The 282,449-nt window shown below is 41.3% G+C and overlaps 65 protein-coding genes across 65 annotated transcripts; 21 read left to right on the top strand and 44 right to left on the bottom strand.

Moving 5' to 3' along the window:
* Window positions 1-15,060: 15,060 nt before the first annotated feature.
* On the bottom strand, window positions 15,061-16,020 carry J4E79_011010 (uncharacterized protein; the record flags this gene model as incomplete). Its single annotated transcript, XM_049359841.1, has 1 exon — window positions 15,061-16,020. The coding sequence occupies one exon, from the start codon at window positions 16,018-16,020 to the stop codon at window positions 15,061-15,063; it is 960 nt and encodes a 319-aa protein (XP_049205766.1).
* Window positions 16,021-83,640: 67,620 nt separating this feature from the next.
* J4E79_011009 (uncharacterized protein) lies at window positions 83,641-84,560 on the top strand (the record flags this gene model as incomplete). The annotated part of the gene is made up of 2 exons (XM_049359840.1): window positions 83,641-83,762; window positions 83,813-84,560. The coding sequence occupies 2 exons, from the start codon at window positions 83,641-83,643 to the stop codon at window positions 84,558-84,560; spliced, it is 870 nt and encodes a 289-aa protein (XP_049205765.1).
* Window positions 84,561-84,615: 55 nt separating this feature from the next.
* J4E79_011008 (uncharacterized protein) lies at window positions 84,616-86,181 on the bottom strand (the record flags this gene model as incomplete). The annotated part of the gene is made up of 1 exon (XM_049359839.1): window positions 84,616-86,181. One exon carries the CDS (start codon window positions 86,179-86,181, stop codon window positions 84,616-84,618), a length of 1,566 nt encoding a protein of 521 aa, XP_049205764.1.
* Window positions 86,182-86,841: 660 nt separating this feature from the next.
* Window positions 86,842-88,889, bottom strand: J4E79_011007 (uncharacterized protein; the record flags this gene model as incomplete). The annotated part of the gene is made up of 3 exons (XM_049359838.1): window positions 86,842-88,350; window positions 88,400-88,685; window positions 88,738-88,889. 3 exons carry the CDS (start codon window positions 88,887-88,889, stop codon window positions 86,842-86,844), a joined length of 1,947 nt encoding a protein of 648 aa, XP_049205763.1.
* A 663-nt stretch (window positions 88,890-89,552) lies between these two features.
* On the bottom strand, window positions 89,553-90,854 carry J4E79_011006 (uncharacterized protein; the record flags this gene model as incomplete). The annotated part of the gene is made up of 1 exon (XM_049359837.1): window positions 89,553-90,854. One exon carries the CDS (start codon window positions 90,852-90,854, stop codon window positions 89,553-89,555), a length of 1,302 nt encoding a protein of 433 aa, XP_049205762.1.
* A 327-nt stretch (window positions 90,855-91,181) lies between these two features.
* J4E79_011005 (uncharacterized protein) lies at window positions 91,182-92,343 on the bottom strand (the record flags this gene model as incomplete). Its single annotated transcript, XM_049359836.1, has 5 exons — window positions 91,182-91,261; window positions 91,311-91,460; window positions 91,508-91,930; window positions 91,979-92,220; window positions 92,282-92,343. 5 exons carry the CDS (start codon window positions 92,341-92,343, stop codon window positions 91,182-91,184), a joined length of 957 nt encoding a protein of 318 aa, XP_049205761.1.
* Window positions 92,344-92,641: 298 nt separating this feature from the next.
* Window positions 92,642-95,584, top strand: J4E79_011004 (uncharacterized protein; the record flags this gene model as incomplete). The annotated part of the gene is made up of 2 exons (XM_049359835.1): window positions 92,642-92,658; window positions 92,713-95,584. The coding sequence occupies 2 exons, from the start codon at window positions 92,642-92,644 to the stop codon at window positions 95,582-95,584; spliced, it is 2,889 nt and encodes a 962-aa protein (XP_049205760.1).
* Window positions 95,585-95,892: 308 nt separating this feature from the next.
* J4E79_011003 (uncharacterized protein) lies at window positions 95,893-96,609 on the bottom strand (the record flags this gene model as incomplete). The annotated part of the gene is made up of 2 exons (XM_049359834.1): window positions 95,893-96,134; window positions 96,219-96,609. 2 exons carry the CDS (start codon window positions 96,607-96,609, stop codon window positions 95,893-95,895), a joined length of 633 nt encoding a protein of 210 aa, XP_049205759.1.
* An 839-nt stretch (window positions 96,610-97,448) lies between these two features.
* J4E79_011002 (uncharacterized protein) lies at window positions 97,449-98,303 on the bottom strand (the record flags this gene model as incomplete). The annotated part of the gene is made up of 1 exon (XM_049359833.1): window positions 97,449-98,303. One exon carries the CDS (start codon window positions 98,301-98,303, stop codon window positions 97,449-97,451), a length of 855 nt encoding a protein of 284 aa, XP_049205758.1.
* A 2,004-nt stretch (window positions 98,304-100,307) lies between these two features.
* On the bottom strand, window positions 100,308-101,996 carry J4E79_011001 (uncharacterized protein; the record flags this gene model as incomplete). Its single annotated transcript, XM_049359832.1, has 3 exons — window positions 100,308-100,823; window positions 100,871-101,738; window positions 101,788-101,996. The coding sequence occupies 3 exons, from the start codon at window positions 101,994-101,996 to the stop codon at window positions 100,308-100,310; spliced, it is 1,593 nt and encodes a 530-aa protein (XP_049205757.1).
* Window positions 101,997-102,258: 262 nt separating this feature from the next.
* PRP16 (DEAH-box RNA helicase prp16) lies at window positions 102,259-105,195 on the top strand (the record flags this gene model as incomplete). Its single annotated transcript, XM_049359831.1, has 1 exon — window positions 102,259-105,195. The coding sequence occupies one exon, from the start codon at window positions 102,259-102,261 to the stop codon at window positions 105,193-105,195; it is 2,937 nt and encodes a 978-aa protein (XP_049205756.1).
* Window positions 105,196-108,323: 3,128 nt separating this feature from the next.
* Window positions 108,324-109,772, top strand: J4E79_010999 (uncharacterized protein; the record flags this gene model as incomplete). Its single annotated transcript, XM_049359830.1, has 2 exons — window positions 108,324-108,891; window positions 108,955-109,772. The coding sequence occupies 2 exons, from the start codon at window positions 108,324-108,326 to the stop codon at window positions 109,770-109,772; spliced, it is 1,386 nt and encodes a 461-aa protein (XP_049205755.1).
* Window positions 109,773-110,548: 776 nt separating this feature from the next.
* J4E79_010998 (uncharacterized protein) lies at window positions 110,549-112,059 on the top strand (the record flags this gene model as incomplete). The annotated part of the gene is made up of 3 exons (XM_049359829.1): window positions 110,549-110,722; window positions 110,903-111,164; window positions 111,212-112,059. The coding sequence occupies 3 exons, from the start codon at window positions 110,549-110,551 to the stop codon at window positions 112,057-112,059; spliced, it is 1,284 nt and encodes a 427-aa protein (XP_049205754.1).
* Window positions 112,060-112,343: 284 nt separating this feature from the next.
* On the bottom strand, window positions 112,344-112,921 carry J4E79_010997 (uncharacterized protein; the record flags this gene model as incomplete). Its single annotated transcript, XM_049359828.1, has 2 exons — window positions 112,344-112,421; window positions 112,523-112,921. The coding sequence occupies 2 exons, from the start codon at window positions 112,919-112,921 to the stop codon at window positions 112,344-112,346; spliced, it is 477 nt and encodes a 158-aa protein (XP_049205753.1).
* A 730-nt stretch (window positions 112,922-113,651) lies between these two features.
* Window positions 113,652-115,525, bottom strand: J4E79_010996 (uncharacterized protein; the record flags this gene model as incomplete). Its single annotated transcript, XM_049359827.1, has 2 exons — window positions 113,652-115,297; window positions 115,381-115,525. The coding sequence occupies 2 exons, from the start codon at window positions 115,523-115,525 to the stop codon at window positions 113,652-113,654; spliced, it is 1,791 nt and encodes a 596-aa protein (XP_049205752.1).
* A 1,520-nt stretch (window positions 115,526-117,045) lies between these two features.
* J4E79_010995 (uncharacterized protein) lies at window positions 117,046-118,269 on the bottom strand (the record flags this gene model as incomplete). The annotated part of the gene is made up of 1 exon (XM_049359826.1): window positions 117,046-118,269. One exon carries the CDS (start codon window positions 118,267-118,269, stop codon window positions 117,046-117,048), a length of 1,224 nt encoding a protein of 407 aa, XP_049205751.1.
* A 1,005-nt stretch (window positions 118,270-119,274) lies between these two features.
* J4E79_010994 (uncharacterized protein) lies at window positions 119,275-120,336 on the bottom strand (the record flags this gene model as incomplete). Its single annotated transcript, XM_049359825.1, has 2 exons — window positions 119,275-120,005; window positions 120,063-120,336. The coding sequence occupies 2 exons, from the start codon at window positions 120,334-120,336 to the stop codon at window positions 119,275-119,277; spliced, it is 1,005 nt and encodes a 334-aa protein (XP_049205750.1).
* A 368-nt stretch (window positions 120,337-120,704) lies between these two features.
* Window positions 120,705-122,050, top strand: J4E79_010993 (uncharacterized protein; the record flags this gene model as incomplete). The annotated part of the gene is made up of 3 exons (XM_049359824.1): window positions 120,705-120,719; window positions 120,842-121,714; window positions 121,763-122,050. The coding sequence occupies 3 exons, from the start codon at window positions 120,705-120,707 to the stop codon at window positions 122,048-122,050; spliced, it is 1,176 nt and encodes a 391-aa protein (XP_049205749.1).
* A 614-nt stretch (window positions 122,051-122,664) lies between these two features.
* J4E79_010992 (uncharacterized protein) lies at window positions 122,665-126,368 on the bottom strand (the record flags this gene model as incomplete). The annotated part of the gene is made up of 3 exons (XM_049359823.1): window positions 122,665-123,791; window positions 123,845-124,247; window positions 124,299-126,368. The coding sequence occupies 3 exons, from the start codon at window positions 126,366-126,368 to the stop codon at window positions 122,665-122,667; spliced, it is 3,600 nt and encodes a 1,199-aa protein (XP_049205748.1).
* A 329-nt stretch (window positions 126,369-126,697) lies between these two features.
* J4E79_010991 (uncharacterized protein) lies at window positions 126,698-127,634 on the top strand (the record flags this gene model as incomplete). Its single annotated transcript, XM_049359822.1, has 2 exons — window positions 126,698-126,718; window positions 126,774-127,634. The coding sequence occupies 2 exons, from the start codon at window positions 126,698-126,700 to the stop codon at window positions 127,632-127,634; spliced, it is 882 nt and encodes a 293-aa protein (XP_049205747.1).
* Window positions 127,635-127,808: 174 nt separating this feature from the next.
* J4E79_010990 (uncharacterized protein) lies at window positions 127,809-128,989 on the bottom strand (the record flags this gene model as incomplete). Its single annotated transcript, XM_049359821.1, has 2 exons — window positions 127,809-127,975; window positions 128,026-128,989. 2 exons carry the CDS (start codon window positions 128,987-128,989, stop codon window positions 127,809-127,811), a joined length of 1,131 nt encoding a protein of 376 aa, XP_049205746.1.
* A 608-nt stretch (window positions 128,990-129,597) lies between these two features.
* J4E79_010989 (uncharacterized protein) lies at window positions 129,598-131,313 on the top strand (the record flags this gene model as incomplete). Its single annotated transcript, XM_049359820.1, has 2 exons — window positions 129,598-129,822; window positions 129,868-131,313. The coding sequence occupies 2 exons, from the start codon at window positions 129,598-129,600 to the stop codon at window positions 131,311-131,313; spliced, it is 1,671 nt and encodes a 556-aa protein (XP_049205745.1).
* A 1,469-nt stretch (window positions 131,314-132,782) lies between these two features.
* Window positions 132,783-134,159, bottom strand: J4E79_010988 (uncharacterized protein; the record flags this gene model as incomplete). The annotated part of the gene is made up of 2 exons (XM_049359819.1): window positions 132,783-134,074; window positions 134,126-134,159. 2 exons carry the CDS (start codon window positions 134,157-134,159, stop codon window positions 132,783-132,785), a joined length of 1,326 nt encoding a protein of 441 aa, XP_049205744.1.
* Window positions 134,160-134,771: 612 nt separating this feature from the next.
* On the bottom strand, window positions 134,772-137,087 carry J4E79_010987 (uncharacterized protein; the record flags this gene model as incomplete). The annotated part of the gene is made up of 1 exon (XM_049359818.1): window positions 134,772-137,087. One exon carries the CDS (start codon window positions 137,085-137,087, stop codon window positions 134,772-134,774), a length of 2,316 nt encoding a protein of 771 aa, XP_049205743.1.
* A 1,603-nt stretch (window positions 137,088-138,690) lies between these two features.
* J4E79_010986 (uncharacterized protein) lies at window positions 138,691-139,394 on the bottom strand (the record flags this gene model as incomplete). Its single annotated transcript, XM_049359817.1, has 2 exons — window positions 138,691-138,922; window positions 138,970-139,394. The coding sequence occupies 2 exons, from the start codon at window positions 139,392-139,394 to the stop codon at window positions 138,691-138,693; spliced, it is 657 nt and encodes a 218-aa protein (XP_049205742.1).
* Window positions 139,395-139,997: 603 nt separating this feature from the next.
* J4E79_010985 (uncharacterized protein) lies at window positions 139,998-143,825 on the top strand (the record flags this gene model as incomplete). The annotated part of the gene is made up of 3 exons (XM_049359816.1): window positions 139,998-140,791; window positions 140,839-141,209; window positions 141,259-143,825. 3 exons carry the CDS (start codon window positions 139,998-140,000, stop codon window positions 143,823-143,825), a joined length of 3,732 nt encoding a protein of 1,243 aa, XP_049205741.1.
* Window positions 143,826-144,147: 322 nt separating this feature from the next.
* Window positions 144,148-145,230, bottom strand: J4E79_010984 (uncharacterized protein; the record flags this gene model as incomplete). The annotated part of the gene is made up of 1 exon (XM_049359815.1): window positions 144,148-145,230. The coding sequence occupies one exon, from the start codon at window positions 145,228-145,230 to the stop codon at window positions 144,148-144,150; it is 1,083 nt and encodes a 360-aa protein (XP_049205740.1).
* Window positions 145,231-147,050: 1,820 nt separating this feature from the next.
* On the bottom strand, window positions 147,051-148,655 carry J4E79_010983 (uncharacterized protein; the record flags this gene model as incomplete). Its single annotated transcript, XM_049359814.1, has 2 exons — window positions 147,051-148,006; window positions 148,058-148,655. 2 exons carry the CDS (start codon window positions 148,653-148,655, stop codon window positions 147,051-147,053), a joined length of 1,554 nt encoding a protein of 517 aa, XP_049205739.1.
* Window positions 148,656-150,811: 2,156 nt separating this feature from the next.
* Window positions 150,812-151,565, top strand: J4E79_010982 (uncharacterized protein; the record flags this gene model as incomplete). The annotated part of the gene is made up of 3 exons (XM_049359813.1): window positions 150,812-150,932; window positions 150,984-151,233; window positions 151,283-151,565. The coding sequence occupies 3 exons, from the start codon at window positions 150,812-150,814 to the stop codon at window positions 151,563-151,565; spliced, it is 654 nt and encodes a 217-aa protein (XP_049205738.1).
* A 3,456-nt stretch (window positions 151,566-155,021) lies between these two features.
* On the top strand, window positions 155,022-156,561 carry J4E79_010981 (uncharacterized protein; the record flags this gene model as incomplete). Its single annotated transcript, XM_049359812.1, has 2 exons — window positions 155,022-155,343; window positions 155,399-156,561. The coding sequence occupies 2 exons, from the start codon at window positions 155,022-155,024 to the stop codon at window positions 156,559-156,561; spliced, it is 1,485 nt and encodes a 494-aa protein (XP_049205737.1).
* Window positions 156,562-156,826: 265 nt separating this feature from the next.
* Window positions 156,827-158,125, top strand: J4E79_010980 (uncharacterized protein; the record flags this gene model as incomplete). The annotated part of the gene is made up of 4 exons (XM_049359811.1): window positions 156,827-156,894; window positions 157,305-157,389; window positions 157,483-157,825; window positions 157,905-158,125. 4 exons carry the CDS (start codon window positions 156,827-156,829, stop codon window positions 158,123-158,125), a joined length of 717 nt encoding a protein of 238 aa, XP_049205736.1.
* A 197-nt stretch (window positions 158,126-158,322) lies between these two features.
* Window positions 158,323-159,798, bottom strand: J4E79_010979 (uncharacterized protein; the record flags this gene model as incomplete). The annotated part of the gene is made up of 3 exons (XM_049359810.1): window positions 158,323-159,494; window positions 159,546-159,707; window positions 159,774-159,798. 3 exons carry the CDS (start codon window positions 159,796-159,798, stop codon window positions 158,323-158,325), a joined length of 1,359 nt encoding a protein of 452 aa, XP_049205735.1.
* A 3,854-nt stretch (window positions 159,799-163,652) lies between these two features.
* On the bottom strand, window positions 163,653-165,221 carry J4E79_010978 (uncharacterized protein; the record flags this gene model as incomplete). Its single annotated transcript, XM_049359809.1, has 1 exon — window positions 163,653-165,221. The coding sequence occupies one exon, from the start codon at window positions 165,219-165,221 to the stop codon at window positions 163,653-163,655; it is 1,569 nt and encodes a 522-aa protein (XP_049205734.1).
* A 362-nt stretch (window positions 165,222-165,583) lies between these two features.
* On the bottom strand, window positions 165,584-166,834 carry J4E79_010977 (uncharacterized protein; the record flags this gene model as incomplete). The annotated part of the gene is made up of 1 exon (XM_049359808.1): window positions 165,584-166,834. The coding sequence occupies one exon, from the start codon at window positions 166,832-166,834 to the stop codon at window positions 165,584-165,586; it is 1,251 nt and encodes a 416-aa protein (XP_049205733.1).
* Window positions 166,835-167,566: 732 nt separating this feature from the next.
* Window positions 167,567-168,914, bottom strand: J4E79_010976 (uncharacterized protein; the record flags this gene model as incomplete). Its single annotated transcript, XM_049359807.1, has 2 exons — window positions 167,567-168,707; window positions 168,760-168,914. 2 exons carry the CDS (start codon window positions 168,912-168,914, stop codon window positions 167,567-167,569), a joined length of 1,296 nt encoding a protein of 431 aa, XP_049205732.1.
* Window positions 168,915-170,087: 1,173 nt separating this feature from the next.
* Window positions 170,088-170,861, top strand: CYP3_2 (Peptidyl-prolyl cis-trans isomerase H; the record flags this gene model as incomplete). Its single annotated transcript, XM_049359806.1, has 4 exons — window positions 170,088-170,142; window positions 170,276-170,421; window positions 170,470-170,607; window positions 170,655-170,861. 4 exons carry the CDS (start codon window positions 170,088-170,090, stop codon window positions 170,859-170,861), a joined length of 546 nt encoding a protein of 181 aa, XP_049205731.1.
* A 480-nt stretch (window positions 170,862-171,341) lies between these two features.
* On the top strand, window positions 171,342-173,390 carry J4E79_010974 (uncharacterized protein; the record flags this gene model as incomplete). Its single annotated transcript, XM_049359805.1, has 1 exon — window positions 171,342-173,390. The coding sequence occupies one exon, from the start codon at window positions 171,342-171,344 to the stop codon at window positions 173,388-173,390; it is 2,049 nt and encodes a 682-aa protein (XP_049205730.1).
* Window positions 173,391-173,991: 601 nt separating this feature from the next.
* On the bottom strand, window positions 173,992-177,286 carry J4E79_010973 (uncharacterized protein; the record flags this gene model as incomplete). The annotated part of the gene is made up of 4 exons (XM_049359804.1): window positions 173,992-174,893; window positions 174,949-175,103; window positions 175,758-177,118; window positions 177,173-177,286. The coding sequence occupies 4 exons, from the start codon at window positions 177,284-177,286 to the stop codon at window positions 173,992-173,994; spliced, it is 2,532 nt and encodes an 843-aa protein (XP_049205729.1).
* Window positions 177,287-178,830: 1,544 nt separating this feature from the next.
* Window positions 178,831-179,852, bottom strand: J4E79_010972 (uncharacterized protein; the record flags this gene model as incomplete). The annotated part of the gene is given in 2 exon segments (XM_049359803.1): window positions 178,831-178,842; window positions 178,857-179,852. 2 exon segments carry the CDS (start codon window positions 179,850-179,852, stop codon window positions 178,831-178,833), a joined length of 1,008 nt encoding a protein of 335 aa, XP_049205728.1.
* A 1,040-nt stretch (window positions 179,853-180,892) lies between these two features.
* On the bottom strand, window positions 180,893-181,925 carry J4E79_010971 (uncharacterized protein; the record flags this gene model as incomplete). Its single annotated transcript, XM_049359802.1, has 3 exons — window positions 180,893-181,041; window positions 181,374-181,756; window positions 181,807-181,925. 3 exons carry the CDS (start codon window positions 181,923-181,925, stop codon window positions 180,893-180,895), a joined length of 651 nt encoding a protein of 216 aa, XP_049205727.1.
* An 8,697-nt stretch (window positions 181,926-190,622) lies between these two features.
* J4E79_010970 (uncharacterized protein) lies at window positions 190,623-192,363 on the top strand (the record flags this gene model as incomplete). The annotated part of the gene is given in 2 exon segments (XM_049359801.1): window positions 190,623-192,287; window positions 192,301-192,363. 2 exon segments carry the CDS (start codon window positions 190,623-190,625, stop codon window positions 192,361-192,363), a joined length of 1,728 nt encoding a protein of 575 aa, XP_049205726.1.
* Window positions 192,364-193,946: 1,583 nt separating this feature from the next.
* On the bottom strand, window positions 193,947-196,483 carry J4E79_010969 (uncharacterized protein; the record flags this gene model as incomplete). The annotated part of the gene is made up of 5 exons (XM_049359800.1): window positions 193,947-194,054; window positions 194,128-194,363; window positions 194,423-195,066; window positions 195,932-196,285; window positions 196,317-196,483. 5 exons carry the CDS (start codon window positions 196,481-196,483, stop codon window positions 193,947-193,949), a joined length of 1,509 nt encoding a protein of 502 aa, XP_049205725.1.
* Window positions 196,484-196,889: 406 nt separating this feature from the next.
* On the bottom strand, window positions 196,890-197,701 carry J4E79_010968 (uncharacterized protein; the record flags this gene model as incomplete). Its single annotated transcript, XM_049359799.1, has 2 exons — window positions 196,890-196,916; window positions 197,129-197,701. 2 exons carry the CDS (start codon window positions 197,699-197,701, stop codon window positions 196,890-196,892), a joined length of 600 nt encoding a protein of 199 aa, XP_049205724.1.
* A 583-nt stretch (window positions 197,702-198,284) lies between these two features.
* J4E79_010967 (uncharacterized protein) lies at window positions 198,285-198,936 on the bottom strand (the record flags this gene model as incomplete). The annotated part of the gene is made up of 2 exons (XM_049359798.1): window positions 198,285-198,741; window positions 198,797-198,936. 2 exons carry the CDS (start codon window positions 198,934-198,936, stop codon window positions 198,285-198,287), a joined length of 597 nt encoding a protein of 198 aa, XP_049205723.1.
* A 2,411-nt stretch (window positions 198,937-201,347) lies between these two features.
* J4E79_010966 (uncharacterized protein) lies at window positions 201,348-202,450 on the bottom strand (the record flags this gene model as incomplete). The annotated part of the gene is made up of 3 exons (XM_049359797.1): window positions 201,348-201,816; window positions 201,867-201,956; window positions 202,302-202,450. The coding sequence occupies 3 exons, from the start codon at window positions 202,448-202,450 to the stop codon at window positions 201,348-201,350; spliced, it is 708 nt and encodes a 235-aa protein (XP_049205722.1).
* Window positions 202,451-205,903: 3,453 nt separating this feature from the next.
* On the bottom strand, window positions 205,904-206,478 carry J4E79_010965 (uncharacterized protein; the record flags this gene model as incomplete). The annotated part of the gene is made up of 2 exons (XM_049359796.1): window positions 205,904-206,228; window positions 206,279-206,478. The coding sequence occupies 2 exons, from the start codon at window positions 206,476-206,478 to the stop codon at window positions 205,904-205,906; spliced, it is 525 nt and encodes a 174-aa protein (XP_049205721.1).
* A 1,630-nt stretch (window positions 206,479-208,108) lies between these two features.
* J4E79_010964 (uncharacterized protein) lies at window positions 208,109-209,931 on the bottom strand (the record flags this gene model as incomplete). The annotated part of the gene is made up of 2 exons (XM_049359795.1): window positions 208,109-209,325; window positions 209,373-209,931. 2 exons carry the CDS (start codon window positions 209,929-209,931, stop codon window positions 208,109-208,111), a joined length of 1,776 nt encoding a protein of 591 aa, XP_049205720.1.
* A 298-nt stretch (window positions 209,932-210,229) lies between these two features.
* Window positions 210,230-214,687, top strand: CFT1 (mRNA cleavage and polyadenylation factor subunit; the record flags this gene model as incomplete). The annotated part of the gene is made up of 5 exons (XM_049359794.1): window positions 210,230-212,219; window positions 212,273-212,715; window positions 212,766-213,848; window positions 213,904-214,051; window positions 214,119-214,687. 5 exons carry the CDS (start codon window positions 210,230-210,232, stop codon window positions 214,685-214,687), a joined length of 4,233 nt encoding a protein of 1,410 aa, XP_049205719.1.
* A 622-nt stretch (window positions 214,688-215,309) lies between these two features.
* Window positions 215,310-216,648, bottom strand: J4E79_010962 (uncharacterized protein; the record flags this gene model as incomplete). The annotated part of the gene is made up of 2 exons (XM_049359793.1): window positions 215,310-216,557; window positions 216,613-216,648. 2 exons carry the CDS (start codon window positions 216,646-216,648, stop codon window positions 215,310-215,312), a joined length of 1,284 nt encoding a protein of 427 aa, XP_049205718.1.
* A 1,155-nt stretch (window positions 216,649-217,803) lies between these two features.
* J4E79_010961 (uncharacterized protein) lies at window positions 217,804-218,410 on the bottom strand (the record flags this gene model as incomplete). Its single annotated transcript, XM_049359792.1, has 2 exons — window positions 217,804-218,290; window positions 218,340-218,410. 2 exons carry the CDS (start codon window positions 218,408-218,410, stop codon window positions 217,804-217,806), a joined length of 558 nt encoding a protein of 185 aa, XP_049205717.1.
* A 476-nt stretch (window positions 218,411-218,886) lies between these two features.
* On the bottom strand, window positions 218,887-219,450 carry J4E79_010960 (uncharacterized protein; the record flags this gene model as incomplete). Its single annotated transcript, XM_049359791.1, has 2 exons — window positions 218,887-219,292; window positions 219,350-219,450. The coding sequence occupies 2 exons, from the start codon at window positions 219,448-219,450 to the stop codon at window positions 218,887-218,889; spliced, it is 507 nt and encodes a 168-aa protein (XP_049205716.1).
* A 310-nt stretch (window positions 219,451-219,760) lies between these two features.
* J4E79_010959 (uncharacterized protein) lies at window positions 219,761-220,317 on the bottom strand (the record flags this gene model as incomplete). The annotated part of the gene is made up of 2 exons (XM_049359790.1): window positions 219,761-220,157; window positions 220,214-220,317. The coding sequence occupies 2 exons, from the start codon at window positions 220,315-220,317 to the stop codon at window positions 219,761-219,763; spliced, it is 501 nt and encodes a 166-aa protein (XP_049205715.1).
* A 264-nt stretch (window positions 220,318-220,581) lies between these two features.
* J4E79_010958 (uncharacterized protein) lies at window positions 220,582-224,561 on the bottom strand (the record flags this gene model as incomplete). Its single annotated transcript, XM_049359789.1, has 8 exons — window positions 220,582-220,987; window positions 221,044-221,109; window positions 222,309-222,723; window positions 223,373-223,521; window positions 223,574-223,645; window positions 223,695-223,772; window positions 224,108-224,428; window positions 224,479-224,561. The coding sequence occupies 8 exons, from the start codon at window positions 224,559-224,561 to the stop codon at window positions 220,582-220,584; spliced, it is 1,590 nt and encodes a 529-aa protein (XP_049205714.1).
* A 399-nt stretch (window positions 224,562-224,960) lies between these two features.
* J4E79_010957 (uncharacterized protein) lies at window positions 224,961-225,524 on the bottom strand (the record flags this gene model as incomplete). Its single annotated transcript, XM_049359788.1, has 2 exons — window positions 224,961-225,053; window positions 225,123-225,524. 2 exons carry the CDS (start codon window positions 225,522-225,524, stop codon window positions 224,961-224,963), a joined length of 495 nt encoding a protein of 164 aa, XP_049205713.1.
* Window positions 225,525-225,684: 160 nt separating this feature from the next.
* On the bottom strand, window positions 225,685-226,978 carry HEM12 (Uroporphyrinogen decarboxylase in heme biosynthesis; the record flags this gene model as incomplete). The annotated part of the gene is made up of 5 exons (XM_049359787.1): window positions 225,685-225,758; window positions 225,812-226,202; window positions 226,250-226,785; window positions 226,832-226,873; window positions 226,924-226,978. The coding sequence occupies 5 exons, from the start codon at window positions 226,976-226,978 to the stop codon at window positions 225,685-225,687; spliced, it is 1,098 nt and encodes a 365-aa protein (XP_049205712.1).
* A 489-nt stretch (window positions 226,979-227,467) lies between these two features.
* On the top strand, window positions 227,468-230,415 carry J4E79_010955 (uncharacterized protein; the record flags this gene model as incomplete). Its single annotated transcript, XM_049359786.1, has 5 exons — window positions 227,468-227,536; window positions 227,572-227,670; window positions 227,717-228,554; window positions 228,604-230,253; window positions 230,309-230,415. 5 exons carry the CDS (start codon window positions 227,468-227,470, stop codon window positions 230,413-230,415), a joined length of 2,763 nt encoding a protein of 920 aa, XP_049205711.1.
* Window positions 230,416-231,969: 1,554 nt separating this feature from the next.
* On the top strand, window positions 231,970-233,511 carry J4E79_010954 (uncharacterized protein; the record flags this gene model as incomplete). Its single annotated transcript, XM_049359785.1, has 4 exons — window positions 231,970-232,200; window positions 232,312-232,417; window positions 232,482-232,968; window positions 233,034-233,511. The coding sequence occupies 4 exons, from the start codon at window positions 231,970-231,972 to the stop codon at window positions 233,509-233,511; spliced, it is 1,302 nt and encodes a 433-aa protein (XP_049205710.1).
* A 2,801-nt stretch (window positions 233,512-236,312) lies between these two features.
* On the top strand, window positions 236,313-237,199 carry J4E79_010953 (uncharacterized protein; the record flags this gene model as incomplete). Its single annotated transcript, XM_049359784.1, has 2 exons — window positions 236,313-236,819; window positions 236,876-237,199. 2 exons carry the CDS (start codon window positions 236,313-236,315, stop codon window positions 237,197-237,199), a joined length of 831 nt encoding a protein of 276 aa, XP_049205709.1.
* A 2,917-nt stretch (window positions 237,200-240,116) lies between these two features.
* Window positions 240,117-241,820, top strand: J4E79_010952 (uncharacterized protein; the record flags this gene model as incomplete). Its single annotated transcript, XM_049359783.1, has 4 exons — window positions 240,117-240,389; window positions 240,470-240,686; window positions 240,737-241,131; window positions 241,182-241,820. The coding sequence occupies 4 exons, from the start codon at window positions 240,117-240,119 to the stop codon at window positions 241,818-241,820; spliced, it is 1,524 nt and encodes a 507-aa protein (XP_049205708.1).
* A 289-nt stretch (window positions 241,821-242,109) lies between these two features.
* On the bottom strand, window positions 242,110-242,781 carry J4E79_010951 (uncharacterized protein; the record flags this gene model as incomplete). The annotated part of the gene is made up of 1 exon (XM_049359782.1): window positions 242,110-242,781. The coding sequence occupies one exon, from the start codon at window positions 242,779-242,781 to the stop codon at window positions 242,110-242,112; it is 672 nt and encodes a 223-aa protein (XP_049205707.1).
* A 2,064-nt stretch (window positions 242,782-244,845) lies between these two features.
* Window positions 244,846-245,922, bottom strand: J4E79_010950 (uncharacterized protein; the record flags this gene model as incomplete). The annotated part of the gene is made up of 1 exon (XM_049359781.1): window positions 244,846-245,922. One exon carries the CDS (start codon window positions 245,920-245,922, stop codon window positions 244,846-244,848), a length of 1,077 nt encoding a protein of 358 aa, XP_049205706.1.
* A 215-nt stretch (window positions 245,923-246,137) lies between these two features.
* Window positions 246,138-247,169, bottom strand: J4E79_010949 (uncharacterized protein; the record flags this gene model as incomplete). Its single annotated transcript, XM_049359780.1, has 1 exon — window positions 246,138-247,169. One exon carries the CDS (start codon window positions 247,167-247,169, stop codon window positions 246,138-246,140), a length of 1,032 nt encoding a protein of 343 aa, XP_049205705.1.
* Window positions 247,170-247,367: 198 nt separating this feature from the next.
* Window positions 247,368-248,914, bottom strand: J4E79_010948 (uncharacterized protein; the record flags this gene model as incomplete). The annotated part of the gene is made up of 2 exons (XM_049359779.1): window positions 247,368-248,753; window positions 248,804-248,914. 2 exons carry the CDS (start codon window positions 248,912-248,914, stop codon window positions 247,368-247,370), a joined length of 1,497 nt encoding a protein of 498 aa, XP_049205704.1.
* A 430-nt stretch (window positions 248,915-249,344) lies between these two features.
* Window positions 249,345-250,274, bottom strand: J4E79_010947 (uncharacterized protein; the record flags this gene model as incomplete). Its single annotated transcript, XM_049359778.1, has 1 exon — window positions 249,345-250,274. One exon carries the CDS (start codon window positions 250,272-250,274, stop codon window positions 249,345-249,347), a length of 930 nt encoding a protein of 309 aa, XP_049205703.1.
* A 421-nt stretch (window positions 250,275-250,695) lies between these two features.
* J4E79_010946 (uncharacterized protein) lies at window positions 250,696-255,541 on the top strand (the record flags this gene model as incomplete). Its single annotated transcript, XM_049359777.1, has 2 exons — window positions 250,696-251,028; window positions 251,075-255,541. 2 exons carry the CDS (start codon window positions 250,696-250,698, stop codon window positions 255,539-255,541), a joined length of 4,800 nt encoding a protein of 1,599 aa, XP_049205702.1.
* Between the last annotated feature and the right edge of the window lie 26,908 nt (window positions 255,542-282,449).

Raw genomic sequence — 282,449 nt, 5'->3', positions numbered from 1 at the left:
TTAGTAGAGAACCTAGAGGCAGAGCCTATCTAATAAGTATCTCTAGATAGAAGACTTTCTTAAGTACCTTAACGTAGGTAGTATACTTCTTCTTGTACACTTTCTTATATACGTTCTTCTACTTATATATATAGCTAATCTATTACTCTATAGTAACGCAGCGTTCTTTAAACTAGACTATAGTAACGTAAGCGTTACTCTTTATAAGACGTAGTTACTTTTTTAGATTAATAACTTTACTATTAGACGTAAGCAGCTATTATTAGATAACGCCTAAAAACTCTTTATTCTTAGTATTCTAGAGCTGTAGAAGGTAAGTAGCGTTACGCTTATTAGTAAGTTCTTTCTAGGTCTCTTTAAGATAACTAATATACACTACTATATTATTATTAAGATAGAAGATAGTATTAAAGAGAAGCTTATAGAGCTTAACGCTGTTTTATAATATATAGATAGGTCTATCTTTAAAGAGCGTCTTATCTAGGTTACTAACGTATTTAGTCTAGCCTTATACGTTTACCTTATAGGCTACTAGAATAAGTTAGCTATCTAGTAGAAGGTTAGGCTTTAGAATAACGTAACTAGTAATATTATAGTTAATAAATATATAGAATATAGTGTAATAAGAGATAGCTCTAGACTCTAGAGAAAGAGAAGGCTATTATTATTTACTACCTAGAGTTATAATAGGCTTATCTAGTAACTAAATATTTATAGACAACTTAGGTATAAAGTAATTAGAGTTTTTACTATAGCCTAGAACTCTAGCAGCGTTATAGTTAGTGTTACTATTCTTATTATAATAGGTAACGCGTAACTTATTAGAGAGGTTAAATAAGTTAGAGTAGTAAGCGCTGCTATAGTTAACGTAGCTAAGTAGGTTACTAAGAGAGAAGTAGTAGAGCTGCTTACTACTCTAGGTCTTAGTAACGTTAAGTAGTTTATTAGTAAAGCTAATAGCTTTAATATTACCTATTAGTAGCTTAAAGAAGTTACTATAATTATAGTTATCTTTGTAGTTATTAGTAGAGTAATAGATCTAGATAAGGTTACTATTATTATTATTATTATTCTTAGAGTTAGTAAGGTAACTACTACCTAGAGGCAACACGTACTAGAAGCTATTCTAGAAGAAACTAGAGATATTAGAGAGGCTACTATTACGTAGGTTAGAGAAGCTTTAGAAGTAGAGAAAAGCTTAATAAGAGTTCTAAGAACTAAAAGCTATAGTAGTAAGAGAATTCTAAGTAGTGTAGTATAAGAACTAAGACTACTACTACTAGTTACTACGCTAACTACAGGTAGTAGAGGTAGTAGTTAGTTTAGTAAATAAAAAAGTAGCGCTACTAGAGGTAATAGTTACTAGAGCTTTAAAGCTTACTATAATCTAACTAGAGCTAGTATTACGTAAGAGAATATAGAAGGTATCTCTAATTAGAGAGTTCTTAGAGAAGTAGATTAGCAATATAGTTATAATTAGCGTAGGTCTCTTCTAGAGGTAACTAGCTAAGACGCTAGGTTGCTATTAGAGTTTAGAGAACTATAATAACGTATAAGAGTTATATAAAGATTAGATAATAATATTATATTAAATTATAATATTATTATAGTAAGGCTTATAAAAAGTACTTAGAGGTAATAATATATAGTATAGAGTTATTAGGCTAACGTAGGCCTAACGCCTAAGAAACTAAACTATTACACTTAGACTTCTTAGCTTTTACTATAGGCCTAGGTAAGAGTTTTTATTACTTAGAATTATTAGATAGGTATTCTAAACTAGACTTCTCTTCTATAGATAGCGTTTAGAATAAAGTCTATTAAAAGTTATCTTTAGTAATACGTAGTATAAATAGTTTTAGCTTAGCTATAGTTTTTATATAACTAGTCTATAAAGCGCGTATCTTTAAATCTAATACTACTTTACCTTTAGTAGACTTCTTAGTAGAAGTAGATAAGAGTTTAGTTAATCTAGATAGAGTATTAAAACAGCTCTTCTTCTTAGAGGTAGTAGTTAAGCGCTTAGCATTAGAGCTATTTTTATATACTTTTTTTAATAGTATAGTAGATTATATACTTCTCTAAGAAGCTTAAATAGTAACTTTTATAAGTTTATTAGAGTTATTATAGCGTAGGTAGCGCTTATTAAGTTTATTAGTACTTAGGCTACTCTTAGAGATATTACTAGTAGAGAAATGCGTTTAGCTAGATATAGTTATAGTATATAGAAAAGATATAAAAAAAGTAATTAGTAAAATAAAAAAAAAGTGTTATAGAGTTAATAGTAGAGATAAGAATAAAATAAAAAGTTAAAGATTAAAAGATAGAAGAAGTTTATAGGTAGTAAAGATAAATATAAACTTAGCGTAACGCAACTAGGCGCTAGTAGCTCTATACTCTATCTAGCGCGTTAACTCTAAATTCTTAAACTATTAGTATTTCTATATTATTACTATACTACGTACTCTACTTATAATTTATATCTACGTAAGATTCTATATTATAATATTTAGCTTTTCTATACATTATAATACAGCGCTACTTTTTTTTATATCTTAGCTTTATTATCTATAGCTAAATCTCTTAGCTATTATCTTCTAGTTATAGATATAACCTTATAGAATTTTTTAGGTACTATATAGCTTAATAAAAAAGTCTCTAACTATATTATTTACTATACACTATAAGTTACTATATATTTCTATTATCTATCTAGGTATCTAGGCTACTTATTACTATTAAGATTACTAGAATTAGGCTTTTACTCTACTATTTACACTAATATTATATTATTCTATACTCTTAATACCTACCTAGCTATTTAGATATAATATACTCTAGAAGTTCTTAGTTATCTATCTTATTTATAATTAGCTATTAAGATTTAGCCTAGAGTATATATATTAAGAGAGAGAATTTAACTCTTTTACTCTACTAGTAACTTCTTTATTAACACTACCTCTATACGCGTATATTTTTACTTCTAATATAACTAGATAGCTAAATAAAGATATTTAGCTAGCCTAAAATACTAGAAATTATAGTAGAAGATATACTAATATATTTCTATATCTAGTGTCTTCTCTACTAGCGCTACTTATCTCTATTACTAGCTACCTTACCTCTACTTTAGAATATTATATCTTTCTAGATAGCTTACTCTCTACTTAGACTACTTCTATTATCTTTCTACTTTTTTCTTTTTAGATCTAGAGAATATTACTAAACATTCTCTTATACACTCTTATATAACTTAGCTTTTTTAGACTTATTTCTAGTTTATAAAATCTATTTTAGACTACCTCTCTAACTACTAGACTTTCTTCTTTACTCTATCTATATTTATATTTCTAGACTCTAATCTAGTGTCTATACTCTAGCTCTAAGTATTTAAGTTTAAGATTATATTATAGTTTATAGGTCTACTTCTAAGCTTATATTCTATAATTTATTTACTTTATTTCTAAGTATTTAGCTAACCTTTAAAATTACATATTTAGACTCTTATAATACCTAGCACTAGTTTTTATAATCTACTTCTTTTATTATATTATAGAGTTTTGTTCTATTAGTCTAACCTTAAATCTAATTAATCTAAATATAATAATATTTAAGAATAATTAGAAGCTTTATCTAGTTATAAAAGTAAAGATTTTAGTTAGAAAAACGTTAATATAAGCTTAGATAATTCTATTCTATTAACTAAGAGCTATGTTACTATAGACGCTATACCTCTCTAGGCCTAAGAGATAGAGCCTATAGCGTACTTATTTAAATTAAGTAATTATATAATTACGTAATTACGTAATAACGCGTTACTATATTAGACTCTAAAAGTAAACTTAAAAAATCTCTAACGTAAGCCTAGATTTATAACTTATAATACTTATACCTATACTACTACTAATATAATATTTACTATACGCGTAATTGCAACACGCTCTATATTTATTATATATTACTAATAGCTATCTAGACTATTAACTAGTACTAGTATAAGCTTTATATAATTACGTAATACTAAAAAGAAACTAAGTAAGTCTAGCTGCGCTAGCACAAAGCCTCTAAGACAATCTAAGATATCTATATAATACCTATATAATACCTATATAAATACTAGCAACTTATATTTTATGCGTAATTATCTATAAGCCTAGCTATATTAGCTATATTACGCTATTCTTTAGTATATTAACTATCTATTCTACCTATTATTACGCGTCTATTAGTATAGCCTAATACTACACTATATATACACTACCTTCTATAGCTAGTAAAGCGCTATCTCTCTCTAGCTAAGAAAAATATTACCTGCTGTAAGCTTAATAAAGTTAAGCTTATCTTAGGTTACTAACTCTAAACTACTAAGCTTCTTGTCTAATATACTAAGTTAATTAAACTATTCTTTTATAATTACTAGAATATTAGAAGAAAGGTCTATTTAGAAAAGATAGTATATACCTATAATATATAAAGCTATAAGGCGTCTTTTATTAGTAGTAACTACTTCTATTTACTTCTTACTATTCTAATAGAAGTTCTTTTTTAGCTTTATTCTTATAGCTATATCTTATAAGTCTTTTATTAAAGTCTCTCTAGAATAGACTAGAAAGTTAAATATGCTGCGCGTGTAACTAGCAAGAACTACTAGAGTAGTACTTTCTATTATACTAGGTGTTGTTATTATTATAAGAACTAGAGCCTCTATTATAAGTATAGAAGTAAAGTTTAGTGTAGAAAGTTCTTTATATTTAGTAGATATATTAGTAGGTTTTTTAGATGTATGTAGAGGTATTAAGAAAGATATAGAATAAAGAGAAGTATCTTTTATATACGTAAAGGTTTTGTATAATTCTTTCTAGGCTACTATCTTCTAAACTATAGTATTAACCTCTGTAATAGTATTATAACTATAGTTATCTACCTAGCTCTATAGCTAATAGAGAGGCTTCTATTTAATACTATACTACCTTCTAACTTCTAGCTCTTCTACTAATAAAAGCTACCTACTATTACTATTAGTATCTACCTAGCTTTAAAAGCTTATCTAGACGTACATTTCTAGAATTTTAATATTTCTATAGCCTATAGCTCTATAGCTTGCCTATTACTACTCTTAAGTTTACTCTTAAGTTCTTTAAAGAAGCCTCTATTACTATTACTCTCTATAAGTATATTATTATTATTGTTAAAGTACTATATCTATAGTAAACGTTATAGAAAGAGTTTTTTTAATTTCTATAGTTATATATAGTAAGTATAAGGTATTTAGAAAATATACTTATAATAAGATTACTATATAGAGTTACTAACTACGTTTTGTTACTCTACTCTATATTAATACTTTACTATAATAGACGCTATATAGATTATTTAAGATATTCTTAGTCTAGTAAATTATATTAAAAGTAACATTATATTAGATTCTAATATAATAGATATAGTAGAGAAGACTAAGAAGAAACTTAAAGCTATACCTAAAGATAATTCTAAGCTAGATACTAATAAGATAGAGATAGTAGCTATAGAAGAAGATAAGAACTATATAACTAGTATATTTAATAATAAAGATTCTAGTAAAGAAACACTACTTAAAGAGTTAGCTATACTAAGGTAAACCTTCTTTTCTATTAACTCTAATCTAATTAAAAGCTATATACACTCTAATAATCTAATAAACAAAGTTCTATATTATACTAAGAACTTTAAGATATCTAAATTTAAAGTAGTAGTTACTCTCTACGTTAATAAATAGAATATTAGTAGAAAGTAATAAGTTAATCTTATAAACATACTTAGTCTTCTTAAGAATATTCTATCTAAAGTAGCTTATCTCTCTAAGTAGGTTAACACTATAAAGTAGATACTAGATAATTAACTACCTCTTCTATCTATAAGAAGCTAAGAACTAGAGCTTAACTAGACTCTTCTACTAACCTACGCTAATAATAAAAAGAAGATAATACTATTTAATATAAAGTATTTCTTTAGATATCTTCTATAATCTTAGACCTTAATAAGCTGCGCGTATTTTAGTATAGCGCATTTTATTAATAAGCTATTAGAGTTCTAGTATTCTTAATTCTAGAGTAGGTCTAACTAGACTATAAGTAGTTAATTTACCTATGTATAGAGCAGTAAACACGTTAGATAGATTATTCTAGTCTTAGATTTTGTCTAGTATTATAGCACTATATTAAATAGTAGAAAGTTTAGCTACGTTACCTTTATTAGTCTTAATATAACTAATAGCGCTAAATAAGATAGAATATATAGAGAGGTAAAACTCTCTATATAGCTAATCTATATTAAGAGTTAACTTAAAGAGACGCTATAAGCTATTATAGATAAAGCTTCTATAACTAACTTTATTAGCTTTACTAATAATAAGATCTTTCTTATAGAGAATAAGCTTAATATATAAATACTATAATTAGCTCTTATCTATACTAAGCTACTTGTGCATCTTAACTACTACTATATAACTCTAATATCTAGTAATTCTTCTCTCTACTTAACGCGCTATATTATTTAATATATTATTTTATATAACTCTATATCTATTTAACCTCTAGTACTTACTTACCTACTCTATAGAGAGTTAGAACTAAAGATATATAGCTAATATATAATTACTAGAAACCTTAACACTATAGCTAAAATAGTATAGTTTCTTTTATATACCTTATTTATTAACGTATTTAGTTTATACTAGAATATATATTATCTAATACTTAGAATCTACGCGTAATTTACCTTTATAAATAAGCTTAACTATAAATATTAAATTAATATATTTTTTATCTTATTAGCTTTTTTTACTATAAAGTAGAAAGACGTAGTTAATTTAATAATATATCTAAGAGAACTAAAGACTAGCGTTAAGGTAAAACTTAATAATAGATTAATAGTTATAATATACGCTCTCTACGTTACTTATATTAGTAATATACTATAATAGTAGGTAAATATAGGCTATAAGAACTAGAAGGTAGAGTACTACTACTAGTTATGTCTTATCTTCTCTAAGACTAACTAAGATATTAATATTAACTATAACATTATTACGTATAGTTATTACTACTATAAGATATAGCGCGTTTATAATAAGATAGAGAAGATATTATAGAAGAACTATAACAATACCTTCTAATTACTTAGTCTTAATAATAAGCTCTTTCTATTATTTTATATTTATAAAGCGCTATATATACCTATTATATTCTCTAGTAATATAGTCTATAGTAAATTTAAAAAGATAGCTTACTAGGTTCTTAATATTCTCTTTATAGACTTATTAAAATCTATTTTCTATAAAACGTTTACTACGCAGTTTACTACTACAACTCTACCTCTAATATAGGCTTACATCTAGAATATCTATTAGTATATTAGCTCTTTTTTAATGTAAGAGTTTAGTAGAGCTAGTATAATTACTCTAGTTATACTATAGTAATAGCTTAAGAATATTTATCTCTACTCTAAGATTCTAGCTACTATTAAGTAGGTTCTTAAGTATACTAAGAATACTTCTTCTTACACTAGTATTAATTTTATTATTTACTACTATATAACTATTATATAAATAAATATAGTTATTATAAGACTATATATAAGAAAGAAAGACTAAGTAGAACTACTATCTCTAGTTATTAAAAGCTAGTAGAGAATATAGAACCTTATTAATATTACGTTTCTTACTTCTAGTAAGACTATTTACTCTATATCTAGTATAACTTCTACTACTAGACTAACTATTATGCCTCTTAGTTTTTTAAACCTAACTTACTATAGCTTACATAAGTAAACTCTAACCTAGAGAGCTTAATACGTAGATAAATATAATAACTCTAATATAGTAACTAGTAATAGAAATATTAATTTAGATAACGCTTTATTTAGAGATAAGAAAGAGATATACGCTACTATAGTAGGTAACACTTTCTAAAGAAAGAAGAGTATAAAGTCTAGCTAGAAGAAAAAGTAACTTAATACTTTTAAAAGAAAGAAGTTTACACTAAACGTTTATATAATTCTATACGTTATATCTATAGTTAAAGAGTTTAGCTTAGTAAGAAATATAATAATATAAAGTAGAGAGAATAAGTATAAGTAAGTATTTTCTTAGTTACTATCTTATCTCTCTTACCTATTCTTAGTAGCTATTAGCTATATTATTTACGCTATAGTTATAACTATAACTTTTATAAGAATAATAGCTAATATTCTATAATAGAATCTTTAAAGATAAAATTACTAAGATAAATTATTATAACACTATAGTTACGCTTCTTAAATAGAAGTAGCGTAGATAAACTATCTATCTAGTGTTAAGTAGCGTATATAATATAAGCTACTCTAAACTAGCTAGTTATTTAAGTAATATTAACGCGCATTACCTATTACCTCTCTACTATCTAACTACTTCTAGTACTTAGCTTAATTGCGCGTAAAAGAATAGTAACGTAGATAGTTAATATATATAAGAAGATAAAGCTTATAATACTTCTACTATTTAGTTATAAATTATACTAAAGTCTCTTTATATACTAGCTAACTCTATTCTCTTAGTCTACACTCTCTATAAGCTACTACTAAAATATCTATTTATCTAACTATTACAAAACGCCTATTAAATTAACTATAACAAACTAAACGTATACACTTTTAATTATAGTCTACTTTACTAGGCTTAGCGCTTAAAGTTTAATAACCTATAAGTTAGAGTTACTATAGTATAGATATAAACTAACGTTACTTTAGAAAGCGCCTTTATATAGTTACTACTATAATATCTAGATTTATCTAGGTTTAAAGAGATATAATTAGTTAAGTTACTAGAATATTTATACATCTTAGAGAAGGTATATACTAGATATTTATAGTTCTTAACGTTATAAAGAGTAACTTTACGTAATAAGGTATTATTAATAACTTCTAGAGTCTAAGCATTAATAGTAATAAGATCTTATTTACTCTAATCTTTACTCTCTTTAGAAACTATCTAATTATTAGTCTTCTAAGCATTAACGCTCTTCTAATCTAGATAATACCTATAATTAAGCTAGATAGCTTTTAGTTAATTAATTAAGATATCTACTATATATAGTATCTCTTAAATATTACCTAAGTATAGATACTACTTAATAGTCTAGTATACAAGAGCTTAAGTCTTAATATAATATATATCTTTCTTTCTTAACTTTGTTCTCTTCTTTTAGAACTTTCTACACTAAGCTAATTACTTCTACAGCGCCTACTAATATAAGCTATATTATCTATTATAATATCTTACTCTTCTATATATAAGCTATAGACCTAGGTAGTAAGACTTTCTTTAGTTAAGAATAAAGGCTTAATAATAGGTACTTATTTTCTACTCTAGATAATAGCTTTAAGAAACTACTATTAGTAATAGTTATACCTTAGGCGCTAAAGTAGTTTTAATACAACTAGTATAGTGTGTCTTTGCAATAGAGACGTAAAGTTATAGCCTTTAATTTTTAAAAATCTACTATAGATAATAGAGGTTTAGTAGTAATACTAAAGACTAACTAGACTATTACTAAGGCTAATATTATAAAATAGCTTTTAGCTTATAGTAGTAAACACGCAACACCTTATAATATATTACATTATTACTTATTAAACTATAGCGTAATTAGCATAATATCTCTAAGATTATAATAGTATTATTAAAATATTTAGAGCTTTATAGGCGTAAACTCTATAATATATAGCTAAAGAAAGAGCTACACTACTAGCGCTATAGTAGAAGATATAAGAATATAAGCTAATAATTATTACGTCTCTAGAATTATACGCAAAAGTAAGAATTAATAATTAAGATATATTAGTTAACTTCTAGGTATATTATCTTAACTTAGAGTAAAAGAAGTAGGCGTAGTAGTTAGAACGCGCGCTCTACTTATAGCTACGTAATCTTTTATATACATAACGTAATATAGAGCGTTATACTTTATATAAGTAAGACTAAAACTTTATTTCTCTAGTATATTTATATTCTTATAATACTAGAAGATATATCTAAATATATTAGATCTCTAGTATATAATTTAGTACTATTACACTATTCTATCTATTACTACTCTTTTCTTTATACTAATTCTATTATCTATTCTACCTTACGCTTTGTACTTTATAGCTAAAAAAGGTACACTCTAATAAAGATATTCTAGATACTTAGATTTATTCTATTCTCTTCTTATAGATGTATTTACTATCTTTTAATATAGTAACGCTAATACCTAATTATTAATCTAATACGCACTTTATAGCTAGTAAAGCTAAGATATTAATTAACTTAGTCTTTTCTAATTTACTACTTTTAGAGTAGAAGACCTAGCGTAGCTACTACTAAATTCTAATTATTACGCTAAGTAGTAAAATATTCTATATCTAGTAAGAAAATATAAGCGCGTAGTAAGCTAACGTATAATAAAATCTAGATCTTTATCTAGTAAAATAGCTATTAATACGCTAAACTAAGACCTAAATTACCTAAAGTAAGCGCTTTTACTACTACCTATAAGTATATTAACTAGTATAATAGGTATTAAAACAACTAAGTCTAACTTAATACCTATTATTAGTTGTATTTTCTATAGCTTAAATTAACTAAAATATATACCTTTACTATTACTATTAAGCTAAAACTTATAAAAATAAAGCTTAAAATAGCTAAGTCTAACTTAGTAGCGTCTATTTAAATAGCTAGAATATTAAAAATATAGAAATAGCTAAGTCTCTAGAAGCTAGAATATATAGGTAGATATTCTAATATCTAAGTAGAAGGCTAACTAGGCTACTTTTCTCTAAGTCTAGCTAAACCTTCTTTAGCTTAGAATATCTTCTCTTTTTTAGCCTTCTTAAATCTACTTATTACTAACTCTTATACTTCTTTTATAGATTTTCTTAATATACCTTATTATTTACTAGTATTCTTACTAATATAGACTTATAATCTTATAGTAAATTCTAACCTTTTCTAACTTTTTCTAAGCTAGTCTAAACTCTACTAGCTAATCTTAAGTACTCTATATCTCTTTATCTCTAGCTAGAGTCTAACTCTTACCTTAAGTAAGGTTATTAATAATAATATTCTCTTTCTATAGGTATTTTTCTACTATAATATTATTAATATATATAACTTCTAACTATAATATCTTATACCTAAGACTTTAACCTTATATTATATATCTCTAACCTAGTTTATATATCTAGTAATAGCTTCTATACTAAAGATAACTTATATATAGATAGATTAATAAAAGATAGAATAATAGTGTAATAGGTATAGCTTAGACTTATATAAAGAGTAATAATAATATAGTAGAGTATTAGATAATAGCGTAATAGGTACAGCTTAGATTTGTATAGAAGGTAATAAGAATATTAATAAAGTAAATAGTAATTTAGCGTAGTAATTATAGCTTAGATTAATTAAGTAGATATTAATTTAACTAAAGAATATTAGTATAATTTGTTAATTAGATATTATACTAATAAAAAAGAGAAGAATAATTATACTTAATAAGTAAGATTAAAGTATTAATAGATCTATATATTTTAGATCTTTACTTTCTTAGCTAGTAGACTAATAAGCTTTATAGCTACGCTAGTAGTAGACTACGCTTATTAAGGTTAAGGTAGTTTACTAGGTATATTAATTAAGAATAGAGCTAGAGAAAAGAGACTCTTCTTAGAAGTAATCTTAGCGTTATTACTATTCTTATTAGTTTTAGCCTTACACTTGTAAGAAGTAGCTACCTTCTTAGTAGTAGTAGACTATAGAAGGTTAGTAAAGTTTATTAAGTTATTACTATTACTTATCTATATATAGTAGAATATTATACTACTTTTTATTGCGCTAGCTAGGTACTACTTCTTATTAGTAGTAGCTCTAGCTAAAGTAATTATAACCTATATAGATATATAATAATTAAGTAATTAAGCTTATATAAGCTACGTCTTTTACTTATAAAGTATTATAGTCTTCTTAGAAGTAATCTTAGTGTTATTACTATTCTTATTAGTTTTAGCCTTTTACTTATAAAGTATTATAGCTCTATAGAAGGTTAGAGAGGTTTACTAAATTATTACTATTACTTACCTACGCATAGTAGGTAGAATATTATACTACTTCTTATTAGTAGTAGCCTTAGCTACTAAAGTAACTATAATATATTAGATAGATAATAATTAAGCGCTATAGTTACTATAACGTAAGAATATTATTTCTAAGTATCTACTACTCTATAGTTATAACTTATATCTAGTAGTTAATAATAGACTATTAGCGTGTACTTAGCTAGGCTACTAAAGCTAAATATTATTAGTATATATATATAGTATTATTAAAAGTAAGAACTTATAGGTTTTAATAGTCTTATTCTCTAGGTTCTCTTTAACCTTAGAAGTAGGTAACTTCTTCTTCTTTAGACAGCTATAACCTTTCTAGATATCTAATAATTAAGCGTATTATTATTATTATTATTATTATTAGTAGTAGAAGTAGATATAGAAGTAAAAGAGATAGAGGTAAGTAGGTAGTAAGTAGAGATTTATAGCACTTTAGAGTCTATACTTATATTATTAGCTATTATCTAGGCATAATAAAAGTAAGAGTAAGTATAGTTTATAGACACTATAGTAATATATATAGAGTTACCTAATAATTAGATAGTAAGTAATATTTCTAGCTAATAAAGTATAACTATAGTGTAGACGTTTTAATAGCTACAAGAATAGTAAGAAAAGAGATAGAAAAGTGTTATAATAATAGTAAGCTACACTAATAAGTAATCTAGAAGCTCTACTATAGTAGATATTTACTATAGTAACTACACACGTTTTAGTAAAGTATAGTATTATTATAATTAACTACTATAGTAGCTATTAGTAACTATTTAGATGTAAGTAAAGTAAGTAGAGGTAAGATAGTAGAATAATAGATATAGCTAACTAAACTAGAGCTTTAATAGTTCTATACTAGATTTATACGCGTTAATATTAGTACTATAGAATACTACTCTAACCTCTCTTTATCTAGAAGGCTTATTTTAAATTAACTAATCTACTATATAACGCTAATATATTCTAAGTACGCTAGCTTAATTACACTAAGAATACGTTTAAATAGACTAGTTTTATATTTACTATAGTACACTAAGCTCTCTATCTCTAGTTAGTATAATAATATCTTCTAGCTCTAATAATAGAGATAAAGTAAAGCGCGCACTTAATATTAACGCTAAGTTACTATTCTTATATAGTTTACTACTTATAATTCTTTACTATAACCTCTACTTATACGTATATAATAAGCTTTATAGAGACTAAAGATATAACTATAATCTTACTATAGAATTAGTAATTCTAATAACGCGTTTAGTACTAAGTATACTATAATATTACCTTGCGTATAATAGAAGAGTAAATATAAGCTTATATATTTTTAAGTAGAGATTATCTAGACTTAGAATTATATAGTATAACATAGTAGTGCTAGTGTATTATTATATAATATTATAAAAGTAACGTAATATAGAAGGTTAGGTAGTATTATAATAAGAACGCGCTAGTTTATAGTAGTAGGTATAGTCTAGAGCTAGAGTAGCGTAGGTAAAGTCTCTTATAACTTTTAAGATATAGAGAAAGTAGTGTAATAGAAGTATTACTATTCTTATTATAGTTATAAGAGTAGAAGAGAGCTAGTAGGTATGCGCGTTTATAGATAGGCTAGATCTCTAAGTAAAATAAGCCTAGAAGTAGCTATCTAGAATACGTATATAATATAATAAATTAAATTAGACTTTAAAATTTATTAGCTCTTATTATAATAATAATATAGTATTATAACCTTAATTACTATTAGTGTATTTTATAGATAATAGCTATATATTATAGAATAATATATACTATATACTTATTAATCTATAAGACCTACTTATTACATTTTTATATTAGTAGTTAATATTGCGTAGTAAGTTAGGCGTTAGACATATTTTATTATTTAACATGTATCTAATAGCTATCTAATATTAATATTTGCCTAATATACTATTATACCTTAATATCTAATAGCACTCTAATACATGTGCTAAATAATATATATCTTTAACGTTATAGTAATAGATAAGCTTTATAATTCTTAAGATATATTATGCTTTATAATTTAATATTAAACAACGTTGCTATTCTGTCCGCCTTACAGATCGCTATCGCGCAACCTGGGTTTGGCGGTATGGTATTTGATAATGTGCGATTCCATGTCGACAAGACCACCACGCAACTCCCGTCTCCTCAACACTACTCCCGCTGCATCACGAGCTCTGAAGTGCACGTTCGATTTCGCATACCGTCTAAGTGTCGCCAGATCTACGCGGAGACAGCCGTCATGCCCTATCGTTCCGCAGTCCTCGAGTTTACCACTCCAGCCAGGCTCATGGCCTGGTTGAGAAACTTGCCGCCGGGAGCTAGAGGCTATGTGAGAGATGTTTCTTTCTACGCAAGCGGTGTTGCTTGTCTGCTATCGCGAGGTACATCCAATGACAATAGCATTGACCCCCCGGAACACAACTGGCTCATTGAGGCCTGTGGGTCGCTTCAAGGCATAGAACGCGTTCACTTCGGTACTTATGCGAGGCTCCTCGATACACAATTGGCTGCGGGTGTCGAATTCCTCCAAGAACAACTCGTCAAGCCGGACGGAAGGAAGGTGGAAGTAGTCCTGCGGTGAGCTGCTCCTTGAGCCGTATTTGGCTGTCTTTGCAGAATATCTAACATCCCCCAGAACCCGCGTACTATCCAGTATGTAGCCGCAGGTGGACTACATATAGTCCGATTCGGTAGCTTGCCTTCACAATGAGACCACGTTGAGGCATATGAAGTGACGTGGCTCTCTCGTCTTGTACATCGCCGCGATGATGTCTGCTGCTAAACGGGGTTTGCGATTTAGAAATACCACTAGAAACGTATTTGTATTCATTAGAAGCAGTAATAGCATCTCGAACTAATTACGAAAGCGTCTTGTTGCCTTCAAACCACCATCTCCCAAATCTGACCACCACCCATCAAGCGCCAAAGGCCGCCCTTGCGATCGCCAGCCACCTCACCTCTGGAAGCCCTCTGATCGATCGTCTCCCAAAGCATGGGTGTTCCTGAGTACCGCGAGTAACTTCCGTCCAGAAGCTCAACATATAGATAGTCTCCGACCGCATAAATGTTGTTGACTACTCTGCCGCTGTCGATCAGAGTCCACCCTCCTGTCGCATTCATCTTGAGAACTTGGTTCGCGCTGCTATCCCATCTGTAGACGTTGTTACCTCCTACGGCTAATTTGGCAGTGTAAGTGCTGTCGACAATCTTCCATTGACCGGCGTTGTAGGGCGCTGGCGTGCGTACGATGGTACCGTTGTAGAGACGATTCCACATTGTGAGTTCATCGTCGAACAGGATCTGGGTCGAGCTGGAACTATCCGTGATGGGAGGCTGGTCGATGGTAACCCAAGCGCCGTCAGATAAGCGTGCGACGGAGCCGTCTTTTCGTTGTGCAAAGAGCTGATCACCCGCGGCAACGATGTTGTAGACACTCGTGTCTGTACCACTCGTCGACTCCCACTCTCCAGGCTGACCCAGCCAGCGGAACGTACCACCATCGAGGTGCCTCTGCCAAAGGTTGCCGTTAGCGCCGGCGATCTGGTAGGTCTGTTCGTAGTTGTCGACGGTTGTCCAAGCGCTGTTGATGTATCGCTGGATCTGACCGGTTGGGCGCACGATGTAGAGACCATCGTTGGCAGCTGAAACACCTGAAGATGATGTTACAGTAATGACGTTATTGATCCTCGCGGTATCGTCAATCTTGATCCATTTTGGCGCAGCCCTCGACGCTACGGCGCTTGAGGGCAGAGAATTGGTCTCGTATCCGATCTTCGGATGGGGCGATGCAAGGCAAGTAGAGAAGGCTCCGAGAAGCAGTTGGATATAAGATGACTTCATGCTCGGACGATACGTGCGGTTGATGAGTTTTGGAGAAGGGTGCTGAAAGCTGCAGCGGGAAGACTGTCTGAGGCTTTATACGTATTCCAGCGGTGTAATCTAGAGCCTTCGTGATTAGTTTGTAAATCTCGGCTGGTTTGTCACATACATGGTATGCAGGTATCTGGCGAAGCATCGTGGACTGTTTCTTCGCTTCATCCCGCTGGCCTGTACTCGACCCTGGACTAGATCGGGGCGTATATCTTGGCATTATTGTGAGGCCTCATAGCGCTTTTTGTAATTGGCAGGATCGTAAGCGAAGTATACAACTCCTGGCAGGTGGGAGAAATTGGGATGTGGTTGGTGGATGTGATGAATGCACGAATGGGTCGCGGACCGACCCGGCAATGTCAGCCTCGGTGTCGAACGTCAAGTAAAGGATCTACAGGTGGGTGGATTTGTTCTGCACACTTCCTGAGCACGCGTTCGTTCCTCCGTCTCTTCGGCGCTTTGAGAAGCGTTCGAACTACTCGTTGACACCCTGGAACCCCACCAAGATACATCGTATCGCGTTGCGTAGTTATCCGGCTATATTGAGAGTCCAACTCACCAAGCGAGCTTCCCTGGGTGATGAGGATGGGAGGCCTTTCAACAAATTTCTTCGCAGCGGATCAGAATGCTGGTTAAATCATGCATACTGCATGAAATGTTATAGTGTCGACGCGCTCTCGTGCTAACGCGAAGATTGGAAATAGATGCGGCTCTATAGTTCGTGGCGGCATCAGGGTCCAGTCAAAGCGCCCTGCTGAAGAGTCGAGACGTCTACGCAGGATTCCGTAAGCCACCTAGGCACCAAGTTTCGCCTAGCTCGGGGCGTATTGAAATGTAAGCTTCACGGAACAGGAAGGTACTAAACGCGTAGACGGATGCGCGGAGGGTCGTCCAAAGAATGTTAGTAAGAGACGAAAAGATAGACAAGTGGCACATCGCTTTAAGAAACTACCTAATCTTAGGTAAATGTTATCTTATAAATTAGACGCTTTATAAAAAACCTTACTTATAAGTTCTTATAGCTTCTAAAAACTTTTTAGCTAATTATAGAGCTAGTATATAAACTAAACTTCTTAGCTAATAAAAGCTAATTATATAATACTTATAGTAAAGCTTTTATAAAGTATTTAAGAAAAAATAGTAGAACTTTTAGTAAATAAGTATTTTAAATTATAACTTTAGTAAAGTTTACTTATTAGTACTATAATACTACTATCTTACTTTATTATAGTATTAAATATAATAAAAGGTATAAGTTTTTTTTAATACTATTATATTTATTAAGTCTAATTTATATATAGTATTAATAAAGAAGTATAATATTATAAAAAATAATATTTTAGCTTTTTAGCGTAATTATATCTTACTAACTTACTTACTATATTTTATTTACTTTATACTTATACTAAAACTTTTATAAAGCTTTATAAAGTTTTATAAAGCTTTATAACTTTTTATAAACTTTTATACTAGTTATAGTTATATTTACTATACGCGTTTTATTATAGTATTATAGTATTATATTACTATAGTACTATAGTACTCTAATAGTAATATTATAGTATTATAAAATACTATAAACTTTTATAAACTACTAGACTAATAGCTAGCTACTAAAGCTTATAGTAGATAAATTAGCTACTAGCTATATAGTAGTAACTTTCTTAAACTTCTATAAACCTTTATAAAGTTTTTTAGACTACTAGTAACTTCTTATAGCTAGTTATTTTTATAAAGTAGCTATAGTAAAGTATAAAATAAAGTAAAAAGTAGATAAATATAGTAGATAGTACTAGAGTTATACTATTACTATATTTAAGTATATAGTAATTAAGTAAGCTATACTTCTAATTAATTAATATATTACTATAATTCTAGATATAAAATTAGAAAAACTTTCTTTACTAGTAGAGAATATAAAATAAAAATAATATATAGTATTATAAAAGTAGATTATTTAGTATTATCTAAAATATATACTATTTTATAGTTATAGTAGTAAGATACTTAGACTACGTAATAAGTAAGTATATACTCTTTAGTGTCTTATCTATATAAAAAGTAATATATTATTAGTTACTATAACTAGCTTTAGTAAAAGCTTTATCTTCTATATATATTTAGTATTAACTAGAAAAATTATACTATAGTTAATACTACTTTCTAAGCTAGAGAATAAGTAGCTTAGTAATATATATTATTTTAATAGTATAAGACTTTACTTAGTTAATATAAAAACTTATACTTAGTTTTATAAGCTTATTAATAAGATTATTTATAGTAAGTATACTTATATATTAATAGAGTCTAAGTAGATATTTAGTTATATCTTCTAGACTATATTAAAAAATATAATCTTTTAGTTATAGATTAGAATTATTATAATTAATAAGTACTATCTTATTATATAGTAGAAAGTATTCTATTCTACTTTTATATAACTAGGTAAACTCTATAGTATTCTTATATAAAATATTAATTAGTTTAGTTATTTAGCTACGTTAGACTTTAACTCTACTAAGTAAGTATTAGATACTACTAGTTTCTACTATTTAAAGTATAATACTTATAAGACTAAGTTAATTTAAATAACTATTAATAAGTCTAATATATTTATAACTATTATAGAGATACTATCTAGTAAGTCTATATTATAGAATTTTTTTTTCTTCTTACTACTACTATCTATAACTAGAAAGACTACTATATTTATAATATAGTCTAAGATAATTATCTTTATTAATAAAAGAACTTAACTCTAGAACGCTATAAAATAGGCTATAATAATACTTATATATATAATAAAAAACTTTCTAGATAATTAATACTATAGTACTAATTTATTAGCTAGAGATTAGTATATATTTAATATAGTTAAGATATATACTACTTATATTATATAGTATAATAAAAACGTAATATATAATAAGTTTAACTATTCTACTTCTTATATTTATATTATCTTTATAATAATATTTCTTAGAATAGATATAAATTTACTAGATATTATAAAAGTTATAATATAAAATATACTAATTACTAAGAGTATTATAAACTTATAGTAGTAAATTAGTTATAGAGAGAAAGGCGCTAAGTATACTAGCTAAGTATTTATCTTTCTTTTATACTAGCATTTTAACTATAATAAAGTTAATTAATTAAATATTATAGTAGTTCTAAAGCTAAAGCTTCTAGCTTAAGTATAATAGTTTTATTATTAGCTTTTATCTTTATAAGTAGCTAGTAGACTTTTATAAATAGTAATACCTAGTAATATTAATATATTTATTAGTTTATCTACGTTCTAGTTTATAGATAATAAGATAGTATTTTAGATAAGATTATTTAGAGATAGTTATAAGTTTTAGTCTAAAACTAATAAATAAAGATAGGTAAATATACTACTATCTTAGCTAAAGGTTATAAGTAATAACTATTACTATTATAGGTTTCTTAAGTAGTTAAGTAAATATACTATATCTATAAACTAGTAACTTTATATAGTACTAAAGACCTATTATTCTAAGTATATCTAGTAACTAAAGTAGTAGATTAAAAAAGCTTTTAATATTTTTATTAGCTCTATAGAGCCTTATAGAGGTACACTTACTAATCTAATATATACTTAGATTAGAGTATTTATAGTATAGTAAGTAATAGTACTCTTATATAAAGAGAATTAATATCTATAGTAAATATTATAGAGAAAGTTTTATTAATATCTACTACTATATTATAGTAAATATAAGGTGTTTAGAAAATATATCTATATTAAGATTACTATATAGAGTTACTAGACTATATTTTGTTACTCTACTCTATATTAATATTCTACTATAATAGAGAGAATTAATAATTTTCTATACTACTAGATATATATATAGACTAAGTTACGCGTATCTAAATTAGTAATATATTAGTAGATATAGATACTAGAGCTAATAAAGACCTAGCTCTTCTAGATAGTATTAACTAGATACTATCTTTATATATATAGTAGTATTATAATATAAATAGTAAAGTAGTACTATTACTATATTAACTATATAATATACTAAATACTTCTTAAGTAGAGTATAGTATACTTCTAGATAATAAAAGATAGTTAAGAATAATAAAAACTTAGAGTATACTATTAGAGTCTTAGTTATTTACGTATTTATCTCTACTAGACTAGTATATAGATAATAATATAGCTACTAGTATTATAAAAATAAATATATAAGTCTAAGTTAAAGTATTTATTAATAGTTTAAATAGTAGTATTATAGCTCTAGTTTTATAAAACGCTAGTTTCTAAATTATAGTAAACTATTTAGCGCGTATTTATTATAAATCTAATTTAATACTTTTACTAATAGTATTTTAAATTTATAAAAATATAAGTTAGACTATATCTACTACTAGTTTAGTATCTTTCTTATCTCTTACTAGTATAGCTAGTACTCTAAGTTCTTATATAGTAGTAAAGCGTTATATATCTAGATTAAAAAGTTAAGATAGCTATAATATAGTATATATACTATAACTAGTGTTATATAAAAGATAGGCTACTAGTCTAAATAGAGTAGTAGAGATAGTAATAGTAACTTTTAGTTACGCTATTAAGATATTAGTAATATTATAGAGTAGATATAAGTAAAAACTAATAAATAAAAGTAAAAGTATATAAAAGATATTAGAGTAGTAAAGTAAGCTAGTATTATAGTTAAGTAGATAGACTTTATATATTAATTAGCTACTATTATATTTATTTACTTAGAGATTTCTAAAAGTTTATATAAGATTATAAAAGATCTAAATATATAGTTAGTTATTATTATTATATAATATATATCTTCTTTTTTATTTTTCTATTATAGTATAGATAGCTATATTATTTTACTTTTTAGTAAAGAGTCTAAAGTCTATTATTTTATTAGCTTATAAGTTTTTATAAGTTTATATAAAACTATAGAACTATTAAATATACTTCTACTTACTAATAGAATATCTATTACTCTTTTACTCTTACTCTACTAACGTAGCCTAAATAGCTAGATAATATATTCTTTCTAGTTTAGAGTTTAAAGGCTACTATTTTATTAGTCTAGTAGTTTATAGTAGTTAGTAGAAAGTAGTAGATATTTATATATAAATAGTATTTAGTAATTTACTATAAAATTAGCCTTAGTAGTAAATAAACGTAGACGCTAGAATATAGTAAATCTTTTTAGCTTTTTTAAATCTTTAATAAATACTTATAATACTTATTATAATATAAGTACTTACGCGCTTTATACGCTACTATATAGTTATAACTAATAAAGCTTAATATCTTACTACTATAGCTAGTTTACTATAGAGTACTTTTTATAGATACTAGTAGATTTTCTAATAGTATTAATATAATATTTATACTAACTAGTATATAGTATAGTATTTAATATATAAGGTTAGTTAGTATAAATTCTCTACTAATATTATAACTATAACTTTTATCTATAGCCTTTCTAGTATTATTCTACTATTATACCTTTATCTCTACTTATAGTTATTACCTTTATAGTATTAGCTAAGAATAAGAATAAGAATACTAAGATAAATAATACTCTACCTATTATTAATAATAATAATAATAAAAGTAGTTTACCTATTCTTAGTAATAATAATAATAATAATAGTATAAATAGAAAGAAAAAGAATAAAGTAGTATAAAAGTCTATTAGTAATAAGAATAAAAAAATTAAGTAGAAGAATAAGGTAGACTAGAAGTTTATAGTAGAGAAAGAGCCCTCTAGGCCTTAGAGATAAAGCCTACTATATTATATCTTATAATATTATACTATATTATAAATAATAAATAAATAAACTTTTAAGCTATTAAAACTAAGCCTAAACTTAAACGCTTCTTACTACCTATCTATACTTTTCTTTCTTACACTTTTATAATAAAGACTTATAATCTATATTAACTTATTTATTACTACTAATATTATGTAGATAATACCTAGTAGTAGTAGTACTACTATATTATACGTAATCTCTCTTAAAAGTAAGCGCTACTACTACTTCTATTATAGTTATAATTACCTAAAAGCTTAAGAAAATTCTAGAATTAGTATTAGTAGTAATATATCTATAGTACTATAAAAGAGCTATATATTCTTTGTAGCCTAATACGCTAGCTAAATACTCTAGAAAAATTTTAAATATACTTATAGTCTATTAGACTAGTTATATATTCTACTATAAGCTTATTAATAAGCTATTAGTATTACTCTATTATCTAAATTATCTATCTTACTAGTATTATTAGCCTAATTATAGGTTTATAGTTATTATTATTATTATTATTATTAATTACTAGCTTATATATAAGCTACTTAGAATATAGAGGTAAGTAGTATAATAGTAGAAGAAGCTAGAGATATCTCTACTTCTATCTTAAAAAGCTTCTCTACTATAGTTAAGATATATAGTATCTAATTCTAGTACTAATAGATAAGTACTTTATAGTATATAAAGTTCTTCTAATAATTAGTCTATCTAGAACTTCTACTAGTAGTAATAAAGTCTTACTAGTGTATATACTATACTCTAGTATAGACTTTAAGTACTATAAAATTACTTATTAGTATAATAAAGATAGAGTCTAAGTAGTAGATATTAATACTTATAAACTTATTAGATATATAACGTACTAACGTATAATCTATATTAAATCTAGAAGCTAGCCTAGTATAGTAGTATACTTAATTTATTATCTCTTTAAACTACTAGTTCTTAATAATATAGCTTATAAGCTTAAATTTACTAAGTTTATACTTAGTAATAACTATAGTAGTCTTAGTTATAGTAGTTATAGAATAGCTTATATATATTTTAAGAATAATAAAAGTCTTTATAAATAGTATAGTTACTATATTAATAGATAGAGAGAAAAAAAATATAAAAGATATAGAAGATATAGAAGATATAGAAAATATAAAAGATAAGAAAAATAAGAAAAAAGAAAAAAAGGTAAGTAGAGAATTTTACTTTTTATAACTATAGCTAAAGAGTTTAGTATAATTATATATATAAAACTCTTCTACTATCTTAGAATAGCTATTACGTAATAGATTTAGAGTTATTACTAACTAAGAGTTATAAACTACTATATTTTACTATCTTTCTACTTTATAGCTTTATTTTAGAAATAGCTTTAAATACTTATATTCTTAGACATTTATTACTATTTCTCTATAGTTATAGCTTTCTCTACCTTCTACTTCTATATAAAGCTTCTAGAAAGTAATAAGATATATATATAACTTCTAAATATTCTCTTAGAGATATATAGAATGCGTAGATACTCTATTATATCTCTTTCTCTATAGTTTCTAGATTAAATTCTAGCTTCTTATCTTTATACTTTTATATAAAAGTTAAGAGTATTAAACTTTATAGCTTAGTTTTAATTTCTAGAATCTTTAAAAGAATATATTCTTAGATATACTACTATCTACTATAAAATAAAGTATTTAGAAAATATATCTACATTATAATTATATACTATATTACTTAACTACGTTATATCTATATTTCTATACTAGTATACTTAATAAAGTAATAGTAGAAAAAGAGAAGAATATAGTAGTAGTAGAAGTAGAGAAAGTAGAGAAGAAAAAGAAAAAAAAAAAAGTTAGTTAGCGCTCTTACGTTAAACACTAAAATACTACTTTCTAGTTTTCTTATCTAATCTTCTAGTAGCGTATTAGTAATAATATATATATAAACTAAGCTAGTATTAATAGAGAGTTAATATTATACTTACTTTTTTTCTTTCTATAAAAAAGAAGCTACTAGCTAGAAGCTTTAGCGCCTAGACTTATAGTATAAAAGTAGTTATAATAGTTATATATTATAGACCTAGTCTAAGAAAATAATAATAAACTATATTAGTACTATTATAGAGATAGATATAGAAGTATAGCGCCTTAGTAAGAACTACTATAAGTAATACTATAGAAATAACTATAAGTATTAGATTTACTCTAAGAAAGCTAAAATATATATTAAGTACGCTTTATCTATATATACTTATTACTAGTTTATATTTAGTCTAAATAGCTACTTTCTTTCTTTTTAAAAGAAAAGTAGTAGTATATTATTTAAAAGAGATAATCTACTTTATAGTTACTAGCTTAGGTCTTTTCTACTAAAAAGTTTACTTAAGTTTAGTTTTAGTAGAGCTAGTACTAGTAGCTTTACTACCTAAAATACTATAAAGTAGTACTTACTTTAGATAGTTCTAATTAACTCTAGTTATCTATATACTTAGCTTAGATTAGTAGAAAAGCTTAGTATAAGTATATATAGTTATTAAAACTAGTAAAAAGAGCTTCTCTTTTATTATAATAATAGTAGTAATAGCTTTAGTATTTAAAGTAGCTTAATAAGTTAGTTTTTAAACTTTATATATATAGTTTGCTATTAGCTTTAGCTAGTTTAATATATCTATATAGATAAAGAGAGCTAGTATCTAATAAAAGCTATCTATATAGGTTACTTAGTATTAATAATAGTATAGTACGCAAGAGTTAGATAGTTTAATAGATTTAGTAATCTCTTACTTATCTATTTATATATTATTCTTATAGTATTATATTATATAATAGAATCTAAATATAACTAACTATTACCTTTTATTACAAAACGCACCTCTAGATACTTCTTAAGAGTATAGTACGTAATTATACTAGTATAGATTAAAATAAGCTTTTAGAAGCTTTACTACTTAAAAAAGCTTTCTAAGTAAGCTTATAATATAATAATTTATCTTTTATTTATTTTTATACTTCTAGACGTAATAGTTATAAGCCTAGCGCTTTAAGAAGATAATATAGTTTTATATTTATATACTTAAGACGTAAGGCGTTTAATAGAGTATAGTAATACTAATTCTATTACTAATCTTTGCGCTTCTATAAAAGTACTACTTTATTACTTATAATAAGTAACTTTATAATAATCTTTATAAAAGCTTTTATACTTACTAACTTAGTATATTAGTCTAAGTAGTTTACTTAGTTTAAATTCTATACTTTAAGTAAAGAAATTTAAACTAATATTAACTCTAACACTAAAATAGCTACTTTTATTTAGATAAGTATTCTAACTACTTTAGAGCTAGTAGTAATTATATAGAACGCTTTAGTTAATAAGCTCTATACTAATAAGTATAACCTATCTATTATAAAGTATAAGATATAAGTAATAAAATAGTAGTTAAAAAGCGCTTATATTAGATATTTTTAGAACTAGATTAATTAGACTATTAGTCTAAAGCTTTTAGCTTCTACTATACTTTTTATCTCTATAAAGAAAGAGGCTACGTTATAAGTACTTATTAAATATCTTAAGTTTACACTTTCTTTAAAAAAGAACTATACTAAAAATTTTATATACTTATAGTATAAAGTATACCTCTAGAAAGTGTAATAAGAATATATTAACGCTAAGCGCTAGTAATAGAAATACTTTTATATTCTAGTCTAAGCTAAAGCGTATAAACTTACTAAAGTTAATAATATACTTACTATCTAGAACTATTTAGAAGTAATTAGCGTTAGACTTACTCTAGAATAGAAGCGCTTAATATAGTAGAACTTTATTAAAGCTTTTACTATTAGTAGAACTTAGATTACTTTTAAATAAGTATTAAAGATTTTTACTACACTAATCTAAAAGTATACTACTTACTCTACTAGTAGAGGTAGTATATTTACTATTATAGAAGTACTATAATAAGCTTCTAATAATAATAACTTATTCTAGAAGTTTAAAAAGAATTACTTATATAAATAGTACTATAAGTAGTCTACTACTATATATAAGCGTTTAAAAATAGCGCTTATAAGTAAACTTCTAAAGCTTTCTAATAAAGCTAAAGCTAAGATTACTACTAAGCTTAAAGACTTAAAGTATAAAAGTTTATAAAGAGCTCTTAATAAGAAAAAATAAACTACTCTATAGTAAGTATAGATTAAAAGCTTAAACTCTATCTACTTAGAGTTAATTTAGGTAATACTTATTAACTCTACTTTTATTATAAGTTAGCTAAGTATTAGTAGTATATACTCTACTATAGATTTTAACATCTATCTACTCTTTATAAGCACTATCTTAGATAATAAAGTAGTAGTATATTTTATTAATAATAGATCTCTACTTAAGCTAAAGACCTTTATAAGAGTATATAAATTCTATACTATAAAAGTAGAAAGCTTCTTCTTTTAAGTACTTAGATATAGTATATAAAGAATTAGAAATACTTTAACTAAAAAAAGAAAACTATATATAAAAAACCTTATTCTAATAAGTATAGCGCTTATAAAAAGTTTCTATATTAATATTATCTTAGAAGTAGCTTTTAATAAAGCTAGACTATAGTATCTAAAGTTAGACTTAATGCTTTGTATAGAAACGCTTACTAATAACTTTATACTAGTAAAGCTTAAGAAAAAGTATAAGCTTACGTTTATTAAATATAATTCTTTAAAGTTTTACTTAACTATAATAAGTATAACTAATAACTAGCGCTTATAATAATCTTAGAAAAGCCTTTTTTAGTCTAATTTAGAAAAGCTTTAGTACGTAAGAGTAGGCTATCTAGATCTAGAAGTACTCTAAGCTCTTATTAAGAATATATATAATATATATATTAAGAGAATAAGCTAAAGTAAGTATAAGTATTATACTATTACTTATATAAGATAGTGTATCTCTAAGTAACTATATAAGAAAGCTCTAAGACTTTATTAGAAAATTTTATAAAATCTTTTTAACTTTTCTACTAGTTATAATAGAGAGCTCTAGATTATAGTACTTAAAAATAATTATAGTAGTAAAATCTATTAATATACTCTCTAAGCTAAAACGCTTATAAAGATTATAAGAGTCTTTTATAACTTTATAAGCTTTCTTATAGCTTAGTATAAGCTTAATATCTATATTATTATCTAAAATAATAATATTATAATACTATTTTAAAGAGGTAAGTTATGCTTTAAGATATAAGCTAAAGAGTAAAGTATTATTATAGAGCGTACTCTTATCTATATCTATAAACTAAATAAAGAAGTAAAAAGAGTAAGTTAGAAGATAATTACTAAGTCTATTAAGATAAGAGTTAGTATAAATCTTTTTAAAAAGCTCTAGCTAAATATTATAAAAGTAGTAACCTAGCTATATAATATAAGTCTATTATATACTTATAATCTCTTAGTACCTAATACTATGCTTAACGCATAGTATATAGAGTATAGTAAAAAGGTCTATACTATTATAGCTAACCTTTACTTAGATTAGAGTACTATTTACACTTATAGCTATAGAGCTTACTTACTTAATAAGAAGTAAGTAGCTAAATAAAATAAGTATAACTTTAAAGTTATACTAAGAGGCTATATTAGATACCTAGTAGAATATAAAGTATTTAATATTTATAGAATATAAGTTCTAAAGCTTAATTAAATAATTATAATAAGAAATATAAGCTTTAATAAAGAGCTTTTCTATAAGAGCAGCGCTAAAAGTAGCTAGAAGTACTTAGTAGAAGAGCTTATATATATTATTAATCTTCTAAATAAAGATAAGCTATATAATATAAGAGAAGTATATAAAAATATCTTTAACTAGCTCTACACTATAGTAAATAAAATATAAAACTAGTATACTTCTAAAAACTCTATCTAGAAGCTAGAGAGTAGTATATTATAGCTTACTATTAAATAGGCTAGCTAGCCTAATTAATAAGTAGTATATAATATATCTTTTATATAGGTAGAAAGCTTAGCTAGCTAACTACTAGAAATCTATACAAACTCTTAAGAGTATACTAGCCTATTTACTCTAGAGTAAATACTAAAGTCTAGAGCGTACTAGACTATAAAATCTAGTTAGAAGTATAATAGTAGCGCCTAGAAAGTATACTAAACTAGAGAAAAGCGCCTACTAGTACTAAGTAATAAATAGCTTTCTAATATAAAGAGCTTTTATTAAGATAAGATATATAGTACTTATTAGAATAGAGTACCTCTAAGTATACTATATTTCTACGTATACTCTACGTTTAGAACTTCTCTAAAATAAAGTAAAATAGAACTACTATCTACTTCTAGACTAATACGCTAGAAGCGTAATTATAAAAAACTAATATAATTAAGCTCTAGAATTAGAGAGTAATATAAAGACTTAGAAGTAGAAAAACTAAAAGTTTATACGCTATATAATTTATAAAATAGTATATAAGATAATAATCTTCTAAATAGTTTTCTCTAATACTTATATAGAGTAGAAGAAGACTAGAAAAAGCTTATAATAGTCTACTTAATTATAGTAACTATAATCTTAGGTAATATACTTCTATAAAAGTATAAGCTATCTAAACGCGTATACTATAATTAACTACTATAGCTTCTAAAGAAGTATAAGAATCTTAGTAATTATCTATATAGTAAGCTCTTTTATAAAGTTTATAAAAAAGAGATTAATATACTTTATAAAGTAAGTACTTAAAAGAAGATTAAGCGCTATTTAGTATAAAAGTATCTACTTCTACTAAAGTAGGTATTTATATATAAAGTTAATTAGAATAGCTACTTTATTAAGTATAAAGCTTACGTAGTAGTAAGAGAAAATCTATAAGTAATTAATTCTATATACTCTATATATATAGTAATACTTACTTTATACTTTTTTAGAATAGTAATAGTAATAGTAGCTAAGTTTAACCTAAAGATTCTCTAGTTTAATATTATAGAAGTATTTCTTTATATATACTAAAAGCACTAGCTAGTTATAGTATATAATATACTAGATAGCTTTAAGAAGCCTAGTAAGTATATAAAGCTTAAGCGTGCTCTCTATAAACTAAAAAACTCTCTACTACTCTAGTATAAAGAGCTCTTACGTATAGTAAAGAAAGTAAGTTTTATTACTTCTAAAGAAGAGTTTTATCTCTTTTTTAATAGATAAAGAAAAATTCTTTTACTTTTCTATATTAATAATATACTACTTATATATTACTACACTACTTATTAAGAAGCTTTATAAGTTACTAATATAATAAAAGTAGTATATAATCTAGAAGAGAAAAGCTTAGTTAAATAGTTTCTAGAAGTAAAAGTATTACGTAATTACGCTACTTATACTATAACGCTTATATATAATAAGTATTTAGATAAGCTTACTAAGAAGTTTAACTTAGAAAGTACTTTTTTAAGTCTTACTATACTACTTCTAAGCTAAGAGCTTATAAAGTTAATAAGTAAAGTAGATAAGAAAGTAGTTAAAAACTACTAAGAGTATATTAAATTACTACTCTATATAGCTATTATACTATAGTCTAATATAGTATACGCTATCTTAAAGCTTTTACACTTTCTTATAAACCTAAGTAAAGAGTATATTAAAGTAGTTAACTAAGTAATTATATACTTATATAAAACTTACTATTAGACTATCTACTATAGAGTATACTCTAGAGTAAAGCTTATAATTTATAGTAACGCTTCTTTTATAGATAATCTAGAAACTAAACACTTTTTATAAAGCTACTTTATTATACTCTTTAGAGGTACTATTATTTAAAAAGTAGTATAATAAGTAACTATAATAACTTTAACTATAAAAGTAGAGCTTCTTACTTTTAAGTATATTAGTAAAAAAGTAATAGCTCTTAAGAAGCTATTTTAGAAGCTTACGCTTACCTTAGAAGTAGTGTAAATAATTTTTTATAATAACTAGTAGACTATATACTTAGTAGTTAGCGCTAATAAGTATATAATAATACGCCTTAGATATATTAATATCTAAAATATATAGCTAAGGTAAAAGTATGCTAAAGAGTCTTTTAGAGTTAAGTACTTAGAGACTAAGAGTATACTAGCTAATAAGCTTACTAAAAATCTATTAGTTTAGTAATTTACCTACTTTAAGAAGTAGTTAAATATAAAAGATATTAAATTATTAGTAGTATTATAAAGCTTATAAAATATAAAAGAGTTTTTAGCTACTTTTTTTAGAAAGTAGTAAAAAGTATATTTTAAGTATAGCCTCTCTTATAAATCTATAAAAAACTACTTATTAAAAAAGACTTTTATTAAAGTATACGCTCTAAAGAGTATAGTAAGATAAGAAAGTATATATCTAGAACTATAATTAAAGTAACACTTTTTTAGTTATCTAAGTATAAAGTTAGAAAAGCACTACTAGTTATTAGTAGTATTCTTATAAGCTTAGAGATACTTAAACTTTAAAGTAAAGAACTAAGAAAGTATAACTTTCTCTATAGACGTAAATATATAACTAAGTTTAGTAGTAATACTCTTATAAGTAACTATAATAGTATTATTAGTAATAGTTTTAGAAGATACGCTTTTATTATTATTATTAAAGAGCGCTACACTATTATTTATAGTTTTATTATAGTTAATTTACTTAACTACTAGATAAAGTTTTATAAAGCTTATTAGTACTAAGAAGTTAAAGTACTAGAATAAAACTTACTAGAAGAGCGCTACTTAGAAGTAAAAGCGTTATTAGCTTTATTATTAAGATTAGATTAAGACTACTTAATACTAGAAGTATTCTTAAACTTATTAGTATTATACTCTACTTTTAAAGTATTAAAGCTCTACTTCTTACTACGTCTCTAGATTATATAGCTATACTTAAGGTACTACTTAAAAGTAGTATTATAGTTATAAATAAGCTTATAAAAGTAAAAGTTCTTAATATTAAGTAGATAACTAGTCTTTAAGTTCTACTCTATATTATAAAACTAATTAACTATACACTTAGTAACTTTCTTTATATACTTAAGTTTAAAAAAAAGTTAGTAAAGCTCTTTAAGCTTAAAAAAGAGTATACATATATATTATTATATCTATAATTACTAATAGTACTAGTAAGATAGTGCTTAGACTTTTTACTTTTATTAATACTTACGTAGTTTTTATAAAGAGAGTTAGTAGCCTTTCTAGTACTTATAAACTAGAAGTATTAGAAGTATACTATCTTATAGAGCTTACTAGTAGTAATAAAAGTAAGCTTTTTAGAGCTATACTTATATATAGACTTAGTTACTAAAGCTCTATTATTTTTATTATTAAAATCTTTATTAAGCGTATACTCTTTACTATTATACTTTTTATTATTATACTTATTAGAAGAATTAGTAATATCTAAACTATTAGACTAGATAAAAAGCTTTAGATTAAAGAGAAAGCTCTCTATACTACTTATAATAATAAAAGAATATCTTTTTTTAAAAGTAGAGCTAGAGAAAGATAAAGTATTATAAACTATACTACTTTCTTAAGAAATAGAAAGCTTATCTAAGGCTTTAGTAGAAAGCTTAGAAGCGTTAAAAAAGATAGTAGTAGAATTCTTAGAAGTAGAGCTCTTAGAACTAGAAAAATCTAGAAATAAAATATTAGAATAAGTATTACTAGTAGCTAAAGAACTAAAAACTATAATAGTAACTTTAGTAAAATACTTATAAAAATTACTAAAAAGCTTCTAAGAGAGCGTAGTAATATTAGAATTATAGTTAGTATACTCTTTCTAGATAGTTTTACTAGCCTACTTATTATTATACTTTTCTATTATACTAATAGAATTAGTAGACTACTACGCTTAGTAAATTACTTTCTCTAGAACTATCTCTTAATAGAGCTTAATAGCCTTTAGAAGTAGAATTTTAAAGTATTCTTACTTAGTACGCTACTTATTAATAAAGCGCTTATTTTTAAACTTAATATACTTAGTTTTAGTAACTACTTTAGCTTTAGAATTTTTATTACTACGCTCTAAGTTATACTTAACTTACTTATTACGCTTATAACATAGACACTACTTCTTTTCTATAGCTTAACTAGTAATATAATACTTATAAGTAATCTTATTATAATACTTTTACTTTACTTTATTCTTAGCTTTAAGGTTATAAGTATACTACTTATTAGCGTACTTTTAGACAGCGCGCTTATTATAATATAAAATATTATTAACTTACTCTTAAGTAACTATATTACTATACTTAGTAAATAGATTAAACTTTTTAGAAGTATAAGTTAGAGTAGTAAATAAGTTATAGGTAGAAGTAGAAGTACTTATAGAACTAAAGCTCTACTTCTTACTAGAAAAACTACGCTTAGAAGAGCTTCTAAAAATACTATAAAGCTTATTTAAGCGCTTATAGTTCTTTATCTTAAAGAAAGTAGCTAAGTACTTAGAAGAGTTAAAGGTATTAGAGCTTAATAGCTTAGCCTTTAATATACTTATATAACTAAAGCTTAAAGAAGTTACCTTAAAGGCGCTTATAAAGCTAGAACTAGACTACTTATCTTTAGAAGAGTAGCTATTCTTATACTTATACTTATTTCTCTTTAATATAGTACTAGAGAGCTTAGAAATAGATATAAAAAGATATACTTAGTTTAATTAGTATAATAAAGTATACTACTAGAGTTAGTAAGTATACTAATAAAAATTAAAGATACTTACTTTTATTTTAAATAAGAGATAAAGAGTGTTTAGCTAATTAAATAATTTTAGTAATATTATAATTAGTACGCGTACACTAAGTAAGCTCTTAGTGCTACGTACGCTCTAATAAGTATATAATTAGTGTTCTTAGCTATAATAAAAGAGCTTATTATAACTATATAGCCTACTTTTATAAGCTACTTAGAGAGTATATTATAGAATGTACCTCTAGATACTTCTTAAGAGCATAGTACATAATTATACTAGTATAAATTAAAATAAGCTCTTAGAAGCTTTACTACTTAAGAAAGCTTTCTAAGTAAGCTTATAATATAATAATTTATCTTCTATTTATTTCTATACTTCTAGATATAACACCTTTACTATAAAAAGCTATATTATAATACTATACTTAAGCACTTTTTCTTAAATAGTAGTAATATATAATTAGCTAATAATCTAATATAAGTATATAGAAGTTTATAGAAGTTTATATTACTATACTTAGTAGTATAGTCTATATATAGTAGAAAGAGAAAGAGAGAAAGTAGTCTATATATCTCTAAGTATTTATAGAATATTACTAGTTAGTTTATAAGTTTTTAGAAGTTTATAGAATATTACTAGTTAGCTTATAAGTTTCTAGAAGTTTATAGAAAACTTATAAGCTAAAAAAAGCTAATAGTAATAGATATAATTTAAATCTAAAAGTAAAAAAAATAGTAACTTTATATATAAGAAATTATCTACCTAGTAGTTAAGCTAAGTATTTTAGTTAAGAGCTAAAGGTTACTAGACTAGTAAAGAACTAATATACTAAATAGTAGTACTATATTAGGCTATTATTAATAGAGAATACCTAAATTTAAAACTTTATATAGTATATAAGTATAAAAAGCTAGTAAAAATATAAAGTTATAATAAGTAGAGATACTATATTAATAGCTATAACGCTAGCTTTACTAGTATAGTAATATAGTATATAGATATAAGAGATAAGTAATTAATAAAAAGTAAGAAGTAAAGAGTAATAAGTAATAAGTAATAAATATACTATTTTTTAAGACTATAATCTTACTTATAGCTATTAAGACTTTAGTCTATAGTAATTTTATACTATATAATACTTTTTATACTAATAATAATAGTAGTAACTACTTTAAAATATCTACTTCTAACTCTCTTTTATTTAGCTTTTTATTTAGTACTTTATATACTATACTTTTAGTACTACTACTATAGTTTATTTTATAGTAGTAATAGTAGTACTAGTAGTAGAATAAGCTTTACTAAAGTAAATTAAAGTCTAGTATAGTTAGAGAGTATAGGTAAGTATAGTACTACTATAAAGTTAGTAACTATATACTAATAGTAATATAGTCTACTTTAAGACTATACTTAGCGCACTTAGCGTCTAGTAGCTATACTACTATTAATAATTATACTTATATCTATACCTACACTTATTATTTCTACTTCTATTTCTTTTATATTTTTAGTATATAATAATAATAATAAGAAGATAGATATTACGCTAAGCTAGATAGAGATCTTAGTTACTTTTATATATAATATTATATAGTAGTAGTAAGAGTATAGTAGATAAATAGTTATTTAAGTAATAATAGATATAAAATAGCTTACTCTTTTCTCTTCTTTATAAAATATAAGTAAGTAGTACTTTTATAGTACTACTACTATAATATATAAATATTTACTAGTTTTAGAATATTAGCTTCTATATTCTATTCTAGCTATTTAGAGTACTACTAAAAGAAATAATCTAGATATTAGGTTAAAGTAGATATTATAAGTTAGAGTTTAAATACTAGCTATAGTAAGAGAGTAGAGTTTAGTTAGTTAGAATTAAAGTTATTACTATATACTTCTTTTTATATATATTACTATATACTTATATAAGTAGTAATACTAGTTCTAGTAGTTTATATCTTCTTACTAGTAGACTTATACTATAAGTAGTATATCTATACTAAAATTTATCTTTTATAGTATTAACACTTTATATAGTATAGTTATATTACTTATAATATAAGTATAAAAGGTAAGTTTATAAGTAAAAGAAGCTAGTAAGAGTATATTATAGATAAGAAGTTATCTAGACTAGTTATAGCTTATTTAGATTATATAAAAAAAAATTATATTAAGAGTTAATATAGAATATAGCTATAAGATTATTTATATCTATTTATAAGGCTACTTTATAAGAGTCTAGCTTAGCTAATAGCTTACTAGGTTAAAGAGTAAAAGTAGAGAAAAGAAGAAGAAACTTATAGCTAGTTAAGAAAGAGTATAAAATAATTAACTTCTATAGTAATAATAAAAAGAAAGAAAAGCTTATAGCTAGCTAAGAAAGAGTATAAGATTATTAATCTAATTAGTAATAATAAAAAGTAGAAGCTTATTACTAATTACTAGTATATAGTTAGAGATAAATAGATACTAGTAAAATTACTTAGAAAGTAAAAGCTATAAGTAGATTAGAGGCTAAATAAAGAAACTAATAAATACTAGTAAAATTACTTAGAAAGTAGAAGCTATAAGTAGATTAGAGGCTAAATAATATTTTTATAGCTAGAAGGTTTATAGTAGTATATTATAGATTAAACTAGTAACTTCTTCTTAATTAGGCCTAGCTCTAATTAAGTAAGAAATATTAAAACCTCTATGTACACTTACCTAGATAGACCTATATATAGAATCTTACTTATTATCTAACTTAACTCTTATACTATTCTATATTACTTATATACCTAAAGTATAGATATCTACTCTTTTTATCTAGTCTTACAAAAGTGTAATATCTAGAAATATTACGTAATATTATAAACTATTATTAAATAAGCGTCTAGAGTCTTACTAACGCTATCTAAATTAAGTAGTAAGCTTATAGCTTAAGAGATAATTATAGTAATTATAATACTACTTACGCACTATAGAATATATAAGTAAAGTAACTAATATATACTATTAGAAGCTCTTTATTAAAGTACTTAGCTACTAAGAAAATAAGTATTATAAAACTTTACGCTTCTTTACTAAAAGTATTATAATATAATAAAAAGAGAATTAGCTTATCTTAACTAGAGTAAGTAGTTAAAGTAAATCTATATATTATATATTAAGTACTAAGATATATAATAAACTACTTACTATTATAGTAAATAAGCATTATAAAGAAAATACTCTATAATTAACTTTTATTCTTTATCTTTAATAATAAACTAATATCTTTCTAAAATATACTTATGTCTAGACACTTAGTTCTCTATTTAGATCTATCTCTAGATACTACTTAGAATACCTAAAATACCTAGAATACTATAGTCTAGAATACGCTAGCGCTATATAAAATTTAGTAATCTAACTACTACTAAAGTAGCTTTCTAGACTTATACTTTTTACCTTCTATAGTAAAAGAAGTAACTAGCTCTAAGCTAGAAAAGCTTATAACTTATAATAAACCTACTTTTTATATTAAGCTTAATATCTAAAAGAACTACGTTAAAGTTATTAATACTAAGAATATAGAGATTATTTATATATTACTATAATCTAGCTAATAGCTAGAGCTCTAAACTATTAAGAATAACACTAATACTAATAGCTTTTAATACACTATTATAATAGGCTAAGATCTTAAGAAAAATAAAGTCTATCTTAAAGAAAGTAACTATATTAATAATATATCTCTACGTATTACTATTTATAATAACTCTTACCTTATAGAAGCTATTACTATATATCTATAATAGTTTTACGCTACTTTTATTTATATAATAATTATAATTAAAATACTTACTAAAAGTTATAACGTACTTTAGAAGTAGATAGTAATTCTATCTATAACTATACTTTATAACCTCTATAAAGAGAAGCTTAACTATATCTAAAAGCTTAAGTAATAAGTCTACTTTACCTAGAATAAAATACTAGTTATATCTAATAATCTTACTATAGAACTTAAAGCTATTACTAAAGATTATAATAAATTACACTTTCTTACTAAAAAGCTAAACTAAACTATTAATAATTAGTTAAAGTTAATTAACTACCTTAAGAAGCGTAATCTAGATAATAGTAATAAGCTTAATAAGGTCTATAATAAACTTATTACTAAAACTACTAAGGTAGATAAACTCTATAAGAAACTTTAGATATAGAAGACTTTTACTAATACTAAACGTAACGCTCTTACTATAGAAAAGAAGAAAGTAACTTAGTACTATATTAACTATACTAATAAAAATACTAACTACGCGTTTTTATAAAAGAAATATAATAAAGTAAAGAAAAGTATAAGCTATCTCTAGCGTAAGTATAATACTACTATTACTAGGCTATAATCTTATAAGTCTAACTATTATCTTTTTATAATTCTCTAATAAAACTACACTAACTACACTACCTATAAAGAGTACTACTATAATAATACTAAGTATAACTATTATAATAACGTTAACTATACTTATTATAAAAATACTATTAATTATTCTAAGTGCGCTAATACTCTACGCTATAGTAATATTAATAAGCGTTCTTACTATAATAATTCTCTAGAGCGTTTATAACCTAGCGTACCTAAATACTAGTAATATAATAATCTTTCTAAGCGCTTATAGTATAATAATACTTCTAAGTATTTCTAACGTAATAATCTACTTAAGTAATAAAATAGTAAAGAGAATACACTAGTAGCTAGCCTATATAGTTAGACTATATTATTAGTTAGAGGCTTAAATAAAGAAGTTAGATTCTATCTTTCTAATATTACTATCTTTTATAGTAAAGATAATAATAAAAAGAACTATAAAAAGTAGAGATACTCTATAGTAAATAAATACAAAACGTACTATAATAATTATACTACTATAATCTACTTAGAATTCTATATTTAAGATAATATATAGAACTTTATTTAATATAAGATTAAAAGTACTAAAGACTTTTTAAATCTTTTTAAAGCTTTTAACTACTACTTTAGCGCTAAAACTTATAAAAAGAAAATAGAAGCTAAGTTTACTTTTTATAATAACTCTCTTATATAAAAGAATAGAAAAGTATTTACTATCTAGAAATAATACTTTATAAAAGTTTATATAATTCTTAAGAAGTTAGACTAAAAGATAATCTTCTATACCTACTAGTTTTTCTAACTAGATCTTACTACTACTACTATAGTAGGTTCTACCTATAATAAGACTTTTATTACCTTTCTAAACTAAGTATATAATTATAATCTTAATAATAAGAAAATTAACTACTACTTAGCACTAGTTACTTTAGTTACTATAAAGTAGTTTATAGATTATAACTTATAAAAGGCTTAATACTACTTTTTAGATAACTAATTACTAGAGCGTAAGCGTAGATTTACTTAAATAGCTAAGTGCTCTACTAGATTTAGATAAATAGATACTTAGCGTAATATCTTATTTAAAAATAAAGCCTACTTTAAGTATAGTAATAAGATATATTAGAGTAATAAGTATACTAAAGCTACTACTATTCTCTTTAACTAGATTAAGAGCTTAATACTTAATATAATAGATACTAATTTTACTAATAATAAAAGCGCTTCTACTATAGCTAGTAAAGATAATAACTATTAGTTACTATATATTAAGAAGGTTAATAATAAAGGCTACGTCTTAGGCTTAGATAATAAGTAATATAAGTAGCGTTTTTAGATACTTCTAATTAAAATTATAATTAGAAGCTACTATAAAGTAAATTACTAAACAAAACGTATTACTAAGCTAACTACTATTTCTAATTAGAAGTAGCTATAATAAAAGTACTTAAAACTAAGTCTTCTATCTATTAATAAATAGTGTACGTTTCTACTACTATAGTATCTAAAGAGCCTAGTTCTAAAGGCCTCTATTTTTTAAAGTAGCTTAACTTTAAGTATTAACTTAAGACTATAAGTAAATAGAAGTCTATAGTTAGTTTAGTTAATATAGATACTAGTGCTTACTTTATTAGTAGATAATAGATAAAGAACTACTATATAGTAACTATACAGACGTTTTTTATATAGTTATCTCTAGCTAATAGCTCTATTATTAAATTACTTATATAAGCTATTAAACTTCTAGTTAAGTATAGAATCTATATTAGCTCTATTCTATATTACGTAGCTAATATTAGGTAATATAATCTTATTCTAGAGATAAATTAGATAGACTAATATAATATATTACTAGATTTTAGCAAAGTAGGTTCTATAATATTTAACGCTACCTATTACTATCTTAATTATTTTAAATATAGTATTACTAAAACTATATATAATAATAAGTAGCTACTAGATAGTAAGATATAAAAGATAAATCTAACTACTTCTATTATAATTATTAGTGCTTGCGTAGCTTACCTTAACGTAAAGTAATATTCTAATAAAATTATCTAGGTAGAACCTTAACACTAGAAAAGACTAAAGAAGCTATCTAATAAAAACGCTTTTAAGTTATTTTATAATAATATTATATAGTATACTACTATATTTTAAGAAAACTTTAATAAGTATATAAAGAAATATAATAAGCTAAATATATCTAATAAAAACCTCTATAAGCTAGTTTCTAAATAGTTATATATAAAGATAAAGAATATTTTTAGTATTTATTTTACTAATAAGCTACTACTACGCTAGCCTAGTATTAACTACGCTATTAACGTTAAGAGAAATAAGCTACTCTAACTTTATATTTATAAACTTACTTAATAAGAAACTAAAGTAGTAAAGGTATATATTAATAAAATAATAGGTAAGAGCTTTATCTACCTAAGCGTATTACTATATATATTAGTGCCTTAAGCCTAATTTAGTGTTATCTTTATTGTAAAATAATATTAAAAGATATTAAAAGATATTAAAAGACTTTAAGCTAGTCTCTTTTAGAACTACTAAATAATTTTAATATTAATTTAGTATATATTACTATAGTAATATAGTTATTTTAGCCTATAGACTTATTCTACACTTACCTATATAACTTTCTTTATACTATAACTAGAAATAACTAGAAATAACTAGAAATAACTAAGATAATATATAGTAATAGCTATACTACTAATAGAACTAGCTATATTTATTCTCTATTAACTATTAACTATTAACTATAATATAACGCTACATTAACTCTCTAGATAGATAGTACCTAATAATAATAACTATTTATTCTTAACTACAAAGCTTTATAGCTATTATAGTAGCTATCTACTTAAGTATAGTAATACTTAAAAGACTATCTATTTTTTTTTTTTTTTTTATTTAGAGTCTATTAGTTTTTGCTAATAAGAGTATATTTCTATTCTGTGTTACTTTAGTTATAATAGCTATAATTAAGACTTTACTCTATCTCTTTAATTAATAACAAAGTAGTATTTATATATTTTATATTTTTTATATTATAAAGCTTATAGCTAAATTCTCTATACTTATAGCGTTAAAATAGTGTATAGAACGCTTCTATAGCCTTTAAAATAGCTAAGTTAGCTCTATATAAGTAATAATAGTAATAAGAAAGTGTAGCTTATAACTATAGCTAGTAACTATAGCTTATAACTATAGCTTATAACTATAGCTATAGTTTAAGCTATATTTATAAGGCTACTATATAAAGTATAGTAGTAAAATAGTATACAAAATCTTCTCTTATATATAGAATTTCTTCTTATCTTCTATATAATATTATTCTACTAACTATTATCTTATAAATCTTATTAAGATAACCCTCTATTAAAAAGAACTATTCTAACTAATAATCTAATATACTATATTCTACTACTAGTTATATTCTAGCACTAGCTAACCTTACGCGTCTTTCTAAGATATTTATTATATTTCTCTTACTTAGTAAGAAAAAGACTTTAAGGTTAATTACTCTATTTACTATTACTATATATATCTATAAAAGGTAGGCTTAGAACTACCTTAAGATATATAATCTCTAGAATCTATACCTAGGTTATAGTAGTCTATATAAGAAGAAAGGCTTTACTACTCTTTAGTTTAGCGTTCTTACTACTAAGTAGTAAGAAGAAGATAAAGTTAAGGCTCTTTGTAATTACGCCTATAAGAATAGGCTCTAAGAGTAATATAAGTATATTAGGTATATAAAAAGATAGAAATTTAGTAAATAGAAGTACTAAAAATATAACTAGATATATTCTTAGAATCTAGTTAAGAAGGCTAAGCTTATAGCGTAAGTATAGAGAATCTATAATATAATTAGCTTATTATATAGTAATATTATAGGCTAGGCTAGGTCTTACTACTACCTACTTAGAGCCTATATTATAAGCTTAGTAGGTACTACTAGGTTACTGCTAGGTCGCTAGCGATGTTCTGTAATAACTTATAATATATATTAATAGGTAATGTAATAGATAATATAATAGATAATATAATAGATAATATAATAGATAATATAAGAATAATATAGAGATAAAAAGTAATCTAGATAAAAAGCGTAAGCGCGTGTATAATACTAGAGACTAGTAGAATAAGCTAGGTAATAGTAGATATACTAGGCTATAGCGCCTGCGTAAGTACTACGTAAGATATAGCTAGGTTATTATAATGTTACTACTACTACTACAGGCTGCGTAAGTACTACGTAAGGTATAGTAGAGCTATTATAATATTGCTACTACCTAGGCTACTTTTATTACTATTATTATTAGTAAATAGAGAAAGTAATTAGCTAAGACTTTAAATAATATTATTACTTTCTAAGTTAACTATATACCTGCCTATACGCGTATTTATAGCTATAAGTGTAGTAAAGCGCTATAAGCGCGTAATATATATATATCTATAGTAATAAAGCTATAGTAAAAAGACTATCTATAAACTTCTTTTTATTATTATTTAATACACTATTAAGATAGCTAATAATTCTATTTAAAGCTCTAATCTATAACCTTATAGTATTAGAAATAAGTCTAGAAGAGCCTAGTTTTATAGTTAGTACTAGTCTATATATAAAGGTATAAATATAAATAGTATAGGCCTCTAGCGTATTTATAGTAATAGAATAGCTCTAATTAATATTAATAATAAGCTTAGAGTAGTAAAAGAACTTATATATATTAGTAGTAAGTTTTTTAATAGTAAAACTAGTAGAAAAAAGAATTAATAGCCTTACTCTAGGTAAATACGTCTATAAGATAATAGTAGTAATAAGAGCTTTAGAGCCTTTAATAGAAGTATTAGTAAAGTAGCTCTTTATATATTTTAGAACGCTTTTTATAGTACTTAAAATATTAGGTATTATATTATAGATAATATCTTATTCTATAGCTACTAGAATAGCTTTAAGAATAGCCTCTCTAATAGTTTCTCTTCTAGTAAATATAGAATAGCTTATAGTAGATATATAATAGTAACGCAATTTAGAGAAAAGTAATTAAAGTAAATAGATAAGAAAATAATTTAGTTAAGTATTAGTAAGTAAAGTAATATAGCTAGTAAGAGATTAGTTTTATTTTTATAAATACTAAAAAGACTTATAAATTATTTAATATAGTAGTGTAGTATTTAGTATTAGATTTAAGCTACTTACGTTTTTAACGTATTTTTAAATTTCTAAGAGTAACTTATAGAATAGAAGAAGCGCGCTTTTACTAAGATTTTAGTATATATATTCTAACTATAGAGCTTTAGAATATATTACTCTATTAGTAATAAGCGTATATAATTAGATTATAATTCTCTTATAGAGTCTTTTTATAAAGTATTTAGTATTATAATTCTCTTATAAGATATTAGAATAGCTATCTTATAGGCCTAAAAGATTTAAAAGCTTTAACTATCTTAGAGATAGTAGCGCTAAGACTCTAAGTCTTAGCTTACTTAACGCTATACTTCTAAGAGTAGGTAAAAGATTTAGTTATACGTTCTTTAGAGTACTAGTAATAGTTCTTACCTCTTTAGAATTAGTAGCTCTTTAAGCTATAAGTATTACTACTTAAGATTTAGATTTCTACTTAATAATTACTATATATATTACTAGTTCTTATTATTAAAAAGCTAGAAAGTAGACTCTATATTTATATTAACTATTATAGCTTAAATAGCGTTATAAAGAAGAACTATAATACTCTTTTATTAATTAAGAAGATACTAGTAAGAATATTAAAAGTTAAGATTATAAGTATTATAGATATTATTACTATCTTTAACTCTATATATATAAAAAATAGTAATAAAAAGAAAATAGTATTCTAAACTTAATATAGCCTATATAAATATATAGTTATACTTTTTAGTTTATATAATACTCTAGATATATTTTAGATATTTATTAATAAAACTTTAAAAGAGTATCTAGATAACTTTTATAGTGTATATCTTAATAATATACTTATTTATAGTAAGAATAAAGAGAAATATAAGAGCTACGTCTTAAAAGTTCTATAAAAAATTAAGAACACTAGTATATATCTAGACACTAAGAAGTATTAGTTTAAAGTTAAGTAAGTTAAATATCTTAAACTTATTCTTACTACTAATAGTATTAAGATAAACTCTAAAAAAGTAGATATAGTATTAAACTAGTTACTTTCTTAGATAGTAAAGAATATCTAGTTATTTCTTAGCTTTACTAACTTTTACTAATACTTTATTAAAAGCTTCTTATATCTTACTAAGCTACTTATAGCTTTTATAATAAAGAATCTAAATCTAAAGAAAGTATTTCTCTTAGTATCTAACTCTACTACCTATTAGGTATTCTATAATATTAAATAAGTCTTTATAAAAATAAGTATACTTACTTATTTTAATTCTAAACTAGAATTCTAGCTAGAGATAGATACTTCTAACTTTATTACTACTACTATTCTCTTCTAGATAAGCTCTAAAGGCGTACTCTATCTAATTACTTTTCTATTCTATAAGATAACGCTAGCTAAGTATAACTATAAAATCTATAATAAGAAACTTTTTATAATTATATAAGTGTTTAAAAAGTAGAGATTTAAACTTACTAGTACTAAAAACTCTATTAGAGTTCTATTAGATTATTAAGCTCTATAGATATTTATAGAAAGTAAATACTTTAATTACTACTAAGCTTAATAGGTAGAATTTCTTATAGAATTTAACTTCTAGATTAAATACTAACTAAGTAGATAAGAAACTAAGCTTAATACTCTTATCTATTACTCTAGAGACCTATTAGAAAGCTATAATAATATATAATAAAAGTACTAGGTATAAGTTATTATTAAGCCTAATTAGGTTAACTCTAAACTTAGAATAGTACTTCTATTATTTAAAAAGAATAGAAGTAGTTATTACGCTATATATCTTACTAACTACTTCTCTAGCTAAAGCTCTAATAACTCTATTTACATAGCTTAAATAATATACTAACTAAGTAAAGAAGATAACGTTAGTAAGTCTTATACTAAAACCTTCTTAATAATAGCTTTTTTTACTATTAATAATATTAATTCTAATAACAAAGCTAATAAACAACCTATTATTAACTAAGATAACCTATAGTCTACTATTAAGATAGACTATAATAAAAAAAAAGATAGTATTCTTAAAGAGCTTATTAAAGTAAAGAAGAATAGACTAAAACGTATTTTATATAATTTAATCTATAGTAGCTATAAAGTCTATTTAGAGCTAGAAAACTATAAGCTTATTAATAATCTTCTTTATATTAATAAGAGAGTATATATCTCTAATATTAATAACTTCTATACTTACGTTATTAAATAAGTATATTAAACGTTTTATAAAGGTTATAGTAGAAAATATAAATTATACTTATATTTATTATAATAGTATTATTAGCTAAAGATAATAACTAATATAGCCTAATATATACAAAACTATATAGTCTATAAATAAATAAAAAGCTATTATAATAGTAGATATAAATTACTTTATTTATTATCTATTCTAAATAGATATTAGTTCTATATCTATATAGACTTTATAACGTATCTACCTCTATACTATTATAATAGCTAGATCTTTACTAATATTCTTATTATTATTAATAAGCTTACTAAGAAGAAGAAGTTTATTCTAATAAGCTTTCTTACTATTAACGCTCTTATTTAGGCCTTTATTAAATATATATAGCGTAAGAAAGAATACCTAGAAAAAATAGTTTTAAACTATAGTAGTTAATTTACTTTATACTTTTAGAAGTATTTATATTAGCGTTTAGATATATAGCCTAAATATTTATTAGCGTTTTACCTATAGATAGATAGTTAGACTAAAAATACTAATACTTATTTAAAGTAGTATCTTTATACCTATATTAACTATAAATAGAATAACTAGACTTTATATCTACTTATTACTAAATTTAAAGCTAACTCTACTATTAGCGCTACTACTAGCGTTTCTCTATTCTATATAATAAAGAGCTATAAGCTATAATTAGAACTTAAGCTACTAATTACTTATAGAGAAGAGACCTAGAAAGTAGTCTTTATATAGATAGATAAGGCTAAGACTAACTAACTTACGTAATACTTAGAGTAGCTATAAATAAAGCTCTATTACTTTATATAGTAAACGTAAGCTAAGTAAGTAGAATATATAAATCTTAATTAACTATCTACTCTACTATTTAAATCTAGTAATATAGTAATACTAGATACCTATAATATCTATACTACACGTCTAAATTAGTTACTTAACTATAAGAACTATAGACTATTTAAGATTATCTACTCTATTAATAATATAGTATATAAACTAGAGCTCTCTCTATAAATAGAAAGAGTATATAATATTTTCTATTTATAGCTTCTTTACTCTATATCTACTAACTTTTTACTAGATTAAACTATTAATTAGAAAGAACTAGTAACTATTTACTCTAACGTTAAAAATAACAAAAACTATATTATTAAAATAATTAAAAATTATTATATTAATTCTAAGCTTAAGAATAGTAGAAAGAAAAGTTTCTTATAATATAGAGTTTATTAAGCTAGATACTTTAAAGGTCTAAATAATCTATTCTAAAAGCTATATATAAACTTAGTTAGTAGTTTAGATATAGTATATAAGTACTACTAGCTATATAAGAATAAGCCTAAAATATATATATAATTTAAGATATTAGTAAGTAAATAAGTACTTATAATAAGAACACTTAGTGTATTTATACTATTAGTTACCTTATAGCTAATAGCTTAGCGTAAGTACTTATATAATATCTTAATATAATATATTACTTTATAATTAAGTAAGATATTTCTATATTTATATTCTACTACGCTATAAGAATACCTTTTACGTAATTAACTAACTAATATATATAAATCTTAGGCTATACTCTATCTTAATATAATCTAGAGTTAGAGGTTAATAGAAGCTCTAAATAGACACGCGTAATAACTACGTAATTTAGCCTTTAGAAAGTTACTAGTTATCTACTATAATATTAATTTAGCTAACACTAAAGTATAAAAAGATAGTTAAGTATAGTCTACTTACTAATAAATTAAATAGAGCGTATTTAATAGCTTATTCTCTACTTTTATAACTCTTACGTTCTATATTACTACTTAGATTATTACTAGCTTACCTCTAATAACGTACTCTAACTAACTAACTATATTAAGTAACTTATAAGAGCGCGCACTATAGTAATAATACTATATAATAGAGAATAGAAGCTAAAATATAAAGAATAGTAGATAAGTAATACTATACTTAGCCTGCGTAGCTTTTATAATATAGATATCTTTTTTATTATTTATATTTATAATTATATAGTATATAAGGTATTACTTTATTAAGTGTACTAGTGTAGAAATATAAGTATAATGTAGTTAAGTAATATAGTATATAATTATAATATAAGTATATTTTCTAAATATTTTATTTTATAGTAGGTAGTAGTATATATTTTTTTAAAGGTTCTAGAAATTAAAACTAAGCTATAAAGTTTAATACTTTTAAACTTTATATAAAAGTATAAAGATAAGAAGCTAAAATTTAACCTAGAAACTATAGAGAAAAAGGTATAATAGAGTATACGTTCTATATATTTCTAGAAGAATATTTAAAAGTTATAAATATATCTTATTACTCTTTAGAAACTTTATATAAAAGTAGAAAGTAAAGAGAGCTATAACTATAAAGAAATAGTGTAGAGAAAATTAAGCTAGAAATAATAGATTTAGGTAATTAGAATTATAATTACTACTCTTATAAGATTAGATAAAAGTAGTGTAATATATATAGGTAAGCGCGTAAAATACTAGTATAAAAGAGAGAAAGTACGTAATTAATCTAATAGGTACTTAAATACTTATTATAATATACTCTCTAGGTAAGCTACGTTACGTATAGGTTACTTATTTTTAGCTATATACTACTTACGTAAGCGTTACGTAATTAAGTAGAGCTATATACGCCTAGACGCGCGTAATAATAATAAGGCTAGTACCTACTAATATTTTTAGCTTTAATAATTACTATAATACTAACTATAAGTACTCTCTAGAAGCTTCTATCTTACTCTAAAGCGTCTACTAGTTACTATATAAAGCTCTAGTAGCTTATAAGATTATCTCTAAGGTACTCTAAATACTTATAGTGCTAGTTACTACTTCTAGTAAGTAGTCTAACTATAAGCTAATAGCCTATTAGTCTGCAAGCTACCTAACTTATTAGTAGACGCTTACTATAGCTATTTATATAAATTCTTTAGCTAATAAGTAGTAAAAATAAGTTTAATAGTACCTAGTAGCTATAGCTACTAGCTAAGCTACCTATATCTACTATAACGCTACTACTACTACTACTACTAGAAAGGCCTCTACTTTTTAAAATAAGAAGAAGTAAGCTTTAGGCGTAGTAGTACGTAAAGAATAAAAGAAGAAAAAGAAGTAGCCTAAGCTCTTTATTAGTACTCTCTTTCTATTATATTTACTAAAAGTAATACTCTACGTTAGATATATCTAAAGCGCGCTTACTAGTTATAGTAAAGAACTTTACTTTAACTAAGTAAGTAAAGAGAATATCTAGTATAAGTAGTATAGTTATAAGTACTTATATAACTCTATATAAGTCTTTAAGCTTTTAAACTACTATTTACTTATACTAACTATTTATAGGCCTAAAATTATAGAGCTAATAGCTCTTAAGTTTATCTACTTTTTTTAGTTTAGAAGTAAGTAGAAATAGAATAGGCTATATATAGCTATTAAGTTTCTTCTAAATAAAAAGAAAGTTTATAAAATTAGTACTCTACTAATATAGACTAAGTAGTATAAGGTAGCTTATAGTTATATAAAGGCTAAGGCTAAGGTAGATAACGTAGCTTTAATAGCCTCTAGTAAAGTTAAAAGCTCTAAGTAAGTATCTTCTCTACCTATATCTCTAGTTTTAACTAGTAAGACTAGATAGTTAGAGTATATAGTAGCTTAATAGAAGCTTCTTTACACTAGCTATATAGAAAGGTAGTAAGTATCTAGAGAGAAGGTAAGATCTCTTTGTCTAGTTATAAAGCGCCTAAAGTAGAGTCTAGTACTACTTTATAAATATATAATTAGACTTACTAATCTTTTTTATACTTATTACTTACTTATAAGCTTTAATTAGTATCTTTATAAGCTACTTATTTTAGATTTAGCTACTCTTTAAAGGCCTTAAACTTTTACTTAGGTAAGTACTTAGTAAAGCTATCTACTAATATATTAATAGTAGACTTATAGAGTACTTTAAAAGAGCTTTTACTATACTTCTAGTAAAGCTATATATTCTAGATATTAATATAGTAGAGCTTAGTAGAAATTCTTTTATTACTCTTTACTATAAGCTTAATAGTCTACTAATTATTATAGAAGATCTACTAGGCGCCTATAATAAGTAGCTAAAGCTTAGTAAATAAGCGCTTTAAGGCTATAGTCTCTTTAGTAATAGCTTTAAGAGTAAGAAGCTCTACCTTAGTAGTTAAGATTATAATAGTTAACTAGTAAGTAGTCTACTATATAATTAGACCTTTAAAAAGTATTATAATAAACTTATAAGAGAAGTAGCGCGTCTTAGTGTTATTTATAAAGCTTACGTCTCTATAGATCTAGAGCTTCTTATTTAATCTTACCTTTCTACTATATATAATACTTTTATATTATAAGTAGTATAAGTATATAATAAGATACTCTACTACTTTAAGGTAAGCTAAAGAAGAATTAGTTAGAAACTAAAAAAGCTAGAAAACTATATACGTAACGTTAGAGCGTATTATAATAGTAGAGTATAATACTAAGCTAATATACTTTTAATAGGCCTTAATCTTCTACTTTAAAGTATTCTCTTAGTACTTTAGAAGCTTACTAGCTAGTAGAGGTATTTCTAGAAAGTAGCTACTATTTTTAAGACTAAACTTCTTTATAATCTTATTAAGGTAGGTATTATAGAGTAGTAAAATAGTGTCTATAGAGTAATTACGTATAACGCGTACTTCTAAGAACTAGTTTACTACTTCTTTATTATTAATTTTATAAGTTTTCTTAATTCTACTAAGTAGCTTAGTTATCTCTAAGTAGTATAACTTAGTAAATATAAGTAGAATATTATCTATATAGAAGAGTACAAAAACGCGTTAAGTAGCGTTATAGTATAAATAGAGCTTCTTCTTACTAGCTTATAGGCTAAGCTTTAAAAGAGTATTTAAAAAGTTATTATACTAGAGAAGAGAGCTCTTACGTATGCTATAAAGAGCTTTCTTAAGCTTAGTGTAGTAGCTCTTTCTCTAAAAGCTATCTAGAAGCTTATAGTATACTAGCTTATTACTACTAATCTTAGTGTTTAAGAAAGCTACTATAATGTTAAGCTACTAGATCTTTATATTAAATTTAGTAGTAATAGCTATTACTAGATAGAAGAATTACGTAGTAAGTATAGTAGTATAGGTTAAGTAGAGTATATTCTTAGCCTATATATCTCTGCGTACTATAAGACGTGCCTTATACTTTATAAAGTAGCTATTCTTATTTACTTTATACGTAAAGACTTACTTAAGTAGTAGAAAGTGTTCTTTACTACTTATATACTCTACTTTCTTCTAGATATTAGCTATAAGTAGCGTATTAATCTTTTAACACGCTACTACTTTAAACTTATTTCTATAAAGATAGTTATAGAGGTACTTCTAAAGTATTAAAAGTACTAGAAAGTTATTTTAATAAACTTAGCCTTTATTAGACTTATCTATAATTATAGTAGTAATAATATAATATAGTATTACGTACGCGTAGCTTAATAACTAATTAAAAGCGCTATAGTAGGTTTCTAAGTTATTAAGCTACTTAGAGTTAAATAGTAAGACGTAGATATCTATACTTTTAAGATTATTATAATTATTATAACTATCTAAGTAACACTTACTTCTACGTATAGAAGGTCTATAGACCTTCTTTATATATTTACGCTTACTAAGTAGATTTTATAGATTAGCTAGAGAGCTATTAGATACTTCTCTATTCTAAGAGATATTTATTACTATAGGTAATAGAAGTTTATTATCTTAGAAGTTATCTCTCTGCGCACCTAATAAGCTTGCTAATCTAGTTACTATAAACTAGTACTTACTAGAATTAATACGTTTATTACTAAGCTACTTAGTAATACTTATTATATTAGAAGGCTCTAGTATAGTCTCTAGTAATAGTAGTTCTATAGCACGTTTAGTAAGCCTTATATATATTCTCTACGTCTTTTTAGCTTAGAGATCTACTTATATAAGATCTAACTTTTCTAGATAAGCTTCTAATAGACTATCTAGTAGCTTATTTATTTAGTTAGGTAGTAGCTTACTATTATTTATATTACCTTACTAAGAAAGTAATAGAAGCTTATTATAAGCCTTTACTATATTCTTCTACTTATTCTTATAAAGAATATTAACTATAATATAAGCTTTTTTCTTAGAAGACTTCTACTTTCTACTACTATAGAAGAGCTACTTATTAAACATTACGTTACGCGTAGTAAATACTTCTCTTAGTAATAGAACCTATATATAGTATATATTAGAAGCTTAATAGCCTACTAAATAACTAATATATTCTCTAGATAGTGTTTTAAAGCTTTTTAGCTTATATCTAGCTACTCTATTCTTATTTAAGAGATAGACGTAATACCTATAGGTATATATACTACTCTAATTAGGTTATAGATTAGTAGAAGCTCTTTTTATAAGCTTAAACTAATACTATCTAAAGTATTTTATAAACTACTACTCTAACTTCTTATTAGAAAAGCGTAAAGTATAGGTATATAAAAGGCTTATATTATAGAGCTAAGTAGTAGTAAGCGCTACCTCTGTCTAGAGGTACTTAGATAGATTAGCTTTCTCTCTTATCTTAATTTATTTAGTAATAATCTTTTATTTAGCTCTTTTAGCTACTTTATTAGGCTTATAGATATAAGAAAAAGTAGGCTCTAGCGTAATACTATACTCTTTTACTTATACTTTATAGTATAAGTTACTACACTATAAATTAGTTAAAGAGTTATTATTAGAGCTAATTTTTATAATAAGTAGATAATAATAAGTCTAGATAAGCGCTTAAAACTTCTTAAAAGCTTTTATTATCTTTTCTATCTTCTTAGAGAAGAGTAGGTAAAAGTAGACTTTACTACTATACTTATTCTTAATAAGTAGAATTTACTTCTTTTCTAAGCGCTTTTTAAGTATATTAAAAAGGTTCTATAAGATTCTCTAGAAGAGTTAGAAAGCTTACTTCTTTAGCTAATAAAAGATAACTTACTTTATATAAGATAGAGCGTAAGACTTATACTATACGTGTATAAACTCTTTAATTCTTACCTCTTAAGCGTTATATATAAGTACTTTAAGCGCCTTAGAGCCTAAGTAACTAGTGTAAGTATACTAAAGGTCTTTTAAATTACTATATAGCTAAAAGATAAAGCTAAGTCTTATTCTAGATATTATATTTATAATAGAAGTGTTATAAATAGTAATTAGCTTATATTCTATAAATGTAAAGTTTAGCCTACGCTATAAAGTAGCTACTATAGTGCTTTTTACTAGTAACTTAGTATAAAAAGTGTTATTAAGACCTAGATACTAGATTCTAGATTAGTTAAGATAAGCTTCTAAGACTATATTAATATAGAAGCGCTCTATAACTATAATACTAGTAAGTATAAGATTAACGCGTTTATTACTTATAAGCTTAATAAAGCTCTTTAGAACGCGTGTACTATAACTAAAGATAGAAAAAGCTTATATACCTACTTTAACTATCTTAAAAGTTCTAGCTAGTTTAAAGTCTAATAATAGAGAGAAGTAGTTAACTAAGTAGATAGCTACTTTATTATTAAGAATAGTGCTAGCTAAAAGAGAGTAAGCGTTATAGTTTATAGTAGAGTAGACACCTAGTATTAGCTAAAGTATACCTAAGTTAAGAAGTATAGTAACTACGCCTTTAGAGTACCTATTATTATTATATAAGCTTTTTAAGAGGCTTAAAATAGAATATTTTTTACTAATAAGCTTTGTACGCGCTTTCTTAAAGTACTTTATACTTAAGTATTTAATAATTATATCTTTATTCTCTTATAAGAGCTATTAAAAGTACTTTTACTTAGCTCTAATAGTAGTAAGTATATTATAGTACTTTTTAATAGGCTAGTAGTAGGTCTAAGATTCTAGAGCAGCGTAAGAGTAGGTAGTAAACTTAGCCTAGTTTAGTAACTTAGACTTAGCGCTAGCCTTATTAGTAGATAGAGCTTCTCTAATAAAAGTAAAAATTCTATATAACTTAGAGTAAGCTACTTAATACTATATAAGCGCTAAAAAGAAGATTCTAAGCTAAGAAAGTATAAAGATCTTTACACTAAGCGCCTAAGTAGTAATTATATTATACTTTATTTAAATTACTTAGTTTATAGCTATTCTAGGTATTAGCGTATTAAGAAAGTTATAAGTAGTAAGTATACTATCTACTTTAGAAAGCTTATAAGCCTTTACATATATATAAAGTATATTCTATTTATAGTACTACTACTCTAAGTTAGTCTTTACTAGCTTAGCCTTACTTAAGTAAGTATAATAGTCTTCTCTAATCTACTTCTTAGTTATATTATTATAAAACTATAGTTACGTTTTAAAAGACTTTATAATTACGTAAAGAGACTAGTCTTAGCTCTTAGCTAGCTTAATTTATACTAAAAGTAGTAGAAGTAGGTTAATAGTTACGTTAACTTATCTCTTAAGCTTTCTAAGCCTGCTTTAGATACTTACTAGAAAGGTAGACTTAAGCTTCTATACTACTAGTTTCTTATTCTAAAGCGCCTTTTTATTACGCTTACTAGTTTCTCTTTCTAGATAGATAGAATAATTAAGAGCTTTAAAAAGGCTATTTCTAGAAAAGAGTATTACTAAGTTAATTTTCTTCTATACTTCTATAGAGCGCGCGTTAAATTTAAGCTATATAAACTACTTAGGCTAAGTAAAGTATCTCTTAAGAATTACGCTACTTATTAGAATAAGTGTTAAGCTTACTAAGAAGCTATAGTTACTTATAGCTACTTATAGAGAAGGTAGTAAGTAGTACGTATATTACTAATGTACTTAGAGTTATTAGAAGAAGCGCTACTATAGGCGTAGGTAGTTAATATAGAGACACTATAGTAGGTATATATAGTTAATACGTAGAGAGCTAGTAATAGCTAGTTACTTTACTTATTATAAGAAGAGAGTTTAAATAAAGATTAGAGAAGTATCTAAATATATTATTCGCAGCGTTATTATTACGTAGAAAGAATAATACCTATACTTTAAAGCGCTAGGCTTATAACTATAAAGAAAATTAAGCTAGAAATAATAGATTTAGGTAATTAGAATTATAATTACTACTCTTATAAGATTAGACAAGAGTAGCGTAATATATATAGGCAAGTGCGTAAAACACTAGTATAAAAGAGAGAAAGTATATAATTAATCTAATAGGTGCTTAAACACCTATTATAATAAATAGTAATAAATATCTAAAAACTTAAGTATTTAAAGCTATTTCTAAAATAAGACTATAGAGTAAGAAAGTAGTAAAGTATAGTAGTTTATAGCCTTTAATTCTACGTAGAATAACTCTAAATCTATTACGTAATAGCTATTCTAAGATAGTAGTAGAAGAGTCTTATACGTATAATTATACTTAACTCTTTAGCTATAGTTATAAAAAGTAAAATTCTCTACTTATCTTTTCTTCTTTTTTCTTATCTTTCTTATCTTTTTTATCTTTCTTATTTTTCTTATCTTTTATATCTTTTATATCTTCTTTCTTTCTACTTATTAATATAGTAACTATATTATCTATAAAAGCTTTTATTATTTCTAAGACGCGTATAAGCTATTTTATAACTACTATAACTAAGACTACTATAGTTATTACTAAGTATAAGCTAAGTAAATTTAAGCTTATAAGCTATATTATTAAGAACTAGTAGTTTAAAAAAATAATAAATTAAGTATACTACTATACTAAGCTAGCTTCTAGATTTAATATAGATTATATATTAGTATACTATATATTTAATAAGTTCTTAAGCGTTAACGTCTACTACTTAAACTTTATTTTTATTATACTAATAAGTAATTCTATAGCGCTTAAAGCTTATACTAGAGTATAGTATATATACTAGTAAGACTTTATTACTACTAGTAGAAGTTCTAAGTAAACTAATTATTAGAAGAACTTTATACACTATAAGGTACTTATTTATTAGCGCTAAAATTAGATACTATATATTCTAACTATAGTAGAGAAGCTTTTTAAAATAGAAGTAGAGATATCTTTTACTTTCTCTACTATTATACTATCTACTTTTATATTCTAGGTAGCTTATATATAGGCTAGTAATTAATAATAATAATAATAATAACTATAAACTTATAATTAGGCTAATAATATAAGTAGAATAAATAATCTAGATAATAAAGTAATACTAATAGCTTATTAATAAGCTTATAGTAGAATACGTAACTAGTTTAATAAACTATAGATATATTTAAGATCTTTCTAGAGTATTTAGCTAGCGTATTAAGCTATAAAAGATATATAGCTCTTTTATAGTACTATAAATATATTACTACTAATTCTAGAATTTTCTTAAGCTTTTAGATAATTACAACTATAATAGAAGTAGTAGTAGTAGTAGTAGTAGTGCTTACTTTTAAGAAGAACTACGTATAATATAGTAGTAACTACTACTTCTAGATATTATCTATATATTATTAGTAGTAATAAATAAGTTAATATAGATTATAAGTCTTTATTATAAAGTTATATAAGAAAGAAAAGTAGTATAGATAGATAGTAAGAAGTATTTAAGTTTAGTCTTAGTTTTAATAACTTAAAAGTTTGTTTATTTATTATTTATAATATAGTATAATATTATAAGATATAACGTAGTAGGCTTTGTCTCTAAGGCCTAGAGAAGGTATATAAGATATTAAAAGTAGTTAAGTATTAGAACTTACTCTTATTTTAGAGAAAGAGTAGTATTATAGATTAAACTAGTAACTTCTTTCTAATTAGGCCTAGCTCTAATTAAGTAAGAAATATTAAAACCTTTGTATATACTTACCTAGATAGACCTATATATAGAATCTTACTTATTATCTAACTTAACTCTTATATAGTATTAAAAAAAGTATAAATAAAGTTAAGTTTATAAGTAGTACCTATATTACCTTAATAGACTCTAGAGTAGTAAGTAAAGTTAAAACTAAAAGAGTCTTAATAGCTTTAGAAAAAGTAGAGAATACTAACTTAGTACTTTATAGATACTTAGTATAACTTAGAAAGTTACTACTAAAAAATCTAAATAATATATTACTAGTAAACTCTCTAGTATTAAAGCTATAGTTAAAGTTAAAAGTAATATTATTAGTAACGTCTCTAGCGTTAGAGCTATAGTTAAAGTTAAAGATAATATTATTAGTAATATCTCTAGCGTTAGAGCTATAGTTAAAGTTAAGAGTAATATTATTAGTAATATTTCTAGTATTAGAGCTATAGTTAAAGTTAAGAGTAATATTATTACTAGAGTTCTTAATAGATAGTAGAGAAAAGTTATAGTTCTAGAAGAGAACTCTAGTAATAATAAGCTTCTTCTTTAGTGTTAAAGCTATAGTTAAAGTTAAAAGTAATATTATTACTAGAGTTTTTAATAAATAGTAGAGAAAGGTTATAGCTCTAAAGAAGAACTTTAGTAATAATAAGTTTTTTCTCTAGAATATAGTTCTTAATAGATAGTAGAAGAAGGTTATATATATACTTAATAATAAAGTATCTAATCTAGTAGATATTTTAGTACTAGAAAGTTAGTTAGAGTTAAAGTATAGTTATTAAAAAGGTAGTTAGAGATAAACTTAAGGCTAGAGCTACTCTCTATATCTAAGACTACTACTACTCTTTACTTTTCTTACTATAAGTATTATAGTATTTTATTTCTAACTAAATAGTTAGTTTATATAACTTTATTATTATACTTACTAGAAGTATTTTCTTAAATAGCTATAGGCTTAAAAGACGTCTAAAAGCTTATAACTAGTGTACTTAATAATAGCCTTATATAGTCTATAGTTATTTTTAGAATACTACTTATAGTAGATATATATAGTAAAGTTAATAATTATAAAAGAGTTAGTAATAAAGAAAAAATAGTTAATACTAGCTTTAGTAGCGTAGCGTATAGGCTTAAAAAATCTAAAAGCTTATAGCTAGTATTATTAATAATAATAACTATAAGAGAGTTAGTAATAAAAAGAAAATAGTTAATAATAGCTTTAGTAGTGCTAGCGTTAAGAAGATAGTAAGAAGTATTATAACTAGTAACTTAATTATAGTCTATAAAGAAAAGCCTAGATATTAAAAAAAGTAAAAATCTTAATACTATTACTAGTATACTCTAGCTTATTAAACTTATTTCTAACTATAGTAGTTAAGTTATCTATAAAAAGCGTATTCTTACTATACTCTTCTAAAGAGCTAGAGTACTCTAGCTTATTAAACTTATCTCTAACTATAGTAGTTAAGTTATTTATAAAAAGTATATTCTTACTATACTCTTTTAAAAAGCTAAAGTACTCTAGCTTATTAAGCTTATCTCTAACTATAGTAGTTAGGTTACTTATAAAAGGCGTATTCTTACTATACTTTTCTAAAGAACTAAGATTAGAGATAATATCTATAGTAAAAAGCTAGATACTAGTATTATTACGCTAGTGCTATAAGTTAGTAAAGTTATTAGATATTATAACTTACTTACGCTAAGTTTTATAATATAGATAAGCTCTTTTATATAGCTTAAAAATATACTATATATATTATATAGCTACACTATATTTATAGAGATTATTTTTTTTCTTAAAGTTAATATACTCTTTAAGTATTTTTTTCTACTTAGTATAAGAGAGTTAGTAAGAAGCTTAAACTAGCTAGAAATATACTAAGTAAACTTAGAATTAGCTTTAAAGTTATTATTAGTAGTAGTAATAGATACTATATAATTAGCTATATTTAGACCTAGTTAAAGATATTACTAGTACTACTATTATATTTTACGTAGAGTAATATTATTAAGTAAGCGCCTAGTAAATAGAGAAGTAACTAGTATAGCTATATAGTCTCTATTTATATATTAAGTTATATAGTTATACTTTATTAAATATACTTAAAGTAAGTAGCTTAATAGTTAAAGCTTCTTATATAGAAGTATCTAGCTATAGAAAAGAAAAAGCCTACTAGCTAGCTAGTATAGCGTCTACTAAGCCTACTAGTAGAAAATAAAAAGTATTTCTATAGAGAAAGATTTAGGTTTAAGTTATAGTTTATTTATTTATTTCTATTTTTTTTTATTCTATAGCTAGAATATAAAACTTCTTAAAACTTATAAACTAACTAGTAATATTTTATAAACTTCTTAAAACTTATAAACTAACTAGTAATATTCTATAAACTTCTTAAAACTTATAAACTAACTAGTAATATTCTATAAACTTCTTAAGACTTATAAACTAATTATCTAGTAGTTTTTATAAAAGTTATAAATAAAAGATTTATACTTTTAGTAGTAACTACTATATTAATTTAGTAATTAGTATATTAGTAAAGCGTTTATAAAGCTAGAGCTAACTAATAATATTTTATAAACTTTTTAAAACTTATAAACTAATTATTTAGTAGATTCTTATAAAGGTTATAGATAAGAGATTTACACTTTTAGTAGTAACTACTATACTAATTTAGTAATTAGTGTATTAGTAAGGTATTTATAAAGCTAGAGCTAAAAAAGATAGTACTATATATACTTAATAATAAGGTATCTAGTTAGTTAGATATAGTCTTATCTTAGTACTCTAGTTACTTAGATATAGCTTTATCTTAGTACTCTAGCTACTTAAGTAGTTAGTTAGCTATAATAGTAATATATAGTTCTTTAGTCTCTTTAGCTCTATAGATAATATTTTTACTCTAATAGTATAAAGTAGAAAAAGATAGTATACTAGTCTAAAGTAGTAAGCTACTAGAAGAAAGAAGTAGAAAAAAAATAGTAGATAATAGTAAGAATAAAAACGTATATACTATACTTCTAGTAATATTATCTACTCTTCTAGTAATATTATAAAATAGTTCTAGTTTAACTAGAAGAGAGATATATTTAGTAGCTAATATAGTAGGCTTCTACTTAATAGAGTTTTTTTAGTAGCTAATATAATAAGCTTTTATATAATAGAGGTTTCTTTAGTAGCTAATATAATAAGCTTTTACTAATAGATAGTTATTTAGTAGCTAATAATATTTATATAAACTAAATAAGTTAAGATAAAGTAGATATAACTCTCTATTCTCTTATATATCTAGAATAATTAGTAATACTAGTAATTTTATAGAAACTTCTAAGCTAATTCTTTCTAATAAGTATAATACTAGTAATTTTATAGAAAGTTCTAAGCTAATTATACTAGTAAAACTTATATATAGCCTCTACTAGTATTAATATTAATTCTATCTTAATATAGTCTTAACTACGTAGTAAGTAGATAGTAACTTTATTAATACTATAAACTTATATATACTACTATATACTTTTATAAACTTCTATAAACTTATAAAGTATATTATATATAGCTATACTAACTAGAGACCTATATAAGATTAAGCTAATTAATACTAGTTAATAAATATTTATTAGTAGTAGTATTTACTTAGCTATTATAGCTACTATAAGTAAAGTTAGTATACTTACTAATATTAATAAATCTATTATAACTATTACTAGGTATTGCTACTAATATACTATAAGGTAGAGACGTTAGAGTATAAATATACTAAGTATTAAAGGTATTAATATTAGCTTTAAAACTATTAATACTATTCTATTAGATATCTATAAAATTATATATTCTACTACTAGCGTTAATAAAAGCGTAATAGCTAGTATACCTATTTAAGAATAGGTTTTAACTAAGAAAAAATATATTATAAATAGCTTTATTACTTATATACTTATCTAATATAGATTCTTTATACTAATACTTAAGTTTAGTATAAAGTTTACCTAAATACACGTTATAAAAAGCTTACTACTAAAATATAATATTAAAGTTATATATAAAGTTCTTTTAGTTATAAAAGTTAAGCTTATTATAGTAAAGTGTTAATATAGAGTAGAGTAACAAAACGTAGTTAGTAACTCTATATAGTAATCTTAATGTAGATGTATTTTCTAAATACCTTATATTTGCTGTATATAACTATAGAAATTAATAAAACTCTCTCTCTAATGTTTACTATAGATATAGATAGTAATAACGTACTTGTAGAGAGTAATAGTAATAGAGGCGTCTCTAGTAGACTTAAAGGTAGACTTAGAAGTAGTAATAGGCAAGCTATAGGCTATAAAGCTAGAGAAATATTAAAATATTCTTAAAAGTTAACCTAGAAGCTTTCTAAGAGAAAGCTCTTAGTAGAAAGAGTAGAAGTTAGAGCGTAGCGCCTTTCTCTTAGCTATAGAAGTAGATAGGTAGAATTATAGGTAGCGTAGATAAACTTTAGATCTAGAGTAATATTAAATTATAGTACTATACTACTATAAAATGCAAAAAGATATTCGCGTATGTAAACTATAGTATAGAGAATAGTAGCTTAGAGAGAATTATAAAAAGCTTTGTATATAGAGAATACTTTTCTTCTTCTTCTTTTTTTTCTATTCTATATCTTTCTATTTTAAAGAACTTCTTATATCTCTATAAACTCTAAATACCTAGGTACTACTCTCTAACTTAATACTAACTAATATCTTTAAAGATATCTAACTCTAACTTTATTGCTAATGTAAAGGCTGCTATTATAGCTACTACTAAGGTAGCTACTTCTAGCGCGCTCTCTAAGAATTACCTAATAATCTAGAACGTAGAATATACTGCGTTAAATAAGCTAATAAATAACTATTGCTATAACTAGAACGTAATACTATCTACTATAACTATAGTTCTTCTTAACAAAGAGTAAATATTATATACTACTAAGTATATACGCGTAAAGCTAGGTATAACTTTTAAGCCTAAGAATAGAGTAATATTAGATAGGCTTTATTATAAGAAGTAGTTAGTAGTTACTATCTTTATAGTAGGTAGGCTATTTATAATAATAAGGCTAGACATATTAACTACTAAAGAGACCTTTATAGTATAATAGTATAGATAGCTAAAGGCTCTAAAAGTTAAGATTACTAGAAGTGTAGTACTAATGTAGAAGAAAGTAGACTTTATAGCGCTTACTCTAGAGTAGTAATATAATAGGTAGAAGTAGAAGGTTCTTTATATTCTCTATAAGATATATAATAATAAGAGATAAATAGTAGTGTATATAGAAGGCAGTAGTAAGAGCTAGAGACTTATTAGTATAGATAGAGAATAGGTAAGCAGGCAGATAAAAGTAAATTTAAATAGTAAGTAGTAGTTACGTAATATAGCTACTAATATAGCTAGACTTATAGGTAATTATATATAGAATATAAGTTACTAGTAATTATATAGGTATTGTATAGGTATCTTAGATTGTCTTAGAGGCTTTATACTAGTAATAGGCTTACTTAGTTTCTTTTTAGTGTTACGTAATTGTATAAGGCTAGTGCTAGTGCTAGTTAATAGTCTAGATAGCTATTAGTAATGTATAATAAATATAAAGTAGTTAGCCTATTATAATTACGTACGCAGTAACTATTATATTAGTAGTAATAGTAATAGTAGTAGTAGTGCAGGTGTAAGCGTTGTAAGTTATAAATCTAGGCTTACGTTAGAGATTTTTTAAGTTTACTTTTAGAGTCTAATATAGTAACACGTTATTACGTAATTACGTAATTACGTAATTACTTAATTTTAAAAAAAGTACGCTGTAGGCCTTGTCTCTTAGACCTAGAGAGGAAAAGTTAAGCTTATAACTATAGTTAAAGTACTTAAAATATAGATTAATTGTCTTAAAGATAGACTACTACTTATACTAGTTTATAAAATCTAATAATAATATTAACTACTAGAGAATAGATATATTTATAGAGAATAGATACTATTAATAATATAGTATCTCTTTACTATAGTTATACTACTTTACCTCTAAGAATATAATAATAAAAAAATTTACTAAGCGCTATAGTATACTAATATTACTATACTTAACTATATAGTATAGTATTAAGAATAGCTTAATCTTTTATAAAAGCTAATATATAGTATAGAAGTTAATATTTAAACTAAAAGACGTTTAAGCTAATAAAGTAAAGATAGTAGATTAAATATCTTTAATAAGCTTTATAAATTATAGTACTAATAGATAAAATATAGTATTTCTAACTATCTTACGCTAGAAATTCTACTTAGTATTAACTAGTAGTAGTTTATAGTCTTTTATAGCTACGTAAAAGAGTACTTTAATTTATAAAGTAAACTTTTAAGTAATAACTAGCTTTATTAAGTAGTACTTTATATTATTTCTAGTACTATATAAATAGTTCTAATATATTATATTAGTAATAAAAGAGTATATAGTATAAAACTTAGAATTAGCTACTTAATAAGTATAGATAATAGTAGCTAATAAGTTTATTTAAATATAGAACTAAATAGAAAGTAGTTAAATCTACTACTATCTATTATATAGTAGCTTTACGTAACACTACTTCTATAAAGTAAACTATATATAGTTAGTAGTAAGCTAGTCTTTATAATATAATATAAGGTAATAAGTAAAGTTATTAACTTTACTTAGTTTATTAGTAGTCTTTAAGTCTAACTAATATAAGAATATATTTTTATATATAGTATACGTACTCTTAATAGTACTTTTATTTTATAAAATACTAGTAAATTACTAGTACTAAGTAATATAAAGTAGTAACTATTTAATAATAGAAAAAGCTAAATAGAAAAAGTTACTATTATAATTAAATACTATCTTTACGCTCTTTAGATATAAGTATTAAACTATATTAGTAATAAGTAAGCTAGATATATAATGTCTAATATTATTATTTTTAGTTAATACTAGACTAGTTATAATATTATAAAGAGAAAGAAGTATAGATAGATTATATATATCTTAAGTAAGTCTATTAGTAGGTAACTTATTATATATAATAAAGGCTATATTAGTAAAAGCTTAATAGCTTACTATATAACTAGTATTTTTATATTATTTATAATCTATAAAGTTAATATTATTATATATAATAACTATATAGAGATTATATATCTACGCTTATAATTAACTCTACTACTAAAGTTAATAAATAATATATAAATAGAAGATTTTAGAAGATTATAGAAGTTTTAATAATATTATAAAAGTTTATATACTAGAAGTAGTTATATAAAAAAAGTACTTTATCTATATAAGTTAACTAATCTTACTTATTCTACTATTAATATAATAGTATATATAGTATATACTAAAGCTAGTAAGAATCTTAATAATATATTAGTATACGCTAGATCTTTATAAATAAAAACTAATATAAATAAATAGTATATTTAACTTCTTTTTTATATAAAAAAAGTATACTATACTAGTAATAAAGTAGAGTTACTACTATAGCGCCTTATAGTTTTTTAAAGCTTTTTTTTACTTTTTATTTTCTAAATAGTAAAGAATAAATATATACTAAATAAGTATACGTTTCTTAATAGCTTATATAGTAGTATAGTAATTAACTATATTAATACTTATACTAGCTTTAAATATACTAAACGTCTTTTCTTTTATAAGTTATAATAACTTATATTTATAAGCTAATAGTATATTCTTACTATAGATACTATAATTTAACTATAAAGTATATACTACCTTAAGTAGTATTTATTATTATCTTTTATAACTACTAGCTCTTATACTATTTATTATATACTACTTTATTACTTATATATAAATAAAGTTTTAGAATAACTATTTATATTATTAAAGAATTTTAACTACTTAAGTTAACTTATACTATATAAATACTTACTATATATATAAACGCTAAGTATAATAAGTCTATTTACTAGTATTATTTTTTATTATAGTTTCTTTAGTAGTATTTATTAACTTATTATTACTATACTTATTATAAGTTTTATTTTATTTATATCTTAAATATAGTATAAATATATATATTTAACTAAAGTATTATAAGCTTAAAAACTAAAGAAAAAATAGTAGTAATAATAAAAGTATTAATAAAAAAAGTAATATATAAGTAAATAAACTAAATATAGTAATAATAAATATTTTAAATATAGTTAAAAGAGTATAGTAAGTACTATTAAATAGTATATTTAATATAATAAAGTAATATTATAGTATAAGTAAAGTATAAAGTTAAAGTAATAATAGTATATTATTATAATACTAAAATCTATATTACTAATATTAGTACTATTTTCTTTTAAATACTTTATAAAGATTTATATTTAAGTCTACTTATTAGTTTAAAAGTTTTATAGTATTTAATACTTTTATTTTTTAGGCTATAATTAGCTTAGTAGCTTTAAGAAGTTTTTAGTGCTATACTAGTATATTAGTATAGCGCTAGCGTAAGAGTTAAATATATAAAATCTTAGAGAAGCGTATAATTTATAAGATAAGGTAAATGCGTATTAGAAGTAGTAAAGTTACGTAACCTAATTATAAATTAAGCGATAACGTTTAGATAGAGATAGGCTAGAGTACTAATAGAATTATAACTTCTATAGAATTGCAGAAAGTAGAAGTAGGTATAGTAAAGTTATTTATTAGGTGTAATAATATAGAGTAGTGCGCAAATAGTTTAAAGACTCTACTACACTGCTTATAACTTAGCGTTACTACTAGCCTACCTTATTACTAGTTCTATTAATAACTTTAAAGCTATAATACTATGTCTAAGTCTACTAGTCTCTATTAGATAGCGATAAACTACTAGAGCAGAGTAAAGTTAGACCCTCTCTCTTTACTACTACCTATAAGCTTAAGACTACTTAAGAACTATAGAGATGTAATATATAAAAACAATAATTATATTAATATCTAAAGTCTACTATAAGCTTCTACTCTTGTATTTACTATAAACTTAGAGCCTGTTTAGTAATTATTATATAAATATTAATATAGAAAAAATATAATTAGACTCTAAAACGTAATTTATTAGTATTCTACTGCCTTTATATCTCTTTATATAATAATTAAGAAATAGGTTTATAGAATAAATATTCTACTACTACAGCTTAATAGAATATTTAGCGCATTTTACTACTATAGTATAATAGAATATTTATAGTATATTCTACTACTATAGTATTTATAGTATACTTAAAGTATTCTACTACTATAGTATAATAGAATATCTAGTACATTCTACTACTATAGTATTTATAGTATACTTAAAGTATTCTACTACTATAGTATAATAGAATATCTAGTGCATTCTACTACTATAGTATTTATAGTATACGCAAAGCATTCTACTACTATAGTATAATAAGAGCATTCTACTACTACTTACTTATTCTAAGTTTATAAGCATTCTACTACTATAGTATAATAAAAGTATTCTACTACTACTTATAAGCCTAGGCCTTCTTATATTCTACTACTACAGTATAATAAAAGTATTCTACTACTACTTATAAGCCTAGGCCTCTTTATATTCTACTACTACTTACCTATTCTAAGTTTATAAGTATTTTACTACTACTTACCTACTCTAAGTTTATAAGTATCTTACTACTACTTATAAGCTCTTAAGGCCTTTATATATTATACTACTATAGACTTATTATAAGTAAAAAAAAGATAGTAATAAGTAAGACTTAAACTTAAATATAAAAAAAATAGTAACTTTGTATATAAGAAATTACCTACCTAGTAGTTAAGTAGGTATCTTAGTTAAGAGCTAAAAGTTACTAGACTAGTAAAGAACTAATATACTAAATAGTAGTACTATATTAGGCTATTATTAATAGAGAATAATTAGATTTAAGGCTCTATATAGTACGTAAGTATAAGAGAGCTAGTAGAAATATAAAGTTATAATAAGCAAAGACTCTATATTAGTAGCTATAACGCTAGCTTTACTAGTATAGTAATATAGTACGTAGGTGTAAAAGGTAGGTAATTAATAGAAAGTAAGAAGTAATAAGTAATAAGTAATAAGTAATAAGTAATAAATATACCTTTTTTAAGACTGTAATCTTACTTATAGCTATTAAAACTTTAGTCTATAGTAATTTTATATTATATAATACTTTCTATATTAATAATAATAATAGTAGCAACTACTTTAAAATGTCTACTTCTAACTCTCTTCTATTTAGCCTCTTATTTAGCGCTTTACGCGCTATAATCTTAGTACTACTACTATAATTTATTACGTAGTAGTAATAGTAGTAATAGTAATAGAATAAGCTCTACTAGAGTAAGTTAAGGTCTAGTATAGTTTAGAAGCGCAGGTAAGTATAGCACTACTATTATTAGAGTTAGTAACTATATACTAATAGTAATATAGTCTACCTTAGAACTTTACTTAGTGTACTTAGCGTATAGTAGCTATACTACTATTAATAATTACGCCTACGCCTATACCTACGCCTACACCTATTATTTCTACTCTTACCTTTTTTACGCTTTTAGTATATAATAATAATAATAATAATAATAAAGAGATAGAGGTTACGCTAAGCTAGGTAGTAATTCTACTTACTCTTATAGGCAACCTTACGTAGTAGTAGTAAGAGTGTAGTAGTAAGAGTTAGATAGATAAGTAGATAATAATAGACATAGAATAGCTTGCTTTCTTCTCTTCTCTATAAGGTATAAGTAAGTAGTACCTATATAGTACTACTACTATAACGTATAGACGTTTACTAGCCTTAGAGCGTTTAGCTTCTATATTTTATTCTAGCTATTTAAAGTACTACTTAGAGAAATAACCTAGGTATTAGGTTAGAGTAGCGTTGTAGGTTAGAGTTTAAATACTAACTATAGTAAGAGAGTAGAGTTTAGTTAGTTAGAATTAAAGTTCTTACTATATACTTCTTTCTATGTACACTATTCTGTACTCTTACTACTTTCTAAACTTCTACTAGTAATTATTAATAGATAAGCTACTAGCTATATTCTAGAAAGAGAAATATAAAGCTAGTAGTCTTCTACTTCTTACTAATAGTAAAGAATTAGAGAAGCTAGATAACTAACTTAGAGTCTTTAGTAGAAGAGTTAAGTAAGAGAGGTATAGCGTTAGGCTTCTCTACTTCTTACTAATAGAGAAGAATTAGATAAGCTAGGCTCTTTAGGCTAGCTTTTAATAGAGTATTAAATATAGCTTTAACTTTAATAGAGACTATAGGCTAACTAGAGTATAATAGTATAGAAACTGCTAGCCTAGACGTCTAGCTACTTTAGTGCGTAGTAGATATTACTAGTAGTAACCTTTAAGTGCTAAAAGCTATTATAGCTAATAAGAAAGCTAGTAATATATTTAAAGTAGTACGTCTTTATAGATATATAGTGCTTAAAGACTACTATCTAGAAGTTATGTTCTTAGTGTAGAGTTATAGAAGTATAAAGCACTTCTATAGTAGCTAGAGTAGTAGTAGTTCTAGAGGTAAGCCTAAGTTAAAACTATTAGCGTTAGTATAGAGTTATAGAAGTATAAGGCACTCTATAGTAGCTAGAGTAGTAGTAGTTCTAGAGGCGAGCCTAAGTTAACTTATTACTAGCTTCTTAAAGACTTTAATACTATTATTAGTAATTATCTTATAGAAGTGTAAGATATCTTTATAGTAGTTCTAGAGGCAAGCCTAAGTTAACTTATTACTAGCTTCTTAAAGGCTTTAATGCTATTATTAGTAATTATCTTATAGATTAATAATAGTACTAATAACACTCTTACTAGAGAAGGTAGTAATAATAGAGTACTTACTTAATTTAGTAGTAGTGTCTTAGTATACTACGTTTCTTGCAGCTCTCTTACTAAGAATATAGTATTTAGTGTTAGTAATCTTAACTAGAGAGTAGTTAATTATAGAATATATAGTCTCTATAAAGGTATATATATTAAAGTTAGATAGTATAAGCTTAAAAGAGGCCTAGAGGCTTATAGCTAGCGTACTTAATAATAGCTTTACGTAGTCTATAGTTATTTATAGAACACTAGTTATAGTAGATATATATAGTAAGGTTAATAATTATAAGAGAGTTAGTAATAAAGAAAAGGTAGTTAATAATAGCTTTAGCAGCGCAGCGTATAGGCTTAAGAGGCCTAGAGGCTTATAGCTAGTATTATTAATAATAATAATTATAAGAGAGTTAGTAATAAAGAGAAGGTAGTTAATAATAGCTTTAGCGGCGCAGTGTATAGGCTTAAGAGGCCTAGAGGCTTATAGCTAGCGTTATTAATAATAATAATTATAAAAGGGTTAGTAATAAAGAGAAGATAGTTAATAATAGCTTTAGTAGCGCAGCGTATAGACTTAAGAGACCTAGAGACTTATAGCTAGTGTTATTAATAATAATAATTATCTAGAAGTTACGTTCTTAGTGTAGAGATGTAAGAGTAGAAGGTACCTTAGTAGTAGTAGTTCTAAAGGCAAGCTAGAGTTAAGGCTATCTAAGAGCCTATAAAGTAGAAAGTGTAGTAAACTTAATAACGTAACTTTTAATAACTCTACTAACGCTAGTTATAGGTAGAAGCTAAATAATTAAGAATATAAGTATAGCTAGTTAGACCTTCTTCTTCTATATAAGACTATTAACCTAGATATAGAATCTAAGCTTTAGATACTATATATTATTATTATAGTCTAAATACTATTAGTATATAATAATAAAGATATAGACGTATAGAACTTATATCTAGCTAGCTAGAGAGAAGTAGAGTAATAGTAGAGATCTTAAGACTAGAGATCTTAACTTAAAGATTCTTATAGGCATAAGTCTTTATAGCCTTCTTCTTCTAGTTACTACTAATAATCTTAGTTTTAAAGGTCTTCTAGTTCTATAGACTAGTGTTAAGAAATTTAAAAATCTTCTAGTACTACTAATAATCTTAGTTTTAAAGGTCTTCTAGTTCTATAGACTAGTATTAAGAAATTTAAAAGTCTTCTAGTGCTACTAATAATCTTAGTTTTAAAGGTTTTCTAGTTCTATAAACTAGTGTTAAGAAATTTAAAAGTCTTCTAGTGCTGCTAATAATCTTAGTTTTAAAGGTCTTCTAGTTCTATAGACTAGTGTTAAGAAATTTAAAGATTTTAGCTAGCGTAGAAGTAGACTTTATTAGAGTACTAGAAGCTAATAATACTACTAAACTAGTTTTATAGACTAGTGTTAAGAAATTTAAAAGTCTTAACTAGCGTAGGTATAGACTTTATTAGAGTGCTAGAAGCTAATAATACTACTAGACTAAGCTAGATAATAGTCTCTTATCTAAGATCTCTAATCTTATACTTCTTTTCTTATAAGATCTTTCTTCTTTAAATGCTTTATAAATAATCTATACTCTACTAGAGTACTAAGTAGCTTCTCTATCTAGAGAGAAGCAGCACTAGAAGCTTAAAACTAATATTAAAATAACTTTAGAGAGTAGAGAGGTAGTATAGTAAAGATACTAGTATAGTAGAAAAGGCGTAGATAGTTATAAAGTTAGACGTATAGAGTTACTATAAGGTCTTAAGTAGCTACGTAGAGAAACCTTTATTATAAAATAATTAGGCTCTATACTACACTAGCTTATAGCTAGAGGCGTACTAGTCTTACTAACTTATCTTACTACTACGTAGATAACTGCGTCTTTCTATACTATATAGGTTATTTTTTTTTATATTATTATAGGTATTATTATAAAGAAAGACTATAGTAGATAATAGAAATAGTAATTAAAATAATAATTATAGCATTTAACTTAGTACTTCTATTATTATAATTATTAGAAATTACTTCTTTAATAAGAGTAGAATTTGCTTATATATTAAAGAGAGATATTAGCCTACTAGCTAGGCTTCTCTAGAAGCTTTTCTAAGAGGCTCTGTAAGGCTGTTAGAGTAATAGACAAAAGTGTAATAGACTACTATCTTAGAGCTTAAGAGCGCTATTCTTCTCTCTATCTTTAGTTTCTAGTACTTGTCTACTACTATATAGATAGTTAGACTAATAAATAACTTAAGCGTTGCTAGTAAGATATTAAGAAAGATAGGCTAGCGCTTATCTTATAGTTTAAGTAAGCTAATAAAGTAAGTTTATCTTTGCTAGTTTCTAAGTTAGCGCTAGCTTATCTTATAGAGGCGTAAGAGTACTTATTAGTAATAGTTTTAGGCTTATAGTTAGGCGTAAATAGTAAGGCTTTGTTTATAGATAAGTTAGAGGTGTTACTAGTAGAATATTACTAGCGCTGTTCTCTATCTTTAGTTTCTAGTACCTATCTACTACTATATTAATAGTTAAACTAATAAATAACTTAGGTAGTCTAGTAGAAAATATTTTTATATTACTATAGACGCTAGAAAGCTAAGAATTATAATGTAGAAGGCTATATAGACCTAAGTTCTTATAGATGTTACTTTATTACTATAGTCTCTAGAGCTGTTAAGCTCTAAAGTACTTTAATTAAGCTAGAAAGTAGTGTTATTACGCTAGCGCTATAGGTTAGTGTAGACCTAGAGGCTGTTAAGCTCTAAGTACTCTAATTAAGCTAGAAAGTAGTGTTATTACGCTAGCGCTATACGTTAGCGTAGACCTAGAGGCTATTAAGCTCTAAGTACTCTAATTAAGCTAGAAAGTAGTATTATTGCGCTAGCGCTGCACGTTAGTAAGGTTATTAGATTTATAAGCTATTTCTTAAGTTACTTATACTAGTTCTTAAGATTACTATATTAGTTATATTTGTAGTTAGATTATAACTAGTAAGGTTATTATTAGACTTTGTAAGTAATTTCTTAAGTTACTTATACTATGTCTTAAGATTACTATATTAGTTATATTTATAGTTAGGTTATAACTAGTAAGGTTATTATTAGACTTTGTAAGTAATTTCTTAAGTTACTTATACTATATCTTAAGATTACTATATTAGTTATATTTATAGTTAAGTAATAACTATTAAGATCTACGTTATTTGCGTCTAGTTCTATTACGTTCTAAATACGTAATTATAGATAGTAGTTCTAGCTTTTAAGAATAGTAATATAAGTCTTCTTAGCTAGAAGACGCGTAATTATAGATAGTAGTTCTAGCTTTTAAGAATAGTAATGTAGGTCTTCTTAGCTAGAAGACGTGTAATTATAGGTAGTAGTTCTAGCTTTTAAGAGTAGTAATACAAGTTATCTTCTCTATTAGAGTATAATTAGTATTAGACTAAGAGAGGTATATTAGTAATAGATAGAGTTAAACAGGCTGTAGTAGGTAATTATCTAATAGAGTTTCTAACGCTAGTATTACTAGGCTAGATTAGGCTGTAGTAGGTAGTAGTAGAATGTATACGCTATAGTAAGTAATAGAAAGTCTCTATATTACGTAGCGCTAGACTAATATAAGGTCTAGCTTATAGTAGTAGAATAAATCTATAATAGTTTATAGGTAAAAGTAGTTAGCGTTATAGTAGTAGAATATAAGAAAGCTATAGTAGTAGAATATAAGAAAGCTATAGTAGTAGAATATAAGAAAGCTATAGTAGTAGAATGTAAGAAAGCTATAGTAGTAGAATGCAAGAAAGCTATAGTAGTAGAATACTTACTACTCTTTATAATATAATAACCTTAATAACCTAGAGAAGTTACTATAAATAAGAAGAAAGTCTTTCTTTATTTTCTTATTACGTATTCTACTACTATTAGTCTCTTATAAGTTATTACTTATATTCTACTACTAGCCTCTTATAAACTATTACTTATATTCTACTACTAGCGTATTTAAACTATTTCTTATATTCTACTACTATTAGCCTCTTATAAACTATTGCTTACATTCTACTACTAGCGTGTTTAAACTATTTCTTATATTCTACTACTATTAGCCTTTTATAAACTATTACTTATATTCTACTACTAGTGTTTTAAAATTACTTCTTGTATTCTACTACTATTAGCCTCTTATAAACTATTACTTATATTCTACTACTAGCGTTTTAAAATTACTTCTTATATTCTACTACTATCTACCTCTTATAAGTTACTTATTATATTTTACTACTATCTACCTTTTATAAGTTATTACTTACATTCTACTACTAACCTAAAGTTCTATCTATTATATTCTATTACTAACTTAAACTTCTACCTATTACATTCTACTACTAACCTAAACTTCTATCTATTATATTCTACTACTAACTTAAAGTTCTACCTCTTACGCAGTGTATTAGTTATTTAAGTGTCTTTACTTAACTAGTAAGATAGAATAAAACTATATAGTTATAACTTAAAGAATAAAGTAGTTAGTAAGGTAATAGTGTTCTTTATTAGCCTAGCAAAGTGTAGAGTCTAATAATAAATACCTCTAGGTTGTAAACTTTCTAGAATATAAGAATAAATTCTAGCGCTTTTCTCTACTAATACTATAAGCTATATAAAGAATACTTCTAGTTCTAAATAGTAGCTAAAGAGTAGCACTAAGTAGAGATCTAGAGAATAATTATTAGTTAGACGTATTTTCTTTTATAGCGCTTATCTATATTTAGTATAAAGTAAGATACTAGGTAACTAATAGAAGTAGATAGAGTTAAACTACTATACTTATAGAAGAAGAGCTAGGTAACTACTCTTACTTATTAAAGATAACTGTTACTTAAACCTAAAGTTAATATAAGTAGGCTAGTATAACTAAAGTAAGTAGGCTAGTAAAAAATACTTAAAAGAGTATATATAAAAGATAAGATAGGTAATTAAAAGTATTAGGTATAAGTTAACTAAGTATAAGTCTTATAGAGCCTATTAGCTAGTTATAAGTACTAACTTATAACTCTCTTAGAAGATAATTAGTAGACTTAGTGTTATAGTTATATATTATAAGATAATATATAGATAACGTAGAGTGTCTGTATTTCTCTCTTTCTACTAAGTATATAGCTTATTAAGTAGAGGCTTATAGACTTATTAAGTAGAGGCTTAAAGTTAGCTCTAAGAAGGCTTAAGATTAGGTAAAGTATAATAGAAAGTAGCCTATTTAAGACGTATAAGGTAAAGACACTTAAACGCTAATAAGATTATAGTAGATAGCTAGTCTTCTATAACCTTATAAGTATCTAAGAGTTTAGCTTATAAGACTCTACTACTAGTAGTATAAAAGCTAGTACCTTCTATAGATCTAATAGTTAAGGTAGACTATACTTACTAAAGTAAGTACTAATAGGTAGAGCTCTAAAGAAGAGTAGTAAAGAGTAGGTTTACTTTACGTTAGATTAGAAACTCTATAAGAAATAGTAGTAGTTACTATTACTATTACTAGTATAGAGGTATAGAGGTAAAAGAGAGAGAGTAGTAGAGAAATAGAGTAAAGAAAGAGGAGGCCTTACTTATATATTACTACTGTAGCTAGCGTTAATAGTAGCCTTAGTAGTAAGTAGTAAAGATAAAAGTAGTAAAGATAAGAGATATATAATAAACGTAGCAAAGGCGTTACTATATTAGAAGGTATGCTATATAATAAAATAGTAGTAAGATATAAGAAGATAGTAGAAAGTAAAGGTAGTAAGATATAGAAAGTAACTATAAGACGCTAGTAGTAGAATACAAGAAGAAAGTAAATACTTTAAGTATAATATATATAAACTCTAGCGCTATAGTTTAGTTAGATATAGAAAACTATTATTACTATACTCTATAAATATACCTATATAAGAGTTACTACTACTAGATACTACTATAAGTAAGAGAAAAGAGTATTAATATATATTAATTAATGTAGACGCTTATAAATAAGACTATAATATCTATTTTAGTATTATTTAGAGGTAAAAGTAGCGTTTATAGAAGACTATGCGTAAGCCTTAGCACTATTATTATTATACTTATTATTACTATCTTAGCCTTTTACTCTTTAAGAACTTTATACTACTATAGACTTACTATATATTATATACTTTTAAATACTTATAACACTTATAAAATATACTCTATACCTCTATACTTACGTAATTTGTTTTTTAGTGTATTTAAAACTAGGCTTAGGTTCTTCTTTACTTTAGTAAAATAAGCTAGTAATAACGTAGTCTAGGTATAGAATCTAAGAAATAGGTTATTTCTATATAAGAAGCACTAGAGACTTCTACTAGCGTATATTATAAGATAGTATGTATTAATGTTATACTTACCTAAAGATAGTTATACTAATATCTTATAGAGTTCTGCTAGCGTTAGTCTACTTAGCTAGGTTTTCTATAATAACTAGTCTAGAGATAATAACTTACGCAGCACTAGCACTATCTATAGTATCTATCTTAGGCGTAGTATATCTACTAGTGTAGTTATAATATAATAATAATAATAAAGAGAAAGAGAAACTTATCTAGTTTAAGAACTTAGATAGAGACTTTAAAATAGAGAAGATAATAGATATCTCTAATAATAATAATAATAATAGGCCTGCGTCTACTTTAATAATAATAACACTAGTTAAAGGTAATTTCTAAGTACTAGTAGGTAAGAATAATTTCTTAGTAGGTAATTCTATAGTGTTATTTAAAGTCTAAGGTCTACTACTTCTAGAAGACCTTAGGTTTTATTCTAGTAGCTAGTAAGTAAGTTTAATCTATATTATAGTAACTACTAATACGTTTAGTATAGTCTTTAACCTTACTACTATTATTACTAGTAGTTTTATAAGCTACTAATGCCTACTTACCTAAGACTCTATAGAGTTTAAAAAGTAGTTAGTAGTATCTATTTCTAACGCGTTACGCTTTATCTAGAATACTTCTATAACTCTAGCGTAGAAGTCTACTAGTATCTATATTCTATATTAGTAGGTTAGAAAGTAGTAGTATAAAGATAGCTAAGCCTTCGCTAACTATAATAGAAAGTAAAACTAGGCTTAGTTTAACTATATTATAAGAATTATAGAAACTAGCCTTAGTAAGATCTTAATAGATAAGATAGCGTGTTTCTACTACCTAGGTAAAGACGTTAACTACTATTACTATAAGCTAGATATTAGAGGTGTTACTATTAGTAATCTTATTATAATCTCTAGTAGTACGTGCGCGCGCTATTAGTATTATAGAAAAGTCTACGTTTATATAGCTTCTTCTACAAAGAATTAAGTAAAGAAAAAGATAACTACTTTTATATTATAAAAGCTATAGATAATATATAAAACTAAGCTCTCTTATTAACTAGTACGTTAAAGAGCCTATCTTACTAATCTATCTATTAGTACCTAGCACATGCTATACTCTTTATTATTATACTATTAACTCTCTATAGATACTATATCTCTAATACTATTATAGAGGCTTAGAGAGATAACTATCTTTTAAGTTAGTATTCTATTTAATATAAAGTAGATTATGCGCCTTTCTTAGAGCTTTTTAGTTATTTATTCTACTACTATAATCTTCTAGGTCTAGTGTCTTATTAGTTGCGTAGACGTAGAATATTCTAGCTAGAGGTACTTAAGAAGCGCTAATAAAAGCTCTGTTGCTAGTTACTACGCTTACTAGTCTAGAGAAAAGGTATAAAGTACGTAGAGTAATAGATAAAATAATAATAATAATAACTTCTAGTAGCTTTGCTAGCTTAATATAAAGAGAATACAAACTACTATAAGTACTAAGACTTTAGTGTGTATTAACTAGATAGTATTAGACTAAGTATAATAGGCTAGGTAAACTTAATATATATATACTACTTTATGTAGAGTTCTATCTACGCGTAATTATGTAGAGTTACACTAAAAGAAAAGGTACTTATCTTAGTAATAATATACTTATTATCTAGCTATATCTCTATAACTATATAGATATAGTACTTTAACTTATTACACTTATCTCTCTATATTTACCTAGATATACACTTATAAGCTATAGCGTCTTTAGACTATAATATACTATTTTTAGCCTCTACTTACGCGCCTTTACACTAGTACGTAAGTATACTTAAGTAGTATATAGATAAAATTATTAACTTTAGCTCTTCTATCTTATAAGAAATAAAAAGATAACCTACTAGGTTTTTCTCTAACAAGAAGATTAATGCTAAAGATAAGAGAAAGAATAAGTAATTTAGTAAGACTAATAGTTAGAGCAAAAGTAAAGCTAGAGATAATAACACTACACTATCTTAAGCACTAAAAGAGAAGCCTTTATTAATAGAAAAGCTTAGAGTAAGTATAGTAATTAGTATAAACTTATAACTACTAACTATAATACTACTAATAAGTGTACAGCTATAAATAATAATATATTAAATAATAGGCTCTTACCTAAGCTATCTAATAAAGAGAACGTGCTAGATAACTATATTAATAACTCTAACGTAACTAAGAATAAGCTATTAGTTAAGCTAGAGAATAAGTAGAAAGATAAGCTAGATATTAAGCTAGAGAATAAGTAGAAAGATAAGCTAGATATTAAGCTAAAGAACAAGCTACCTAAACACCTCTATTACAGTAACTTTCTTATACTAATCTATTTTAGAATACGCTCTATATAAACCTCTATATCTATAGTATCTACCTCTACTACTATAACTTAAGGTAACTTATTAATACTATATAGTTACTTATTATCTATAGCTTCTACGTCTACTACGTCTATACGTAGTTTCTAGTTTATACCTATATATAAAAATATAGCGTCTATAATCTTCTACTAGCTATAGTATATACCTACGTTAATCTAATCTACTATCTTCTTCTAGCGTAATAAGCTATTACTTTATAAAACTACTACGCTATTATATAACTTTAGTAGTAGTAGAGAATTATAGGTAACATAGAATACGTAAGATACTATAATATAGGTAATATAGGTAATATAGGCCTTTAAAAGTTAAGCTTTAGTAAAATAAGTATAGATAAAGAACATAATTAATATTATAATTAAGATATACTATAACGCTAGACTTAATAATAATAATACTAAGATTGCTATATAAGTAGTAAAAAGGTTAGCCTCTATATATATATTTAAGCTAACTTAGATTTACGCAAAGATATAAAAGATTAAGCAACGTATATATATATAAGTAGAGCTCTTAAATAGTAATAGCAGCGTTTTCTTAGTACTAGATAGTATACGCCTTAACTTTATAGAAAGATAGTAAGACTAGGCACCTTCTTATTATAGAACTATTAGTACCTAGTAGAAAAGAAACTCTTACTCTTAAGAGTAGATTAACCTAATTAGAGATATCTATAACTACGTTACTACTATAGAAGACTACGTTAAGGCCTACTATAGTAAAGGCTAGAAAAGAAAAGTAGATTCTTTAGCTACTTAAGAAGCAGATAATATAAATAATAATAATATAGGTACTAATAAGTAAGTAAAGAATAACACTAGTAATAATAGTAATAAGGTATTCTAAGACTAAGACTTCTAGTTATACCTAATCTACATAGATATAGGTTCTTCTAAGAAGACTATAAGCTACTAGAATAAGATATAATTAGTAGCGCTAGGCCTAGAATATATACTAGAGTTGCTTAGAGTTATTAGTAATGCTGTCTATACCTATAATTCTGCGTAGCGCTATTAGTAGGTAACTAAGCGCTTAGTAGCGTGCTATAATAATAAGAGCTTATAGAAACTATATAAACTAGAGTAATTCTTCTTCTACTATAAGAGGGCTCTTAAATACGCTATCTATAACAAAGCTAACGCTTTAGTTATTATAGTAATTTCTATACTAGAGCTTACTAGGTAGATTAATTATATAGATAACATTAAATAATATATACTAGTATAATACCTTATCTATATACTATATTATTGCGCTAATAGTAGTGTAAAAGTCTAGGTAGAGGCTATACTCTAAAGCGTTAAGCGCCTACTAGACTACTTATAGATAGTTAATTAGAAAGTTACCTTTATCTAAGAGCTAGTTTTTACTTTATAGGTACTTTAGATAAGTAACTCTCTTTTATACCTATAGAAAGAGCTAGATAATAAAGCTAAAGCTACTATTATAAATAATATAGTAATGTCTCTTTACGTACTTACTTATAATCTAAAGTACACTATCTACTCTTATAAAGTTAAGCTTCTCTAAGAAGATAGAATACTTTAACTTTACTACTTTAAAGAATAATAAGCGTAAATAGATAAGAGAGAAGACGTTAACGTCTCTTTATGTATATAGAGATAATAAGAACTTCTATACGCTAAGTAATACGTCTTTTACTTTAGCTATAATAATAACTAGATTAAATTTAACCTAAATAATAACTAAATTCTATACTAGATCTCTCTCTTAATCTTAGATAAAGAAAAAACCTTTACTAAAGAGAAGAAGTTAACTAAAAGAATATAAAATTTCTATAATACTCTAATGTTAATTTAGTTTATAGAGAATTACTCTCTATTATACTCTAATAAAGAAAGAACCTTAAATAAAGAGAATAAGTTAGCTCTAAAGAAAAATTAAATTTATAAAACTAAGGCGTTAGAGTAGCTTATAGAGAATTAGTAGTATACTTATTTCTATAGTAGCGTTATATTAATTTTCTATATTTTCTCTCTCTCTCTTTATTCTCTATTTATACTTACTCTACTATATCTCTTCTATTTATAAATCTAAAAATAACTTTATATACTTACTTATATTATATACCTTTACTAGACATAGAGTAGAAATAAATAAGCCTACTATAACTTTATTACTACTACTACTTCTATCTATAATAATATAATACATATATTTATAGTAGTATCTACTATATATAAAGCTACTTACGTTCTACTCTTAAGCGTATATAAAGCTACTTACGTTCTACTCTTAAGTATTAGGTAGCTAACTTATACTCTTATATCTAACTAGTAATTATATTCTACTACTAAGATATCTCTTTACTATTCTTAGTAGAACTAGTTATTACAGCTTTCTCTACTAGTTACGCTACTTACTTAGCTTTAACTAGTTTAGAATTATTAGAGAGCTTATTATTAGAGTTCTTCTCTATTTCTTACTTAATCTCTTACTTTAGTATATTATATAGCTACTATCTATTAATAAAGTTATTAATACCTATTAACACCTCTATAAAGAAGATCTACTTCTTAATACTATACTTTAGCCTAGAAAGGCTTTGCTAAATACTCTAACGCTATTTAAATATACTCTAGACTTATTTAATAGTTATATAAAGAGAGAAGTGTTAGTAGTTAAATAATTCTTTTTTATTTTAAGCTTCTCTTCTAGTAACTCTACTATTAAACTCTCTTAAGTAATATTAAGTATAAGAATATAGTATTATTATAATAGAGGTAAGAGAGTACCTAGAGTCTATAAGTAGATATTTACTATAAGGTAGCGTAAGACTATATAGATATACTACGTAGTTAAAGATCTTTACGTTATATACTTAGTCTTTCTACCTAGTAAGATAGTATATAAATATAGAGTTAAAGTTATATACACTAAGAACGTTTTACGTATAGTAGTTCTTCTAATACTACTAGGTCTTTTTATTACTAAGGCTCTACTATATAAAAGCGCGTATAAAGGTACTATCTATAGCACTAATATAGTCTAAGAACTATAGATAGTAGCGCGTACTAGGTCTAACCTTATCTAGAAACGTATAGTTATTACTAGATAGTTATATAGTCTCTTTAAATAAATAATAAAGCTTTACTAAATACTTATTAATTACGTAGTAGATAGTGCTCTTAGAGTAACTCTAGAACTAAGAGCTTAATACTATAGTTTTCTTATACTTATAATACTTAAGAAATATTATTAACTACTTATTTAAGCGTACTATAGTATTATACTCTTACTTTAGCTAGCCTATAGTTGTTTTAGCTATACACTACGTATAGAGTCTCTAGAATACTACTTTATCTATCTATATAGCTACGTAAAACTCTTTATTACTTTTATATATAAGATATATAACGCGTATTTAATAGAATATTAGAAAGAGCTAAAAACTCTAGGTATTGCGATTTAGAAAGAGTATTGCCTATTCTATAATATCTATAATAGCTATAGCTATTACCTAAAAGGCCTTAACTAATAGGCTATAGACTTTAGTATTATGTAGCTTCTACGCATTATTTTTATTAACGTCTATCTCTTCTAGTTATTCTTCTATATTATCTTGCTCTAGTAGACTATTAAAGTCTTATAGAATAGAGTTAGACTTAGAGTTAGTGTTAAAGTCTATATTAAAGTTAGAATATAGCTAAGCTATAACGTAAATATAGTAGTAGTATAATATTATTTCTTAGAATCTCTATATATATTACAAGAATATAGATATAGATAGGTAGTAAGTGCTAATAATAATAGCGCTAAGTATACGCGTTACTACTACGCTTCTATTTACGCCTCTACTTTACTTCTTCTCTACTATTAAAGTTAGTAGTAGAATATACAAAACTAGCTAAATAAATATAGAACTATAGTAGTAGTATAATATATAAAACTAAATAAATATAAATAGACGCTACTATGTCTAGAGCGCGTTCTTATTATATAGATACTATAGAAACGCCTTTACGCCTAGAGAATAGTACTCTTATTTAGTAGACGTAGCCTCTATATACGTTAGTAGTAGTAGTAGTGTAATATAGAACTATAATAATAAAAAAACTAAGTAGTAATAGTAATATAATACAAGAGCTATATAATAATAAAAGTAGTGCTTCTTTATCTACAGCACGTAAACTAGCTATTAAGATTATTACTAATATTCTTCTCTACTTACCTCTACTAAGTCTAGTATAAGAGAGAAAGTTCTAAGTAAGATAGTATATCTAGAAGAAGGTACTAGCCTTTCTTAGCTCTACTACTAGAAGGCTTTACTTTCTAGTTTCTTAGATAAAAAGACTAAGTAGTTAGCTATAGCTTTTCTTAGCTCTACTAGTAGTAATAGTACACTACTATACTCTTACTACTATACTCTTACTACTATACTCTTACTATTCTATATATACTAACTAAGGTAACTACTATTTATTAAGTAATATAAATAGGTAGCTTAGTAGTAGAGCGCTATAAACATGTATTAGTAGATAGAACTTAACTTAAGTTATTTTACTTCTCTTATATACTTACTATCTAACTATAATACCTATTTATAAAAGTTCTAGGTTTAATCTCTAGTCTATTTATTCTTTCTTTTTACCTTTTTTTTCTTACCTTTTTTTACTTATATAGAGTAGTAGAATACTTTAATTCTAGTAGTAGTAGAATATCTATATTTCTAGGTTAGATAAGTAGTAGTAGAATATAACAAAAGCTTAGAGGCTTATTAGATAGTTACTATAGTAGTAGAATACCTATAGACCTAGAATAGGTAAGAGGTAGTAGAATATAACGCCTTATTTCTATCTATAGTATTATTATGCGCCTAGACTATCTTTATAGACGTAGAATAGGTATAGAGTAGTAGAATATAATACCTTATTTCTATCTATAGTATTATTATACGTCTAGACTATTTCTATAAATATAGAATAGGTATAGAGTAGTAGAATATAACGCCTTATTTCTATTTATAGTATTATTATGCGCTTAGGCTATCTTAATAGAAGGCTTCTTAGAAAGAGTGTAGCCTAAGTTCTACTAGAGTAGTAGACTTAGTAAGTAGAGAGATATAGAAAAGAGTGTATATAAGGTAGTAGAATATAAGATAGTAGAATATAAGGTAGTAGAATATAAGGCCTTAAGAGCTAGTAAGCTAGTTATTATAGTAGTAGAATGTAAGGCCTTAGAGGCTAGTAAGCTAGTTATTATAGTAGTAAGATATAAGACTACTAGTATATTACAGCTATTAATAAGAGCAAAGAGAAGTATAGCGTTAATAGTACTACTAGTTACTATTAAGGCAGCTTACTATGTAAGTATAGTGCTAGCTACTATAGCTATTATTATTTACGCACACTAAAACTATATAAGTAGAGTATTAAGCGTTAGTAGCACTAATAGTGCCTACTAAAGTAGCTTACTATAAGTAGAGCCTCTAGCGTTAATAGTGTCTACTAAGGTAGCTTACTGTAAGTAGAGCCTTTAGCGTTAATAGTGCCTACTAAGGTAGCTTACTAAGAGTAGAGTAGAGCCTTTAGCGTTAATAGTGTCTACTAAGATAGCTTACTAAGAGTAGAGTAGAGTATCTAGCGTTAATAGTGCTTACTAAGGCAGCTTACTATAAGTAGAGCTTTTAGCGTTATTATCTTGTAGTAGAGCTACTTTAGTTCTTATTTACTTAGTAAGTTCTAGAGTTACTATAGAATTACTCTACTTTAAGAGAATATTTTACTTTTAAAATAGTAGCTAGTAAGCTAGCGCGTAGTAGTAAAATGTATAGAGAGCTTAAGAGCGTATAAGTAGTAGTAGAATGCGTAGAGGTTAGAGCGTATAAGTAGTAGTAGAATGTATAAAAGTTAGAGTGTATAAGTAGTAGTAGAATATATAGAAGTTAAAGGCCTATAAGTAGTAGTAGAATATATAGAGGTTAGAGCGTATAAGTAGTAGTAGAATACTCTTATTATAAGTAGTAGTAAAATATAATAAAATTAAAGCGTATAAGTAGTAGTAGAATATATAGAAGACTTAAAAGTATATTAGTAGTAGTAAGATATAAAAAGACTATAAGAGCTAGTAAGCTAGTTTATAGTAGTAGAATACCTATAGACCTAATATAAGTAAGTAGTAGTAGAATATAATAAGGTCTTAGAGCTAGTAGGCTAATTATTATAGTAGTAGAATACTCTTATTATAAGTAGTAGTAGAATATTCTTATTATACTATAGTAGTAGAATACTTTTATTATACTATAGTAGTAGAATACTCTTATTATACTATAGTAGTAGAATACTCTTATTATAAGTAGTAGTAGAATACTTTTATTATAAGTAGTAGTAGAATACTTTATTATAAGTAGTAGTAGAATGCTTTATTATAAGTAGTAGTAGAATATAGTAAAGCTTTAATTTACTATATATTATATAATAACAACTACTTTTTTAACTAATTTAAGCTATTTTACTACTATTATATACTTATATAGCGCCTAAAAAGCGTAGAATAATTTCTAAAATTATATAATAAAATTCTCTACTCTAATTAAACTATAATATAATATATTCTATAGCTTTTAAATACGTTGTATTTTATAGAACGTATTCTACTACTATTATACAAATTGCTTATTACTAAACGCAGGTATATAATAGGTTATATAATATTATATTCTTAGCGTTATATTAAATATAATAATTGCTAAACAGGCTCTTAGTTAGACACGTATTAATATCTCTTCGAAAGCCTTTTATCTTCTCTAATAGCTCACTAAAATCGCCTCGCAAACGCCTACGTCCTTGTCTTTAGCGGCACTTTAGGGATCGGCTATGCTATCGCTAACATAGCCCTTGCATCTAGCGCGCTTGTAACAATCTCTAGATCTAGCTAAACTAAAGTTAACAAAAAAGTTAAGATGCTGCGATCTCTGTACCTAAGCATGCCAGCCTCTAATGTAGCAGGCATCGCCGTTGACCTTATAGATAAAGAGAACTTAGAGTTTAACTTGAAGGCTATGCTAGACAAAGTGACTGAGGACGGCGAGAAGAAGATCGATTATATCGCGTTTACAGCCGGTAATCCGCTCTTGCTGCCCAAAGTTGCGGAGATTGACGTGAATACCCTGATGGAAGGCTTCACAGTTCGCTTTCTCGCCCCGTGTGCCTTGGCCAAACTCATTACGACGGGCGATTACATGCCCAAAAGCTCCAACAGTTCCATCACACTCACAGGCGGCACAAACACGCATCGCCCAATGCCGAACTAGACCCTAGGCGCAGCGGTCGGCGCCTCAGTTAAGGGCTTGACGCGCGGTCTAGCGGTGGACATGGTTCCCATTCGCACGAATATCGTCCATCCCGGCGCGATCCAAACAGAGTTGTTCCATGATTTCTTCAAAAGCGCTTCCCCTGAGATGATGGAGAAGATGAAGAAGGGGAGCAGCCTGACGGGGGAGTTAGGGCGCCCGGAAGATATAGCGGAGGCATATGGCTGGGTCATGAAGGATCGGTTCGCGAACGGGACGCAGGTGAATAGCGACGGCGGGCGATTGTTGGTAGGTACCGAGTAGGTAGATAGGTAGCCCAATGTGTTTGCGCAGTAGCGGTGAGTTGACGCTCACGTCTCACTTTCACCTTCACTTTGAAATCTCATCTCGCCCGTTTGCGGTGACATCATGTTATTTCCCCAGTCACCTAATATTTTGTCGCACCCAAGAAGATACTTTGTCTCGTCTGTCGCAGCTTCTTACTTTTCTGTCGCACCCAGATACCGACATCGTATCCTACACTCACTTCTCTCAACACCACACCACCACCTGCCACCTACAATGGCACCACCGACGCTACAAGATAGCGGAATCGTGAGCGTGCCGACTACGAGGGCGCCACCAAAGCTGCAGGAGAACGGGGTCCTGAGCCTGGAGGATACGCCCGGCGAGATCAAGAAGATGTAAGTACATGACTACAATCAATTTAACTACAATACTAACATTGATATAGCATTGACCAGAATGACACGCAGTCCCCGCTGCTGAAGCTCCCAGCAGAGATCCGTAACCGCATCGCAAGACTCGCTTGCGAGACAGAAACTGGTTTTGTGTGGTTTCTCGATGACAATGACCATATTGTCACCTCTTCAAAGTTCCGCGAAGCGGTTTCCGCAAACCCTTTGAATGCGGTTTGCAAGATCCTGCGCGCGGAGACAAAGTGGTTGGAGATCAAGATGCACAAGATCAAGGTGGAAAGCGAAATCTTTCTGCGAATGCACAGCAACAAAGACCTCCGATTGAGGCAAATCAAATGCGGCATCGAGATAGCGATTATTCACCAAGGTGAATTCATGATAGAGAATCGCCGGCGTCAAGCCATCTTCGAATACGCCAAAGCAAACCCCGACATCAAGATCGTGGTGCGCATCACCAATTGGAAAGTTGCTTCGGCAATGATACCACTCCAGTACTTTGTCTGCCTGGGATGGGCAATGGAAAAGACCCTACGGGGCAAAAAGAGGGGTTTTACCGGCTGCACAAAGGCCTTTGCAAGCTGGGAGGATGGAAAGGCAAAAGAAGACCTCGATCTGCCAAATCTGAGGTTCTTCCCCAGCATGGTGTTCTTTGGCGAAGACACGTTCCGCCGCAACATGAACAATGGCGAGGAGCGAACGTTTGTCAAGAAGCTTCTCAAGCAGTATGGGAGTGAAGATGCGGTGGTGGAGGCGATGAACGTCTGGTTTGAGGAGGGTATATAGATTTTTGGGGGCTCGCTGGAGCCTACATTCACGTCAAGTCACCTACTTTGTGTGCTTATGATAAATCGAGGTTCATTCCCCTTCTCTCGACTTCTTCTTTGACGTGAGTCCACTTGGTGCAGTCCACCAACACCCCCTCTAACCCCCGCTTCCGCAGACTCTGTAGCTCTTCCGGACTTTTCTGCACGTCATGCTCAAGCGCGATCTTGAACTTCAACCCCAGAAAGCTGAACACTTCATCCATGCGTCCGAATAGAAGTGCGATCAAGTCCACGTCCTCTTTGAAGCTACTGTCGCCGGTGACGCGCCACTGAATAACGAGCACGCATGCTGCAACATACAGCGACGATCCGATGTGTGCAGAGAGCAGAAGGTCGATGGATATACGCGACGCATCTTTGACGATCTGCGCGATGTTCTGAGCCGCTATCACAGCAAGTGCGAACTGCGAAGCCGACTCCTCGATTGAAACATGCGTCTCACGTCGGTAATGTAGGAGGATTGTCATGGTGTTTAGGATGATGTGTAGCCATGCGACATGACCACGATCAGCTGGTAACGCTTCCAGTATCGAACTCGCTGTGCGCGGGAGGCTGAGATTAAATTTGACAATCATGTCGTCTAATTCGGTGCAAGCTTCAGCATATTCAGGGCTGTCTGGAGAGGTGTGGAGAGAACACAACAGTTCACCGACCCGGCCAAGCAGGACGTGTGCTATAATCACGTAGTGAAAGACGTTCGAGGAGTCCTTGAAAACCGATACGGCGTTTATGAGACGCGAGAGGTTTCTCGTGAACGGTATGTTAGTGATGTAGTTATCTCTCAGTTCGGGATCCATGCCCTGAAATATTGCCTCAGCAACCGGGATATCGACCTTGAATTGTATCTCTGGTATAGCATGGGCCCATCCCGTCGGCCATGCATGCATTCGATCCATGATGAACAGTAGCCAAAGTGCTCGTCGGGATTCTTCTCGCTCGAGTGCCGACTCGCGGTTGATATTATCAGAAGCACATGAGTATTCGTTAATGGGTATTGTATCAGAGAGGTGGTGGCTGGCATCCATACGGTTCAAGCCGAGCACAACAGCCTGCCTCCAGGCCTTCCCCAAGAAGAGCCAGCTAGCAGAGTAGTCGCCAATAGTCCAAGCGTGGAACACAAGGAGTAGTACGGCCTGTATTGTGCGGACAGCCGGGTCAGGTCTTCGCCGTGTCAGATCGTAGGAGAAACGTGCTTGTTCGTACCAGTCTTTCGAGCGCTTTCGTATTGAGGCGTCTGGATGATACCTAGCTGTTACGCAGCACATGGCATATAGGAGAAGCGGTGCATCTTTCTCCATATCACCACATTCAACCTTTGCCAGAAAGCTCTTCCTGTGGAAGCAAGGAAACATGTGGTAGAGATGTTCGAAGAAGAGTTCACCGAGTTGGAGGATCACGTGTCGTGGGGGCAACTGTAAACTCTCCAATATATCCAAGTCTAGCGTACTGGCGGAATGTTCTGCGGTAGATCCCGGGGTGGGGTAGTGTGAACTAGGTGCTACGGGTTCTGAGAGAGTGGATCTGGGAAGATCGAAGTTCATGCCCGAGAATTGCATGAAGTCTGGTGACTCAAAAGGCATCGTATCGAAGCCTTGCGTTCGCGCCGGTGATGCCGAAACATGATGCTCTGTTCGGCTCGTTGACGACGTACCATCATCTCGGGTTGAGGCCGTGACAGCGTAGTCGCATCTGAGATTCAACTTTCTGCACAATGAGCAGCTCGGGTGTTCTGCCTGGAGTAAGCAACCTATCATCAGCCCCTAGCCGGCATGCGTGGACGGTGGTGCACATACATCGCATCTCTTCTTGCGCTGTCGACAGCTCTTGCAGGCCTGCTTACGTTTACTGACAGAGGCAGGAATGGTTAGTGTCTGCATCGCGATACGATAGCGGGCGAGTAGGGTACCTTACGGAATGAGAGGAGCCCTGGAGTGAGGATGCCCAGGTGGTGCTGTTGTCGCACTAGTCTGGGGGTCGGTTGCGAGCGGATGCCGACGGATATAGCTCGGACTTAAGCTCATTTAAGCCAAAGAGTAAAGAGGTCTGTAGGGCAGAATGGAAGCCAGGAGCCTATATTGTCGCTGGGTCATTTACTTTGCGTGTTTTTATCTTTGTATAAGGCCTACATTGCCGTTAGGTCATCCACTCTGCATCTTTTCACCTAGACATAAGGCCTACATTGTCGTTGAATCATCTACTTTGCATACATCCATCTTAATGTAAACTACAAACCTACCCACTCACTCATCATCTTCATCATCTTCGTCCTCCCCAAACTCAACCCCATACTCAGCACAGACATCCCACCGGTCCCCCTTCGCGCTCTTACTAACATACTTGGTGAACCGCAACACACCCCGATCCCTCAGCACAATGGCGAGGTTGTTCCACGCAGCCGGCTGACTGAACAGAATACCATCGTCCTCGTCGTCAGCAGCAGACTTGTAGATAGCAGGATCGGCCTTTGCTTTGCGGCGCTGACCTGCACCAGTAGACGTTGAGGCTTCACCAGTAGGCACGCTGGGGTGATCGGCATCGTCTTCGCCAGCCATGTACATTTCGTAGCCGCCGACCTCCTCTTCGGGCTTGGGTTCCGGTTCCTTTGCTTTGCCCTTCTTTTTGCTCTTTTTGCTGCTGCTGCCGTTTTGCTTGTTTTCTTCCTCGGCGCCTTCTTCGGGCTCTTCGTCTTCGTCGCCCCAGCCGCGGGAGGGCGTGATGCCGAGGCAGACTTCTAGCTGGGGGTCTTCTTCCTCGTAGGCGGTCGCGAGTGTGTAGTCGAGACCTCGCCGGAAACGGCGCGCGAAGATGTTGCTCTTGGTCAGGGTGATACCGGTGACAAGAGAGATCCACTTCATGAACGCTGGGTGCGGGAAGAGGATGTCGACGAGGTCGTCGTATGGTGTCATGCCGTCGTTCTCGGGGTACGGTGTGGTGGGTATTGGCTGAATAGCTTTTCGGTAGAGATAGCGCTGCTTGTGTGGCGGTCGTGCGACACCAACCATCGATTCCTTGGAGTGCGGGTTGTTGGGTAGGCTTGGGTTCGCCTCGTGGTCTTTCGACTCAAGGTACTCTCGTAACCGCGCGGAGAACTTGTTAGACAGGAACTGTGCAAGTCGTAACGACGACTCGTCGCCAAACATGTTGGACAGCTCCTCCACTGTGTCCGGAACGAGGTAGTTTGGGTTCATGAACTTGATCAGGAAATCAATGTCGTTCTCAGTCAGCTCGTCGTCCTCTTGTTTCGCCTGCTCTTCCCAGTCTGGGTTGTCGACCCAGTGTGATTGCGGCTCGTCGAAAACGTCCGCTTTGCCTCCCTGCAGTTGAGCAAGCGAACTCTTCTCTGCCAGCTTCTCTTCGAGACCCTCTTCGTAGCCTTCCTCGCCCTCTTGCGGGATGTGGAACCAACCGCTGATGGCCATGCGAACGCGACCACCGTCTTCTTCTGCCTTCTCTTCCAAACCTCTCCTGTAGACCTCCTCGACGTCGTGGAAACTCTCACCAGGCTGGACGGTGAAGAAAGAGAGCTGGTTCCATGCCGGTGGTATCGATAGCGAAAAGTCCGGTTGTGGCACCCTAACCTTGTCGCCGTCTGGTGTCTCGAGGTGTTCGGTTGGGTACAGTCGTAATGCGCCTCCCCACTCTGGCTTCCAAGGAACGTCAGGGTCCAGTAGATACAGAATCCAACTTACACGCCGGCTTCCGATGACGTCGTCGTGGCAAAGCAAGTGACATCCTGGTGTGTATACATTCTGCGCCGCAGTCAGTGCAATTCCTCAGACAATGCGTCGCGCAACCTACCACTGCCATGTCCGTCTTGACTCCACTCAGTGGCCCAGATCCTGTTATCGAAGATAGGTACTTGCGAAAGGCAGACGAGTACAGCGAGTCGCGCAGGGTAAGCAGGGAAGGCAGGCGCTTGAGCGCAGAGTCGTGGAGGCCATCGAGATTTGCGAGATCGCCAGATTGGTGAATCTTGTAGATGTCTGTCTCCTTGGGCGTAAAGTGGATGTGCTCGCGGATTTCGTTGCGGACATTGCGTAGGAGAGTATCGTCGACGAGGTTATGGATTACGGCGTGCTTGTAGCTATGGTTCAATTAGAACGTCATGGGCCGAAGGTGCGGAGATTAATGCATACGGCTGCGAATCCGCGTATTCGCTCGTATATCCCTCGAGTACTTTGCTGTCGAAGAGACCGCTGCGGAAATTGTTATGCGCCTCGTCGTCGGAGATGGCTCTCTTCTTTTTCGCCTTGCCATGCGCAGGCGCCTCATTTTTGCGCTTAGCCATTGCGGAGGTTTAGCGATAATTCCGGTAGGTTGGGAGAAAGTTCAGCTGTTGCGGAAGAGCAATTGAGGGAAGCTCGAACATAAATTTGGTCGGCCTTGGACGTGGAAATCGCCGATGCTATCGCCTGCCTCACACCACAATAGCTCCACCTAGCCGTCTGCAGCATCATGACGAAGATTACTTCCCAGCGTGGCCATGTTCTCCTCATGTTGACCGATCATGCTTCGGCGCAATAGCAGCTAGTGCTTGCGAAACTATGCTCAGATGCGTCCACGACCTCGTACACAGCTTGCGGGATAGGCACTCGCTAACGTGCGGAGAGCCAACCACTCCGGTTGGCTGATCCCCCGGGGAACATGTGTCCGGTGGCGTCCGGCGTTTAAGTTTAGTATCACGATGATCCATTCCCAACCTTCATGTGAAGGATGACGACAACTACAGATAAACACGATGTTGGTTTGATTGATTATGAGTAGCAACTGTCTATTGGGTATCTCGAAAGTGATCGGCATGCTATAACCGGGTACGCCTACCGAATGCGCTGGGCGTCTCGATACAGGATTGTTGCAAGCATCTCGGGTGTATTGATATCCGCGTGACTTCAGCACAGCTGAGCTGGACCAAGGCAGTGGTGACCGGGAAGTCGTAGTCCGCACAGCACACCTACTCCTCCTGGCCTCCTGCAAGCAGCTTGGCCATCTTTTCCTCTAGCATCTTCACATCATTCCCAACGGTCTTGACATTGTTGACCGTGGTGGCCTCGGCCTTCTTGTAGTCCCTCTCCAGAACCTCAAGTTGGCGCTCCCACCGCTTGATCTCCTGCTCCTGCTTTGATTGTCGGCTTTCTAACTGAGTCAATACTTGATCGGCTTGCCAAGCACTTGTATGCACGAGTCGCAGTGTGCGCAGACGCTCGAGGACCAGAGGGAGAACGGGCGACAGCTTATCGATGGAAGGCAATGTGCCATACAGCGCGTTGATCTTAGCCTCTTGGTCTGGATAGGTCACCGCCTTGTTGTCGCCAGAATTTGAGCTAGCCTGTGCAGCTTCATGCCGAACTTCCTTCAGATGCTCCGCTTCTGCTGTGAGCTTCTTGACGTTCTGTGTGACGGCGTCCAAGTTGTTGCTCGAAGCATCCCCAATCAAGCTGAGCGTCTGCTCCAACCTCGTCAGAGTAGAAGCAACAGGAAAAGGCGTTTGGTCACTGAGCTCCGGCATTGTGTTCCCGTTGAGGCCCAGATTGTTCTCAATCTGCGTTATGCGCTTATCAAACTCTGCCGCGTGGTTCAGCACTACTTCGAGCTGACCCCTCTGAATTTGGGTGCCTGGTAGCGGCGGCTTGTTTGCGATGGCTTCGCTGAGCGTCGTGCTAGGATCAAAGGGCTTGTAGCTCTCAAACTTTTGTACCGTCCGGTCGAGTATAGCTTGTGCGCCCCGTGCCCCGCCCTTGTGTGCTGTGTATATGGTGTCGACTTTGCTTGCTATGGTCTCCATCAAGTCCCTCGGGTCTTGCTCCTCAATCTTGGACTTGTCCCCGCTCTCCACTCTTCGTTCGTACTCCTCCTCCAACCCGGCTAGCTCTCGCTTGATCCGCAATAGCTTCTTCGCAAAGCCTTCCTCTTCTTCATCGCTGTCATCTCCTATTATCTCGCCTCGCCTTCGCTGGCGCCGTGTTGATGTGCGGTAGGACTGCCGTTGTGCGGTGATGTTGTCCGAGAAATCGACCCCGCGGGCGTCTATCCGTGAAGGCTGGAAGCGGTTGCGTGCTTGATCTGGTTGGAGTCGCTGGTGCCGAACTGCTGAGTCCCTCGGGTCGTCATCGTCGCCTTCGCCGTCGGACTCGGAAACGGCGGTGGAGGCTTGGATTGTAGACACATCTTCGGCGAGCTCGGGGGTCTCGTAGATGTCCGGGGCGGTGTCAATGCCCGGGAGGTTGTCGTATTTTGGCCTGGTTCCTTCGGACATGGCGGTTGGCTGCAGGGAGGGGTAACGCTGATTCGGCGCAAGGTGGGTGTGTGCCAGGGGACGCGTTCAGAGTGGCAGTCGCGACTTGCGCTAGTCCCCGCACGGCATAGTGACTTGGGTATGGACTCATGTTATACACCGAAAGGCAGGCAGGAGTGTGATGATAGGCTTGCTCTTGCCTGTTATCAGGCGGGTTCAATCATCGCTAACTACATGGTACGCTCTCTCTGATACTTCATCTTGCATTGGCCATCAATGACCCTCCTCAATTCACTTGACATGTGCAGGGCATGCCGCCTTGTAGTCGAAATGATCTCTCATTTTCGTCTATGCCTGAACCTTGAAAGTACGACCACTGGCGGTCTTCTTCTCCTTCTCCTCGGTCTCGGGTCGGGCTCTGCGAAGGACTGTAGTTTGTCAGTATAAGCCTGGCGCACACAGGATAGCACAACATACCTTGGAGGAAGTCTGCAGTCCGCTTGCGCATTCTTGTGTGGATGAAAGCCTTGGAAGCCTTGATATGGTAGTGGAAGTAATCGCGGAAGGTTTGAATGTGCGAGATAACCTCATCGCGCCGTTGCTTGGCGAGATGGCGAGGGAAGAGCACTGCAGAGGTTAGCAGGATGTACAGTCAATCGTGTTAGGCGACCCACCAAATGTGATGTAGCCAATCTCAGCTGAGCCAGAGTTGTCAACTCCGGGGATGCCTTGCAGCTCAAGCGGCGGGTCATTCCTGAACAGCACTTGTGGTGCGTTCTGAATAGCTCTCCGCCTGGCGTCAACGAACTCCTGAAGGAAGACCTTTCCGAATATCCTGTCTGTCTCTTCCCGGAAGACGGTGGAGAAGATGACGGTGACACGGTCGTGGCTGGCCTTGATGTAGATGGCTTCCTCCTCTCGGTAGTGGATCGCGCGCACGGCACCGCCCTCTGCTACACCCTGTGGCGCCGACTCGGATGTGTATTTGGAAGCTTCCTCCTGCAACTCATGGAACTCGTCGAAGGCTTGCTCGAAGGGTGCAGCCATGGCGTTCCGCTTGAGCAGGGAAACGCGCCTGACCAGGTCTTCTTTGGCATCTGCACACCGTCAGCACCTCGTTCCAGCAGTCTGACAACAGACCGTACCTTGCTCTTCTGGCAGGTTTTCCAAATCTACCAGCACGGAGAAGTCGTAGCCAGACTCTGGCTCTACGATGTAAGGCCCATACTCTCGCTCCAGCACTGCCTGCGCGCCGTATTGGACCAGCTCCTTGAAGCACTTGATGTGCAATGACACTAGTATCTTGGTCTTGCTCTCGGGTGTTGAGATGTGGAAGGTGACGCCATCGAAGTCGGAGACGACCTGGTCAATGTTGGCGGTAGCTCCTCTATGTGCTGTTAGCTACCTGGCTGGTGCTGCGGAGCGGAAGGCAGCGGGGTATGGCGCACCCATTGATTCGTTCCCGTAGGAGAGATTCGATAAGGACGTTCTGATAGTCGAGAAGAAGCATGTTGGCGGTTCAGCTCCTCGTAGGCGGGTGGGCGTCGTCGGGCGGGGAGCTATTCGAGGGCAGTGATGCGGAGGACGGAGGTGTGCTGTGATGCTGGAAGGTGGGTCTAGCGCAATCCGTGGGGTTGGCCCTTGTCTAAAAAGTTTCGAGAAAGTAACCAACTCCCAACCCGACCGTTACCAGTGGCGCATACCCGCCAACATTGTCTGAGGAGCGCAATGACCTGAAGAGACTGACGCTGAGATCTTTTGAACCCTTCCCACACGTAGTATCCGGAATTTTATAGAGGCGGCGCAAAATGGTCAAATCATACAGGTAATGCGCACATGCAGCGCAAGTCGAACAGAGCTCGTACTAACTGTTACATAGCAAGTATGAGCAGTCCGATGCTTTCGGCGTGGTCGCGACTGCCACTTCCAACATTATATGGACCCCCGAAGGCCTCACGCAGCCCGGTTCGAGTCGAGTCGCAGGCGCCGGACGCGCATACGCCGCCGCCAACGAAGAAGTGCTGTGCTGGGATGTAAAGAAGGGCGAACTTATGAGCAGGTGGCGCGACAACACCTGCACCGAAGAAGTCACCGTAATATGCCGGAGCGATATCGACCCGGACGTCTTCGCTGTGGGCTACGCCGACGGAAGCATACGCATATGGGATGCGCGAACGTCGACCGTCATCATCAGCTTCAATGGCCACAAATCCGCAGTCACAGTCTTGACTTTTGACCAGAGTGGAGTACGGCTGGCGAGTGGTGCCAAGGATACAGACATTGTCGTGTGGGATCTGGTCTCGGAAACCGGCTTGTTCAAGCTGAGAGGGCACAAGGGCCAAATTACTGGCCTGCAGTTCCTCCATCCTGGCAGTGCTCCACAGGAAGATGGTGCGGAGGACGAGGAGATGGACGTGGATGCAGATCAAGCTTTTCTACTGTCGACTAGCAAAGACGCGTTGATCAAGATCTGGGATGTCACGACTCAGCACTGCATCGAGACGCACATTGCACAAACAAACGGCGAATGCTGGGCTCTTGGTGTTTCGCCGGATGGTAGCGGTTGCATAACTGCCGGCAATGACGGAGAACTCAAAGTCTGGGCTATCGACCAGGCAGGGCTTCGAAGAGCAGGGTCATCAATCGGCGAAGGGTTCGAACAGGAATACCTTACATCCAGAGGCATACTATATCGGACGGGCAAGGATAGGACACAAGGAATCTCTTTTTACGCCAAGGCAGATTACATTGCCGTACATGGCGCAGAGAAGGCCGTTGAGATATGGCGGATAAAAACGCCAGAAGAAGTCCGCAAAGCTTTGATCAGGAAGAGAAAGAGGAGGCGAGAAAAGGCCAAGACCGAGAAAAACGGAGACATGGAAGACGATGCTGATGCTGACGACAAAGTCGACGCTGCGGATGCTGAGATTGGCGAAGTCTTTGTACCCTATGTGACCGTACGAACAGCCGGGAAAGTGAGATCAGTCGCATGGATGCACATCAAAGGAACGAAGAAGCTACAGCTACTGGTCGGCACGAACAACAATCTCATCGATGTTTACGAGATACCCCAAAGAAGCAAGACGAAGAGCGAGGAAGCACCCGACTACAGCCGTACACTATCCGTCGAGCTCTCCGGCCACCGAAACGATGTACGAGCACTTGCACTCAGCTCCGATGATCGCATGCTGGCATCCGCATCAAGTGGAGGACTGAAGATCTGGAATATCAAGACACAAAACTGCCTGCGCACTCTGGAATGCGGCTATGCACTTTGCTGTGCGTTCTTACCAGGAGACAAGATCGTCGTTGTAGGAACCAAGGATGGCGATATCGAATTGTACGACATAGCGGCATCCACATTGCTGGACAAGATCGACGCACACGAGGGGGCTGTTTGGACTATGCAAGTTCATCCCGACGGAAAGTCACTCGCCACGGGCAGCGCCGACAAGTCCATCAAGTTCTGGAATTTCGACATTGTTCAGGAAGAAATACCGGGAACAAAACGCACAACACCTCGTTTGAAGCTGACTCAGTCGCGCATACTCAAGGTCAACGACGACGTTCTAAGCGTGCAGTTTTCACCCGACTCAAAGTTACTCGCCGTAGCGACGCTCGACAACACCGTGAAAGTCTTCTTCGTAGACTCATTAAAGCTCTTCCTCAATCTCTACGGCCACAAGCTGCCTGTACTCAACATGTCGATTTCCAGCGACAGCAAGCTCATCGCGACGTGTTCTGCCGACAAGAACGTCCGCATTTGGGGTCTCGACTTTGGAGATTGCCACAAGGCGCTTTTCGGCCACGAAGACAGCATCATGCAAATATCCTTCATCCCGCACCCCGTCGACAACGACGAACGCCACATCTTTTTCAGCGCCTCCAAAGACCGCACAATCAAGAGCTGGGACGGCGACAAGTTCCAACAAGTACAAAAATTCAGAGGCCACCACGGCGAAATCTGGGCCATGACCGTCGCGCGCACAGGCGACTTCATCGTCACAGCCAGCCACGACAAGAGCATACGCATCTGGACGCGGTCCGACGAGCCCATCTTCCTCGAAGAAGAGCGCGAACGCGAGCTAGAAGAAATGTACGAAAAGACTCTCGCCACGAACCTCGAAGACGACGAAGACCCCACGGGCACCCGCGCCGAAGCCGTCGACGCCAGCAAACAAACCATCACGACCCTCACCGCCGGAGAGCGCATCCAAGAAGCACTGGACCTAGGCATCGCGGACCTAGAAGTCGTCCGAGACTGGGAGGCCCAACGCAGAACCAACCCTAAAATCGCGCCGCCACAGCGTAACCCCCTTTTCCTCGCTCTGGGCAACATCTCCGCCGAGCGCCACGTCCTCAACACGCTCTCCAAAATCCCCGCTGCACAACTGCACGACGCGCTCCTCGTCCTCCCCTTCTCCTCTCTCCCCGCCCTCTTCACTTTCCTCGCTATCTGGGTACGCAAACAGTGGAACGTAACATTGACGTGCCGCGTCCTCTTCTTCATGCTCAAAACGCACCAGAAGCAGATTGTCTCCAGTCGCGAACTCAAGACTGTGCTAGAGGGTATGCGCAATGATTTGCGGAGTACACTCATGGGCAACAAGGATTTGATTGGGTTTAATGTTGCGGCGCTGAGGTTTGTGGGGGAGAGGGTGGATGAGGCGAGGTTGGTTAGGTGGGAGGATGTGGATAGGATGGATGGGGAGGAGAATAGGAAGAAGAGGGGGTTTGTGGATGTTGCTTAGGTTGGTGGGCTTGCATTTGTGGCGTTTTGTATTAGATGTTCGGGCTTGTTAAAAGTAGTTATGTGATGTACTGTGAGAGTCCATGTTTCAAACACTTATTCTCGGTATCCTTGTCTGTTTTACAGTGTATGCTGAGAGTGATCAAGTCAAGCGTATGCTTCATCTCTGTTAATATGTCCACTCTCCAAGGTACATACATATTTCTAAACCCACAGATGTTTATACATATCGTGATAGTCGTGCGTCTCCCATAATTTTACACCGCCACCATAACATCCTGCCTACCAGCGGAAGAATTCTCCCACAGTCTATCCCATAGCCTTCAAGAAATTAGCCTCCTTAATCCCCGCCCGTCTCTTATTCCTCATCGCCTTTGTCAACTCCTCTCTCGCATCCTGCGCCTTGACCGCTCCCTGCAAACTACCGTCTCCAGCCGGTAAATCAATCGTCTGTTCGTATAGCGGGACTTTGGGGACCAGCATCTCGGGGTTCATGGCTTGTTCCTTGCGGAGGCGTTTTGCGGCTAGACGGCGTTGTTTCTTTGATTTCGCTGGGGGGTGTAGTTAGTAAACATGTTCTTTTCTTCATACTATGATGGATCTTGCGGGGAAGTATGCAATGGCAAGGAACGTACAGAACAAATCTCCCGCCCCAGCATCCGCCTTCTTCTCCTGCCGATCCAATATCGTCCACAGCCAACTCGGATACTCGTCGTCAGCCAACGCAACAGGATCCTGTCTATCTTTCAAAAAGTTCAACCCTTTGAGTGGTTGGCCAGCTGGTATACTGCTTTTCACCAGCGGGGCAGCCTTCTTCTTCGCGGCTTCCGCAGCCGTGGCTTTCAGATCCGGACTCGCGGCCGGTGTTAACGGCTCGCTGAACGGCTGAGCCGCAGATGTGGAAGTCGCGGTTGGCGGGTTGTGCGAGGACGTCGAGTCGCCTTGACGGCCGGCAGATTGCGTTGCGGTGCTTGCGGAGATGGGTGTTGCGTTGCGGAGGGGGGTTGTGGTGGTGAGGAAGCGCATGGGTTGCGGGCGTGTGGAAGAGGTTATTTGGGCGCGCGAGGCGCTGCGCAGACAGGTTCGACATATCATCTTGGGCGTGTGTGCGGGGGCGCTTTCAATTCGGCCTTTGGGGTTGTTGCTGGCCAAAAGTTTGAGATGGAATCGGAGGGCTGCCGAGGTGTTTCGCCGGTTCCGGGTCGCGCTAGATGGGCATCCTTGTCTGCCGCTGCCCGCTGTGTGCTTGAGCTCGGGAGGATAATGCTTGGTGCATGAACACCTTCGTGCTTCTTCCTGAACGGCCTCACATGTGGTGGTTGTCATGGTTGTGGTCATTGTTTTGGCAGGTGCTACGTCCCAGATGGCACCTTCCAGTTTCGGCTGGTTCCATGGACACTGCTGAGCGACAAGGTAGGCGGAAGACATCACAATCAGGCAGGAAGATAGATAAGATGTATGTATACATTTCAATTTCGAAGCACATTCATCTGAGTAAGACATGAGCGCAGTGTGACCACTCCGCCCAGCCAACCCAAACCCATGCATCGTATTCCTCCAACAGCGCCTGCGGCTGACCGCTTCTTCAATGACATCGTACAAGACAAACATGAGAGATCGTTAGAGATAGTGTGGGATTAGTGCCCAAGCCTGACGCTGGCAGTCCGAAACGCCGTGTTGCGTTCCTTCCAACCAGGCCAGCAAGTAGATAGTAAAACAATGGAAAAACTAGAATTAGACAAATGAGTGGTGGGGATCAGAGTCCCTGTAAGTATGTACACGGAAAACGAGAGCGTAAGACATCGTCTAAGGTATAGGGCTGAGAGCAAAGGAGACCGTCCGGGGAGCACAGTAAGGAGACTTGATCAAATCCAGGCCATGGGGGCGGGTTGGTGTTTGATGGCGAATCGATGGGTGAAAAGTGGGCGGATCTCTGAGAGGTAGTCGGCAGCGCAGAAAGCGGCGAGGTTTTTCGAGCGCATGATGGAAATGTCCGCTTCGGTCTCTGCGTCTCGTACTACGCCGCCAAACTCCTCGACGACTTCGTTCAGTTGCTCTAGTTCACGGCCAAAGGGGTGGTTCTCCTCTTCAATCGTGCCCTTGAACATGTCGAGCGACGAGCGCTGTTCGCGCGAGTGGCGTGCAGAACCGACGCTTCCACGCGAGTTCGTGCTGCCACGAGTGCTGACATTTTGGAGCGATCGCTTGTGCGCCAAACGCTCATGTGCCTTTTTACTGTGCGAGAGAGCCCTCTGGGGAATGGCAGGCACTGCTTCTACAGTCTCCTCCTTTACTTGCTTGAGACTGGTAGTTGAGGCGGACTTCTTCAGTTGCTTGCCAGAGGATGAAAAGTAGCCGGAAAGGTGGTTGGGCGCGGGCGAGATTGGTGAAGACGCCACAGAAGAGGCATCGGTCAGGGTAGTGTCTCTTGAACCATGCGAAGAGGCCCGGGAGCGTGTTGACACACTGTGGTCCGAGTCGTCCGCCGAGGAGTGGCTGAGGGAAGTTGAAGAGGAGACATTCCTGAGGGTCGAGATGTCGGGCGCATTGTACGAAAGCATGTTGGTAGTCGACACCAGGGCGATAGGAAGAGAGATCTTGGAACGGTCAAAGTTGTTGTTGGCCATTTTGACACTCTGGCTGCGAGTCGGCGACACCGTGGAGTCCTTCGGCTCTTCTGTCCGCTTAATGCGCCTTGTCATGGCACGAGCGAGAGACATATTGATGGATTAATTCAAAGTAGATGTGCGATATTGCAGATAAGGGTCTAGCTGTCGGTTCTGGGGCCGGTAATTCTGGCGGTGACTGTAGTTGGTCGCTACTTTGGTGCGATGCAGATATGCGGGGTACTGCCTGGGATAGATTGCGCTTGAGGCTGGCACGAGATCCAAACAGTCGCGAGCTAGAGTTGCACTAATGCGTTTGTCGCCGTCTTCTAGAAAGGATCTGGAAAAGATCACGCTGTGCTATCGGTGGTGTATTTGGACGCGTGCCCTTTGCAGTGTAACAGTGCACTGGATGTCGGTGGATGTCGGAGTCGTAATTGTGGTACAAATGCGGCTAGAATGTTGGCTTGAGAGTCCGGCACGGTTGGTTCCAGTGATGCAGTCGAGTCCTTGGGTCCTGGGTTCTTTGTTTGATTTTCGGTTTTCTGATGCTGAGATCGCGGCGTTTAGCGATGGGGTGAAGAATGAATGGTGGATGTGAAGTAAGTTCGTCTGTCAAAGAGCGTAGAGACCAGCTGTGTCGTAAGGAGCGAACACCGGGCCGCGAAATGAGGGAATGATGGCTGCTGTGGAAGGCAACGAGAGCGCGTAAGGCAAAGGAAGGGAGGAAGCCTGAAGAAGAGGGCGGCGCGCGATAGAGCGACTGAATGGGTTGAAAAACCAGCATCCCCGGGGCGGCAGGCTAACCAAGCCGCGTCGACATGTCTCTCGAAGATTGGTAGGAATGACCGGGGGAACGCCAGAACCAAGCAAAAAGCAGCGAATCAGCATGTATTGGTTCCTGGGATACTGAGTTAGTGGCGTCGACACAGCCCGGCTAAGTTTAGTGAGTGATACGTTTTCTACAGCTGGCGAATGGGATCGCTTCGCACAGAGTGCATCTACCGCCCATTCGTCTCAGATTGAGCCGGGACTCGTTGGCCTGTTTCCCAGATCCGCACGCCTTTGGCTGGGGCTGCAAAGGCCCGCTGTTTCAACACTTCCCACAACAGAGGTCTGCTGCCGAGCTGGATTAAGGGCCTTCCCTTTCCTGTCGCGCGGCATTGACATGTGAGATGACGGACAAATATGCGACGAATAAGTGCAGTGGGACGTCGGAGGCACAGCTGTCATTCAGCCCCGACAGCGCATGCGCTGCACGCATAGCATGGCATTATGGATAAGCACCGATGCCTGCGCAAACGGTACCGTGGTTGCGTTGGGGACGGCGTTTCTGTCAACCCCCCCCCAATCCGGTCACATGGCACTCTAGAACCTTATGCAGAAGCGCCCAAAGCAGGCCGCTCACTCGACGCCACGCGTGCCTGCAGACGCACGAATAGACAGCTGTCTCGCATCCTCCGAGCATGTCAGTGTGCTGGCCATGGGCATCATCAAAGGGGAGATGGTTTTGGCGTTTCCGCCTTGCGCGTCCTTGGTGGTTTCGAAACTGTAAAGCGCCGAGACCGGGTAACCTTGAGGTGACGATCTGGCCGTCATCTCGCGAGATCGCAACCTGAGGCAGCGAGGTCCACTTGGTGTCGATGAGGGTGCCTAGACCCAGGGCTCTAAGCTGCGAACGCAGATCAGCCGGCCGCTTGCTGACTGCCCAGTGCTGTGAGTTCGCCCGCTCGTTCCTACTTTGCTTTGTCACGCTCATGCGATGGCAGAGAAAACGAATCTGGGTTTATCGTTTATCGTTTATTGATTTTGGTTGCTCGTGGTGATAGTGATGTCATTACAATAGTCCACTATGAATCATGCTGCGCCATGGTGAGGCTACTCGATTCAGATGAGATGAAAGGAGCTAAAAAGTAAGGGCGAGCTGGTTCGGACAATTTTCGAAACGTGTGCGGGACCTGACTCGCAATTGCGACCCGCGAAACATGGCCTCGAGTGTTGCGGGGACAAGCTTCACGGATGGCTTGATTATGCAGGATATAGCACACCGTACACATAGCATAGAGCTCGGTACATTCACGACGCCTTTTGGATCTTATATGCTCAGGGTATCATCGTCTAGTCTTCCTCCATCGACTCCCAACCCTTCTCGTCACCGTTTTCGGCACCCTCCTCATCGCTCTCGCCCTCCTCGGTATCGGAGTCTGTGTCCTGTTCCTCCAGACCCACGAGCCTCTCCTTGCCATCTCCTCTGATAGCGGGCACCTTGGTCGCGAAAGCCGCGCGCACGGCCGCATTGGTGCTTGTGTCCCAGATCTGGACTGCACCTTTGCTACCTGCGACGGCAAGGCGGAAACCCACTTCTTTATCGGGTGCAAAAGATGTTGAGAATACTCGCCCAACACCGAGATCCCGCGATACAACCATGCTGGGACCGTTGTCTTGAATGTTCCACAGTTTTACTTGCTTGTCTGTGGAGCCTGTGACCAGGTAACCGGGTATCACTGGGTTGATATCAAATGAAGAGATGGATTCGTCATGAGCTTGTAGTACCCACACTGGTTTTGAGGCAGAGGGGTCTTTTGGCGCGTTGCGGACGTCGTGGTAGTGTATCATACCATTCTCAGTAGAGACCTGAGGTTGTTAGTACGACGTGATCAAGCTGGTGCTGCCACACTTACGTAGAAGTAGTTCGGGTCGTGAGGATTCCACCGCACAGTCTCGACATCACTCTCAACACCCCATCGTGGTGCCTTTGCATCGGGTGCGCGCACATCGGCTGCCACCACAGTCCTGTCGTAACTACCACTGAGAAGAGCAGTGGCCTCGACGGGATGCCAGGCTACGGAGCAGACCTTGTCTGTGTGGTACGTGTATGACTTGGCACACTTTGTCGTGTTCAAGTCCCACAGCTTGATGGTCTTGTCTGCTGATGACGAAGCGAGGAAGTTTCGGTGTTGTCGGTTGGCTGCGAGTGAGAGGACTGAATCGACGTGGAACTCGTCGTTGGCCTTCTTCGACTTCTTCTTCTTCTTTTTGGGCTTGTCTGCCTTTGCGTCCTCGGCGCCTTGTCCAAGAACTGCATCTGGGTACATGCTGTCTACCACATCCAGGTTCCAGATTTCGATATCAGGATCCATGGTTCCAACCGCGACGTAGTTTCCCCTACCCTCACTTGTGCCTACCGACTTGCCTACGGGCAGATCTAACCATTCGACGGCAAGTGGGATTGCGGGCAGCATGATGTCGTGGTGTACGTAGAGATTGTCGTCCTCGTCTTCGTATACGTAGACTTCAAGATGCGCGACTTCGTCTTCTATGCGACCAGCCAGAACCAAGTTGTCTGTAGCCAGAATTTGAAGCTCCTCACGCTCTTCGTCGTCTGATTCCTCTCCAGCCTTCATCGTGATGTATGGATCGTCCTCGTCGTTCTCGTGGAAAACCAGGTTCTTCGCATTGCCGAACATGGCCATGGTATCGCCGCGGTCTTCAGCAACATCGTCGTCATAGTGCTCGAGGTCGTATTCCTTGAGGTCGTCATCGTCGTCCCTTTCCAGTCGTTAGTCTTTGAGGTAATCTGTTTATTGAGTGCACGCACTCATCGTCCTTCTTGGAAGCCTTGGTCGAAGTTCCGTTCTTGCTCCTTTCCTCGGCTTGCGCTTCCTCGAGATCTTCCTTGGCGTCCTCGAGTTGGAGGTTCGCCAGCTTGGATATGCGCTCGTACTCGTCCTCGTCGAACTGGTACCGTGAAGGAAAGGGCGCCGCATAGCCGCGCGGCACCCACGTCGTCGCTGTAATCATAGACATTGCGCTGGTAGTGTAGAGTAAATTGCGCAGTGAGAGCGCAAGTCGCGTGGGGAACTTTTTCAAAAGGTTGGAAATAATTTTGGGCGCCCCGCAACGATTGGCTGAAGCTCGTCCTTATCGATAGCGACAATTGCGGACTCCCGAGAGAGAGCATCAACTTTCTCGGCCTCTCAACCCTCAAGCTCTACATCCGCCATCGCCCTCCCTCCATAAGCTCACTCACCCTGCCTCGTCTATAAGCGTCCCCGGCACCTCGGTCACCATGGAACGCGTTCACAGCCCAAAACGGCGCAAGCTCGACCCTGAGGAATATTCCATCGCGCCCCGTCCCAAGTTTCGCAAGCCCAACCAGCCTGCCTCTGCCCGGCATGCGCCAAACTCGCGCGATAATGGCGCAACCCCATCGCAGCGGCCTTTGGAAGGGTCAGAACCTCTGGTGGAGGACTTCGATTCCATGGCGCTGGATCGCGACTGGTACGGCGGTGAGGAGAACGGACACACCTTCGGAGACGATACCCACAACCCCTTTGGTGGTGCCGAGAGCACATGGCTGGATGCACAACGGGAGGCTGCTATGACGGAGAAGAAACAGAACAACCGAGCAAGTATGCGCGCGCAGCAGAAACAGAAGGATGTAGATGCTTGGGAAACCAACCGCATGTTGCAGTCTGGAGTGGCCCAAAGGAGACATCTTGACGACGACTTCGATGACGAGGAGGACGCGATGCGGGTGCATATTCTTGTGCACGATTTGAAGCCCCCGTTTCTGGACGGAAAGACTGTCTTCACCAAGCAAATCGACCCCGTTCCGGCCGTCCGCGATCCGCAGAGCGATATGGCCGTCTTCAGTCGGCGTGGTAGTCGCGTTGTAAAGGAGAAACGTCAACAGAAAGAGCGCGCGAAACAGACGCAGGAAGCTACCAGTGCGAAGGGAACAACGCTAGGAAACATCATGGGAGTCAAAGAAGAAGACACGGATAGTGCTGCCCCAGGCCCAGAAGACGAGGAGAAGCAGGGCGGCAGCAAGTTTGCGCAGCATCTCAGCAAACAAGAGGGTGCGAGTGCTTTCAGTAAGAGCAAGACACTCCGAGAGCAGAGACAGTATCTTCCGGCCTTCGCTGTCCGAGAAGACCTCCTACGCGTGATACGAGACAACCAAGTCGTTATTGTGGTCGGTCAGACGGGTTCTGGAAAGACGACCCAACTGACCCAGTTCCTTTTTGAGGACGGGTACGCAAAGCAAGGGCTGATCGGATGTACGCAGCCTCGTCGTGTCGCAGCCATGAGTGTTGCGAAACGTGTGAGTGAAGAGATGGAGGTGAAACTTGGTGGACAGGTCGGATATGCCATTCGTTTCGAAGACTGCACCAGCAAGGAGACCAAGATCAAGTACATGACGGATGGTGTGTTACTCCGAGAGTCATTGGTAGAACCGGACCTCGACAAATACTCCTGCATCATCATGGACGAGGCCCACGAGAGAGCTTTGAACACCGACGTACTGATGGGACTTCTCAAAAAAGTGCTGGCACGTAGAAGAGACCTCAAGTTGATCGTCACATCAGCTACCATGAACTCGGAACGATTCTCGCGCTTCTACGGAGGAGCTCCCGAGTTCATAATTCCAGGGCGAACATTTCCCGTTGACATCCAATACTCGCGGTCCCCATGCGAGGACTATGTCGATAGCGCAGTCAAGCAGGTGCTCGCCATACATGTCTCCCAGGGGCCTGGCGACATTCTGGTCTTCATGACGGGTCAGGAAGACATTGAAATCACATGTGAACTGGTGGCTGAAAGGCTGAAACTTCTCAACGACCCGCCAAAACTCAGCATTCTTCCAATCTACAGTCAGATGCCTGCTGATCTGCAAGCAAAGATCTTCGACAGAGCAGCCCCCGGCGTACGCAAGGTCATCGTGGCCACCAACATTGCAGAAACGAGTTTGACGGTGGACGGCATCATGTATGTGGTGGATGCTGGATTTTCTAAGCTCAAGGTTTACAACCCGAAGATGGGCATGGACACGCTCCAGATCACACCCATCTCACAGGCCAATGCCTCTCAACGTGCTGGTCGCGCTGGACGTACTGGACCTGGAAAGTGTTTCCATTTGTACACCGAGAGAGCTTTCAGGGATGAATTCTACATTCAGACCATCCCAGAGATCCAACGAACAAATCTCGCCAACACGGTCCTTCTCCTCAAGTCCCTCGGCGTGCGAGATCTGCTAGACTTCGACTTCATGGATCCGCCACCCCAAGACACAATAACAACCTCTCTCTTCGACCTCTGGGCCCTCGGCGCCCTCGACAACATCGGCAACCTCACCGAACTCGGCCGTACCATGACTGCCTTCCCCATGGATCCCTCGCTCGCCAAACTTATCATCACGGCCACAGAAATGGAATGCAGCGAAGAGATGCTTACGATCGTCGCCATGCTCTCGGTCCCCTCAGTCTTCTACCGACCCAAAGAGCGCCAAGAAGAATCCGACGCCGCGCGCGAGAAGTTTTTCGTCCCAGAATCTGACCACCTCACCCTCCTACACGTATACACGCAATGGAAAGTCAACGGCTACTCCGACGGCTGGTGCATCCGCCACTTCCTGCACCCCAAAGCGCTGCGCCGCGCAAAGGAAATCCGCGACCAGATCTACGACATCATGTCCAAGCAGAAGATGAAGCTCGTCTCCTGCGGCACCGATTGGGACGTAATACGCAAATGCATCTGCTCAGGCTACTACCACCAAGCCGCCAAAGTGAAAGGTATAGGCGAGTACATCAACCTGCGCACTAGCGTCACCATCCAACTCCACCCCACATCTGCACTGTACGGTCTGGGCTACTTGCCCGATTATGTCGTATACCACGAACTCATCCTCACAAGTAAAGAATACATGTCCTGTGTCACATCCGTGGATCCACACTGGCTCGCAGACATGGGCGCGGTCTTCTACAGCATCAAAGAGAAAGGGTATTCCGCGCGGGACAAGCGTATCATGGAAACGGAGTTCAACAGGAAAGCTGAGCTGGAGGCGCAGATGGCGGTGGACAAGGCGAACGAGGATAGGAGGATTGCGGAGGAGGAGAATGGGCCTGTGGTTCAGAAGAAGGGGGTGGTGAAGAAGAAAGAGAAGGATGGGGAGGGCGTGGTTAAGAGACCGGTTGTTGGGAAGAAGAAGTTTGGGAGGAGGTAGATGGGTGGGATGGCATGTGTGTGGGGTTTTACATGGAGGTATTAAGAAGATAGTAAGAGTGTACAGAGTGGATCGATCGGTGTGCATTGCAGAATACGTTTATGTGATTCTGTCTGATTGATAATACCTAAACCACGCCAGGAGATCCTCGGCTACCTTTCACGGCTCAGTCGTCTAGCTCATCACCTATTGTGGCGACTACATCAATGGAATTGCGAGTACACAGATTCCATAAATTGGGTTGCAGAAACGGCAAGCCTGGAAGGGCATACATATAGCCTGTTGGTTGTATCTAGCAACTAAAAGTACATCTGCAACGCCCGTAGCCGCTCGACGGGTAACAATCGTTGCAGAAGACCATATATGGCTTCCAACCCCGCTTTTCAGAGCCACTGATCTGTCTAGAGAGTGACATCCTGTGTTCCCACACCGTAAGATTTACGAAGTGAGATACCACCCTGAGAGTAACACACCGCTTGGCATCTATCTCATGATCAGATGGACGCCTTGGTATAGTTGTCTGTTGCCGAGATGAGACGTCTATATAAATCCCCAAGGCAGCATCTGCATGCTTCAGATCGTTGTTACTGTTTTACTGTTCTACTGTTCCTCCCAACATCAACTTGAACACTTCCCGAAGATGCATATCCTCCCATTTCTCACTACCTTTCTCACGGTCTCCGCCGCGACTATCGCGATCCCCGCCGAAACTCCTGACTCTACCGCTGCTCAAGCTTGTCCTGGCCGACGCATCAGCTGGGAGGGCGGAGGCTGTGAGCGCAACTGGGGAAGGGACTGTCTGAATCGCTGCTTGAATGCTGCAGGTGGTAAGCGATGCTGCCCTCGTTCGGTCGGTTGGTATCAAGATCGCGGAGGGTGTTGGTTGGGCTGGGAGACTTGCCGGTGTACCTGTAATGCCTAGGCAGTGTAGTTACGCCACCGCAATGGTATGGAATACCAGCGACTGTTATCCAAGCTTCGAGAAATATTTGCTGACGCCTCAGTTGTAGTTGAGACTATCTAGGGGTTAGTGCGCTGTCCCGGGTTTTGGTACTTGGATAGCGGTTGCGTCGATTGGAGGGCGGTGTATTCGTGGCTTTCGTCGTCTACATTACGAGTGGTACAAGTCTGGCACGAAAGTCCAATCATTTGGAGGTATTTCCGGTACGACGACTGTCTCGATACGATCAATGCGAAAAGTCGGTTCTGTTCGTGTAGGCTTCTTGACACTGGACCCAATGTCTCTTCTCCTGAACGCATGTCGTGACGCTCGGATTCAGTCGTGAGAAAGTCACACCTTGGCTGTCACACGATCAGAATCATGAGGTTAGGTGTCTACTGCCGTTGAAAACGAAAGGAAAGTGCACGAGATTGATAATGTTGCGACGGCTTCCCGATTCCGCAGCCGCAACGGGCATGACGTCACCAGACTCAGGAAGATAGTCCGATCTAACCTTGATAAGTTGTAGCTGCTAAGAGGTAAAGTTATAAATACGCACTCATATGTCTCTATTTCCTGTTCAAAAAGCATCGTGCGCATGCCACGGCATACTGCTGCAACCTGTTAAGGGCGGCCATTGGGCTTGCCGTTCGATCTCGACCCCCAACCCTAGTGCTGACTGTCGCGATATTGCTCTGGAAGAAGCGGCCCCGAAAACCCCTGGACGTGCGTTCTCACTGATAGCAGACCTTTCAACATATCTTGTCCCAAACGCGATACTCTCGTTCCACAGCATCGCAGAGTTGTGGGGGCCTTGAAGGCATAGCCCAGTTCTAATTTGCGCCTCAACAACTTCAAAGATTCCTACTGGATACCGCCTTCGTCTCCTCCGTTTTGAAGCTAACAGTGTATTGGCCAACGTTCCAGAAAGAAGATTCCCGGGGCAGCCTCAATATGGCTAAAATGTACCTACATGGAAAATGGGCTGCGCCACTCGCACATCCCCGAGGCCCAGCTTGTTGCTCGATAACGAAGCGCGCAGCCCCCGCGTGCTAACATTTGCACGACGTCGAATCTGAATTCCTTAACGGTCTCGCGCTCCATTGGTCAAACACCTTACATGGCCTCACATGAATTGTGCCCAGATGTCGATCAAGTCATCCTTGGCAAGGCGAAGTCGAAGCGTATCACACCTCGGCTTATTCCTTTCCCAGCCCAGTAAAGCGGTACAGAACTCTTCTCTCAAGATACATCACTCCATGTCTTTCGCTACATAAAATCAGTAGAACTCTCTTATCTTTTGGAGAGACCAAAGCCACTCGGAGTCATCTTGCCTGAACAGTTACCCTCATCAACATGCCTTCATTCACTTTACAACCCCATACGAAACACATACTCTTGGCTTCGTCCATCGTTGTCGTTCCGATGATCACGTTCACTGTCGTGATCCTTGTGCTAGTCTTTCACAATCTAGCAAGTGATCTGGACTGTCCCTATAGCGAGATATGCCCACAGTCTCCGCTTATCAATGTCACCAAGGCGTCTCACTACTACGTCGACTATCCGGCTACTCGCCTCGTGTTCGTATCTTCTTGGTCGTCCACCGTTAGCTTCGCTCTCGTGAGCGCCCTTATGTCGATCTACGCCTATTGCGTCGCGCGCCGGCTTACGGAAGCTTCCGTGTCGCAGGACCAGAGCAGATGTCTTCCTACATCTTATGAGACTAGCCTTTTAGTCCGACTTCTGAATGCGGATTACCTGTCTCTGTGGGAACTATCCCGGCCATGGCGACGGTGGTCCTTTCGGCGCGGCACGAAAAGCGGATCACCCGGGCGAGCTACGAAACCAACGGTACTACGAGCATCGATATTCGTTCTATGTCTAGCTGTGCTCGCGAGGTACGCATGCAATTCATTAGACTTAAGTCCGTACTAAGATTCCCAGTGTTCTTGTGCATGCAGCAGACGGCTATCTCCACATAGCGACCGAAGCAACAGAGTTAGTTCAGGTTTTCCCTCAAGATCCTGCTCAGCATCATTACGGCAGGAGAATTGATCCATGGTGCCTTGATGATAGCGAAACCGTCGGTACCGTGCAGAACAAAAACTTCTGGGGTTGCGGTTTGACGACACACATAGACGACGAAGAGTCTAGGTTCAGACTTACAAACAAGACCGAATTTCTCGCAATGGTAGACGAAGGCTATGGGAAAGGCATCATGAACTTTACTGAGGAGACTGGAAGCCAATACGCGGTTGTTGGTCCAACGATATCGCCCTCCGAAGCAGACTGGCAGGCCACATCGTACGCCATTTCGTCCCAGTGTGCGCCTATACCTGCTACCGCCTGCGATATCCAGGTGAACTCGAATGTAACTACTGACCTTGGAACAACAATAGTGCCCTTCGACTGCTCCATCGCTCGCGGCTCGCCGATCGATTTCTCAGGGAGCTTCATAGGCAACGCATTCTCATACATCTTTTTTGATTTCCACAAGCACTTAAGCGAAAGCGGGACATTCACTAGGAGTGAAGGACTCAAATTTACCCCTAAAAACGAGGAGGAATTCATTATACCAAACATAACAAAACTGGAGAGTGCTCAGATGTTCCCAAGCACGTGGAGATGGACCGCAGCCGCTGCTCTGGATTTAGACATCAATTTGGACGAATTACCAAGAGACATGAATGGCAAGGCCTGGCTGATGGAGCCCGCGTACAGGAATTACATAATGGTTGTTGCATGTAACTCAACAGGTAAGTACCCGCTACTAAAGAATACTACTCTGTCGTTGTTCTTCACCTAATAGATCTTTCCAGTCTACGATGTCACATATAGTGCTACTGGTGGGGTAATCAAAAGGTTGGATGCCCATGAGAGTAACTCTACCGTGGCGGGTATCTCAATTCTTCCCTCTGTCGACTACATGGGTTTCCTGGGGGACTTAAAATACAGCGTTTCGCGGTATATCAATCCTCCAGTATCCTTGGGACAGTGGATCTCAGGCTTGGAACTTGGAATGAGCACCCTTTTCGCCCTTCCTTTACTCGTGCATACGGTGCCGGCAGACAGTATTCTAGTGCAGACAAGAGCCAGGAAGATTATGACTAGAGCGCCTGTCGCTGCTGTCTGGCTGCTGGTTCTGGCAAATCTGTTCTTCGCCGCTCTTGGAATTGGCCTCGCCGTCATGGCTTGGATGGCAGCAGATCAGGACGTTCATCAAGTCAGGACGCGGCTTGGTGTTCCCGGATTAGCGGCTGCTCTCTTCGAGAGGAACTCCGAGAACCGCATCGTCAAGTCTGACAAGGAGTTGTACCAAGAGAACGACAAGGATGGACTGCCGCTTGTCCTTGTTGGAGTTCAGCATACTGCTACTGGAGGCATGGCGTGGTCACTTCGCGACAACCAAACTGGCCGTCCATGTTTGGCGGACGGAGCGAAGATGTCGACTGCTCAAATCAGTGATACCACGCACTCGATATCAGAAGAGACGACCAGCACTGAGGAAGTCGCCCGCAGATCCGACAGCTCCGGTAATGAGGCTGCTGAACATCAGCCAATCTCCGTCGTACCTTCAGAGCCTGGAACTCAATTCGACGCTGTCAGCCCGATTGAACAGCCTAATCACTGGGTGTAAAGAGAGATACCTACAGCTATGGTCTCCCTGACCCATGCGACAACCATAAGTGTGTATGGCAGAGAGGGAAGGCGAGTCTTTGGCTGCAGTTTGACGCGGAGGCTGCCCAGGTGTGCGAATTTCTGACGATCTCAACGCGAAAAGTAAGGCGACTGGAACCTTGATATCATTACGAATAGATTCATATAATTGTGTACTACTGTTGAGATTGAAAGAAGAGTGCACTGAATCGATGGTGTTGCGTCGGCTTTCCCATTCCGCGACTGGCATGACGTCACCGAACCCTGGAAAATAGCCCGAACCGACCCCGGGGCCATGCCTAGGTACCACCCATCAACATTATTACATCAACATCAACCTCCAAAGAGACTAGAGGATCTTTCAGCTACCTTCACTGATCTTCTAAAGGCCTCATTTGCAGAGACATACTACAACTTCGCGTGCGCTGTCGATCGACAGTCTGGCGACCTGGCAAATGCAACACCGGACTTTGGGGTAACGTCCGTAACAACAGACCAATTTCTCTCGTTGAATGCACTGCATATCTGGTTCCATATTTTCCCTGCGTCGGAACATGCTATCAACGACGCTTGCCGTGATACCGTAACCGCCATGATTTGCTTTCATCACCCACCAGCTTCCTCTCCGCTTCTTTCATTACATCTATCTATCCGTTCTAAGAAAGGCGAGGCAAGATGATAATATCAGGGCCAAATATGCGAGACCAATGCGAGACGACCGAACACGGACACCGCGATCAAAATGACAGTTGTGACATGGCACATGCTGGAGTACCCCAGGCCGCCACTTTACCACCACATGATAGCGAGAAGGCCGACGAGGGCAGCAACAAGGATGAACGAAGTGACATTCTCGACATTGCAGGACGGGCTATTTCAGGCAATAAGCTGAACAAATGGCAGGCATCGCTGATCTACATCACGAATCAGGTAGGCATAGGTATATTGGGTTTGCCTGCGGCGTTGCAAACTCTCGGGTTAATCCCAGGAATTATCTGCATTATCGGGCTAGGTAGGTTAGAGACCAGAAGAATGGACACTATAAGCTATTTGCTAACATGAGTTCTGGTAGGCATCACGGTCATGTATACGGCATACGTCCTGCTCCAGTTCTTCAGGAGATACCCTTCGGTCTTGAGTTGCGTCGACTGTTTCAGAATCATCGGCGGTACCCCTCTATCTACTATCGTCGGCATTGGCTTCGTACTGAATCAGCTCTTTGCTTGCTCATCCGCCGTCATCACTATGAGCATCGCGCTTAACAGCATCTCGGAGCATGCCATGTGCACCATCTTGTTCATTCTGGTTCCTACTATCGTTTCTTGCGTTCTGTGTATGCCCAGACGCATGAAGTTTCTGGCGGATTTTGGCAGTAAGTCTAGCTCCTGGTTTGTCACGAGAAACGCTAATGTGTCGCAGTCCCTTGCACTATCTCAATCCTTGCTGCGACTATCATCGTCATGGTTGCACTTGGTATCGCTGGACCTAACGGTGCGCCACCAGGATGGGAAAAGGAAGTTGTGCTAGTTGGTCATCCTACCTTTGCGCAAGGTTTTACCTCCGTTCTTAATATCGCTTTCGCATATGCCGGCAATCAGGCGTTCGTTACAGTGATGGCAGAGATGCAAGACCCGTCAAAAGACTTCATGCCTTCCGTGTTCATTCTACAGGGCTTCGCAATTCCCATGTACACGATCGTTGGAACAGTCGTCTATGTATTGGCTGGAGAATACACAACCAGTCCGGCGCTCGGCGCAGCACCTATGATGATAGCTAAGATCGCATATGGTCTTCTCCTACCTACGCTACTTGGAACATCGCTGGTGTTTGGCCATACATCGATCAGATACATGTTCATCGAGTGGTTACGCTTCATGGGCAGAGAGAGCGAGTACAGCCAAAACACCAGGCAGACCTGGGTAATGTGGCTCGGTATTGGCGCCACCTTCTGGACTCTTGTATTCCTCCTCGCAAACGCGATACCACTCTTCCATTCCATCCTGTCGGTATCGGCCGCGCTCTTCGTCTCTTGGTTTACCTTTGGGATTTCCGGAGTTATGTGGCTCTACCTCAACTGGGACGTTCAGTTCCGCGATTGGAAGAAGACGTGTCTGGCTGTTCTAAACTGGACCATCATCGGCTTGACTTTGTTTGCGAACGGTGTCGGTCTATGGGCTTCCATTGAGCAGCTTGTAGCTGCGTACCATGATCCTCTCGTTCCTGTCGAAGGCTCCTTCACATGCGCTGACAATAGCGTTTGGGGGTAGCTAGGTATCCAGTCTTAGTTCTTGAGCTTTCGTATATAATGAAGTTCTCATGCGAGGAATACCAGAAGTAGACGAGACTGACCGCTAATGTTGAATGCTACAGCTCTGTCTTATGTTAAATTTCATTGTTTAAATCACGAGGACCAGACTAAAGACCTCCAGAGTCGCTGGTTATTTACATGACGCCTTTACATATTACTCGGACAGGCATAATGTCTTCTCGTGCTCGATGCAGAAAGTCTTCCTGGTCTTGCCGAATTTCCTCATCCGTTCTTAGTTCAGTTCTATCCTGACCTATCGTCGTCCACCAGATACCGATAGTCACCCTTGCCGGTAGAAACCTTGCTTCTTGCAGAGCGTCCCTGATATCAGTCGCGTACATCAATCCACGCTCTCTTCTCAAATCAGCTCTCGACGTAGATGGCGGTGGTATCTTGCAATGCATGCGATCAGTCAGACGCACTGCCTCCAGACTGTCAATACCCAGATCGAGTTCTTCCAATGCTGGGAAGCGTGCCAGAAGGGCAAAAACACGCTGCATATCATCCAGAAGCTCCAGGCAGAAAGCTTTGTGAACGGCGAAGACCGTAACCATATTGTCTGGATTCATCATTACAAGATCGATACTGAAGCTGGGAATAGTGATGTATTTGACCAGCTTCCTGTTCTCGACTCCGATTTGGCGATAGAATTCTCGTGCCACCCAGCGTATGGACTCTGATCCGTTGTGGAGGAAGAAGTTGAAACGGCTGAAGCAGTAGTTGAGAAGCTCGTCATGGAAGATGCGGCTGACGAATACAAGGCCTTGGATGCTTTCAAGACCCTGAAGTTTGTAGCCACTGTGTCGCTGTCGGACGCTCATATTGATTATTCGACTCTGGAAACTTTGCGCGAGAAGATAGTGGTATATATGCTGGCGGATTTCGAGTGGTAGCCTGAGGAAGCCCGGGATGGTGGTTGCCATTGTTGATCACGTTGTCGATGTTCGGTTGTCCAGCGCAAGCAGCGATAGCGATTACTGCTGAAAGAACTTCCTGTTGATGGAATGTTCACGGAAGAGAGAAACAACTGGTAACACAGATGTCTATTCGCGGAAGTCTGGTTCGGATGCAGAGATCTTGGTGCCTGCACCTGCAGGGCATGGTCTGTGCTCATGCGGCACAGCAACCCCGCAAACGGCCTACCCACTTCTGTAGACAATGCTGTCGGTGACATCTCTCGTCAGGCTTGCTTCTCTATGTTCAACTACGGGAGTGGGATTCGCACCGCCTGATCTCCGGCATTGTCGCAGGATCCATGCCTGGCATGCCACGTCTAAATTGCGTCCCACCTAGAAGATTAGCAACCTCCACGGACCCACAACATGAGTGATTTCACGACCGGGAACATTGTGCACATACCAAAGCTTGTTTGAACAGGATATTGCTATTTGTTGGCAAATAGATTAAACACTAAAAACTACCTCCAAGCCACCTTCGCTATCGACTTGCAGTAAACATAGTATGGTCAGAATGAAGACAGATGCAAGACGTGAACGCATAACGTAGCTAAACGTGATTGACAAAAGAGCTACGGGCTACATCATAGGGACTCTACAAAGAGACATCGATGGAGATGTTAAGTCCGTCGAGGAGGGCGTCGACGCAGCCAAAGTTCTGCTCAACATTGAGGTCACCGGGCGCCTTCCAGCCGTCGTTTGCGAAGGAGAAAACGCAGGACTCGGGACCGACGCTCTCGAGAATCTTCTTCATGGCAGTCTTCTGCTCCTGGACACCGGCAACAGCCTTGCCGTTGGAGGTACCAGCGCTGGGCCAGCCGATCTCAGTGATGAACTTGCCCTTGGCAGCGGCCTCGGGGCAGACCTTGGCGGCTTGCTCGAGTTGCTGAGCAGCGAAGTCACCAGCCATGTCAGCGGTGACGGACTGGGTGAAGTAGGGGTGAATCTGGACGGTGAAGATGTCGATGTGGTCGCAGAGAGCATCACCAATCGTCTCCCACGAGCCAACAGTCTCGGTGGTGGTGATGGCGATGTCAGAGGGGAAGCCGGCGCCACGGAGCTCATCACGGACGTAGTCGAGGTAGGAACCAAGCTCGCTGACCTCGCAGTTACCGTTGAAGACGCACTCGTTTCCAACAATGACCATGGCGACAGAGTCCTTGGGGGCGTTCTCCTTGATGTCGTTCAACTGGTCGTTGGCGTAGCTGGAGAAGGGACCCTTTCCGGCCTTGCCACCGGCCTCGAGGAAGATGCCGTAGATGACCTTGAGTCCGTACTTGGTGCACTCAGGGACAACGTGCTCGAAGACACCGCAGTCAGTGCTGTATGAGCGAATGGTGGTGAAACCGAGCTCAGAGATCTTCTTGATGTCGGCAGCAATCTCGTCGGCGGTCCTGCAGTTACCGTCGTTGGCGTAGGGAGTGTAGGTAATGGCCCACTTGTCGCCGTTGGTCTTGATGTGCTCACCGTTGTTGTAGCTGCCGGTGGGCTTGGGCTTGTCAGAGCCGTGGGTGGCGCTGGGAGTGGGCTTGGGCTTCTCAGCCTCCTTGGAGGAAGCAGGGACCTCAGGGGTGTAGGCAGGCTTGGACGCCTCGGGAACCTCAGGAACAGCAGGCTTGGAGACCTCAGGAACGGTGGGGTAAGCCGGCTTGGAGGGAGCAGGGACCTCAGGGACCGCGGGCTTGGTGGTCTCGGGAACCTCAGGAACAGCGGGCTTAGTAACCTCAGGGACAGAGGGGTAAGCGGGCTTGGAGTTCTCTGGGACCGGGGCAGGGCCAGTGGGCTTTCCCTCCTCCTCAGTGCAGGTGGTGGAGGTCTCCGGGACAGCGGGGACAGCTGGGGTGGAGTGCTCTGGGACGGGAGCCGGACTAGTGGGCTTGGGGGCCTCCATGGAGGAAGTCATGCCCTCCTCCTCAGTGCAGGTGGTGGAAGACTCCGGGACAGCGGGAACAGCTGGCTTGGAGGACTCTGGAACTGCGGGGTACGCAGGTGTAGAGGACATGGGCACCTCAGGCATCGCGGGCTTGGAAGACTCAGGCATCGCGGGCATGCTGGACTCGGGAACCGCAGGGTAGCCGGGCATGGAAGATCCGGGTACTACAGGAGCCGGGCTGGAGGGAGCCGGAACGACGGGAGTGTACATGGAAGTCTTTCCCTCCTCAGTGCAGGAGGTGGAGGCGGTCTCCGCATGGACGGAAGTTGGGACGGCGGGCATGGTGGAGTTGGGAGCCATGGAGGGCACTGGATCATGTTAGTCACTGTAAGATTCTGGCCATGACTGTGCTTCTTCGTTCACGGCCCCTTCTGACATGGGTTTCACATACTTGCGGTTTCGTAGACGGTGGTGTAGACAGTGCAAACCTCCTCGGGAGCATAAGCTCCACGGCGCATGTGGAATCCAGCATGAGCCTTGTGCTGCGCGGCAACAGCAGACCCAACGAGGGCAGCTGCAACGTAAGAGTAACGCATCTTGAACTTGTTTACGTGGTTTGGGGTGGCTAGGGGTAGTGGTGATCGTCCGCTGAGCGAGTGAAGCGGGTAATATTAAGTAAAGTGTGTAATGAGTGACGGGGCACAAAGGCCAAGGGTGCTTGTCAACGAGGCTGGTGATGCGTAACTTGAAAGCCTTGCGTAGTGAGAAAAAGAAGGAAACCTTGGGGAACACAGCGGTTTTGACCTATGTGCCATGGCCTGTGAGCACCAGTTGGTGGAGAACTGCCTCTAAGGCGTTAGGTTAGGGGTCCTGGAAATTGGCGTGATCATTGTTGTACAAGAACGGCATGGGCGCCATCCTACGGCTCTATTGAGATCGTGATGTGCTCCGAGCGGAAATGAGTCTGGGGTATAATTGTCGTGTTAGGTCGAGGGTGGGTCCAGTCTAGGTCGGGATAGGGCTAGCCTACTTTCACCCTGAGCAACCCTCCCGCGCAGGAGAGAGCGTCACGGCAACAAACACCACACCAAGTCTTTGCGCCAACTCCGCCGGGGAACGAGTGAACTCTATCGCAGCATAGCCACTTGTTGCATTTCTCTTAGCTGCCATGTGCCCGATAACCGTTTTGGTAAGACCCTCCTCGTGTCGCTAATTAGGACCCATCGGATGGTTCCATCCTCATCAAATCCACGGCAACGCGCATATCAGCAATCACAAGTAGCAATCGCGAACGGCTAATCTTTGTGCAGCTCGTAGTAGAGCAAGGGCACAGCTTGCGCCACCATGCAGGTACAGAACGACTTGTGCAGGGTTCTACCTACCGGGCGTTCTTTAATTGGCCGAAAGCCGCATCGAAGGGTTGGGGTGGAAGTTCAGGCGGTGGTGGATGTTGGTGCGTGCCCCTTTCTTCTCACGACTCAAGACCGGCCGGCGCGTTATTACCGCGCCCACCGCTATTGATGGACATCACTAAACTCTCCGCTTGACGATGCCGTGTTCGTCGGCAGACAGACACCCGCGAGCTACTAAACATAGATGTGGACAAGTGGGTTTTTTTCGTGCGCATGAATACGGTGTGTATGTCAACTTTGCGAGCGGCGATCCATCGCAATTACAATGGCGCGTATTCAGTTGTACCAAGCGCTGAGAGCCTTGGGTGCCTGGTTGGCATTGGCTACATAACTCGGTGCCGAGCGATTGAACAACAAGTCAGGCGACCACTCTGTACCCGCGCTGACAGCCTTCTGTCCTATAGCTATAGGCACTCTTTTGCCAATCAGCGACCATTCAAGCTGGAATATGTAGGAGGCAAGCTCCATCATTCGTCGCATCGTTGGTATTCCTACAGCTTCCTCCGATCCTCAACTTACAACCCGAGAATGGTAAGGTTATACACTTATGGATTTGCATACAACTTCAGAATTGCAGTGAGTCGAGTATGTATTGTTATGCCATGAATTACCGTAATGTAGATCCAATTCTTACAGGACTTCTTCGAGAACATCACTACGACCCAGTATTCTGATCCACCCCCAGAGTCTGGACTCCCACCTCCCTACTTCGCAACGACCTCACCCTGCCTGTAGTACTTCGATCTGATCATATCGGCAAAATGCTTAGCTCCATCTCGACTGAAATGCCCCTCTTTCCCCTTTACCGTTTTGACTGCCGCTTTTGTGGACCGTGGAAACATTTCCTCCTCGTAGTCCTTCACAGCAGCATCCAGAGATTTCTCTCCACGGCACACTTTGACAATCTCCTTCCCCAATACCAACGCGTCTTTCATGCCCGTGTTGACTCCTAGTCCAGCAAACGGTGTGAAGACATGCGCAGCGTCGCCGATGAGAGTAACGCCTGAGCGAGATGGCCAGCGGAATCCAACTGGCAGCTCGTAAAGTTTGCGAGGAATGAGACTGTCTTCATCAGAAGACATGACAACACGCTTGAGGTCATCGTGGATATGAGAGAGGTAGTGGTCGACAAAAGTGTTGCGCGCCGTCGCTTTGTTGTCCCAATCGATACCACAGGTCTGCAGGAAATCCTCCGGTGCATGCACGCTGGCGTATGTCCCTAGGCTACCGTCGCCTTGCCGTTGGGACTGCACCGCGCAACCCTCCCCAAATGCGAACATCGAGCCCGAGCCGACGTAGTCAAGCAGCCAGGGATCGGCCTTGATGTCTTTGCAGCTCACTGCGATAGAAGCTATACCTGAGTACTGTGGCATTTGGTCGGTGAGAAGTTTGCGAACCTTGGACCATGCGCCATCTCCCCCGACCACAAGATCGAATCCAGACTCTTTCGTGCCGTCTGAGAAGTGCAGATCGTACTTTCCCTCTCCTTCAGCAGAGGGCACGACTTCTTTCAACTTCTTTTCGAACTGTACGGACCCCTTCTTCAGGTTTTCAAACATCAGCGTCGCCAACGCCATTCGATCGATCTCAGGTCTTCCCTCAAACTTCTCGTCTTCTTTGATGTCTTGCTTGTCAATGCCATTTTCATCCCAGAGTACCTCTCCATCCAAAGTCACAACCTTCATGCAGTCGCTCTCTGGACGTGCATGTTTGGCGAACGGTTCCCATAGCCCTGCTTCTTTGATGGCGAGCTGACCGGATTCTGGGTGGAGGTCCAGGGAGCCGCCTTGCGTGCGGAGTTCTGACGCGGACTCGAAGATGATGAAGGGGATAGAGTGCTTCTGAAGGATGTTGGCGAGGGTTAGAGAGGCAGGACCAGCGCCAACTAGGCCGATCTTGGGTTGAAAGGGTTTCATGATTGATCCCATGGCTATTCAAGGGGGTTGCAAGTCGCTGACTGGCGTCTTGATGGACTTGAATTGCTGTTCGCGATTTTCTGGTGACGACAAGTTCTTCAAGTTGTAAATGCAGGGCGTGAGCAAAGCGGAAAGTAGTACAACTGGAGCTTCGTGAATCAAGATCCAATATAACTGATATCACACCTTCAAACCTCGCGATATATACATCTACACCTGTTGTGCTGCCTAGCTCAAGCGTCACGTGTCTCGTCCTCGCGCGGACCTTCGGGTCGCGAATGTGTGCACAGCGCGAGTTTGACGCGTCGGGCCCGAAACTGCACGAAGTGCCGAAAGTTTGCGCCTCGAAAGCCAGCCGCCACAGACATGAATTCAGAGACTGGGAATGACCTTCGAGATGCCATTCCCTTCGCCATCGATTGATGAGCTGTTCCAGAGGACCTAGGAATGCATAACTCACATGTGCATGAGGGTCGCTCGAGATCAACGTGGCTCAACGGTCGCGTGAGTCCAGCCAATTTAGTGCTTACTGAGAGCAAATAAGGTTACATGTCGCAACGCGCCTTATCTGCGTCAAGCTTTGAGCCAAGCGATGTTCGGTGAATGCTGTGCCTGGGGCCGCAAGCCGTTGGAACGAGATGCGAAAGGAGCAATCACATGATGCCATTATTCTTCTTCTTCGAAGAGAACTGGTATGAGCTCCATGTGTTGGGATCTGATCGAGTTGCTTTTTCTTGTACTGTGCGATCGCTGTCCGCAATTACCTACGTCAGTCTAAAAATATTCTACGATCCAAAGTGAATTCCTACATCGCATCCAAGATCCAGTCGCCAAATGAGGCGGACCCTGTTTGAAGACCTCCACGCTCAGATTTGTGCGCACGTGAGAAATCTGTTCGTGTGTGCCGTGTTGTTGTTGGAACGTGCTGCCGGGTCCATAATTCCTGACACCCAACAGGAGATAAGACCCTGGCCAGCTTGCGAATCCAGAACCCGGCACGTCATCGCAATGCGATGATCATGCCAAACCCAGCCCTCCTCCGACCCTCCCCAGACCGGCTCTCTTGCTAGCCAGGGCAATATTATGGACTGTGTTTCCAATCCTTACTTTGACGGCATCAAAAGCAGCCTCAGGTGCCTGAACAAACTTACTGGTGTCGATATCTTGGACCAGAGCAACCCACTCAGGGTCAGGCTCAGCCAGATTCCAAGCGATGCTGACGTGGAAATATTGCGAATAATCATGGCTTTGAGGCTCATTCTTGTCGACCTTCCTCCGCTTCGGACCGTTGTTGGAGTCATGGCTCTCCTTCGGACCGTCTCCCACTCCGCCTGTATACAGACCTGGATGACCGCTGTATTGGGTCGCGTCGTTGCATGCCTGTAGCAGGCGGTTAAGTTCGTTGAGCCCTGACTTCTTAATGCCAAGGACTAGAAACCATCGATTGCGATCGAAGTTGGACACCCATTTCAAGTTCTGAAACTCAAAATTGAAAGCGCGCACTGCGGACCGCCGCACAGCAACACTTAATGATTCCAGAAAAGGGTCTCTGCTGTCGGTGTTGATTTGCAAGGTGCGCGACAAGGAGACATGAAGAGGTAGCGACCCACCCAGTTCTGACTGAAGAGATGGTATGATCTCTGGTACGGGCAGTTTCTTCGTTCGCTTCGCATTTTCAAGATCAATAGTATCTCTCACATGCTGTAGTAGGCTGTGTAAAGCATCAGACTCAGGCTGTGTAGGTATCCCTCGAACGCGTTAGTCTGTCATCCATATTGGTGGTGAATATTTCTGGGTATCCTTACACTCTAAGTAAACATGACTAGGCCACTTGCCCTCGACGTGAGGTACAGCCCGTTTTCGTCCACCGTGTAGGCTTGGGTTGTCGCTAGTGCTGACGCGCGCACTTGTCGCGTAGAGGTCGTGAAAGGCTGGCGGAAGCGGTGGCAGGGCATCCCCAGAGGCACTCTGCTTGCGCTTCGATGTAGGTTTGGCGGCAGATTGTGCCGTCTGGGCAGAGGCATCGAGGCTCTTATCATCATCATCCGAGGCGGAATCTGGATAATCGACCAGCGACATGGCGGGCTGGATCGTGATGGTGAGGGATCATCGCAGCTGTCGTCACTCGTGGAGAGGACCAAGCGGCGGACCCACTTGCAGCCTAGCGCATCCGCATGACGTATGGCAGCGATTGGGCCGCTCTTTTCTCCAAGAGCGGACAAGAAGAAATCTGACGCAGGGCCGCGACTGCGAACCGATGATGTACGCGTCCACGGTACCTGCCAAGTCAGGCCTTTATGTAGTTCGCTCTCCCTCCCGTCACCTGTTCTTTCCTCTCGTATCCATTTAGCACCTGACACTCGTCTGACCACTAATCTCCAATACTACAACTACTCAACCTTCCCAAGTTCGCCAACTATCAAACACTAGCACACAAACCTACCATCATGGCAATGGACGCAGTAAGTATTCATCTCCCGTTTGTTCCGGGCACCTGGTTGGACTGTACTGTGCCTCCCACGTGCGCCGGCACGACTCATCCAGCGCGATATATCATCTTTAGACATTGAAACTGACTTAGCAGGCCCATCATGCGTTAATCGATCCTCTGATCGAACCAGACCCAAGCGACGAGACTGGCCTCAACAGCCACTTCCGCTCCACATATGCTCCCGCAGCACCCATCACACCACCCGGATCCGCTGGAGACGCCAAAGGCCACCCAACCGTCAGTGTCCAAAACACCGGCAGTTCCGTCGAGACCAACCCATTCCGCCGCTCCCGGGCTTCATCCGAGGCAAAGGGCGCTTCGGCATCAGTATCGCAGGTTGGGCAGACTACACCGCAGAGTAGGAGGTATGATTACCCATCCCCTCCTGCCTCTGCCAGCCCCAGACGTGCCCATTTCTCCGACAACCATCGCGCGGAAATCTTCGGACCCATGAACGGAAGCCGGCCCCGACGATCCAGCGAAAATGCCCCTGCATCCATGAAGAAGAGCGGAGTTACGCGCGACCGCTCAGGCTCATTGAGAGAGCGCTATCCTGGTGACAAGTCACACAGGCCTCTTGACCAATTGCGTCATGATGAGAAAGTTGCTCACCGTGCTCCCCATCTTAGGAAAAAGAACTTCCAAGGCGCCGACGTCATCGACCGTCTCGACAAGGCACCTTTCGGTCGGTACCACCACGAGGGCCCATACGATGCTGCCAGTCTCGCTCGCAACCGCGTCGAAAAATACAGTCCCCTCGCGGCGGTTAAGGATTCGAACGAGGAGGCTTTGAGGGCTACTCCACGGGAGAACATTGTCGACTCTGTACAAAGGCATCGTCCCTTGGAGGGAGTCGCCATCGTACCACCTGGCATGGCTGATCGTTTCGGAAGAGTACTCAATTATGAAGAGGGTGCTGACCTGATGCGAGAGCCTGGAGCTGACTACCGTCGTTGGCCTGGTGTTGTATGTTCTCTAACCATTCTTAGGCTGAACTTCGCTAACACATCGCAGGAATACCACCCAGACGATCTCAAGGGCAAGGGCGAACCTTCCTACTCCATCGAGAAGGCCCTGAAGGACCACAAGCGCTTCGGCGACAGCGGCACAGAGATGACCACCCGCAGCTCTCGCACTCGCAGCGTTGGCCATGCCGAAGCACCCGGCATCGTCCCTTCCGTCGCTACCGACGTTGAAGCCTCTGGCATCGGCCGCAGCAACACCACTGGCCGCAGTGTCGGCGGCGCGATCAAGAGGCGTCTCGGTAGCATCCGTCGTCGCAAGCAAGAAGCCGAGATCTAGGGGATCTCGCTCTTCCCACGCTCCAAGCGTTTCTCCGAGGTTCCACACGCACACGCAACGGCTTGATACCCATTCCGTTTTGAGCGACTTTTCGAAATTGTACACATACGCATGGCATACTGACGCATATTGAGCGTCATTGTTTTCCTTTCTGTTTTGCGTTCGACGGTGTTAGCGCATAGATGACGTACATTCATGGTATATCATAGTTTGCGCCGCATATGGGGGCTCGACAGGAGTCGTGTACGATATACGAGTAGTTTTTAGTAGGTTACGATTAATGACACATAACTTGTCCAAACTTTTGCCAAATGCTCAAGATGCATGGGATATGTTGTTATTGATATTATCTACTATCTATGACACCTACGCAAGCAATGAGCAAGAAACGACTACCCAATCGCATACGCACCCAATGCCTACGCCAAACACATCTCCTAACCCAACAAACGTGATACAAACGCCTACTACTGACTACATAACGACATTCAAACTCCATGAATGCGCGCTGAAATATGCAACAAGGCGCGAACCAAAACAGCAAACGGGTAACAACATCAATCCAGCCCCAATACGCCCACATTAACGAGAAAGGTATACCCCCTCCCCTCCCATCACATAAAACTCATCTTAACCTCCTTCTCCTGCCCAAAATCATCTTCAAACTCATCAGCCCAGGCATTATGTCCTAGATCACCAGTAGACTGCGCAGGAGGACCCAAACTACTCGCATGTGATTCCGTCTTCGCCGAGCGCAACGGAGGACGTTCAGCAGGGCCTGCAGCATCGTCCCAAGACGGCTGACCAGTAGTAGTAGCATCTGCACTCCAAGGCTGGCCAATAGTACCAGAGTTGTTGTTACTACTGGATGTACCCGAGTCCCAGGGCGAGGATGTGCCAGAGCGACTTGGTTGTAAGGGTAAGGGTGAGGCGGGGAGGGGGTATTTATTCGGTGTTGTAGCGGAGGAAGGGGGGTCGCGGAATGAGGTGTCGAATGTCATTTCCATTTGACCCGCGCCAGGGTCATCGAATTCGTCGTATTCGTCGTAGTGGCCGTTGGATGAAGATGGTTTCTTGGCATCTGAACTTGGTATGCCTAGACTGTCGTTGTAGCTCTTTGTTTCCCTAAGCGTCGAGTATGGACTTGTTGTCTGGGATGGGGATACGGTTGCGATATCGATTTTCATGGGTGGGAGCGTGCTCTTGATCTCTTTGATCTCGAATTCGGCTTCGGCGTTGTATTCTTTGCTTTCGGCGGCTAGAGTTGCTACTTCCTTTCTGATGGCGTCGATGTCGAACATGACCTGGTTCTCTGCGAGTTTCGCTGGGTCTTGGTCTACGTCTAGCTTCCGGTGGCCGGGCGGAGCGGCAGTGGAGTGTTCGTCGTAGACTTCCCAGTCTTTCTTGTCGGCCTTCTTCTTCTTCCACCAGCTTAGTTTGCCGCCTTTCTTCTCCTTCTCTTGTGCCTTCTTCTCCAGGTCTTTTCGCGCTTCTTCGATCTCGTTGATGAGCTCACGCTGGCGGATCTCGTGGTTCTCCGGGTCTGGATCTTCGATCTCGGCGAATTCGTCGGACTCCACTAGCCAGCCCACCTCGCGGAGTAGCTTAGGCATGGCGGCACGGTAGGCCATGTGGCCGGGGACCAACTCGGTCACGTTTACGTTCTCGATGGTCGGGATCTGGACGGGCGCGAGACCAGCTACACGCATTACACCGCCACTGGTAGCACGGAAAAGGTAGCCTAGACACACTGTTAGCAGTTGACAGCAAGTAGAAGAGAGATGTGCGACATACCCAAGATCCAGTCATTGGTAGCATACCCATTGACAAACCTTCCCGGTACGACAGATCTTGCCCTGATGTACTCATCATGCTTGGCTACTGCCGGTGTACCGAACATGTATACGTTCTGCACAATACCAAAAGCCCCTCTATTCGCAAGTTCCTTTAGACAGGAGAAGATGACTCTTGAGCCTAACGAGAAACCGACAAGAGTGACTGGTCGTGTCCCTAGGTTGCGATCGATGAGTGAGTCTGCGAGAATCAGTCCAGCCATGTCTGCTCGTGCTTGCGAAACGATCCACGGATTATCGATAAGGTAAGAAAGCTTGGTCAAAGCCAGGGGAAGTGTCATGGCGGCCATGAGAGCTGTAAGGACGGTACTTCCCAAGACTTGTTGGAGACCTTGTGTGAGAGCCTGTTGTGGTCAGTAGGCACCTTTGCAGTTTGCATATATATATAAACTCACTTCGGTGGCAAGGATGTTGATTGTGTCACCCATACTCCTCAGCATCTCAGGTTCCCATAGCACGGAATATATATCGCCCATGATGGGATCGACCGTACTGTACGGAAGACGAACATCATCAACTTTTCCGTTCATCCAGCCTGCCAACGTGATGATGAGATGCGTTCTCTTGTTGTTGTGAAGCGGACGGTACTCGAACGTCTTGACAGCACCTGTTCGCCTGTTCATGGCTCGTACGCCGACAGTACTACCCGTGACTACGCCAGTCGATGTAATAATAGCGGCACCGCCAGCACCAGCTAGGAAACTACTCGTACCTGCCACACCAATTGTCGTAAAGCCCGCAGCGAGACCAGCACCAATGACTGGAGCAAGAAGTCCAGCAGACAATCCAATGACAAGACCACCGCCAACAGTCGCAAGACCCATGAATGCCAATCGCTTGTTGCGTGCCCGCTTAGCTCGGCTGACCATGTGTTCATCCTCGTTCCAGTTCTCTTTGTCTGCTTGTTCCTGCATCTCCAAAGCATCGGTGACACGCTTTTCGAAGCGACAAGCTTCCAGCCAGTCTACGCTGAGATATTGCCCCACTTGCTGAAACAGCTCTCGTGAACGTGAATCATAGACAGAGTCGGCGATGAGTACCAAGAACAGATCGCACAAGACGGTCCACCGCAGATCGATATCCAGGTTTCTACTAGTGGGAAGTTGTGATGGCGACCTAACTTCTGGATAATCAAAATCGTCATCCTGATGTTCCTGGTACGGCGGGGGAGGCGGTGTTTGCAGATCGTCTTGCGACTCCATCGTCGAAGCCCTCTTCAGTTTTGACTTCTCTGCGGGTGATTCGGGGCGCGGCGACGATATAGACGGTCTGGCAGAGTCTGATTCGTTTACCGTGTCCGCATCTTCCGCTGCGGGATTCTTTACTCGAGCATTCTGCATCAGTGCTGGTGTAAGGTCTCCAGGAACCACGCCATGTTCAGACAATTGCTCAATCATGATCTGCTCAGAGGCATTGATGTCCATGTGCCCGTAAATCTTGACCATGATCTTCTGTGCCCACATTTTTGTGGTTCCTGACTGTAGCTCGAGCAGCTTCTTCATCTTCTTGTTGGTCGTTTCGAAGTTGGAGAACTTGCGTTCCATCTCCACCATGGCCAATCGTACCAGACCGACGTATGCGACACGCTGTCCTTCGGTGAGGAGGTTCTTCGTCGCCTGCATTTGCGAGAGCGGGTCCCGACCCTCCTCGTCTTCATCGGCTAGTGCAGTACTCCTCTCCTTGAACAGATAGGCGGTGTTGTCGTCCATGCTCGTTTGCGAGTCAGCATCGTCGTCCATGATGACTCTGGTGTATCCTTTGGCGGCGCCTCCGACGTTGGCATAGCCGTGCATGTCTTCCAGCTCTTCCGTATTCTCCTTCGCAATGAGCCTGTTGTCGTCGTCGTACATGTCGTATCGAGCGTATGCGGGCATAGTCTGCCATTCTCCGTCGTCCTCTTCCTTCTTCTCCTCCTTGACCTCTTTTTGTGACTGTATGACTGCATGCTGATGTGAATACTCGGATACGGTCGGAACGCTCGTTTGTGGGGGGAGTGAAGGCGCGGCACTCGTGCTTGTGCGTGTTTCTGTGGTCTCGGGAGGCTTTGTAGGTTTGGGTGTGTCTTGCTTCGTTTCTACAGGCTTGTCTTCGGGCGCCTTGGGGTCGGTGTCCTCTACGGGCTCCTTCGCCTGCCCATTGACTTGCGGTGTCGCATCGCTTTCCTTCACAGTAACCTCAGGTACGACCTCGGGAAGCTTCTCCACAAAACTGTCTGTCTTGACTTCTTCCTTTCCTTGTGCTGGCACCGCGACCTCCTTCGGACTCGCTGCTGTAGCGGCTACGGCATCCTCAAACTTCTCCCCTTCCGAGTCGGAACTGTCCTCCACGGGCGTCCGCGGCCGCCTCTTCCGTATAGGCAGACCAAAATCATCGTATTCAACCGCTTCATTGGGCTCCTTCTTCACCTCCGCGGTCTCGGCATTATTTCCCTCATTCTTGGGGGCCGCGGCGGGGTTCTCGCTCATACTGGTGGGGACTACCGTGAGAAACGCATGGAGAGGCAGGTTCGCAGTCGTATCAACAGGGAAAAGCGCAAGGGCCGCCGTAGGGAGCAATTCAAATGTATGTGCGGGTACGTACACTATGTACAATTAGGCGTGGGATGCCCTGAGGCGGATTTACTAAAGCGGAGAGCAACGGGGGTGTCTCCAAGCCGCAGACGTCGCATACGGGGCTAGCGTCGCACGCGTGTGGCTGGTGCATGCGTTAGATTCCGCCCTCTGGGTCCAAACTTTGGCCGCATCCAACTTTTTTTCCCCGCGAGTAATCAACCACTCCCAAACACACAGTCACCATGAAGTTGAAGCGCGCAAAGGTAAGAGAGGGAATCCCCTTGCAGGTCCTCTAGCAGTACACTAATCGCACCACAGGCGTACAAAAAGCAGCTCCACCAATACGAACTCAACTTCGGCTTCCGCGAACCCTACCAAGTCCTGCTCGATTCACAGATCCTCGAAGATGCCTACTCCTGCAAGATCGACCTCCTCGCGCGACTCCAGAAGATGCTCGGCGGGCAGGTAAAGCCCATGATTACGACGTGCGACATGCGACACCTCTACCTCGCAGAACCCAAGAACGAGACCCTCATATTACAAGCCAAGGAGTACGAACGTCGGCGGTGCAACCATCAAGATTTGGAGAAGCCGCTGAGCACGCTGGAGTGTCTGAGCTCCGTGGTGGATCCCAAGGACAATGCGACAAACAAGCATCGATATGTCGTCGCCGCAAACGACCCGAGCACGCGCGCAAAGATGCGACAGATCGCCGGTGTACCCATCATATACCTGTCCAAGTCTATAGTGCTCATGGAGTCTATGGCTGATGTCACGGAGCAGCACCGCGAGCGAGAAGAAAAATCAAAGTTCAAGTTAGGGCTTAAAGGACAGCGGAAGCCAGATGCGGCCTCGGCCCCGAAGAGGAAACGAGAAGATGAGGGACAAGGTGATCAATCTATTGGAGATCAGGCTACGGGAGACGCAAAGCCCAAGGCGAAGAAGCGCAAGGGCCCCAAGGGACCCAACCCGCTGAGCGTCAAGAAGCCGAAGAACGACAAGACGACCAAGCCCAGTGCTACCAAGAAGTCGCGGCCGTCTACATCTGAGATCAACGGTGGTGATAGTCAGAGGGGCGACCGGGAAGAATCAGCACCTCGTAAGAGGAGGCGGAAGCACAAGTCCAAGGCTGATGATGGCGGCGATGCGCCGGATGGAGGTGAGCCTGCCTCGCCATAATAGCCGGAGCACAAGATCTGGGTCCAAGTGTGGACCCCATGCGATACCCGACATACTGGAGGCTGTCAGGTCTGAGGGCCGAATCGGCGGGACAACCTACCCTGATCGTATGTCATGCATAATATAGGTCAATTGGGGCGAGCCCGTTGGAGGGAAAGACCCGCGATGATCGTCCTATACTCTCTTGCCTTGCGCAAGGAGATCGGAGACCTTGGGCGGAAGAACAAGCGCACTCCGGTCGTTGCGCTTCACAAACTCGACCACGACTTCAGCAGTCTTTTCCGGGAGGTCTTCGTGGAGGAAATGCCCAGCAGCAGGAAAGACCTGGAGTTGAAATTTACCTGTATTACATTAGATACCTCATACAAAAGCGACAAGGCGATAGACATACCTTGCATCTGCCCAATCATCAGTTCCTTATCCAGCCTGTCGGTTCCAGCGAGCAGCAGCAACTTAGCACCCTTTCCGCTGAGGAACTTGCCGCTCATGCCCGTGAACCAATTTTCCCAGTATGGCTCTGTGCTCGCGAGCTCTGTCCGCCATGCCCATCGCCCATCCGAGTTCTGTAGTAGCAGGCTTGGTACGCTTGCTCGCGCCGACTGGGGGTTGCGTATCGTTCGTGATCGGATGTGCCACTCGATAGCAGCAGGAAGCGAAGGGAACGACTTGGGCCTACTCGCAAGGTAAGTGTGCATATGTGCCAGTGTTTCCATGGCCGAGCCTTCGACAACATCAAGCACTCCAAAGCCCAGCAACTTGTTTCCTAGTAAGCCCTTATTCGCAGCGTCGGTGACGACTGCACCACCCAGGCTGTGTCCTATCAAGACAATCTGTGGGAGCTCTTTCCAATTCATCTTGCTCTTGGTCAGCGACAGCATGTCGACCAAATCTTGACTGAGCTGCCCAATGCTCAGGTCGTTGTCCACTTCTCCACTAGCGTTCCATACTACACTTCCGTGGTCGCGTGCTTCGACAGCTAGGATCCCAATTTCTGGCATGGCCCTGCGAATCTCCTTGGCTGCCAGCGCAAAGGACATTGCTGAGCTCCCAGCGCCATGGTGGAGCACGACCAAGGGCGCTTTCGCTGTCGTTGGCGGTGTGAGGTATACATGAAACTTGGCATGCCCTGACCCATCCCTGCGCTGTTCAAGATAGAACTCCTGGGCGTAGTAGTCGGACCAATGTATTGCGGGGGCGGGTCTTAGTGTATTTGACGGTCTGACAGTACCGGTGCTAGACATTGACGATGCCGAAGACGAGTCATCTTCGTACTCGGGAGGCTCCTCCTGCAAGGGCTCCGGCGGTGGCAGGGAAGAAAGTTTAGTCTTTGCGAACTCTCTAGCCAAGCTGGACATGGTGGCTTGGGCGAGGCTGTATTTGTGTCGAAAAATCAGGGTTTCGTGAGCGTGGAGATCCGCCCGTCAGTGATTGGCCGCTAGCTTCTCTCGAGCGTTCCAATATGTCGTGGCCTGGAGGCGTGAGGGGATTTGACGCAGGCGGGGTGCTATCAGATAGACGGCAGGGATAAAGGCCAATGTCTTAGCGAGCGGCCGTTCGAGGCAAAAAGAGATGCATCGCGAAGCCCGTTTCGCAATCCAATGACGCAGCGGCGTTAGACGACAGTGAGATGCGGCACGAGGCTGGGCGGTACCGTGGAGATGGTTGGTACGTGGTAGGGATCGCTTGGGGGTTTCCGCGGGTCGATCTAGCCTTCTGATGTGCGCTAGTCGCGAACTTGGATGAACTGTGATGATGACGTCGGTCGATCTTTGGCTTAGCGCGTCAAGCATAAGTAAAACCTCCACGCCCCCGGTCGCCTTACTGGAAGCTTCACGAGCTTCGAATAGCTCCAATCTTTGCCAATCTTTCCTGGGACCTCTACGAATCCCTGCACATTACCGATAAGTGTTATCGTCCGCTCAGACTACCATATCGCAGGTGTTTGTAGCTCCAAGAGCTCTCAATGCCCAGCATGTGGAAAGGAAATGACAACGACAATGGCGGCCAGGGTCTTCTGTCAGCTCAGGAACCCACACCAATTTCCAACGACGATGGAGCGTCGAGATCCTCGCGCAGAAGTAATGGGGCGTCAAGAAGAAGCGAAGAGCCCACTGAGAGGACCCGTCTTCTCGACCGTCCCAGGCCACCACCCAACTCGGATGGTTACCTCGATCCAGATGACCCAGCTGTAAGTTGTTCGAGGTTCTTATCAAGATTCATCTAACGATGGCAGGTGTCACCATACAACCTGTGGACTGTTCGCGCCATGCGATACTTGACCATCCTTTTCCTCGTAGTCACCTTCTTGTGGTGGGTGCTTCTGCTGGTCTCCATCTTCGTCTCCCCTCCTGGCCTACACACTCGTGGATCCGGCTTCTTCGACTTTGCCTACACATGTCTCACTCTTGGCAACCTTCTCGTCGCAACCATCTTCTTCGTTACTCCTGCCAGAGGTCTGCGCATCACCACTGCCATCATCGCCGGACTTCTAGCTATCGACATGATCCTCATCTTGGCCATTCCTCGCATCAGGCTCGAGGAAGGCTGGGTCGGTATCGCAAGTGTTGTCTGGGCTTTCGTCATGGCTGTGTGGTGCATCCTGACCGATCGTGTCGTCGCATACGGCAAGCACGAAGAGGAGGAGCGCCTTACTGGCCGAGCTGAGACGCGCCGCACACTGAAGGAATGGCTCGCCATTACCGTCGCTACGATTCTTACCGTCATTTTCATCGTCATCGTCATCTTGATGACTGGAACCCTCGGCATGCGTGGCCGCGACGCAACACTCAAGATGTATGGTGACCGCATCCTTGTAGACGGTGACAAGTACGCCGTGCATCTCGCCTGCGTCGGAAACGTCACCCAGACCCACGGCGTCAACGACCCTACCATCCTCCTCGAGGCGGGCGAATCGCCATTGGAGTACGACTTCGAGCACTGGGCCTACGCAGCTTACAAGAACGGGACCATCTCCCGCTACTGCTACTGGGATCGCCCCGGCTATGCCTTCTCTGACAACGCACCCTCCCCACACTCGGCTGGCATGTCCGCGGACGCATTCTCGGAAGCTCTTGCTAAGGCGGGAGAAGAGGGTCCTTATATTCTCGTCTCTGCGGGTACTGGCAGCATCGTCTCTCGTATCTTCAGCTCGCGCCACCTCAAGCAGGTCGTTGGCATCATGATGATCGACCCTCTCCACGAGGACCTTCTGCACCGCATCGGTGGACCCGGCCGTGGTTTCATTCTCTGGGCTTGGGGTATCATCTCACCAATCGGCACCGTCCGTCTCGCAGGCGCGCTCTTCAAGGGCCGTACCCGTGAAGACCGTGTCTACGGCCGCAACGCATACCAATCGGGCAAATATATCAAGGCGCAGCTCCAGGAGAACCTTGTCGCTGACAGTCTTACCAAGAACGAGGTCTCGTCTGCTAGGAACATTCAGAGCGCCAACACCCCGCTTGTGATCGTCTCCAGTGGTATCAAGGTCAAGACGGACTCTGAGTGGGAACGAAAGCAAAAGGACCTGACTACCCTCACTGACAACCTCGTCAGCTGGGACGTTGTCAACAAGGCACCTCATCAGGTCTGGGACACGCTCGACGGACGCACTGTCATGGAGAAGCGCCTCAAGCAGCTCGTCAAGGCTGCGGCCAAGGTCAAGAGCGAGGCTGAGGAGTAGAAGCATTTATCCGTTGCACTGAGATGCTCTATGATGTTTTGAACGGGTTACTATGTGTTAGCGATATAGTTTCGGAAACTCTTTTCCTTTCAAAGTTGATGCTTCATCTCTATTATGTTCTGGGCTTTCCTTGGCATACCCTACGGCGTTGCATGGTTAGGTTTCTTGTCTTCTTCACATGTAGTACGAGCACATATCAGATACTAGTCTAATGTCTAAGACCATGTTCAATGACCTCGTCGTGTCGTGCGCAAAAGTGATTTGTTTTCGTCCGTGTTGTAGGATACATTCAAGGAATACGTTACAACTCAACGTAACGGATAACATTGTGACACTGCTCTACACCATAGTCTCATAGCTCACCGGAACCTGGGCACTTGCTGAGGTACGTTCCCTCACTTCAAATCCATCCGCGCTCCTTCCTCAAGCAACGCCATAAAGACATCAGCCCAATGAAAAAGATGTCAAGGAAGAGTGGTACAGACACACTGCCCAACAGCAGATATGGGGCTTGCATCATAGACAGCCATGCGCCATCCTCACAATGTTTTCCGCCAGCGGCGCGGGGGCAGACCTCTGCTCTCTCCGCCTTCCCCTAGACTGACAGTAGCAGCAGCGCTCCGGGGCGCAAACGTCGCATTCATAGCACAGGCAGACCAGCCCACCTGTACCAACGAAGGTTTTAGGTCTTCGACGAGCGGGAACTTGCTGTTGACAGACACGAGTGACCACCGACATACTTGTTGTCGAAGTGGTGTCGTATAGCAGCCGCTTGAACACGCGAGGGCCGGTCTCTTGCGTTCAAGGTGCTTGCTCGTTCAAGTATTGAAGGGCTGGACGCGGCAGCGGGGCGTCGAGGCTCTTCAGGTACTGCATTGTTGTGCTGGTCCAAGCAATGCCACCGGGAAGGAACGTAGGCAAGTAGCAAAAGCGACTGCCGCGGTGTTTCCCGATGTGGACGGTGTCTGAGTACATTCTGGTGTAGAGCCAGAATTTCCAAGGGAACACTACACGAGGGTCAGAGAAGAGGTGGGAGGGGCCCGGTTTATATCTCAAGGTAACGCTCCAGCGCTAGCGACTGCCAAGTTCGCCACTTGATCGCAGTGGATGCAAGTGACTGCCTAGGAATACAAGTGGAGTAACACGTTATGACTGATCGTATTCCGAGATGCCTATATCGCCCTCGCGGTGCGCTTCATGCAAACGCACTCACCATGCACATGAACTCCATTAGCAGATGTGATGACAGAGGGAGGCTGATCGTGACCCGAGGCGCCTACATAGCCCTTACAGTCTCCTTTGTTGAAACGCAATCACAGTTCACATGCATCTCTATTAGTAGACATGGTGACAGATTGAGTCTGTCCAACACCACTTGGAAGCCAGAGATAGAGAGAAAGTCTTATAGAAGTGACCAGGGACGGAAAGTTGCGCCATGAATATAAAGAAGATACCTACTTAACAACGTTCTACAAATCGACCGGGTAACGTTCCCTAAGTCTCTCACCAAAGATAAAGAACAAGATCGGAGCAGGCGCAAGCAGCAAGCTCACAAACGCAAACGTACTAATGCCCCAACCGTATCCCAGCTTCTCGAACAGCATGGGCGCAAAGATCGGGATAACACCTCCCACGACACTACGGAATACAGTACCAGCAGCGATGGCACTGGCCGCGTATTTCTCAAAGCTGTCGATGAAGTAGTTCTGCGTGCTGTTCAAGATCATGACTTGTCCGATACCGTAGAAGAAAGTCGCAGAGATGGATGCAAACCAGTGCGTGTGCTTCTGCACTGCCCAAGCGAACCAAAAGAGCGACATGGGGATGAACACGGAGCCAATGTTTGCCAGTGGGAGGCGGAATTCGGGCCGTGCCTTCTCGTGGTTCTTCGCTGTGAGCGTCTTGTACACGGTGTCGATGCGTGGGACCAGGAACCAGACTGCGAAGAGGAATCCAGATCCAGGGCCTAGATACAACAGTCCGACCTGCTCAGTGGAGAAACCGTAGTCGTCCTGGTAGATAGGCTGCATGTTCGTGTAGATGCTGTATGTTGTGCCGAAGATGAGCGCTTGGTATACAGCCATGACCGCGACGATGGGCTGCGCAAAGATCTTCGGAGGCCGCTTGAGAGCCTGCGTGAGCTTTTCGTTCAACGGCCGTGTATCTTCGCCCTCGTACGAGTACTTCGTGCCATCCCACTCGTTGCTCTGGGACTCAAATTCTGCCTTCTTCGCATTCAGGATGACAGGCGCATACGTTTCCCGGAGGAAGAAGTATCCCGCCAAGGTGTTGACGAAGCACACGATAGTCATGATCCAGAAGACCCAGCGCCAGTTCAATCGCTGTACGATGATACCACCAAACAGCGGTCCCAGGGTAGGTCCAAGCAATGGGCCCAACAGGTACCAGCCAAAGACTCCGGCTCTTTCGCTTGGGACAAACATGTCACTGATTGTGCCACCACCATTCGCTATGCCAACGCTACCAAAGAAGCCAGCGATGCTCCGTACCGTTATGAGGAACGCGATGTTCGGCGCGAGCGCGGCGGGTATTTGTAGCAGGGTGAAGATGGAGAAGCACACGAGGTATATCTTTCTCCGTCCGAACGTCTCGGAAAGGGGCGCGAGGATCAAGGGACCGATTCCGAGCATGACTACGAAGCCGGTAGTTGTTCCAATAACGGCCGTCGTGCTGCATTTGAGGTCTTCGGCAATCTGCGCGATGCCCGGCGTGAACATTGAAGATACGAGGGGGCTGAGGACTGCCACGAGTGTTAGTATAAATCATGTATAAGCGACGGGAGTGTATGTACTGGACATGAGGGCTATGACAGCCACGTTGGCCATCTTGCGCCATCGCGCCCATTCTCGCGGGTTTTCGTCATTCGAAAGGTCTCCGATGCGAAGATGCTGTCACGAGTTAGCAAATACAGAAAAAACGCGTGCGCAAGAAACCTTACAGTCCGCGGCTCGCCTTCCTCACTCCATCTTTGTTGCAGCAACGGTGCGCGCTCGCCCTGTGAAGACATAATCACCGTGGTACGAGGGATGGGTTGTGGTCGTGTATCAAAGAGGAAGCGCACCCAAAGAATTTTTTGAGGGTCGCGTCCCAGCCTTCAGCATGACAGTGGGCGTCATCGTAAATAAGCAGCCGTTACCTTTAACCGTGTTTGGGCGCGTTGTGGACATCTGAGCTTTGGAGCGTCATCGATCGCCGCCGCGGAGGGCTCGATCGATAATACCCATGTTTCGGCTACCTGCAGCCATGGCCAATGAGGTCAATTCACCACAACGACACATGCGAGGCTGGACTTCAGAGCTATGGATAGATTGTGGATTGCTTTGGTATTTCCGTTACAAATGAAAGTGTTGAAATGATCTATTGTATTCTATTGATTATATGTGCACACATATTAGATGTTTCCGTCCACCATCCTCCAGCTTTGCAATAAAGTTCGCTCAAGCCACTTCAAAAGCATCCATATCCCCTGTCGGCAGGTCAGGTACACCCACTGCACATCTCGCTGCATCAATCATCGCCTCCACAACATCAGGTGGATAGCTCCTCTTGAGCACCACTCTCACAAACTCGCTCAAGAGGTTCAGTCCCACATCACCAATCTGCTCATCCGTCAACATCTCGTATTCGCCTTCCTTCAGATCCATTCTCGCCAACCGTCGTTGGAGTAAGATGTTGTAGACCATGGTTATGCGATCCGTATTCTTCTTGTTGGAACGACTGTGGAAGTGTGAACTGCGCACAGCTTCGGTCTCGCGTGTCATGTCTACCCAGGCTATCTGTCCTTGCAATATTTGCGCTGCTTCGTTGGTGGGAAAGATATCGAAGTGATGGCGAAGGACGTGTAAAGCAATCAGGGAGCCAGCCAGATCTTGAGTGTAGCTGAAGCAATGCATGATGAGCGATGTGATTGCTCCACTATCTGCGCCTGCGAGGCCCATACGAAAGCGGTCGGCGTCGTAGCGGCTACGACTTAGTGTCCACCAGCTGATCATCTCTGCTAGTAGCTCACGAGGGGTGGGCAGCCCTGGCTTGTCGCGATTTGTAGGGTCGCCGAGCGCCAGGCGGAGCGTTTTCCAAAGACAACGTATGCTTGCACCATTAGGGAAAACACCTGCGTCGCCTTCTTGCGGTTCAGTAAGAGTCTTGTAGATTCTCCATGCTTCGCTGTAGGCACCTTGGCGACATTTGTTGTCCATGAGAACGTTCATGATGGTCGCATTGGGCTCAAGTGTCGTTTCTTTGAGCTGACGGGACAGATAATCGACGTGTTCCCATTGCAGACTCTTAGCGTGGTGCTGCATGATGAGCGCGAATGTTGTAACGTTTGCAGGAGGAGCACGTTGGACGATATCGGTACTTTTGTTATGAGTATCCGCGGTTCTTTTGTCAATGATGCGGGCCGTTGTGTCTCGACGAAGATCACGTTGTTGCGGTAATGCGCGAGCTGCTTCGATCATGCGCCAACCAATGTCTTCGGCTTTCAGGATGCTCGGACTCTCTTTGGTCCGTATCAACGCTTTGAGGAGCATGTTGAAGTGGAACGTTTGCGGTTTGTAGCCTCGCTTGAGCATCATCTCCATGACCTGAGCGGCTACCAACGGCGCCTGCCTAACAACGGCCGCCTTCATCCAGTCACCGAACAAATGGCCGTGATAAGCAGGCGGTAGCACGGATATAGCATCGAAAGCGATACTACTCATTGTCGCTATATCAGTTCCGAGTCGATACAGCATGTGCAGTCTCTTCAGAACTTGTTCGACTCGTTCTCCGGTCCCGCTAGTTGCGAGATAGCCCTCCCTGACCATATCCCGGAACACCTGTTTGGCGTAGCCTAGATTTCGGGATTCCAAGAAGCCCACAAGCCAAGCGTCGTAGTCCTTGATCGAGCGCGCATCGCCCTTCTTCTCCTTCATTGAGACATAGATCTGTTTTGCCAGATCGTGGTGCTCTTGAAGTTCGGAACTCGTGTGAGCACGGAAGACGGTCATCATGACGGAAGTGTCCCAACTCGGGTATAACCTGAATAGCTCCTCCATGATGCTTCGGCTATGGTCTAGATTCCCCGCAAGCGCATGGAGCTTAGTCCCAACCTCTAGATGCTCTGGCTTGTAATCCTGTCGTATGCCGTCAAATCCCAACATGTGATCCTCTTCCCATTCTTTGAGAGCTTGGTCTTCTCTACCAGAGAGAAAGGTGCTCTCTAGATCTCTGGCCCGCTGCCCGGCCGTTGTAGTCCTTCCAGCCTTGTCCATGTCACGGTATAGTTGTGCCATGTGTGCCGTGCGATTCGAATTGGTGGATGAGTCGATAGATTGTGTACTCCAGAGCAGGTCCCAGGCTCTTTCTGGAAGACGTGCTAGGAGTGTCGGGTCAGAGGCCTTGGCCAAAGAGTACGCCCGCCAGAGGGGCGCGCGTAGGCTGGCGTCGCGGCCATTGGTGCTGTTGACCAACTCCAATACTCGGTCCAGTCTCTTGACAGCTAGACGCCTTCCAGGAGCACTGAGCCCAGGCGTGACAATGGATATGTGTGCATCTCTGAGCTGCTCGCGCTCCAAACTTCGGTTGGGGTCATAGACAGGGTTTTCGGCCGTCTTCGTTGACTCAATCACCGCCGTAGCGTGTCGCGTAGATTTGTGTAGAGTGGGATCCCATCGCGGGACATATGTTGGTATTACTCGAGGGAGCGTTCGTAGAGCGCGCGATTGAAACGGAGTGGAGTGTGGAAGGCATCGCAGTCGATGAAGCGCAAGCATGAGCGAGCGCTTTCTGTAGGTAGCAAAAGCACGAGGCGGTAACAGTTTTACCGCATCTAATGGGTATGTTTGCAGGATCTCAAAGGTCGAACAATTACGAAATAGCAGCCAGCCATGACTTGTTATGTTACGTGCATGTCTCGCCCGCCGCAAGGTTCAGATGGCGCTAGCGTTATCGATAAATGTGACGGCCTGTGGTAACTTTGCAGACACCCGTGGTCCGTAATCGACGGGCTTACAGAAGTTACCTGATTGGGAAAGCGCCAAGCAGCGCACCACACCAACCTCAAGTCTATGTGGGCATTGCATTCTCCGTCTGCCAAATTGCTCGAGATCGTTGTCACACTATTTTGTAGACGATTTCATTCCTTCCTCGAGTAACCCCATGAAGGTGAAAGCTCAATGAAAAAAATGTAGACCTTGTATACAACACAAGTCGAGTAACGGACAAGGGCATTGCGCTGGCAGACTACGCACCATCACGACAAAGGTTCCCAGCGAAGCACGTTCCGGCACTGAGGCCTGTGAATCGCTCTCCATACGTGGCAGGGAGACGTCTATGCATACGGATATGCTCGTTTCTCCAAGAGACCATGATTCAAACGAGCCAGCTTGTAAGAATCCCCAGTCCAAACCAGGACCGGCGCCAAAGTTGCCAGGGCCACATAACTAGCGCCCGAAGGCATTCGTATGATCGGAAGCCCACGACAGAACTCGACGGTGAAGCACTTAGTGAAGTGCCCACCAGCGGTGTCACGGCGCGCTCGATATACGCGCCATCTTCCGCTCGCCCAAATGCATAGTCGAGACATCTTGATGTACGGCTGTTTTTGTTGCATACATCGCTCGCGCTGGTGCAAGCAGATGCCACCAAAGGCGAGCCCGAAGGTAGCGAAGCCAGCCTCCTACTCATTCCAAAGGTGCAGGCGGTGTCTGAAGGTGAGATGCGATATGGCCACCCGGATGACCGTATGTCGTGAGTGAATCTCTGTGATTTTAGCGGAAGTGATGGAGGGTATCTCTTACCATGATCCACCAAGTCAGTCTGAAGAGTCGATTGTTCCATTGCGATAGTTCTGCGATCTACCGAAGTGTTGGCAGAGAAGCGGGCCAGTTGGTAATGAAGAACAGAGAGTCAGAGGGGAAGACAGCGGGGATCTTATGGGTAGTGGTAGCCTGTGCTTTGGCCATGACGCTAGTCTCGCGCGATTTCCAGTCAAAGATGGGATGGTGAAGCGGAGTTCAAAAGGAGTGTTTGCATAGAACGCCAGGGAAACAAAAAGAGGGGGAATCTTAGACCCTACTACGAATGCAATTTAGGATTCATGTCTTCTTTGTTCGCTGGCTACATAGATGGTATCCCCAGCAATGGGTTGATTGGAATATGTGTTTGTAGAATACGATGTTAAATATTGGTTGTTCTTGAAGTGTTGTTGATTAGGTTTAGAGCTTTAACTATAGTTTGGACCATCTGTTTAACCACTGAAAATTGCATGTCGACCTCATAATACACCATGGGCCCCCTATTCGGTCACTGAAAGTTGGATGTAGTGTTCTGGCCGTTTGTGAACTCGGCCTATATTCTTAGGCTCAACGTGTCCATTTATAGGCCCAGAGGATTGCTGGCCGAACCACCGCCCTTACCTGACCCTCCTGACAGGCCAGGCACACCTGGCCTGCTAGCCATGGATGCCATACCTCCTACGCCACTTGTGCTCAGGCCGAGAGGATTCTTGTTCGTGGTCGACCGACTGCCGGGAGCGCCAGTGATGTCTTTGAGGGAGTTGCCATACTCGCGGACCATGTCGCCCCAAGTGCGAGATGAGTTCGCAATACTATAATATGTCAGTCAAGGGAACTATTGCAAGATGTGGTGTATTACCTTGCGCCAGCGCCTCTCCCTGCTCCAGCAACACCACTGCCTGCCGCTGTCACGACTGCACCAGCAGCATTGCCGATACCAGTCGTTGCGGCGCCGACAGCACTTCCAATGCCTGATGATGCGGCACTGAGACCTTTGTTGATCCAACCTTGTTGCTGTGGCTGTTGAACAGGCTTCTTTGCTGGTGCTGGTACAGCTTTCTTTTGACCGACAGCTGTGACGGGCTTCTTCGCTGCGACATTTGTGACGGGCTTCTTAGGGGCCGTGGTCACGGGCTTCTTCTGCATGGCGGTGTTGACAGGCTTCTTGGGAGGCTGAACGGCTGGCGCCTTGACAGGTGCTTTCTTGACTGGGGCTGTTACTGGTGTCTTCTTCGCCGTCGACGTGACGGGCGTCTTCTTGGTGCCAATGGGTTGCGCGACCATGGTGAGACGTTGATTCAGTGCTTTTGTTAAGGTTGCTCGGGTTGTATCAAGTGTATTGAGTCTAATCAGGTCTTAGATCGGATATTGAGTATGTATGGAGATATCTACGGAGCATCTCGACCCAATCTCTTTTGATGCACAGAAAGTTGGCAAGCTGCTATGCCTGCCGCACATGTGGCGCAGATGATGTCAGGCACGGGAACGTGGGGCGCGCTTGCCCCAGATGGAATTAAGGTTGCCTTAGCGTGACCCGCGCGCGAAACGTCGAGACCCTGGATCCATGTTTCGCATCGTCAACACTTCGATGTCTGCCAGATGGCACCGCCGTCCCATCTCTCTATACAGCCCAATTCTACGTCTCGCTTTGTTTAGTCATTTTCATCTTCTCCGCTACTTTGAATTGTGATCGTATCTGGCTGATAGGCCCTCCAAACCTCCGGAGTGTGGAGCTGTGAATGTGAACGAACACGCACGCTCACCGCACGCGACCCTGCCCGCCATGAGCCGCATTCACCTGTGGTAAACAACGTGGAACGTCATAACAAAACTGTGAGTGCGATTTGTCTCCCAAACACCAACATGCCGCAATAACACCACAACGCCATGCTCGGCGACGAAGCGGTGTTCAAATTGAAGCGGTCGGTGAGCGACGGCGACCATCTCATCCCTATGGGAGAGGTGACCCCGCCTCGCTCACTGGACAGCACACCGGCGCCACGATCCAGTCGCTCCTTCTCGATTTCCAAGCTGACAGACTCAATCAAAGGGAAGATAGCCAATTCATCCCGGTCCTCCCGCTCCTCTCGCACCCCTTCCATCGACAAGCGCGATATCTCGAGTCCGATATTAGACCACAGAAGCCCGCTGTGCCCGCCTACGCCGAAGCCAAGGCTTGCCATTGCCCTCCCGGAAACGCCTGTCCCGCGACGACCTCTATCACGATCCAGTCCCGGCACCATCAAGCCTGGCCGCCCGAATTCTACCGCGCGACACTCATACTCTGCTTCCGACCCCACCAATTACATATCGCCCGGTCGGCGTCCACGCCAATCTGATCGCCCGCCCCCGCCTCTACCAATCGCAACCAGCTTCGAGAGCACAACCGGCACCCTAGTGGACAGTCCGTTGGAGCGCATAGCAGAGTCGCCCTTCGAGCCGCAAGAAGACGCCCCAACCGAACGGCTTCACCTCGACAAAGTATACAGATATCTCAGAGACATGGAACCTGCACGACTGCAGCCGCCCATGATGGGTGGCACCAAGGGGCGTGCTATGCAACAGGCAAAGGATATGGAGCTCCTGGTTGCAGAGAGAGCCAAGCGGGGTGGTGAGGAACCACCGCCATACGACTTCTACGAGCTTATTGGCAAGGGTGCATATGGCCGCGTCTACAAAGGGTGGGTATCATGCAGCGAACCCCAGAACACTCGCTGACACTACAAAGAAAGAGTCGAAATACCGGCGCGCTCGTTGCCATCAAGATCATCGAGATCGATAAGGTTGACTACGAGGAGATGACACACAAGAACCTCCAGGACACACTTAAGGAGATTGATATCCTGCAGCAACTCAGAGATAGCAAGGCAAGACCCTACGTCAACATCATCGAGGAGGCCAGGCCTGTCCATAACGAACTCTGGATTGTCAGCGAGTATGCCAGTGGTGGTAGTGTCAACACGTTGATGAAGCCTACGGCTATGACCAAGGACCCTGGACCTGGACTGGCGGAGAAATTCATCATACCCATTGCACGTGAACTGGCGCAAGGTCTCAAGTACATCCATGAAGCTGGTGTGCTACATCGAGATTTGAAGTGTGAGTAGTGCTGGTCTTACTGTCCTCAGTTCTTGCTGACCAAATCCAGCCAATAACGTTCTTATCCTCGAAGACGGCCGGGTGCAGCTTTGCGACTTCGGTGTCTCCAACACCCTGGAACCAGAAAGATCGAAGCGCTCGACTATCGTCGGTACACCTTTTTGGATGGCGCCTGAACTGCAAAAGGAATGGGTAAAGGATGCGGACCCGCACAGCTTAATGCAGCCCAAGGAGATATCCTACGGAAACGAGGTTGATATCTGGGCCTACGCTTGCACTGTCTATGAGATGGCTTGCGGTTATCCACCTCATCACAAGATTGGGCAGTTCGACTTGCCAACGGCTGGTGTTCCTGTGCTCGAAGGTGATCGCTTTTCCCAAGAACTAAAGGATTTCCTAGCTTTTGTCTTCCAGCCAGAGCCGCAAGATCGACCAACACCCGATCAGATCCTGGAGCACCCATATCTTGCTGACACTACCAAGATGTATCCGACTGTGTCGCTCGTCAAGTTGGTTGAGGACTATTACGTATGGGAGCAACAGGGCGGTGCACGACAGTCGCTCTTCAATCCATACGGTGCTCAAGCACCAGACCCGCTTGCCCCAGAGGCGGAAGACGACGACGATGATGACTGGTCTTTCAACGTATCAGAAGAATTCGAGCAGGAACATGCACCACAATTTGGCGATCCTTTTGCGGGTGGGGCCGGACAGGGTTTCAACGGAATGGGTCTACCACCTATAGCAGATATGGGACGATTCGAACAGCTCCAGGCTAGGTTCAAGGAGGAGTCTATCGTCCGAGGACAGAAACGTCTGAACAAGCTATTCGATACGAACACGACACCGTACCGGTACAGCGCAGTCGATATGCCAGATCCTCCGAATGGCCGCCCACCCTCCGATTTGGTTCTCCGCGACTTCAATCCTGGCGCGCCCAACCGCGAGACCGTCATTGACCTGGACTTTTCGATGCCATCAGCAGATGAGATACCCAGTATCGATCTGGGTGAGGTGCCGACCATCCGCGCGAACCGCATGAAGAGCATCATACGTGAGATGGAGGAAGAAGAGGAGCGCCGGGATGCTTTCAATGAGGAAGATGAGATGACTAAACGAGCCACGAAAGACTGGACCTTCCCCAGCATGAATGACGAGAATCGCAAAACCATGGAATGGTCTTTCCCCTCGGAACAACCAAACCGAAAGACGATGGAGTGGTCGTTTCCTGCTGAACAGCAGCCTAATCGCAAGACAATGGAATGGTCTTTTCCGGCGCAACCTCAGAAGCCAAATCGACGCACAGTAGAATGGACATTCGACGCAGCGATGGCAGAGGCCAACAATGAGCCCAGGAATCGCGCATCAAATCGGATCTCTCGACGGCGCGAGACGAAAGAGTGGACGTTCCCCAAGCAGGACGACAACCGCAAGACTCAAGACTTTGCCTTTCCCATGGGTAGCCCGAAGGAGCCACGGCGCGATCAGCACACGAAGACGGACTCATCTTCACCAATCCTCGCATCTGGTTTCCGGCCAACCCTGCGACATGCCCAAACAGCGCCTGTTGACCCTATTGATGACTATCCCGAGATGATCAGCTCTGCGCCTGGATCACCTCTTCGTTCGTCCATGATTGACCTCGATATGGCCATGGTGCAGGACTACCGCCCATCCACGTCTGGCTCTGATATCGTCACAGCGGGAATCGACCGTATGAATGATAACCCATTCAACCTTGAGGACCAGGTACAGCTATCACAAAATAACCACCGCGCTTCCTTCCACATGAAGTCGCAGTCAGAGCCGAACCAGGCAGTACCGGGCTTACTAACACCTCAGCAATACGATGAGCAAGGCCATCCCACAAACCAGGACCCACACCACCCCAGCATGCACGCTCGAGGCGTCAGCTCAGCAAGCCAGGTACAGTCACAGGCGAAACCAGCACCCAGCTCCGGCCAATACCACCGCGGAAACCAGCGCTCTCAGCAGATCATTTGGGACGGTTGGTCGCATAACATGGCCTACGGACTAAGCAGCGACGACCAATCACCTCCCATGAGCGTGACAACCGACACCTCGCTCGAAGAAGAAGACGTAGACGACCTCTGGGACACATTCGAGCGCCTCAACCTCGCCGCACAACGTCGTCCAATGGGCCAAGCTTCCGCCCCCCTCCGTTCCTCGCGCAGAACAGACTCTACATCCACAACCCTCACTTCTACCACGTATACCCTCGATTCCGACACCGACGACTCGTACCACCACGGCAACACCTACTCTTCCTCCTCAGACTTTGATCAGCAAGACGCCCCGCGCTACAGCCGCAAGTCCACCACCGTCAGCGTAGGTCCGAACGGGAAGCCGCTCGTCGATTTCCCCGTCCCGACTGGCCCTGAAGTTGAGGCGCTGTTGGGCGTGGACATGGATGCAAGGGTTATGGCTGATATGCTGCTGAAGAGTGCGGTGGAGTTGAGGGATGGCACGAGGGCTAGTAGGGACCTGCTGCGGGCGATGCGCTTACAGGATGTGGAAGGCGAGGGCGAGGATGATGATGAGGGTGCGGATGAGGAGATGAGAGGGGGGACTGTTAGGCTGAGGGGGCCTGCATGAATTTACGATGGAATGATGCTGGTTGTGGGAATGAGGCGTTGGGCGATACTAAGCAGTCTTTGCTGGATGGAGTTGGGCTGGGTCTTTGATGAAATTTATCTGGACTGTTCCTTTTCCGTTGAGGAAATACTAGGACGGGATACATTCCAATTGAAACATGAAGAACCGTTCGGCCTGCCACTCTATCGTGATCCTAACATGAACATTGACTTCCCAGCCCACGGCGGTGCAAGATAGGAATGCTATGGGATCAATGTTTATTAAATTGAGCTACGAACGGGGTCTTCTTCGCACACGAGTGCATCAGCAAGACATCTTGACTCTACTCTACTGACTCTGCGGCTGCGCCTACAGTCTGCTTCAGTAGGACGTGTCTCTCGTCCAGCACCTGCGTCTGCAATCTGAGACGCTCTGTTAGGGCATCGATGTGTTGATCTTTCGCGGCTAAGCACGCCTCTGACCTTGAGACCACCTCGGCCCATAACTTGTCGTTCGCTGCTATCTGCTCTCTCAGGTCTGTGATGGTCCTACTGACCTTCATCTTTGAGATGAGCGATGCACGTCGGACATTGGTAGTACGGCACTGTTCTGTGCCGACTCTATCGTCGCAGGCTTGGACTATTCTGTCCACCTGGCTAGTAAGTAGTGCCATATATTCATCGGTATGCTCTTGGTCAAAGAGCTCCCAAACGGGAGGCCACCTTTCTAGGGGAACGTTGAGACGATGCGACAACTCATTAAACGCTGCTTGACACATCCTGGAGGTGTTAAGCCTTGCTAGGAGAGCGAACTGCTCTATCTTGCAGTCAAGATCGATGTCTTCTGACAGCTCAAAGCCGAAATACTGGCTAGCCTTTGTGATCCTATTCGTCAACCTCTGCAGAATGGAGTCGTTACCTTCTGTCTCTCGCATGAGGAGTTCCCCAGCAAAGTCTAGTTCCTCTTCTAGCTTCTGCTCAAGCTGAGCTTTCTGCTCCTGGAGGGCGAAGTCTCTTTCGCTCTCAAGCTGCTGCTTCTGCTCCTGAAGAGCGTTGTCTCGTTCTTCGTCAGATTGCTGCTTCTGTTTCTGAAGATCGCTTTCCTGTTCGCGTTGGAGCTGGCGCTTCTGCTTCTGAAGCGCCTTGGCATGTCCGGTTTTGAGCTGCTGAAGAGCGCTATCGAATTCGCGTCGGAGCTCACGCTCCTGCTCTCCGAGAGCGATTGCACATCTACCCTCTAGCGTACGTCTCTGTTCGCTGAGTTGTCGTGCGTGTTGCGTTTCTAGATCAACTGTCTCTGTGATCTTCGCTTCACTTTTGCTAGCGTATTTGACTAATTCTGGAGAGCATGCCGCGAGTGCAGCGAATGGGTTCATCCGAGAGACGGCGGTCAGACTTGCCGCACCAGCAGCAGATTCATCGCGCATGGCGGGCTGTGAGAAATATTCTCGTGGTGAGCCGTCGGGCTCGGGGTGTCGTGTTGGGTCACCCATTGGCGTGTGGGTGTGGGTGGGTGTGGTGGTGGCGGGAGGTGAGTGCTTCAAAGTGTGGGATATGGCGACCTTTGCCCCTTCCGCATTGGGCAGGCGCGCCTCTACCGGCGAACAGCACCGACACCTAAAACTTCAGGCGCTAGTATTGATGAGTGTGAGATGACCTGATTCTTTCCGAATGAAGCGATCACCTGGATTCATGGATGCATCACTCAAGCATTCTTCACTGATCACAGTTCACCGTCAATACCGCCGCGGAAGATGCTTGACGCGACGAGCAATTCATGTCTACTTTTTGAATACAATGTATGAGGCGAGAACTGTACAAGCAATCTTCGTGAAAACTACTTCTGCTATTTTAATGTGGGAAAAGCCCACCCGGACGACTCAACACATGGGTCGACTCGTGGAAGATTTTTATTATGGTGAAGTGTTGATGCAGAGCAGGGCAACAAAACGCAGTCGGTAACTCTATATAGTGATCTCAATGCAGGTGTATTTCCTAAAGTGGAAGACCTTTAGTGGCGGGCGATTGGCACCAGCACACAGCATGCCGGCCATCTCGAGTTCTTTCATTCAAGAACAAAGTGAAAGGCAAATCGAAACATGGAATGTTCCAATATATCTTTTGATTTTGCAAAACAGGGCGGAACAGCGGAAGCCATGACCTTTTTCATCCTCCTATTTTGGAGAGAGCAGGAGGAACACACGCAGTCATCGTATTTGTCTTCTGCTAATTTGGGAAAGAAGGAACTTTGGTATGAAGAAGAGAGAACAGGAGGTAGACGAGAGGTTTATATACCCGCAAACCCTGCTGAGCATTTTGAAGGTTGCAGACTACAAACGCGACGAGAGCACACGTCTTTTTCCCTGTTGTATTTTCGGTAGGCGGCAAACCATGAGTTACTCATAACGATCCGAGTGCATAACCCATGTGTATTCGGCAACTGTGGAAGATGAATTGAGACATGGCATGGGTATTGGAGTTTTTGAGCCCGCAGACCAGGAACGAGACATGCGGTCTTGTTCTGCTGTATTTTGGTGATGTCGTCTTGTCATAGCAGCAGAAGGAGCGGATCCAAAAAGCACCACATGGAAATTGGGTGAGGTTTTTTTGTTGGTTCTCAAGTAGGAGAGAAGGAGGTTCCACAAAATCTCATGAAGAGGTGAAGATATGTTTTGAAAAGAAGGTCGTTTTGAAGGAAGAAGAACTAGGCCGCAAGTCATGTCACTGGTTCAATTTGTTTTTGGAAAGGCAGACCGAACAGCCAACCATGAACTCGTGTAATATGATTTTTTGGAGATAAGCCAGCAGACTTTGTGATGAAGAGAAGAAGAGGAGACATGCAGGAAAGAAGAATTTATATACGGAACCCGAGCACGTGAGTCCCTCGGCTGGAAGTTGGAAGACCGAACGAACTTGATCAGCACCAGCACTACACCAAACGACAGAAGTACGTACCAATCGAAACCAATCGAAACCAATCGAAACCAATCTCTTCACTGATAACTCCACAGACCACATGCACCAGCACCAAAACACCTAATCTCAGAACGGAACGATTTTGCATTCCATTTCCACAGATAATATACACTCGGCTTGAGACCCTCATCCAGTCCCACACCCATAAACTCCATCCCTTATCAAAAGAACGCCACAGAAACCCTAGCTTTCGACTTGCTCGACGGTATTTATAAGGGGTATAGAATCTTGGAAACCCCGGCCCATGTTGTAATTGTAAGAAAGAAAAGCACTAATTTCCACCCGCACCCGCCCCTGTATTCACACCACTCTCCCTCTTCCGTCTCCGTCTCTGTCGCGCGTTGTCTTTTAGAAACTGCGGGTCTATGAAACCTTCTGGGAGTTCAAACTCCTTTTCTGCGAACTCGGGTATGGGTTGGCCGAATGCTGATGCGTTGCGCCCGTGTCTATGTTTGCCGAGGGCTGCGGCGCGGAGGTGTGGTTTCGCGTAGAAGGAACTGAACGGCGCTGCGGGTTCGGGTGGTACGAAGGGGAGGAGGAAGCCATGGGGGCGTGGTGGCCGCCGTGGTTTCGGTGGCTCGGGCTCCTTGGGTTGCTGCCGTGGTGGGGGAGGATCGCGGCTGCGGACTACAATGTTATCTGAGTCTTCTGTTTCCTCGCCGTCCTCTTCTTCGTCTTCTTCCCTCGCGGCGAGCGCTGCTTCCTTCTCAGCACGCAAGCGTTTCTCCTCTTCTTTCCAGACGCGGAACTTGTCAACGAGGGCTTCTACCTCTCGGACAAAGTAGTCGCGCTTCGCCTCCCAGTCCTTTCTTTCGCCGTCTGTCACGCCCGTTATGCCCATGACCTTGAGCCAGTCGGGGCCCTGCAGTCCGTCGAGGAGTCTCTCTAATTGCACCTTCTCGTGCATGGCGCGCTCCTTTTCGATATTCCGCAGCTGCTTCTCCTTGCGCTCGGCACGCCGGTGCTGTGTGAAGAAGACCGAGTCGGCGAGCGGGTCTTCGCCGTCATTGTGGGAGATGGCATTGGCTATGGAGGCGTAGTTGAGGACTGTGAATGTAGTCGACGACTGGGCCGGGAGTATTGACGGATCCGAGGCATGGCGCGGAGGGGACGAGTGTCGTGCTTTCCGTGACCGCGTCGGGCTTACTGAGCTCCGCGGGGGCTCTGGTGTCTTGGCCTTGATGGGCTCGTCGACGATGTATATGGGCGTGTCGACATCGAGAAATTCTGCACGCGATCAGAGCTATACCGTGACATGTGACAGGGACAGTGACCTACCATCCTCTTTGGGCACGCCGGCAATGATGTCGTCGTAGTTGGCAAAGTAGACGGCGAGGTCGCTCTTCAGCCGCGACCCTCCATCGTGGCTCCGCAGGCTCCTCTTGTCTGTGGTGGTGGAGGACGCTGTGGACGCCGGGGCGGGGACAGCTGGGGGCGCAGCAAGCTTGCCGGAGCTGCCAGGCCGGGGCGTGGACCTCGCAGAGGGCACGTCGTCGGCGTCGATGCCCAGGGGCGCGGCGACGCCATTGGTGATGCGCAGCAGCTCGCCATGTGGTTGTGTAACGGTAATCTTGGTCGGCGGTCTCGTGTCGGTCGCGTCGGGCTCGAGGGCAGTGGCTGGCCGCTTCCTGCTGCTGGTGCGCGCAGGCGGCGGCGGTTTTGCAGGCGTGTGGGCGACGGGCTTGACGGCGCCGTCGTCGTCGGCGCGCGCAAGCAGAGGGCCGCTTTTCGAGGCCCGTCTTGTCGCGACGGGCGCGTGGTTGTGGTTGCGCTGGGCTTGTTGGTGGGCGTCATCGCGCGACACGGGCAGGAAGTTGAGCCTGGTCTGCCGTTCATTCGAGCTCCGCAGCAGCGAAGGCCGAACGGCGTTGGCCATGGTAGTGATCAGACTTGAGATCATTCGCGATTCGCTGGGTCATCTTTCAGCTATTCATTGTGGAGCTGCCATTGATGTCGCGCTGAGATGTGCCAAAACGCGAGCCGTTAGGGGGTCGTCGAGTGGCAGAGCCCGCGCAGTTTGCCAAACGAGCTGCTGCACCCACGGCGCTCCCGTACGCCTCACCCAGACACTGCAAATATGGATGAGGTTGGATTAAGCCCTATAGCAGACCTTCCCATCTCGATATCGCCATGTACATCAGAAGATTATTCAACGAATTGCAGTACAGCGCATGTGAGATACTTGGAAGCGTAGCGCCACTGACGTTGGTAGCCAATCAGTACGAGTGGGCGACATCACCATCAACTTGAACATCATAACGCTTTCGCTAGAACTGACTATAGGAGGTGCTTTCCTTGCATGTGCAATTGAGAGATTGAGAGATCCAGCAATTGGAAAATGTCAAGGACGATTCACTTGCATGGCAGCTGGGCACACCCTGGCACCACACAATCAACAACAACAGCGTATCCAACTCTTATGCCACTCACACATCAACGTCAGTGTCAATACAACCTCAAAGCCACGCGATCACGAGAAGAGAAAGTCCTTCAAGACGGGCGACCCAGCAAACTCCGGGTTCAGCAAAACGCAACTATTAATAGTCAGCCGATATGCGCTAGCTTTGTTATCGATAAACACACTTGAGAAAGTACGAGAGTCCTTGTTTCCGCTTTTCCAGAAAACGGGGCCTAAAGCGAGCTATGCCGCACGCGTTAGCACTATATTGTTTGGTGGAGTGATACTGCAGGCGGCCATGTGACTTACATATTACGGATTTGGGTGGGAAGTGCGGCATGGAACCCGCGGCATGAGGAAACGTCTGGAGCAGCTTGGTGTGCAGATCTTCAAACTCGGAGTATCTGGTACGATCAGCAGAGGGAATCGAAAGTGACAGAAGATGGCCAACCTCTTGCGTATCTTCATGGGACCACCCTGTCACAGTTAGCATATGCATGATGGTTCATCACCTGGAGATGGCAGTCCACCACGGGCCCTCTGCATGGAACCATTTTTTTGAAAAACAATCTCGCGCGGATGATTGGCTGCGAGGACATCGCCGGGCAGACTAGCGCATCTTCATGCGGCTGGGAACTTACATCCAGTGTCTCGACCGTACAATTAAAGACGACGTAAGCTCCAAAGCCCGGTGACGGCCCGCTGATGACAACGTAATCATCTATCGTGACACCCTTGGCCCAGAGGACTTTGCAGTGGTCCGAGTCCTCATCCGTATGGTCCTCGAGGCCGATGGGGGTGGGGCGGCCGTTGTCAGCAGAGTAGTTGCTCAGATACGAGGCATTGCGCTGGTGGGATTGCCAGTAGGGTGGGACCACAGTGACGGTGGCGGGGGTTGGCCCATCTCGGGCTGGCGACGAAGACGGGTCTCCAGTTTCAAAGCTCGCCGGCTCCATCCATTTACAGGAGATGGCTGGGCAGGTGGCGCGTCAAACGGGAGGGCGGTTGGTATCTAGAATGCCGCGTGGGTGTGTGAGGGGTAGATATGCTCGCCGGTGCATGCAGCCAGATGCAGTCGCGTCTAGTGTCTTGTTGACGATGTCTGGAGAATTGGCGGCGCTGGCCTCGCTCGTCTCAACCGAATGATGCGCAGAGCCGACTAGGATGCGAGACCCTGAGAAGCGACTAGTCGCTGCAGCCAGTGGCCAATACGACCACACGTCCATCCCATCCCTGTCCGGCCGAGGGATTAATGGCAAACTTCCATCACGCAGTCTGCCATCTTCCACGGAATGCCGCCCTTTCCACGCCGACTCCACCGCAGTACTATGGCTTGAGTCACGGCAGCCCGTCCCCGACAGGCATCGTCCCGGGCGAGAAGGTAGGCTGAAGGTAGGCGGGGGTGCACGTACCGGACCGTGAACTTTCCTATCTCGAACGACCGCTAGCTCATTACTTCCCGTCGACACATCCCTCCCTTTATATATCGGACGCCGCCTTTCCCTCCAGCCTCTTCATCACTTTCGCTGTTGAGGTTTACTTTTGTATTTGATCGTCCACCGTCTGTCGCTGACCGTATATCATCTAATCCTTTCGCTTCATCCTCCGTCAACAAACAACCCTCAAACATCAACATGCGTTCCGTCTTCGCCCTCAGCATCGCCGCCTTCACTGGCCTGGTCGCTGCTCAAGACACCCCCCAGCTGAACTACCCATACACCATCGACCCCGACACGGTTGAGCAGTCTACTAGGGGTATGTAGAAGTCATCATTCGACCTACGACGCGTCGTCTAACATCCTCCAGATTACTGGTGTGACCAGAACAGGGCCCAATGCCCGCTCATCTGCCTCCAGCAGCCCGGCATCAACTCCATGACCACCGAGCAGAACGACTGCGACTCCGACGCTCTTACCTACACCTGCGTCTGTGAGAACGGTGTCGCGCCCAACATCACCGAGTACTCCCAGACACTGCCATACTTCATCTGCCAACAATGGGGAAACACTTGCGTCGAGAACTGCAACGGCGACAACAGCTGCCAGAGCGCTTGCCGGTACGTTCTATCAAGTCACTCATCACAAACACAACTAACATGCCAACAGTGAGGACCACCCCTGCGGAGCTCAAGACCCGTACCGCGGCAACACCTCCCTCCCCACCACCATGGCCTCCACCGCCGCCGCCACCGGCACCGACGGCTCCGCCTCAAACACCATCCCTGTGACCGGCTTCGGTGGTGCTTCTGAGACCGGCTCCAGCGACAACAACAACAACGGAGGCTCCAACGACCAAGGCGGCGCTGGCTCCATCTTCATGCCCAACGCTGGCCTCGGCCTCGCCGCCGTCTTCGGCAGCGTCTTCCTCGGCTTCGCCGTCCTCTTGTAAAATCTAGGACCACACAATCTCGCCGCGCAATCTAAGCTTCGTCCATCTTCTGTCCTTTCTTCATGCATAGCGTCTTTCTGCACAAAAAGCATCACCAGTCCTTTCGGTTAGCTCGATACCCAGCTTGGGCCTTTTCGCTCATTTTACATCACGGCCTGGCAAGGCTTTGTCTTTGGTTTACTGCATGGGGTTCATGGCGTATATTTGTAATGGATGATGGTGATGGGACGTTGGTTCACTGGCCCCAGGGGCAGAGGTAGCATTATCTAGTATGCTGTTGTAATACATTGAACGCCGAGGTGTCGTGGATGAGGAACTACCATGTCTTCCTATGTGCTATATGACTATGCACTGTGATGGGTTCAATTTACATATGAATCAAGGGCACAACCCAAATAACACCAGGCGAACCTAGAGATACACTTTTGGAGGCGACTCGTCCCACCAACACCTCCCCTGAAGACTCTTCCTCGGACTTCGCTGTCGCGGAGGACAAGTTATAACACTCGCTCTTCCCTGCTCAATATACACAGCGCGTAGATCCTGACTCCCTTCCAAACTCCCAGTCCGCCGCTTAACAGGCGATGGCACCGCTTCCAGTGCCGGCGAGGAAGAGGGAACAGGGCTTGGAGGCGCAGGATGCGTGATACTAAAATCTGGCGTATCATCTACATGCTCCACGGCTGAACTATACTTGCTAGCCAGAGAAGAACACGCACTGAAGCGCGAAATGGGTTCTGCAGGTTTACTGGCCAGAGACGAACACGCACTGAATCGCGAGACGGGCTGTGCGGGCGTAGGCGTAGACAGATGCTCGACGGAGACGTGGAACATGCGTGATGAACTACTCGATACCGATCGCTGGAGCAGGGCTCGTTGAGGCGGGCCTAGATGCAGGGTTTGCATGGTGTCTAGAGAAGGAACAAGAGTCGGATCGAGAGAGGGTGAAGAAGGTGCTGTATCCGGTCGGTCGCCATGACGGAGGAGCTCGGCTGTTGATGCGGTGAGAGATGGAGGGAGAGTGGGTGAGTCGTCTAGAGGTCGTGCTGAGCCTTCTGGGAGTATGGATGAGCGGCGGCTGTTGTGGTGTGAAGATGGGATGGAGATGGGTTGGGAGTGCCCGTTTGCATCTACTACTTCGATTGTGGCTCGACCGAGTGTGTTCACGATGTCGCGGGCGCGTTGGAGGAAAATGCTGGTTGCTACAGGCATTGGGTTGGTGGAGTCGAAACTAGAGACCGACGAGGAGGAGGCGGTGGAGCTGGTCGATGACCGCCGCTGAACGCGTGGAGGCGCAGGTGTAGGTGGTACAAGACGCACGCTCACTTTTCTTGCTGTGGGCGTTTGCCTTGAAGGTATGACAGGCTTGGGCCTTATGGGTATGGTTTGTTCCATGGGTGATACTGCAGCTGACGACGGCGTTGAAGGGCCAGCATGCTGGTCAGATGATCCAAGAGGCAAAGTCCCATATTCCGTTAGAGGGAGTTTGACTGGATCTGATGAGGTCTCTCGATCAGTATGGAGGAGTTGGTCTTGAGAGGTTGATCCAGCTTCTTCATCGTATTCCATCCGTCCCTTGCCTTTCTCTGCTTTGCTGAATCGTCGAGGTCTCAACAAATCGCTAAAGCTGAATTGGGAGTCTTTCCGCTTTCGTCCTCCATATCTCGTACTTTGCGTACTATAAGACTGGAGGCTATGAAGCTGCTCCAGTTCGCCATCTCCATCGTAGTGTAAGTCGCAGTTCGACTGTGTTTGCATGGTGTTTCTTCGTCTCGCCTGGAACGTTGTCTGAAGGGTGTATCAGTTAGCAGTGATGTGGAAGCAGCCAAGCCTACTTCGCCATTGACATGAGAGTGTTCGCTTACATTTGGTAGGGAAGCCACACTCATCCCGACGTGATCCCCGGGATAACGCTGGATATGCGAGTTCTCTGACGGTCCACTCAGGGTATGAAATACACTTGGGCGTTCGCTGACAGTAGCGTTGAATGATGTGTGTACATCCTCGACGGATCCCCTTCGACTACCAAAGAGGCGCCTAAGCTTTGCGTTGACCTTCTCTATGATCTCGGTGACTTGTGATGGTCTTCGTGGATGAGTTTCGTTTTCGGGTGTAGGGGGTGTGGTAGGCAGGGTAGAGTAAGCACTGTGGAAGTTTGAACTGGGCCCGGTCATGGCTATGTTGTACGCTGGCGGTGGCAAGCAAGGACAGTCGATCGCTGTCTCACGACCGCTCGAGTGTATTCTTCTTTGTTTCTTGATGTAGCCACGCGTATGTAGGAATGATTCTGATACTTGTCGTTTCAATGAAAGCTTTGGAGGGTATGGCAATTGAAAGAAGTCTGGGTCCACTTCTGTTTCGCTGATGTTGAAAATTACGCAAGGCTCGTCGGGAAGTGTGTTTCCAGGTGCTTGAGATGTCATAGCATTGGAAAGCTAGAAGCTGATGGCGGAGATGACGATGAGAGCGAAGCAGACAGGAATTTTGTTGACCGATACCAGTGCTCGATAGTCGGATGACTCTTGTTACTTTAATAGCCTAGCGATAAGTACGGTACGATCAGCAAGAACATGCTGGTGCCGCCAATGACCAAAGTCCTTCACTTGTACCAATGAACTCCACCAATGAAGTTCGATTGAAAGATACCAGATTGTTGATGCAATCGTAGGGCCTAACTAAACAACGACTTTTGTGTTTAGTGGCAGTTTGGAAGTCCAGCGAAGCACTCTGGAGCAGATAAGAGGGCCCTGCACGCTGCACACGCACGCGAGAGCAGCATGCATCTCGAGCGTTCCTGGGAAGACTGGCCTATGAGAGTCACCCGTCATACATCAGTGCCATGGTAAAGACCGCTGCCGTGGTGACTTAGGTGAAAAACTACCGTGCCTATCATCTTCAACGGGCGGCACCCTGCAGGATACAGGCATACTCGTCATGATTACCACCACGGAAGTTATACTGCATGACCAAACAGCATGAACCAGGCGGGTTGCGAAGAATTCAAATGCGAAGAAACCGAGAAACCGCGGGAATTGGTATGATAACCTGAGTAGCTCAATGGCAGTGACCACTGCCTGGCACTGAGCAACGGCCAGATGATCAATTGAGGGGTGTGAACATCAGCTGCAGAGACGTTGCACCTCGGATAGCCGTTAGCATCGTTGGAACTCGTAAGCCTCCAGTCGTCATCGTCGTCAGAAGCATCCTTGGAAGAGGTCCGAAGATTTCAATTGGAAGCGAAGATGTGGTTGTGGTTTGGCTGTGGAGAACCTTGGAAGATGGAAGAAGCCGGCGCTAACATCGCGGCAGGTCGACGCGACTTGCTTTGATGACATAATCTTAGCGTGTCTGGCTGCAAACATGTCAAACATAGCATGATGACACCACCATTCCGACTTTCGCGGTTCGCGAATCGAATACGTCCGTCCATGTCACGATAGTCTTCAAAGGCTCGTGATGCCGCCTCGAATATTACCAAGAGGGCCCAGGGCTCTTTCGTCACGATCGGCGGTCTGGGTCCATCTGCGGCCTCAGCGGAGGTTTGCTTCGAGCTCCGCAATTGCGCCAGAGGTCTACGATGTCGTCTGCGTAGGCGGTGGTCCCGCAGGATTGAGTCTCCTGACAGGACTGAAAGCGTCGCCGATTACAAGTGGGCTCAAAGTTGCGCTCATCGAGGGACAAGATCTACACAAAAGTCGACTGCCACAAGATGCGACCTTGGACAGCTTTTCGAATAGATGCAGCTCCCTCACTCCAGCTTCTGTGAAGAACTTGCAGGGTACGAATAAACGTGTTAGATGTTCAACAGTTCTCCTCTGACATGCGCGGTGTAGAAATTGGAGCATGGGCGCATGTCAACACACCTCGAGTGCAACCATACCAAGAAATGCAAGTCTGGGACGGCGTCACCGATGCACGGATATCCTTCGATTGGCATACAGCGAAACCTCTCCTCACGCCTCGCAACCCGTCTCAACCCACAACAATCGCCTACATGATCGAGAACGTCAACACAGTCACCGCTCTACTAAGCCGGCTCGAACAACTGGGTGGTGTCGATTTCTACACATCTACAAAGGTCAACTCGATAGATCTGGGCACAGATACAGAGAAGATGGACTTCTCATCGTGGCCAATCCTCACGCTGTCCAATGGGAAGACACTGGCTGCTAGGCTATTGGTTGGGGCCGACGGTGCGAACAGCCCCGTGCGGACGTTTGCAGACATTGAGTCACGAGGCTTCGACTATAGCAGACATGGTGTGGTGGCTAGTCTGAAGCTCGAAGGGCAAGGTTGGGGCGGTCCAGACCACAAGATTGCATACCAGCGGTTCTTGCCAACCGGCCCAATCGCTATGCTGCCACTTCCAGGCAACATGTCGACACTCGTATGGAGTACCACGCCGGAACGTGCTGCGAAGCTCAAGGCACTCTCACAGGCCGATTTCGTCGCAATGGTCAATGCGGGTTTCCGACTTTCGCCAACAGACCTAGAATACCTACATACCCTCTCATCCGGACAGGCAGAGGAGGTAGCATGGCGAGAGAAGCATACGCCCGTCGACGAACACGCGATACCGATGCGAGTAGCACACGTGCAAGACGGCACAGTCGCGTCCTTCCCACTTCGAATGCGGCACGCCGATACCTACACTGGTGAACGAGTCGCACTGGTTGGCGATGCCGCGCACACCATACATCCACTGGCAGGTCAAGGTCTCAACCAAGGCCAAGGTGATGCTGCAGCGCTTGTACGGACGATATCACATGCAGTACAGACCGGACAAGACATCGGATCGACATTGGCGTTGGAGAGCTATACCAGTGAACGGTATGCGGAGAATAATGCAATGCTGGGCGTGTGCGATAAATTGCATCGTCTGTATAGCGTCGAATCGGGTCCGCTCGTAGGGCTACGAAGTCTCGGATTGAGAGCAGTCGATGCAATGGGCCCGTTGAAGGGTTTCTTCATGAGCCGGGCTGCCGGCGGATCGTAGGATTCTGTACCTGTATCTGTATCTGTATAAGTGTCTGTATATAGGCTGCCAACGCAGCAACCAACCCATCATTTTCACACGACAATCATTCCCGAAATGCTGTTCCGCGCCTCTCTACTGCTTACCTATCGTCCCGAAGTTCCTTGCAAAGAGCCCCACAAATAATCTAGCACTACGGCACCTCGAGGAAACGTTAAGAACAGACTTATGTCCTACCTTCAAGCGGGGACATTGGATTCGCAGCGAAGCTTTCCATCATCGAACCATGGCGGACCATCAAAACGAAATTGAGACGTTCGGCAGCAACGACGACTTCTGGATCTTTGGATACGGGTATTACCTGCCTATGCGTTTTCGAACACGTTTTAGCCGAAAAGCTAACGCCTCGGTCGTAGGAGCTTGATATGGAAACCACCGCCACACTACGGTACGGGCCGAACATGGCATGATGGCGAAAAGCAAACATGCCATCTTGACTTCTTGTCTCAAAGAGAGAGCGCATTCCTTGATCTGACAGTGGAAATCCAGATCAGCGAATTCCCGGCTACATTGAAGGATACGTGAGGAGATTTTGGCAGGTATGTGTGTTTTTTCCTTGGCTTGTGCCAGATAATGGCACGATATGGTATGATAAAAAAAGGTTCTTGACTGACGATCGTATGTAGGCGAGGTATGGATGGAGACTCTCCAACTGAATCGTGGAGAAGCGGGGTTGGAGTAATGCTGATACGGAGGTGCTACAGTGAAGATCACCGCGGTACGCCCGAAGCTCCGGGACGCGTTGTCACGTTGATTGATAAAGCGCATTGGGAGACTTTGACGGATACTGTAAGTTTTCGTTCGTTATTATTCGATCTGCGAGACTTGCAGCTATATGCCCAGATCTGCCTATGCAAGAAGGCCTGGTACTAAGAGGAGTAGCATGAGTCTACCGAACGCGTTTGGGGCGCCGCATACCATATCCCGGCCTCCAAGGTTCAAGAAGTACGCCAATACCTCGATATCCGCGAGATAAACGGGTATTCGATTCAATTCACGCCGTTCCATCCTGCTATCAGCACTTCAGAGGTCACGTCTCCGCCACACGATTCCGAGCCGACTGAAGCCGAAGCAGGCATGCGGGCTGGCATCAAAGCCACTAACACCATCGCCGTAAGAGAAGAGGCGGGGAGTGTTAGATGTTTGGTTTATATTGGATTACCGGAAAATCCACAGTTTTTGGGTGCGCAGGATCCTGATGCGCTGGCGAGGAAGATTTTGGAGAGTATGTTTTATCTCATACTTGGCGTTGTCGAACGGCTTCAATTATGTTCTCGGGATTTATCATGCTGATCTGATTACAGGCAAAGGTCCGAGTGGTGAGAACAAGGAGTACCTCTACAACCTTGAGACCGCACTACTTGGTTTGAGCTACAATAGTGGAGATGCTCATGTGAGCGACCTAGTAAGGCGATGCAAAGCTTTGGAGAAGGAAGCTAGCATTGGGAACGATCGTGGAGACGGCGGTGCCGAAGGTCTGTACAGAGTAGGAAGCACCGAAGAACAAGAGGAGGTCGAAAAGTAAACTCAGAAGGCAACGGGCAAGTCCGTAATGTTACATCACATGTGGCGACACTTGTACAGCAAGATCAAGCCCACTAAGGCTTCTGCGAAAGTCGTTGGTGATTATGATTACGAAGCAGGTTAGCCTGCATGTGACCAGCCATAACGCCAGATATATGCATGATGCGCTTAGAATATACAAGAAGAAAACGTTGGGGACTATGCCCATGCGCCGACTAGTGCCATTAACAATGCTCCTGCCACGACACTGGCACAGGCCTGTAGTCGCCGCTTCCCCTGTAACGTCACGTAGCTTTCGTCGCTCAAGAAATCTTCAGCAAGGAGCTCCACCAAGCCAGCGAATAGCAACAAGCCACTGGATATGGCGTTCATGAATCCCACGGTTAGTAAGCCAGCTTCACTTGCTGGGTCGTACAGGGTGTGTATAGCCAAACCTATTGCCTGGCCAATGGGTGTGGTGGTTCCGTAAGCTAGAGCCATTAGCCACGGTTTCGGCGATCCGGCTGGAAAGCGAATGGCGCTGATCCTGGAGCCGAGTGCGAAGCCTTCGAAGGTTTGGTGGAAGGAGATGGCTATCAGGAAGACAATGAAGGCGGTGCCAGTGGCGACCGAGAGCGCCATGCCTATGAAGACGGAGTGGAAGAGGATTCCGGCTTCGAGCAGTAGACATTGCAAGAGCAGTTTCTTATTCTGGGCTTCCGTTCTCTCCACATCTTCAGAGGATTCGCCGCCAGGTTGGTGGGCATGATTGTGGGCATGAGGGCCGGGCAGCAGGCGAGACTCGTCTTCTGAGTTCTCCTCATCTTGACGGGCGAGCTCTTCCCTGCTTATCTCCAGATCTGAGTCATTGTCGTCGTCAATGGACTTCCGGCTTATCGAATCATTGGGCGTCATCGGCGATGCCAGAGAGAAGGACGGCGATCGGCCTGCCATCAGATTGGCTGAGGATTCGACGTCGTGCAGCATGATGCCCGGTATGTGGCCATTCGCTCCTGGTGTGCCGTTGCTGAACCTCCCATAGCTATGGCTTCTCTTGTGGCCCGGGCGCGCAGCCGCAGCGTGATCGTCAAGGCCGAGGTTTTCGTAGCCAGTCGAATGCGAATGGCCTGCTCCCCTCGATGCGAAGAACATCTCCACGCCCACTACTACAAAGACTGATGTCATGGCTATCAAGCCCGGCATGGCCGAGTAGCCCTTGTTCCAGAACGGGGGTAGACATGGGTCGGTGAGGGACTCGAAGGCGGTAGGCAGGAGATGGACGAAGGCAGTCGCGATCAGGACACCCGTGCCGAAGTGTCTAGATATGAAGAGGAACTGGTGGGGAACGGGTATCGAAGGAAAGCGCTTGACGACCACGGGGAAGGAGCAAGCTGTGAGACGGTCAGCAGTGCATTGGAAGGTATGCGAAGAAACGTACGAACCCGCAGTGCTAAGTGTAAGTATTAAGAACAAGGCGAATACATGTATGGGTGTGTTGTAGTAGCCCTTTGCCCCTTTGCTTCCGCATTCCGGTCGCTCATCGTTGTCCTGCTGTCTTCGGAGCAATTCCGCGTGGAGGACATGCGCAGGTATTTCCGAAAGGCCTATGTTACAATGACGTGGTCAGTATACGAGCGCCACAGTCAGCCGAATAAGCAGCCATGTCCTACCTGCTAGAATGCCGTCTGCCTGCATGGCGGTGGTTGACAGAGCTTCCGAGCATCAAGGTACGCGCGGTTCCGTCGCGCTTGCCCAGTAGGTGCCGGGGTCCGGAGCCTCTATTGTTCCTCGGCCTTGCACCTATTCACGTCCTCGTCGGGTCCGCATTCCGACATATTCACTTCCTTTCGGGCTGCAAACCTATTTGTACGTGTGTTCGGGGGTCCAACATGCACTTTGGACAAAAAAGTATTTCCGAACGCGCCGAAAGCCAGGGGTGCGTCATACCTGGTATATCGCGAACCTCAGATGTCATGCTACCGACAATCGAAGATCTAGTATCCATACAAGGTCTGGGCCCACGCTTGAGAGTCTGCCTTGTATCATAGGAGACTACCGTGCCCCGGCTCCTGTTAGCATCGGTTGTGGCGTCTTTCATGTCCATCTCCAGTTTTCTGGACAGCAGGTCCTGTAAACATCACGCAACGTTAGCCACCGGCCATGGCCGGTGCTATTTTTGATCCTTCGGTAACAGCGATCCGCGAGCTCCATCGTCTACATATATAGACAGAGACCCTGCGTTGTTCACCGTGTCGTGGAACTATCTGGCGTACGGGTTTGGGACGGCGCAGCTGCATCATCATTCGAGAGATTGGCATCGGCGCAGGCACCCCGTCACACCCGACTTCGCTTCTGCAGCCTAACACGAATCGGGTCCTTGATAGTTTCACGTCTCGCGCCCCTCCATCGCCTCCAGTAACACCAAGGACGATTTCGCCGCAGCCCAACGTCGTCACGGCACATGTCGGTACCAAAATGTTGACCCGCGAGCATGGACTGGGAAAGTCTGGACTAGTCACCACGCGCAACGTCGTCCCGGCTACACCCTGCTAAGCCCCACCATCTACATCCTCTCTGAACAGGACAATACGGCATATTGCTAGTTCTGTAACGGGAAGAACCGCTGGAGGGCCTGAAGGAGCCACCAAAGGGAGACCGGGTGGCTCTGACCGACAATGTCTGATCAGCGAGACTTTTTGTTCGTCGACGCAGCTCAAGCGAAGACGTCTCGCCAAGGTCGTCGCAATGCTCGTTCTTTTGTCATGCAGAACGCCCGCAGGAAAAATCCATGGTCGACAAGCAAACATGCTGCGAAGCAAAGGAAAACGGGAAGCTCAGAAAGCGCAAGTCCTAACAGTACATGTGCGTCTACGTCAAACAAGGCGACGCCAAGCCCTCCAATTGTTGCGAACAGGTCTGATTACTTTTCTTCCCCAGAGTCTGAAGATTGTGCGATAGCCAAGAGGGACATTTGTCCAGAGTGTCAGATTTTTCTGTGCCGCCCGGGTGAGGGACTCTGCCAAAGATGTTTGCTGGTCAAGCCTGCGGCGCCTGCAGAAGACCCAAATAATCAGCTTTTCGATCCTTTTCGGACTTCATCCGTCGAAGTAACCCGCAGCGTATCGGAACTGTTGAAGCATTGTAAGTGGCTGTCCCTGCATCTATCCTTCTATCGAGACATTCCAGTTCGCTGGGTTCGTGGCACGACAACCCTGTACAACGGCTTCGAGAGTGCGAAGTCTAGATTGCATCCGATTGCATGGCGCCAAACATCTCAATGCCCGGCATTGTTGGTACTCAAACGCTGACTCGAACCGTGTAGTTTCCACGGAGATGGCGCCTGGTATCATCGCCGTCGACGTCCGGCATCGTTCTACTCTGATGAAGTCGGACTGGTTCGGCACGGCGATAAGTAATCCAGGCTTCATGCACAGTCTGCTTGCTACGGTCGCGCTGCACGCTTGGGTGTTTGGAAAAGACACCATCGATGCAATCTTGCACCATCGAGCACAGGCTATTGCTGCTGTCAATGCAGCGATACTGACACCGGATGGGATATCTGACGCAAACATCGGTGCAGTGTTCAACTTACTCACCATAGAGGAGAGTCTCCGTATGCCATTTTTCGATCTACACGAAGACCACACAGTCCAACTCGAGATCCATCGAACCGGGCTGCAAAGAATGGTTCAGCTGCGTGGAGGACTAGGAGCAATCAAAACGAATCGCATTCTTCAAGCCTTTATGCTTTGGTGCGTAGCCTCTACTTCCGCGTTCTGTCCAGAACCGGTTTGGCATGTGCTTACTGAGCATCAGGCATTCGACCGCTCACGCTATTAACGATTTCCAAGCGCCAAGCCCCTCTACATTGGATTTCATCAGCACAGCAGGCTTCCCACGTCATCCACCAGGCTACGAGTCGAACATTTCTCAACATCTGACTGATTATTGTCGGAATGCGGGTATCAAAGAGCCACTTAATGCCTTGGTGGAATTGGTACTTTCCCTGATCGCTGACCTGAACGTCTGGTTCGGTGACCCTGAGAGCCCTCTGGATCCTCTCGATATTCAGAACTTTGCATGCGTCTTGGAATGCTCTCTGCTAACATGGCTGCGCAAGAACGAACATCTTGTCACCCCTCTCGAAGACGCGCTATGCGTTGCGCTACTCATCTTTACGGTGCGGACGACCGAAGCGTTTAAGCTACAGTCTCACGTCCATCTGCTCCACTCTGCAGCGAGCAAGCGACTGGAGAAAGCGCTGAACTGCACTATTCGTACCGAGTGGCAGCATTGTCCCGACCTTCTACTCTGGATACTCTCTATCGGTGCGATATCAGCGGAACCATCGCCAGACAGCACATGGTTTGTGTATCAGACCTCGCTTGCCTGTGCGGAATTTGATATCCCATCGGCGGAAGCGCTCCTCGAACGACTCCATCTCTGCGGCTGGGTTAGCTACAAGCTCAACGACGCTGTGTGTCAGCTATGGGCCAGGGTTGTGAATCTCAGGTTAGATGACCGTACATTCTTGCCTATACATTCGCCTGCTTATACTTGAGTTTTTCTTGTACGTAGGCTTGCGCCGTTTTTCGAAGCGCCTTTGAAAGCTGAAGACGCCAATAGCCCTGTTGGGCCGCTGCAGCATCACGTTGCCGAGCCCGATCTCAACGCTTGGGAAAGTATAGACTGGGCTGCGCTCAGTTTGGGTCTCGACGATCATAACCAAGGGCACGCAAACAATTCTGGCGATGGAGACGCAACAGCAGAGCCTTGCGGTTCTGGAGTACCAGAGGATTCCTCGCATGTTTTTGGTAGTGGCTACGGGTTTACTTGTATGTGCAACTTCCATCACTCTCAACTTTTACTAATACCCGCATTGCTGGGTGCTAACCTTCGTGGCGAACACGCAGGGCCTACGACGCAACATCCTTATGCGCACTGGATGAATGGATCGCAAAACCATCACGAACAATAAGCAAGGGACTTAAATGTGTTGCATTTTGACTGGGTGTGCATCTCTCTTCATTTGGTCAATCAATCGACAGCACTCTAGTTCACAACTACCTCGCCGCCGGCGCTGTCGCCAAGCCTGTCGCAACAGCCTTGCGATCGATATGCCACATAGCTTGAACGCTGTCCAGCTGTAGTCGACTTGGCGAGGATCGTAGCGCTCGCTAAATAAACGATACGGAATCGCAAGGATGCGGAGAATTTGGCCTACGTGAAAGAGCATTGAGAATCGAGGTTGTTGGGAGACAGCAATCCTGGCAAGGTGCTGAAGATATCAATACATGGCAACTCGGTTTTGGAGACATCTCATACCAGAACAGATGGAACAGGCGCGCTAAAGTCTAAATCAGTATTAAAACACGCAACAAGACAATGCGCACTTCCGAATCATCTGCTGTTATGGTATTCATTTATTCCGTTGAATGGGGTGGATGAGCCCAGTCGCAGTCCTCCTCTCAGCCCTTCGAGGGCTACCATGTAATCAACAATCGCACACAGCTACATGAGACCCATCAGCCTGATATAAACATCAACCCCTATGCCTTCGCCAGCCGAATAACAAGCTCAATCCCCGCCTCAGCAAAAGTCTCACTAACAACCCTCGGTGGCTTATACGCCTCAAACGCCCCAGAAGCCTGCCCTTTGCTCCCAATACCCGCCACTTCCGTCAGCCTCAAACACATGAGCTCCGTCAAAAACCCTCTACCCGCTAGTTTCATCTCCGCAAACTGCGTTATCCAGTTCAACCCCTTGAGCGGCAGCGCCTGCGGCAAACGCCTAAACTGCGCCCGCGCCTCGCCCGTCGCGAAGATAGCTTCAGCGGGCATCGGGAATTGGATTTCTAGTTCGCGAACCGAGGGGGGGATGTGGGTGTATGCGGCTGCGGCACAACGGTCCTGTTTCTGCCAGATCCATGTTTTCTTTGCGGAGTTGGGGAGGTCGACAAGGGAGGTGTAGAAGAGGGAGGAGGTTACGCGGAGGATCTGGAGGTTTTTGAGGAAGGTGAAGGAAGCGGGGAAGGGGGGGTAGGGGTGGTCTTTGAAGTTTGCGGAGGGGGGTTCGAGGAGGGAGAGTTGGGTTAGGGTGGTGGGGAGGGATGGGTATGCTGAAAGGACGTCGATGACGGTTTGAGGAGTAGGCGGTGTGGGGCGGAACCATGGTGGTATGATGTCCCTTTGCCAGGCGTACAGGCAGTTGAGGGTTAGGTGCAGTGACTCGGTCTTCTCAGATAGGCGTAGCAGTTTCCCGAGAGCAAGAGGGCTGATTTGAAAGGTTCCCGAGTTGAAGTGTGTGAGGTTGGGGACGGAATCGGGTTCCGGGTCGAACCAATTGTGAATGATGCGAAAATGCTTGATATCAGACTCGGGGCTTTCATGCCAGGGCGCCGGGGTTTCAATCAAGAATGTCTTCAAAGTCGGGATCTGGATGAGTTCACGGAGGATCCTCAACGTTGGTGTCTTCAAAGTGACGGTCTCGATGGGTTCATTTTCGAGTACTGACCAGAGTTGCTTCATGCAGATGTTCTGGTAAGCATGCCATCTCGAACCCTTCAGCCGGTCTTTGACCGTGACATCGATGCTTCGCACGTTCGGCAGTTTATCGAAGATGGTGATGGCTTGCTCGTGCACGAAAAGCGGTAGGCCCCACTCGCAGTCTATCCGTACGTGACGTACATGTTCTGCTAGCTCCGGCGCCTTCTCGATAGCCTGGAGAAACAAGGTAATCGTGTGCTGCCGAGCCGCGATATTACCATATGCCTCGTGCTCCCTGTATTCTTTTGGGATCTGATAGTCTTCTAGTGGCAGGAAGACCGGAGGTAGTAATGGAAGGGGTTCCCGTCGATACTGCAGCGGCTCTTCATCCGGATCTGTACGATCCTGGGGTGTCGGTAGGTGGCTGACTTCCGCAGCATGCCCGCCTTGAACAAATGGAGAAGCCAGGGTTGATTGGACAGGGAGGTCAATCGACTGGAATAAGAGGCGTTGGGCGGATTTGTGGAAGACTCGGTGCGTCTTGATCAGACTCAGCAGATCCTTTCGATCTACATCCTCGAAGATTTGATCCAAGACGTCGTTTGAAAGCGTGGTGATTATGGGTTTGGTCATGTTTCTGGAGACTGAAACGGAGGTTTCTGGAGGGTAAGATTGGGTATTGGGTAGAGTGGAGGGATTGCGGTTGCGCTGATGTTGATTCTCCCAAAGAGGGGAAAGGAGTCTTATGTAGCTACTCGAGTGAGGGATTGCCTGTCATTCACACGGACCTTGGTAATTACTCGTCGTACGGCCCTCATTGGAAACGCGGTGAAAGTTGAACATTTCGTGTGAAGCGATGTAACGAGTCATCGTTAAAATCACCCCTCTTGTTGTAACTGTGAGTTCAGTATCTGTAGGCCAGCAATGTGAATACTCATTGTGTAATGTGTGAGGTTGATGCATTGAGAGATGCTAAATGCCGCATTCGTCGACTATCACGTTGCCTGCACACCAGGCCCCGGCGGCGCCGACTTAAATTCCGTCTTGCCCCTGATATGAATCGTCAATTCGATCCCCCTATCCGCAAACGCCTTCTTCAATACCTCAGGCGGGTCCCAATCCATCGGCTCCGCACACCTGACGACTATACCCCTATCACTGACCACATATTTCAGCTCCAACACCTCCACCTTCTCCAATCGAGGAAATCGCGAAGGATCAGCAGCGGCAATCTCGTATATCCAGTTCCAACACGGTCTCATTTTCATTTTGATCTCGTCGGACGTCATGCGGAAGAAGGCGGCACGATATCCATCACCCACAGCGAAAATGGCCGCGCTACCACTAAAGTCTACTCGGAGCGAGGAAAGCGATGGGGGCAGTAGATGGACGATGGATGGGCGTACTATTTCGCCTTTCCATAGAAAGCCCTGGCGACCCTGCATGGCGTTGTATGCCGAGTTTGAGAACCAGCAGACAGACGATATGTGTAGTTTTTTGAGGGAAGTGAGACCGGAAAACGGCATGAGAAGAGGGATCCAGTCGCATTCCCATGGACTCTTTTGGTCCTCCAGTATCGTGAAGTCGGTCAGGGTTTTCGTTGCGTAGAGCAGACGATGGGCCAAGGCGGCGAGGATATTGCGTTGACACAAGTATATCTTGACGTCGAATTCTCGGAGCGTGATGTTTGGGTATTGTTGTGCGATGATGGGTGAGGTACGGAGTATGCAATCGTTGATGATGAGGCTAAGACCGATTTTTCTTGCCGGCCTCAGTGAGTTGAGCATGTCCATGAGTTTCGTATAGTCTTCCACGGCTCCGCGCGTTTTCTCTTTGAAATTTTCGATAAGCTCCTGCTTAGGACTTTCGGGGAAGGGCCGAGCGTTGATTTTGAGCGTGACGTGTTGGACCGCTGGAAGGAAATCCAGGATGTCCTGCAATGTGTTTTCTAGTCGGAATTGTGCCCGGCTGTCGAAGACGAGCTCAAGATAGCGTATGGGTCCAATGGCATTACCAGACGGTGTATGGGCCAGACAAAGCTCTTCGAGAAACTCCATGCATGCTTCGTGTGCACCATTTCCGCGGACAAGGACTCTTCGAACGCAGTTGCGTACTGTGTTTGCCGCTGGAGCGAGCTCTGGATAGGCCTTGCTGACATTTTCGAGCGTTTCGTGGTCGTCTACAAAGTACTCGAATATGGATGTTAGGATTTCGGTGGGTATTGTGGTGATTTTGGCGGTCGCCATGTTGTTCGTCTGTGAGGGCGGCTGCCTAGAGAAGACGTCGGATTTCAACAAGTTGTGCGAAAGAAATCTGAGGGTGTCCTGCAGCATATTATGCCGTGACTATCGGATGTTTCCAAGAGATTCCGTCAATGTAGGTGCCTAAGTACTTCATGCACATGGAGGTTGACGTAAGGCGAGATGCGCTGCTGACTAGCGTCATGGGCCGCAGTTACCTCTTTTGTTCACCGCGCTGATCCCAGCGCTGGCTTGTGAGTACGTAGTGTAATTAGCATCACTGTTCTGGTTCGAAAAGCGAGGTCTCACTTGCTTCAAACATCTTGTGTTCCATGTATCTATTCGCTCGCTATCGAAATCGCCTAGTATATGCTACATAATGTGCCAAAAAAGCCTCCCTGCTTGTGACTAAGTCGCCTGCAAAGCTGTAGATTATAATATCTACAATTTCAGCAGTTCAGTCCAGAACTATAGCCTTGTCGCAACTAGCAACTATCCATGTATAGCCCATTCTCCCCGCCTGCCAAATGCTGTGTTGAGAGACCCCGCTATGCTCTGATAGGTACTGTGTGAGCGAGATTACACCAAGACGAAAAGTTGCTCAGGATATGGATGAGGAAACGCCGGAATGTGGAAAAACAGAAAAGTGCCGTGAGGATCGGGTACAAAACGGAGGGTATGGTAGTCGTAATTGGGCGTGAGAACGATCGAGAAATCTGAGTGACAACAGGACCGCGTCTATCGGCCACCTGCTTCGAGCTGTCCTGGAGTTGGCTGCTGCGAGACAGGGGTTTCTCCAGTGGCACCGGCGCCACGGTTGCGGCCGAACCAGCTTGAGAAGCCAGGGCCTTGAGTTCGGTTGAGCGCCATCCTCGATCGCCATCCTTGGTTCTCGCCAGTCTGCCCTGTCGCTTGGGGCGCGTTTCCAGCCACGCGCTCGCGGCGAGTAGGCCGATTCAGTCGCCCGAATCGATCACCACCCTGTCGCTGCTGGAAGTCTGAGTTGATGACCATGACGCGAGACCGAGAGAATGGGTTGGTGGAAGTCCAGACCGCCTGCGGTGGTGACCTAAGACCAGCAACTGAGCGGCGACCAGTAAGAGGGTCAACTTCTCCTTCAGGACGGGGCTTCGGGACGTAGTAGTCGGCTTTGCAGAGAGGGCAGCAGGCGCGGCGACTCGTAAGCCATGGGTCGACACAGCTGGCGTGGAAGGCGTGGCCACAAGACAGTCCACGTACATCGTCGTCGTCTTCCAGGGTATCCAAACAGATGGCGCACGTGTCTCCCGGCTCGGCCAACATCTCGGGTGCAGCGGCAGTGCTGATGGGATCCTCTTCGTCGTCTGAGTCGTCCTCGCGCTCGCGCACGTTGGCCTGGGGTGTACCACTTTGCCCTTGAACGTTGTCTGTCTTCTCCGAGTTCAACTTGTCGTCAACCTGCTTCTCAAGGTCTTGCACGTGCTGACTCTTCCTGCTTTCGACACTTGTTCTCGGGGGAGCGACCGGGTCGGTGGATGAGGCTGGGGCGTTGAGGTCGTTGCGGGCCATGGAGAGGGCAGTGTCGGTTCGTGGTCCTGGACCTTCGTCCTGGGCACTGATGACACCTTCGACATCCTTCAAGCTGGCTGCTCTGCTCTGGGGTGCCGTCGCAATGCCGCCGTTAGCTGGCAAGCCCTCGGTCTCGCGACTTGACTTCCATTGCTTATACTTGGTCAGTGGGAACCGCTCGTTGACCTCGTCCATGGTCATCAGCTTCTTCTCCCTCCTCCTCCGGTGCGGGCGAGGCATGTTGGTCATGTCGATTGGCTCGCCATCTGCCGCAGCCTGGGCCGCGCGACGGCGGTTGTATCGGAAGCAGTACTTAACACCAACGATAATCCTGAGCGCAGTCAGTACGAGGAGCAGCAGCCGAGCCAACTGCCATTGCCTACCATAAGTTTGTAAAGACGACACCGAAACCCAGGGCAACGAAAAAAAGCAGCGGCGAACTGGTGGGCCCGTTGCTGTTGTTGTTGTTGCTGCCGCTGTTGTTGGCGCCGTCTGTTGGGGTGGCCTGCTGCCGCGGGAAGAGCACAACGTTGGACATGGTGGGCTGCGACGAGTCTGCTATTCCATACGTCGGTATACTATCGCGCAGTCGTGGAGGACACCGAGTCAGCGATGCGCGAGTGAGGCCGGATGCGGCGAGCCTTGCGGGAGGTGAAACGGATCAGGAGGCGACTGGACACGACGGCGACGGAGTATCTATCGCGTGTGGAGTAGTTGCGATAAGTTGGAAGTGGCGGCGGGAGGGCTAAGGAAAGGGCCGGAGTAGGTGATGAATCGGTGATGGTGACGGCAACGACTGCGGGCGTGGCGATGGAGAGTCGGCTCCCTAGAGGCTGTAGTCGTTCGCAGTGACTGCCCGTGCCACAATCGCTAGCGGTGAATTGGGAACGGATCGTTATCGGCCATGCGATGCGAAGAGGGCTGGTGGTCAAGCAACAGACTCGGCGGGATGGTCAGGGAAGGGCAGTGAATGCGAGTGCGTGGCCGAGGGCTGAACGGGGGAGGTGCCGGTCTTCAGGCGGATAAAGGCCGCAGAGGCGTCGCTAACGTCGCCGGCAGGTGCCAAGGATGACCGGCAACCAGGCCCATCAATGATGACAGTAGAAGGTTAATGGTACGCCGGTGTGGCATTTGGGGCAGTGGCGAGTGGTAAGTATGAGGTTGTTTGTATAGTGAGGGGGAGCGTCGTGAATGCACTGGGTGTTGCTTGCGATTCCACCATGCACATGTCACAGGCGCTGTCCGCGCAATGCACCCCGAAGCAGGGTTTCTGCTTTGGGCCGCATGGATGCCGTCGCATGCAGGTGCTATCACACTGTAAAATTGCTGACAGCCTGATGCGGTGATGCATAATCAACACGACTACATTCACTCACTACTACAACTGCAACACAGCCTCAGTCTCACATCGCAGGACCAGAGTTCAGTGTCGCAAGACAGGCCGTCTGCTCACTATTGCGTAGACATGTCGGATCCCTGCCCTTCCGGTGGAGTCTTCCCCGCTAACAAACTGCGCGTATCCACATGAACATTGTCCACCACTGGCAGCAGCCCGACTCCCCTGCTTCTGCACCTTTGTCTCTGCTCGGCATATCTTGGAACCATCTGGACGGAACGCCTTTTTCACTTACCGTACGACTCCCTCGATCATCACTGCCAAAGCCCGTCCAACGTCACTAGTCCGCTCTTCAAGCACTGCACTGCCGCAAACATGGCGGAGACTGCCGAGCCCAACCCAATCGTCTTCTTCGACATCACCCTAGGAGGTATGCATCCACCCATGTGACCCAGTAGTGGCTACCCCTCACCCCGCGCCATCTGCTACGCGTCTTTCTCGGCCTAGCCCACAGTTGGGCAAACGCCCGCGACCCGACCATGGTGACTGACATAAGCGAACAGGGGAGAAGCTGGGGAGGATCAAGATGGAACTGTTCAGAGATGTAGTCCCAAAGACTGCTGAAAACTTCCGCCAGTTCTGCACGGGCGAGACCAAGAACAGCCGGGGACAGCCGCAGGGCTACAAAGGCTGCAAGTTCCATCGCGTCGTAAGTAGCATCACAGTGCACTGTCTTTCACATGCTAAGTGAACATAGATCAAAGGTTTCATGATCCAAGGCGGCGATTTTGTAAATGGCAACGGAACTGGCTCAAGAACTATCTGGGGGACCGAGAAGTTTGCCGATGAAAACTTCACCCTGAAACACGACAAGCCAGGTCTTCTATCCATGGCTGTAAGTTTTCGCAGCTTACACGGACAAGCCCATACTAACTGTTGCAGAACTCAGGTCCCAACACCAATGGTTCCCAGTTCTTCATCATCACTGCGAAGAATGGCACCCCTCATCTGAACGGCAAGCACGTTGTCTTCGGCAATGTCATCGAAGGCATGGACGTTGTCACCAAGATCGAGAATACGCGAACAGTAGCCAACCCGGAAGGAAAGCCAGTGCAAGACATTGCCATTTCACAATGCGGTGAGATGTGAGCTCGTAGATCATACAACAAAAAGACGCCAATCCTCGAGGTAAGATCTCAGGTAGGATCTAGAGAATCTATTATAAGCCTGAAACGCATTGTTTGATCAAACGAAGCGCGAAGAAGAACAGTGCGTGGTGGGGCCAGCGCGAGCAACCAGTCCGTATCGACTTCGCGAAGCTGTGGTTATCCAATCCTGATACAGGCAAGCGATGGATAGGAAACTAAAAACATTTCTACGATTTCAAATGGATCGCATCATTGGTTGTTGCAGTGATTGGGTGTTGGATCGGCGAACCATGGTGAACTACTGGCTTACCTAAGTGACCCGCTGAAATTCTCTCGGGCTCAATACTTCGCAGCACAGTCGCGTGCGTTCACCCCCGCTGTCCTCGCTGCCAATTTCACCAGCCCACCGACGGACGACAATCTCCCACACCTCGCGCTCCTGCTCAGATGTAAACCCTTCACCAACCACATTGCCCACAACATGGTCGCTCTTGCCACAATGAACAGGACTCTCGGCACCGCCGCCCCGAGCGCGGGTGGCAGCCTCAAACGCAAGCAAATCGACAACTCGTCCGACGCCGAGAACGCGACCCCAGACACGCTCAAACGCCGCCGAGTCACTTTCCACCCCGAAGTCAACGTGCGGATATTGAGCGAGCACCACGAGAAGAGTCTGGAGCTGGTGGGTGAGGAGGTGCGGCGCGCCATCGAAAGGCATGCGACAGGCGACAAGGCGGCCTACGATGGGCTCAAAGCCCTCTTCAAAGAAGCACCAACGTCCACAGGTGCACCGCTATCGCGACTTTTGCAAAAGTACCTCATCGCACTCACCGAACACACGCCAAAACTCGACGGCAACTGCAAGGGCCTGGTGCATGCCGTCATCGATTGCAGTTGGATAGCGCGTAACGAAGACTTCCTGCGCTCCTACCGAATGTTCCTGCGCAGGCTGCTTTCAGTGCAGTCGAGCTACATGTCGACCGTGCTGCAGATGCTGGTCGACATGTTCCTGAGTGCGCCTTCCGTCAATGCCAGGCAGCAGGACGACCCACCGATCCAAAGAGTCCGCCTACAAGCACGCGTACACGAGACCCTTGTGGACATATTACGATACAGTCCGATGGCGAGTTCCTTCCTCGCGCCCGTCATCTCCAGCACCTTCCCCTTCTCCAACGACACCGCAAAGGTCCACGTCGAGTACATCCGGAACATCTTCAAGGTTACAGAGTACGCGCCGGAGATCAGAGGCGAGATCTTGGCGCTCGTCACGGACAAGCTATGCAAGATCGATGCACAGATGCAGGTAGACATGGAAGAGATTGACGACGACTTGGAGGAGCGACTCATGGACGGGGCCATCAACGATGAGGAAGACGACGACGACGACGACGTGAGCGATGACGGCTCCGTATCGAGTGACGAGAGCCTCGACCCGGAAGAGCAGCGACTCAAAGACATCAAAGACATGATGCTCAAGCTCGACACCGTCATGGACGTGCAATTTTCCTACTACGACTCCGTTTTCGAACGGAACGACTATCAAGAGATGGATCGCACCTACCAAACCCTCATCGCGCAGTTCCAGTCCATCATCATCCCGACCTACCGCTCGCGACATACTCAATTCGTGCTCTTCCACTTCAGTCAGATCTCGACAGAATTCATGGGGCGGTTCATAGACACCTGCTCGCACCTGGCTATAGATCGGAACCGACCCCCGCTACTACGCTCAGCCGCATGTGCCTACCTCGCCTCCTACATCGCGCGCGGCGCGCACGTTCCTGGCTCCATTGTTCGCGACGTCTTCGACACACTATGCTCCCAGCTTGAGGACCAGCGAAAAGCACACGAGCCCAAGTGCATCGGTCCCGACCTACGCCGGTACGGCACATACTACGCCATCGTGCAGGCACTGCTATACGCCTTCTGCTTCCGATGGCGCGATCTCATCGTCACACCCGACGGCACGTTGCCCACCGACGCAGACATCATGTACCACGAAGGCGACTTCCAGTGGCACCGGTCGACCCTCGAAACCATACGCCGCAACATCTTCTGCAAGCTGAACCCACTCAGAATCTGCGCACCGGAAATCGTCAAGCAGTTCGGCCGCATCGCCAAGCACCTCCGCTTCACATACATCGATACGCTGGTAGAGACAAATAAGCGTGTACGACTGTCCCGCAGTCTGGCCAGTGGGTACCTCAACGGTATCGGCGGCCGAGAGACTGCTCTCACAAGCAAGAAGGGCGAGGAGGCCTTCCTCCTGGACGCATACTTTCCTTTCGATCCATACGTGCTCCCACGGAGCAAGCGCTGGGTCGAGCACGACTACGTAGCATGGCGGCCGGTACCCGGTATGCCCGTCGAAAGAGACGACGACGATGATGAAGATGAGGAGGAGGACGACGACGACGAAGATGATGCTGATGATGACAGCGACAGCACATCAGAAGCGGAATCCGAGGACGAGGATGGCGTCGCAAACCCCGACGACCTTGACGACGGTAGTACGGAAGCTAGTCTATGATGAATCTCTTGTGCATTGCATTTACGGCGTATATTGGGAGCGGGAAAGCATCAAGACCAGCGATTTTCTTGCTCGGCGCCGGTCAGGGAATAAAAAGGGGCATATAGCTTGGGAGCGTCTCTTTTATGATTGACGGCCTGCTTCACATATGGCTTGGGTATCTTTGTTGGTTGAGCTTTTTTTACATGTATGATTGAGCGTTTGATATTTGGGTCAGCTGGTCGATTGCCTGGTAGAGGCACCGTTACGTTTATACCTACGAAAGAGAGAATGGAATGAAAAATTTGATAATCGGAATTTACTCAGTTTAGAGCTTTGCTTGTTGGTGAGGGTAGGACTGGCGTTGTCATCATTGTCACGTCAACCTAGGGAAAAAGTGAACACTCTGGGGTCTACATCGAAGTCAACACACCCACTTTGCACGCACTCATGTTAATGTAGTCTGCAGACCTGTTTAGGTTTTCCCTTATATGAGGTGCTGTTCATATTTTGATCACGATGGAGTGGCAGGCTGAATGTCTCTTCGCGTTTCAATTGGAATGTATCCCTACTCTTGAAGCCGCGTGTAGTTGACTGTACCGCACAACCATCTATCTGATACCTAGCTCGCCGAGTACGCTTTGCGGATGAGAACCTGACGCACGACTGAGTTGCTCATCAAGTAACCATCATGGTCCATGGTATGGTCCTCGTTATATACCAAGATAAATTGCGTTGCTTTGTTCACTTGAAGGTCGAGAATGCCCCACTGCTGGAGTAGATCCCAAGCCGGTTGAGAGTTGGTGGTCGTCTCACAAACCGGGTCCTTGCAGAGGATTCTGAAGATGACATGCTGGCTCCACTGGCAGAAAGTGCAAGTGACGGTCACCTTGCCCTCTTTCACCGCCGTCATCCAAGCTTCAGTCGTGTTGTGGATAAAGACGGAGATATCAGAAGTGTACTTCATCTGCTCGTGCTTGAACTCTTTCCACTCGCTGTTGCTCATATCGAAGTCTGGACAGTCGCAGTCGTCATCGTCGCTGTCTGGATCTAGACCCTGTTCCTCCTTATAAAATCGCCTGAAACAACTGTGACACATGTCGTCATCAACACTCTGTCCGAGTACGACGTTCTCAGGAACGAATTCGACTTGAAATGATGGGGAATGCGAGTGCAGGCGCAAGATACGCGTCAGATCAAACTTCGTCTTGTCATCGTGGCCATGGTCCCACAAGAACTGTACCAGCTTAGGCGCTTGCTTGGGTTCGTTCTCAGATGGTAGAAAGGTATCGAGGAAGTTGGCAAGATAGTAAGTCGACATGAACGCAACACGAAGATGCTGAACCCAAAGAGGACGATATTCTGCCCGGATCTGCGTGCAAACTTGAGTCAGAGCGAAGAACTTCCAGGTTCGCTCTGCATATGTTTTGCGCGAAGCATATGGGAGGTTCTGTCGAGCAAGCTGTGGGGCGAAGCGGTTGGAGTCGTCCTCTTTGGCGTAGTCGTAGACTCTGTTCCTTAGCTCTATGTAGTATCAGCACTTGATAGCCACTTCGAGATGCCATGCAAGAAGCCATACCCGGAGAAAGATCAAGGAAGCGGAAGTACTGCGGAGCTTCGCTTGCGGGCTCCTCACTCTTCGCAGGCTTTGCAGCCGTCTTGACGGATTGCTTCGCTTTCTTGGTGACTTTTTTGGCTGAAGCGTCGCCGCTTGCGCGCTTGCTGCCGGATCGTCTAAAGTGAGGTTAGTGGATGATCACGGGAGTGCGCGATGAGTAGAAGAGAAGACTTACGTAGTGGGCGCCATCAGTAATCTTGCAACCAGTGGTGACGCTTACGACGCGGTAGAGTTGGTGTTGGAGTAAGTTGAGCGGTAGAAGGTGGGAGTAAACAAGTAGAGAAGGCAAGAGCACCCGCCAAGAGCCGCTAGTGAAATGACGCAGGTACGCAGTGACATGTTCCACAACCACCTCATACATATGAAAACTGAACAACTGCCACCTAGAAGTCTACATTACCCCGAAGAATATGTAAACTTCGGCCCTTGTACTAATGTAGACGCCACAGTACCTGTTCAGTTTTTCCTTGTATGAGATGCAACATTCCGCCTGAGTAAGACATCCATGGATAGGCAGGAGCACGTGGCCCTTTCACATTGGTTCTCCCAGAACGTTGAATGAGACAGAAATGAATCGCGCTCTGCTTACTCAACATGCGCCTGCGACAGCTCGCTCTCGTCCGCTCGACAAGTATACCAGCGACGACCAGCTACTCAACACTCTTGCATACAGAACGTGGATATTAGACATACTAAAGTTGAAGTAATGAAGATGTGATTTTTGTATGTTATACTATCTACATGGCGTTTATCTGCCTTGGCCCTTGGACTTTCCACCGAAGCCAGGACCGCGCTTAGCTCCGCGACCCTTGGCGAGCTTGACGGTGAACGCACCACGCTCGATGGTGTTGACCAGGATGTATCCAGAGGGGAACAAGAAGTGAGACCAAGTACCAACGAACTGAACGATTCCACCAACAGAGTCGTCCTCGGGGTAGATGTCGAAGAAGCCCTCGGTCTTGACGCCCTTGCCGGTGGGGTCCTTGCTGATGCTGCGGACATCGTGTACCCAGATACCGGCACCGTAGTTGCTCTGATAGGCGAGGCCGTCGACAATGTAGAGGTTGTGGTCGATACCCTTGCTGTCGGTGGCGTAGAAAGTACCGGTGGCCTTGGGGTTGCGGAGGTCGGTGAGATCGATGATGTGGGTAACGGGGCGGCCGGACGCAGCGGGACCGACAGCTTCCTGCTCATCAAGCTCGTCGTTCAGGAGGACGTACTGGTGCCAGTTGCGCTCGGTCCACCATCCTTGATGGCAGTAGGTGGCACCGGGGTAAGAGAGGGTGGAGATGACCTCAGAGGCAGGGTTGCCGTTCTTCATGGTGGAGTCGTAGACGGTCATGGTGTCTTCGTTGTAGCCGATGCAGATGTTGCGGCCGCGGAACTTGCGGTCGGGACCGTTGTAGGTCACACACTGGGCATCGTGGACGTATCCGTCCTGGCTAGCACAGCCGGGCGAGGTTGGCTTGTTGGGGTTCTTGAGGTCGATGTACTGGAGACCAGCCTTGCAGGTCTGGTTTCGGGGCTGGGCACCGACAGCGAGGATGTACTCGTTGTCCCAGTCAACAACGACGTTGTGGGTGCGGCCAATGGGCAGTTCGTCGAACAGACCAACGAGGTCGGCCTTGGGGTCGAATGTCTTGGGGGTCTTTGGGTCGACAGTCAGAAGCTTCTTCATGTCGAAGATCTGAACGTTGTGACCAACGGCCTCGGAGCCGATAATGACATAGTCGTTCAGGACGCGGATCTCGCGCCATCGCGAACCCACGCTTTGAGCGGGGAGACGACCCATGTACTGGATTTGACCATCCTTGAGGATCTCAACAAACGCAGCACCAGAGAACTGGCCTACGATACCGAACTCACGGCCATTGCGAGCGGTCCAACCCCATGAAGAGCTACCCTGGCCTTCAGGACCTCCCATGTCGGCGTGGTTGACAAAGTCGTAGAGGTCCATGTTGTTACACCTGAACGTCTGGTTCGCATTGCCCTGCTCGACAACGGCGAGACCGTCCTTGCATTGGACACGCTTGACCTTGTCGGGTCCGTGAGGTCCCTTCTTCAAGCTCTTGAAAGACTTCCACTGCTGAGAGTCTTGCTTGCCTTGAGCTGCGTCGACTTCCCATTGATCCTAGAAGATGTCATTAGTTGATCGTCAGGCGAAAGAAGCGAAGTATGAACATACACTCTTCAACTTCATCAACTTCTGATGAATCGCGCCAGAGGCATACTCCGACTTGGAGTAGTGCGCAGCCTGGACCGCAACTGGTAGTGCCAACACAGCGAGTGAGAACTTCATCTTGAGGAGCTAAGAGAAGGATTGAGCTGGAATGAGCACATTTCCTATGCAGCTCAACAGGTATATATATGAGTGTGGTACCCTCATGGTGCAAGATCTCGCCCTCGACCGTTGCCTTGCCACACGACCATTCAGTACCATGTTACCGTCTTGGTACAGCAATATACTCTGGGCATCCGTTGGCATCCATACTCTATGCGGAAGGTCAGGACTACAATTCCGCTAACTTGATAGGGAAGGTGTCCATACACTTCTTGAGTGGAGTACTGTCGCCAAGCAGCGAAATTCGTATACAGATGGTGCGCCACAGATATCCGGCTTGGTACTTTCGGGAGGGCCTCGGGAAAGGAGCGAACATCATTGCCACGGCCCGCTAGCGGAGCCCAAGACTTCCAAGGCGTCTGGGCATGCGGACCAATATACAACACCTGGACGAGAGGCGTTCGCAGCCAGACTCTAGAGGAGATAAGAGGAAGGGGATCATAGAAAAGGGAATGTGCGAACTTAGTCTGCGCGTAGTGGTGCTCGGCGGCGTCGAATCTTGAATTGTACCTACCAGGAGCGGAAGGCCTCCGCGCCTAAGGAATGTTTCAACGATATACGGTAGAGCGCGACCAAGGCCAGCGAAGGCCTTCGTAATCGCTGCAAACGCGCGGAAGAAAGAAACAATTATTCGCGCAACTCCGACAGGGGCGATAGCCAACAAGCGCACGAACGTTGTGGTAGGCAGGGACAAGCAGACGCTGGGCTTCGGGATGCGCGCCGTACAGAGGCCACGATATCTGTCATTAAAAAGTATAGTCTACTCAGAAATGCGTAGAGTTTGAGTACCAGTGTCAGCCAATGATGCACGGAGGTTGACATGTCGAGGTCTGAGGTCGTGGATCTGATGTGTGAGGGGAACGCGCCACGCTAAGATCGAAATCAATATTACGTCATCATGTTGCGACGCGACGCGAGCGCGCTTGCCTCAACCTTCACGATCGAGGCATCTCTAGCTGATGTTTGCCACCGTGCACATGCGGTGAAGCTCATTATCACAAAGATATCGATCAGAGTTGCACTCACGTACAGCGACGCGTCGGCGACTGGTTACCTTGCTGCTGTCGCAATCAGACAAAGACACGCCTAAAATATGTGTGGGCAAACCCGACAACGATACTGGTAACGCGGTGATTTGCAACCATTATACATTATTACTGAACGAATTACTTGTAGAAGACGCACCTTCATCACACCAGACCCAAAACGCAGCCAAGTCGATAAGGAGACTATGGCACACACCGACAGTTACAAACAACTTGATGACCTCCCCGTCATAGTACTCGACGCGACAGATACGTAACGACTATGCACACCAGACCGACCCTCGAAAATCGCATCTACAGCCTCGACGACCGGGCTTGGCCTCGGTACCACCCTCTCCCACTTGCGGTGGTAGATACAATGAGCGATCATTTCCACCGATCCTAGGATCGAGGAATGCCTCTACCGGCACATGGCAACACTTCAGCCTCGGAAAGTCTCGGAGAGATCCCAGGGTATCAACGTCCCGACTGTTAGGATACACCAGGTCTAGGATGTCTTTGTCACTATCGTCCGTCGCATAGACCGCTTCTAACGAGTGTCGATGTCCCCTCAGCGCATCACCCAGGAGTTTCCAGGAGTGCTCAGGCCAGATTGACAAAGGATTGCCTTCTGCGGCGAACGGCTCCCACCTCCCGGTACTGCGGTGGTATCGAAAGCTGTGGAGGGCCTTGAGCGTGAGGAGCATTTGTGCGACAACAGAAATGTCCATCATTGCATGAACCAGGTGAAGTTTCCGGATTGAGCTACTCGACTCGGGGACCGACCAGTTCTCAACAGGTGTTGTTTGACATATCTCCCAGAGGATAAGCGTTTCGAGGGAGGGAAGACGGAACACACAGGAAAGCTCCTCCACTGAGAGGTAACGGGCAGCGATGTTGAGCTCCTTGAGCTTAGCAAATCGATTGACATGACCACCGACGGGTCGCGCAACAGCGCTGTTCAACATCTGCAACCATTTCGGTGTATCCTCGGGCCGGTCATATGTCTCCGTCACGTGGAACGCTTGGATGTCGTGGGCCTTGGCCAAGATTTTGTTGCATGCGTCCTTATTGAATCTTTTCCCGCCGAAAAAGACCTTGATTTCGCGGACGTGCTCGGAGAGGAGATGGTTGCTGGCAATCGCAGCGCCCTTCTTACACATGGAAGACCCTAAGGCGCGTACGGTCTTGTACATTACCACCTCCGCGATTCGCTTGCAGAGCTTATCTGTACGACACAGCTTCGAGAGTGCGTCGTAACGGCCGACTTCCTTCACATGCTCCATGATCTTCAGGAGAAGTTCTTCCGGTATGCCACTAAGACACGCTTGTGGGTTTTTGAGTACGACAGGGAGATCTGGGCTGCCGGGACCATCATCGGCGGTCGTGTGGGTGACCTTGACGGATATCGAGACGGACCGAGTACGCTTAGCCGAGGCCGAAGTGTGCGAGAGTGAAGCTTTGCGCTTCTGCGGCGTCGAGACGGTAGCTGGCGCCATGGCGGTGGTGGGTTCGAGCGGATGTGCACCTCGTACAACGTCGATGTAGGCTCCAGGGTGAGGTGTACAAGTGTCGTAAGGGGTACAATTAATCTGGCAAAGCTGTACAGTCGAAGAACACCTGCGTGGAAAGAGTTGGCCGCCGACACGAAAGTGAGTGGTCGTGGTGGTGAGAGGAAGTCAAGAACTCGGAACGCGAACGAGAAGAAAACAACAACAAAACGCGTCGATGCGCGCCCTTCACACGCGTCACCTGATGCATGGCCACTCACGGTGAGGGCCCTGAGTGCGCGCGCAGGTGCGAGAGGAATGCGCCGCTCTAGCCAATCGGGAGCGTCACTGCGGAGGTGTGAAGCGGAATATTCACCTCACCGCCGCCCGTCTGGCGTTTGAAGAGTGCATAATGTGCGCACGCATGGCCAGGTCATTGGGAGAATGAGTATGTGAAGTGGGTGTAGTATTGACCGCTAATGCATTAGGCATGCCGATGTCGCTGCTCAGAGGATACCTCGATGAATAGCCCTCCGCCATATGTTCAGAAAAGAAAGAGAGGACATTTAGCAAAAGGCAAGGCGGATAGCCAAATATCTTGGACCCATGCTAGCTTTTCTGCCCAGTACTCTCCGGTTCCACAATCATATGTGGGTTGATCGCGGTCATTATCATAACTCTGGAGCGCCAAACTACTAATGGCTGCAAGCTGCTCCTCGGATCTCTCTTCCAGAAAGTCACCCACTCGAACTTCTCCATACTCTACTCCCATGTACATCATTCTGAAATGAAAACTTCCAAGCATATATGGAAGCAGTGCAGTTTCTGTATGAAGCTGACGAGAGGTGAGCAGTAACGCTAGGTCGTTCTCTTTGGCTGAGTTTTTCCGTGTCCTCCAGCCGACGAAGTTCCAGTTTTTGTCGCCGAATACGTAGGTGTAGATCATGTTCCGTAGCTCGCCTGGTAAGCGGAGAAGAGGCGAGTTGGTAGCGTTAGCTTCGGTGCTACAAACGACACATTAGCTTTCGAAATGGCAAAAGCTGGGTGACTTACATCTTGTCGCGAGGAGCTTGCTCGCGGAGACGTCGGATCGCTGCCCTCTCTTCAGCACCCTCAAAGCGCCGCTTCTTTGCTGGGGGCTGGCCGTTCAGACGAGAAGGCATTGTTGAGCGCTTTTGTGACAGCTTGGTGCGTTGTGCTGTGGGTGGTGTAATATGAGCGAGGTGGTTGGTTGAATGAGGAGGGGAGAAGAAGTAGGTTGGGAGCAGACTGCCAGACTGGTATAGGTGCGGCATTCTCTACTAAACTAGTGGCTGCTGAGAGCGACATTAGAGGGCCATGCGTGTTGTTCACCTTTGCCAGGTTTCACCGTTCTTTGCTACCTCATTCTTTCACTCCGAAGCTTCCCCGATGCAAACATACGGTCGCTCTCTCGTTCTGACTCAGACAGTCCAGAAGAGATCCGATTCATGTTGCCTGTGCTGATCCATTATATCCTTCCAGTGACTTTCTGACGAAGGTATCAAACACCTAGTTTGTTGGCCCACCATACCCCAGTCTTCTCCCCTGCCCCAGAAGCCCGTAGACTGACGATCGCCTTGATTTGTTCAGCCGATCTCTTCTTCAGGAAATTTTCAATGCTTTGACTGCATTGACTCCAGTGGTAGCTTCCAGCGAAAAGGAAATAGATCCTGCCGAGCTTATATGGGAGCAGAGCGGTGTCAGCGTAGGCTTGACGTGAGACCAAGAGAAGACCCATGTCCATTTGCGTAAATGATCCTGCACAGGAGACAAGGTTACCCTGACGTCCACGGAAAATGTATTCGTTGCCGCTGAAGATGTAGGTGAAGATCATGATCTTAATCTCGGCTGGCAGGCGTAGAAGAGGTGACTCAATGGAGTTGAGCTCAGTGCTGTAGTACTTGTCAGTCGGACCAGTCGCATAGCTTGTTATGGTACTTACAGTCGATCGAGTGAACTTGGATCCCGAATCACGTCCCTCCGACGGGCCCTCTCGTCGCGAATCTCTTGTGCGAAAGCTGCATTCGCCGAAGATGGCGCTTTGCACTTTCGGGGTGCCATGATGAATTGGACTTGGGGTGCCGAAAGCGAGGTGGTCTTGTGACAAGGCTGCGTCGTAGAAAATGAGAGCACCTGGGCGGTCCATTTGTTGAATGCGGCTAGCGTTGTTTGACTAGCTGCCGGCGGAAGGCAGGGTGCACCGCCTTGAGTCGCTCATCCGGAGATCTATATCGGATTTAATCCTTCGTTACAGTTCTCCGGTCGCCATGCAATGTTTTACACAGCAAGACTTGGAAGAGATGAACTGCGTCCGCCGAAGAATCAAGTACTGTGGGCATTCTTATCATTGTATACTCACATGTCTTTGATTGAAAGGAAAGATGCTAATACAGTGACCAACTGCAATGGTCAGAATACCCATAGATTTGTAACTCGATGAATACCACCGCATGTATACATGGACGCTCCCCCGACGGTCTCAGATTTCCCCAATCCTTCGTCTATACCATTCCGGACACAATGCCTTCACATCATTCTTAGCGAATGCGTCAGCCCATTGCACCCCGGTACCCCAATATGGCCTATCATTTCTGATCTCAGGATCATATCCACAGACTTCAAACTCCTCGCCCATAGCTCTAAGCTGTTCCTCCGATCTGCTGCCGATGAAAGCCCTTACATAAACTTCCCACGGGGCTCTCGGACTGTGGAGAAAAAATTGAAATAACCCAAGTTTATATGGAAGCAACGCGGTTTCAGCGTAGAGCTGACGAGATGTGGCTACTAAGCCGAAATTGCACCTATGGAACGAGAATATCTGACCGGGATCGAAGTCCCTGTCGTTGTTATGATCTACGAAGCCGCAGGCTGTGCTGCTAAAGACGTAGGTATAGATTGTGTTGCGTAGCTCGGCGGGTAGGCGGAGAAGGGGCGAGTTGGCTACGTTGAGCTCACTTCTGCATAGTATATTAGTTTTGCATACGTGAGATTAGGAATTGAGGCTCTTACAACTGGTCGCGACGAGCGCGACATTGAGGAGTGTGGGTGTCTTCAAGAGGGCGGGATGACGCGTACGTCGCGGGTCTAGCGTAGACTCGGTTGTAGAACGAATCCTGGGGTGTGCGGAATCTCCAAGACGACATGTTGTGCTGCGTTGGGGGCTTATGTGTCAGTGGGAAGAGTACTGGTGGAAGGAGAGGAGAAGAGGTAGAATAGAAGTAGTGCAAGAAATATTGTCAAAGTGGCACACAAAGGCTCACTCCAACCGATGGCTAGCCTAAAAGTTGGGCGAACTTAGGAGTAGAGCGATTGATCAGAGAGGGTTCTTTGTCATTCACTCTCCAATTCCGTTGTTCTTCGGCTGCGTTGTGTATCAACGCGAAGGCACGTTGAGTGAAAATTACACTGTTTGGAAAGAATATTCCTTGGCCGACGGGGGGCATGCAGTGTGAACTGATCGAATTGGCTAGTGACGACGTTGCTGCTTTGATTTGACCTCTGACTGCCGCAATCTTGGAGCTGGTGCAAGTACTCAGTGTATGACCAGTGAGCACTTACTTCTGGTTGTGTCTTCGCGCAGATCACGTTGCCGCACGCTGTTCAGAGCATGATGCTGGGTCATTCTCAAAGCTCTTCCCCATACTCATATCGCCGATTGCGATTAGCAAAACGACAGACGCTTCAGACTTTGGCAGCACCTCGTAATAGCTAACCCGCGAAGCCCTGATGCTGTACGATGGAGCGCCACAGGTTGTTGCTGCTTCAGATCTCGAAGTACTGCGCGGGCCTCTCATAACAGGCCTGGAGAAGCGTCTTCATGCCTGGCTCGTGACTACTGGCAAGTAGTGACATGCGTCTTCAGCACTGAAGAGCAGCAGTTCCAGAACTTCATGTGTGACGAGTCGTCTTTCCTTCCTGGGCGCACCAATGGGGTCGTAGGAAAGCTACGACCTTATACTCCGTAATCTTTATGGTATCAATATCGCTGTTCGTGCGACAGCCGGTGTGCTAACGTTCGCGAATCGGTTCGCATCGAGCGAGGCGCATGTGTGGATGCTGGTGGCGTTCGCGAACGGGAATTTCGATGACGTGGGGAGCTCCGAAGAGCGTGCGGAGCACTCTTGTAGTCAGTAGTATGGGATGTAAATATAGAAGGTACAGGCGATGTCCCGCGATGGCTAAATGCTTGTGACAGCTTGACGCGTCGACATCTGGACGCGTGGAGGATTCAGGTTATGACGCGAACGGCGAGCCAAACCTCATTAGGGCAGACATGGGTCCTTTCCAGATGCGCCCTAGCTCTAATGCACGTGCCTCTTCAGCGGCACCCGTGGACGATGCCGTGCCAACCTGACTTGCTCGTGTCTGCCAAGGTTAGTGGCTTACTTGGTCACGTTAGTATCTAGTGAGAGATGTCATGTTTTCTCCGAGGTCTTGAACTACAAGCTGCGCATGTTCTTTATCGACTCCGTAACCCGCGACAATCCCAACAAGATCAGAGGATCTCATCTTAACTCCGCTCATTCACCGTTTGCTCTATCGGCGTTATCTGCATTGAAACTCGAAGCCTTTCTTCCTATTGCCTTCTATTGTTTCACAGAGCAGCCGTGAAGACGCAGCTTGCGGCACCCCTACGACCTTGCATTCCGGGCATACTTCGATAGCGAACTCATCTACAGACGAGACGTCCGGGTACTTCGTCTGGCAGAACTTTTTCAGCTTCTCTCTTTTTGTATAACCCGACGTTCTCTCTTCAAGAACCTTATATGTTTCGGTTGACAAGCTATGTTAGCTTTTTGCTTGCCGCTTAGATCCCTCGTGTCTTACCTGCAGCTATTATTACCTATATAATTATATATTCTATAATATATTTTATTTACTTTAGCTAGCTATTTTATAACTTTTTAAACTTTAAAGTTAGTAAGCTTTATACTATAGCCTACTAGTATAGCGTTAAAATTTTTTTTTTTTTTTTTTTTTTATAGCTTATTTATAAAGTTAATATTTATACTAAAAAATCTTTATTTTACTAGTAATAGTATAAAGCTAAGTATTTAAAGTTATTAAAAAAGGCTATTTATAGTAGCTTTCTTAGTAGTTAAAAAAAGTCTTTTTAGTAGTTATTAATTTTAATATATTAGCTATATTTTTAATACTAATACTATAATATACTATAAAGTTTAGTATCTTAAGCCTAATTTAGTTATCTTTATAGTAAAATAATATTAAAAGATATTTAAAAATATTAAAAGACTTTAAGCTAGTCTCTTTTAAAACTACTAAATAATTTTAATATTAATTTAGTATATATTACTATAGTAATATAGTTATTTTAGTCTATAGTATAAACTTATTTTATACTTACTTATATAACTTTTTAGTTTATACTATAACTAAAAATAACTAGAAATAATATAATATATAGTAATAAGTATAATACTAATAAAACTAGCTATATTTATTCTTTATTAACTATAACTATAACTTTATCTTTATTCTTTAATAATATTAATATAATAACTATCTAAAGCTTATTTCTTAGAAGGCGTTTTTACTATAAAAGATATCTATTATAGCTAATATCTACTTAACTATCTTAGTACTTAAAAAACTATTTATAAACGCTTTCTCTTTTTTATTTTATTCTTTTTTAGTCTTATTAAGTATTAAATTTAAGGCCTTATACTATAAGTTTATAGCTTTATTTATAAGATTAGATAGAGCTAAATCTAAATCTATAGTCTACTTTACTTTATATATAAAGAAGTAAGTATAAATATTAAGAATAACTAATAATAATAATAATAGCTTAGTAGCTAAAATAGTAGTAAAAGAATAAGTACTAGTTTAGTTTAAGTAAATAAAGTCTTTAGTTCTACTAAAGAATCTATATATATTAATAACTAGTTTCTTAAAATTAAGACTAGTAGAGAGAATAATAAAAGACCTTACTCTAGGCGTATACATTTATAATATAGTATTAATAAAAGCTATAATAGAAGCTATAATAAAAGCTATAATAAAAGCTATAATAAAAGCTTTAATAGAAGTATTAGTAGAGTAGGCCTTAAATATTAAATAGATAAATTTCTATATAATAGCTACTAAAATACTTTTTAAAATAGCTATCTAAATAAACTCTAAGCTACTTATAGAAGCTTTAGTAAGTAATAGTAACATAGTTATATAAAAAGTAATTAATATAGTAATAATAAAGTAACTTAGTAAAGCTTCTTAGTAAGATAGTAAAATAACTAGTAAGAGATTAGTTTTATTCTTATAAGTACTAAGAAGACTTATAAATTATTTAACTAGTATAGTGTTTAGTATTAAATTTAAGCTACTTATATCTTTAATATATCTTTAAATTTCTAAAAGTAGTAACTTATAAAATAAAAAGAGCGCGCTTTTACTAAAAAAAATTTTAGTATATATATTCTAACTATAAAGCTTTAAAATATATTACTTTATTAGTTATAAGCTAATAAGTATATATAATTAGATTATAATTCTCTTATAAAGTTCTTTTATAAAGTATTTAGTATTATAATTTTTTTATAAAGTATTAAAATAGCTATTTTATAAGCCTAAAAAATTTAAAAGCTTTAACTACTTTAAAGATAGTAGTACTAAAACTTTAAGTCTTAGCTTACTTAATACTATACTTTTAAAAGTAAATAAAAGATTTAGTTATATATTTTTTAAAGTACTAGTAATAGTTTTTACTTTTTTAGAATTAGTAGCTTTTTAAGCTATAAGTATTACTACTTTTTTTTTTTTATTATAGTAAAGTGTTAATATAGAGTAGAGTAATAAAACGTAGTTAGTAACTCTATATAGTAATCTTAATATAGGTATATTTTCTAAATATCTTATACTTACTATATATAGCTATAATAATTAATAAAACTCTTTCTATAACATTTACTATAGATATAGTACTTTAATAATAATAATAATATACTTATAGAGAGTAATAGTAATAGAGGCTTCTTTAGTATACTTAGAGATAGTAATAGAGTAGTAATAGGTAAGCTATAGAGCTATTAGAGGCTATATAGCTATAAAAATATTAAAATATTCTTAATTCTAGAAATTAATATAGAAATAAGCTTTCTAAGATAGATACTAATAGTAATAATAAAAAGGTCTTAGCAAGAAGCGCAAAAAGTAAAGCGTAGTATAATATTAAATAAAAGCTTTTTTATTAGCTATAGAAGTAGATAGAAAACTATAGTAGAGGTAGTGTTAAACTATAGTACTATATAAGTAAACTCTAGTTAGTAATAGAGTTAAATTATAGTATAAAGAATAGTAGCCTAAAGAGAGTTATATAAACTTTATATATAGAGAATACTTTTTTTCTTTTTTTTTTTTTTCTATCTAATAACTTTTTATTTTAAAGAACTTCTTATATCTTTAAGAAATCTAAATATCTAGCTAAATACCTAGCTAAATACCTAGGTATAACTTCTAAGCTTAATACTAATACTAATATTACTTTAAAGATATTAAACTCTACTTTTCTCTCTATACCTACTACCTAAGTAAGTACTTCTAACTCTTTAGTACTTAGCTTAAATAATAGTTACTTAGTACTACTAATAGGCTTAGTCTCTTATAGAGTTAGTATTACTAATACTAATATAACTTTTAATATCTTATAGCTTAGAGCGTAAATATATAATAGTAACTTAAATAATATAGTAGTAACTTTTTATAATATTATTATTTTAGTAGAGTTTAATCTAAAGAATCTAGTACTATATAATTATTTTTATATAAACGTGCTCTTTATTATTAAGCTATTCTAGATAAATATACTATTTATATACTATACTATAAAAAAGAAAAAAGATAAAGCCTTTACTTAGAAGAAATTTAAGCGTTAAAGAATAGTAAATAGTATATATACTTATACTATAATAGTACTAGTACCTATAGTAGTGTAAAAGTATATATAATATAAAAAACTTTATCTTTAGAGTTTACTCTAGAAGTTAGAGATACTTAAAATTATCTAAAAAAAGAGAAATAAGCTACTAGTATAAGTATAGTAGTAAATAAACTAGTAAGCTAAGAAATAGTAGTTATAGGCGCTTTAGAGTAATCTAAGTATTATTATAAAGTTTAGACTATAGTAGTAAGAGCTTAGAAGTTATTAGTATAAATAGAGAATAAGTAGATAAGTAGGTAGATAAGGTAAATATAAATAGTAAGTAGTAGTTACGTAATATAGCTAATATAGCTAGGCTTATAGGTAATTATATATAGAATATAGATTAATTATATAGATATTATATAGGTATCTTAGGTTAAATTAGACTTTATACTAGTAGTAGACTTACTAGATTACCTTTTAGAGTTACATAATTATATAAAGCTAGTATTAGTACTAGTTAATAGTCTAGATAGCTATTAGTAATATATAATAAATATAAAGTAGTTAGCCTATTATAATTATGTACGTAGTAACTATTATATTAGTAGTAGTAGTAGTAGTAGTAGTATAAGTATAAGTATTATAAGTTATAAATCTAGGCTTACGTTAGAGATTTTTAAGTTTACTATTAGGTCTAATATTATAACGCGTTATTACATAATTATATAATTACGTAATTACTTAGTTTAAAAAAAAGTACGCTATAGACTCTATCTTTTAGACCTAGAGAGAAATAAGTATTACTACTTAAGATTTAGATTTCTACTTAATAATACTATAAAGTTAGCTAAAAATAAAGTAAAACTTTTTTATATTTTACGTAAATATATTAAAAAAATAATAATAATAATAAAATAAAAAAGACTTTTTACTAGTAATATAAACTTACTTATAGTAGTTTTTATAAAGTAAAGACTTTTATAAAAAATACTTTTAAGTACTATAAAGCTATAGTAAGTAATTTAAATATTTAAGTTTAAAAAAGTAGTAGTAATAATAAAGTCTACTATAGTATATATATTATATAAGTAATAAAGATATAGTAGTAGTAACTATTTTATATTACTCTTTTTTAACTTAAAGTATAATATATACTTTAGTTTTTTTATTTTATTTTATAGTACTATAGTAGTAATATAAATAAGTAACTTATAACTTCTAAAATTTATATATACTTATCTAATTAAGTTCTTTTAAAAAGAGAAGTATTGTTAATATAAGAGCTTGCTGCTTAGAGGTTAGCAGGTAGCGTTTTAGGCAACTAATGTTAGATAAGGCTAATTTAGACTGCTAACTATCTGGAAATTTAGCCTTGAGAACTAGCCTTAGACATCCGACTGAGCGCATATATATCAAAATATGACGAACAGAGCCTCACTCGGCCAATGGTTCTGTCACTTGTGCTTCGAGTGTCTGTGGCATGAAGCACGTCGCTGCAGCAAGCAGCAGAAGGACTCTCGGTCGCGATTGGCTGAGCTGCACCAGGCTGCATGTTTGCTTTTTTCTGGCGTTTTCAGTCCAATCAGCCTGCAGAACGCCTTCCATATCCGGCGGCTGCTGTTCTTACGACGTACCCAGAACATCGTTCGGAGCCTCGTAGGCCGAATCACAGCCAATCATATATAGCGGCCCTACACCACACTCAATGCATCAATTATCGTGGAGGCGGAGCTTACAGTGGAGGGTGATAGCTGAGGCATCCAATGTCCGTGCAGTCACCTTTGATTGGGTCCGACGGCTTTCGCATCGCGGCACTGCGAAGCAAACGACGGAATGGCAGCAGAGCGTTCGTTAGGGCTGAAAGCGCGGAAACAATGACTCGAAAAGAGCGCGCATCCCCTGATTATACCGGCCTATGCATTGGTTCGCAAGACATTACTCGACTGTGGCCTGTACTACGTGGTCAACTTCCATTATGGGTCAATGCTTCTCACGCTTGTACGGCAATCGTAACATATCCACAGCGGTCACGCCTGGTATCAGCCCAACAACACTGGAAGATCAGCGCAATCCTCCACAGACCGAATCAGATTTCACCCGCGCTCAATCGGGAGAGCAGTTCAGTCCCGATGCCACAACAAATCAAAACTCGTACGCGAATCCGCAACCTGTCGATATCGATACGATTAGAGACGACATCTTCGTAGCATTGAAAGATGGAATGGTTGGTAAGAAAAGCGAGGAAATCATGCTTCCTGAAGTAGTCAGCAAAATTTGGGCACAAAACCGTCACCGCAAGTTCTACGTCAATCAAGCATGGTATGATCCGGAGTGGGACAGGACCAACTTCATGGACGAGATGATTCGAATAATGTCAATTTTGATCCGCATAAATTTCCGCCGTTGGGAGCGGTTTGGCGCAATTTTCGTCGGGCATGGAAATCGGCGAGATCAAAACCTCCCTTTTGGCTTGAGAACATTGCAGCAAGCGGACTTCTTGGGGAGATCGGAGGGAGCGCTCTTTCACGAGAACCAGTTCGCGTTTTGTCCCATTCCAATCCCGGAGCAAGAAGATGAATTTGTACTTAACAGCGAAGAGCGGCTTCCCTGGATTGACGAACCACAATTTGTAGGGGAAGGCAGCATCGGACAAGTCAATAAGCGAACAGTGGCGAAGGGATTTTTGCGCTTTCAGAATCGTACTACTAATATGAAAGTAAGTTGCTACCGCCTAAATGAAGCGTTTCACGCGTCGTTGACCCATGCATTAGTCCAGAGCTGTTGCTGTCAAGACATTGTCTGGAAGCGTTGCACTCAAAGAAGAATTCAAAAACTTGAAAGAGCTACGTGAATGCCTCAGTGCCCATACACGAATCATGGTCAATCTTGTTACCATGGTAGAGAGGTCTGAACCGACTGACATCTATCATATCGTTTACGAATTGGCCGCATACGATCTCAATGTCTTCCTGACCACGATGCGGTATGATCTCAGGAAGATACGCCACGCCACAGCCTCACCGGAAAGAACAGGTTCCGTCAACATGTGGCCTGGAGATCTAATCTCAGAAAGCGTCAATCTCGCCGATGCATTGGACTATCTTCATAACCGGTTGATCTCCTCCAAATTGCATTCATCGCTTTCCCACAATGACATCAAACCAGAAAACATCTTGGTGGTGTATCCTGAGACCACTAGTGATCGTGAGCTGTACCCCGTGGGACAGTGGAAACTCGCCGACTTCGGGCTCTCGAAGATGAAAGTCAAGCGATCCTCTGGTGGCCACAGCAGACACTTGAGTGCGGGCAATCCTCCGTTCCTTTCTTCCTATCCCCAGAGGACACACAGAACTGAGAGACCCAAATCTGTGTCCAATGATATACCAGAGAGATACCCGGGGATGTATACGGCACCGGAGCTGGATCAAGAAACCCCGCGAGAAGCAGACTGCAGGAATGCGGACGTATGGTCTTTCGGATGCGTTCTCTCTGAGATTGTCACCTACGCTGTCAACCTCGACTTCCAGCAAGTGGTGTCTTTTCGCGACTCACTTTTACAGAGCTCTCCAGCGGACTCAAAGTTCTACAATAAAAGATCCAAGGATGTCAAGTCAGAGTTCATCGACCATCTTGCCAGACTACCGAATACCACACAATCAATTACGCGCATCTCAAGCAATGCTCTATGGACGAATCAATGCGTTGATCTCATCAGAAAGATCGTGGTCAAGGAGCCGGGTAATCGATTGGGCCCAAGTAAGATCCGCGAGAAGCTTAGCCAGATCGGTCAAGCTATGCACAGCGGAAGAGAGGAGTGGCTGAAGCATAGCCCGCCACCACCACTCACAGTGGACATAAGCGCTGCGAACACGGAAATGGCAGTCTCTTGTCCAACGAGTATCATGTCCCAAAGCCCAACTGAGTATACAAACCCCGATCACGAGAGAGAAGGACCAATCACCAGGATACCGAGTATCACCATTCACCCAGTTGAGCATGCGAGCTCAGACCCTATACAGGCTCCACACTCTAAGGAGACTTCGACCCAAGCTATATATCAGGGCGTCGAAGCCGGTGGCCGCACCATATCCAATTTCGGAGACACGATCGGCAACTATCGAGGAAGAACATTGTTCGATAGTAGTAGAAGAAAGGAAGATATAGTAGATAAGGTCCTTGGAGTCGAGCACCCCGACACACTCACCAGCACGGCCAACCTGGCGTCGACGTTTTGGTATCAGAAGCGGTTGGAGGAGGCTGAAAAGCTGGAGGGGCCAAGGCCACAGAGTCAGGACGAGAAGATGCCTACTGAGACACAATGTTGTCACAATGCGTCTCAAAGACACATACTCACTGATATGTCTCGAGAGCTCATCGAAACTCCCGAGTCTATTTACGGCCTTCTCCCCGATTCATTGAAATCGGGTGTGCAATTCGACACCAACGGATTGAGCGGCCAATTCCCAGGGACCTGGACCTGCCGGCCGCTTGACGACAATGAGCCCGCATCATATCCACTCACGATTGCTGGAGCACCAGTGGTAATTCCGGTAGACTATCGATGGCCGCCAACTGGAGGTGTCAGCCCTCCTCCAGATCCTAGATCGTCCAAACTAATTGATTGCTACGCAGAGATCTCTGTAGACATTGCACGGGATATTTTTCTTACCTTCGAAGGCTGCGTGGGCTTCTACTTGCTTATCAACGGAATTCTTCAGATCATAGTACCCGGTGAGTTTGATATCGCAGTGGCAGCGTCATGCATGCCTCATACCTATGGCGGTCTGAAGATCTGCTATATCAACATCAAACGGACTTTGGAGCCGACAATGTTTCCGACAAGAACGCAATCTCCGCAGACTAATACCCCAATTCAAGTAAGGAGTATGCCGCCATTATCAATTAATGACACTATTAGCGCTGCGACAGTGAAGAATCCAAAACGCAGGTTCGATGGTAAAATCGGACTCAGGGTGCTGAGAGGCAGTCATTCGTACCTCGTCATGTCGTCGCACGTCATCACCGAGGCAATCACGGCTAGAACGTTACCGATGATGTCTGGCAATCTCCATATAGAGAGGTTGAAAAAGAGCTGGAAAGACCAGGTGGAGATAAGTGCTGAAAACGTCAAGGTCAGTGAGCTAGCAGGCATCCTTCAACACATCTAACTTAGCCAATAGATGGGTACAATAGAGAAGAGTTATGACGAAGGATTGGCCGAGCTATATCCGCAAGGATTCACGCACGATATCACGCTGATCAATCCGCTGGACCCATCCTTGGTTGAAAACGTCAAGTCACCAATTGGTGGTCTAACTTGGCTCGACCAACGATCGTGGTCATCACTGCGCCAGCAATCGTTGCTTGTCAGATTCCTCGGTCCGAGAGAGTCCGATCGAGACGCGAAAACGTTGAGGTGCTGTCATGATTCGGAAGTAGTAATTGTGGGTGAAGGTATCTTCTTGAATGTGCGCGGATCAAAAGCGTTGAAAGATCTTGATAGATCCGTCTGGAAGAGTATGGTTTCGCGAGCAGTCCTTTATCGTCTTAGCCCGGACTTTGATTCAACCCAAGGGAACAGTGGCATGGCGTTGTATGCAGATAGCAACCTCGAAAACGGCAAGGCTGTCAAAGGAGTGATTGGTTTTCAAAGCTTTGTGCAACGAAGTGATCACTTTGGCAACTTCGAAGCGGAAGGAGATGAGTTGGAGCAGAGGTTGAAGGCAGGTAGAATTGCGTTCTATGGTGCCTTCCAGCTACCAGACGACCTGCGGGTTAACTACACCATAGCTTGTTGAATACATTTGGAGTTGCCACTGCTCATTTGAATGATCCGGCAACTTGCGCGCAACCTAAAGCCACTTGCACGATGGTAAGAAGGACAACGACGGTGGCGAAGCTTTGTGTGTTAGAAGTGTCGTTACAATAGCAGTTGCAGACTTACAAGAAAGTCCAGAACTGGAATGTGTCCCTACGATCACGGAAGAGAACCCAAAAGCTCCAAGGTCTGGACGTCTGAAGATGTTGCTCGAGGCGAATAATGCGTGTCCAAAGGTTTGGGAAATATTCGTAAGACCAAGCTGAATACGGTTCCTCCTGCATCATCTTTACGAGTAACGGATCGAAAGCTTCGTGAGTTGATGAGATAAGATTGCGGAAGAGTAGTCTTGACTTGCTCGCTCTCGGGTAGTCTCTAGCAGCTATCGCGCACTTTGCTTGATACCGAAATGCCGAACATGACCAGCACCAACACCAGCTGCGAATGCGCATGATAGACCACAGGTGAGTGTGAAGGGGTCCTTTGGGCTCTGAGGTCCATGCATTGAACAGTATCGCGTATGAGTTGTGTATCTCTTCTAGCAGGCCTTTCGACATACCAACGGATGGCTGCTTGATCGCCTGGAATGCACTTGGAAGGCAGAATAGCTCGAGTACGTAGCGATCGTTTGACGACGCAAGGAGCATATGTCGGGAGATGTTGTATGTCCAGCGGACTTCTACTGCGCTGAAAGCGCGTAAAGTGAAAGCATTGACTCTCGTCGCTGCAATCGACTGCGACTCAACGGCGTCGATGTCCGCCAGCGATCGGAGTGACAATCGTGCGTTGTGAGGCAGACCTTCATCGCGAGTCAGTGACCAGTTCATCATAACAAAGGCAAAGTTCCCAATGACCGACCTGGAGATAGCTGCGAGCTTCCCAATAGTTGCGAAGCAATGTTTTGACCTGAGCTCTGAGTCGAAAGTGTTGGCGCGGTAGTGAACAAGGCCGCCGAGTTCATCGTGATGTCACGTTCCGCGTCCATCTCAAGGTCGCGAGCGCCGCCAGGAAGTAATCCACTACCGGAAATGAGATCCCGTAGATTCATGTTGTACGGTGTTCTTGGAGGATTGGTAGGCGCAGCAAAGGCGTCGTACGCACAGACAATTGCCCGTGATCGGCTCCGTTTGCGGAATGAGTTCTCCAGCATTGTCCAGATACCCAGTATGAACATGATCTTATCCTCAACATGTTCTATCCTCTGCAGAGTGTTTACGTCTGTGTCCGCGAACAATCGACAGGATGTATCAGCAGACATGCGGTTGATCAACGCCATTAGGCTATCTGCAAGGAGTCCATTCACCCCTCCAGCATTCTGATGGGCGGCAGTGGCCTGCTGAATACTGCTTCTTGACCGAAAATGATGCACAGTAATGACGAACAATTCGAGCCAGTCGTCTACCAGTTCCTCTCTTCCAGTATACTGATTTGTGATGTAAGCCAAGTATGGCTTAATTCCTGGGTCAGGCATGGCCTTTTCGAAGCCCAAGGCAACTGCAAGCCTAGTTCGTACATCAAGCTGGGCTGTGTTAAGATATCCGGACATAATGGCCGACTCGAGATTATGCAGGACGCCGCGGCCAGCGTTGTTCAGCGCAAAAAGTCTGCGAAAATGCGGGAAGGAAGGAAGGAAAAGACATCACCGGGAAGCCATTTCGTGGTGGACCCATAAGGAGGCTGGCATCATAGAGGGCGCCTACGGGGCTGAGTGCCGGTTTCTAAAGTTGATACCAAGAAGGCTGTGAAGACCGTGGCGCTGATAGGAGCTACTTCGTGGCGTTTTGGAGCGCCTGCGCTCGTGCACCATGCGCGGGCGCTTATACGGAGAAACCCTGTATTTGAAGGCTGCGGGTGAGATCGGCTCTTGAAGCCTGCAACCTGCCGCTATCAGGCTGAGAGAAGTGCTGGGATCTATCGTTAAATGCACAAAGCAGAGAGGGCTGTCACAGCTGCATTGCATGGGGCGCGGGGTCAAGAACGCTTCGGAAGTACGTTTCGCCGAGTCCCACTCGTGCGTCCCTACCTGTAAGCGGCTGCACGGACTTCTACTACGACGGTCTCTGTCTGCTGTAGTCTTGGTACGCCAGTCCGACAAGCTAACACAACCTTGGAAGTACTCAATGTATGACCAGCGACATAATACTTCTCGGTGCTCTTTCGTCTCCTTGCGTCTTTACGGCCAGCACCTTGATGAAAGATGCTGCCGATCGCTCTTCGGGGCACTATACTGGGTTATTGCATACCCGCATCGCTGATCGCCAGTATCCGCCTATTGAGGCGGTCACTCAAAGTCATTCCTTCCCTTTTCACCAATATGGAGTGTCCCAAGCTGATGTGCCATGCCAGTAACGATTACTTCCTGCATACTTCCCGAGCTGGCTGACCATCATGTTTTTGCTCATAACCAGCTCTTGTTCCATGGTTCTGTTCTTCATGAACCTCTCCACACAATTTGCCCATTCGACCTTGGAAACTCTGAACTTAAAATGGAAGAAAGCGAGTTGATATGGAAGCAGGGCTGTCTCGGCATGCAACTGGCGCGACGTACGGAGCACGCCCAGGTTGTTCTCGTTGAATGAAGTCGTGGAAGAGGTCCTTTTCCAATACACGTTTGCGCCATTGAACAGGTACACGTTGTCGCTGAAGACGTAGGCGAAGATTGCGTTCCTAAGTTCGGCTGGAAGACGAAGGAGGGGCGAGTTGAGTGCGTTCATCTCAGTGCTGGGAGATCTTGTTAGCTATCCTCCTTTACAGAGAGCTGGAGAGGTAGGAATCTTGCATCTTAGCCCGGCGAGCTTCATCTTGGAGAGCTTGCTCACGCACCGCTGTCCTGCGTTGAGCTCGACGATCGCGTTCTTTCTTGTTCTTGGTAGGTGATGCGCCGAGGCGAGGCTTTTTTCCGCGTTCTCGAGATGCCATGACGGTGTGCGCTCAAGGTGTTGGAAGTTCTGCGAATCAGAGTGGGGTTGAGGTGATAGACGTGGTAGAAGAGTGTGGAGTAGAGATAGTACATTCCACGAGAGCTCGCTGCCAGGCTAATACATCGAGGCCCACTTGATTTGACAGTACTACGATTACGCAGAGCATAACTAGCCTCAGGCAACTGCCGAACTGCACAACTGCACAACACACCCATTCATTCAGGTCTTCTTGGATGAGTATTGTTGTCAATAGAAGGACTTGCACTAGTGGAAGAAATCTCTTCGAAGCGAACGGAATGCATGTGGTGTGATTTGGCCGAGAAGTAGGCTACCTCTTAAGCTACTTCGAAGAGCCTTCTCACCGGCGTATTATACCCGAGTCGATCCGATTAAACGGTCACTCTCTAATCCCCTTGGACGTGGTCCAGGAACTGATCCGATTCAAAACATCCATACGAGCTCAGATAGCTTGTAATTGGACAAGCACACGTCCAAATCACCTTCCAAACAACTGCTTCGCCCATTCGACCCCACTCTTTGTCTTTCTCGACGTGGTACCACACAGATGATGTGTACCGACCTCCAGTCTAGCTATGGCATTTACCTGCTTCCGAGATCTAGCTTGCAAGAAGCTTCCAATCACCTTTTCAGGCCAATCATATTCATCGTAGTGGTCTTCATCGAACCAGAAATCGAAGACGCCGAGCTTGTAAGGATGTAGCGCAGTCTCGTCATGAAGCTGTCGAGAGGCGAGTAGTAAACCAAGAGTGTGGCTTTGGTACGCTCCCGAGCAAAGTAGCGCTACTCCATTCGGCCTCCTGCCGGGGAACCAGTACTGATCAAACAAAAAGCTATCGCCGCTGAAGACGCAATCGTAGATCATGTTTCGCAGTTCAGCTGGTAGACGAAGAAGAGGCGAGTTGACGGCATTGAGGCTGTTACTAAAGCGACGCATTAGCTTTTGAAGATCTGTTGTTGAGCTGGAGACTTGCATGTTTTCGCGAAGAGCTTTCTGACGAGTGACTTCGGCGGCAGCGGACTCCTTGCGGCGTGTCTCATCAAGTAGCGCTTGATCAAGACGAGCTTGATCGCGAAGACCTTGCTCGCGCTGGGCTTGTTCTCGAACCGCACCTCTCTGTTGAGCCCTATCGTCGCGCTGCTTCTTCGATGAGTGCGCCTCAGCTGAAGACTTCGCTGAGCGCTTGCGAGGCGGCATGTTGGCGTGCGCTTGAAGTGTCGGTAATGTTGAGGAGTGAATGATAGTGGGAAGAGTAGGGTAGTGAAGGCGCAAGGTGGTGGAGTGTGCGGAAGCTCGCTAAAACAACATGTAAACATCTACGCACCTCGGTTGCTAGGCCACCATACTGAGTAAGAACGCCAAGTGAGATCGAATGTGGACGCGTCGTGCCGAAAGCACACCTTTCTACCAGCTTTGTGCCATCTCTCACGACACTTTCAGCAGATACAGAGACACATCACCTGTCATATAGCAGTTCTGCCGACCGCTTCTTACTGCAAGGTGTGGTTATGTCTGCCGACTTCATGTCACATCCATTAACATATACCAGATGAACCGTGCATGTCACGGCTTTCCAGCTTCAATAACCGTTGCTAAACATTCCATAGTTGACGAAAGTTACTACTCTTACTAGCTTTCAGTGCGGCCTGTGATATCCCATAGATGACATGCGATTGATACTGAACAGCGGCGTTGATGCCCATCAAATTGATTTGTGAGAAGCGACTGCTACGAAGACCTTCTGGCTGCTCTAATCTTCGCTTGTCAAGCACAGTAATTACTAGCGATTACGTCGTGCATAACGAACGATAGATCGATATTTCTTGATCTTCAGCCTCTTGACCCAGTATAATCCAGTCCCCATCGCGAATCCCTGCTCTTCATAGGTCCAACGGCGTAGCGTCAGACAAGACATAGCTTTGATCTGTTCTTCGGAACGCTTAGCCAGGAACTTCCTTACGTAGGGCTTCCATTGACTCTTGTTGTCGTTGTGGACCAGAAAATCAAATGTAATGAGCTTATAAGGAAGATAGGCGGTCTCGGCGTGAATTTGACGTGATACCAGAAGCAGGCTCATGCTATCTTCGGTCAATGATTCATTGCACGGCGTTATCTCTGTGTCTCTATTGCTCTTGAAGAAGGTGTAGGTAGTGTTGTCGAAAGCGTAGGTGTAGATCAGATTGCGGAGCTCGGCGGGCAGACGAAGGAGCGGAGACTTGGTGGCATTGCGCGCGGTACTGCGATGCGACATTAGCGATATATCTCAAAGAAAATTCACAGCTGTAGACATACATGCAATCGTTGACGTCATGGTCTTCAACAACGTCCTTGCCACCGATGTCGAAGGTGGGCGTCTTCTTAGCATCTGGCGCGTCGGTGGTAGCCAGCGCAGCGCGCTTTCGAGACGGGGTAAGAGCTATAGAACCAGCCATTATGGGTGATGCGGGTTGAGCGAGTATAGGAGTATGGGAAGGAAGTGGACGAGTGTGTGGATGGTGAACGGGCGCGGTAGAAGTGGACTAGTGTGGGAGCAGGGCACGGGTGTGAGAGACACTTTGTTAAGACGAATTGTAGATGCGTCTTGATTGTTAGGTAAATTCAGATGAGTGCAAAATCTTGTCCGATAGATTTCGTTGCGAGCGCGCCATTGTACAAAACTTTCTCCCCCTCCGCATCGATCGGTCCTGCATAGTACACACGGCGCGGCTCGTAAACTTACACTCTCGATTGTAAAGCCAGAGAGCGCAAACGAGCAATCGACCTAGGTCCGGGGGCCAGAACTGTTAATTCTCAGCCATTTGGCCCAGCATATTGCCGGCCAAAATGCCCCGTTCGTATAATGTCTTTTCCCGTTGCGTAGTTTCCTACACCGTCCCCAGTACCCGACGCTTCTCATTGCCAGAATATGCGCCTCGGATCTGTTCTTCAGGAACTTCCTCATAGTGGAATACGCTTCGATGCGAGGTCCGAAGTCGAAGACTGCCAGTTTGTACGGAAGTGATGCTGTTTCTTGATAGAGCTGACGAGAGACACGAGGTAGGTCTAGACTGACGCCATTGTCGGAAACCAGCGTGGTGGTCTTTGTATAGGACCATTTGTGCTCGTTGAGCCTGAATATCTCATTGCAGAATACGTAGTGGTACACCAGGTTTCGAATCTCGGCAGGAAGACGTAGAAGGGGTGAGCGTGTGGCATTGAGCGTGGTACTGGAGTCAGGATCTTAGCTCTATACAAGGCTGGCGACGACTGGAGAGGAATTCTTACATGTGCTCAAGGCGGGCGCGTTCCCGAAGAAGCCGCTTTTGGGCCGCGGCCTTGAGACGAGCCCTACGGCGAGCGCGGTGAAGCATCTGTATCCCGAAAGAGGTCCGAAACATTGCCGACGGGATGGTTGTGTGCGAGCGCGGTAGGTGAGACTGTGAGATGTGAGGTGAATGTTGGATGAGAGTATGAGGTAAGTGCGGGAGTGTAGTAAAATACGCCAAGGCTACAATGAGGAAGTCGCGCTGTCGTGGCGCTGGGTAGCCGTGCGTCATGGGGAAAGGGCACGTCCACCTACGATTTAGACCGTTTCGGTAAGATACATACAGCGAGGGGAGCTTTCGCATCGAATGCGAAGCTGGCGTTTAAAGCCGAAGCACTTCTAGCGTGGGCTTGTGAGTAGCACCGAGGAGGAGTCACCTAATCAATAGTAGACGTATGAGGATCATCTGTTACAAATACTGAAGGTTTAGCTAGTCTACAGTATATTATTCTTTGAAGGTAGTGAACCATTTCGGTTCGAGTGGCATTCGTTAACACAAGTTCCCCGGCCAATACAAAGACAAGGATGCTGTTTGTAGAGTCAAACGTCGGACCAATGATCCATGCCATTGTGGAGGATATGATCAATCTCCTTGAAGAAGAAGTCGGCCCCCGTCCCATCCCATCTCTTCTTGCAACATACGACCTCCATTCGACCGAGTACCGCAAGTTGCGCTTCAGACCTTTCTTCTAGGAATACCTGTGCATCCATAGGATAAAATGCAATCCTCCCATCGAAGACGAAGGTGGCGAGTGTGTAGGGAAGCAAGGCGGTTTCGTGGTAGACTTGACGAGAAGCTAGAAGCAGCCCCAGACACGAATGTTCAGCGCGACAAATAACCGAGGGGTAGTCATCCCATTGTGCTCCATGTTTGTAGATCTGATCACTGAATACGTAGGTGTAGATCGCGTTCCGGATCTCGGCAGGAAGGCGAAGAAGGGGAGATTGGGCGGCGTTGAGCTTTGTTCTAGTGTATATGGTGAGTTGAAGAGCCGCTGCGCGAAAATTAGGGCAGGCTTACATCGAGTCGCGGCGAGCAGCATCTTGTAGAAGGTGCATCTCCGCTGCGGCTTTGTGAGGACTCCCGTCGACCATCGCGTTGCCTACGTGGAATGAACACGCTGGTGGCGGGATAGCGCTGTGAGCAAAAGATAGACGAGACTGGAAGGAGTGGAAGTGGCAGCGCGCGCGGGAGCAATGCGGGGGTGTGAAGAGGTGTTCGCGTTGTTGTTGTGGTTACTGGGTGACCAAAGGTCAGTGCGAAACTCATAGCAGCTGCCATTTCAGGAACACGTCATTTTAAACGACTGATCTGACGCACAAGTAAGCTCGCGCCGCATCTCAAACGATAAATCTGACTTCTACCAACTCGATCGTCGTGACATGAACCATCAAGAAGAAGATCAATTGTTTGATGGAACAGTCTTTCGCACTACATGTTTTACTCTTCCAGGACTGTATGACCACCAGAAAGAACTTGATCATCACCGTACCTTATCATGATCCAGGATCTGCACAGAGAGCTAGTGAACATCTAGACTAAGGATCATCGCAGCCCAGCTCCGTAGCCCACCATATCCCGTTCTTTATCGTCGTACCCCACTGCTTAATCCTGCACGATGCGTCCTCGAGTACAAGCAACTCTATGAGACCAATGCTGCCAACCTGCGCTTGTGATCTCTCTTCCAGGAAATGCTTGATGGCCGAAAGTCTAGATTCCATAGTATCGTCATCAGCGAATGCGATGCCAAAGTCGAACTCCGCGAGCTTGTAGGGAAGTAAGGCGGCCTCGTGATAGACTTGGCGAGAAACGAAAAGAATTGCCCCAGGCTTATATTCTCGGGAGCCCAGAGAGGTAGCGCAAGCTTTAAACTTGACGGCTTGATTGTCTTGCCACTCTTCACGATCCAGGTGGTAGATCTCATCGCGGAAAACATGTGTGTAGATCATGTCTCTGATCTCTGTGGGTAGACGAAGGAGGGGAGACCGTGTCGCGTTGAGCTCGGTGCTAATTCACTGTTAGTCATGGCACTGGCACTGAACAATGGAGAGACTCACATCTTGTTGAGCCGATTGCGCTTGCGCTCAGCTTGCTCTTGAGCAGGCGCCATTCCCTTCCCCATAGAAGCTGACGACATTGACGGTGACCTTGAGCGGGAGTGTTGCGACGGTGTGGTCGAAAGAATCGAAAAGTGTGGCGGTGGGACGAGAGTGTGAGAGTAGTGCGGGAGTAGTGCGGGGGTGAGAGGGTAAGAGCCTCTGTCAAGGCTGGAAAGAGGCAGGCGCGTTGTTGTCGTTGCTGGATGACCATGCGAGGTGAGTGCGAATCCCAACATCGGAAGCGAGTTGTATAGCTTGCCGTCGCATGATTGTCGAAGATCATGTTCCTGATCTCACCTGGGAGGCGGAGTAGAGGAGATTTGATGGCGTTTGACTTGTGACTATACGACACTGTTAGCAGCATATTTATCAAGGAAGGGTTGTGAATCTCACAGGTCGTCGCGCCGAGTCTGAGAACGTTCGCGAGCTTGGAATCGAGCCATAGCCTTCTGAATGGTACGCTTGTCATCGGCATCCAGCTTCTGCTTCTTAGCTAAGGTGGCAGCCGAAGGCGACAGAGCGCGCTTCCTGCCGCGGTCCATGATGTTGAGCTTGTAGGATCTGGAGAAGAGAAGTAGAGAAGTGCAGGTTAGAGATAAAGACAGAAGAACGCGTGAGAGCTGAAGCTATCATACACTAGTGAGGGAACGATGTATGCTGATTATTCGAGGTAAAGGCAGATTTCGATGCACGTTCGCTGTTTTGAACACGCGGTCACCTCACCTTCTAGAGTTAATTCTTAATAAGAGACTAGAGTTAATGCTAAAGCAGAGTCTACAACGTAGTAGTAGTAATATAGTAATTTATATAGTAAAAGCTATACTTAGCTTATATAATATAGTAAATAAGTAGTAGTTCTTTATAATATAAATATAATATACTTTTTTAAAATATTTTATAGTAATATTATAAAATAGATTAAGATAAAATATTTGCATAGTAATCTTAAAAAGAGATAAGAAAACAATTTAGTTAAGTATTAGTAAGGTAGCAAGGCAACGTAGCTAATAAGAGATTAGTTTTATTTTTATAAACGCTAAGAAGACTTATAAATTATTTAACGTAGCAGCGTAGTATTTAGTATTAAATTTAAGCTACTTATATTTTTAACGTATCTTTAAATTTCTAAGAGTAGTAACTTATAAAATAGAGCGCGCTTTTACTAAGATTTTAGTATATATATTCTAACTATAGAGCTTTAGAATATATTACTTTATTAGTAATAAGCGCGTATAATTAGATTATAATTCTCTTATAAAGTTCTCTTATAAAGTATTTAGTATTATAATTTTTTTATAAGTAAAATAGCTATTTTATAGATCTAAAAGATTTAGAAGCTTTAACTATCTTAGAGATAGCAGCGCTAAGACTTTAAGCCTTAGCTTACTTAATACTATATCTCTAAAAGTAAGTAAAAAATTTAGTTATATATTCTTTAGAGTACTAGTAATAGTTCTTACTTTTTTAAAATTAGTAGCTTTTTAAGCTATAAGTATTACTACTTAAGATTTAAATTTCTACTTAATAATATTATAAATAGTAACTTATAGTAGAATTATAGTAATACTATAATTTAGTAATACTTTAGTACTATAAATATAAACTTATAATAACTACTTTATTATATATATAAAGTAAAATCTAGATTCTTATACTTTTTCTTCTTTTATAATATTATATCTTTTTTTTTTACTTCTAAGCTATTCTTTATTATAGCTAATATAATTAATATAGTAAAAATAAAGCTAGCTAGTATACTAGTATATATAAGATAGTAGTTTATTTATTTTATAGTATATATATATTAAAGCTCTTTCTTAGCTTACTAGTTTTATTAGTTATTTCTTAATTATTATAAGCTTACTAGTACTTACTACTTTTATATTTATAAAGCTATTAAAAACTTATAAATTAATTTTATAAACTATAAAAAGCTTTTTATACTTTTTTTTATAAATATAAACTCTTAGCTAAAAAAGCTACTAGTATAATAGTAAATATACTTTATTATAAAATAGTAGCTTAAAATTATATTAATTAAAATAGTAAGTATTAATATAGCTTAGTATAATATACTAGAAAACTAGTAGCTTACTATAAAGTAACTTTATAATAACTTTAAAGCTAGCTTTAAGCTTAACTAAAATTAATATAGCTTTTTAAATACTTACTATTACTTATTATATAATAACTAAAAGTAGTAGCTACTTAAAGTTATTAAGCTTATATATAATAAGTTATAAGTAATTAAAAAGCTATAGTAGTAGTAAAAGTAATTAAAATACTAGTAAAAAGATAATAAATTAAAATAGTAGTTATATAAAAAATTTGTAACTTAATAAACTTATAAAGTTACTATAGTAGGTATTATTATTAAAAATATTTCTAAAAAAGTTAAGTTTATATAATAATAGTAATAACGTAAGCTATTAGAAACATAGTTAATCTCTGTTTTCTAGGTTCTAGAGTTAATAATTTGTGAACAGGTAGCGTGCACGTATCGCGTAATAAATACATTAACTAGATTAGAGTCACTAAAGCAATCAAGAAGATATCGCCGTCTTAATAAGTGGATACAGAAACACCATCGCGAAGAGAGGGACTACCAAGTCCACGAATGCCTAGCCTTTCTAGTCAGATAGCCCAAGCGAGGAGACATCAAACAGCATGCGATCATATAAACCCATCTTAGCAACAGACACAGAAAGATCCTTTAACTTAGCCTCCCATTGTGCACCCGTCTTTGTCTAATGCCAATAGTTATTTATTGAGACCGACCATTAGGTAACCTTTAGAACAGCCATCGCGTCAATTTGCCTAGGCACCGCTAACCGTTTTCTCAGAAACTCCTTCAGCGACCAGAGCTCTTCCAGTCCGCATGCCAGATAGGCCCAAAAGTCGAACTTACCAAGCTCATAGGGTAAGAGAGACGCTTCAGCCTCCGTCTGGCGGCAGACGAAAGATAGACTAACTAGCCCTTCATTGCATCCTTTGTATCTTGGGAGTGTCAGATGCCCTCTTTTGTGCCAGAAAAGCCATTTGTCAGTATAGACGTGGGCGAAGACTATGTTCCTGATTTCCGCTGGGAGGCGCAGAAGGGGTGAGTTGACAGCATTGAGCGTAGTACTAGCCATTGTCAGTCGCATCCTCTGCGAAGAGGAGCGAAATCTTACATTTGGTCTCGGCGAGCTTGGTCGCGAATATCGTAAGCAGCTGCGCGACGCGATGCCCTGTCGTCTCGTGCTTCTTTCGCAGACTGCGTGGTAACAAATGGGGTGGCTGGGCGCTTGCGCTTGGCCATGTTGACTTGCGCTTGGTGTTTCGATGGAGATGGGGCAAGAGTGAGTAGCAAAGCAGACGCTAATGGGTCGAGAACATCACCCAAGCTCGGCTGACCAATCGAAATGAGAGTGACTTCAAATCTGAGCCGGCCGTCATAAGAGCCGCAGCTTCCACATCCGATAACCGCTTGCAAGCAGGTGACGTCACTAGATACAATCACATTACGACTCCAGGGACAGTACCGACCTACATGAAATGCGAAAGCTGTATCGTACTCACCACTGCCGTCAGAGTAAGATCACGCAATTGTGCTAAGTGGGAAGACGAACTCGTACTATGGTACTCCGCCCCTAGCTTTGGATATGTATGCAGGTGAAACAGGAAGCAAGGGGATGAATGGTACTGATGGCCTTCGAGCTATTGCAGCAACCGAGAAGGTACAGCTACGATGCCCAGGTGATAATGAGGTACGTTGATGAAGAAGACGATCCTCAAGACGTTACCTTAGCCCTCAATTAGGTATCAGATGGCCCCATCGACGAGACATCGAAATGTCTTCGCTCGGTTGGAGTCATGTTGCCGGCAGAGATAGAAAGCTCTTCCAACTTGGCGACCCAGTATGCAGCTGTCCTGGTACGCACCTAAATTTCCTCTAATGCGAACGAATTTTGGCGGAACTTTAGGTGAACAATCACATCAATTTGCCTCGACGACTATCCCTCTAGATACCTCTTCAGCGCCCAGAGCCCTTGAAATCCCTCTCCGGCGGCCGACAGAAAGTCGAACGTACCAAGCGCATAGGGTAAGAGAGCCATCTCAGTATGAACCTGGCGGCAGACGAGAGGAATCCTATCTAGTTTCGACTCAGAGGAGAGCTGATCGCTGTCTAACACGGAACATAGGGGCAGGTAGAAGTATGTTGTGCCAGGCTTGTGGTCGATATAGTGCATGGTCTTAGTATAGACATAGGCGAAGATGGTGTTCCTGATTTCGGCGGGAAGACGGAGCAGAGGTGAGTTGACGGCGTTGGAAATGCTGCTACAACACATTGTTAGTTACGTATGCATTCGTCAAAATGGAAAACTTACATTTGGTCGCGCGTACACGGACTGCAAGGAACATCTTGAGGGTCTTGAGCAAGGCCTTGAGGAACGTGCTGAAATGAATAAGCCTGGCCAGGAAAAGCTTCGTCTAGAACTGCACCCGAATCCTGAAGTTCCTTGAGCCGTTCCTTCTTGATTGGCAGGGAGGTAGGCAGAGACTTTAAGCCGCGCTTGGACTTGGCCATGATGACTTGCGCTTGGTGGTTCGATTGGAAGACAAGAGGATTGTGAGTGGCAGAAGAGTAGCGGAAGTGCCCAGGTGTCGAAGAGTTACTCAGCTGTTTGTAGGAAGTGGCGTCATGGCGCTAACCAATCGAGGTGACGGTGAGTTCCACATTGGGCCGCCATCATAACAGCGCCGTTATCGTAACCTGAGCATTGCACAACTTCTGTAAATGCGAGACGTCACTCATAAGTAATTCGCGGGTCATGAGAAACCAAATGGATGTTATAGTGTAGCAGTGTTGGTAAGACCTATGTTGTCCTCTTTCAATGACGAACTACCTCGATACTACAACCGATCTTCCATGCGCTATACCAGGGATACATGGTCCAGATCGCCATAACTATAGATGAAAGGTTCGCAAGGAGAATAACCATGCCCAAGATGTCCAGCCCACCACAGCCCAGTCTGAGTTACATTCCCCCAGGGCCAGATAGACCTAGCCCTCACCCTACCCAGTGCCATAATCTGAGCCCTCGTTCTATTCTCCATGAAGTCATCAACGTCCCACTCAAGAGGGCCAAATTCATCGATGGATGCAGAAGATTGCGTCGCGTGCCCTGGATCCCCAACGAAGTCGAATAGTGCCAGCTTATACGGTAGTAGAGCTGTCTCTTGATAGATTTGACGGCAGACGAGAAGTATGCGCATTGTTTTTCCGTTGTAATAACGGCTGCTGGTATATCGGTCAAGAGATCTGCTGCTGGTAGGGAGAAAGTCGAAGTTGCTGTATATTGCGCCGTGGAAGACATGATAATAGACCATATTCCTGATCTCAGCGGGCAGACGAAGAAAGGGTGACTGCGCAGTGTTACGCTTGGTGCTAGCATCTATCATTAGTTACAAGCCAGATTATGGGATAGAAAAACCTTACATCTTGTCGAAGTGGGCATGATAGCGTGCGAGCTTCTTCTCCTTCTTCTTCCTCAACGCCTTGAGACGAGCCCTACGGCGAGCCTTGTGGAGCATCTCGAACCCGAAAGACGTTCGGAACATGACGGCGTGGACTTGGGAGGCGACGATCGAGGTGGTTGTGAAGTGTATCAGTCGAGAGTGCTCCAAAGGGTAGAAGAGGATTGGAGGATTGGAGGAAGGAAGGGAGATATGGGGAAGTAATACCATAGTTTATATATTAAAAGGGTGAGCACTACATGCTGGGTATTCGAGGTGACCAGGACTTCTAACTCATGCTTGTCGATGCAGAGCTGTGGTCACCTCGGCTTCCAATGTATGCCAGCCAGTTCGAGACGCGGTCACCTCGCCTTCCGCATTCGACAGAAACGTTCTGCTCACTGAGTATTCGAAGTGACCGCGACTCCTAACCCAGCCGAAGGTTTTGGCATGCACAGACAATCGATCACAGACGAGCTCTTGATACGGAATTGAACATGTATTTGCAAACTTGCTAAACGCCAAAATGAGGTATCGTACGAACTAAAGAGACAAAACAACTAGAAAATGCAGACAACTTGAACCGAAAAAAAAAGACCAAAAGACATATATACCATCCCTCGCACATACCATATCAAATTATCCCCCATCCTGAACAAAACAATTTACAACCACTTTTGAGACATCACAGCACTCTTCACCTATTGAATCCTTTCATCCCTGTCCGTCGCACCATAGCCCGCAGGCTTTCTGGCACGACCCGTAACATCACTCCACGCAGCACCAAACCTACGTCCAGTGCTAGCCAAGAGACCCTCCTCTTCCTCCTCCTCAAGATCACGATCAATCTGCTCCTGGTCCAGACTAGGCGCTTTGAACAGCGTAGTCAAGAAGACGATGAGGTAAACACCCAGGAAGGCGAATTGGGCCCAGAAGAGGACGACGCCGAAGAAGGGGAAGTTGATGGTGACGCGGTTGATGAAGGTGCTGAGAACAGAAGGTGTGCAAACTTGCTGCGCAGCAGGGTTGGTGGCGAGTTCGCTGCAAGGCTTGATGAGGTCTTTGTGCTCGGTGCAGTCGGGTTGTTCGTCTAGGCTGTTGGTCTTCATGTCGCAGTAGGTTTGCGGGCCCCAGGTAGCGTATTGGGGTGCGACGACCATGGCGACAGAGTAGTTGATCGCGAGGGTGATAAGCGTAAGCAAAACAGTAGCCATGAGGAGTGCCTGAGGCGAAGTATGTCCCTTGCGGATCTTGAAGATGGTGATCCAGAGGAAGCGGATGCCAGCAGTCGCGATACCGACGACTGAGGCCGAGAAGAAGAAGAGGACGAGGAGAAGGAACATAACATAGTCGATGGGGAAGACCTTGGCGGACTTGACGAGGATGTAGTTCAGCGGCTGGAAGATGTTGATGTGGCCGAGGATGTAGCCGCAGTGGGCGCCGCAGATGGAGTTCTTGGCCTTGTCGATGCCGGTGATGAGCATGCTGGCGAAGATGACGAGGGCGAAGACCATGAGGATGAGGCCGCCGATGAGCTTCAGCGGGCGGAAGAAGGCTTCGGTCTTGATCCAGGCCTTGACGATCCAATGGCGGTCCTCGCCGCTTGACTCGGCAGCGAGGCGCTCGCGACGGATGAGGGTGCGCTCTTCGCGGACAAGGGCTTCCAGTTCGCGCCTGTCTCTGCTGTCCAGTCCGCCCTCGCTGCCTTCGTTACGACCTTCAAGCTGTCGCTGGCGCTCGCGGTTGTTCTCTAGCTGGGATGCGGTGTTTGCGGCGAGGGTGGGAGCTGAAACGGATGGCGCGGACTTGATCATGGCGACGGGGAGGAGAGCCATTCCAGCACCGGTGTAGAGCACGAAGAGGACCGTTCCGACGGTGATGAGGAAGCCGAGGCCGAAGGATAGAGCGCGTTCGCCATCTGCTGGAGTTAGTCAATGTCATCAAACAGTGGAAGTTGCTGCTTACGGTTCTCCGAGAGAAGATGCTTGAAGTAGTCGAGATCAAGACGCTTGTCATCCTTGGCCTGCTTCGCAAAGGGCACGAAGAAGCCGACGAGGAAGATTGCGACTACAAAGATGAGGAAGCCGAGAGTCCACTTGAGAGCACCAGCAATGCGCTGGCCAGCAGTCTGTTCGCCATGCTCGGCCGCGTCCTCATCGTATTCCTCGTACCAGAAGTAGGTGAACGGAATGACGAGAAGGCAGAGAAGCGCATCGAGCGAGTAGAGCGTGTAGTAGACGATGCGCAGAGTGTAGACAATGCTGTCGACCTTCTCCGGTGTCGCCCAATCTTTCTTGCGGCCTAAGCTGGATCTCGAGGTAGACGAGACGAGGGCGACGTCAACGGGAATGAGGAGGACGGTTGCGAGCAGGGCGAGGGTGGTGAAGATGCAGACAATGGTAACGGCCGCGGCGCGATCGCGCGGCTTCTGGTAGACATAGACGAACGTGGACGCGATGAGAAAGAGGATTCCCACGGCGACGGCGTAGGCGACCCAGATGAGAGAGGTCTGTATCAGCGCCATGTTGATACCCGTTGACAGCAGTTGCTATCGCTGGAGGAGAGAAGAGGGGATTCCAGGTAGAAGCCGTCGCTGTTTAGAATGACGTCTAGCGGCCAGAACCCTGCTTCGATCCTGCCCAGAACAGCTAGCGTGGGTCGCAGCTTCCCGGGCTGGAGCTCCAACACAACACGCTAGACAGAATCGCGCATGAGCTCTTTTGACGCGACCTCGGTCAACACCACGAATTCGCGCTGAGCTATCCCGCCCCACCCACGCACGACTGCCATGAGAAGTGTGGCAGCGACCTTCGACCACCACCATGCAGTGCTACACTGAGATAGCCCCGCCCACCGCCGTCAGCCATGCCATCAGCCTGCCCTTCGTGCACTCTAGGTCAAACAACCTAGTCGTCGCAAAGAACTCGCTGCTCCAGATCTTCGAGCTCAAGGCGACCACCACCGAAGTCACTCCGGGCGGAGGAAACGAGTCGGAGAATGCCGCGGCCAACCTCGACACAGAGGCGGCCGACGTGCCGTTGCAGCGCACCGAGAGCACGGCCAAGCTGGTGCTGGTGGGCGAGTTCCCCCTCGCCGGCACCGTCATATCGCTGGCGCGCGTGAAAGCGCTCAACACAAAGTCAAAGGGCGAGGCGCTGCTGGTGGCGTTTCGGGATGCAAAGCTCAGTTTGGTGGAGTGGGACCCGGAGACGTACAACCTCCATACAATATCAATACACTACTATGAGAACCCAGACTTGCCCGGCATTGCCCCTTGGTCCGCTGATCTCAAAGACACGTACAACTTCTTGACGGCAGACCCCAGCAGCAGATGCGCCGCCCTCAAGTTTGGCACCCACAACCTCGCCATTCTGCCCTTTCGCCAGCGTGATCTCGTCGAAGATGACTATGATTCCGATGCTGAGGCTCCCAAGGAGACCAAGGCCGAGCAGGCGGATGGCGAGCACAAGACGCTGTATTCCTCCTCCTTCGTCCTCCCACTCACCAACCTCGACCCTACCCTCACACACCCCGTCCACCTCGCCTTTCTGCACGAGTACCGCGAGCCCACCTTTGGCATAGTCGCTGCCTCGCGGGCCACTGCCCCGTCGTTACTCGCCCACCGCAAAGACATCCTCACCTACTCCGTCTTCACCCTCGATCTCGAACAAAAGGCCTCCACTACCCTCCTCTCAGTCACCGGACTGCCCTACGACATCACGAGGGTAGTGCCGCTACCCTCTCCCATTGGCGGTGCTCTGTTAGTAGGAGGAAACGAGATTATACATGTCGACCAGGGAGGAAAGACGAATGGCGTGGCCGTCAACGAGTTTGCCAAGGCTTGTACATCGTTCCCGCTCAGCGATCAGTCAGATCTGGCCCTCCAATTGGAAGGATGCCAAGTCGAGCTGTTATCGCAGGACACGGGTGATGTGATGATCGTGCTCAACAGCGGGCGCATCCTCATCCTTACCTTCACCCTCGACGGTCGGACTGTATCCGGAATGACTATTCAGACCGTCTCGGAAGACCATGGCGGTCAAGTCCTCAAAGCTGCCGCTTCATGCACGAGTAATCTGGGCAGAGGGCGGCTGTTTGTTGGGAGCGAGGACGGCGAATCAGTAATGCTAGGCTGGACTGGTTCATCCACTCAACTGCGACGCAAGCAGACGAATGCTGATTCGGATGGCGACGAGGACATGTCTGATGAGGAGGATATGGATGATATGGAGGACGATCTCTACAACGATACAGCCCCGGCTGTCCAGAAGATTACCGCAGCCGTGTCCGAGCCCACTGCGCCCGGCACCTACACTTTCAGGATACACGACGTCTTGCCAAGCATAGCGCCAATCAAGACTGCTGTCCTCCACCCTGGAAAGGTCACGGATTCTTTGAATAAGGGCGAGATCATGCTGTCCACGGGTAGAGGATCGGCTGGAGCCATCGCCGCTCTTGACCGCGAACTTCACCCTGTCAGTATCGCGACAAAAGAGCTTCCCTCAGCACATGGCGTCTGGGCCGTGCATGCTCGAAGGCAAGCCCCGGGAGATGTGACTGCTGCGTTCGGCGAAGACACTGAAGCTAACATGGCTACTGATGTGGACTATGACCAGTACCTGGTTGTCTCCAAAACCATTGACGACGGCACTGAAACTACTGTGGTGTACGAGGTCAACGGCAACGAGCTGACTGAAACCGACAAGGGCGATTTCGAGCGTGAAGAAGGCTCAACTCTCTTTGTGGGTGTGCTGGCCGCCGGCACAAAAGTTGTGCAGGTCATGCGGACAGAGGTCAGGACGTACGATTCGGGTAAGCTAAAACATCCACATCATCCGCCTTCTCTGACTAACATCTGTGACTAGAACTTAATATGGACCAAATCCTACCCATGGAAGACGAAGAGAACGGAAACGAGATCAACGTCATCAACGCCAGTTTCGCAGATCCATACCTACTCATCTTGCGCGAGGACTCTAGTGTCAAGATCTTCAAGGCTACCGGTGACGGCGAACTTGAAGATGTTGAAGCGACTGGGCTGACGGGGACAACATGGCTTTCGGCGAGTCTGTTCAAGTCATCCAGCTTCACGGAAGTCTTTGCGTTCCTCCTGACACCAGAAGGTGGTCTTCGCGTGTTTGCCATGTCTGACATGGAGAAGCCGTGTTACGTTGCTGAGGCGTTGAGTTTCTTACCGCCGGTACTAGCAATGGATTATGTTCCTAAGCGGAGCGCCATTAAAGCTACCATCACCGAGATTCTAGCCGCGGACTTGGGAGACGCGACTACAAAGTCGCCTCATCTGATCGTAAGATACTATGTCAGACTCACATTACCCAAGCGACTAACGATATTTAGATCCGCACTTCCAGCGATAACCTCGTCATCTACAAGGCGTTCCATTCTCCATCACGATCTGCTTCGGAACTCTGGACTCAAAACCTGCGATGGGTCAAGCTTTCCCAACAGCACATACCGAGATATATCGAAGATGCAGGTTCCGAAGACCAAGGGTTCGAGAGTACACTGCTAGCGGTGAGCGATATCTGCGGCTACAGTACCGTCTTCCAGCGAGGCACAACCCCAGCTTTCATCTTCAAAGAGTCATCAAGCGCACCACGCGTGATCGGTCTAAGCGGCAAGCCTGTCAAAGGTCTCACATCGTTTCACACATCGAATTGCCAGCGCGGGTTCGCATACCTCGATTCCACTGACACGCTACGTATCTCCCAACTTCCGCCTCAAACACACTACGGCCACCTCGGATGGGCAACGCGACGCATGCCAATGGATGCGGAGGTGCACACCCTTGCCTACCACCCGGCTGGGTTATACGTTGTTGGAACGGGCCAGTTCGAAGAGTACCAACTGGATCCCAGTGAGACGTACCACTATGAGCTACCCAAGGAGGACATGAGCTTCAAGCCCAAGATTGAGCGTGGCGTCCTGAAACTACTAGACGAGAAGTCCTGGACCATCATCGACACCCATGTTCTGGATCCCCAGGAAGTCATTCTCTGCATTGAAACACTCAACCTCGAAGTCAGCGAAGTAACACACCAACGCAAAGACCTCATCGCAGTCGGCACTTCGATCGTGCATGGCGAAGACCTCGCAACTAAGGGTTGCATCCGTATCTTCGAAGTCATCACCGTAGTGCCCGAACCCGATCGTCCGGAGACCAACAAGCGCCTTAAGCTCATCGTCAAGGATGAGGTCAAGGGCGCGGTATCCGCCATCTCAGGGCTAGGAACACAAGGCTTCATGATCATGGCCCAGGGACAGAAGTGCATGGTCCGAGGTCTCAAGGAAGACGGCACCTTGCTTCCCGTTGCGTTTATGGATATGCAATGCTACGTCAGCGACTTGAAGAACTTGCCTGGAACGGGTATGCTGGCTATGGCTGATGCATACCGGGGTGTCTGGTTCACGGGGTACACAGTAAGTTTTCCTGCGACGGAAGCGATGGAGCCATCCGATGCTAACACCACAGCAGGAAGAGCCCTACAAGATGTCTCTCTTCTCCCGCTCAAAGCACAACTTAGAAACCATCGCAGTGGATTTCCTGCCTTTTGACCAACAACTCCACCTCATCGTCGCAGACGCAGATATGAATCTGCAAGTCCTGCAATTCGATCCAGATAGTACGTCTCCCATCCTCACCCCTACCCTTACACATCCAAACAGTCAACTAACACATCCACCTCACAGACCCCAAATCCGAAGCCGGCTCCCGCCTCCTCCACAAATCCACCTTCCACACCGGCCACTTCCCCACCTCCCTCCACCTCGTCCAATCCCACCTATCCCTCCCTTCAACCACGGATACTTTCGCGCCTAACGCCGATCCCACCGCCGACGAAGACGACATGGACACCACAACCCCCTCCCCACCATCCCCACCCCAACCTCTCCACCAAATCCTGCACACAACACAATCCGGCACGCTCGCCCTGCTCACCCCTCTAACAGAAGACTCCTATCGTCGGTTATCTAATTTGACGGCTTACCTCGCCAACACGCTCGATTCGCCGTGCAGTTTGAACCCAAGGGCGTTCAGGATGGGCAGCGAGGCGACGGGTGATGGCGGGTGGGATGCAGGGACTGGAGCGAGGGGTGTGCTTGATGGGAATCTTTTGATGAGGTGGGGGGAACTTGGGGAGAGGGGGAGGAGAGAAGGGCTGGGTAAGTATGGCGAGGGTGAGGAGGGGAGTTGGTTGTTTTGGGGGGAGAGAGAGGTTCTGGGGGGGTGGGGGGTTTTTGGGGGACGGGGACGGTAGAGGTGTTAGAACGACAGGCAGATGGGTGAGTTGAGCAGTGGAGGAAGGGCTAGTAAGACAGTATAGACTAGGCAAGAATGTGAGAAGAGATGTTGAAGAAAGAAGCGTCTCTATCAGCAACATGTTACTAATCCAATTGTAATCGTGCCCTCGCCAAGATTCTGCGTGTGCAGGGGTGACAAACCTTACTTCATCGCTACATGTCATAATGAGCGATGCAAGATTACAAAACATCAATCACATAGTTACAAACCCCTCATGGACAGTTATCACAGAACCATCGCATTATCGTCTCACTACTAAACCCACAGTTTACCAAGAAATGCCATTGTCGTGGCTCTCCCCTGTCTAAGAGAACGCCGGCAACAAGCAACAAAGCTATAATGATGCCTTTGCTTACAGAAAGTAAAGAAGGAAAAACACAAACTCTCTTTGGTATCGCAGAAGCCTCATCTCTCAAAGGCTAGCAGTTGTCGAAAACCTCCAATGCAGAAAGAAACTCCTCTCACGCCCCCCATCTCCCTTCCTTCTACACCCTCATACTTCGTTCCTTTGCATTCATGCATCGTAAAATCATGCTAACTCCATCTCCATCTACTCCAGCACAGAAGCTACACACCTCTTACTGAGACGCACACTGCACGCGCTCAGCCCCCGGATGCATATCATCATCCTCATCCTCCATACCGCCCATACCCCTCGCGCGCTGGCCCTCACCGCCCGCATCAACATCCTCAAGCGTAAAGTCCTCCGTCATAGCATCAGCCGGCGGCATAGACTCCGGTACCTTACGCGGCGGCAGCACAGACTCCAGCGCGCGAATCTGTTCGGGGGACATGGGCCCGCCGTCCTCGTTGTTACCGAGGCGCTCCGGGAACTTGACGTCGAACTGGATGTACAAGTTGCCAAAGTCGTGGTGGCGGTACGACGGCATGCCCTGGCCGCGGATGACCTTGACTTCGCCGGGGGAGATGCACTCGCCGGGGATGATGTCGACGGTTAACCAGCGCTCGTCGAGGTGCTCGATGTGGATCTGGCCGCCGGCCAGCGCGGTCAGGAGATCGATTTCGGCGTGGTAGAAGAGGTCGTCGTCTTTGCGTTGGAAGCGCGCGTGTGGTTTCTGCTCGATTTCAAACACTACGTCGCCGGGTTCTACGCCGGGGAGTTGGTCGCCCTCGCCTCGGAACTCGATCTTGTGGCCGGACTTGACGCCGCGGTCGACGTGGACGTGGAGGACCTTGCGCTCGATTATCGTCTTCTTGCCGTTGCACTGCTTGCAGCGGTCCTTGTCGCGGATGATTTCGCCTTCGCCCTGGCAGTCTGGGCACACGGTTTGGAAGCGCTGGATCATGGGTCCCATTTGGCGCATCATGTGCTTCATGCCGCGGCCGTCGCAGCCAGCGCACTTCTTGACGGCACCGTCTTTGCCACCCGCGCCGTGGCACTTGGGGCAGATGACGGATTTCTGTAGGGCGAGCTTGGAGACCTTGCCGCGGTAGACATCCTCGAGCGACACCTTGTGGACGTGCGAGATTGTGCGCGCCTTCTTGGGTCCTTGTTCGCGTCCGCCGCCCATGCCGCCGCCAAACATGCCGCCGAAGGGACCGCCGCCGCCGCCGAAGAACTGTGCGAATAGGTCCTCGGCTGCCATGCCGCCACCGCCGCCCATGCCGCCTTGCTCGAGTCCTTCCTCGCCATATTGGTCGTATATTTGGCGCTTCTGAGGGTCTGAGAGAACTTCGTATGCGTGGGAGAGGTCCTTGAACTTGTCGGCGGCCTCGGGGTTGTGGGCGTTCTTATCGGGATGCCACTTGAGCGCTCCCTTCTTGTACGCCGTCTTTAGTTGTGACTCGGCGCAGTCTGGCGCTACCTGTGGGTTGTTAGTCTTCCGACGTTCAGCTATTCGTGAAGATGGGTGTGCTTACCCCCAGGATATCGTAGAACTTTGTGTCTTTGACCATGATCGCGGTTCGTGGTTGTCGTGTGGAAACGTCGAAGAGGGGCTAGCGGGGTCGTAAAAGTCGGGTTGAGGGGCAATATAGAAAGGTCTCTGGGTGATCTGTGGAAAGCGCGAGTCGCGGTGTTGGGGAGATCTTAAATCAAGTCAGCGTCAAGTCTCGGGGGGCCAGAAGTCGCAGTAGTCGCCCGGTTGCAGCTCAGCCTTGCAGGTGAAAGAAGGCGCGGGTAACTCGTCGAAGTGCTGACACAATGAGCAAAAAGGCGCTTACCTAAAGTCGCCGCGGGGTTCTTCGCGGTCGAGAAGTAAAGAGAACGGGTATCTGACTCGGAGGCAAGGTGCGTGTTCACAGTGTATATTGGGTGCGTGGAAGGGCGAACGCTTGTCGACTTAAAAGTAGTAACCGGGATGTTGCAAATGCACCGGCTGCGCCGAGCGAGAGAAGATTCCAAACAATTCCATGCCCTTCCACGCTGCCTCATCAGCCCAAGATTGCCTGAATCCGCTCGTCTGCCTGCCCAAACTACGCTGCAGGCTCCACTCAATCGAATGGCGCTCAAAAATCCGATATTCACTCCCTCAATGTCTGCATATGGCGTGAGAACATGCGTTTGCCATTGCGCATTGCTTGGGAAGCTTCGATGAAGGTACGCTATGACCGCTTTTGGCCGAGCCAATCAGCGGAGGGGCGATCAGGCAGGGCTCTTATCGCCGAAGATTGGCGAAGGTCCGGGTGCCGGAAGGGGTCCCTTCTTTTGCCTTGCGCCATCGCGCAGCTTCGCCTCAGCCACATGGAGAATTTGTGCAATAGTAGGGCCGAGATGGTGCCTCAGGCTCAACGTCAAGGCAGCAGGCGGGCATAACCGTCTCTTCGCAGCAACAACAGGTATCGGAGACGTTGTTCAGGCTGGTGAGGGCAATGCATTGTTGTCTTGGCTTGATCAAGGAAGTGTAAGTAATGCACAGCGTAGATACTTCGGACATTTGGAGGTCACGATGAACAACTCCAACTGTATCGAAATTCTCTAACCTTGCTACGTAACGGATTCGAAAGAAACGACTCTCGGAGTAGGCGGTCCCCATCATCAGGATAGATTGAGGAAGCCACGGCCGGCCATCGCAGAGGCGATGACAGGCCTACACCCTACCTCTCATCGTATTAATCGTCATCCTCAACCTCGCTCCCATCTTCACTCTCACTATCACGCATACGCATACGGAGTTCCTCGTCGTAGTCATACTTGCAAAGAAACTTCAGCCAATCGAGACCAGAGCGGCACCACTCGTCGTCATCATCAGCGTACATCCACCACACCTCCTTCATCAGCGCAATCTGCTTCTCAGTCCGCCGGTCGAGCATGAAGTAAAGGTCATAACAGAGATTGCCGCTGACCTTGAACCTGTTGAGCTTGTAAGGTAGCAAGGCGACTTCCGCGTAAATCTGGCGGCAGACGAAGAGCAGAGGTTCCGCTTGAGGTTCCGCCTGGTGGTCAGGCCACCGGTTCCGGTCTGCTGCCTTGGTTCCGTACACGGCGTCGTTGAAGTCCATTATTATATCCCCATGGCTCATAGCGAGGATGTAGGTTATGTTTCGGAGTTCCGCAGGTAGTAGGAGTAGAGGTGAGGTCGTCGCATTACGCTCGAAGCTATGACAGTCAGTCGTGGTGGCTTCATCTCAGGTAGACACTGGCTTACATCTCATCCGAACGATGACTTTGGTGCGCGATCTTGGTTTCGGCTTCTGGCTGCATTGTGAAGACAGACATGCTGGAGCTGTCGCTTGTGTGCGGGTAGCTGGTAGGGTGGTGTGTAGGAGTCTGGCGTGGATTTCAAGAATCGGCTACTGAACAGCGAGTGTGATGTATGAGCCTAGGTGTAGTGTGCAAGCGCGTTTGTAGTAGTGGTGGGTGGATGTATGTAGTAGGCGACTGTATGTATTACCTGGTGGTGGCTACGAGGTGATTGTAGAAGGGAAGGGGCATTGGAACAAGAACGCTGGGATATAATTGACTAATCAGTACGCTAGTCGCAAATAGTGCGTGAAGGTAACGCAGCCGTCTTTTGGATTTCTTCTGCACTATTTGATTTGTTACAGACAACTTGGAAAACTCCGTAGTAGAGAGAAGCGCACTGTGTGAAAATGCCCCCGGATGAAGAGACTGTCGTGTCCGCCTCCTGCAGTGACGATGTCATACTGACCACACACCTCGCATCTATCGTCGCTACCATGTACTCCCGCCCTTCAAGTCTCCTTCTCCAGCATTTTCTTGAGAAACGCCATCCATTTAGCAGCAGATGCTACGTGCACTTGATGGCCGTGATTAGTGAGCTTGCACACCACTTTGACCATGAGATCAACTTGATCTGGCGTTCGCTGTTTCAGAAAGTCGCCGAGATCGGCATAGCGATCGAAAGTAATGGAGAAAACGTTAAGTTTGTAGGGTAATATGGCGACCTCTAGGTGAATCTGGCGGCAGACGAAGAGCAGAGGTTCACTATGGCGTGGCTCAGATGCGCTGATGCGTGTCCACCTATTGTATTTTTGGTGTAGGTTGATGGTTTCATGATACATGGCGTACTCGAAGATCATGTTTCGCAGTTCTGCCGGGAGGAGGAGGAGAGGTGAAGTTGTTGCGTTGACGTAGGTGCTTCAACGAAGGTTGCGTTAGTATTGGTCAAGGCACGCCCTTCAAAAGTTAACTCACATCGCATTGAGCTCCTCTTCGCTCTTGGGCTCCTCTGGTCGCGCTTCGGCAGAGGTCATACTTGGGCTATTATCTTTTTGTTGCTCCTTGAGAAGCGACATGCTGAGCTTGGGATTGGTATCAGGTAGCTGACGGAGGCGGAGGGGTGAGTGTAGAAGGGAAGGAAGGGCGGGGAAGAGAGGTATATACAATTGCTCGTCAGCGCGCTAGTCGACTAGCACGAGGGACAGGTAAAAATCACGGTGAGAGATGGAAGCTGGTTCCCCTCTCACTACACCGCTTCGTCATAGAAGTCAGGTTGGAAAAGAGCATTCCTGTGCGACGGCATTGATGACTAAAGAGACATGTTTCGTGGGATCAATGAGCTCACAACATGATATCCACGCTTCAAGAATGCGACTCAGCTGTTCCCTAGAACAGATGCCTGATTTCCAACCATTCCGTCGCAGACCTCTCCTGTTCAGTAGACCCAAGCTTCCACCGCACCCTAGTCATGACACCAATCTGAGCCGGTGTTCGAGCCTCGAGAAATGAGTACAGTTCGAGGGAGCCGATCTTCGTATAAATAGGGCCGAGGTATGATAAGAAAGGCTTGGTGACGATGAATCTGTTGAGAGCGTACGGCAGCAGCGCAGTCTCGGCGTGGATTTGACGGCAGACTCGGACCAGGTTGATTGGCTGTTTAACGTTGGTGACAACTCCATCGAGTACCCAGAAGTCATGCTGGGTGAGAGCTAACGAAGATATCATGTCGCGAATCTCCCCTGGAAGGCGTAGAAGCGGGGACGTTGTTGTGTTGAGATACGTGCTGCAAGCAGAGTGTGTTAGTATCCGTCGAAGTGATCAGTTCAGGGGTGAACTTACATCTTGTTCAGCCGTTCTCCCTCTTGTATGGCCTCGCCTTTCAAGTTCTCCGCAAGCTCTTTGGTTGCGCGCTTCCTGTTCACCTCCTTCCTGGAGGAGTACATGGTGGCGTACTTTGGTTGCATCTCGGAAATGAACGCGCTGGGGAGTCGGGGTTGGGATGTCAGCAGATAACTAACGGATGTACGGAGGTAAGTGTTGAAGCGAAGGAAAGCCTGTGATGAGGGGTATAATTGAGACTAATCAGCGCGCTAGTCGGCGATCTCGAAAGAACAGGTGAAGGCGAGAATCGAGAGCTGTCCTATGGCTGCCATATTAATTCGTGGTCTCGAATTCATGTCCTCATGTCTCATCCAAATCTCCGCGCTTCAATCTTGAAGTAGCACTAGCTCCAACCATTCCGTCGCGGGTCGCACCCCCGTCGTTGACTCCATTTCCCTCCGCACTCTCGCCATAGCGCCAATCTGTGCCGATGTCCTGAGTTCGAGGAAGTCCCTGACCCCAGAAATGTTCCCGCAAATCACAAAGACATTGAGCTCGTATGGAAGTAGCGCGGTCTCGTGTTGAATTTGGCGACAAGCATAGAGGAGACTGATGTTAATAGGGTTGGCCCAGTTGCGATGCTTCCAGCAGCTTCTACGCCTGTCACTGTCTACGAGCCTGGGGATGACGTTCAGCTTGATGTCGCCGTGACTGAGTGCGTAGGCGAAGATCATGTTGCGGATCTCTGCGGGGAGACGAAGAAGCGGAGAGGCGGTAGCATTGTGTTGAGTACTGCAGTCATGTATTAGTACCCATTCCCGAGAGCGTTATCTCATCTTGCGACCTACATCTGAGCGCGCGCTTCTTCTGGCTGCTGTTCGAGATCCATGTCGGAGTCAGCGTCGGTGGTGGCGCTGCGGAAACAGTTCACCAAAGGTAATGGATGAGCAGGGAGGAATCAAGATGGCAGAGATGTATTGTTGCGGTTAGTGCGTAGGTCGTACGAGGCAAGTGCATTTGGCCAAGATACTCTGCATCATAACATTAGTGTCGACCAATCGGGTTTCAAGCGACTCCATGGGTATTCATTAGGGCATTATTAGAATAACAGAGGAAGGATCGATCGCTTTCGTAAGCGCGACCAATTCGCAGTCAGCCATTCATTCCATCCCTCCCTCAACCCCCTTTACCACTGATAATCCCTCCATTCCTCCGCCGACGTGTAGTGCTCCCGGCCCATGTAATTATTCCGCACGTTCTTCATCACCGCCCTCTGTGCCGCTGTCCTCTTCTCAATAAATCTCCTCGCATTCTGTGGACGTACGGTCAAACAATAGATGCAAAATGCATTTAGTGCGTATGGAAGAAGTGCAGTCTCTGCGTGTATCTGCCGACACACGTAGATAAGACCGAGCGGACTCCAGGGTCTCATCGGACAACCAGTGTAGCTAGTGAGTTCTCCGCGCTCAGGGCTGTAGTGAATAGTGATCTCGGAACAAGTGAGAGCGAGCGCAAAGATCTGGTTGCGGAGCTCGGCAGGAAGACGCAGAAGCGGTGATCTGGCGTTTCGCTGGGTGCTGAAGGAATGTGTCAGTGTAATTCATCCTCTTCCGTGATCGCAGGTAGCTCACATCCGATCGCGATTTCTCTCATATCGCTCATCTGACGCCAACATGTCGATTAGAACGTTCCAGTCCATTGCCGTGAAGTTGGCCAACGGGTGCTTGAAGTTCAGAGTTGTGGAAAAGAAGAGGAATGGGCCAATATAAGTATCCATAAGGGTCCAGATGTCTGGTCATCGCGCTACCGAAGGTGACTACGAAGCTAGTCCCATTTCGGTTGTACCCGCGAGAAGGCGCGACCACTGCACCTTGCCAAACCACCACCTCAAGGTAACAGAAACATACTCGTGTCCTCACATTCCATACTCTCAAGGACGCAACATCTCGGCCGTGGCAACCAGCGCTCCATCCATACTTTCGCAGACCCCATATATACCGTATGTTTGCCTCCAAACTCGTCAACGGACCATACTTTCTCCATGACCTCCCTCTGGATTGCGGTCAATTTCTCGACGAAGTGCATTGGATCATGCCAATAGTACCGCTCATACCCTTCTCTTATCCTCTCCCAGGGCCTGTTCAATTCAATCACCCATGTATTGACTTTGTACGGAAGCAGTGCGGTCTCGGCGTGGATTTGGCGACACACGAACAGGAGGTTGACGGGCCGCTTGAGGTGGTTGAGACGCTTGGAATTGCGGACTGGGCGCTTTTTCAGCTTGAAGGAACAAGACCTCGCCGAGAAGCTGATGGGGTTGTAGAAGATGTTGCAGAATTGTTTGTAGTGGTAGCGATATTCGAAGCCTTGGTGTTCAGCTCGTTTAATCTTCCAACGATGAGAGCGCTCTGGAAAGATTATCGGGATGTAACCGTGATTGAGGGCGAGAGAGAAGATGTGGTTGCGGATCTCGGGGGGAAGACGGAGGAGTGGGGATGAGGTGGCGTTGCGCTTGGTGCTAGCGAGACCTGTTAGCTGGCAGTGTTGAATTGGAGAAGGCTTTGACGAACATGTCGTCTCGACGTTCATTCGGGCGGTTCGTCGTCCCACACTTGGTGCGCTGCGTTTTCGAGGTCGACATACTGGAGTCGGACTCTGATTTGGCGAGCTGAAGGGCGAATATTTGAGATCAGGGGAGGAGTATGAGGCAATGGAAGTAAAACCAGAATAGAGTATATACTGTTTGGGTCAGTGCGCTAGGTACGAAGTGACAAGAAGTGAAGGAACTTGAGTAGCATTACTCGACACAAACAAAAGGACCGCTCATTGACATGCAAGCTCGCGATTATTTGGAAATACCCAGAGCCTCTGCTGTGCCCTAGATGGCTCTTAAGACTTAGGATGCCTCGTAGCTGGGAGGACATAATTACAAATCTCCAATTCAGCCATCACGTCACTCTAACCCAGCCTGACACATGGCCATCCATTCAGCCGCCGAGAACACCAGCTTCCTACCGCTATTATACGGATATTCGCGTGGCACTGCTAGCATAGCCGCTCTTTGCGCAGGCGTTCGGCACTTCAGAAACTTGTACAAGGAGATTGTGTGGATCTTTATACATGAAAATGTGTTCAGTGAGTAGGGGAGAAGGGAAGTCTCCACATAAGTCTGCCGACAAACGTAGAGAAGGTTGACCGAGTTCTTGTTCTTGAGCCAGGCGCCGTAGTTCCACTTGATATCTCCCTGAGTGAGGGCAAGGGCAAAAATGTTGTTGCGGAGTTCAGCGGGGAGGCGAAGGAGAGGGGAGTCTGCGTTGCGCTTGGAACTGTCGTCTTCTGTCAGTCACCGTTACTTGGTCTTATTCGCGACGAACTCACATTTCGTCCCGGGCGGCGGCTGGATGAGACGCGATCGCAAGCTCGGTACTGCGGTCGGGAGTGATATCGACGCTGTCACGTGTCAGTTCTCATGATCTCGTGACGTTGACGATTGACTTACATGTCGTTGAAGATCGGGTTGGCGTGAGGCGCAGGATCAGACTTAGCGCCCTCGGAGTGCTTCTCTGGACTCGGCATGCTGTAATCGTGGCTAGTCTTCTGGTCACTTGAGCGGCTGCGTACGTTGGAGATAAAACGAAAGAGTGATGGAGGGGAGTTGAAACTGTGGATATTCACACTACATCTGTGCGCCAAGCATAACGCCAGGGGGAGGCAACTACGACCCCTTTACTTCCATGAGAGACTTCCAAGCACCGCACTTTCTCCCCAGGAAAACCCCGCTAAGATCCAGGTTTCCAGTCAAGCCAATAGACGGCGGACGGATCCCCTCGCGTACTTAAGCATGATACCCATTCAGTCGCAGACATACGCCTATAGAAGAGCCATCTGCGCTCCCAACGCGTCTTGACGTACTTCCATCTCCTAATTACATCCCGCATGAGCTCTATCTGAGTAGCAGTCCGTCGCTTGAGGAACGCGACTAGGCTGACGGGACTGTCTCGGCAGATCTCGAAGCTGTTCAGCTTGTACGGCAGGTATGCCGTTTCGGAATAGATCTGACGACAAACGTAGAGAAGGCTGAGTAGATTCTTGTCACGCGACTTGACCACGTAACCAGATGAGTCTGGGGGATCGAGAACGAATCTCTCGTGGTAGAGGGCGTAGGCGAAGATCGAGTTTCGTAGCTCGGGAGGCAGGCGGAGGAGGGGCGAGGCGGCTGCATTGCGCTCGGAGCTTCAGGCTGTGTGTTAATTCTGCCAATCGTATCCTGCAATGTAACTTACATGTGCGTTCGCGTCAGCGGCCTTTGACATAAAGGATTCATGCTTTTCTCTAACCACTCCTTCCGTTGTGCGCGAGTCGCCATTCCGGTGGAATTCGCTTGGCTGCAGCGTTAGTTGACACAGATTGAGAGCTCAACTGGAGGTAATAAGGGTGAGTGATTAGCGTGATTATACCCGTAACGTACATCACGCCAGGCAGCGAGTGGAGACTCCTCAAAAGGGCTCCTTCGAGCCAAGCGGGAAATTACCCTTGAGGTCTACATGGCTCTAGCAATGAGCTGAGATGTATTGATCACGTAGTGAGGAGGGCATCGATGTCCAAGTTGTGAGTGGCTGGAGTTCCGAAAGTAAGGTGTGAAGGTATACAGTAACTCCTGGCATTTCCTACATCCATCGAAATCACACCGAAGTTACTTAGGCTCACTCATCGTAGCTTCATCGGATCGATTTCCAACCCTTGGAGTAGCGCAACCTCAGGTTGCCTACCAAGCCGGCTCAAGCTCACTGGCAATCTTCTCCATCCACACCGTCGCCGCCCGCACTTCTTCATGGTCCATCTGCACCTTGTCCATCACCTGCATTTGAGCCTGAGTTCGCCTACACAAGAAATTTTCGAGAGCCAATAAGGGTATCAAGCCCCGAACACTGAACGTGTTGAGCTTGTATGGGAGGAGAGCAGTTTCCGCGTAGATCTGTCGGCAGGTGAATAGCAGACCGAAGCGCTTACGGATCGGGTCTTTCCTCAACCTGCGCTCCAGACAAGTCGTTCCGAGGTGGGGAGAGACTGTCCCGTGATCGAGTGCGTAGGCGAAGATAACGTTCCTAAGCTCGGGTGGGAGGCGGAGAAGTGGTGACTCGATGATGGCGTGCGGAGCGCCGTTGACCTCGGACTGCTCACTAATTCTCCGTGTCAGTAGGGGAGGCCCAAATGCGATGTACGGCTCTACTGACGTCTTGGGGCTGGATATCGGCCACATCTCTGGATTGGTCGCGTTGTACGGATGGGTGATTTTGGAGAAGATGTGCAATGGTTTGTTGATAGTCATGGGTAGGACTCGGCGGGGGGAGGATAAGGCAAGCGATCTAGGTCAGTGCGCAACACGTGACGGCGGTCAAATGAGAGTGGTCACAATCATCAGAGACTGGGAGTGCTTCGAAAGCTCGTTCGGCTGGGTTATATAGCTATGTCAAACCCTCAATATGACCTTAGGCTTTCGTTAATCTGTGGATCTCTTCAAAGTAAAACTTTAGGTCGTCTGGCTTAACGAATGGTGTGATACCTGCGAGCTGTTAGGACAATGCGACGTCTTACGTAATCCATGGCTTGACTTACCGTGTCCAAGGTTGGCGATCCATCCCTGCTTGCCGCCACCAAACCCAGCGACCATCTCCTCCACCACCTTCGTGATGGACTCCTTTGTACCGTACAAAACACCCGGGTCGGCATTACCTTGAAGCACCTTATCCTTTGCCTGCGCAATCTTGTATGCCTCCGCCGGCGCATGCAGCCAATCGAGGCCGATGGTGTTGTACTTGGTGTCGCAAAGATCCGACAAGGCGTACCATGCGCCTTTCGCGAAGACGGTCATGGGAACGGGCTCGAGGCCCTTGGACTGGAGGCGCGCGGGCAGGTTGTCGGCAATGTAGTTGAGGTAAGGTAGAGCAAAGGTCTTGAAGGAGGTTGGCGATAGCTCTCCCGCCCAGGAATCGAAGACTTGGATCATCTGGGATAGTCAGCATCGGACCGATGTGTTTTGACAATGCCACGTACCTGTGCACCAGCCTGAACTTGAAGAGCCAGGTACTCCACGCAAAGCTCGGCAATCTTCTGCAGCAGCGCTTTGCTCTCCTCGGGGTACTTGTAGATCCAAGTCTTGGTCTGGATGAACATCTTGCTGCCACCGCCTTCGACCATGTAGCACAGCAATGTCCAGGGCGCGCCACAGAAGCCAATCAGCGGCACTCTTCCTGCCAGCTTTTGCCTAGTCATGGTGATGGCCTTGTAAACATAGTCCAACGATTCGGCAACATCCACCTTCCTCTCAAGAACCTCCTTGTACTGCTTGTCCTCTGGAGTTTGCAGCGGCTCGGGGAAATGCGGACCTTTCTTGTCTACCATTATGACCTCCATGCCCATTGCTTGCGGAATAACGAGGATGTCGGAGAAGATGATGGCGGCATCGATGAGGCCTTCGTAGCGCTCGATGGGCTGGAGGGTGAGAGTGGAGGCGATTTCGGGGCTGCGGCAGCATTCAAAGAAGTCGTTCTTGCCTTTCGCCTCGTGGTATTCCGGCAGGTAACGTCCGGCTATATGCTGTCAGCATTGATGAGGTTTCCTCACGATCTATCTTACCTTGGCGCATCACCCATATCGGTGGGCGCTCGACCTTTTCGCCTGTTGAATGTCAATACGCTGTACGTTGCTGACCGATTAAGGCTCTTGACCTCGTGCTGTGCGCAGAATGAGGTCATTCTTCATGGGCTCGAATTGGGGTGCCATCTTGTTGTGGATGGTGTAAATGTCGGACGTCAATGACATCGGCGTCGTAACTTTGTTCAAGCTCCGGATACCCCGCGCGTGCAGATTGGGCGCTAACCGCATCGAGACGCGTTCCTGCATCTCTACCACCGCGCTATCCCCACATCTCCCTGACGCCAATTCCATCCGAGGATGCTGTCCAGACATGCCAGATGTCTGACGCGACATCACCTGGCGTGCCGAAAAGCTTCACATCAGCTGAGCCGGAGGGTTTGCAGTACTGCTTCCTTACCCCCACTCTCAAGCTCGACGCGTCCGATCGCGAAACCACGTGCAACACCGTTCGTTGGCCAAGGATGCTTTCCGGTGTCGCAATGTCGTGGTGCAAAGAGGAAATCTGCCGCGACCCTTGACGACCTCCAACAAGGACCTTTGGAGGCCGAGGTACTGCCACCCCAAGATGACGCCGAACCGGAATACCCTCCGCTGCTGCAGCAAGTGCGCAACAACATGCTCAAGTTCAGTCACTGCGTGCTAGTCACACGCGTCGGCGGTTTCTATGAGGCAAGCATGCAGGTCGTGCGACATGTCCAGAGAGCTAATGCAGGCTGCAGCTGTACTTCGAGCATGCTGACGAATTTGCGCCCTTTCTGAATATCAAAAAGTCCAAGAGGAAGGTTTCGAAGGGTAGCAAGAAGCCCGCCGTCTCCATGGTCAGTAGTCCAATTCGGCGACCTGTCATGACACTGACACCGTCAGGCAGGCTTCCCTGCATACCAACTTGACAGGTATCTGAAGATTCTCGTCCAAGACCTCAGCAAACATGTCGCTATTAGCGACGAGTATCTCAATGATGCACCGACAAAGGCGAAGGGAGAACCACAGTACACCAGGCGAGTGTCGCGCATCGTGACACCAGGTACTCTGATCGATGAACATTTCATGGACCCATGGGAGAATAACTATCTCCTCAGCATTTACGTCAATCCCGAAGTACTTACGCAAGAAAAGGCTGTGAAGGAGAGTCCTGGCAGTTCGAGTGTCTCTTCTGTTCTCAACTTACCTCGTACGGAGGTCGGCCTGGCCTGGATTGATCTGTCAAGTGGCGACTTCCTCACCCAGAGCACAGACATCGCGTCCTTGCCGTCTGCGGTAGCCCGTATCAAACCCCGAGAAATTGTACTAGACAGAATCTTTCAAGAGCAGGATCACTCGCGTATCGTTTCGATCATGCAAGAAGACGGACATGTCATCACATTTCAGGAACCCTCAGAAAAGCCGCTCACTATCGACGACTGGATACCGATGTTGGAAGATGTCGTGGAAGACTTCGACACGGCCAACTTCACTCCCGGCGAAGTCGCAGCAGGAGGCTCGTTGTTACATTACGTCAAGCATCAACTGCTAGGTTCACGGACACGACTGCGCGCGCCGGTACGACATCAAGCCGAGGAGTACATGAGCATTGACAAGAACAGTTTGAGAGCGCTAGAGATCCGAAACACAATTCGCGAGGGTACTTACGAAGGAAGCTTGCTACATGCACTCAAGAAGACGGTCACCAAAAGCGGTACCAGGCTGCTTACGGAGCGCTTGTGTAAGTAGAAGCACACCAGTTCATCCGATCCATCGCTAACACATCCGAGCGGCGCCATCGATGTCGTTGTCAACTATCAACGATCGACTTGACCTCGTAGAGGAGACCATACAATATCCGCAGCTCCGTCAGGACATCATCTTGCTCTTGGAGCAAACTTTCGACTCTTTACGATTGGTGACGAAGTTCACGTATGGCCGTGGCGACGCGGATGACCTCATGGAGCTGTCGAAGACCATCCTTGTCACCTCCAGCATAGTGGACGTCCTTCACGAGCACGCAACTTCGAGGAACTCTGTTCCAGTCGACACAGCTCCAGCCACATCGGATACCCGAAGACGACAGTGCATTTCGATGTTAGAGCGTCGATTTGATCTAGCGCAACCGCTTGAACTCGCAAAGCGCATACAGCATGCGATCGACGAAGACGGTCTCTCCGAGTACCACCGCATGGAGAACGAAGAGGCGGAAGAGATGTCCGATTTGGCCCAGGATGTGATCGGTCGCGAGGCTGGAGAAGAAGATCTGAAGAGCTTACCGAAGCGCGTTCAGCCGAAACTTACCATGATCACTGGGAGCTTCAAGAGTGCGACCGATGGACGGGAAGATGTTCATATCATGAAGCGCAATGCCAGTACGACACTTGAACGCCTTCACAAGAGCTTGGACAAGATGACAGAAGCAAAGGCAAGCCTGGAACAAGAGATGCGTCAAAAGATGGGTACAGAAAGCTTGGTGTTGAAGTGGACTCCGAACCTCGCGCACATTGCTCACGTGAAGGGCAAGGACGCAGCTCGCGCTACTACCTTTTATCCAAGAAGCTTGAGTAGCAGCAAGTCTACCCGCTCGTTTCAGATCCCGGAGTGGACTTCACTGGGCGCGCAAATGGACGAGACACGATTCCGGATCCGAACAGAAGAACAACGTGTTCTCGGTGAGCTGCGCGAAGGTGTCGTCCAGAACCTTGTGAAACTTAGACGTAACGCCGCTGTGCTCGATGAGCTTGATGTCGCATGCGCCTTTGCTACACTCGCGATGGAGAAAGATCTCATCAGACCCATACTGAGTGCAGAGCCATCGCATAACATCGTCGGTGGTCGGCATCCTGTCGTCGAAGCCGGCCTCAGCGAACAAGGCCGCAGGTTCGCCCCCAACGACTGCCAACTCGGTGACAATGAGCGCATTTGGCTCATCACCGGTCCAAACATGGCTGGCAAAAGTACATACCTCCGCCAGAATGCGCTCATCTCCATCCTAGCGCAGACTGGATCTTTCGTTCCAGCGGAGTACGCGGAGATCGGGCTAGTCGACAAGATCTTTAGTCGCGTCGGCTCAGCAGACAACTTGTACCAAGATCAATCCACCTTTATGGTTGAGATGTTGGAGACGGCTCAAATACTCAAAGAGGCTACACCGCGCTCTTTCGTCATTATGGATGAAGTTGGGCGTGGGACGACACCCGAGGATGGTATCGCGGTAGGATACGCCTGCCTCCACCACCTCTACCACGTCAATCAATGTCGAACGCTTTTCGCAACCCACTTCCACGCGCTCACGGACATGACAAAGGACTTTGCGAAGTTGGGCTGCTACTGCAACGATGTCCTTGAAGAGCCAGACGGCAAGTTCTCATACGTGCATCGGTTGAGGAAGGGTGTTAATCGCGAGAGCCATGCGTTGAAGGTCGCGAGAGTTGCTGGTAAGTCGTGCGCTTCGGAAGTGCAGTTTCGGCGATAGTCGCTTACGATATACAGGTCTCCCTGAAGATGCCGTCGCGATCGCAGCGAGGGTACTAAAAGAACTCAAGGGACGGACGAGCGATGCTGGGGTAGCTTCCACAGCGGCCCAGCGACTACATTAGCTCAAGATGTAGATAGATGCAACATGGCTGGGCGCCCGGGCGCTCACATTGCATGATACCATTCATCGCCATTAGCACTCCTTGTCTTGTAGTCACCAAACGAACATAACATTTGACGTCCTCTCCTGATGCAGTAAGCGTATGCTCCTGACAGACGTACCTACCTTGTGTCGAAAGGTACGAATGTGACGTCATCGACAGGAATAGCAATACCCGGCAAGACAACTATCGATTTGGTGTTACTATGCGCATGCAGACCTGGATGGGGTCTAAACCGTCTTGTCTGTCACGGATTCGTGACACCTCGCTTGTATTAATGACGCAAGGCTTGGAGGCCTGGAATTCAGCGTTGAGGGCCCGTTCCTCTGCAGAATCACCACCAATTCTGGACCGTGGGTATGTTGGACCATCTTAGGTCCCAGGCTTCGAGGATGTTGTCGCAGACATGGCTGATGCTGCCCAGATATAGGGAAACGCCGTCGGATGTAACGATAGCGCGGTAGCCGTTCTTGGTGCGGTACCAGCCAGTGTACTTTCCTAGAGTCGTGCGTGAAAGGATCGGAGGAGGATAGATGTGCATCGTGATGTTGGGTATGCTCGTTGTTGGAAGGAGATGGCGACGTCGAGGAAGAGGACTAACAGACGCGTTGGATATGAACGCTCCAATGTCATGTGGACGAATAGAATTCCGCGCTCATAACCTTGCACACCGGCTTCTCCGTTTGCACCTGACTATGCACGGAGAGTCCACGTGACATCAACATATCCCGCTTGGCGCTGTCTCCGCGTGGGTTTGGCGACACACATACTGTCGAGGAGGTTGATTGGATGCGATGCATACCTCGGTAGCCTGGCCAATGCGTGCCTGGTCCTGCGCAGACATGTATGCCCTGCCTGCGTCTCTCTGGAGATAGATGTAACAGCTTTTAATGCGATTCTGGCAAACCCCAAATCTAACGCTCTTTCGCATTCAAATCCCCTTGATACCTACTAACATGCCACGGACCACACTACTCCAGCTGCAATCAACCCAATCGCGTCACTTCATCTATGAAGCATCTCGCACATGACCCAGAAAAGTCCCACCTGCACGCGTCAACAACGCTATAAGGTGTAACAGCACCATCTCGTGACGCCGTGCGATATGCGCGGAATCGCTCAATCGAGCTCTTACAGAGGGGTTGGTGCGACACGAGCACTCTACTTGCGGGAGTGATCGACTTTATATCGAGTCGGTGTTACATGAGAAGCTGTGGGAGGACGTTGTCGTGCAGGATCAAGACACGCGCCGATGCAAGCTAGCATGCGAGGGGCTCAAATAGCTGATGAGCGCAGGATGTCTGGTTGTCGATGGGATGTAGTGACTGCGGGAGCAGCGGTTCGTCCTTTTTACCCCACACTTACCCGTCTGCACGCGTTAGGAAGGTGTCAGGAACGTCGTTTCCTTTGTTCGGAACAATCGCATTGTATCCGCCATTGTCCATCTGATCACCCCTTCACCAATCCGACCTTTTCTTTTTAACAGAAAAAGTAAACATCGCAATCGCGACAATCATGGGTGGCGCGCCCGTTACCCCACCATCGTCATCGTCGGCGCAGGCCCGACCACCGCAGCCTGAAATCATAACATCGGACATCACACTTCAGGCGCCGCTTTCGAGGCGGGGGAAGGGGCCGGGTTTGGTGCTTGTGTTGAATCATTATGCGGCGAGGGAAGAGAAGGAGGGGTGTTTGGATCCGCCGCCGTTGAAGAAGTGGGCTGAGGAGGGGTTCGCGGTCGTGCAGGTATGTTGGTATATCTTGGTGAAGTGAGAATGAGGATGGAATGGTGGGACATGTCGCGTGATGAATGGCAGAAAAGCTGGTGGCTTGATCTCAATGCTGACTACCCAACAGCTGCTAGTACCAGGCAAAGTCGACGGCGAATTTCCTCTGCAGAAGGCGCTGAACGTATTGAAGGATTGTGAACAATGCGAGTTCGGCAACGGCGTTGGACTGATATGTGCGTCGAATCTCACTCGCATCGTGTACAGTCACCCTGGCCGCATACTAACAACCGTCTCCAGCATATCTATCAAGGATTCCCTACTATCTCGAAGAAGCTGCCTGTCAGAACCCCGCGATCAAGGCCCTCATCTCTTACGGCGGCAAAAGCCTTTCCACACTAAGCTCGACAGCACTGCCACCTCAACTAATACACGTCGCGGGGCTGCCAGACCCTCATCGCCGCGAGTCATGTTCATTAGTCCCAGAATCATCCTCGGAGAAAACAGTGCCATCCCCGGAGAACATCATCAAAACCTACCGGTACGAAGACGCGACAAAAGATTCTGAATGGGTACTTCCAAGCGATAAGCATTATCACAAGCGAAGCGCGGGCATTGCGCATACGAGAAGTCTGACTTTCTTGAAGCCGCTGCTCGGCGGCCCTTTCTTCGATCTGGAGGCTGTGTGGGAAGAGCACACGAAGTTCGAGTTCGGCGAGAGGGATGTGGAGAAGACGATGGCTACGATGGTGGATCAGCCATATGTCAACCACATTCCGACTATGACGTACGTATCTCTTAACCACCATCCTCCAATATCCGCATTGTAGGTGGATACTGACCACCAACCAGCGGAGGCGTAGGTCAAGAGCGACTCACAGCGTTTTACACGCACCACTTTGTCTTCAGCAACCCACCCGACACCGCCCTCGCCCTCGTTTCCCGAACCGTAGGCATCGACCGTGTAATCGACGAGTTCATTTTCACGCTTACCCACACCAAAGAAGTTCCCTGGCTACTCCCCGGTATCCCCCCCACCGGAAAGCCACTCGCCATACCGTTCACCAGTGTCGTTGCTATGCGCGGTGATCGACTGTGTCATGAACACATCAGCTGGGACCATGCGACGGCGCTGAAACAATTGGATTTGCTTCCGGAGTACGTGCTTTTCCCCTACAATATCGAGGGCGCAGCGCCGCCGGAAGGGAAAAGATTCGAAGTCAGACTGCCAGTCGTGGACATGGAGGGGAGTAGGAAGTTGGTGGATGAGAGTTGTGAGGAGAGTAATGCGTTGATGAGCGGAAGGTGGCGGATGGTCGACGATGTATAATGGCAGTGAGGTTGTGCGGACGACGCCTGATTTGGGTAATATATCAGGGCCACGTATCTATGATAATACAAGGCCTAGGGTTTCGCGAATACATGCACTCACGCACCGTCCTCATACCAGCTCCTTTCGTCCCTGACGAGCATCTCAACCGCTGTTGGCGCATGCAGGTGATACGGAAGTAAGGCCCTGCGAAAAGTTGCCGTCTTGATCAAGGCTTCCGAGACCCTAAGACGGAGGGCAGCCGCGTCGAAGACATTCTCAGCCTAAAAGAGCTTGACGTTACCAGCATCCAACCCAGATGCCTTCGACACACCTTGCCATTGCCTCAGCATTCCTGAATCACCTGGCCACGACATCACGGGCCTCTTTCCTCGGACAGCCTCCCTTATGCCCCTCCCATACGCCACGAAGAGCATGTCTTTCGCAAGTACGCCCTTGAACTTCCAAAAGTCCAGGCGAACCTACTGTCGCCGCCAGGTTCGATTTGGCGTACGCCAATATGCTGTGAAGATGCTTTGTTTCCGGGAAGACGAGGGGAGACATACCCCATTCTGTCCTGAGGATGACTTGTCGGAGGGAGAGCCGGAGACATTTCTTGTCCATCTCGATGAGCCTGACGATCTTTCCCACATCCGTACATACCAGGGTGTTGTGTCGAAGCTCGAAATTCGTCGCTTCGTCAGCGGATTCGCGATGCACTTCGTTAATGCGATTGATGGACATTCGTGGATGACCACCAGTAATGTACGCGACGAAGAGCAGCATGTCTTTCTCAAGTATGTCTTTGAAGCGCCAACAAGCGAAGCGGATCATGATCGCAGTCGTATCGGCTTCGATGCTGTGCAATAGCAGGCAGACGACATCAGAGTCAGCCCACATCCAGATCAATGAGCGAGGCAAGAATGCCACATACGTGAGCTCTGTTGCTCAATCATGCGAACAACAAACATCATTTTAGAGACTACAAGCTTGTTTCGATAATTTTACAGGAGGCTGACAAGTGGCTGTATGCTGCAACGCTCTATGTTTGTCTTACGTATGCGTCGTGAAACTTCGCTTTCTTCCTCAAGCAACACCAGTAATTGGTGAAGACTCAATGAAAAAAGTTATCTTCTCATATGACACACTAATGAGGATCTGGACGGGGAGTGACCTTGGGCGAACACGTACCCGCGAGGTCGCAACACCCAGCAGGACAGAGCAAAGAGAGACACTGTTTGATCCTGCTTACCTGACTGACCCGGTAAGACGTGACGCTCCGGGGCGTATTGTCGAATTGTCATCCACGCGACGAGTCCAGCTCGTCGAGTTTACAGTAAACCGCAATTGGTTACTGGCTCAGGGTGCCAGTCTCATCGACGGTGCATTATCGTCGGACCAGCCGCTCTCATAATGTCGTCGGCTAGGGTCCTGCACGCTCGATACACGTGCATTCTCCTGCTCATGCGAAGTGTAAGTGAAGTGGAGCCGGCCACTTGACTTTCCCGCACACTGCACCACTTCACGCTGGACGCGGTCGGATGCCACCAGGGCGAGCCACGATGCTGGGGTTCAGCCGACCTGACTCATTCCCTGGTGTCGATGATGTCTGAAAAGATGGAGAGGCGATTGGGGAAGTCGCAAGCGAAGTGCCTGATGTGTTAATACTAACTGTGGAAGGGAGAGGGACTTACCGCGATCTCGTTTCCGATGGTGGACAATAGAAGATTGACAGCGAAGACGCGCATGTTGAGCGTGGGGCGTTGTTGAGTGTTGCCCCGGCGCGGTCTGGTGTTGGAGGAAGATGGAGAGAGAGAGATGAGGCAGTAGATAGACGCATGGAGCTTTGACCACACGCCAAGGCGATCCAGGCAGAAGCCGGAGTTACTAGCAGTGTGGTGAAGGTGAAGGCGATTAAGTAAGCGCGGCAGCTGCGTCAATCACGTGGAAGTGGTGTTACGTAGGTACCTAGTTACAATAATTTGCGTGCAGAAGCATGACTAGAACGCGAATTTCAGGTTCGGTCGACTTGGATGCTAATCGCGAGCGCACAACGCTGATGGCAACATCCAGTGCTCATGCAACACTGTGTGATGTTGTTGAAGTCGTGGAGAAGTGCGGCCATCGGCCGGTGGTCGGCCCGGGCAGGAAGCGCCGCCGATGCCGCGCGCGCCACCCCCCCGTACACGCGCGTCCCGACTGCCCATTACTCAACACCACGAATTGCTGTCGCGACACGTCGTATGCACAGGTCCGCTGCGAGCGGACGACCTCCATGCTTCCACTGCTGCATCGATCAAGACGCCAAAGAATGCGATTGCTTTATGAAGCCTGCGAGCGCCAAAGCCCAAGCTCGAGCTAACAGTTGGGATCGCAGGCCACGGTCATCGCACTCTTGTTGTCTGATGGGCTGCGAAGGTGATAAGGTATAGGCCTGTCGTCTTTGGACATGATGACAGCATTAAGCCGTAGGTGGATACATCCACCTCTAGATCACCGAAATGTCCGATGCCCAGTCGTCTACTGCATACATACGCATTGACTTCAACCCAGTAAAACGTGAACCAGGTAATGTATACTGCTACCCACATAGCGCAGCATCACCTCCACGATGTTGATTCATTGTGCGCGTCTTAAGACACGAATCTCTCATTTCAGGGTGACCGTACAGCGTCATGACGACATCATGGATATGCCAACTTACCACCCGCGTCATGTTTAGGCGATATCCTCGCATACCCAACCCATAATTATCGATACCGCCGAGATAACATCGATACAAGGCTCAGACAGCTTCAAACCGAACACACCTCGACGCGAGTATGCCTTCTGCTGGGCTCACCATTCGCGACCTCACGCCCACGATTACCACGTTCTCCACGCCGTTTAACCGTTTCGCGCCCTTCGACTACCGCAAATTCGTAGCAGTCGGTAATCGGGCAACAGCCATCCGATTGCACGACAACCGAATCCTTCTCCTCAACCCTATCCAGCTCGAACAAGCGGTGCGCGACAAGCTGGATGAGCTTGGAGGCGTTGACCTCGTGGCGTGTGATCTTGGACATCACATGTATGTGAAGGACTATATCGATGCGTGGCCAGGAGCAAAGACAATCGGCGTTCCGGGTCTGGACACCAAGAGGAAAGACGTGGAGTGGGACTACATCTACGAGGACTGGCGGACAAGTCCGGAAGACCAGTTCGACTTTGCGCAAGACATCGAGACTGTACTGTTCGAGGGGTTCATCACATACTGTGTCGCTTGGTATCACAAGCCGTCGAAGACACTGATACAGTCTGACCTGATGATGAACCTACCATGCACCGAGGTATGTTGCGAGATCACTGGGCGCGTACGCGACATCAGTCGCTGAGCTTCTTTCAGCAATATCATCCTAGCTCGTCGCACCAAGGCCCCCTTTCGCGCGAATTCGCAAACCGTGCACATCCTCGATCAATATGGGCGAAGCGCCTCGTTTATCACATTGCGACCGTCGATTACACCGTGATGCGACGCGATGCGAAGAAAGTGGCGGAATGGCAGATCGAGCGGATTATACCCTGTCATGGAGATGTCCTCGATACTGGCGGGAATGAAGCCTGGGCAATGGTATACGATTGGTTCTTGACTGGCGGACCCACGCCAGGCCTGATGAAGAGACTTATGCGCCCCATTATGAGGGTCGCCAGAAGGGTGTTCTTGATGTAAAGCCCAGACATATGCGCTTAGCCTCATGGTATGTGATTTGATCAACACAAGTACCAAGGCTGCGGCAATGGAGTGTCCATTGTCTACTGCCTGGGTTCGTGTTGCCCCAACATGACCCTCCACCGAACACATGTAGCTGGTCGCGACGTTCTCATATCGTTGTGACGCCTTTGGATACGGCAAACGCATGCATTGGAAAGCCACTGAAATGACAGCTGACCAGATATAGCAACCTGGAGCCGTCGAGCCAGCTTCGTTCGTCGAGTCACGTTGACATGTCCGATTGGGACCGATGAGTAAGAAACCGGATGGTGAAAGCTCGTGTCTGTTGCACAAAGTGAAGAAAGGAGCAGTGCTTCAATGCTGGCTCTGTGAGGCTTTTCACCAGTGGCCAACGGAGGTCAGCCCTGACACTGCTGTCGTATATCAATCTTCCGACTTGGGCCTCGAGAGAACGCGACCGCCTTTCTACACACCACCGACAAGAACCTCAACTAGGATTCCATCACTGCGGCATGGCACAATTACAAGCAATGTCCGTTTCTCATCCCCACAAACGATCCCAATCAGCTAACGAGTATGCAGTACCGAAAGCAACCGCACTTTGTCACCCTTGCTTAGTCTCCCGGGAGAGATTCGTAACAGGATCTACGACTTTACTCTGGGTGGCAATACATGGCATGTCGATACGCGTCGTAAATTGACCTGCAAAACCCCGAAAGCTGAGCGCAACGATCACCGAGCTCTGCTTCGTGTCTGTCGACAAATATATAACGAAGCCCGTCTCTTACCATGGTCACTCAGTGACTTTCGATGTGAGACAAAAGATGATCTTCGCAATTGGCTCACCAACTTTCCGAGGGAATGTCGCTGGGCCATCACGACTATCACCCTGTTTGCCTCTTCTGCCGATCGTCCAAATCCTTCGCACCCACGCCCAACGATATCACTGCTTTTACCAAGAGCGATGATCGGCTTCCAAGACTTTCCTGGTCTTAGGAAACTCGATAGACATTTCGGAGTCTGTCCAGAAAGAGACTACCGTTGTTATACGCAGCTAGGCGATGGGACCAAAAGCCAATCTACCGAGGAGAAGGTACGAGTGGTAATCGCTCAGCCGTATACACCAGAAGAAGAACGTCAGCGGCAAGGTTTTTCGTTCATGGCCTTTACATAGCTATAGTATAGCGTTCAGTATCCAGGGTACCGTACTGTACCCTTTTCTACAAGTCACGAACGGCACCTAATAAGAGATTAACTCAGATGAGGGTGTCGACGCGCATAGTTGTGTCGGCACTGGGATATGAGTAGAACTCACTACATAATCTGAAAAGACGCCTTGCTCTGTGCACCGCAGTGATATTCGGATGTGACACTAACCTCGTTGGACACAAGGATCATATGCTTTCTATGCTTTCAGGTCTAGTGCGATAGGTATACACACCCCGAGACGAAGGTAGAAAGCTGCTACACATAGCTTGAGAGACTAGAGTATGCGTGCAGGGGTGGTCCAGCCAGCTACCTGGATCTTGAATCCGATGACCCTGAAACCCCCGTTAACTACGTGTGCGCCAGGGTTCATTATGTCGTTTTTTGCGCTAGGCGTTGGCTTCATGTATACCTCAACTTAGACTCAGGATCGTCTTGCGATAGCGCAGCACGCTCATTCAGCGTCATGCCATCATCTGCGAGACCATATACGTCCACTGCCAGGCTGTACCCGAGGCTACATTAGGCGGTGCAGATAAGCTAGTAAACGGTTTGTTAGCAGTATAGAATCTATAAAGCATTCTTTGCTACTCACGATCGCAATCTATACCAGGTAGTTGTCTACTTGTAGCTCGCGGAGGCCCACAGCGGTAATCCTAGCGTATGTTCGCAGACACGTAAAGGAGACAGCAAGTGCATAGAGGGTCTACAGCTCCACGATGCCCATGGCGTATTCTGCAACAATAGTGTTAGATAATCAATGAAAGTCTGATCCATCACTCTTAAACTCTAGGTCAGTCGGTATAATTGCAAATCCAGAATAAAACAGATAGAACTGTATCCAAGACGTTCATGGCGTAGCCTAACTCAATAGAATGTCAGCCAACAGATACCCCGTGTAATCACATCACATCGGCCCGAAGTCACATTGGCACCCAATCTGAGTGCGCCATCCGATACTTTGCAGAGAGAGGAAGGCACAAAGCGGCGCAGTTCTTGGCTTGCCGGCTATAGCTCAGGATCACGCCGAATACGAGCAATCTTTTCGTTGCCGTCTTGTTTGGCTTGTTATATTACACTTGGATGTTCGCATGGCTAAGAGATCAGTGTCTTCGATGGTCACGTTCGTGGTTCAGCCACAGGCAAAATGCGCGCGACAATGGCAGCATTGCGCTTTCAGCATTCGACAGTGTGGTTGGCAGAATAGAGGCTGGCATCCTTGTCCTTCGATGAGTCTGTGAAGTAGGAGGAGGCAAGCCTTCCAGCCCGGAAGGAAGTGGATGAAAACGCACCTCGACTAGCGCATAGGAAGCGGCAGTTGGCGTCTGGGCGGGCCAGGGCAACGGTGCGGCTCGCGGCATCTTGTCCGAGACCCGAACCAATCGTGGTGATGCCTGAGCCCCACAGAACTCGATAACTTGCAAGCGCTCAACTCGGGGCGAAGACAAGATCACCGTAGGATCAAATTCCCACCGATTGTGTGATCGAGCTGAATCCTGCGATGCAGCCTATCCCGCCCTTGCGCCATCTAGACCCTGACGACAAGCACGCTGCAGGGCGGCCCGGAGATCTTCCTCATTGAGCATGATGCTTTTAGCCGACAGCGCAGATGTCTTCTCGTATTTGAGATGCTATGAAGCCACATCCCAGGATGTTGGTAGCTCACGACCCCGTCTTGCACCCTGCTTGACGCCTTTCCACTGGCATCATGTTGGCAAGAGCTCTGGCACCGTTGGCTGTCGCAAGCCTATGTTTTACCTATGTCTTGGGAACTCCTACTTCGCCATTCGATCTCTTTTCTCGGACTCCCGCAGCAGGTATCGACGTGAAGTCGTTAGCACCGTATCTCTCTGCCAACGCAAAGATTTACCTTCCCGATACGAAGGAGTTTGCTACCTACACGACCCGATGGTCTAATCTACAGACCCCTACGCCGAGCATCGTTATCGCCCCGGGTACGGAGAAGGACGTCCAGAAGATTGTAAGTTCATCCGTAGGCGGTGGGAAGTTCTGTACCCGAACATGAGAGGCCGGCAGCAACAGCTGACACGTTCACGGCAGGTCAAGTTTGCGAATGACCACAACATCCCGTTCCTCACCTACAACGGCCACCATGGAACGCTTACGACCTTGGGCAAGATGAACCATGGTATCGAGATCTACCTGCCTCAGTTGAACTCAATTTCGATCGCCAAAGACGGAAAGTCAGCGACTATTGGTGGTGGGGCCAACGTGAAGAACCTGACAGATACTCTATGGGACGCTGGAAAGCAGACTGGTAAGCTTTCCAACTTCACAATAGACTTGGTCTGCTCTAACACCACTTAGTCACCGGCTGCTGCGAATGCGTCAGCTACTTGGGACCGGCCCTCGGTGGCGGTCACGGATGGTTCCAAGGCCACTATGGTCTGATCACCGACCAGTTCCTTTCCATGAATATCGTGCTCGCAAACGGAGACTTGAAGACGATCGACAGTAAATCAGACCTGTGGTGGGGTATGCAAGGGGCTGGCCACAACTTCGGCGTCGTTACATCCGTCACCACAAAGGTGTACGACATCGAGCACTACGACTGGGCAATTGAGACTATCGTCTTCAGTGGTGACAAGGTTGAGCAGGTCTATGAGGCGGCCAACAAGTACATTCTTCAAGGTGGAAAGCAATCCGCGGATATACATGACTGGACGTACTGGCAGAATGATGCAAGATACGACATCGAGGGGGTAAGATATAACGTTTCTCGAAAAGACTACATTCACTGACCTGCAAGCAGCCGGTCATCATCATCTACATTATCCAAGAGGGTGTTACCACCGTCGATCCCAAGTACACCGCGCCCTTCCACAAAATCGGTCCTCTGGCCGCCACACCCCAGTCCGGCACCTACAAAGATCTCGCGAAATGGACAGGTATCGCGCTCGAATCACCTCCATGCCAGGACTTCGGCTTTAACAACCCTCGCTTCCCGATCTACATCAAGTCCTATAATGTCACCGCGCAGCGCAAAGCCTGGGATCTCTACTCGTCCGCCGTCGCCGGAGCCGATAACCCATACTACAACTCCATCTTCATGTTCGAAGACTACGCCAGTGGTGCTGTCCGCGACCGTAGCAACGCTGCTAGCGCATTTGGCTTCCGCGACGCGCACACCCTCGCTGCACCTCTGATCATATACAATTCCACTGGAGAGGCGCAAGACGAAGCCGTCAAGCAGCTCGGCACGCAGCTTCGTGACATCATCCATGAGGGTACAGGTTCTAGTGAGCTACATACCTATGTCAACTATGCGTACGGCAATGAGGGACCAGAGGCGTGGTATGGCCACGAGGACTGGAGGCAGAAGAAGCTGAAAGCGCTCAAGAAGAAGTATGATCCCAAGGGGAAGTTCAGCTTCTACGCGCATATCGCGTAGGTGTACCGAGTCTGAAGGTTGAGAAAGCAATCATCAGATGTTACGAGGCCTATACTCGTCTCGATTTGGACAAGACTAAGGTCGTCCTATCTCTTCGTAGCCTTCACCATGTGACTTGATTGAAATCTCGCTGCACTCAAACTACGCCATTGTTCCAAATCCTCGCTCGAAGGCTATGCGTAGGGATTTTTGAGTGTGCGGTCAGCGACTAGGGCAATATCGCGACACGATACAAGAGAGGAGGTAACATTGTCAGAGGTAATATTTGGTCGGTTTCTAACCCTGAGCTCTAAAATGCTTGCTGTAGCAGTCTGTCATCCAATGAAAATGAGCCATCCCATTCGGTCCACAGTAGTACGGGAAGCGACTCCATGGTGGGCTCTATGATACCAAAAAATCCTTCGAAGAAGACTCTCGTGCCGGGAGATGTACCCCGATCTTCGCCCAGGGTAGTAGTGACAGCTTGCTCGTCGTCCGCCCCGTGGTCGCTCGTGTGCCCATTCACATAGGCTTTCACCTTAAGTATGTCTTCCTTGTGAGTGAGAAAGTACCCTGATAGTTGCTGGACGACGTCTGCAACTGTAACAATACCGCCATCTGCTCTGGTAACAAGTAAGGGCTCTGGTCGCTGATAGCGACGATTCTCCTCAAACCCAGGCTCGTCGAACTCTTCATCGCTGAAGCCTGTTTCAAGAGCTGCGAACTGGTTGAGCTCGTCGATGCTGAAGGCTATCTTGGTGAGAGGAATCTCGGAAGCTGGTTCCGATGCGATCGCGTGGCCTCCAAAGGGTGACAGGCCAGGCTTCCGACCGGGAGTCTTTGGTTCGTCGAGAACGAGAATGTTGGAGATGTCCTCAAAGACTGACCAGCGGAGACGCTCAAACGCTTCATTGAGAGGGATGGCTCCTCGGGTGTTGGCCAAGCTTCCATTAGGATGACCGGATAGAGGCGCGGTAGTCATGTTGAGGCCGAAAGCTGTTGTATACAATCTGAAGTAGATTTTGCGAGCATACCTCGGCGATACGGGTGTACGGCTTTGAGGAGACCCACTCTAGACCCTTGCACCGAATCGGGTCAAGAGCCGAGGCTCGCCAGCCTTGTCGGATCGTATGATGTCTGGCAGACATTCACACCCGAACCACGAACACACCAATGCATCCACTGTGAACTATCATATCTATCTGGGTACCTGGAGACGACATTTACTGGCGCGGAGCACCGAAATGAGTACAGATGAACGCTATAATCCGACAACCAGGCTGTCGGCTCACAACGCTCGCGCCACAAAGCAATGTCACATCCGCGCAACCATTTTCACGTGCCACTCCAAAGCACCGTGGCCTGTGAAGGTCAATACCACTTGCAGGTTGCGAGATGCGCACTTCAAAATGACATTGTTGGGTCCACAATCCGATATATCGACTTCGTGAATTGCCTGCAGTTTGTGATCTTAATTCTGTGCCACGATTCCCAACGGGAACTCCTTTCCTCCCAGAATCATCGTACATATTATCACCGGCAACATGGTGATACTGAGTGAGGCTCGACCCGAGCAAATGGCAATGTAAGTCCCGCACTCTACGCGTACTTGTCCGAAGTCATAGCGACTAACAACTGCTAGCGGTGTGATGAACCAATCCAACTCTCCCCTCCTCAAACTCCCCGGAGAGCTCAGAAACCGGATATACAAATACGTCCTCGACAGCGATGTCACTTGGCACATCACCTGCCACAAAGACTATGCATGGCGGAAAGTCTCACGTTATCACGACGATTGCGAGTGTGTCCTATGTGGTGAACCGACAGTTCGAGCTTTCGGATCTACCCTTCACCAGGTCTGTCGTCAGATACATCAAGAGACATGGTTACTCCCCTACGCCTTGAACACATTCGAGGCGGACTATTACGGAGGCACTCCGATCGATGCTCTGGTGTGGTGGCTACACCAGCTGCCAGAGCCCGCAAGATCTGCGATACGCTCTCTCCGAATGAATGAAGGTCATTGCGGCGAGATCACGAAAGATGTCCTTGAGACGAGGTTTCCGGTATGGTGGACTGCGGGACACCCGCATAGAGAGCGTCGCGTTATGCGAATGCGCGGGCCTGTACAGGGCATGCGCATGGTAGATGGCGTGGATGAGTTGTATGCTCTCCTACCGGGCCTTGAACACATTCATCTCGTCCTTAATGTAAGCAAATTCGCGGTGAGTTGGAATAAGCCAGATGACGTGGCTGTTCGGCGCGCCAAAACTATGGCCATCGCACAGCTACGTCCCGAAGTCGAGAGGATGTTTGGGCGACCGAAGGTTTGCGTGAGTATGGATGTGCATGTACTTGTCGGACACGGCTGTGGTTGATGGTACATGGCGCTTGTCAGTCATCGCGCGAAGCGATGGCTCTTCTTGAGCTAGGTTCAGACACATGTTGATGGAAATGTTATCGGCCTCTAGGTATGCTTGTGGACTACATTGCGAAGATGAGTTATAGATGTATAGAGCAGCGGTATCGTTCGCGACGACACACCTCTGAGACGACTCCGACTATGCTTATCTTTTGAGGTGAAGGGGGCAAGATCAAAGTTAAAGTACCACGTCCTGTAGTTGTCGGTTTGTTCTCACGTCGTAGTCTCACTTAGATCTCACGCTTACAATCATCCTGTCGTAGTCGTCACTTCAGCTACTCTCCCACTCTCTGCCCACGGACAATCTACGACCCCGCTGATGATACTCGTTCTTACTAATAGCTCGCCCTAGAAGCAGGCAATGTAAGTGCAACAGCCTATAAAGATGCAATCTAGAATGGATACTCAAGATGCATGGTGCTGCTCGCAACCAGCGCATGTCGCCACAGCTCAAGCTACCCGGTGAACTTTGGAATCGATTCTACGGTTACGTACTCGGGAATCTAACGTGGTATGTCGGCCATTGTCATGAGAAGCGAGATGACGAAGACAACGTCTACGAGATATTTCAACTATACGAGGAAACCAAGCCAGGCCGCTACAAGACGAAGTCGTCCTTAGTCGCTATGTACCTTTGAGGTAGTAGCTCTTGAGCAGCTCAACAATGACATCCAAGTCCTGCGGCCCTCTTACACCACACCCTGACATAATACCCTTGAAGCTCTTGACACCGATTGCCGTCTTCACCTTGTTCCACTCCTTGTCCGTTAACTCCTCTTGCGCGGGCCAAAACGATACATTAGGAGCATTCAACTCCTCCACCGTCTTATTCCCCCTCCACTTGTATACAATCCAGGCAGACTCCTCAAAAGTACCTACATTGATACCTCGAATCGCTCTTCGCAGACCGATGCCGAATCTAACGAACTTTTCCCGAATAATGTAGGCTCCCGCCTTCTTGAGGTACCAATTGTTGAGCTCGATGTTCATTTTGACGTGCGCGTTCTTCTTCGCGTACATGAGTAGGCCATGGAGGACCTCTCGACGAGGTAGGAGGTCAGGACCCCAATTGGTCTGGTATGTGACCTTGCGGAGCTTGCGGTCGAGACACGAGTCGCTGAGCTCGAGAACGTTGACGAGATATAGACCCTCTCTAGGTTTGGCGAGAAGATGTTTCAGAGAGAGCTCGAGAAATTTGGCTTCATTGCCAAAGGCCTTGTGGATCTCGGCGATGCGATTGTACGGCGTGCGCTCGCCAGCAACGTCTTGGATGACGACCTTTCCGTCTTTTGGCGACGAAATGACCAAGCTACCGGGCCCAGCGAGAACGTATCTCCACACTGCTTGTCGAAGCTCAGCAGGCAGATCCAGGAGCGCACTCTTCCTATCAGGCTCATAGCGGGAGTAGGAAGCTCCCTTGATAGAGAAGCTCCCGACTTCTTCACCGCGCATTGCGAAACTCATCGAGACGCACTCGCGATCTATACGCCAAAGCGCTCGGATATCCGCATCGCCGCCTATGCGCATTGTCGATGCGTCCAAGGACAGAGTGGAACTGGTCTTAATCGCGCCAGTAATCGTATCGAATCGGAGGAGCTTCATAGTGGCGCCGTCCAGTGCGATCGCGACGCGCTCGGCCGATGTCTTGTCGTTTTTATACCATCCGGTATAACGCCTAAGCGTGGCGGGATCGAGTGCCATTGCGACAATAGTAGGATGAGTAAAGAAGGTGTATGAACGAGAGATAAAGATCGTAGAGTAGGTAGTAGGAGATGTGTTGCGCAAGCAAAAGTCGGAAAGGCGGACAAAGCGCGGGTGCCTATTGATACAAACGCTCGCATGCTGCTTCACCTTCACTTTTCACCATATGACGTCGCGGAGGGTATAAGCGAGATCTGAATAGCGCATTCGAGAAGCTACTTGAGTATGAACGATTCTCCGTTCTCTACGTTAACTACATTCACCTTCTTCTCTTCTGAATCCGGCACCTTCTCTTTGCCCAGCGCCCATTCCAACGTCCGGGAGATATCCGTAACGATTACCCACAACAGCCCTCGATATTGTAGTGGCGAGTTGTGTGTAACAATCCAGTACTTTGAGTCCGTCTGCCTCTGCAATTCTAACCCGGTTGCAACGCCGAACGTGGTCTGCCAGTTGAACGTCCAACTCTCTTTGAGCCCGTGAAGGAGGGCAAGCACGTTGAAGTCTGGTGTTGACCTATGTAAAAGAGTCTGCAGAGACTCCTGAGAGGTACGCATCCCGTGTGGGGAGTATAATACCGCTTCGTGTGTGTCTGGTGAAGGCGTGTAAATAATTGCGCTCACGAAGTTGAGCTCATGGTGACCGCGGGCTCGGAAGACCGTGAGCCAGGTGGGTAGCGGGCTGCCTGGATGCAGCGATGTCCAGTCGCCCTCGAAGATACCCGGCTCTAAGTCTCGGGTGGTCATGATGTTGTCAAAGTGGTTCCAGCCGCGAATGATCGCGCTTGCTTCCGTTGTCGCGAACACGGGTATACTTGGCGCGAACGTTAGTAGTGTCGGCTTGTGCAGGTGATCGTCGTAGTGGAAGCGTATGAAGATCGCATCAATTGGTGAAGCATCTTGGGTGACGGCTGTCGTGGTAGGGAGATACCCAGCGTCTGCAGCTGCAGCTTCGATGTCGCGCGCAATGCCTTCTACATCGCTGCCGTTGTTGACGGCGGGTGGAGACGATAGGCTGAAGCTTGCTAGCCATGTTCCTAATAGATTGACAGGGCCGTTGAACCACGGGTCGTGTACGATGTGATAGAATGCTTTCCCGCTGGTAACCCGCTCTTCGCTTGGACGTGGAAAGGAAAGAAGCCATGAATTATCCCCGTTCAAGGACGTGAATGTCGGTCGCAACTGCTGCTGGCCGACTGCTGCATTGCGTATCTGCGTCTTGAGTGCGACGGCACGATCGTTCGCCATTGCTGTTGTCAGTTGTTCCGAGGCCGCAGTGAATTACGAGAGTAGAGGGAGTGGATTGAGCACATACGTCATGTCTGACGTGAGATTCAAGGTCACTAAAGTGATATTCAGCCTTGTACGAATGCTATCCAATAGACCGCGAGACGCGGTTCGCCTGACGAGGGGTAGTTACGCCCGTGTAACCATGTCGCCCATGGGCTACGTTACACGATCGAACCAGATAAGACCGCCCTTCACGTCGCTCTCGAGGCCCATACCGACCGCGACAACCTTTCCGGCCTCTATTCTGATCTCGCCTCGGATAGTACTGTACAACTTTCCCTCCCACACGCCGTGCATCTCCACCGCGAACGTTTTACCGCTGAGGTGTGCGAACGTAAGTATGTACGGAAAGCATCGATCGATGCAGTCCGCAATAAGCCTGCCGTCCTTCATCTCGATTACCAAGCCCTTGTACCCAACGTTGTGGTAGCTGCCGACTATCGCGTCAAGAGGAACGTCAAGCGGCTGCGCATCTTCCACCTTCGTCCACTCTGGCTTCTCCGCCTCTTCGGCATCGTCCATGGTCTGGAAGTTCTTGAAGAACGCGCTCCAATCGACGCGGTCTTCGTCGCGTACGCCGAGAACATCGTCGAGCATCGTAAACTTCAAGATATCATTGACGTACATGGCGGTGTCCGAGTTGCCGAAGATGACGAGGCCCCAGTCGAACTTGGGGAGGAAGCAAACCATGGCTTTGAAGCCGGGGACCGAGCCGTAGTGGCCGATGACCGTGTGTCCGCGATAGCTCGTGCGGGATAGGCCGAGGGTGTAGAGTTCGTCGCTCTTGTAGGGTATGGCCCATTTGTCGTCGCCGAGGAGATCGAAGCTGCGGGGCGTGGCGAGCGCTTTGTGGCTGTCTTCGGACAGGATTGGGTCACGTTTGATCAGCGCGCGGATGTATTTCGCGTAGTCGCCTGCGCTGCTGAAGATGCAGCCCGCGCCGTGACCTTCTGGTGCTGGTGGGTAATGAGGGAGTGCGACGTAAGACTCGGATTCACTGTTCCAGTAGTATGGCCTTGCGCGTCGATCGGTGTCGCTGTTGGCGTGGATATCAGGTACGTCGTGGAATGTGTTGATCATGCCGAGTGGCTTCCAGAGCTTTGTCCGGATGAAGTCGGTGTAGGACATACCAGTCACAGTTTCGATGAGGTGCACAGCGACACTGAACATGATGTTGCAGTAGATGTGCTCGGTACGAAGCGGTTTGACGAATTCGAGATTGCGCAGATTGCGCGTCAAGGACTTCGCATTGTCGGGGTGCTTCGCTCGTGCGCTGAGGTAGGACTCGTCGTGAGTTGCAATGCCACTCCGATGACTCAGAATATCGTCAATGGTGATTTGCTCCGTGAGATATGCATCGGGAAGAACGAAGTCGTCGGGAAGAATCTTTGACACGGGTGTTGTCCATTGTACGTCTGGGTAGTTCTCGTCGTCTACGAGAAGGGCCACGGCCGCCGCGGTGGTACATTTGGAAGTGCTTGCGAGGTCGAACAGGGTGTCTGTAGTCGCTTGGGTGTCGGGCAGTTCTGAATAGCCATACGCCTGAGGGATGTGAGTGATGCGCAGTGGTTCTTGTGGAGAGGCCTGAATACCTTGGAGTGGATGTCGTCGCCTTGTACAACTGCGAGCGAAAGACCAGGGACGTGAAGTTCATTTATCGTCTCTAATACGAGCTTCTCGAATTCGGATGTCTTGTGAGCCATGGTGTGGATCAAATTCTATACTTCGTGCATTCGAAGGTCGCCCAATATATACTTTGCTACTATACACCGGTTCATGGTCAGCGTAGTACCTCTCGACACGCAGAGCCACACGTACTCTGGGTCAGAATGATTCATCTGCACTATCTCCGGTGTATTCCGCTTATGGGATGGTTCGGTATATCATAGCGTGCCGTTGGATGCGGAAGGCGTGATGTGAGTCAAGTCGCGCTTCGGATAACTTAGGCCGGCGACGAGTTCCGTCATCCGCGTATATCGAGCCAATCAGCTGGTAGCGCCTGGAGGCCCTCGCCCAATCGGTAGGTGGTGGTGCATTCTGGGTATAGAAAGAGCTCTCGTCACACTGCTCTTTTGACAGGAATGGAAGCCATACTTGATCCAATTGTATCATGCATACGTCTACGTCTCGCAGCTACAGGAAGTTGCCGCTCGAGAAGCGATCGCCAAAACCCTTTGACTTGCTGAGCATCTCGCGCTTCTGCTTGTGGTTGAGCGAGCCGCTCACAGCCATGTCCTTCTCGTAGTCGAATGCGCGCTTGCTGGGATCGTCCTCCTTTTCCTTGCCCGTTCCCTTATCTTGATGTTGCTCGACCAAACTCTTGCCGCGTGTCGCATCGATCTTCTCGCGCATCTTGCGTGCCCTCCTCTCCTCTTCTTTGTTGCGCTTGGACTCGGATGTAGCAGGCGCAGAGTTGGTGGGTGCGGTTATGCCCAAGGCCTCGTCTTGCAGCCGCTTGAGCTTTTGTTCTGGTGTCTCGGTCCATGCGCTGCTCATGCCTCCTGTGCCTCCAGCGCTCTTGCCTGTATTGAACTTGCGTGCGCGCATCTTTGTAGGGTCCATTCTAGCGGCGAGGTCGTCCTGCGTCGGGGGCAGTGTCATCCATTCGTCGCGCTGTGCCTTCTTCGGGGCGTCGGTGAATTGCGGTTCCGTGTCGAATGCCGATTTGCCCCTGGCGCTGTCGAAGCCTGAAGATGCTCCCCCAGCTGGTGGCGGCGCGGGCCCAAAGTCATCGTCGCTGCTGTCGGAGCCGCTGTCTGGGGGGTTGGGCGGCCGCTCGTCGAGAAGCGCTGGCGGTGGAGCAGGCCCGACTACGCGCGCCGGCTTCGAGGATGGCGGAGGCGCAGGACCGACGTCGCTGTCGACACTACTGGATCGTGATGTCGCGTCTGGTGGTAGTGAAGGCCCAGCTGTGCGCGGAGGTGAGGATGCGGAAGGTGGAGGTGCTGGGCCGATGACTCGTCTGCGCTTGTCGCCGGATTCTGGACTCGATGCGCGATCATCGTCGTCGTCGCGACTGCGCTTGGAGAGGTGCGGCGGCATAGTGGGTCCTATTGAAGGCATCGTGGGGTGTGGGCGTGAATGGAAAGTGTACCTGACTGCGCGCCGAGTGACGTTCATTGGAGCTTGGACCTTCACCAACGGCGCGGCACATGCGGCGATCTGCGAACTGCGCCATGAGCTCCGGAGACGCGCCATCCTTGCCAGCCCATGCCAACCCTCGTCGGCGCCTTTCACCCTCTCAACTAACCTACACGCCCGTCGCATACGCCCTCGGTTGCCGCGCTACCCGCCCGGACGCACGCCTAACTCGCCTTCGCGTAGGCAGCACCGACCCGTACCGCATACCATCACCGAAACCCCCGCGCCGAGTCGACTACACCCACAAACTACAACATCCCGAAGACCAGATACCAGACATCGCGCAACTACCCACAGCTATCAGATGTGCGCCTGAAGCAATGCCCTGTGCAGAACGAGCCTGATGAGCTCAGATTCGGATGAGAGCCACTCCAGCGCTCACAACGACCATGGAGACGAGATAGACGCCAGGGAAGGCGCCGTGGGCGCTTTTGGTGCACAAGAAGATGATTCTGAGGGAAGCGCGACCGAGCGAAGAAGCGTAGACGATGAGGACAGCGAAGATGTGCAGTCGGTAGACAACGGCATCGAGGGCTTGACATTTGCCAGGACACGGCGGAGAAGCCCCCAGGAAGAGACGCATGATTCAGCATCGGTGCTGTCCATACGACCGACTATAGAGGTGGCAGGTAGCCCTGCCTCGACGGATATACCCGACGATACCCCCTCGATTCAGGTATGTAGCATGGCGAATCACCATGGGAATCCTCTGACCAAGACAGGGTTCCGGTATTTCCTCACCCACGAGCAGCGTGCCCGTGTCGCACAACTCGCTGCGCCCTCATAGACCGACATCGCTGCAGCCATTCGAACGCCGCTTCTCCTCCCGCCTATCTCCATCCCCTGGACCAACACCGCGCGGCCAGTCGCCTGCCTTCCTATCGCCGCACTCGCGACAATCCTCCGTATCGAGCAACCTCGTCTTCCAGCAACTATCCGATGATGGATCCGAGACACCTCAGGCGCCGTGGGAGGTCGTGCGATGGACAAAGCTGAAGAAGATCACTGGACAAGTCTTCTCGGAGATTGGCAAGCGCAACTTTGGCCGGCCCACATGCCTACATGTGACCGTCTCGTTGGCGATAGGAACGTCCAAAGGCTTCATCCTTATCTTCGACTACCAGCAGGTTCTCAAGTCCATTATTGGACCGGGTACCAAGGCTGTCGAATGCGGTGCCATCACTTCGCTAGCCATCGCTGCTGATCACTCGGCCATTGCAGGGGGGCATGCGACAGGTCACATCTTCACATGGGAGTTGGCGAAGCCGGCCAAGCCATTCTTGCACATCCCGCCTCTGGAAAGGGCGTCTCTGGAGGACAACAAGTCAGATGGCCATGTTTCGGGCGTAGCCATTCTGCATCTGGGTTTCCTCGGCACCCGGCGCACAGCGCTCGTCTCCGCAGATGACGCAGGCATGGCCTTCTCCCATCTCGCTACACGTGGGCTAGGGGCAATCGCGCGGACGGTCAAGACGACGCGGATCTTGGGGCGATATCCATTGTCGGCAAAGTCACTGGAGAAACCTCGGAAACCAAGTTCTGTGCTGGCCTTCGCACCCCTGCCATTAGGCAACGTTGAGCAGCCAACCGACAATATGGGTCTGACCGCACTGCTAACACCCTATCTGTTAGTCATTGTCTCGACTACTCCGGTTGCACAGACCCAGCACAAAGCGCCCCGACCCAAGGATGTGGAAGCGCACAGCGCGTTGAGCGGGTGTCTGGCTTGGTTTCCGGCTGTCAAGCTGAAGAGTTCCTCCGACGGTTCCGAGAACGCGATATCCAAAACAAAGCTCGTGTACTGTTGGTCTAACGTCCTGACCATACTCGAAGTCGACTCCATCCTGCCGCCCCCGTCGGAAAGAGAAAAGCCTGTTGAGCTTCGCTTCAGACCTCGGAGTCGCTGGAAGGCGGAAGAAGCTATTGTTGCTGTTCAGTGGCTGAGTCGATCAGTTCTCAGCGTGCTTACCATCAGTCAGCGCCTCATGATCTTGGAAGACAACACCCTCCGCGTGACAGACTCATTCGATTTGCTGCAGAAGCACATCTACCACTCGGACCTTTTCTCACGACAGCTCAAGCCGGTCGTTGAGCAGCTTAATGAAGACGATGCGTCGTTACATGGTGTCGTGGCAAATGCCTTTTACATGAGTTTCCGGGCGTACAAGGGTCGGCTGTTCCTCCTGGGTTTCAACGACTGCTCCATCGGCACTCTCTCAAACTGGGCTGACCGCCTGCTGGCCTTGATGGAGGATGGCGACTACATTGCCGCTATCGGTCTCGCGACTTCGTACTACCTCGGGGATGCGGACAAGCTCACCGTCGGACTGCCCGACGATGACAAAGCACGCCATGCGCTTGTACAGCCAAAGCTGCTCGAGATGATAACGGCCTCATTGAAGTATTCCTTCTCAAGACAGGACGACCTCGATCGCGATGCGCAGGAGCGTCGAGCGAAAGAGCTTGCTGAGGTGGTCTTCACAGGTTTGCTATGCATGGAGGAATATGACTTCTTGTTCGAAGACGTTTACGATACCTACGAAGAGGCGTCAGCAGAGAAGGCTTTCTTTGAGACCCTCGAGCCATACATACAAGATGACGAGATCACCGCAGTACCACCGAACGTCTTGAAGGACCTCATCACGTTCTATGCCTCAGCCAATCGCTCCGCCCAGCTCGAAGAGATGATCTGTCGACTCAGCACCGATACGATGGATTTGAACCAAGTCACCATGCTATGTCAACAATACGTACTGTACGACGCGCTCATCTACGTATGGACAAGGGCTATTGGCGACTACATCACGCCACTCACCAATATCCTTGAACTTATCAAGCTCGTAGATTTCGATGTAGATGAGATGGAGAACATCTATCTCACTGCCGCGAAGAAGATCTTTCCCTACCTAGCGTACACCTTCACCGGGCGGGTGTATCCTGGCGGCGCTTTCATGGACGATGACCAAGCGTATAGTGCCAAGAAGGACATGTATCGATTCCTGTTCTCGGGTAAGAACCTGGAATGGCCACCAGGCTCAGGCGAAGTCATCTTGACACAATCTGACGGCAGCCCAGAGCCACCGTTTCCGTATCTGCAGCTCGTCTTGGACTTTGACGCCTCGAGCTTCATGAGCATGCTGAACGAGGCCTTTGAAGATAGCTTCTTGAACGGTGAGCAAGATGCGTCAAATGGGGCCCAGCTCAACGGCACGCACAAAGGGTCCGCTCTCACTCCCACTCGCCAATCTATCATCAACTACCTTTTCGGGATAATGAACACCGACAACTTCGACCCGGAGGATATCATCTACTTCTACATGTTCGTCGCGCGGAATCTGCCGAAATACCCGCAACTTATCATGCTTCCAGGGACGTCGCTACACCTGGTGCTCATCGGTCTCTGCAACTATCCTACAGACACGATTAAGGAAGACTGTCAGCTCTCAGTCGAGTATCTGCTCTCCATCTACCACCCACCCAGTCCACAGAATCTCGTGCCGCTGTTCGAGAAGGCTGGCTTCCATCGCGTGCTCAAGTCTGTGTATCGGGGCGCACACCAATACGCTAAGCTGCTCGAAACGTACCTTGACGATGAAGAAGACGAAGAGGCGGTGTTTGGTTGTATTGCTGACATCTTTCGGCCAAGCAAAGGTGTCAATAAGAAGCAGCTGAACGAAGTCAAGGCAGTCGTCGTCAGTCGTGCTGCCGACTTGGCTGCGATCGACGCGTCGCAAACTGCGGTGACACTGAAGCAATATGCGCCCGACCTGCTGGAGCCAGTTCTCGGCACTATCGAAGCCGGAGCCGATGCCCAATACCGCTTTCTACAGGCTTTGATCGAACCAGAACAAGCTGCGACAGGCAGTGTCACGTCCCTCGATGAGAACTTACCTTCTGGATTCATCGAGAACTATGTGCAGCTCATGTGCACTTACAACAGCGCGCATGTCGCGGACTTTGTCGGCTCGTTGAAGTCCAGCGACCTACGACTGGATCCGGTTCTGCCCGCGCTGGAAAAGAGCGGCGTCATTGACGGTGCTGTCATCCTGATGGCACGAGATGGCCTAGTTCAAGGAGCCATGGACCGACTCGTGAAGCATCTTGGTACGCTTCAGACTGCCTTGATCGGCCTCATCGGAGCCGCATCAGAGACGCCAGATGTGGCCAACACCGAGGAAGCAGTCCACGATCTTCTCGAAGACATCCAGAAGTACATCAAGGTCGGCATATGGTTATGTCAAGGACAGACCCGATCCAAAGAGCCGCGACCAGAGTCAACTATCGACAGACGGAAGTCAGCATACGGGGAAGTTCGTGAAGGAGATCTCGCGCCGGATGAACTGTTGTGGCTTGAACTTGTCGATACGTCCGTGCGACTCATCAGAGACACCTCCAGCGCCGTTGCTGACCACGCTGCCTCCATCACATCAGCGAGCATTGACCCAGCCGATACCGTCGACACCGCTCGCATCGTATCCACTCTCCGCTCCTCGATCCAACTGACCTTCTCGGCCCTCCTCACATCCACCACCATCCCACCTGCGCGAAAGGCCGCCCAATCTCACGCGCCGGCAGACACAACAACCCGTCCACCCCTGCGCCCCACGCAATCCCGCGCGCAATCCAACCCATCCTTCCTCCGCATCCTCCGCTGCTTCCTCACGCGCGCGACACACACCTACTCGCCCTCGCTCTCCGACCTGCGCTCCGTCCTCTCCGAGATCTTCGCCGCCTACACCTTCGAAGAGACCATCCTCAGCCTCGCAAACCGCTTTCTCGACAAGGAATCCTTCGAACACGTCCACGAGATCACCGAACTGCGGAAGCGCGGGTGGAGACCCCGCGGCCAGGTCTGCGAAGGATGCAAGAAGAGGGCTTGGGGGCCTGGTGCCGGGCCGGATGTGTGGGATGCTTGGGAGAAGAAGGAGGAGGCGAAGAGCAAGATGAGGGATGAGGCTGTGGGTGATGGGGTGGAGGGGAGTGCGAAGGGCAAGGGGAAGAGGCCGAGTCAAGCGGATGTGTTGGATGATGGGGAGGAGAAGGGCGAGAAGAGAGAGAGTCTCGTGCTGTTTGCTTGCAGGCATTTGTGGCATCGGTCGTGTTTGGAGAAGGAGAGCGGCGGGCAGGAAGGCGGTGGGGAGGTGGCGAAGATGATGGGAAGGACGGGGTTGAAGTGTCCGCTTTGTTAAGCGGGTAGTCTGGCAAGTGCGCATGTATAGTAGTAATCTATTGTTTATTGTATCGCGATTCTAACACAAATCTCGTGCTTAAATCGCGCGATTATCGCTCTACGAGAAGATCGCGAAGTAGTCTACTTGTAAGAAAGTACTTAGTAGTAGCCCCTAGGTATAAGAAACTTAAGAATAAATTAACACTTACTTTAGAGTTATTACTATATATACTAAGTATATATTATATCTATAAGTAGATTTACTAGTATTAGCTCTAAAGACTATAATATTAAGTTAAAAGCTAATTATATATATAAGTATATTTACTATTAGAATTCTAACTATATTAGATTTATAATTTTTACTATTAAATTCTATAAAATATAGTCTATATATCTAAGTATTCTAGTACTAGTTTTATAGCTTAAGCTAACTCTTACTTTAGAGTTAATACTATATATACTATATATATATTACGTCTATAAGTAGATTTATTATACTAGCTTCTAAAGCTATAATATTAAGTTAAAAGCTAATTAAATATTTATATATATTTTTTATCTATATTATAATAACTTAGTTTAAATTTTATATATCTATTTATATATTTTATATAAAGTACACTTTACTAATAATACTTATATTACTAATAATACTATCTTTCTACTAATTACTTATAATTAGAAATAGAATACTATACTTATAACTATCTTTACTTTATACTAAGAGTAGTAAATTCTAAAAACTTATAAAAATAAACTAATACTATAGAAGTTTATCTATTTTCTTTCTATAAATATTTTACTAGTTAATATATATTATTTTAGTATATAAAAGTTACTTACTTTTATATATATTTACTAGATAGCGCTTTAAAATAGTATATATTTAGTAGCTTAGTATTAGTGCTTTTAAATAAAATATACTATAAAAACTACTATTTAGAGCTATTAGAGCTATTAAGTAGAATAAGTAATATATAGTTAACTTCTTAATTATATTCTCTACTATACTAGTATATAAAGTATTCTTATATAAATTAGATCTTTAATAACTTAAAAATTATCTAGAAAGAGAATATCTTTTAATAAAAGCTCTTTAGAATTATTAGATTATCTATAATCTTATTTTTTACTTATACTTTTTAGTATTAAACTTTTATATAATACTTTAGATAATAGAATCTCTTTATAATAGAACTTTTTTCTACTAAACTAACGTTTATATACTTTTTTACTTATACTAATTATCTTATATTCTTATAGTAATATATCTTTATACTTTCTAATACTAGTATAAATAGTAAAGCCTATAGAAATATATTCTACTATATAGTATAAGAAGTAGTTAGTATATATTAATATAACGTATATAGTAATAATAACTACTATAAATATAATAAGTATAAACTTAGCTTTTTTCTTTAGATTAGCTAGAACTATAATAGTAGTTATATTTAGGCTAACTACGTTCTTACTACTAAGTAATATTAGATAAGATAATTACGTAGATAAGATAACTACTTAGAAATACTAGAAAATAGTAATTTAACTAATATCTAGAATAGTAGTATTAGAAGTATAATAAAATACTAAACTAACTAGATTAATATAATACTATAATAGTATATTTAGAATATATACTAGTATAGAACTATAGTTTAATAGAACTAATAACCTAATAGAGTATTATAGTAAGTAAAATGCTAAGCTATACTAACTATAAAAGTATTTAGAAAGTATCTTCTACTATTAGATAAAGAATATTAAACACTATTAAGTATTTAGAACTTATCTTTTAATTATATAATTTCTATAGTATAATATTTATTTAGTATTTAATCTATTAAGTAAAGAAGTATTAGCTTCTTTATAAGTTATTTAGAACTATAATATCTACTAAAGAAATAGAAAAAGTATAAGATATTAAGAAATTTAGTAATTCTCTTTTCTAAGTATTTATCTACTACTTTTTTAACTACTTTAATACTAAAGATACTAACTTCTAGAACTATTTCTAAAGTAGAAAGCGTATTATTATTTATAATAGTAACTAATAGTATAGTTTCTATAGTTTACTCTTAATACGCTACTTTAGTTTTTACTAGTAAAAATATTACTAAGTTTCTTAAAGACTATAACTAATAAACTAATAATAGAAGCTTTTCTAATAAGATAAAAGTCTCTATTCTTCTATATTATATTAGTAATAAAGATTACTCTATTACTTATATTATTAAGCTTTTTACTAGTTATAAAAAAAAAGAACTAAGCTAAGCTTAAAGTAAATATAAAGAAATACTAAGTAGATAAAAATACTACTATTAAGATAAGTAAGTAGTTATACTTATAGGCTTTTATCTATAAGTATATTAATAATCTATCTATCTAAAAGAACGTCTTAGAGCTACTAGGCCTAAGTAATTTTTAGTAGAGGTAATAAGTACTAATAAGAAATAGAGAGTAGCTCTAAAGTAGTAGCTCTAAAGCTTTTAAACTCTACTACCTTCTATTAGAGTTAACTCTATTATATATAAGCTAATATTATATATAAGCTAACGCTACGTATAAGCTAATATTATATATAAGCTAATACTATATATAAGCTAACGCTATATATAAGCTAACGCTACGTATAAGCTAATATTATATATAAGATAATATTATATATAATACTAGAATACTCTATAACTCTATTATAGCTTCTAGAGCTATAGCTTTTTACATTATATAGCGTAAGATATATAGGTTTTAACTTAAGTCTAACTTATTCTTCTTTCTTAGCTTATCTATTAAACTACGCCTTATTTATATTATAATATAAACTAGTAATACTAATATTAGCATAAATTCTACCTTTCTATAAATACCTAGGTATTAGAAATAATACTCTATACTTATAGCTCTTTTTACTCTACACTAAAAATAATATATTTTATAAATTTATAAAGATTAAGTAGTAGTGTAGAAGTATATTATTATTAGCAGCGCTATTATTCTACTACTAGATTTATATTATCTTTACGTGCGTAAGCTACCTTCTCTTTCTTATATCTACTAAGTATTAATCTAGAATTAAGTATATTCTATAACTCTCTACTAGCTTCTTTAAATAGAATATATAGTATAGATTACTATTTAGAGTAGTAAGAGCTAATAATTAGAAAAGGTAATAAATGTGTAATTCTCTTAGCGCGTTTTTAATAACTACTTATTTTAGCTTATAGTCTTAAATTACGCTAAATAGCTACTTAGCGAATATATTACTAATATAGCTAATTATTAAAGTACTATAAGATATATATAGAATAAGGTATATATACTACTTTACTAGTGTAAGTCTAAGACTTATAATAGTATATTTTAGTAACTTAAAACTAGATAGAGCTACTCTTAGACCTCTTAATAGTTATTAGCTAGAACTAATACTTATAGTAGTGTAACCTACTCTATATATATAAAACTAAAGTGCGCGTATACACTAAAGTTATATTAATTAATTACTACTAGTAATAATAGCTAAATCTAAAGGTATTATAAAAAATTCTAAAACTTAATTTAAAAGTTAGGCTAAGTTAACACTACTACTATTATAGTCTATAAGAGTAAGTCTACTATAAAGGCTATATTATCTATTAAAGTAGAAGCCTTCTCTTTACTATCTACGTAACTCTTATAACTTTACTTCTAAGAAGTTAGATTTACTAAAGTAATAATAACTTATAAAGTTTTATTCTTTCTAAAAGAAATAAAGAACTTTACGTAATACGTACTATACTACTAGAGGTAAGATAGGTAATAGATTATTCTATTTCTACACTTATAAAGCTTTCTAGTTAGTTCTTATACTATAGGCTAGCTTTTAATACTTCTAAAATCTATAATCTACGTAGACTTAATAGAGCTAAGTTATATTATTTCTATTAACTATATTAGATACTACGCATAGAAGTATAAAACTACTTTATCTATAGACTTAATATTAAAAAGCTTATCTAATATAATATTTTTATACTAAAAGTTATCTAATAACTAAATAGCGTATACGCCTAGTAAGAAGAATAACTTAGGTATAAAGAAATACCTTTTAGAGTACTTTAGTAAAGTATTTAAGCGCTATTATTATAGATATAGAAGAGGTAAGATATTCTCTTTATAAAGGCGTTTATTAAGATAGATATAAGCTAGCTTATATACTAGTAGACTTAGTAGTATTAAAAGTATATAATAATATTATAAAAAGTTATTATCTTAAGTAAGATTAATATAAACTACGTACTACGTCTTATTAGAGGTCTTTAGTAGAAAAGTGCTTACTTTAGTTATATTCTTAAAAGTAGTTAGTAGATATAATATAAAGTCTAACACTTACTCTATTTATAATAGCGTATATTCTTCTTATAATACTAGTATATAATATTTACTATAGTATATAGACTAGCTATCTATTCTAGTATACGTAGTATACTACTATGCCTTTCTTACTACTTATACGCTATAGTAGTATAGAGATTAGTTCTTAATTATACTATACGCTATACGCTAAAGTGCTACTCTTACTATATATAGGCTATATTATATAGGCGCTCTATATATATATACTAATAGTATATAAGTACTACTTTATAATTTTCTACTATTCTATTTCTACTACTTTCTAACTTATATAGTTACTACTTAGTTATAAATATTATTTCTACTTCTAGAGCTATAACGTTATAGAAGAGTCTATACTTATAAGTTTAGTAGTAAACTATAGAGTTACTTTTCTATAAGAAGCTACTATATAGAAATTAGATAGGTATACTTCTATTTACCTAGTAGTATAGTAGCTAGTAACTACTACTACTTAGTAATAAGTAGTATTTTATACGCTAGACTAAGCTACTACTTAACTAGTATCTATTAAAGACTTAGTATGTTACCTCTAGAGAAGAGCTATTAGTATTAGTAGTGTTATTATTATTAGACGTATTTAATTCTTAAAGTATACTTAAATATTAGTTATATTATATTAGCTTTTCTTAATAGTTATAAAATATTTATATTTTAATACTTAACTATACTAGATTAGCATAAAAATATAAAAAGTATACTAGTTTACTAATACCTAGATAGTTACTAATATTTATAAGCTATAGCTTTACCTAGTAAGAAAGAAAACTAATAAAATAAAATATACTATAAGAAAGAAGTAAGTATATTCTAATAAATATATTTAGTAATAAAGAGTCTAACTTTAACTTACTATTACCTTAATCTATCTAAGATATAAAGTATCTAATACTAAGAAAGACTTATTAGAAGAAGAATTTCTAGAATAAGTTTAATAGAAAAGTTATTAACCTAAGTATTAAGAGTAAGAAAAATAATTCTAATTTACTATTTATATAATATATTAACTCTCTAGTAAGTATCTTATTACTCTATTATAATACTCTAGCTTACTTTCTTAAGCTTAATATACGCCTACTCTAAGAGAAATATACTAATAGCTATAATATCTTTTATAAAACAGCTAGTAGTATTATATACTATATATATATATATAATATATTCTATATTTATATTATAATAATATATCTATAGGTAACTTATATAAAAAAGTGTATATATACCTTTTAAAAAAAGAAGCGTTAGAATTAGACTATTTCTTTACTATTACTTAGTACTATTACTTTTAGTTTTAAAGCTAGAAGAGATAGAATTAGGCTACTATCTTTACTATTACCTAGATACTACTACTCTTAGTTTCTAGAGAAGCCTTTATAATAGTAAGAATAATATACTACTAGCGCTAAGCCTCTAAGTAGATACTAGAAAAGTACTTACTTTTTTAAAAATAGAAGTAATAGAATTAGACTATTATTTTACTTTTTCTTTTATTAGCTAAATAGCGCGCTTTAATAAGAATTTCTTACTTTCTCTCTTTTCTTTATATTCTCTACGCTTAGAGAAACTATCTTCTAATAGCGTAATATAGTACTTAACCTATACTAGTTATACTTTTTTCTTAACTTATACGCTAGGTTCTATTATTATTAAGATACTCTTATACTTTCTAGACTTATATTCTAGAAAGTAATATACTTAAGCTATATAAGTATAAAAGGTAAAGGTAGATACTTTTTATTATTTATACTCTAAGCTAGCTATTTAGAAATACTAGTAGCTTTAAGATAAGTTTAGAGTATTTAGAAAAGAGTATTTATTAGAAAGAAATAGAAGATAGATAGAAAATAAAATTACTTAAAAATAAATTACTATATTAATCTAAGTAGTAAGCGTATATTAATAGAACTCTAATTATATTTATTATATAGTATCTATACTTACTACTAATTTTAAATAAAGTCTATTTAAATACTAAGGTTTATAATAGATTAGAGGTATATAATTTATATAGAGAAAATATAAGGTAGATAAGAAGAATCTCTATTTCTATATAGTTAGCGTTAGTAAAGATAAAAAAAGCTTTAGAAAAGAGTAGAGTATAAAGAAACTTACTATAAGATTAGTAGAGAAAATAAAAAAGACTTTAGTTTCTATTTACTTTTATAAGCTTTCTAGAGTAGAAGAGTTAGTAGTATTCTAGATATAATTATATAAGAAAAGAAAAGTTTTATAATATCTATAGCCTAAATACTTAATCTTACGTTTTCTTACTTTAGGCTACTTTTTTTTTTCTAGAAGTCTTCTTCTATATCTATTTTATATCTCTAGCCTTTTTACTTATCTAAAGATATTTAAAAAAAAAGATATTATTTATAAGATATCTCTAATTCTAAGTAATCTACTTATAATAAAGTTATCTAACTTCTTTTTTATTATTATTAAAGCTATAAGCTATATTTAGCTTATATACTATATAGTTATTTTCTAGAAATAGCGCCTAGTTAATTAGTCTTCTATAATAGTTATGTAACACTTATATACTATATAGTTATCTTCTAGAAATAGCGCCTAGTTAATTAGTCTTCTATAATAGTTATATAATACTTATATCTAGACACTAAACTTTATATAGTTAGCGTAATAGTATAAGTAGTATATTAATTTACTAATGCGTAGATAATCTCTCTTCTTCTAAGTAGATTCTTCTTCTTAAAAGATATTCTTTTTCTTATCTAATATTAGTACTTTTATAGCTTATATAGTTTCTATACTTACTTTATTTTAGTTTCTAGCTATTAACTTACTTATAAATCTATTCTTTAGAGGCTTATTATTATCTTAAAAAGAGTAATACTAAACCTATTAGGCTTAAAGTTACTAATAATATACTTAATAATGTTAGCTAATATCTTTATTATTATAGGCGCTACTACTTTTACTAGCTAGAGTCTCTAGTGTAAATAAAATCTATATAAGAGCTAGTTTATTAATACCTACTATAGTAAAGTTATAATAGATACTAAAGCTATATATTATAAAACCTTATCTTTAAAAAAAAAAGTATTCTATCTATATTTACTTAATAAGTTTACTAAGTTAGAAGACTTTAAAGAAGAAGATCTCTATATTATAGATACTAAGTTTATAAGTAGACTAATAAAGTTTATTAACTACTTATATAATTCTAACTATAGATAGTACTCTATCTTCTATAATAAGTATAATCTAAGAGTTTATAATACTATGTTCTTTATATAGAAGCTTATTCTAAAGAGAAAGAAATTAACTTTTAACTACTTTAATAAGAAAGAAAGAGAGAAGATAGATAAGCTAGATAAGAGGGCACTTTCTTATCTTTATAAAGTAAGCTTAGTATTACTATCTATAGCTTTTAAGATATAAGTAATAGAATTACGCTATTATCTTTACTAGCGTCTAGGTACTACTACTTTTAGCTTTTTCTAATACCTTTAGTATAGTAAGAATAACTCTTTACTAGAGCTAAGCCTCTAAGTAGATACTAGAAGAGTACTTACTCTTTTAAAGATAGAAGTAATAGAATTAAACTATTATCTACTTTCTCTTTTATTATATATATAGCGCGCTTTAAAAAGAATTTTTTACTCTTTTTCTTTTTTCTCTACGTTTTCTACACTTAGAGAAACTATTTTCTAATAGCGTAATACGCTACTTAATCTATACTAGTTTTACTTCTTTTCTAATCTATATACTAGGTTTTATTATTATTAAGATACTCTTACGCTTTCTAGGCTTATATTCTAAAAAGTAATATACTTAAGCTATATAGGTATAAAAGGTAAAAGTAAGCACTTTTAATTATCTATATACTAGGCTAGGTACTTATAGAAGTAGGTTTATAGAATATATACTACTAGCTAGAAATAAGAGTTTAATAAGAGAAAGTAAGAGAGAGAAAAAAATATCTAATAGATAGAGTAGAGAAGTAACTAACTACTAGAATAAGCTAATAAGCTATATATACACTAAAATATTATAGAAAAGAAAATATAAACTTTAGTTCTTAAAGAGCTTTACGCTATTATCTAAACTAATATCTAGATATAAATATAGTGCGTAGTTAGAAGAAGCTATAAGAGCTATAATAAAAGAATCTAAAGCTAGAGAAAAAGAGTAGTAGTCTATCTATATTTATATAGTTAGTAATAGTAAAGATAAAAAAGCTCTAGAAATAACTAGAGTATAGAAGAACTTACTATAAGATTTAGTAGAGAAAATAAAAAAGACTTTAGTTTCTATTTATTTTTATAAACTTTCTAGAATAGAAAGATTAGTAGTATTTAAAACGTAATTGCGTATTAGAAGAAAAGTTTTATAATATCTATAGCTTAGATATTTAACCTTAAGTTTTCTTACTTTATGTTACTTTTTTCTTTTTAATAGTTTTTTTCTCTTTCTTTAATATACTTCTAGTTTTCTTACTTACCTAAAGATACTTAAAAAAAAAAATATTATCTATAAGGTATTTCTAATTCTAAGTAACCTACTTATAATAAAGTTATCTAACCTTTTCTTTATTATTATTAAAGCTATACGCTAGGTTTAGCTTATAGTAGATATAATTATTCTTTAAGAACTATACTTACTAGATTTTTTTTCTATAAATATTCTAGTATTCTTAGATTAAAATACTTAACTATCTAGAGTTAGTATAATAGTATAAGTAGTATATTAATTTACTAACGCGTAGATAATCTCTATTCTTCTAAATAGCTTTTTTATCTTTATAAATATTTTTTTTCTTATCTAATATTAGTACTTTTATAGCTTAGATAGTTTCTATACTTACTTTCTCTTAGTTTCTAGCTATTAACTTACTTATAAACCTATTCTTAAGAGGTTTATTATTATTAGTGTTTTATTCTTAGTTATTTCTAGTAAGATTATTACTATCTTCTATAAGAATAAAATACTATACTAAGCTCTAGTTATTAGCTAAAGGCGTAGATACTATAGCTACCTAGGTAAGATTAAAGAATTATATAATAAAGTTACTTAGATATAGAATACTAGGTATAGAATATTAGAAGTAGAATATTAGAAGTAGAGAGTATAGAAGTAAACTCTAAATTATAAAAGATAAGATTATATAGTACTTTTTCTTTTCTATCTACTAGTAGTTAAATTATTAAGTATCTATTTCTTACTCTAGATATAGTAGATATATTACCTACTCTATATTTATAAAAAAGAGATAAGAAGCTATAAATAAAAGTAAAAAGTAGTATATTATAAGTAATATAAGCTAGCTAGTAGTGTCTAAGAGATAAATAGTAAGTAGCTCTTACTATAGAAAAGTAGTATTTATAATAGGTAGAAATAAATAAGCTAATAACTATAGACGCTAATACTATAGTAATAGTAGAAAAAGAACTAACGTTAAGTAGAAGTAGATAATAGGTAGGCTTAGCTGTAACTTAGTTATCTAGTTTAAATATTAAGAAAAGTACCTAAAGTTATACATATAATAAAAGTATTAGATATAAAGTATATAATTTAAAGTTTAAGTTTAATTATAATCTAAATAAATACTAAATAAACTAAAGCGCTAGCTAGATATTATAGTAACTATATAGTAACACTATATAAAATACTAAATAAGTATACTTATAAAATATTAAAATAGAATACTACTATATATAGCTACTCTATTATAGACCTATCTAGAAGATTTTACTAAGTTAAAGCTTTCTACTTTTCTAATTATTACGCTTATAGTATTAGAAGATAAGATTATAGCTATCTAAGTTATATATAATATAGTTAATATAATAGTATCTAGTAATTATCTCTATTCTCTTTACTTTCTTAATATTCTTAGTAGATATCTTATTAGTAGTAGACTTAGCCTTAAAAAGAGTAATGCTAAAGCTACTAGGCTTAAAGATACTAATAACTTACTTAATAATATTAGCTAATATCTCTATTAGTGTAGGCGCTATTACTCTTACTAGCTAGAGTCTCTAGTATAAATAAATAGCTTCTTATAGCTATAATTTACTAAAATAAAGCTACTCTAGAGCTACTATATAAGTAAGCTCTTGTTATTTAAGAGCTTCTTTTTTAGTAAAAATATTATTTTCTATAGTAATACTTTCTTACTAGATTCTCTTAGTATAGCTTCTAGCTTTAATATTTACTATTAAGATTATCTTATAGAAGAAGTTATAATAAAGTATCTTAATCTAAGCTTAGTAGAAGTAGTTATAAAGTATATAAAGTACTAGACTAATAATTAAAACTATATTAATATTTATACTCTCTACTAGGTAAACTCTATCTATACTACTATAACTAACGCATATCTCTACTAGCTAACTATATTCTCTATACGCCTAACTACTACTTCTCTATCTAAGCGCTCTTTATAGTTTTCTACTTTCTAATAGATAGCTATCTAAAGAGTCTAACACTACTACTTTTAGTCTTATCTACTACTAGATAGAGTTTACTTAGCTACTAGCGTAAGTATAAGGCTAGTAGACTATTATAATAAAGAATAAGATTTATATAAGAGCTAGTTTATTAATACCTACTATAGTAAAGTTATAATAGATACTAAAGCTACGTATTATAAAACTTTATCTTTAAAAGTAAAAGTATTCTATTTATATTTACTTAATAAGTTTACTAAGTTAGAAGGCTTTAAAGAAGAAAATCTCTATATTATAAATAGTAAGTTTATAGATAGACTAATAAAGTTTATTAACTACTTATATAATTCTAACTATAGATAGTATACTATCTTCTATAATAAGTATAATCTAAAAGTTTATAACACTATATTCTTTGTATAGAAGCTTATTCTAAAAAGTAAGAAATTAACTTTTAACTACTTTAATTAGAAAGAAAGAAAAAGAATAGATAAGCTAGGTAAGAAAGGCGCTTTTTTCTCTTTAAGAGGTAAGCTTAGTATTATTACTTTTAACTTTAAAAATAAAAGTAATAGAATTAAGCTACTATCTTTACTAGTATCTAAGTGCTACTACTTTTAGCTTCTCTAGATGCCTCTAGTATAGTAAAAATAACTTACTATTAGAGTTAAGCCTCTAAGTAGATACTAGAAGAGTACTTACTCTTTTAAAAATAGAAGTAATAGAATTAGACTATTATTCTACTTTCTTTTTTATTATTTATATAGCGCGCCTTAAAGAGAATTTCTTACTCTTTTTTTTTTTTTTATATTCTCTACGCTTAGAGAAACTATCTTCTAATAGCGTAATACGCTACTTAATCTATACTAGCTAACTTACTTATAAAGCGTTATCTAAGAGACTTATTATATTTACTATTATTATTACTATCTCTATCTTTTAAGAGTATCTACTTTTTATTAATATAGTTATTATTATTATTTAATATAATAGAGTTCTTACGTAAGTCTAACGTATTAAGGCTAGATTTTTAGAATCTAGTAGATCTTAAAAGAATAGATACTATAACTAGGTATAAGTATTTAGATTTTATATAGAATATAAGATATTTAGAGTTAAGAGTAAAAAAGTAAACTCTAAATTAAAGCTCTATACTCTTTTAGTATTACTTTCTCTTTCTTTAAAGAGTTATCTTCTTAGTAGCTTTCTTTCTCTTCTTTTTAGTAGCTCTAAGAAATGTTAAGAAAGTAATTTTATCTTTAAGTTTCTTTTTATTTTATATCTACTAATATTAGAGAAGCTTTTATATATTTTATTAGTTTATAAAGCTATTTATTATATTTATATTATAACGTATATTATTATTCTCTAAGAACTAGGCCTAAAAATTAGTAACTTAGTAGAGCTCTAGAGTTTAAAGTTTAGTAAGTCTAAGAGTTTATAGTCTAGAGATTTTCTATAGATTTAATAAATTATATATAATAATATTATATAAGAAGTTAGGCTTAGAGAATTACGCCTCTAGCGTATAAAGTACTATAAGTAGATCTTCTTATATAAGTATAGAAAAAGGTATAAAAAATATAGAATACTAACTATAGATTAGAGAAGTTAAATAAATTAGTAATAGTGCTAAATATTAATAAGAATAATTAGTAACCTAAGCTTATCTAATATATAGAAGATATTAAAATAAGTTAAGTACTTAGAAAGTGTAAAGTACTTTTCTTACTATAACTTTACGTTACTAGACTAGGCTTTAATACCTTCTAAGACGTATATAATATAAAAAACTATCTAGTATATTAAAAAGTAATAACTCTAGAAGAATAATAACTTAACGCGTTTTATAATACTAGAATTATCTACTAGAATATCTATATTAGAAGGTATAATAAAAAGAGTAAGTTTATTAAAAGAGAAATCTATCTTCTCTACTATAAGAAAAGTAATTACTATATAGTAAATATAGCGCTATCTAAAAGATAGTTCTAAAATACGCCTATTAACTCTAATAGTAAATTAATAAAACTAGTTCTATATAAAAAAAGTAATTTAATAAAGCTAATAAAAAGAAAGTAATTTATATTTACTAATATATTCTACTTTAGTAGAGATGCGTTATAAGGCGCTATATAAGTTAGCTTTAAGATAATATAGAGTCTAGATAAGAATAATAAAGCTTTATAAATATATACTCTAAACTCTTCTAGAGCTATTATACTAATAATAGATATATATAATTCTTTTTTTATTAAAAAGTAAAAGATTAAAAACTTTAATAGTAGACGTAAGATAACTATAAAGGTTAATCTACTATATCTATCTCTATCTTATTACTATTTATCTTTTATAAAGTAAGTTCTAATACTATAAAACTAAATAACTAGGTTAACTATAAGTTATTTACTATAATTAGTTCTATTATAATAAAACTATACTATAAGTCTTTCTAATAGAGTAAACTACTAGACTATATAAGAGAAAAAAGTTCTAGTATTACTTTAATCTAGTCTTAAATAATATATTTAAGGCTAGATACTTAATACGTAGATAATCTCTATTATTCTAAGTAGGTTCTTCTTCTTAATAGACGTTGTCTTTCTAGTTTAATATAAGTACTTAGATAACCTAGATAGTTTCTATACTAACTAGTTCTTAGTTAGTAATAGTAGATTTACTTATAAGACGTTGCTAGAGAAGCTTATTATAATTACTATTACTATTACTATTTCTATCTTTTTAAGGCATCTACTCTCTATTAATATAGTTATTATTACTATTATCTATACTAGAGTTCTTATATAAACCTAATATATTAAAGCTAGTCTTTTAGAATCTAGTAAGTCTTAACAAGTAGTATTCTATTACGTTAACTACTAAGCTAGCACTTAGCTAGTACTTAAGTAAGAACCTAGTGTAATATTTAGACTAGATCTAGAACTATAGAAAGTAAAGAAAAAGTAAGTAGCTTTTTACTAATAGCTTTTAGTATTACACTAACCTATATAGAAATCTACTATAGTCTTTAGATATAATACTCTTAATAAAAGAAAAAAGTTTTAACTATAGTTTTTTATTTAAATACTACTTTTTACTAAGTAATTAGCGCTTATAAAAGATTTATACACTATTAGCGTATTAATTTTTATTTATATTATATATAGTAATAGTTACGTCTCTAACTAGTAATATATATAATAGTATTCTAGATACTAATTAATATAGTTATATTTTCTATAGAAAAGTATATCTTTATAATAAATATTACTTTATATAATTTACGTTAGTAGTTATAATATTAGACTCTAACCTACTACGTACACTAAGTTCTATACTACCTTTCTATTACTATTATTAAATCTACTTATAAAAAGTTTAGATATCTCTATAATAAAAGATATAGCCTATAGAAAAATAAAAAAAGTAATAGAACTAACTAGATAGCCTAAGAGTTTAAAGACTACTCTTTATAATAAGTATAATAAGAGTATTTTACTATAGAAAGAGTAACTAATAGTTAATCTATAGCACTATCTAGTAATAATTATAGTAATTTTAAAGAGAAAAAGAAAATAAAGAAGAGATAACTATCTATAAAGATACCTAAGTAGAAAAGTAGTAAATATAGCTTTACTTAGAAAAACTCTCTAAGTTTATATTAAATCTAGTTATAGTTATAGAAAAGTATAGTGTCTACTATCTAGTAGTAAATCTACTATCTAGGTCTTTCTGTAGGTAATTTATAGTAGCTATCTTAATATCTAATATCTACTTAGCCTATACTTTATAGTTAGCTAAAAGAATAATAATTATAAATAGTAAAGTAAGTATAAGAGCGTAATAGAGAGTATAGAGAAAGGTAAATAATAGGTACTTATATCTTTCTTGCGTAAGGTAAAGCTTTATTATATTACTTTTTATATATTCTAGTAAAATAGCTTACTCTTAGACTCTTTAGTTAGAGTTACTAAAAAGTTAATAAGTATTAGGCCTTAAATAAGAATATAGCATTAGTAGGTAAGATTACTAGTAGTAATATTATATATCTTAAGCTTAAATAGATTATAGCTTATAAGATATATAGAATTAAAGTAGTTAGTAAAGATTTAGTAACTTTACTATAGATAAAGAAGAGCTTATCTACTAAGCTATTAATAACTACTAGTAAAGAAAAGGCTTAGAGGTATCTAAGCTTATAGATATTATACTATAGAATCTAACGTAGATAGTAATCTAGAAGTGCTAGCTCTTCTTTTATCTTAGAATACTTATTATAAATCTACTCTCTATACTTAATAAGAAGCTAGTAGTTATCTAGAGCGCTAAAGCTACTAAAGATAAAAGCTTTATACGTATATACTTCTTATTCTTTTAGCTTAATAGTAAAATTAGTAATAAAGTATAATATAGTAGCCTTATATACTAGATATATATAGATAAGAAGAAGAAGAAAAAGAGTAGCTAAAACTATAAGTAATAATAGTGTAAGATAGCTATAGTAAATAAAGTAGCTATAGTAGTTTAGTATATATATAACGTTAACTTAATTATAGTAAAGAGTAAAGCTAGACGTAAAGCTATACTAGCTAATAAGCGTAGTTATTATTACTAGATTAATTCTAACTTTAATATCTAGCCTATAAAGAAGCTTTAGAAAAGAAAGCTTTTATCTATAGAGATAGTAAGGCTAGCTAGTAAGAGCGTATAGTTACTATAGAATATTAAGAATACGCGTAAAAGCGCAGAATTCTAAAACACTATTAAGTATCTTTATATAGAACGCTTACACTACTAGCTAAGAAGATATATCTATTAGATATACTATTAGTTTAAGAGAAGAGTATAGATAGAGAAAGAAAACTAATGTTTAAAATAGTTCTACACTATATACTCTAATAGATAGAAAGCTATTCTAGTAGCTATAAGAGATTACGCTAGATAGAACTACTAATATAGGTAGTGTAATTACTTATAATATAGTAATAAGCTTAAGTCTTTATACTAGAATATAGAGAAGAATAATCTTTTCTACTATACTATTACTATAGTTATCTAACGTAATAAAGACTACTACGCTAAAGAGAAATTACTACTTATTAATAAATAATAACTAAGTATATTAACTAGTAGTATATCTACTCTAATTCTATTCTATTTATATTACTACGCATTTTTCCCTCTTTTAATCTAATAAAGACTTCTCTCTCTTCTAGATCTTATAGTATATAGTAATAGTGCTTATTATATTCTTATAGCGTAGTTATATTATCTAGATAGATATATTAATAACTATACGCTGTAGAACGCTATACGTAGATACGCTATATAATAGAATAAACTTCTTATAGTAGTTAAGAATTAGACTACTAAAAATAGTAAAGTAGTCTAGCTAGAGTTACTTAGAAGGTATATTTTATTTTAATAAAATAGTACACTAGTACGCTACTATAGTAATAGTAGGCGCCTTAGTAGTAAATAAGTAAAGTATTATAAAGGCGTAGCTAGCTCTAATATTATATATCTACTATAAATATATCTCTAGAGTTAAGTTCTCTTACTAGTCTAGGCGTAACTAACCTTTCTTTATATCTATAGTATTATAGATACTAAATAGAGGTAGATAGAGTTTATATAGCTTAGCTAGCGTAATATTAATAAGAGAAAAGCTATTCTTTATATACTTCTAGTTACTAAATAAGCTAGCTACTATTAAACTAATCTTTAGAATAATACATCTATTAGAATTAGTAGCTTTCTTTTTAAACTAGTTTATAATAAACTTCTTAAAGTAGACTCTTACGTAGAGTAGAAATGCTAGATATTCTACTTTATTCTTATTAGCTAGCTAGAGAATCTAGTAGAAGATAATATTTTTTTAGATATTAACTATAGATCTAGGTATTATAAAAGTAATATTAAAGTATCTAGTTTAAAGGCGTTTAATAGTAGTAACACTATTCTTACGCTCTACTATAATCTAGCTAAGTTAAGTATAGATAGCGCGCTAGATATTACTAATAGAACTTTTAAGAGAAAAGATTATCTTTTTATATTTCTTCTAGAAAGCTTTATAGAAAGCTATTATACGCTAGTAGAGTTTAAGATATTTAGCGTAAATCTTATTAGCGCTATAAGATAAGTAATATCTAAAGCTAAATCTAGATTATATAGAAGTAGAGAAATCTATAAAAGTGTAAGTTTTCTAGATATTTATATAATATGCCTTAGTTATAAGATAAGTAAAGTAATATAACTTTTACTATAGATAATACTTATCTTTTTATATTTTCTCTACTCTTAAAGTTATCTATTCTAGTTTAGCGTCTATTATACTAACGTACTTTATTATTATAAAATATATCTAAGATAAGAAGTAAGCGTAGTTATATAGTAAGTAGGTCTATATTATTCTAAAGAAAGTAACTACTATTTATAATCTACTTTATTTATTAATAGTAGTATATATAATATATATTAACGTTCTTTTTTTTATAAAACTATCTTTTAGCTAGTTCTTTAACTATGTAGCTCTACTAAGCTAATATATATAATATTACTACTTCTTATAAGAGATTATATACTCTATTTTTATTCTTTTTAGTAAAGAACTATTCTATAGCGTCTACTAACTATATAACTAGATTAGAACCTTTACTATAATAGCTATCTAGACTAAGTATATATCTTACTCTTTCTAAGAGAGCTTTAGCTATTAATAATATTAGACTATCTAAATTATCTATACTATATAGTAGCTAGCTTTATATATTATTACGTATAGTATAGGCTACTTATATATTTAGAATAATATACTTCTAACTCTTATAGTACTTACTATATTCTAGATAGTAAGGTTAGAAGACTTTATATTAAAAATAGCTAGTATAGTTCTATATCTTCTAGCTACTCTCTAACTCTCTTTTTAACTAATATATTAATACTATTCTAAGTTTAATAGTTAGGTTAGAGCTCTAATACTCTACTTTAGTGTAATAGAATTTCTATCTCTTCTTAAGCGTGCACACTAGGTAATTTATTATCTAGAACTTTAGTATAGATTTTACTTAGTTAGAGCTATATAGCGTTTTAACGCTGTTCTATACTACTATCTATTACTACTTTATTCTAGCTCTATTATAGTTATTATCTATTACTCTTAGAAGTACTATAGTTACTAGACTTCTATATAAAGATAGTAGTGTTTATAATACGCCTTAATTACTAAATATATACTTATTATCTTTTCTATATAAAGTAGCTATCTCTAGTATAGATAGAGACTATTAAGTTTAGATTCTATAAGGTATTACTAGTAGCGCTTACCTTTATATAGATAAAGACCTAGTAGTGTAGTTAGTACTACGCTGTAGTAATATTTTCTATTCTATACGTAACTTATTAGAGTTCTTATATAGTAGTAGTAGTAGTAGTAGTAATAGAAATATCTAGATACTATGTGCTTAGGCGCTACTACGCGCTATAAGCGTTATATTCTATTTAGCTAGCGTACTACTCTAGTATATATATAACTTTTACACTAAAGCTTCTTCTATACTTCTCTCTAGTATGTTTTTATTATTACTCTTTTTCTTATATTCTACTTTTTCTACGTTTAGTACTTTACTAGAGCTAGCCTATATATACTATATATATATATTATATTACTACTTTTTCTCTTTAACGTATCTCTTACGTATATTATCTCTATCTATATATATAGTAATTATCTTACGCTAGTATTTTACTTCTATTTATAGTATCTCTAGCTATATAAAAGTTTATATTACTTTATAGTTATAGATCTATACCTTCTCTAGCGCTTTTAAGAGTAGAGTATACTATATACTAGAGAGAATAACTACTTCTATATCTTACTTATTATAATCTATATAATCTATCTCTTATATAAATAGTTCTAGTAACTCTAGCTAGGTAATATAAATAATATTATCTATATTACTTATATCTAGTAAGTACTCTACTATAGTTATTATCTATAAAACTATGCTCTTTATCTTATAAAAGCTATTAAAAACGTTCTCTTTTTTATCTAGGTTAACTCTAGAGTAGTATATAAAATCTTATAGAGAGGTACTACTTCTTTTATTAAGAATTTTCTTATAGTCTAAGAAAATAATTATTTTATATACTCTACTAGCGTAGTTATATTCTATATATAAATAATATACTTTTATAAAATTAGCTACCTAGCGTAGACTATATAAGTCTAGTTTACTTTTAATTTTCTTTAGTGCGTTTCTTACTAAGTACGCTACGTTAGATTATCTAATAGATACTTATAATATACGTATAAGCTATATACTTAGGTTTATTATATTAAATAGCTCTACTTCTTATAATAGAAAGAGTATTATAGTAAGAAATAGTAAATACGCGTCTATTATAGTTAGAATAGATATATACATAACTATACTTCTTTAGTATTTTACTATTAGAATAAAGTAGGCTTTATTAATTATAATCTACTCTAAGTAGTTCTACGCTTAAAGTAACTATAGCTCTACTTTAAAATTCTTAGTATTAAAGTATTCTATTATTATAACTACTACCTCTATATCTAGAAATATACTTAGTCTAGTAACACTAGTTAGTCTCTATATAAGATATAGAATATAAACTTTTATATATTAATATTTAATATTAACTTAAAGTGTAATAAAAGTTATTATAATTATAGTTAGGTGCGCTTTAGAGCGTAGCGTTAGAAGAAGTAATAGTACTATCTTTTTACCTCTAGTTAGCTCTACTACTAGTAAGTACTTACTCTAGCTATTAAATAGAGTATCTAGCGTTATCTATTACTAGTCTTAGAAGATAGCTTTATTATTCTATACTATAGTACGTAGCTAACGTAGCGCTTACTACTCTATTACTAATAGTGTTTTATCTCTACTATTATTACTACTATTAATATTTTAGCTTACACTATTAGCTTTAACTTTTAGCTTTATCTAATAAATATATTTATCTAACTCTTATAGTCTTTTATAAGTCTAATAGTATACTATAGTATTATTATAGTATTTTATAGTAGAAGAGAATTTAAGAAGCTTATACTAAAACTTATCTACTACTATCTACTACTATATTACTAATTTATTAAAGTTAGAATAGATAGTTTTATTACTATTATAGTTAGTAAGCTCTATCTATAGAGAATAGCTATTCTATTACACTAAGTATTAGCGTCTTAGTACCTCTTAGCGCTATTTCTAAAACTATTCTTTACTAGTAGTAGTATCTATTCTTCTACTAGCGCTAGTAGCTTATATTAGATTATACTTATTAATATAGTTACTATTCTTCTTAAATAAATACTTCTTTTTATTACTATTATTACTATTTATATTATCTCTACTATTACTATAGCGCCTTTAAATCTTAGTAATACCTTTTTATTCTTTTTTCTAAACTACTTTTACCTCTCTTTAGAGCCTATCTATATTTTCTATAAGATCTCTTATATTTACTATATTAGCTAGTATATACTATAATACTAACTAAGTAACTAACTACCTTATAGGCTATAATATTAATTCTCTACTAAGAATAGTTATAGTAGCTTAGTATACTATAGATAATATCTACCTTACTACATCTATTTACTTCTCTTATAGTAGTTAGAAGAGAAAGCTTTAGTTCTACTTATTATATTAGAGTAGAGATAATACCTCTAGTAGTTTCTAAAATAGTAATATAAGCTATATATATAAACTCTATAGCTATACTACTTTATTTAGAAGAATATATATAAAGGCTTTATACCTAGCTTAGAAAGTCTTTATATACTCTTCTACTAACGTAAAGTAGCTACGCTATACTACTAAGTTCTACTTCTTACTACTATTATTATTATTACACTAGTAAATAGTAGCTATAGTTATAGCGTGTATTAATATTATTATTTCTAAGACTACTTATATAATACTAGAGAATATAAATTTCTTTATACTATAATAGTAGTTAACTACTACTCTATCTATAATACGCGTTCTAGTAGTGTTTATAAACTTATTTATATATATAGTAGTAATATAGTTTTTAAGCTAGCTATTACTATACACTAGCGCTTTATTATTTATAGAATCTATTTAGTAACTCTTAAACGCGCTATTATGTATAATATCTACTAAGCGTTTCTATAGAATTATTAGTACGTTATCTAGACTATTAATCTATAGTAACTTATTATATAGAATACTTTACTATTCTTCTAGTAAATCTATAATAATAAAGTCTAGCTAGTAGAGGCTAAGCTAGTACTTTTTATATAAAAAGGCCTAGTTTTTATTAAGCTATATTATTTTACTAGGCTATTAGTGCGCTTTATATATAGTGTATATATACTACTTTATATTTATAATCTAGGCTATAGTTATATTAATATTTATTATAAGTACCTCTTCTACTAGAATCTATAGCTTAGCTATATTAATATATATAGCGTTTACTATATACTAAGCTATTTTAATAAAGTATATTATTATTAAACTATACTTATTTATAGTTTTAAATCTCTTCTTCTAAAGTATAATTTCTAGAACTATTAGCGCTACTACTAGGTCTAACTTAGATAACTTAGTATTATTAGTAGTCTACTATAGTAGTTATATAAATAACGCTAGCACTAGCTTCTCTAGCGTAGTAAGAATAGTACTATTAGATAAGTATTTCTAGCTAACTAGGTTAACCTCTACTTCTCTTTCTAGATATTTACGTAAGTTAGTCTATATAGTATTAACTTTTATATTAGTTATATATACTAGTACTTTTATATAAATCTTACTACTTTATTATATCTATATAAAAAATAATAAATACTACTAGACTACTCTTATAGCTATTTTAATAGTAGTGTCTACTTTATAAAAGCTAATAGGCTTAATAATAGATATTTTTATATCTATCTACTCTAATATCTTCTATTAATAGACCTTTATATTCTCTAGAGTAGTATAATACTTTACTAGCAGCGTTTCTATTATATTAAATACTTTTATAAAAGTCTTATCTATATCTCTATCTATATAATTAAGTACCTATCTTATATTAATATAGTAGAGCTTCTATATAGTGTTAGTAAAGCTAATAGCTTTTACCTAAGAGTTTATCTTATATTAACTAGGTAGAGTAATATATAGATACCTAACTTTCTTCTTTTTTATAATAACTTACTTTAGTCTAGCTAAGACTTCTTATAAATTAATTATTAAAGAAGCTAGCTTTACCTCTAGTTAGAAAGCTAGAGTAATATAGTATTCTTAACTAAATACCTACTATACTCTAACTACCTTACTCTACGCTAGTATATTACTATCTAGCTATTAGTTATTAAGGTATATCTATAGTGTAGTTATATTATCTAGATAGTAGGCGCGCGTAAACTTAGTAATCTTATACTATATTCTTATATAGTCTTTCTAGGTAGATTCTAGCTTTTTTATCTTACCTCTAGAGATAGTAATAAGCTTCTTATAGTTATTTATAGAATATAGAAATATATTTACTATAGTAATAAATAGAATTAGTTCTAGTAGTGTTTATAGTGTAATCTAGCTCTTCTTACTATAGTCTAAGTTTTTATAGTTATCTTTCTAGATCTAGAATACTACTTTAAGCTTAGTATTAGTTATCTTTAGAGTATATCTACTTTTGCGCTAGTAGGCCTTTATAAATACTTTTATACTTATCTCTACTACTATCTAGCTATATAGCGTATACACTAAAAGTTTATATAAAGCTTATAGTATAGAAATATACTAAGCTAGAGTACGCTCTTCTACTAGCGCGTCTTTACTTTTACTATATTATTCTAATAGCGCTTCTATAAACGTAGACACGTCTCTACTCTTACTATATAGTTCTAATAGTACGTCTATAAACGTAGATATGTTTTTACTTTTACTATATAGTTCTAATAGCGCGTCTATAAACGTAGACACGTTTCTACTCTTACTATATATAATAAAAAATAGTTCTTTATTTACTACTACTTTATAGCTAATATTAAAGAGAGAGACTCTATCTAGTATATTAAGATAAAAGTTATACTACTTATTAAAGAAGTTAAATCTACTAGCTATAACCTTCTACCTATTATTATCTAGATCTATTACGCTAGTAGTAGAGTATATAAGATTTACTAACTTACCTATTATTATAGTTAGAAACTTATTACTATCTAGGTATTATTAGAACGTATACTATATACACTATAATATCTATTATTATATACTATATATATTTAACGTATTAAATATAAAATAGTCTATAGTATAGTTAGAGTTAGAAAGCGTATTACTTAAATTTAGAAATAGGTACTATTACTAAAGATATATATATATACTACTATATACTATCTTTTATAAAAGAGATTTTTTTTAAGAGTATATTTACGCGTTAGTATTATTACTTAAATATTATCTTTCTTACGCGTCTTACACTATTCTTTATTCTTAGTTAATAGTTTTAAAATCTTATATCTATACTTAGAACTATTATTATACTATAGAGTCTTCTAGCTTATATACTTTCTTCTATAGCTTTATAAGCTATAGAAATATCTACACTAAGCTTCTATTACTATAGCTATTATTTAGATACTCTAGTAATAAAAAATAAGTTTTAAGAGCCTATTACTATGTTATATTCTAACTATATTAGGTATACTCTATACGTTAGACTTAGCTCTAGAAGATAAATCTACTATAGTACTTCTTATAGGTAGTTTTATCTTTTACGTAATTAGTAGACTAGTAGCCTATTCTATATATCTATTTATTACTATTTATATAGTACTACTAGTAGTACTACTACTATAGAAGCTTATAAGCTAAGTTTATTATCTATAAGCCTTACTATTTCTACACGTACCTTTATATCTTTTTCTATAATCTTCTTTCTATATACTATCTATATATTAGTAGAATTACTATTTTATTATTATTCTAAACGTAGATAATATTAGTAATATTATACTCTATCTTATTTCTACTAGCGCTAATACTATAGTATAAACCTTAGATACTATTAGCGTCTTAAGCGCGTATATAGATATTTATATATTATACTTATATATAGTATTAGCGTATCTTATATATAATAGCTATAATATCTACTAGCTTATAGACTATTTATAGCCTAGTCTTACTAGACACTATTACTTAGCTTACTACTTTACGTAGAAGATCTACTCTTTTTATATATCTAGTATATTTTATTCTTTTCTTAGTCTAGAATAGCCTACCTAATCTAGTTCTACTCTTTCTACGCGTTATATTCTTATCTTAAACTATCTAGCTCTAATAGTATTATTTATTTACTATCTTTCTATTTATTACGTATATATATATTATATAGAAAAAGGTTTTAGAATATATTATCTTCTTTCTATTATACTATACTTACTTACTACGCGTTCTAATAACGCTAATATTTTATCTACGTAAGAAGCTATACTAGTATAATATATTAGTATAGTATTTCTATATATATTTACTTCTATTTTCTAGCGTTTAGCGCTAGTATAAAAGTTAATAGCGTTTAGTTTTTTATAGTACTACTATAAGGCCTATTACTCTAGTATATAATATTATCTAGGTACGTTAGCTTACTTTATAAAGACTCTTTATATTTATACTATAGCTAATATTAGTAGTAAAGCTACTATAGATGTTAATCTAACTATTATACTATATATATACTATAGCCTCTAATAGAAAGTTACTAGTAGTATAGCTATATCTAGAGTCTATTATAGCTCTACTTAACTATTATCTCTAGAGTCTACTAAGAGCTAAGTATAATGCCTATTATCTATATTATATTATCTTTATCTTCTTTTCTCTCTCTACTCTATTCTTAGATAGAATCTATAGTATCTCTTTTCTATTATATCTAATGTAGTAACCTTATTTTCTAAATATAATCTTAAGAAGCTAGCGTTAATAGCTAAAGAGCTATAAATACTTACTACTATAAATTATCTTAGAAAGAAAAACGTTTATTAGCTACTTAATCTAGTAAATTCTAACTAGTCTACTTTTATTACTACTATACTATAGGTAGTGCTATAGTAGATATACTATATTACGTAGTAGAAGCTTCTTCTAAAGAGTGTCTAGAATTTAAAGAAGTAATTATATACTAAAAAGAATTCTAATAAAAACTTAGATAGTAGTTAGCTTTCTAAGTAGGCTTATAGTAGTAGTAAGTTCTTAAATATCTAAAGTATAGAGTAGAAGTAGTAGTTAGAAGCTAAACTTTAATACTATAACTTTTAGTATAACTTATAAAAGGCGTAGTAGAATACGCTTAATAAGAATTAATTTAATAATAAGTATATCTAATAGCTTTAGTTTACTAGCGCGTAACTAGAGAGTAAAGAGGTTAGTAGCGCTATTATAGCTAAGGTAGTATATTATATAACTACTAACTCTATTATACAAAGAATTAGAGTTAGATTCTTTGCTTTTGCTAACAAATTGCTAGCGCTTGCACTAGCTACCTACTGCGTTTCTTTATTCTTTGCAGCTATAATTATTTACACTTAACTATTAAAATACATCTTTAGATTTTAATAGTAGTATTACAATTGTATGCGCTCTCTTTCTTAATACTTACTACGCTCTATACACTATTATGTGTTATTATTAGAGTTACGCTAATATAGAGGGTTAAAGTTTACGTATAACTCTAAGTAGGCTGTATAGGCGTCTTATAGCGCATTAAGAACACTAAGTCTATATATATTGCCTTTCTACCTACTCTTTAGTGTTAGTACTTCTGTATCTACTTTGTAATAGGTAGGCTTACTATATAATACCTAGCGCTTTTATTTGCTAATTACTAGTCTTAGTGTTATTGTTACTATAGCGCACGCTTACGTTACGCCTACTACCTACTATAGTAAGCCTGTGCTAGGTATTACAGGTTACCTCTACCTACTTAAGGTATACCTTATCTTAGCGTAATAAATTAACGCTTATAATACTTTATAGTTTACTTATGTATAGCGCATCTATTATTTTTCTTGTTAACGCTGCTATATTAAATAAGTAGGTTTTGTTTTTTAGGTCTATGTAACGCTGCGCAGGTTACTCTATTTATATTATTATAATACCTACGCAGGTTACTCTATTTATATTATTATAACGCTTACGCTAGTTACTTTATTTACGCTCTTACTACGCCTGCGCTATTACCTTACTTAAGTTTCTGCGCTGTCTTTACTAGTTCTCTAACCTATACTTTCGCAACGCCTATAGAGTCTGCGTTTCTCTAGTTTCTGCTTTGCTAGCGTAGGTTGTCTAACCTTTGTTACTGCGTTATTACGCACGTTAGTGTACCTCTTTTGCTTTATTTTAACTGTAAGTATTTCTACCTATATTATTAGAGTGTATACGTTAATCTCTTATTTACGTTATCTAACGCTAGTCTATCTAGCGCGTAAGATTAGAGAACGCTAATAGTCTCGCTAAGATAATTATGTTGCGTTTTACTCTGTAGAAGACTAAGAGTAAGTATACTATATTTCTAGAGAATAACTTAATCTACCGCGATAGAGTATTAGAAAGATAATATATATAGTTCTTTCTTATAAGTTGTCTTAACTGCGTAGGTTGTTGTACCTATTTTATCTAACTACATACGCGGAGTGCTTTTACACTATCTTACCTAATTTCTAATTTCTAATTGCGCTCTTCTCTATAGTTAGCTTACACTTCTACTATACTTATTCTTTAACTCTGCTTAGCCCTTATTAAACGTTAAATTCTATTTAGTTACTAATCTTCTTTACTAGAGCTTACTAGAACGAACAAATCTAGTAATAATAGTTCTCGCTAGAGTTTAGCAGTCTAATTGTTGTGTTCTAAGGCGCCTGCACCTGTATTCTTCTTATCTTTCTCCTCTAAACTATTGTTCTTGTTCTTACTCTTATCTATCTTATAGATCTTACTGTAAGCTACACTTATTGCTATTTTAATGCTTAGTACAGCCTTTCTAGTAATTAGTGCCTCTTTAATGCCCTCTAGGCCTAGCTACTCTTCTAACGCTTAACTAGCTTTACATACGTTAGGCTTTTTCTTTCTTACT

This window comes from Alternaria viburni (assembly GCF_023758015.1).
Source record: "Alternaria viburni strain BMP 2772 chromosome Unknown scaffold_35, whole genome shotgun sequence".
Lineage (NCBI taxonomy): Eukaryota > Fungi > Ascomycota > Dothideomycetes > Pleosporales > Pleosporaceae > Alternaria > Alternaria viburni.
The sequence above is the reverse complement of the archived record's forward strand: the minus strand, read 5'-3'. Positions and strand labels throughout refer to the sequence as shown.